Source organism: Chanodichthys erythropterus, chromosome 22 (assembly GCF_024489055.1).
Source record: "Chanodichthys erythropterus isolate Z2021 chromosome 22, ASM2448905v1, whole genome shotgun sequence".
In the NCBI taxonomy this organism is placed as follows: domain Eukaryota; kingdom Metazoa; phylum Chordata; class Actinopteri; order Cypriniformes; family Xenocyprididae; genus Chanodichthys; species Chanodichthys erythropterus.
The window spans coordinates 6,764,993-7,028,727 of record NC_090242.1 but is presented as its reverse complement, the minus strand read 5'-3'; the positions used below and the strand labels follow the sequence as shown (position 1 = coordinate 7,028,727).

Here is a 263,735-nt window from a genome sequence, read left to right as displayed (position 1 = left end):
TTACTTACCCTCATGACGTTTCACACCCTTAAGACCTTTGTTAATCTTCAGACAACAAATTAAGATATTTTTGTTGAAATCTGATAGCTCCTTGAGGCCTTCATAGCCAGCAATGACATTTCCTCTCTCAAGATCCATAAAGGTACTAAAAACATATTTAAATCAGTTCATGTGAGTACAGTGATACAATATTAATATTATAAAGCGACGAGAATATTTTTGGTGCGCCAAAAAACCCCAAAATTTCGACTTATTTAGTGATGGCCGATTTCAAAACATTGCTTCAGGAAGCTTCAGAGCGTTATGAATCAGTGTGTATCGAATCAGCGGTTCGGAGCGCCAAAGTCATGTGATTTCAGCTGTTTGGCAGTTTGACACGCGATCCGAATCATGAATCGATACACTGATTCATTTATGCTCCGATGCGCACCAAAAATATTCTCGCCGATTTATAATATTAATATTGAATCACTGTACTTACGTGAACTGATTTAAATATGTTTTTAGTACCTTTATGGATCTTGAGAGAGAAAATGTCATTGCTCGCTATGAAGGCCTCACGGAGCCATCGGATTTCAACTAAAATATCTTAATTTGTGTTCTGAAGATGAACTAAGGTCTTACAGGTGTGGAACAGCATGAGGGTGAGTAATAAATGACAGAATTTTCATTTTTGGGTGAACTAACCCTTTAATGAACCATTATGTTTTTAGTACAACCCAAATAGAGTACCTCAGGGATGACGTGTTTTTGTAGGCAAAACCCGGAAGCGAGTTAGCATTTTAGGACTTCCGGTTCCATCGCCCTAAAGTCTATGGGTTTTTTGAATGGATTTTTGCTAAATCGCCTGAAATGAGGTCTGTGGTTAACAAAGCCTCTAAATATTTTCACGTTTTGATCTATGACATAAAACACACCAGTTATAACCCGCTTGTGATTTTTCAAACCTTTATTGTGTTTTAAAAATGGCGGTTGCTAACAAATTGCTAAAAGGGACTGCTTCCTTTGGCGGGGACTTTAGACATCATCATGACAAACAGGACATTTGGACAGCATTTCTCATGAAAAACTGGATAAGTATTAGATTTAAAAACATGCTCGCAGATCATAATCAGCGAGCATGTTTTTAAATAAAGTTGTTTTCTAAATAAAGTTTGAGGAAGTTTGCTGGTGGTGACGTTGATCCGCGACCATGGTGTGCTGTAGTCCGTTTATAGCCTACTGTTAGTCTTTTATATCTGACCACTTTATTTAGGCTTCAAAATCTATAAATGTTGTGTTAGCTTGTAAAGATTATCTTGAGAGACAAAACGTGTAAGTGTCATAACCCTTTGTTAAACACAGAGCTTGTTTTTTGCAATTTTCCAAAAGTCTATGGGAAAAATGAATAGGCTTTCAATCGAGGAAACCCGTGCGCTTCTAACTTCTGGGTTGGCCTACAAAAACACATCATCCCTGAGGTACTCTATTCCGGAAATTTTTGGACTTTTTTTTTTTTTTTTAAATTTGAATGAAATTAAAACTAAAAGACTTTCAAATCACATGAGCCAATATTTTATTCACATTAGAACATAGATAACATTACAAATGTTTAAAAGGAGAAATTTTACACTTTTACCCACTAAATGAGCTCATTGTAAATTTGATGCCTGCTAAAGGTTTTTAAAAAGTTGGCACAGGGGCAACAAATGGCTGAAAAAGCAAGACATGTTAAAAAGATTCAGCTGGGAGAACATCTAGCAACTAATTAAGTTAATTGATATCAGGTCTGTAACATGATTAGCTATAAAAGGGATGTCTTAGAGTGGCAGAGTCTCTCAGAAAGATGGGCAGAGCTGTGAAAGAGTGTGTAAAAATATTGTGGAATGCTTTTTTTGCAAATTGCAAAGGCTTTGCAAATCTCATCATCTACAGTGCATAACATCATCAAAAGATTCAGAGTAACTTGAGAAATCTCTGTGCGTAAGGGACAAGGCCAAAGACCTTTATTGGATGCCCTGGTCTTCGGGCCCTCAGACGACACTGCATCACTCATCAGCATGATTGTGTCAATGACATTACTAAATTGGCCAAGAAATACTTCCAGAAACCTCTGTCAGTAAACACAATCCGACTTGCCATCTGCAGATGCCAACTAAATCGCTATCATGTAAAAAGGAAGCCATATGTGAACATGGTCCAGAAGCGAGATGCTACATCATGGTAAACATGCCCCCGTCCCAACTATTTTGAGACCTGTAGCAGCCATCAAATTTGAATTTGATTTCATTTTGTGCATAAAATTGTATACATTTCTCAGTTTAAACATTTGTTATGTTATCTATGTTCTATTGTGAATAAAATATTGGCTCATGTGATTTGAAAGTCTTTTAATTTTCATTTTATTCAAATAATAAAAAAAAAAAATGTCCTAAAATTCCAGAATTTGGGTTGTACTGTAGAATGAGCCATTTCTATCTCATACACCATTCCATATCAAGTCTCCATTATGCGCCGGCATGTTTCTACAGCAGCCCTAAATGGACAAACCCTCTGAAGTGTGCATTTCATCACTATGTTGTTCTTCTAAATTTTTTTTAGAGGAAGCTTGCATTGTCACTACGTTGAATACACATGAAGTAGTAGTAGTCATCTGGTTTATTAGAAGCAGAGACCGTTCTTTGTGAGAAGAAACCTCATTGCTTCACACAACCTATTCTCTGCTCTCTCAAGCGACGACATGTTGGCCAGACGGCCACCGTAGCTTCTCCCAAAGGGAGGGATGTGCGCCGTTAGTTGCATTTCGCAACCTTACCGCTAGATGCCGCTAAAATGTACACATTGCACCTTTAATGGGACGTCCTTACGATGTAATTTGATTAATGTTCTCATAATTATTTTTATTTGATGAAGATTATTAACATTGAGTGAAAACATTCTTAGAACAACATTCTCGGAATGTCTTTATGACGTTATTAATATTTGCTGAATGTTTTTGGAATGTTTGCATAAAACTTTGTGAGAACAATTTTAATGATATGTCCTTAGAGTGTTATTTGTCAAAGTCTAAGTCAATTTTTTGTATAGTGCTTTTCACATTGTTTCAAAGCAGCTTTACATAATGTTTATAATATCTTAAAGGATTAGTTCACTTTAAAATCAAAATTACCTCATGATTTGGGGTAATTTGGCGATTTGGGAAATGCAATGGGTTTGTGTAAGAAAAATATCCATATTTAACACATTATAAAGTAAAATAACTAGCTTCATCCGCTCAAACAACTTAAAAAAAACACCTAATTCAATTCTTTTTTCTTTTTTTTGCTAACTTTGAAAAGATTCACTTCACGTTTGGATGGAATCCCAGCTAATAAATTAATGGTAATGTTAGCAAACCATTAAGAACATATTTTTGTTAGCTAGGTTGTAGGCTACATCATCAAATAAGCATATACATTATACAACTTTGTTTTGTTTGTCTGTTATTTTTGTCTCTTTTTTTTAGAGAGAGATAGAGAGAGATTTAAAACCCAACAAAACAGCTCAGTTCCTTTTAAACTATAGAAGAAAAACACAATAAACTATGGGGCACTTTTTCCATTGTGGCATCAAATACACTTTGACTTGCTCCGTCTTGCTCAAAAACTTAAGGAAACTGTTCACTGTACTCAAGACAATACTTGTGTATCAGACAATTGAAAATGCCAGCAGTATTCATATGAATGAATCACGGCATATTGAACCAACATGACCAACTTAAGAAAAAAAAGAAAGTGTTATTGGGCACAGTACAATAAAGCAACCAGTCCCTACATGAGTAATCCTCCTCTTCATTTGATGGTTTGAACATTTCAAACATCAATAAAAGTATAAAGTTAAATTCACTACTGTTTGTTTCTCAGTAATCAATTTTCCTTGACATCTGTTCTTCAGAACATTATTTTTCCAAACAACTGTCCAAAAATTCAAAGTTAATAATTTGCTTTACATTATGAGAATCGGTGGAATGGTAATGTAGATTCCCTAACCAATTCCTGAAGTCAGTGAACATATTGGAGAAAGTTAGACTGTTTAATGCATGCTGTTAGCATAACGCTATAAGGTATATTAGTAGCAGATGTATTTGCAGGTGACGCAATGTCCAACCACGTCCAACTTCAGAGTACAGTATATGTGCTAGGGAGAGCTGTATGGAATAAGAAAACATCAAATGTGGGCTATTCAAAGGCTTTTCATACTAAAATAATAGAATATTCTTTTGTTGAAATGAAAGATTTTCAATTCCCATGATGAATAACATAAACTTGTGTTTGACAGATGGTCCTGTTTAATACTTAATAGTCTTGTGTGTCAAAAAAAGGAGTTGATGTTAGTCACATATGCAGAGCAAGTGAATAATACTCTGACAAACAGCCTTGGGCATTTTATTGGTTGATTCTATGGTTCCTACGTCATTTTCACCTCATATTTACTGCATTTTAAATTTCCCATGACTTCAGCGGACTGAATCCTGGCTCTGTTTTGACAGGCCACTTTACTATCATCCAGTATTCAATTTATACTAGCCTACGGCATGAAAGACAGTAGATACAAATGCCTTCTGTCATGGCAAAAATGTGAAAAAGAAGTACACTCAACTGCATGTAAGTTACAATTAAATATAAATGTATTATAGTTTAAATTGATATTAAATGTAATTAGTTTAACCACTTAAAGGACTTAAGTACATCATTATGGGGTTAGAATTGTTCTGTTATTCCAAATAAATAGATTATGATAGATAGAACAGAATGAGATCCATAAATATATGTTAGGAGATTCACAAAAATGAATTATATTTGCAAATAAATAAAATAATACTCTGCCTGGCATTCATTTATGAATTGCTTCCTGTGCATTTGCGGATTTTGAAACATTTCTAGCATCAACACATGCACACAAATCCACAAATAGTTGGACTTCTCCAACTGTCTGCTCAAGCCAATCAGATAACGGCCACATTGCGCTGACCAATCATACACTGTAAAATTTTTTTTTATGTAAAATCAACAGTAACTTATTGGCAACAAATAGCAAGCAGGCTTCTTTACAGTAGTTTTAAGCACACTGTAAGATAAAGTGCATCATTATTATACTGTTATTTTTATTTATTTATTTTATTTTATTGTTACTCTATATATTCAATAACACAAATTTTTGCTTTACATCACCAGCTTTATTCAGGTTTCATCTTTTACATTTCATAGGTGAACTTCAATAAAATAGAATTAGCAGCATATTAATCATATTTCATCAATGAACAAAATACAATTATAGCCATACCAGTAAAATCACAGTAACACATTGTGCCAGTGGAAAATAAATGTTGGAAATATAAAAATAAAAGTTTGAAGAGTTACTTCAAACTTCAAAGACTACTTAAATGTGCTGTAGAACGTCTTTTCAAAAGATGTAATATAAGTCTAAGGTGTCCCCTGAATGTGTCTGTGAAGTTTCAGCTCAAAATACCCCATAGTTTTTTTTTTTTTATTAGTTTTTTTAACTGCCTATTTTGGGGCATCATTAACTATGCGCCGATTCAGGCTGCGCGGCCCCTTTAAATCTCTTGCTCCATGCCCTCCCGAGCTCTCGACTATAAGTGCAGTTATACAGTGCATAAACAAAGTTCACACAACCCTCAAATGGATCTTTACAAGATGTTCATCATGCATACTGCATGCATGGATCGGATCATGTGAGTATAGTATTTATTTGGATGTTTACATTTGATTCTGAATGAGTTTGATATTGCTCCATGGTTAACAGGCTAATGCTACACTGTTGGAGAGATTTATAAAGAATGAATTTGTGTTTATGAATTATACAGACTGCAAGTGTTTAAAAATGAAAATAGTGACTGCTCTTGTCTCCGTGAATACAGTAATAAACGATGGTAACTTTAACCACATTTAACAGTACATTAGCAACATGCTAACGAAACATTTATAAAGACAATTTACAAATATCACTAAAAATATCATGATATCTTGGATCACGTCAGTGATTATTGCTCTATTTGCTATTTTTTGCTGTTGTTCTTGCTTGTTTACCTGCATAAAGTATGATGATTCGGCTGTGCAGCTCCAGACGTTAATTCTGCCTTGTGTAATGCCTTGAACATGGGCTGGCATATGCAAATATTGGGGGCGTACATATTAATGATCCCGACAGTCATTAATCGTTATGTGTTATGTCGGTGTTATGTTGAGATTCGCCTGTTCTTCGGAGGTCTTTTAAACAAATGAGATTTATATAAGAAGGAGGAAACAATGGACTTTGAAACTCAATGTATGTCTTTTCCATGTACTGAACTCTTGTTATTCAACTATGCTGAGGTAAATTCAATTTTTGATTCTAGGGCACCTTTAATTAGTAACAGTGTACACCACCGAATACACAATAAAAAATAATTAATAATTGTGACTTTTTTCTCTCAATTCTGACTTTTATTCGCAATTCCAAGTTTCTGTCATGCAATTGCGAGAAATAAAGACAGAATTGCGTGATAAAAAAGTCAGAATTTTGAGAAATAAAGACATAATTGCGAGAAATAAAGACAGAATTGCGTGATATAGAGTCAGAATTGCAAGAAATAAAGACAGAATTGCGTGATAAAAAAGTCAGAATTTCGAGAAATAAAGACATAATTGCGAGAAATAAAGACAGAATTGCGTGATATAGAGTCAGAATTGCAAGAAATAAAGACAGAATTGCAAGAAATAAAGACAGAATTGTGTGATATAAAGTCAGAATTGTGTGATATAAAGTCAGAATTGTGTGATATAAAGTCAGAATTGCGAGTTATAAAGTCAGAATTGCACAAACTTTTGAAAACAGGTTTCAAAGCGCAAATTTTTGAAAATGATACAATTATCATCTTAATACTTAAGTACATCATTGTTGTGTAAACATACCCTCTGTACAAAGCATAACAACATGAAAGGCTTACATGTGTTTTAAAATTGACCTACCAATTGAAAATATTCGTAGGCTGCCAGCACCGCTCCAGAAGGTAAATATTAATTATCACAGCTTTACTTGGAATTTGAGCAAATAACATTAGAATAATAATAAATGTGTATACATGTGTTTTAATGTATACCTACCAATTTAACTTATACTCCTCCTAGGACTTTCTTCTTCACGACGAGCCTCCCCGCCAGTCTGCCAGCAACACTGTGGGAGGAAAAGGCCAGTTAGTACAGCATATTGGTACAGCTCAGAAACTTGCAAATACCATCAGAGTAAAATGTATAAAGTGATTAAAAAGTTAACTTACCATATGTGGGCTTTCATTGACAATCAGTCTCTCACAGAGGCGTTGTGTGATGAGGTGTGTGGTTGTTGTTCACGGTCATTTAGTACTGTATTTAGATTTACAGTATATTTTCACAGAATGCATTGAAAATCTACAGTAACACACAGGAAACTGTTGAGAGTACAGTAATAATAATGTGAAAACAAAATCTACAGTAACATACTGTATGCAGATTCTACAGTAGGGAATAGTTAGAGAATACAGTAATATTATTGTGAAAACAGCAAAAAACACTTATAGTGTAGCATGTTCTCGCTACACCCAATCAAATTTTGGTCTCTCCATAAAATATCTTTGCTCATTCATCTGCATTGGCTCAAATAGAAAGTCTAAGGTCCATTAAAAATTGGTACAGTAAAAGATGCTTAAAATTTGAATTTCGTTAGACCATTAGACTGTGTATCAAGCCAAGCCACAGTATTATATTTTATGAGCCTTTGAAAATGCCAAAGAAACAGCACTTTACATCTCTGTTTTGGGAACAAAGCTATACTGGATACAGACACATTATGGAAGCGTCACATTATTCAAGATAGAACAGAAAAGCATCAATAAGTAGCTGACTAATGAATAACTGGATTCAACAAGTGAGTTTGTGTAATAGGTGGAATTACTGTCAGACAACAGCCTTTCCCAGTTCTTCAGTCAAGCAGTTTTAATGATAATTATGAGCATTTCAGTGGATCTAACGGTGTATAAGTAATATTTTATACATTAAACGAATGTATCACAAAATGAATCTTTTGAAAAATCTTTTGAACCATAGACAAATGCATACAAACATATGGAAAAGAGAAGAATCTGGCATGGGAAAAGAGGGTATTGGATCAAAGGTTTAAGATTAACCAGAACAATCGCAAATGCTTACCAAGCATGACTCTTTTGTCAGGTCACCTGACAGAACGAGGTCTCTGTTTTATTACCGCAGAATCTGCTCAGAACACTTCAGAAGGTTTTGCAGAATTCCTGACTGATTTTGTTTTCAGCCACCAATATGAGCACAGAACGCTCGCCTTTGAGATTCTCTGGTGTCCATTTATGACAGCAATTTAAAAGATCATAAATACAGAGAAATTTTGTAGCTTCTTACATTGCTGAAATTAAAGGCTTGAGAAACTCTATGAGTCATTACTACAAAAATGCTCATTATTATTCCACTCCCAAACCTGGACATTTAAATGGTTGTCACTTTACACAGGCATTCAGCCATTAAGGGCTTACAACTGTTCTAGGTGAGGGCAAAGTCGAGTCAACACAAGGCCAAGCTTGTTAATACTTAGTGAATTTCTAACATCAACCTCTTTTTCATCTAGTGTGGAGATCTGCAAAAAAATTAACACAAAATACAGTTTTAGGGGACGTTCACACAGAATGCATTTTTCTATTCCAATGCGCTACTTTTCCATTGTTTTTCTACGTAAATGCGCTAGATGGACATGTATGACCGTTGCACTCGCATCTTGCGTCTTTTGCAGCATCTTGTGCATGACATGGTGTTCTAAAAATGCAGCGCTCAAGTTAAAATCAGTTCAACTTTTAAAAACTGCATCTTGAGACTTTTTTTCCCCATTCCACTGCCTGCAGTTTCGCATTTTTCAAAGCGAGCCCTTAGGGGCTGTTCACACAGAATGTGATATTCCCTTGCAATGTGCTACTTTTCCATTGTTTTTCTATGTAAACATGTGCTATACAGATGTGTATATGACCGTTGCACTCATGTCTTGTATGTTTTGCATGACGTCTTTTGTGAACGAACCCTTGTATTGCCTTTTTTACACACACCACCAAATAAATAAATAGAAGAGGAAGAGTTTTTTTAGTAGAGTGTTGTTATCATGCCGTTATTTTACGCCGGACTGCTTCACAAACGAGGGTCAATTCAATCCTGGATTGGCACAAAAAATTAACATGACGGCACATGCTAGACGATGAGTTGAAACAACTCCACAGCAACTACATAAATTTATCCACTAACCATTCAGAAACGTCTAAAAGTTGTAACTTCTTCCTGAGTCTCTCCATCAGTGTCGACTCCGGTTTGAACAATGTAAGGATGAACACCGTTACTGACAATCCTCATTTTGGCTGCGTGAGATTCTCCAGCTTTGTTGTTGTTGAGCTGTTAAAGCTCCGCCCTCTTCTGGAAAGGGGGCGGGGAGCAGCAGCTCATTTGCATTTAAAGGGACACACACAAAAATGGCGTGTTTTTGCTCACACCCAAATAGGGGCAAATTTGACAAGCTATAATAAATGATCTGTGGGGAATTTTGAGCTGAAACGTCACAGACACATTCTGGGGACACCAGAGACTTATATTACATCTTGTGAAATGGGCATTATAGGTCCCCTTTAACTGAATCAACAAAGTAAAAGCTGGAATGGATGCCAGCTTCGTTATGCTGCCAAATTGAACAGAAGTAATAAAGTTTGAATGTTCTCTCATGTCACGGCTTTCTGGAATATTTAATTGTGGTGGATCAATCATGGCACTGTATCAGTCATGATCATGATGGCTAATCTGTACAATTGATACTGCATATAATTTCTGACATAGCTGTGCTCATGTCTCTCGCATCACACTAATGAAAAAATGTAAACTCAAAGGAATATTTCATGTCTGTTTCACGTTGACTTACTTGCTAACTGTGTAATAAGCAGGATATCTAAACTCCACCCTGATCACCCTCTTGAGAATTGTTTTGTGCTGCTATTGCATCATTGTGTCAACAGATAAAGGTCATAAAACATACAAGAAAAGAATCCTAAGATGTGCATACTGTTGTACGCAGACAATAAAGTAATCCATCTTCCCCACTAAGGCCATTGTGTGGCCCATGTCAAGCGTTTTGTTTGTTTTCTATGTTGTATTCATTGGCCTGTTCTTTAGTTTGTTTGGCTAGGATTAGCTTGAGGCATCTTGTTAGAGCAATCCCCTATGCTACCTTAAGAGTTAAGGGAAACAAAAACACCACATCTCATTATTTAGTTAAGTTTTAACTAACATAGTTTGTTCTCTGACCATTCAATGCATATTGCACAGGGAAATGACAAGCACAATCACCCTAAACCAACTCTTAAATTGCATAAAACAAACTGTGATTGTTTTTCATATGGTCTGAGAGATGTTGCCTCTTTAAGTGGGTGTTTTTTGGCAAGGATAAGCCGCAAACCGGACCCAACTTAATGCAGATAAGCCTGGCAATGTGAAACTAATCCTAACATTCAAGACCAGTATGGGCCATATAGTCAAAATTGAAAATGTTTATTTGTGTGGTTTGCTACTTTAAACACTGGCCTTCTTTTGAAAATCCCCAGGGTATAAGGGGGCTGCTGTAGCAGTAACTGATTGCCATAGTATTTTCCCTTTATAATGACTTCCAGGCCATATGCTGTACCTCTAGTCGCTTCTAAAGCTCACATGTCCTGAGTTCAACTTTTACGTCAATTCAGACAACCATTATGCCATCCATCATTGATTTGTGCTTATTACATTGGAGAATATTGAACTTTTACACCTTCAAAATGGATTTTTCATGCATAATCTATTAGTCACCAAAAAAGAGATAAATGTTTGTGCTGTGCCACGCAAAGAGGATTAGATGTTCTGCTCTACTTATCTGTTTGAAACAGTTCCAAGTCAGACAGAAAAACAAATTTTCTTGTTTATAGCATGCTAAGACTGCATAGATCTGTTATCCATGCCAAGATGTACACAGAGCATGGAAATTGGGCTTAAATTATTACATTTAAATGCATAGAGAATTAGGGGTCTGCATTTTACTCTAGCTGCCCTTTAAAGAATTTCCCTGTCTGCACACTCACTGACTGCTGATGACTTGAACACATGCAGGAAGTCTTTTTTCATAACGTGCATGGCATGAGTTATGAGTCAGATTTCCCTCTGAACCTAGATACCATTCTTTTCATATTCTAGCAGCACAAAAAGGGGGGCAAAAACATAGAGATGAACAACAACATTAAAAAAAACAGATGTAAATAGATGTAAAAGGCTGTGAGGTGTCTTGAATCTGTGAATTAAAGGTGCCCTAGAATTAAAAATTGAATTTATAATTGCATAGTTAATAACAAGAGTTCAGTACATGGAAGTGTGTCTTAAACTCCATTGTTTCCTCCTTCTTATATAAATCTCATTTGTTTAAATCTCATTTTGTTGCATAACAGTCGGCATGTACGCCCCCAATATTTGCATATGCCAGCTCATTTTAAAAGCATTAGACAAGGGCAGGACGTCTGGATCTGTGCACAGCTGAATCATCAGACTAGGTAAGCAAGCAAGAACAATAGCAAAAAATGGCAGATGGAGCAATAATAACTGACATGATCCATGATTACATGATATTTTTAGTGATATTTGTAAATTGCCTTTCTAAATGTTTCGTTAGCATGTTGCTAATGTACTGTTAAATGTGGTTAAAGTTACCATCGTTTCTTACTGTATTCACAGAGTCTTGCAGTCTGTATAATTCATAAACACAACTTCATTCTTTATAAATCTCTCCAACAGTGTGTAATGTTAGCTTTAGCCACGGAGCACTATCAAACTCATTCAGAATCAAATGTAAACATTCAAATAAATACAATACTCACATAATCCGACACATGCATGCAGTACGCATGACGAACACTTTGTAAAGATCCATTTGAAGGTTATATTAGCTGTGTAAACTTTGTTTATGCACTGTTTTAGGCAAGCGCGAGCTCGGGGAGCAGGAGTGTGAGCATTTAAAGGGGCCGCAGTGTAAATCAGTGCATAGTTAATGATGCCCCAAAATAGGCAGTTAAAAAAATTATTTAAAAAAAATCTATGGGGTATTTAGAGTTGAAACTTCACAGACACATTCAGGGGACACGATGGCACCTTTAATTTCTTGTTAAACACAAGGAGAGCATGTTTGATTATTATTATTGTTAAAATATGATTTAATTGTGTGTATTTAGGATGCATCCAATCTAACTGTGAGATTACCCTTAGTATGACAAAGGAGTCTGGCATTTCTTCCACACAAACAAAATTCATTACTTGAGATGTTGGAAATTATGTTTGTAGGTCTGAAAAGAATGGCAGAATGTGATGCATGTTAGTAGACAAATTACATTAAGAAACATTAAGAGATGTAGTTATATCTTTACTTTAATTAATAATGTAGCAACTCATAATGTAATAACAAAGCATAATGTAATAAGTATTGAGCCCAAAGTATACTTCACTTTTTACGCGTACATGAGGGTCAGTAGTGTGCATGACGCGAATTTCATCATCAGAAGAGTACGTGCAGGTTGCACACGTGCATTTAATTGTTTTATTTTTTTTGTTGCAGTAATTAGTTTATCCACACAGTCCTTTAGTGATCCCATCGGTTACCACACAATACAAATATTAAAGCCAAAAATATGTATCAATGCAACCTTCATGAAGTAAACTTTTACTAAAAGCCTTCCTTCCGCCAGAAAAAAATAATCCCTGACTGTGAACCGCAACAGAAGTTACATTATTACGCCATTAGATGGCGGCAAAGACTGTCTTTATGAGTGTGTCAGTCAGTAGCGAAGACTTTTACATTGAAAAGACTGAAATGTTGTGAACACAGAACAAGACGCAACTGACAAATGCTTTGACTAGCGCTGTCAGTCACGGGAAAACCCCTTAACTGTTAAAAGGACAAGATAATACACCAGACATTTAAACAGATTTTTTATTATGAACATAGGACTGACCTGAAGAGAAATGCTAAATCTGAATGCAGGTAATAAACTCGCTCACTCAATCTTTTTCTCTCAATACTCTTCTACATAATACAGTGAGCTTCAATGAATATCAATTGAGAACACAGTTTACGTTGCTAAGAGTGGTTGCTAAGGGTGTTGTGTAGTGATACACAGAATTGTGAATAAAACACAGCTATTGACCAATCAGATTCAAGGACAGGAACTAACCATTTTATAATGACTATTAATGTTCATACAGTTCATACACTAATATATAACTGAAGCTATAGGTTGTGAAATCAATTCCTCGATTCCTCATGACACCGGAACACATGCAGGCCTCTATCGGCAACAGATTGTGTGAAGAGGTTAGAAAGTTAGAAGTTCCCTGTAATAATAATAATAAGTGCATGAATATTTAAATCTGGTGCATTTCGTAGGTAGTTTAAGACTGTATTTAGTTTTTTTAAAAAGCACTGTAATTAAAACCAGCGCTTTTATATTTAATAAAATAATACCGTAAAGCAATACTAATGTTTTTATGTTTAAAAAAGCTATTACAATTATGATAATTATGACAGTGTTTTTGATGAGTTTTAAAGTAATACATTTCTTATAATGTAAGATTTTAATTGCATTTTGAGAAAATGATTACATTATGAACATTTTGTTACATTATGTGCAGTTATGACCTGATGAGATGCTACATGGCCTGCAGTACACTATGAGATCTCTATGTTCAGACTGAAGGAGACAAAGAAACGGAGCTCTGAGTTCTTTATCAGTCATGATGTCTGTTCAACAGTCCGTGACCTTACGACCCCTTGCTTGTGCACGACTAACAAGCCGTAAACCCTAGAGTATCACATTCGTCTGGAAGCATTTGTACATCTGGAAAAACTTTACTCCAGACAAATGAACGCATAGACAAGATGGTGATTGTCCAGCAATTCACCGCAGATTGTGGCTCTCACAGAAACAATACTACTGTTGCGTATTGTGATAACCCAATCCTAACATTTTGATAAGCATTTTAAAACTACACATACATTATATTTTGCAGAAGTGTGTAATCATTTAATGTTCTGCTATCCCAGCTTTATAAATCAACTGTATTATGTGAAAAGCACTCCACACATTTGAATTATTAATTATAATCACTTTTTGTTGTTCAGCAACTGTGTCATTTTAGTTCACCTATAAAATGAATATTAGTATTGGATTCTGAAAAGTCAAACATGAACATTGATGTTTTTTCAATGTGTCTATTTTGCCCTCTTGATTTTTTAGGGTGTCACTTCTTCATTGCTGTGCACTTTTTCCCTGCATCGTGGCTGATTTGTAGATTGTACACACAAAAAATGGTGATCATTTTTGACTGCAAATAACATTTTTTTTTTAAACAACCATTTCATTTTTTCGAATCAAGTCCACTTTTTTTTTCCTTTTCTTTTTTTGTGTTCACATAGCGACTGCCGCAAAAGTTGAGTTTCGTACCATTCTGATGAAGTAGCCATTTTTAAAATTTCAAAAAAAAAAATTCGGTTAACATCAGAGGGTTAATAAATACCATTTGCTATTAGATTTCTTTGTCTACCATATCTTCTCTTCCATCAATATAACAATAAAACTAAATCAGAAGGTGAGCCACCAAGGTCAGCAGAAAATAAATTAATAAAAGTGCTGCGGTACACTGGGGACGAGACAATTAAAGGGGAAGCTCACCCAAAAATGAAAATTCTGCTATCATTCACTATGTTTCTTTCTTCTGTTGAACACAAAAGAAGATATTTTGAAGAATGTTGGTAACCAGACAGTTGATGGCACCTATTGACTTCCATAGTATTTTTTTTTTTCTACTATGAAAGTCAATGGCTACCGTCAACTGTGTGATTACCAACACTCTTTAAAACATATTCTTTTTTTTGTCTTCAACAGAAGAACTCATACAGTTCTGGAACAACATGAGGGTGAGTGAATGAAGACAGAATTTTCATTTTTGGGTGAACTATCCCTTTAAGTAGCTGTTTCTTTAATGGATGTCAATGGAAGAGAGGTTAATAAACTGGCTTTGTGAGCTTATCACTTAATAAAATCAACCCATCAGCCAATCTTCAGCCTGTTTACCATAGACCTTAGTCAGATTAGACACCATATTGAATTTATCTCGGAACAAGGCTCTGAGGGATATGAGATCACATAAATATGTAGTTTTTGTCTACTAAAATTTTTTTTCAGAAAGATGTTTTGTCAGCTCAACAATGTATGTTGTTTAACAACCGTACAATCCATTGAGCCTACTTCTATCCCTCACAGACTCATCTTCATTCCTGTCAAAAATTAAATGCACTACCATAATTAAGGTCAATTAAACTTTAGTTTTGGATTGATCTATGTTTAAAGTTCACACCAAAGAAAATGCTGTTTGGCACTTCTTATTAATTTCTAATAATATCAGCAAACCAAAACTGACAATCACACAACTCTCACAGCAATTTAGTGACGTCAAGGCTATAATGTGATTGGTTATCAAGGCACACATGATCCCATTTAACTGTTATGCATTCTCCAATAGTGTAGAGCCATGGAGGCTGGAAAATGTGAAGGCTTGATGAAGTGGGCTGAAAGGAAATTACTATTAAGTTAGTTATCTTTTTTTTTTTTTTGAGTTGCATAAAAAGTTACATTGGTTAAGTTTGACAAGGAAAATTAAGACTGATTATGTTTATGCAACAGAATGTATAAGTATAAAGGGTCCATTTTGATTTCATGCTAACCTTCATGCTTGAACATAGTGTTGTCTGAATGCAGTATGACATCTAGTGGTCATGTGCAGTAATGTTATGAGCACTAACCAAATGCCAAAAAGAATTTCTTAGGCAAGTCCGTCTTCAGTAACATGTGAGTGCCCTGTTTACTAGGGTGACAAGACAGTCCCAGTTTTTGGTGTCCTGTGCCCGTTTTACAGCACGTTCAAAACACTGCAAAAAAAGGGGTTTTATTTTCACCAGTAGAGGGGGCTGCAACCTGCAAGCTACATTGATTATTTGCTCGCACATTGCGATTTTAGCCATGAAGAACTTCATCTGAAGGAAAGCAGAGACCTGTCTGTTATCCCCAATGATCAAAAGAGACACTGTTATTGGTTTCAAGGTAGTCTCATACTAACTATTCATAAAGTAAAACTGTTTGTGTGTACTATGACAGGGCCAGAACATGGTGCGGGATTGTTTTGAACACAGTTTTAAAATTTCCAAAAGCTCCACTGTTAAAATGCAGTCAATCCCAAACGTATCTTAGAGGATTAGTTCACTTCAGAATTCAAATTTACTCACCCCCATGTCATTCAAGATGTTTGTCGAAAAGAAATGAAGGTTTTTGAGGAAAACATTCCAGGATTTTTCTCCATATAGTGGACTTTACTGGGGTTCAACAGGTTGAAGGTCCAAATGTCAGTTTCAGTGCAGCTTCAAAGAGCTCTACATGATCCCAGACGAGGAATAAGGGTCTTATCTAGAGAAACCATTGCTCATTTTCTAAAAAAAAAATAAATATATATATACTTTTTAACCACAAATGCTCATCTTGCACTGCTCTGGCGGAAGTACCGCAGTAGAGTGAAAAACTCCATCTCATTTTGTCCATTTGGCAAACAGTTTACTGAATAAAACATAAAGAGTACTAAAGGAACATCCTAGCTCCACCCCTTTTTCAAGGTGATATAATCAAGATATATTAATTTACAATGAATTAACGAATTTGCAATTAATTTACTGTATGGAATGTATTTATTATTTATGAATATAAATTATAAGGACTCAAAGTAAATATATTATTAATAAAAATCATATTAATTTCATTTTCAGGGATGCCTGAGACTTTTCTTGCAAAAATGCCATGATACAATGGGCTTAACAGTTTTAAGCTGGTTATTTGTTGTATATAGTTTGCATGTTGATACAAGTCAGGATGGATCTTTCATTCTATTTTTTAAAGTTATAAATATGGAGTTTTTTCTTACAAAAATGCATCGCTTCACTTCAGAAGGCCTTTATTAACCCCCTGGAGCCGTGTGGATTAATTTTATGATGGATGGATGTGCTTTTTGGGCTTGAAAATCTCGAACCCCATTCACTAAAGATTGGAAGAGCCAGGATATTTTTCAATATAACTCTAAATTGTGTTCGTCTAAGAGAAGATAGTCATATACACCTAGGATGGCTTGAGGCTGAGTAATTTATGGGGTAATTTTCATTCTTGGGTGAATTTTCCCTTTAAAAGCAAGCAGTTTTTACAGAATTAAACATGAAAAATGGTGTCAGTGTCTCATTTCATCAAAGCACAACTTCACTATAAAGTGACTCTCCAATGTGTTCGTGTTTTCACCTGCAGACACCTGACCTCGACGGACTCAACAGAAGAAATGAACCAGAGAAGAGTTCCACGTGAAAGAAGGCGGAGCCTCCATGCACACCTACCTATTACATAATCATCATAGACCAATGGGAGTTTGAAGGTTTTTACCAATTGGCAAAACTCCTGAAATTAACACAAAATTAACTTTATTTTGGCCTGATTTTGTTCAAAATGACATCAGTTCGTTCTTTGGGCCTTTAGCATCTTGGTGCACGAGGAAAGCACCTGTGCTATGTATTTATATGTAGCCGGAAGTGTGGTATCAAAGATATCAGAAGACTGTGCTGTTTTATGCTCTCATCTGGCCTGGAGGAGGTAGAGATGCTTCACCTCTTCCTGTTTGCGAAATACTCAGTAATGGACATGGTATTCTATCTCTTCCACTTTGGCTGATGCAGTTTCAGCTGAAACTGCCAAGGTACACCACCCTCAAAATACAGGAAGTGGAAACTAACGACAGCCAGGCCTTGGTGCAGGAAGGAGTTCCTGCCTTCAACAAAGAAAGTAGATTTGTTCTGGAAAAAGAACTATGCTGTATGTGAGAGATAGGGTTGCCAACTTTCTGAAATGGAAATAAGGAACAGTGAGCGGGGGGGGGGGGGGGGGGGTGATATAATATATTTCATACATTATAGAATATTATAATACAACTTATTAGGCCTATATATATATATATATATATATATATATATATATATATATATATATATATATATATATATAGAATAGAAAAGCAGGCCTAATCAATATACAAGACTGAACCACATAGATGTGAATTATAAAGGCTATCATGATCATTTTTCCAACAATCAACCATGGATTTGTTAAGTTTATAATACGTTTTATTTTTAACTTAAACAAATAGAACATATAACATTCAAAACTCAACGGCTTAGACTGCATTTGAAGAAAAATAAACACAACAGTTTTCTGTAGCCTTGTGCAAACTTATTCAATAGAATTAGACTTCTAGAATCTTCTTTCCAGTGCAAAAAGTAATATTTTTAATTTAATTATACAACATTTTAAGGAAGTGTAGTGCAAATATCTTTATATAATTATACTTCCATTATAGTTAACTTTCTTTCCAGTGCAAAACAATAATACATAAAAAAACAGCTAATAAAGAAAATATAAAATATTGCACTCAAATACTGCATTCAAGCAATACTACGCCTGTATGTATGCACATGGAAAATCTCACAGAAACATATAAACCTCCAGAATAAGTACATTGTGCAGCTATTTTTTCCATGTGTACTTTTTTTGATTTCTTGCAGCAGCGAGTAGTTGTTTGTCCTGTAGAGCTGCACTGTAGAACTCTGTACAAGACATCTCATAATTCAGAGTGATGATCAGCTCACTTTTTATTAGTCCAACTGAACGTTTGTTTCGTACATCTGACCATTTATTTTTCATTGCCGAGAACACCCTCTCCACATACCCAGTGGAAGATGGGATGCTGAGGACAAAGGACACCACAGCAAGGATGTTTGGGAGATCAGCTGCCTGTAGAACTGCCATCCACTTCTCTGCTGTTCCCTTGGACACCCAGTCATCATGCTCTGTGAGATGCTTTAGAATGTTGTTGGCAGTAACACACTCATCATAAAGCATATCCATGGAGATGTTTTGCGTGCTAACCAGGTGAAGCTGCTCAATGATCTTCTCCATGCCATCATAAGAGATCCTCCCAGATGTCAGAGAGAGGGGCTGTAGATGGAAAAGCCAGTTGTCTTCTGAAAAATTGAACCATTTTTGTATGTACGTAATGGCAGTGTTTAAGAAGGCTGTAAACTCCTGTCTGGCAACATCAGCATCAGATGGAGAAAGACGCTGAAGCTTTTGTTTAGTTAGGTAGCCATAAAACCCATCATCTCTTCTCTGAGATAGTTTTGTCAGAAAAGAGTGCATGATGGCATAGAGGTCAGCTGATGTGGTGTCATTCCTCTCCAGCTTTTTGACCACTTCTTCAAAGAGGGTCAGGATGTTGTTACAAAAGAGGAGATACACCTCCACAAGATCAGGCTCGTCGTCCTCAACGCCAGCAGCATTGCTTGTTAATTTCAGCAATGTTTGCAGGTGCCTTGGACAGTCAACACCCATGCTAATGAAACAGGACTTGAGAGCAGTCCAGTTCTGGAGCAGGCGACTGATTGCAGGGTTGAGTGACAGCCATCTGGTCACCACATGGCGCATGACTTCATGGAACTCGACATCACAAAAGGCACAAAACTCCTTCAGAGACTCTCTCCTTTTTGCAGAGATGGAAAAGAAACTGTAGACCTTCAGAACTACATTTTCTATGTCGACTGAGAGCTGATCCAGGGCATACTTTATGGTGTTATGGACAATATGCGCATGGCAGTTGCCTCTGAGGAGATCACTGTTTGAACTTTTTAATTTTGAGAATACTGAATTGTGGATTCCATAATTGACATTTGAATTGTCTGCACTGAATGCAGACACATGATCCAAAGTCAGGCCCAGGTTTCCAAGAGAGCTCCGAATTGTAGTGACTATTCCCTCAGCAGATTCATCTGGATTTTCAACAAAATCTATCAACTTGTTCATGACCCCGCTCTCTGCAGTGAAAAACTGTACAGCCAAGGGAAACATCTTGCGATTGCCCTTGTTAGATGCATCAGTTTGAATAGAGAATGGACGTGGATTCTCAGCACTTTTTAATTTGTTGATCACCTCCTGTACTGCCTTTGGGGCAAGGACTTCTGTGACTAGTGCCTCTGCTTTTGTTCTCCCACAGGACATCTTCTTGACAATATTAGAATCGCTCAGTGTTCGGTGACAGAGCTTAAGCCCACAGTCAGAACTGTTGTAGCTCAAATTGTGGTTCACTGTATGATATACATGTGCTAGCTCAGCAGCAGTGACCTAAAGAAAGAGATATACAATTTCACTATTTGTAAGCCTATGCTTTGAGTAGGCTTAGTTATATAAACTATTTGGTGGTTGGACTGTTGGACTGAATGTCTGTAAAAGTCTGTCTCTCTGTGTGTGTGTGTGTGTGTGTGTTTGTGTGTGTGGTTTATACATAGGCCTATTTTAGGTTAGGCCTACCTAAGTATTAGCCTAAGCCACACTGTAAAAAAAATCCCGTTGTTTCTACGGAAAAATACCGGCAGCTGTGGTTACCAGAACAATACTGTAAAAATGACATCAAACCGTAAACATACTTACGGAGTTACATGTGAATTTTACATTTTAAATCTGTTAAATTTACGGTTAAATAACGTATTTCATTAACTGATATAATGTTAATTTACTAACCTAATGAAGTACTAATATCTGTTTTGTACCTTTATAATACACTGACAGTCACCAAACACAGTGGTGATGAGAGTCACATGATGAATCAAAGTTCATCACAAGCAGCTTTTCCACAAGCTGAGAAGCACAATACTAATATATAGAAGGAGCACACAGTGTCATTCACACACACACTAAACACCATCATGGTAACATGCATGAAATTTTAAAAATGCAATAAACATTAATTTAACAACATTAGATGTAACATAAAACCCTAATGTACATAACTGATTAGAAAAAAATGAGAAAAACTAAGAAGAAACAGAGTTATTTCAACGAAAATATATCAAATGTGAAGTGTCACGCAGGGAATTGTGGGAATGTCAATATACGGTTTTTCACTGTAAATTTTACAATGAATTGTTATTTTTCACTTCCAAAAACTGTGAATTTAACGGTATTTTACCGTAAAATTACATTAAATGTACCGTTAGATCTATTACAGTTATTCACCGTATATAGTACGGAAACTTTCTGTAAACCAATCAACAGTTTTTCACCGCAGCATTTTTACAGTCTTTTACTGTTAAAATCACGGTCATTTTTTACAGTGCATATAGAAAAAAAATAGATAGCCTATATTGAAATATAGCATTTTAAAGTGTCAAAAACAAATTTCAAGTGTCATTTGAATAAACTTTGCTAATCTTTGAACCCCCTTCAAAGACCCCACCCTTTTTTAAACCTTGAGCTATCTAAATCCATAATTATTTCCCTCCTCCAGATACCTTATTAAGAAACCCATCAGAAATGATTGACATATTATGAGGGAGTGGGAGACAGGAACACAACAAGGGGGAACACAGGGGAGATGTATATGGAATGTTAGGCTAAACCTATACTATCTCTTTTAATATAATCACTTTCTTATCAACTATATTTGAGTTTTAAAAATCCACATGATTACATAGCCTACCATATCAGCCTCTGGAGTCGTCTGACGGACAAGGAACCTTGACATCGCTCCCTCCTGTACCCGCAGCCTCTCGCTCCTCTTGTGATTATCGCTTGATGCGTGCTGCTTAATATCACACACTCCGCCGTGACAAACAGAAAAAACGCGACGGCATATGGTACAATTGGCCTTGTATTCATTGTCCCTCAGGCATTCCAGCCACGGGTAGTCATTTTCCCATTCAGTTCTATATTTTTGTGCTCTTTTCTTTTTCGCCGGCGGCTCGGAGGTAGTCATTTTTACATTTCCCGCTGTTGTCACTTGTCGTCATCGTTGCTACGATACGTGACTCACAATGACTGAAACGACCAATTAAAAGGGCATTCTCTGATGATGTTCCAAGATGGTAAAAGCGCTACGCTGATCATAGACAAACAGGGGAGAAATTAGTAGGCCTATCTGCCGCACACTGCAAAAAATGACTGTGATTTTAACAGTAAAAAACTGTGAAAATGTCTGTCATGGATTTGCACTGAATTGATTCTCAAAAATACGGAACAAAGTGCGTTCCGTATCAGTTCAATACGGAACAAGACTTTTATGTGTCAAATACGGGACGATTCCGTATTATACGGAACGGTTGGCAACCCTAGTGAGAGACATGAGCAGAAATGAAGACAAATACTGCTTTACATCTATGCTCTGCACATGTTATTATCAAGGATTTCAGTATCAGAAAGAAAGGGTTATGACAACTTTGCAGATTGCTGAACACAGTAAATAGATGCTGCAATTTTGAAAAGTTTTCAGGCACTTTGTGCTGTTTTGCTTGCTAAGCAGAATTTAAAAACAGCCTTTATGTTCTTGAAACCTTTATCATTAAGGATAGAACAAATGGAGACCACTGTGATGGATGAAAAATGGAGGAGGTCTGCAAATTGTGGGCAGATCTCCATATGCAAATCTTAGAAGAGGTAAAAGTGAGAGTTGAAACAAAGAATGATGAAGATCAGATAAGTATGTACAACTCTCTGGAAGTCAAGAATTTGAGAAAGTGTACAATGGACAAAGATGATCTGGTAAAACATCCAATCTTCACAAATGAGAGAATTTGTACAGACTTATTAATTTGTTAATTTACTTGTACAGTGTTTTGCTCCAAATATAGAAAGACATTGCACTCATATTATTATGAATGGGAGAAAGTACAACATGCAATATGGTGGAATAAGTCCCGCCTTCTAATTAAGAGCCAATCGCAGGAAGCCCTGGTTCCTATACACAAATCCGCCGCGAACTCTACGGGCGCCGCCATCTTGCCTGCCGCCATTACTGCGTGCCTGCGAAGTGTCATGGTGTGACACTTGCCGGTGCCCTTTAATGACATTTCAATGAAATGCGCATCCTGCTCATTAAAGAAAAGGTCTGGTGAAAGGGAACATGGGTAGATGTCAGGCAGTGGCCAAAACTTACCGATAAAGGTAATTTATTGACAACATAATGTAATAATATAAAAATGTAATGTAATTAAGAAGTGTATTAATTGATGACAACAATAAAACTGAATGCTGTAACTACTAGCTGTGTTGCTAATATGTTCAAAAGCTTCAGAGGTTTCAAATAATTATTAGGCCATCCTTAAAAATATTCTTGTTTGCCATAACCCGACCGACCCTGTCAATTTAGGACCGACCCAATTAATTATTCCCCCCCCCCTTTTAGTCCGACTGACTTGCCGACTGTAATTGCGTTAAGACCCACGGATATTTTTTTTTTACTCTTCAAACAGCTAATACAAATGCAATAAAATGTGAGACACACGCAATTGACGCTTTTCACACGCTCTCACGCCACATATCCATTTTCTCACGCACAAAAAATCGCGAAGAAGACAGAGAGACCGACAGACTAGACAGAGCAGGTTACTTATGATAGAAAAAAATCTCAGCTCTCAGATTCTGTCAATTTTATTACGAAATTCAAACAATAAATACCGTTTTGGTGCTTGTAAATGTGACATGCTAGAAATACAGATTAAAAAATATTACAACATCGGACAACGTATAATGTTATGTTCTTGTAAACATGTTTTTCAAAATGGATTTATGTATTCACACTTACCTTCGTCTGAGGTAAATCTCTCAGAAATGACCGAACGCTGTCAGCTAGCAGCCCCTCACACAGAACCTGTTTTGGCTGATATGTGTACTGTATTACATCTTTATTATATTTTTACTTATATCATTAAATAAAGTTGTTATTATAATATAATAAAAAATGCATTATATTTAAATTGTTATTTTTAAATATTACTGCAAGCTGATAGGGCTCTCTGTATGTTTACAGCATTAAGTTAGGTGTGTTGTTTTTTTCTTGAGAAAAATGAATGCCTACCTTGTGTAGCCTACCTAATATTTATCCAAATGAGTCAATATTAAATCAAATCACAATAATAATCAAATAATAATTGAATAAAAATAATAAAAAAGTGTAGCTTACCAGAAATTGTAGCCTACCATGTACACATTGTAACATGTCACTAAACATAATAAAATTCAGCTTAGTTACTAAAATGTTTTGACAATCACAATACACTTATTTTGATGCAATAATAAAAATATTTACAATTTTTACGACCTACCGACCATTTTTTTGGCTGTAACGGCAAACCAAAATATTTTTAAGGATGGCCTTAGCCACGACCAGTTGTAGCAATAATATACATGTTCTTACAGGTATTCAAGATTATTTTATTAATCATCTGGCATGCTATGAGCATCTCGGTTATGTGTTTCATCCACTTTTGACGCACAACTTGGTCCTCCACTCGACCAGGAACTCGATCCGTATGGCCATAAACATGGGCAGTCAATGTGCAACAAAGGTTCGTGGATTACACAAACGGTTTTATTCCAGGCCTGTAGTTTTGTGCTGTTGTTAAAACAACCAACCACACAACACGCTCTTCCCGGCATCACTGGACAGCATACATACTAAAAAAACTATATAGCTAATGGTGCGTTCAAGTCTTCCTGGGAAGTTCGTATTTACGAGGTGGGAAATCGTGTGTACGACGGTAGGTGTGTTCAAGTCACTTTCGTCGGAGTATGATGGCGGTGTGCCTTCTCTAAATTAATTACACAAAATAACAACACTTCTGCTTCTAGAAAATGTAGAGCAAATAATGTACATTAGTTGTATGTTGCTTTTTTATGTTTTTCAATTAATTTATGAAGCTGTTGTAAACTTTATTGTTGCATATTACATTTTTATACTGTGATGCTATTGTATTTTTTGCTGGGAATCAGCTTACTTTGTTGTAAATAGAAAAGCCTGACAATTCACTGCTAAATACCTGTAATATTGTGGTATTTCGCCATGTTTCTGACTGACACGCCCCCAACTCGTACAGATCGGAGCTTAAAGAAAATTACGAGCTTCCCACTGGTATTTACGACATTGTGGTGGCATTCATGTCAGTTCTGCTCGTAAATACGATCTTTCCGACATGACTTGAACGCACCATAACATCTACTACAGCCTACGGGACCAACACGCTACTTCTGCAACAAGGCACGCAGTAATGGCGGTGCTGCTTTACTTCCGTGTTTCGCCGGATTTGTCTATAGAGATGCGTGCTTGATCCAGCCTGAAAAATGTTTTTTTTTTTGTCATGATTTGAGCGTTGAGAGACAACATTTATGAGAAAGCTGTTGTCAGATTTTATTGGTGATTTCAAATATGAAATTTAATCGAAAGCTTTGTGAATAGCATTGGAGAATTTGATGTTTCCCCATTCAAAGAGAAAGGAGCTGCACTTGGATGCCCGAGAGATGATTCAAAGATGGCCGCCGAGTGAAATGACTGAAACGGGAACCGCTTGTATTAAGACTTGTATGGCTTAATATAACTTAAATGATGTCTCCTACTGAAATATGTAGTAGAAAACCCATCAAAGATTTACGTTATTTTAAAAGTCCACATCGTTTTACACATATTTGGACAATGGGCGGCGTCATTTTATTTAGGCGCACAGTGCGTTCTATGTCGTTGATGTACTCTACACCGATTACTCTATGGCTATTTTTTACCGCAACACAACTTGGAATATAATATACAATGCCACATTGTGCAGCTTTTGGTTGTAATTTTCTGTCGATGAGCCACAAGAGAAGTGATGTAAGGACAGTGGTGTAATGTAACGAAGTAATAATTTTGTTACAGTAATTAAGTATTTTTTGGGAGAATCTGTACTTTACTTGAGTTTTTATATTTCTGTCAACTTTTACTTTTACTCCACTACATTTCCTAAATAAATTATATACTTTTACTCCGATACATTTTCCCAAAGCATTTTCGTTACTTACTACAAAATAAAGTCGGAAGAACACAGACTGCAAGCAAGCATGTGCAAACAAGTGCTCGCACAACCGCGGTTGATTTAATTTTCCGGGTTGAGTCCATTGCTGGAGCGGCTGAGAAGAGTGCGCTGTCATTACGAGACATTACGAGAGCGACCTCTAGAGGCGAAATAAAAACTATCACTGATGCCTCGTATGGTTTCTTTTGACACGTGATGTGAGGCTGCGCGCTGCACAGAGCGGGTCACTTCAAAACGATTTAAAACGGACAACAAAACGGTATGTTATACAATGTACACTACAGTACATGTTTTCATATCACTATAAAGTAATTAGTTTGTTGACTAGATGCTGCATTAGTGGAGAACAGTATGTTTGTCGTCGAGGCTGAGACATTAGTAGTAACCTCAAGCGGTTAAAACAATGTGACAAAAAAAAACACCAACTGTTTAATGTCAAGATTGTTACCATTCATTTGCATTAGTTTATAACTATTTGTTCGCTGTTATGCATTCATTATCCGGCGAAGTTGCATATTTAAACTGTTCTCATACAGCGACAGAAGCTTAACAAATCAGAAATGTAGCCTATTCAATTTCAGTTTTTATCGGGACTGTAACACATATTTTGATTAGATAATCATCAATTTTTCTAAAATAGAGCCAAATAATGTGTGAAAGTACACATATAATAGACCCATGCTATGCCTTTGTGTGTAAAGATGGTAATTTTTAAGAATGACTGTTTGGATTTATATGAAATAGTAACATTTTACAATAAGAGTACATTTGTAACATTAAATAAGGTTAATAAAAGTATTGTTAATTTTTGATTTCATCATTTACATTTTAACATTTTAAAGTTGTCTCTTGCATTAGTTATAATGCACTATAAATTAACATGAACAAATCATCAATGTATAATTAATATATTGGTATTTTTTATGTAAAAAAATTACAATAAAACTTTAGCCAATTTAAAGAAACAAAATGTAAGAGAGTTAAAACTGAACACAATCTTGCTGCTCAAACTGTGTATAGAACAATTTTTAATATTTTTTTTTTTGCTCCTTTTGTATTTTACATTTACTTGTACTTTTACTTTCAATACTTAAGTACATTTAATATCAAAAAAATACTTTTCATACTTAAGTACAAAAAATATCACATACTTTAAAACTTTTACTCAAGTAACATTCTAAACAGCAACTTTAACTTCTACCAAAGTCATTTTCTGGCAAGATATCTATACTTTTACTCAAGTATGGTTTTCAAGTACTTTACACACCACTGTGTAAGGAGGAGAAAAGAAAGGGAAGTTGTGAAGAATGTGGATGAATAAAACTTCCTAAAGAACCACGTCTTTGTTCTCTTCACTTTGATGCTTTTAGTAGACCACAGCTGAAAGAGCTTCTAGTTAGCGATGGATATAAGTGTAGGCTTTAACCAAATGCTGTGCCTGTCGTGTCTCGATTGAGACAGACTGCCTCAAAGCTTGTGTGTGCCGTGATGCACAAGATATCTGTGATCGCATAAAACAGTAGCATCTTCTCAGCATGTTTAACTGTGTGTATTGCATTCAGGTGATCAGACGATTTTAACACGTCAATCACACAACAGTACTTTTAATAGCCACAGAGACATTGCACAGCTTCGATGTTTCAAATTGAAAAGGCTGATCGTGTTTTAAAAGGAACCCCGCGGATATTAAGACCTGTATGTGTTACTAGATTACTGTCATCAGGCTTAAATTGGAGAGAACAAAGATGCAGTTCTTTAGGAAGTTTTATTCGTCCATCCTTCACAACCTCCCTTTCTTTTCTCCTCTTATTTCTAGTAAAGAAGTGAAGACTTACATCGCTTCTCTTGTGGCTCATCGACTGAAAATTACAACCAAAAGCTGCACAATGTGACAACATATATTATATATCGAGTTGTGTTGCGGTAAAAATAGCAATAGGGCAGTGTCAGTAGCTCACTGAAACCATTTGACGTCACTGACATAGAACGCACTGTGCGCTTAAACAAAATAGTGCCCCATATTGTCCAAAATATGTCATGAATTTTTTTAAATAAAGTAAAAATTTAATGGGTTTTCTACTACATATTTCAGTAAGACACATAATTTACGTTATATTAAGCCATACAAGTCTTAACACCAGGGGTTCCCTTTAAGGGACTTTGATTGCTCCCAAAAAGACAAAGATATAGGGGACACAATCTCTCAGAATCTTTTCACAATCTATCAGAAAATCTCTTTCTGAAGTTAGTGAGGCCAATGAGACCAACAAAGAATGTAAGAAACAAACATATGTGCACTCGTGCAGTGTATTTGGCATAGAAATACTCCCATTATACGTGCATGTTTTGAAACTTTGGCCATGTTTAGCAAGAGAATCCAACTCTTTAACATTGTAAATAAGTCAGAATGCATGAAATAGAATTTCATAAACACAATCTCGTAACTACACACCAACTTACAAACATCAAACTTTCATGTAAAAATCAAATATTTAGTTAAAAACTTATCTTCTGTCAAAATCAAACTTTGGGCTCAGATAACACACAAAACATGCAAATACACACTACTTTTCTGCCCAGTGAACACAAGTGAGATCAATTCATCACACTGTGACAAAAATACCTCTTATTGGTATTATAATTTGGCAGCTCAGTGTCTATTACAGTATACAACATAAATGAAAGAGCACAGATAGAGTAAAATACAACAATGAGCTTTAGGAAAAATGATTTTCATTTCACTACTGTAAAGTGATCTTAGAGGAGATGAAAGTAGATGAAGTAGTTGATCTTACAAGAAGAAGAGAAGATCAAAAACCAAAGAATTAAATATGAACTGTGTATGCAACACAGTAGACTGTCAATTACAGTAATACATAAACAAAAGAAATAAATTCGCCATCCTCTGCACATTTAGCCAAACTTTTTCTACCTTTCTTAGGCAGTCGTCTCTCAGTTCGGCAAAAATACAGCACATGAAAAAAATAAATAAATCAACAATGGGCGATTTTAAGACATTGCTTTGCGAATTTTTTCTTTCGAATCAGTGGTTCGGAGCGCCAAAGTCACGTGATTTCAGTCATTCTGAGCAAACATGCTCATGAATTTATGATGCTCAGGAGACTAACAGCAAATACTAAACTATCAGCCATTTTGACCGAAAGATGAAGGCTTTGATATTAATGTTAAGACATGATAAGGAATATTTTAAGTCTATTTTTTTATCCTTTGAACATAAATAAATGCATTGATCAGTGCACAAGTACAGATCATGTGTAAAACTGTGGTGTACTGATAGTTTTATATAATTATTATACAAAGAAATCTGTGAAATGCTTTAACTTTTTTAGACCTCAGTAAAACACATTTTTCAAGTTGCATCACGATTAAATGTAATGCTGTCCATTTAAAATAAAGAACAATTTTATGTCTTTTATATAAGAACATTTCTATAAAGACATTTATTGTTGTGTTATGAATAGTTAAACAAACACTTCTATGTTAACCTGCAAGCATAAAGTTAGGAAGCCACACATAAATAGATAAGAAATGATAAAAACTATAGCCCCAAACTGATATCTGCTTGATTAATAATACACACAACACAGGACAGTTTTCACAAATGTTTACGCATTTATCATAATTGCATTATGTAATAGAGAAAGTATGAAAGGGAAAGTATAAATAGAGCAAGAAAGGAATAAGAATATGCAAGAGAAGGGGAAATTAAAGATGTGTAAGCATAAAGGAGGTAGGAAGGGTGTGAAGAAAAGGAAAGGAAGTGTGGAACATATAGAAAGAGATCACAAAGAGAGGAGGAAGTAAAAAAAGAAGTATAGGAGAAGAGCTGAGTGTAGTGGAGAGAGCAAGGTATACGGGGGACTTTGGATTTAACAAAATACCTTTTTTGAAGCTTTATTTGCTCAAAGACCCATAAAACAAAACCTGTTGGAAAAACATTAAAATAAACCTGTATTTTCATTACTGTATTTATATAATAAATGCATTACTAGAAATAAATGCAGTGCTTTATTTTGCAGTAAAGTTAAACTGTTTGGCTAAGGTGTTCAGATCACTGTGTTAACTGTTTTGAGAACTGTATGAGTTTGGCGAAATGTGTCAAATCGATTGAAAAAAACTAAATTAATTACAAATTATATGTTACACTAATTCATATAGCCTAACTCTGTTAATCCTGCAATAAAATATACTATTTTGTAGGGATTTAAAGGTACATCTATTTGTCTCCAACAGTACGGTACGGACGTCACGGTTCGGTTCGTGTCGGTCACAGGCGATTCACACTCCAATCCAGAAGGGGGCGTGCGGTAATACAATGTAGCCTAACCACTTTTAACCAGCATTAACCGCCAATAATCACTATACGCTCTGTGTTTTGTTACTTTCAATAAGAAACAAAGAGTGTCATCTTTCATATTCTGTCAATTTTATCATGAAATTCAAACAACAAATGCCATTTTGACGCTTTTTGATGTAGCATGAGACGCTGTGAAGGCTAAAAATGTCTCTTCCTCTTCGCTACTAGTTACAGAATAAACATGAATGAACATCTGAAGGTATGTTGGAAGATACAGTACAGCTTACTGAAATGTATCATTCAGTGTTTCAACCGCAGAAAGATGTCAATAAAACAGCTTTTAATCAATGTCATGTAGTATTGCATTTACCTCAGAAAAGCTATTCAGTGTCCACAGCTTGTTAGTACACTAGAAATGAACTGTTTTGCTATATATGCACTGTATTAGCCTTTATATTAATTATATTTTACTTAACCTGTTAGTGATGTCTTAATTATTTAATATATGTTTAAATAATCCATCATGAAAACAAGTTATGGCAGCCACTGTATAAATGATTATAGTTCAACAACGAATTGGAGAAACATAATTTTATAATTAGATATAGAAGTTAATGCAAAAACTGCATTATGTGCTGTGTAGGCTACATGCTTACATGCAATGTTTTTAATATTATTATTTGAGTGTTGATGATTATATCTAAAAATAAATAGCAACTGGATTTAATAGTTTGGGCTCTGTTGTTAAAGGGTTAGTTCACCCAAAAATGAAAATTCTGTCATTTATTACTTTATTATGCGATACTATTAATATTGAATAATTAATATTATATTAATATTTTAATATTCAATATTAATATTAAGCGACAAGAATATTTTTGGTGCGCCAAATAAAAAAAAAAACGACTTATATAGTGATGACCGATTTCAAAAGACTGCTTCTTGAAGTGACAGAGCACAAATGAATCAGTGTATCGAATCAGCGGTTCGGAGCGGCAAAGTCACGTGATTTCAGCAGTTTGCCAGTTTGACACACAATCCGAATCATGATTCGATACGCTGATTCATAACGCTCCGAATCTTCATGAAACAGTGTTTTGAAATCGGCCATCACTATATAAGTTGTTATTTTGTTTTTTTGGCGCACCAAAAATATTCTCGTTGCTTTATAATATTAATATTGAACCACTGTACTCACATGAACTGATTTAAATATGTTTTTAGTACCTTAATGGATCTTGAGAGAGGAAATGTCATTGCTCCCTATGGAGGCCTCACTGCGCCATCGGATTTCATCAAAAATATCTTAATTTGTGTTCTGAAGATTAACGAAGGTCTTACGGGTGTGGAACAACATGAGGGTGAGTAATAAATGACAGAATTTTCATTTTTGTGTGAACTAACCCTTTAATTGTAACCTTTAATATTATAGTAATGTATAAGTAAGGGCTCCCTATATAGTTTACAGCATTAGCCGAGATAGATTTTTAATTATAAATGAATGAATTTAAAGACAAAGGCACAGTTTGTTCAGTAAATTGCTGTTTAATAAATTTTTTTTTTTTTTTTTAAGTTTAGTTTTCTCACCCTGCTGTACCGAACTGTGACTTCAAAACCGGGGTACATACTGATCCGTCATATTTGTGTTTCATTACACCCCTACTACTTTGCACTGGCCTGACTGGGAAGCCAAGGTAGCTGTCACATTCTGCCATACCCAACTAACGCTTTTCCTGGACCTGTTTGCAACAGCATTTAGGAAGGTGGCACATGTTAAATTTACATCCACATGAATGGCCGGACCCAGGGTTTCCCAGCAGAGCATTGGACCTGGTGACCATCTTCCACTGCTCCAAGGTCCAGTTCCGACACTATCGCTGGTTTGTGGTTCGTCCCTCCTCAGACCACCGATGGTAAATTCTCACCACTGCTGACTGAGAGCGACACTCAAACCTAGCCGTTTCAGAAATAATCTGACCCAGTCGCCTTTCCACAACAAAATCACTTTATTCCTGCAATGATATTTGCTTCACTTGTGACTGGTCATAATGTTTCTGCTCATCAGTGTATTAATGACCTTCATTTTTGCTACACAAGTTGTTAATTGATTTATAGTAGCTTAACCTATAGCTGATTCTTATTTCTTCTGCCATGCAGTCCTCTTAATGACATATTATTTGGATATATTTATTTAATGACGTAATACTAAACACTTTTAAAATGTCAGTACTAATTGAAACAAATGCAAATAATGCTTGATTGAAATCTGATGCACAGAAAAATGCACAGAAAAAAAAAAAAGGCTAAGTTGCTTTTTCAGTGGGCTCAAAGTTCATAAGTCTGGAGAGGAAGTTAATGCACGAGGTTTTAGTAAATTGTGTCATCACACCTAAGCCAGTTTTCCTGTAGTGTTTCAGACAAGCAAACCACAGTTTGTACCAACCCAAACGTGACAAAGATGAACCGGAGGATGCTCTGTATCACCCTCTTCGTTGCTGTACTGCCTTGTATGGCTAAAGGTGAGTCAATTCTTTTCTCTATAGATGTGTAAAATTAGATCTCCTCTTCTGCAAGAAATCAAATCTTACACAAAGCATCACCCTGATATTATGCTTAGGAAGGCTTCATTTGCAAAAGGCATTAGCCTGCAGGGAATGGATTGTTAATGTCCAGTTGTGAAAGGCAAAAAGAAATAAAGATGAAATTTTAAGATGTACTTTAATGTACTATTTATTTAGGACTAATTCTAATTCTGTATGCTGTTAAATGATTCGTCCAATAATTCCAAACATCCTGTGTTCATTTTCTTCACATATATATATATATGGCAAAATGAGTCAGAATGTGCACAGGCTAACTTCGAGTTACAGGCAAAACAAGTGAAAAAATGTCAGTTTGAGTTTTTCACAAAAATGAGTTCGTTAAGCCCTCGTCTAGTGATCCAAATAGCAATTAAACATCTAAAAGTATGTTTATTTGTATGTTTTCTGAGAGGAGCACCTTTCCTTTGACCATGAACAATGCCGTTTTTCTCTGCTCGCTTCTGGACCACTTTTCAACATTTCATATTTCAACTTTGGGTAACACTTTATAATAACTGCACGCTATGAATCATTAGTTAAGCAATAGTTAATTCATCACTTATAAAGCATGAATAGACATTAGTAAGCATTTATAAATACAACTATAATTGCTTTGTTCTTGATTTATAAGCATAATGTGTTTAATAATTGTATTTTTTATACTTAATTTAGAAATGATAAATTGATTATTAATAAAGTATTACATTATTCACAAACCAGTTATTTAGGAGTTGTCAGTGGTTCATAAGATCATTTAGGAAGTGTAAGTAAATGATTAATAAACTATTTAAACATTCATTTATACATCTTATTATTTAGACATATAGTAATAGTTACTCAGTGAGTTAATAAATGCTTTATTAACACATATTCCTACTGCAGTTCATGATTAATTCAGGTATTTTAGAAGTGTTTAGTTAACTATTTTTGTGAGCTCATCTAAAGTATTTATGCTTTGTAAAGCTTTTATAAATGAGATTTAAAGGTTCACTGATCTTCTGCACTGCTGTTCTCTAATGTTTTAAAGTGAGTACTGAGGTAGTTTTGACACTAGAAATATGTGTTAATAAAGCATTTATTAAGTAACTATTACTATATGTCTAAATAATAAGATGCATAAATGTACATTTAAATATTTTATTAATCATTTACTTACACTTCCTAAATGATCTTATGAACCACTGACAACTCCTAAATAACTGGTTTGTGAATAATGTAATTCTTAATTTAGAAATGATAATTTGATCATTAATAAAGTATGAAAGTACAATTATTAAACACATTATAGATATGCTTATAAATCAAGAACAAACATTTATAGCTGTATTTATAAATGCTTACTAATGTCTATTAATGCTTTATAAATGATGAATTGACTATTTACTAATGCTTAACTAATGCTTCATAGCGTGAGTTGTTATAAAGTGGTGTATATATTTATAGCAAATTCTCGAGTCTGAGCCAATGAAATGTGTTTGTCAAAGTAATGCTGATGTAAACAAAACGATCCTGACTGACAGATCCGAAGCATGCGCAGAAAGACGCCTCAGACAGCCTGATATAGTCTACGCATGTATATATATATATCTAGGCGTGTATTCACACAAACATTATCTGTTCATCTAAGTGAACGTTTGGTTGACAGTTGGGGGAAAATCTGATGTGTAGCATAGCCTACGTGTGGCCAAATGTGGTGGTATTACCAGGGCTTTAAGGTGATTTTATTTTGGAGCCTTCAGAAAACTTTAACTCGATTTCTCTCAAAACTGTCTTTGCTCAATCGACTTCAAACAGGTGTAGCTGTCGGATTCCAACAAATCATACATCATTTTTTAAACAGAGAATGTGAAAATAACAATAACTCATTTTTGAAAATGTGCTCATTGCGACTCATTTTGCCTCCTTTTGAAAGCAATTTAAGAGATATTTTGTATGCTGTCTGTTACACAGTGTCCAAAATTCTTAAAATTCTTAAAATATGCCTTCAGTAACAATAATGTGCATCATGTGTTTGAATACTGTGCTTGAATTGTGTACATGGGAAATAAAATGTTTTTAAGACAGGTGTGTTATGTTTGTGGCTTTGATGGCCAACTTTGTAACAGTCCTGTCTAGCTTTGGTGTGTCCTGTCCGACACAAAGCAGAAGTGAAAGTGGGAATGGGAAACAGACCCCTGGGATGTGGCTGTGCAATGGGCCACCGGTGCAATGTGTTTCCTGAGGGACCCAATCAAAGGGGCTGCTTCTAGAATGTTTCAGACATTTCCCCCCTTCATATACAGCCATCTCATGGCTTTCTCTCGTTTCCCCTTTCTAAAGTTAAAAATAATGTTCGGGCCCCTTCTTCAAAATTGTGTCAAGACCCTGTGTTGTTGCAAAAACAGTGATCCAAAGTCGAGTCTTGCAATTTCCGCTACTTCACACTGGAACTAACCATTTTGCACGAACCACATTGAGATGTCCACCTCAGTTCAACACCACTAGTCAATGTGATTGAAGCATAATGTCCATCAAGACTTTATGTGTATGCATGTGTAAAGAAACACTTAGTCCCTGTACATTTTCTGAACGAGATATAATCAGGATGTTCTTCTTTTTGTGGAGCAGAAACTATGAACTATAAACATCTTGTTTTCCAGTAAAAAATATCTCACCATCCTTAAAACGAGATAAATATTCTTGAGAAGCAAAACTGTGAAATATAACAAGACTTGTATGTTAAATAAAAGTCGGCATGAAAGGGAAGTTGCGATAGTCTTTTCTTCCCTATTATTGTGACATAGAGTATATCTGAGTGAAACAGCTTTGGGAACAAGAACAAATGTAGGGCAGGACTTGATTTTGTCCGTTGGGAATTGATTGGATGGTTGTGGTTTGCCATTGTTGCAAGCTGTGTTTCCATTCAAAGCTGCAAATTTAACTCTTGCACACAATTGGAATATCGCATAAAACATTTGCAAATAAAGCAGCGTTTCTACCCCATGTGTTCAAGAGAACGAAATTGTCACTTCCTGGGAAATTGATGCAAAATATCTGCAATCGGGAAAGCCATTGTGGCTGTTTTTCCTTCATCGTAAATGAGCTGCGCCTCAGAGCGTGCCGACTAAACAATACACAATTATGTTAGACTTTTCTGGGAAAGAATTCAGTCAAATTATTCTCATGACAGACTTTGGCTCAGGCATTTCAGAACCACCAAACCACCAACATTTGAGATGCTGGGTTGTGATTGGTTAGTCCAATGATCCAATCACATCCTCTGTTGAGTTTTATGTTGCACATCAAGAGAAGATAAATGTCTTCATCATAGTTTATGCACGTCTTATCGGATGAAAAATGTATCCACCTCAATTGAGCGCATACATTTTTTAATGCAACTTTTTAGAATTTATGCACATATTTCTGTTTCCAGCGATATTCCAAAATGTTCATAAAAATAGTTGAATGGAAACATAGCAAGTGACGGGTTGTAAATACACCATCGAAGAAGAGAAGTGATGTCATTTCAAAAGGGAGGAGAAGTTCTTTTGATTAAAGGTTAAGAACTTTAAGTTGATTTTTCTCACCCCGTTGCCATTTTTTTGTTGTTGTTGTTGTTGTTGATAAAACTGGTTTATGGTCAAAACTACGGAAGAGGATTAGGCCCAAGCAATAATAAAAAAATAAAACCATCTCGAGATTAAAGTTGTTAAATTTTGAGAAAAATTTTAAAATTTTGAGAAAAAAGTCATGATAAAATGTTGAGAATAAACTCATTAAATTACGAGAAAAAAGTTGTTAAATTACAAGAACAAATTCATTAAATTATGAGAAAAATGTCATTAAATTTCGAGAAAAAATTCGAGATAAAATGTTGAGAATAAAGTCATTAAATTAACAAATTTATTCTCGTAATTTAACGAATTTGTTCTTGTAATTTAACTACTTTTTTTCCCGTAATTTAATTACTTTATTATTAACATTTTATCTCGATTTTTTTCACAAAATATAACGAATTTGTTCTTGTAATTTAACAACTTTTTTCTCATAATTTAATGACTTTATTCTCAACATTTTTTAACAAGTTTTTTCTCGTAATTTAACGAGTTTATTCTCAACATTTTATTTAGACTTTTTTCTTGAAATTTACAGAGTTTTTTCTCTAAATTTAACAACTTTAATCTCAAGATGGTTTTATTTTTTTATTATTGCTTGGCCCTAATCCTCTTCCGTACAAAACTATATTAATGCTCAAGAAATAAAAAAATAACATTTACATGTTTTTTTGTTTTTTTGTCTTGTTTTGAGAATAAAACCAGTTTATGCTGAAATATATTAATGCTCAAGAAAAAAAACCAAAAAAACATTTACAATAAAAAAATGCATTTTTAAGGAGGTTTATATATTTTACTATAAAAAAAATTTACTGGATATTTTCATATTTTACTGGGAAATAATTATGAACTTTAAATATTAAGAACCTTTGCCATTTTTTGTCTTATTTTGAGAATAAAACTGATTTATTCTCAAAACTATATTAATGCTCAAGAAAGAAAAAAATAACATTTACAATTTAAAAAATGTGTTTTTAAGGAGGTTTACATATTTTTTTCTGGAAAATATTTTGCATTTTTAACCATCTTTTTGCCTTCACTGGATTATTTAAAAGCTCCTGCAGTGTAAAATTTTAAATGCTTTCCATATAGTCTCACAGTTAATACGAGGTCACAAAACTGCACGCAAAATGCTTTGTAGAATAGTTTCAGAAGGAGTGTACCATATCAAAACATGTCAACTTCCCAAAAGTATTTAATGTCAACTCCCATATCATTTCATAAACTTAATTTATATACTGCAGGGTTCCTCAAATCCGGCCCTGGAGAGTTTAGCTCAAACACTGATCAAACTCACTACTGTACCTGTCATTTAAATTCAATAATTCTAATAACTCATGCTTAACTATTGCACAGATAATCATGCGTTGATGTATGACTCATGAGGAACTAAACCATTAATTAATGATTACTGCATCAGCAACTAATAAAGAGTCTGTACGATTAATAGAATAAGTAATATATGAATTGCTTCTAATGAAATGTGTCATGATGTATTAATTCCTTAATAACATATTTTATTAACTAATAGTCTAAGTTAATAATGTGTTAATTACCACAGTGGTTTAGAGTCTATATGATTCTATTAATCATACAGACTCTTTATTAGCTGCTGCTGCAGTAATCATTAATTAATGGTTTAGTTCTTCATGAGTCATCCATTAAAACATGATTATCTGCGCATTATAGTTAAGCATGAATTAATGCATATTAGTGCACCATTATTGTAAAGTGTTACCAATAACTCTGTAGTCCTTGATTATCTTGCTTAGGTGTGTTTGTTTAGGGTTGGAGCTAAACTCTGCAAGGCCGTGAGGCTTTGAGGAAACCTGACATACAGTAATACAACTTGTTTGTGGGGAAATTTTGAAGCTTTCTATATGTGTGCTCCCTTTAGCAAATGAAGAACTAATCAGCCCATATGATATGACAATGAGTCATTTGGATAAGAACTCAGCCCCTGACACCATCCAGGGTCCAGCCCAGGTGTCACCAACTTCAGCATGCTGCGGCCTGGAGGAGCTAAAGCAGTCACTCGCCCAACTCGTTCAGAAAGAGCAGGAGAGCAGGGGCTGGTTCGGTGATATGGTGAAGAACCTAAATCAGCTGGTGCAAGAAAACAAGGAGGTGGCCAGCATTCAGGCTGAAGTCCTGAAGGTCCTGCGGGCTGTGGGCGACCAGGGCGAGCAGCAACTGAACCACCTCCAGAGCATGGCTCGCCTTCAGAGCCTCCTCGTAGAGAACCACCAGGCGCTGCTGGTGCAAGTGTCTCGCATTGCTGCCACGCTGCAGGATGCAGTGAAGAGACAGAGCCAATAAAAACGGCCTGCGTTTAAAGCATTTTGATGACATATTATACTCGGACTAACAAAACGGCATGCAAAAAAAGAATCACAAAATTTCCTAAACGTGAAATCCTAATCAAAAAATATATATCATAGCTATAAGTCAGTGTTTGAATGATTTTTTATACTGTTGTGTGTTATGGTTGATCTAACTTTACCTGTAACCTATTGCATGTGCTACAGACTTACAATAAACAAGCTTTTGATGATACCTTTGCTTGGCATCAAGAATCATTGAATTCATCTCATTGTTTATGCACTGCATTTAACATATTTCTATACGTAGTTGTTGTTTTTTCACTTTTCTTGAGTTTCTCTGCTCTTCTGTGTGTCTGAGCAGAGTTTTCCGCACCAGTGATGAAGCTGAACTTCTCTCCACTGAACCAGTCCGAGATGGTCTGGTCGGCTAACAAACGCTTCAGTCTGAGCTGCGACGGACAGGCGGATATCATATGGAAGACGAGGCGCCGCAGCCACCAGAAAACCGTCAGTCGAAATGTCCTCACTGTCCTAAACCCCACTGCAGATCACACAGGAACATACAGCTGCAGTTACAAGAATCAAAAAGACTTGTACTCAGAGATCCACATATATGTTAAAGGTATGTGCACTATAAAAATTTAGAGTGATTGTCTAAAAGTTATACACTTTATAACTTTTAGACAGTTATATAGTCAAGTTTACACTGACTATATACTTATTGTCCAGTGACTAAACAAACTATTTTTTTTTAAATGACTTAAAGGGATAATTTACCCAAAAATGAAAATTCTGTCAATAATTACTCTCCCACATGCAAGCGAGAACCCCTTACTGAAGCTTAAACTTGTGCGTAACACATGAGAATGAACCTCATTGGTTTTTACGGAAGCTCAAACATGATGCGTAACACGAGAATGAACCTTATTGGTCTCTTCAGAAAATTTGGACAAAACCACCCAGTGGTTTGAGATCTTAATTTGTGTTCCGAAGATGAACAAAGGTCTTTCAGATGTGGAAAGACATGAGGGTGAGTAATTAATGACAGAATTTTCGGTGAACTAACCCTTTAACAGAATGTACACACTAAGCACTAGGAATTGTGACTTTAAGAACCTAACTGACTTTAACAGTGCCGTAGAATGCTTTTTCACAAGATGTAATTTAAGTCTAAGGTGTCCCCTGAATGTGTCTGTGAAGTTTCAGTTCAAAATACCCCATCGATTTTTTTAATTCATTTTTTTAACCCCCTATTTAGAGGCATCATTAAATATACGCAGATTCAGCGTGCTTCCCCTTTAAATCCTCGTGCTCCCCGCCCCCAAGCTTGCGACTGCCTTAAACATTGCATAAACAAAGTTCACACAGCTAATATAACCCTCAAAATGGATCTTTACAAAGTGTTCGTCATGCAGCATGTCTAATCACGTTAGTACAGTGTTTATTTTGATGTTTACATTGATTCTGATTGAGTTTGATAGTGCTCAGTGGCTAACGGCTAATGCTACACTGTTGGAGAGATTTATAAAGAATGAAGTTATGTTTATGAATTACACAGATTGCAAGTGTTTAAAAATGAAAATAACGACAGTCTTGTCTCTGTGAATACAGTAATAAACGATGGTAACTTTAACCACATTTAACAGTACATTAGCAACATGCTAACGAAACATTTAGAAAGACAATTTACAAATATCACTAAAAATATCATGATATCATGGATCATGTCAGTTATTATCGCTCCATCTGCCATTTTTCGCTATTGTTCTTGCTTGCTTACCTAGTCTGATGATTCAGCTGTGCACAGATCCAGACGTTAATACTGGCTGCCCTTGTCTAATGCCTTGAACATGGGCTGGCATATGCAAATATTGGGGGTGTACATATTAATGATCCCGACTGTTACGTAACAGTCGGTGTTATGTTGAGATCCACCTGTTCTTCAGAGGTCTTTTAAACAAATGAGATTTACATAAGAAGGAGGAAACAATGGAGTTTGAGACTCACTGTATGTCATTTCCATGTACTGAACTCTTGTTATTCAACTATGCCGAGGTAAATTCAATTTTCAATTCTATGGCACCTTTAATCAGAAATTACTATTTTAACTTGTTTGGCATTTAATGAATCAAAACCGTGCTTTACAGCATCTGCATTTAATAAATTCACAAAATTGTTGGGATGTACAAAAATAATAATCAGTTATTGGTTTTGGCTGAAATGTCTGTACTTTTTTTTCTGCAATAGATTCTTTCAAAGCTTTTACTACCCCTACAAAAACACACATAATTGAAAAAGAAGGCTTAAACTACTTGCTGGACTGCTTGGTGACAAACCCAGAAAGTACAGACTTCTCACTCAAGATGGAAAACGGATCAGCTGTCCCATCCGAGATGAATTATACTGCAGATCCCAAACGTGGCATACTGATACAAAATCTTCATCCTAGATACAACGGAGGTTATGTTTGCACTGTGAAAATTAATGGAGTCCAAAAGATGTCTGATGTCTTCCAAATCACTGTCAGGAAAAGTGAGTCTTAAAAGAAAAATTATTGATAAAAAATAAAAATCTTATCTCATTGTACCAATTCTGCACTACCCATCTATTTTCAGCAGCACAACACCCACCATTGCTGTCACTTCCAGCTGATCAGTATGTGCGACTTGTTGGTGAAACGCTGCAAATCCCTTGTCACCTGATAACCCAAGATCATTCATATAACATCACCTGGAGTTCATCAGAAAAGGTGATGTGTTCCAAGAATTCAATCTAATTACAAACATAAAATAAAGTATGAGATTATTGGTAAGGAACTGAATCAATCAGGCATTCATGATCTTGTATTTTTGGTCTTGAAACCACTTGACAACATGGCCTTGGTCTGGATTTCATTACACAGTGTCTTGGTCTAGATTTGACTCTGAAAACAGACTGCCGTCTGTTTTGAAATTCTAGTAGAAAGTAAGGGGTCTAGCTTTCTCTCTGCCATAAGTTGCAAATAAAATGGTAAATTAAGTTTTTTGCACAAATAAAGCACTCATGACGCTTCATAAAATTGAGGTTAAACCACTGGAGTCACATGAACGATGTCTTTACTACCTTTCTGGGGCTTGAAAATGGTAGTTGCGTAGGCTGTCAATGGAGAGAAAGCTCTTGGATTTCATTTAAAATATCTTAATTTGTGTTCTGAAGATGAACGAAGGTCTTACGGATGTGAAACGACATGAGGGTGAGTAATTAATGACAGAATTTTCATTTTTGGGTGAACTAACCCTTTAAAGTTTTTATGTTTAATGCATTATAAAGTGTATGCTACAATGCATTATATCTGTTCATAAATAATTATAACCAAAGTAATATTTCATTATAATATTTGCAGAGTCATTGTTACATCTGAAATTGGTTGTTTGTCATGACTTTTAATGCATTATACATTCTAAAGGTGTAACAATAAGTAAAAAACTATTTTAATGTAATATAACTCTGGTTACAATTATTCATGAGATCATATATTGCATTATAAGGTGCATTACAAGGCATAATTAATGCATTAAAACACTTTAAAATTGCATTAAAAATTTTTATTATTCCTTAAAATCTAAAGTTTTAAAAAATAATAATTATTATTAGTAATAATATTAGTGGTAATTCTACTGTACAATAGTAATATATATATTACTGTCACAATTTCTTTAAGTTAAACCAAACTTTTATTTTGATGGGTTACCGTGAAGTGTGAAGACCGAGTTTCTGTGTGTTTATGAAATAACAATAGTTTTTCTCAAATGAAACGGTAAAATGCTTATGAAGTACGCTGAACATGCAGCATTCATATTTAAATAGTCTTTTTGCAGTTTAATATTCACGATTTGATTTATGTGTACTGTCCTACTTTTTACATATTCATCAAAAATTTGACAAATTCCACATTCCGTTTTTATGACTGGATTCTGTGATTCCATCCACGTTTTCTGCATTGCAGAAATCATAGGGACCTAAATATGTCAGGATCTTGACTGTGCTAGGGACTCCTAATCTGTAGTTTGAGTTTACATCATCTATTCTGCTGCCAGGGACCAAATCTTGCTCCTCTTTTATGATGCAAATCACACCCAGACTAAAAAAACGAATTAAGTGATCTATAATTTACACTATTATGACTTCTACAAATCTGTTAAATGTAATGTTTGCCTAACAGTTGGACTCTTTAAGACCCCTCGAGGCCCAGATCTAGACCAAGACATAGCCCCAAGATCCAGAAGGATTTACAAAATATACCAAAAGATTTCTATGCTTTATATTTTTACCACACATCACTGAAATGAATGATTGATGCAGTGTACAGCACTAACAGTGACGAGCAGCAGTATAGTTGTGCATGTTTTCAGTCACAATTTATATTTAACTACTATGTACTTATAATCAAAAGAAAAAATGGTAACACTTTATTTTACAGTGTCGTTGTTACATATGTGACATGTAGTTACTATAGTAATAACTATAAATTATGCATAATTACGTGCAACTAAACCAAACAAAACCCTAATCCTAACCCAACAGTAAGTACATGTAGTCACTTAATAATATGCAGTACTTAAATGTATAATTACAGTGTAACAAAGACACCTTAAAATAAAGTGTAACCGAAAAAATAGTAATTGTTAGGTACAATGTATTTACTGTTTTCATTGTTTTGACAGTTTCTGTATTGTATTGAGGTTTGAGGGTGGGGTAAGGGAAAAGGGAAGGTCAGCAGTGTAATTATAGATGTAATTACAGAAATGAATACAGCTCTAGCTACATGCAGCTATTGATTACATTTAAGTACTATGTAAAAACATGTATGTACACAATAAGTGCATTTTATCTAATGATTAATTTAAATGTTTTTACATGCATAGTAAAGACACTTAAAGGATTAGTTCACTTCAGAATTAACATTTCCTAATAATTTACTTTCTTCAGTCGAAAAGAAATTAAGGTTTTTGAGGAAAACATTCCAGGATTTTTCTCCATATAGTGGACTTCACTGGAGTTTTTTTCACTGTCAGTTTCAGTGCAGCTTTGATCCCAGACGAGGAATAAGAGTCTTATCTAGAGAAACCATCGGTCATTTTCTAAAAAAAAAAAGTCAATTATATACTTTTTAACAACAAATGCTCATCTTGCACTGCTCTGTGATGCGCGACACTTTACGTTATTACGTTGGAAAGGTCACGCGTGACATAGGCAGAAGTACCGCAGTAGGTTGAAAAACCAGGCTGTCCTCCAAAAAAAAAAAGACCATATAGATCATTTTTCAAACACCCTATTACTATTTATGTTTTAAAGTCATGCGCCCTCTAGCTGGTGTAAAAATAATGACAGTGTCGTGTTATGTCTGTCGTCATGAAATGACGCATGACTGTCGTTACCAATCAAAATGAGTGTTCATTTAAATGTAATGTGTGGACTTTTTACACCATTTGTCCTATTTCCATTTAGCAAAACTCTTTTTTTTTTTATTTTAACAACTACACCCACCCCAACCCTAAACCTACCCTTAGTGATTTATAGTGCATACACTTTCTGAGCACATGCGTTCCCTGGGATCGAACCCACGATCGTATGATCACATGATTGCATATTGTTATATATTGCAATGCTCTACCAATTGAGCTACGCAGAACCCGAAATATGATGCAGATAAAAGGGAACAATGCATTAAAATGAAAGCGTCCTGTTGTCGATAGGGGCGCAACTTTAGTAAACGCTCCTATGAGTCGTATTTCAGGGAAGTGACAAACGACATATAGGCGTATTGGTTGGAGGACATGTTACGAAAAACTCCATCTCATTTTCTCCTCCAACTTTAAAATCGTCTGGCATTGTTGTTTTACTTTTTTTGGTAAAGGCTGTTTGACTTAGTCTTTGCACATTCACTTTGTAGACACTGGATCAGTACTTCTGCCTACGTTGCGCATGACCTTTCCAACGTGATTACGTAATGCATGCCGTATCGCAGAGCAGTGCTTTTTAGAAAATGACCGATGGTTTCTCTAGATAAGACTCTTATTCCTCGTCTAGGATCATGTAGAGCTCTTTGAAGCTGCACTGAAACTGACATTTGGAACTTCAACCCGTTGAACCCCAGTGAATCCACTATATGGAGAAAAATCCTGGAATGTTTTCCTCAAAAACCTTCATTTCTTTTCAACTGAAGAAAGAAAGACATAAACATATTGGGCGATATAGGAAATTTTAATTCTGAAGTGAACTAATCCTTTAAATATAAAGTGGGACCTGTTTTCAATTCAAAGCCAGGCTGTTCAGTTCCTCTAAATCCATTTCAGTTCCTTATTGTCAGCAAATTTGATGCCAGATTGTTTTGAATGCTTACTGCACTATGTTTGGTTAAAAAATTTATCATGATTTGTCCTACTTAGGTATTGAATCATAAAAAGTCACGCAATAAGTGTGATGGAGTGGCGCAGTGTATCGATGCCCTTTTGACTATTCATCAAGTCAACATGTCTGAAACAGGGAATTTAACCTGCACCAGTCACAATGAAGCTGGAAAAAGCAGTGTCACAGCAGTTCTTACAGTTGTTGGTAGGTTTCTTTATACCAGAGAGTGACACTCAAATGATTTTATTAAAGATTTGTCTGTGAAATTGTGTTTAAGTCATGGTCTTGGTGTTTTCTTTCAGATAAGCCTTACATTAAACTTACTTCCATCCTGTCCTCTGAACACAAGGTGAATATAACGGATGTTGAGGTGATGCAAGGGGATACTGTTAAACTTGGTGTGGAAATTGATGCATATCCTGAAGTTGAATGGACATTTTGGAAAACTCCCAAATCGAATCATACCCACGAGGAAACCTTTCACCAAATAAATAAAAGGTTAAACAGACTTTTAGTTCATTTGTTTTTGTGCTTGGAATTATAAAGTTATCTGAGCATCAATCAGTTCTAGATAATGGGCCTCTTAAAATGCCTCTATTATGTTATTTAAAGGTGTCTAATTTCATTTAGGGGGTCTCCTACAATAGGTTTACATACATCTGTAGCCCCTCAAGTTCGAACCGCCTGCTCTAAGCGAGACTCAAACCCGGGCACAGCTCTTACCGGCCTTCATTCCTTAGACTTACCCCATTAAACCTCAAACCTATCCAGGTCACGGCACCAATGTAGTCCCTTCAGTTCGAACCGCCCGCTCTAAGGGCCCTATTTTAACGATCTAAACGCAAAGTGTGAAGCGTACGGCGCAGGTGCACTCAGGGCGTGTCCAAATCCACTTTTGCTATTTTAACGACGGAAAAATGGTCCGTGAACCCATTTTTGAAATGGGTTGTCCCTATTCTCTTAATGAGTAATGGGTGTAACGTTCAATAAACCAATCAGAGTGTCATCTCCCCTTCCCTTTAAGAGCGAGATGCGCTCGCGCCATGGCGGATTGCTATTTACATGCCGGAATTTGTTGGCGGAAAAGCTGAACGCTTTTCAAGCGAAGAAACTGATCTGCTCGTGCGCGAAGTTAAAGCACGCGAGCAGATCATCTACGGGACAAGCAGGATATAACATTATATATATTATATAATTATATATTATATAACATATAACATTATAAAATACACTGACTTATTAAACACACCGATTCAACTGAGGAGTTCAACGAGTGATGTTTTGCTGAAATTACCTGTTAAGTGGCCAGTCAATCTTTCAGTCGTCTGCGTTGGATGCAGGCTTTCAAGCTCCGCGCGATCAGTCAGTTAATATGTGTGTGTATTGGCAAGATTGTTCAATTAATTAGCCAGTTTCGTTCATCATTATAAGTAGTAATAGGCTGAATTGAAAATAGGTATCCTAATTCTAATACACACAATGACTATTCATCATTACATTTTTATATTTATGTAGCCTACACAATAATATTCTTTTACACTGTAATCCTTTTGTTTTTAATATTAGGCATGTTTGTGTAATGCGCATCCCTGTGTGTAATAAGCAAAGTCAATGCGCACTGTGGACGCGCCCAGAGGCGCAGTTTCTACCAACGCACTCTAACAAAAAAATATTGCGCCACTGACTTTAGACTTTAGACCAGGTTTGAGTTGGTCTATGGCGCAGTCTATTTTCAGCTCCTTAAAATAGCAATGCGCCTGAACACACCTCTTTTTTAGACCAGCACGCCCATGGGCGCACTAACTGGCGCAAATGCATTTACTAATTTAAGGACGTGGCGCTGAACGGGAAAACGCGAACGGCGCCGGACGCAAACTAGCAAACACACTTGCGCTGCGCCTTGCGTCGCATTGCGTCGGGTGTATTATAGGGCCCTAAGTGAAACTCAAACCCGGGCACAGCTCTTACCGGCCTACATCCCTTAGACTCACCCCATTAAACCTCAAACCTATCCGGGTCACGGCACCAATGTAGTCCCTTCAGTTCGAACCGCCCGCTCTAAGAGAGACTCGAACCCGGGCACAGCTCTTACCGGCCTACATCCCTTAGACTCACCCCATTAAACCTCAAACCTATCCGGGTCACGGCACCAATGTAGTCCCTTCAGTTCGAACCGCCCGCTCTAAGGGCCCTATTTTAACGATCTAAACGCAAAGTGTGAAGCGTACGGCGCAGGTGCACTCAGGGCGTGTCCAAATCCACTTTTGCTATTTTAACGACGGAAAAATGGTCCGTGAACCCATTTTTGAAATGGGTTGTCCCTATTCTCTTAATGAGTAATGGGTGTAACGTTCAATAAACCAATCAGAGTGTCACCCCATTAAACCTCAAACCTATCCGGGTCACGGCACCAATGTAGTCCCTTCAGTTTGAACCGCCCGCTCTAAGAGAAACTCGAACCCGGGCACAGCTCTTACCAGCCTACGTCCGTTACACTCACCCCATTAAACCTCAAACCTATCCAGGTCACGGCACCAATGTAGTCCCTTCAGTTCGAACCGCCCGCTCTAAGTGAGACTCGAACCCAGGCACAGCTCTTACCGGCCTACATCCCTTAGACTTACCCCATTAAACCTCAAACCTATCCGGGTCACGGCACCAATGTAGTCCCTTCAGTTCGAACTGCCCGCTCTAAGAGAGACTCGAACCCGGGCACAGCTCTTACCGGCCTACATCCCTTAGACTCACCCCATTAAACCTCAAACCTATCCGGGTCACGGCACCAATGTAGTCCCTTCAGTTCGAACCGCCCGCTCTAAGAGAAACTCGAACCCGGGCACAGCTCTTACCAGCCTACGTCCGTTACACTCACCCCATTAAACCTCAAACCTATCCAGGTCACGGCACCAATGTAGTCCCTTCAGTTCGAACTGCCCGCTCTAAGTGAGACTCGAACCCAGGCATAGCTCTTACCGGCCTACATCCCTTAGACTTACCCCATTAAACCTCAAACCTATCCGGGTCACGGCACCAATGTAGTCCCTTCAGTTCGAACCGCCCGCTCTAAGAGAGACTCGAACCCGGGCACAGCTCTTACCGGCCTACATCCCTTAGACTCACCCCATTAAACCTCAAACCTATCCGGGTCACGGCACCAATGTAGTCCCTTCAGTTCGAACCGCCCGCTCTAAGAGAGACTCGAACCCGGGCACAGCTCTTACCGGCCTACATCCCTTAGACTCACCCCATTAAACCTCAAACCTATCCGGGTCACGGCACCAATGTAGTCCCTTCAGTTTGAACCGCCCGCTCTAAGAGAAACTCGAACCCGGGCACAGCTCTTACCAGCCTACGTCCGTTACACTCACCCCATTAAACCTCAAACCTATCCAGGTCACGGCACCAATGTAGTCCCTTCAGTTCGAACCGCCCGCTCTAAGTGAGACTCGAACCCAGGCACAGCTCTTACCGGCCTACATCCCTTAGACTTACCCCATTAAACCTCAAACCTATCCGGGTCACGGCACCAATGTAGTCCCTTCAGTTCGAACCGCCCGCTCTAAGAGAGACTCGAACCCGGGCACAGCTCTTACCAGCCTGCGTCCATTACACTCACCCCATTAAACCTCAAACCTATCCAGGTCACGGCACCAATGTAGTCCCTTCAGTTCGAACCGCCCGCTCTAAGAGAGACTCGAACCCGGGCACAGCTCTTACCGGCCTACATCCCTTAGACTCACCCCATTAAACCTCAAACCTATCCGGGTCACGGCACAAATGTAGTCCCTTCAGTTTGAACCGCCCGCTCTAAGAGAGACTCGAACCCAGGCACAGCTCTTACCAACCTACGTCCGTTACACTCACCCCATTAAACCTCAAACCTATCCGGGTCACGGCACCAATGTAGTCCCTTCAGTTCGAACCACCCGCTCTAAGAGAGACTCAAACCCGGGCACAGCTCTTACCAGCCTACGTCAATTACACTCACCCCATTAAACCTCAAACCTATCCAGGTTGCGGCACCAATGTAGCCCCTTCAGTTTGAACCACCCGCTCTAAGAGAGACTCAAACCCGGGCACAGCTCTCACCAGCCTACATCCCTTAGACTCACCCCATTAAACCTCAAACCTATCCGGGTCACGGCACCAATGTAGTCCCTTCAGTTTGAACTGCCCGCTCTAAGAGAAACTCGAACCCGGGCACAGCTCTTACCAGCCTACGTCCGTTACACTCACCCCATTAAACCTCAAACCAACCGGGTCACGGCACCAATGTAGTCCCTTCAGTTCGAACCGACCGCTCTAAGAGAGACTCGAACCCGTGCCTGTCTGCATGGAGGCTAAAGACCGCAGTCTCTACAGCACGTCAGGGGAGTGAGGTTTACACGCACAACTCTTACCGGCCTACGTCCATTACACTCATCCCCCTAAACCTCACTTCCTTCCAGGTCACTGCACCAATGTAGCCCTTCCAGTTTGAACCTCCTACATTAAGCGGGTCTCGAATCCAGGCCCATCCGCGTGGGTGCTCTAATGGGGCGTTCACACCAGACCTTCGTGTAGTTGGATGCTTGAACGTCTTGAGTTTACTCGCTTCATTCGTGCGTGAAATTTACTTCACAACAGACGCAAATTTGCGTCATGTCAGGACTTCTGCCATTCTCAAATTGAGTAAAGAGCATTTTTTACAACTTACCAGAATGTCCGACCTCCTCACTCACTTTCTTTCATGCAAGATCCTTTTTATTCCTGTTTCTATAAAAGTACGAAGATGTATTGTACAGCTCCAGGTATCCACATACAACGACGATGATTTTGTCCTTCATTGCTGTTTCGGATTTCTGCTTCCGCTCGCTATGTCTTAATCACGTCACTACTAGAGCAAGCTCCTGATTGGTTAATTCGGTGCGAATATTGGCCAAAGTTCAGATTTTTCAACTCACCCGAAACGCTCAATTCTTGCTGCGTCATTAGCACCGCAGGATGTCTATCATGTCTTTGCATTGACTTAGCATATAAATCACTCACGCTTTACGCTTCATTCGCGTCTGCTGTGAACGCACCATAAAAATGAGGCTAAAGACCACAGTCTCTAGTGTCAGTCTCTAGAGCGCCTCTTGAGGTTTACACAGCTCTTACCGGCCTACGTCAATTACACTCACCCCCTAAACTTAAAATCTATCTGGGTCACGGCACCAATTTAGCCCCTCCAGTTCAAACCACCCGCTCTAAGCGGGACTTGAACCCGTGCCTGTCCACATGGGAATCGGGCGCTTTAACAAGGAGGCTAAAGACCGCAGTCTCTAGCATCAGTTGCTAGAGCACATCTTGAGATCAAGGGAGTGAGGTTTACATGCACAGCTCTTTCCGTCTGTTACACTAATCCTTCTAATCCTCACTCCCATCTGGGTCACGGCACCAATATAGCCCCTCCAATTCGAACCACCCTCTCTAAGCGGGACGTAAACCCATGCCTGTCCACTTGGGAGTCAGGTGCTCTAACAAGGAGACTAAAGACCACAGTCTCTAGTGGCAGTCACTAGAGCACATCTAGAGATCAGGGGAGTGAGGTTTGCATGCACAACTCTTACTGACCTACATCAATTACACATCAAAAAACACTTTAATTTTTTTTCATAATATGCAATTAATATCACCTAATTTCTCAACAATTTTCAAATGATTCGTTCGAAGCAGTTCGAAGATTTAGTCTCTCTAAACCACTCCTTTCCGTTAGCTGACTGTGCCCTGATTGGTCAGATGGCCTGGTCTGTTGTGATTGGTCTACCGCGTACAGGGCGTGTTGAAAACAAAAGGCTCATTACCATAACTGAATCTCAGTTACGGAGACCTGTCAATCAACAGAGATTGTGCACACTGTAAGAAAAAATGGGATCAATTTTATCTCATCAATTCAAGAACAAGTCTGATGATGAAACGTTTGAAGACATAGTCGATCAACCAGAAACTCCATTGCAAGCATGACTTTAGCAGGACGTTTCTCAGTGCTTAGTGTCAACTTAGTTTGTGGTACATTATAAGATGTGATAGCAGTGTTATTGTATTTATAATTCATTGAGGTGAACTGTATCAGAATGCCATCTGAAGCTGAAAACCTCTGCTACGACAGGTAGTATATAGTGACTGCATTAGTTGGGCTTTTGATGGCTATTTTATACAGGATTAAGTGGAATGTTATGCAATGTTAGCAGAGACCTAACATTATATGTAATTTTGTATAGAACAATATCTTTCATGGACAACCCTTACGATAATTAACCATGGTTTTACTAAAGTAAAACCATGTTTTTTATTACCATTTGTATAACCACACAAATACCATAGTTAAACCAATTTGTGGTTACCATGGAATAACTACAATAACCATGGTTTTATTCATAGTAAAACCATGGTTAATTTTTGCGAATCCTGCATTGAACTCACAGAGATTTACGAAACAGTCATCAATAAAATTGACAGGAAGACAACAAAAGGTTGGGATTGTACTGCTGTGGTATAGTTGTAAAAATAAATTCTAACCACTGATTTTTCACATCCTCAATCTTTGGAAGTGAAAATAACACAAATTTGCGTCTTCTCGGCATGATGTAAACCACACGAACCAGCTACAGTGTTTGAGGGTCAAAGTAGGCGCTGTTCGTGGACAGCCAACAAAGACCATAGGCGGGCATTATGCAAATGTGTTAAGCATGCAGGTCATGGAAGTAAGATGGGAATTCATGACTTGTTTAGGCAGCTCAGAGTCGATTCTTTCTTTTAGGAGACAATAACTTTGTTTATAGTGGACTTTCAAATTTACAATTTTTTTGAAAAAGCATAATGGGGCACTTTAAGGTTCACTCAGCAAAAAAATATCCATATTTAAAACTTTATAAACTATAATAACTGGCTCCCTGCAGATGGCCGTACACTATAAAAAATGCTTGGTTAAAAACAACCCAAGTTGGGTTGAAAATGGACAAACCCAGTGATTGGGTTGTTTTAACTCAACGGTTGAGTTAATTGTTTGCCAGACCTGCTGGGCAGTTTGATTTAACTCAACTATTGTTTAAAAATGACTGCATGGATGGCTTAAAATGAACCCAAAATATTTTGGAAATTAACATAAATGTTCATCTTTTGATTATTACTGTTGCCTCTAGTAATAATGTGTCTGATTTTTAATTTCCAACCATATTTTTGGCTTCATTTTAAGCCAGACATATAGTAATTTTTAAACAATAGTTGAGTTAAATAAAATTACCCAGCATGTTGGGCAAACAATTAACCCAACCGCAGGGTTAAAACAACCCAATTACTGGGTTTGTCCGTTTTCAACCCAACTTGGGTTGTTTTTGACCAAGCATTTTTTAGAGTGTACGCAAGTCTAGTTCCGGCAGAAGAGTGGCCTGTGACCCAATGTATGACGCAGGATGTAGGACTATCATAAGCTTAGACTTCTCCCACAGTTAAAAACAAATAGGGCTGGGCAAGAAACTCAAGCTCCTCTTGTATTTTTATTTAAAAATTCTCATTTCAGACTTCTAATTCATGACCTGTGTTTTGTTTTGCTCTATCCTCTATGCTTCTGCGTTCATCATTACATCATGCGTCCGCTGGAACTCAATGCATAAGGCCATCTGCCATCTGAAACTAGTTATTATAGTTTATAAAGTTGTAAATATGGATGTTTTTCTTACAAAAATCCATCACTTTGCTTCAGAAGGCCTTTATTAACCCCCTGGAGTCGTATGGATTATTTTTATGATGGATGGATGCACTTTTTTGGGGCTTCGAAATCTCGCCCCCATTCACTCCCATTATAAAGCTAGGAAGAGCGAGAATATTATTTAATATAACTCCAGTTGTGTTCATCTGAAAGAAGATAATCATATACATCTTGGATGGCTTGAGGGTGAGTAAATGATGGGATAATTTTCATTTTTGGGTGAACTATCCCTTTAAGTTAAAATGGCTTTGGGATGATTCTGATATTTCCTAAGAAGAATCAGGCTTTAATGCTTTCAGGAAACGAGACCCAGAAACCTCAAGCTGTTAAACAAGAACAAGCTCTGTTTTGTTAGGTGACACTGATCAGGTGTGTTTATATTTGACAGTAACAGCTATATGTCAACAATCCTGCTGAGAAAAGTTAGAGTACAAGAAAATAGTCACTACATCTTCACAGCCAGAAGTGCCAGTGTCAATGCCTCGATCGTTTTTGCCATTCATGTCTACCGTAAGTCCATTTGCTTAATAGAGAACCAAAGATCTCATAAATTAATGAAACCAAAGTTTGATCATGCTTTCTTTCCAAACATACAGAGAAGCCTAATACTGAAATTAAGTGGGAAAATGGAATTGCCACTTGTGTGGCGATTGGTTTTCCTGTACCCAGGATCCAGTGGGTCCAGTGTGAAGGAGATACCAAAACTATGTATGTCCAATTTTTTTTATATAAGGTAATATGTTTTCAAGAAATATGTGAGGATGCTCTAATTTACTGAATTTAATATGATTGGGTGACAGGTGTAGATACATCAATACATCAGCTGTGGAATTAAAAGCCAACCAGTCCACTTTGGGCGACGGCAGAGAGTATGAACCAGAGCAGGTGAAGAGTGTGTTACCAGTGACTAACGCAAAAACTAATTCAACTTTTCTGTGTGTGGCTACAAACATTGCTGGAGAAGATTGTGATACCTTCACCTATACAATTTCATGTAAGAAAAATGTCAATATCCCTGCAATTAAGCACCATTTTGTGCATTTGAAATAGAGTTGTAATCTGTCATCATCTTTAATGCAGATGTTCCTGGAAATACATTAGGGTGGTCAACTTCAGTGTTGATCACTGTTGTTCTCTCTGGAGCCTTTGCTGTGGTGATCTTATGGATGTTGATCCTCTTCCTCAAGCACAGAGAGGTATCCTTTTCACTTCCGTTGTACTCACAAATGACGCAGAAGATCGTTTTTTTTACACCACCTTTTTGTTAAGGCACAGAAATATGAAATCCAATGGAAAATCATTGAGGTGAATGATGGGAACAATTACACATTCATTGACCCCACCCAACTTCCATACAACAAAAAACTGGAGTTTCCCCGAAATAAGCTGAAGCTTGGTACTGTAACCTTGCGCTCACTGTTTTACATGATCATAGTTTTGTTGTTGTTAATCATAAGAAATAATAACCGCAATAAGGTAACCATTGCTTTTACTTCAGGTCAAGTTCTAGGAGCAGGAGCTTTTGGGAAGGTGGTGCAAGCAACCGCTTATGGACTTGTCAAGGACGAAACTGTTACACGAGTGGCAGTGAAAATGCTCAAGCGTAAGTTCAATATGACAAATTTGAGTAGATGTTTGCATCTAGATATCAGATATAGGATCTGTTCACTTAGGTAGTGGAAGTTGGGTCATGGATTAGGATTTAATATATCAACACGGTAAAAAAACACTGCAGGGTCTTCAGCGAACTTCTGCGAGTAGCTTGACTTTGTGTTGTATTCTCAAATTCTGAAGGTAAAGAGAAGCAGAGAAAGAAGTCTGGAGTCTCACAAAATCGATGACTGAGAAGTGGATGTGATTGAAATTCCCATGTTTTGAAGATATTCAGATAGTCAATATCAAGATTGTTTAAATACAAGAACTTGTCTAAGAAAAAACACGCAACACGTCTTCCTTATCTATGGAAGAGGATTAGGGCCAAGCAATAATAAAAAAATAAAACCATATCGAGATTAAAGTTGTTAAATTTCGAGAAAAAACTTGTTAAATTTCAAGAAAAAAGTCAAGATGTTGAGAATAAACTCATTAAATTATGAGAAAAAACTCATTAAATTTCGAGAAAAAAGTCGAGATAAAATGTTGAGAATAAACTCGTTAAATTACGAGAAAAAATAGTTAAATTTTGAGAAAAAAGTTGAGATAAAATGTTGAGAATAAACTCGTTAAATTACGAGGAAAAAACGTTAAATTTTCAAGAAAAAAGTTGAGATAAAATGTTTATAATAAACTCGTTAAATTACGAGGAAAAAAATCTTTAAATTTCGAGCAAAAAGTCGAGATAAAATGTTGAGAATAAACTCGTTAAATTACGAGAAAAAAATAGTTAAATTTTGAGAAAAAAGTCGAGATAAAATGTTGAGAGTAATCTCGTTAAATTACGAGAAAAAACATATTAAATTACGAGAACAAATTCGTTAAATTATGAGAAAAATGCCGTTAAATTATGAGAACAAATTTGTTAAATTACGAATTTGTTCTCATAATTTAATGACTTTTTTCTCGTAATTTAATGACTTTATTCTCATAATTTAATGAGTTTATTCTCAACATTTTATCTTGACTTTTTTCCCGAAATTTAATTTTTTTTTCATAATTTAACGAATTTGTTCTCGTAATTTAATTACTTTTTTCTCGTAATTTAATTACTTTATTCTCAACATTTTATCTCGACTTTTTTCTCGAAATTTAACGAGTTTTTTCTCATAATTTAATGAGTTTATTCTCAACATTTTATCTTGACTTTTTTCTCGAAATTTAACGAGTTTTTTCTTGTAATTTAACGAGTTTATTCTCAACATTTTATCTCGACTTTTTTCTTGAAATTTAACTATTTTTTTCCTCGTAATTTAACGAGTTTATTCTCAACATTTTATCTCGACTTTTTTCTCGAAATTTAAAGATTTTTTTCCTCGTAATTTAACAAGTTTATTCTCAACATTTTATCTCGATTTTTTTCTCGAAATTTAACAACTTTAATCTCGAGATTGTTTCATTTTTTTATTATTGCTTGGCCCTAATCCTCTTCCGTAATCATCACAGAATCTGACCAATGAGAATAAAGTGTGTTGTCATCAAGGCTTTTGAGCAAGTGCATTGCCTGACCTAGGCGGCTGGTCTTGTTTTGCTCTCGCAGTACTTTGGCACATGTGATTGTAAGGCGGCTGCAGCACTGATCATAGACAATTTTTCTAACCAGAATGCATTGCTTTTGTCAGGCAGCAGCCGAACTTTGTGGTGCCACATAAAGTCAAACAAGCCTATAGTCTTCTGGTGCTAATTAAGTCTTAAAGGATTAGTTCACTTTCAAATAAAATTTTTCTGATAATTTACTCACTCTATGTCATCCAAGATGTTCATGTCTTTCTTTCTTTGGTCGAAAAGAAATTAAGGTTTTTGATGAAAGGAATAAGGGTGTATTCCGGAATACGGAATATATATGGAAAGAACGCAGCGTCAATTCCATTTTTTCCATAAGTAGAATAGGGATGGTGTAGGACATACAGCATAAGCTTATTGAAGAAAACGAAAGTGCAGTTTTGCCGGAAGCACTTGGAAGGCGATCATTTGTTTATATAAAGCATATACAATTGTATTTTTTTTTTTAAATGACCAATCGTTTTGCTAGATAAGACTCTTATTCCTCGTCTGGGATCATTTAAAGCTCTTTGAAGCTGCACTGAAACTGTAATTTTAACCTTCAACCATTTGGAGGCCATTGAAGTCCACTATAAAGAGTAAAATCCTGGAATGTTTTCATCAAAAACCTTCATTTCTTTTCAACTGAAGAAAGAAAGACATGAACATCTTGGATGACATGCGGGTGAGTCAAATTTTATTTGAAAGTGAACTAATCCTTTAATGCCCATGCAGAGGGTCTGTTTAGCATAAGCTCACTGCAGTGCTCGCATACACTCATTGGGCCTCCTGCATGAAACACGAGCAGAATGTAAAGCCGTTCTGATGTAGATTTTTGTATTCATGAAATGTTAGTTGGTGCAGAAGAAATTTACACCTGTAACACATTTGTAAATGGTGCTTAAAACATTAGAACGTTCTGTGTTCTTTCAGGCAAACTGATGACACTGCATTTTGATGCACTCTGTACCATAATAATATTTCATGAGTTTGTTTGCCCTGTTTTTTTTTAAAGTTCAACTTGGGTAAAACGCAGCACTCATCACTGACACTTTTTACCCAGTCATTCAATCACAGTGGAGGAGAAGCGGGACAAATACTACACCAACCAACCATCCTAATTTTTACAACAACTAAACAACAATGGAGAACTTATAAGTTAACTAACCTATAAGTTAATATTCTTCAAAATGAGCTCTAAAGCGCCACCAGCTGGCTAAAAACGCTCTGGTGTTAACTGAATATTTATTGTTAGGCATATAGCCTAGTCTCTTTTGCATTTATGCAATACTGGAGCCAAACCTGAGAATGGAGTCTGGAAGTTTCCACAGCGTTCCTGGACATGTAATTTACCTAGTTGTAATTCAATAATTTGTGAACAGGGTATTATGCTAATGGACGAGCACATGCGCCCTGTTCACAAATTATTGGAATTCACTAACATAATTTTAACTATCAGATCTCATGTTTAAGAAGAATTTGCAAATGAGTTTTCAGAAAGGTTTTACATGCAAATTACTCCAAATTTACTTATATATTTATGAAAGTTTCAATAAATGAGGCCCATTGGACGGAAGAGAGGCTTTCGGGAACGTGTAAATGTTAAATCCTTTTGATTTTCCAGCAAAAATTAGTCCCTCACATAAAAGTCAGTCTACAGGCTTTCATAGACAACCTAGGAAATGGGGGAAGGTCTCATTTTTTAAGTTTTGTTACAAGCTGTTCACACATTGGCAATAAAAAGTGGTTAATACATGAAAATCCTTACATAAAGCCCCTTTTAAAATAAGCCTTTGGAAGTGTAACTAAAAATCAGCCCTGGATATATATTTTGAACAGAGAGTGAGGGTTAATCCAATAACCCAATACCTCAATCACTCAAGACCAGAGGTTTTTGTTTTTGTTAACAGCTAGTGCCCGCTTTGAAGAAAAAGAAGCACTCATGTCTGAGCTGAAGATCTTAAATTACATCGGGCCACATGAAAACATAGTCAATCTGCTGGGGGCATGTACTCAGGAAGGTAAGTCAAAGACATATTCTCACATTCAAAAGCAGTGAAATTATCAATATAACAAAGAAAGTACTTCCTTTCATATTAAAGATACTATGTGTACATTTTAGAAGAATCTATTGACAGAAATGCAATATAATACACATAACTATGTTTTCAGTGGTGTATGGACCTTACATAATGAACCATTATGTTTTTATTACCTTAGAATGATCCATTTCTATCTCATACATCGCGGGTCCACTTACATGTTTAGTTGTCATTTTACGGCGTATTGTTTCTACAGCAACCCTAAATGGACAAACTGCTATACAGAGCATGTTTGCTTGACTGTCTACTACTCTCTGCTGTCTATGTAACTTTGCCACCATAGCTTCTCTGTATTGCAATACACAACCTTACCACTAGATGCCGCTAAAATTTACACACTGCACCTTAAAAACATGAATTCATCAGTTAGCAGACACTTAAAGGGAAACATGTGCTCCCTTTAGATCTTTGATCCAATTGTATTTTGCAACTTCCAATATTATTATTAATAATATTATTGTATAATATTAGTTGTAAAAAAAATCAGTGTTAGTTGATCTCTGAATTTGACTTTGATATAGGACCGATGCTGATGATCACAGAGTACTGCTGCCATGGTGACCTCCTCAACTTCTTGCGTCAACGAGCAGAAACATTTGCAAATACTTTTCTTGGTCTTCAGAGTTTCCCAGAGGATTCAAACCTTTACAAGAATGTGACAGTTCAAAAGAGCCATTCTGCAAGGTGTGTTCATTTCAGTGTCATATAATAAAGGAAGGCTTGTACCGCCATTTAAAAAAAGAAAAGAAAAGAAAAAAAAAGCAGGTCCCAGCAGTATTAAAGCATTCTTCTTCCTACCCTGCTGGAAAAACATAAAAGCAGATGAAGGTGGTCAGACACCTTTTGTTGCCGTTTACCAGGTCAAAACTTCAGCTTGTAAGGACTAACTGAACCAGCTGCCACCAGAAGCTGGTTTTAGACTGAGGAAATTATACCTACTTAAAACTTGAAGATATTGCTGTGACTAAATGTGCTTTGGTTGTAGTGTCTCTTCTATTGCCAATCATGTACACCTTTTTCTTTTAGGATCACTTGTTATGGCCCAGAGAGCTACAATGACGCACAATCAACACAGATGTCAAAAGACCTTTGTCAGGGTAAAGTAATAAGCAGACCAAATTTCCTGTAATAGAAAAAAATTAGGCATCCTTACCATTTTTGGACTTTTCCAACAGAATCTTGCCATGAAGGAGGGAAGGACACATGGTCATTGGATAATACTGATTTGCTGAAGTTCTCCTATCAAGTGGCACAGGGAATGGAATTCCTATCCTCCAAAAATGTAATATTTCTTGGTTATATGTTATACATGTGTGTCCTTTAAATGCAAATGAGCTGCTGCTCCCGGCCCCCTTTCCAGAAGAGGGCGGAGCTTCAAGAACTCATGTTCTAGCATACCGGCAACAACTAAACAGGACAATCTCATGCACCAAAAATGTCAGAAAGGGCGTTAATGTGCAATTTTTAACTAGGTAACTTGTTTTCAATACTTCTGATAGCATGTGAGGAGACTGTCCTCCAAAAAAATGACACTAGGTCATTTTTCAAGCACCTTATTATGACCTAAATTTACGTTTTAAAGTCATGCGCCCTCTAGCTGGTGTAAAAATAATGACAGTGTTGTGTTATGACTGTCGTTACCAATCAAAATGCGTGTTTGTTTAAATGCAATGTGTGCACTTTTTACACCATTTGTCCTATTTCCATTTAGCAAAACTCATTTTTTATTAACGACCACACCCACCCCACCCCTAAACCTACCCTTAATAGTGCATACACTTTATGAGCACATGCGTTCCCTGGGATCGAACCCACGATCGCATGATCACATGATTGCATATTGTTATATGCAATGCTCTGCCAATTGAGCTACGCGGAACCCAAAATATGATGCAGATAAAAGGACAATCAACAATACATTAAAATGAAAGTGTCCTGGTGTCGATAGGGGTACAACTTTATGAAATGCTTCTATGGGTCGTGTTTCAGGGAAGTGACAAACGACCTATATAGGCCTATTGGTTGGAGAACATGTTGCACGTGAGGGCAGCATTAGTTCTGGATATGAATTTTGAACAAAAAGCGTTAGTACACACCTTGTTTTAAATGATTGGCACAAACGTACACCTACTTTCTTTGGGAAATTTCTTTCAAAAATTAAATTGAACCTCAATGTCCTCAGTGACTCAGATGGCGGGAGTATGGAGACTCTTTATGCTCATTGGTACATCTCAAAACAACACTTGTGATGCCTCTTTTGTGATGCTGCCACAGCGAGGATTGAAATGGCAGACTCTGTACTTCTCATATGTCTATTATAAAAGAGAGGATTGTCACTGGTTACGGGCGGGGCTTCTCCCTATGATGGCATCATCGTAGTGGAGAATCTGAATCAGCTCGTTTGAAGAGACTGCTTCTGATTTATGGGAATTATAAAAAAAAAGTAGTGTATTTTTTACCATTATAGGCTGGTTGTTTACACACACTGTGGACACACATTGGTGATTAAACACCTTATAAAGGTCAATTTTTCATAATAAAGTTTTTTTGTCATTTTGAAAATTTGACAGCCACAGTCAAATTTCACTTTTGTTATATAGAAAAGAGTTGCTATGGTATTGTTAGAAAAAAAAGTGATTCATGGAACTAAGTAATACAATACAGAATTTTAATTTTGGGGTAAAATATGTCTTTTTGCACAGTAAGACTAATTATGTGTGAGATTATGTGAAGTTTTTTGGTACTCCGTCAGTTTATTATGCTGTTTATGATCAGTGTATTCACAGAGATTTGGCTGCACGGAACGTTCTTGTGGCTGACGGCTACATTGTAAAGATCTGTGATTTTGGCCTTGCGCGAGACATCATGAATGACTTGAATTATGTGGTGAAGGGGAATGTAAGTTATTATTTTTATTTTTTTGAACATTTAAAATGTTATTGTTCATGCTGCTGTCTTTCGAATTACTGAATACACCACTGAATCTCTGCTGCACTAAAGGAAGCACTATGCAAAGTATTATAAGAGAAATCACAAATCTCAAAATCACAAAATGGCAGATGACCAGGGTGCATTATCCTGCCGAAAGAGGACACCATTGCTATGTACATGTTCTGCAACAATCTTTATGTCAAAGTAACATTCATATGAATGCCAGGATCTAAGGTTTCCCAGCAGAACATTGTCCAGAGCACCACACTGTCTCCACTGGCCTGCCTTCTTCCCATAGTGCATCCTGGTGCCATCTCTTCCCCATGTAAATGACACACACCCTACCATCCACCTGATCTAAAAGAAAATGTGATTCCTCAGACCAAGCAACCTTCTTCTGATGTTTCATGGTCCAATTCTGACCGTCACATACCCATTGTAGGTGCTTTCGGTGGTGGATAGGGGCCATCATGGACACACTGACCGAATAATAATATATGCATTTTATTGGAAGGGAATAAATATATAAGTAAAATGAATAGAAATTCATAAATCATTGAATAATTCATCATTGATTGTGTGCGTTTTATCATTGCATTAGCAGTTGGTAAACATCTTTTCCCTTGTACCTGTCTCCGGTACTTTTAATAAAAATAAAAAAAAAGATATCCTTTTTTTACATTCTGTTTTATTGGTTATTCAGGCACGGCTGCCAGTGAAATGGATGTCGCCTGAAAGCATTTTTGAATGTCTTTACACAGTACAGAGTGATGTCTGGTCATACGGCGTCCTTTTGTGGGAGATCTTTTCCTTGGGTAAGTGAATTTACTTCTTCAAACCTATTAAAGGTGCCCTAGAACCAGTTTTTACAAGATGTAATATAAGTCTAAGGTGTCCCCTGAATGTGTCTGTGAAGTTTCAGCTCAAAATATCCCATAGATTTTTTTTTAATTAATTTTTTTTTAACTGCCTATTTTGGTGCATCATTAACTATGCACCGATTCAGGCTGCTGCCCCTTTAAATCGCGCTGCAAGATGTTCGTCATGCATACTGCATGCATGCGTCGGATTATGTGAGTATAGTATATATTTGGATGTTTACATTTGATTCTGAATGAGTTTGATAGTGCTCCGTGGCTAAAGCTAACATTACACACTGTTGGAGAGATTTATAAAGAATGAAGTTGTGTTTATGAATTATACAGACGGCAAGTGTTTAATAATGAAAATAACGACAGTTCTTGTCTCCGTGAATACAGTAAGAAACGATGGTAACTTTAACCACATTTAACAGTACATTTAACATGCTAATGAAACATTTAGAAAGACAATTTACAAATATCACTAAAAATATCATGATATCATGGATCAAGTCAGTTATTATTGCTCCATCTCCATTTTTCACTGTTGTTCTTGCTTGCTTACCTAGTCTGATGATTCAGCTGTGCACAGATCCAGACGTTAATACTGGCTGCCCTTGTGTAATGCCTTGAACATGAGCTGGCATATGCAAATATTGGGGGCGTACATATTAATGATCCTGACTGTTACGTAACAGTCGGTGTTATGTTGAGATTCGCCTGTTCTTCTGAGGTCTTTTAAACAAATGAGATTTACAAAAGAAGGAGGAAACAATGGAGTTTGAGACTCACTGTATGTCATTTCCATGGAAATTAAATTTTTGATTCTAGGGCACCTTTAAAATATTCATTTCATGAAGGCATTTTGTGGGTATTATGATGCTTTTTCCTGTTTTTAGGTATGAGTCCTTACCCTAATGTTGTGATTGATGCACAGTTCTATAAGATGATTAAAGATGGTTATCACATGCCACAGCCAGATTTTGCCCCTCATGAAATGTGAGTTTACAAGCATTTGAAAAGTTTTAAATAAAGAAACAATAAATAATAAGCAAATCTTTATAAGTGATTTGACCTTCTGTAGGTACACAATGATGAAAAAGTGCTGGAGCCTGGAACCAACTGAGCGCCCGACCTTTGCCGACATCAGAGAATTTATTGGAAACTTGCTGCCAAAGCAATCCAGCCAGGTGAGGTGTCGAAGCATGTTGTTAGAGCAACAAAACCCCACCTATCGTGCGGGCATGAATTCGCTGAAGGCAATCAATTTCGCGTTCAGTGCAAAAACATCATTTGATGGTGATTTGCTTCACTTAGTGTTACAAAGGCTGGAATCCTTGTACAACTAGGGATGTCAAAACTAAATATTAGCACACACGTTAACACATTTATTCAATTTGACATTATAATTTATTTACTCTGTTTAGGGTGATGCATTATACATACATTTTTAGTAAAGACTACTTTATTAAAGGGGACCTATAATGCCCCTTTTACAAGATGTTATATAAGTCTCTGGTGTCCCCAGAATGTGTCTGTGAAGTTTCAGCTCAAAATACCCCATAGGTCATTTATTATAAAATTGCCACTATTTGGGTGTGAGCAAAAAAACATGCAGTTTTTGTGTGTGTCCCTTTAAATGCAAATGAGCTGCTGCTCCTGCCCCCTTTCCAGAAGAGGGCGGAGCTTTAACAGCTCAACAACAACAAAGCTGGAGAATCTCACGCAGCCAAAATGAGGATTGTCAGTAACGGAGTTCAGCCTAAACCGGAGTCGACACTGATGAACCAGTTTTTACAACTTTTAGAATGAAACTTAACGTTTCTGAATGGTTAGTGGATAAATGTATGTAGTTTCTGTGGAGTTGATTCAACTCATCCACTAGCATGTGCCGTCATGTTCATCTTTTGTCCAAATCCAGCATCCTCGTTTGTGAAGCAGTCCGGCGTAAAATGACGACATGGTATCAACACTCTACTACAACAACTCTTCCTCTTCTCTAAAGCAGCCCAACATGGCCTCACCCTCTTTGTTGTGTGTTCTTGGGGGCGGAGTTTATGTAAATTTGGGGGTTTGTGATGTCATAGTCCGGGAAGAAGCTCATTGTAGTCCCTACCAGCCATTTGTTGTAGTCCTTAAAAAATGATTTCTAAAAAAGAAAATATCTCCCTTTGCATTGAACTTTGAGCGTCGTCACTTTGCAGATGTTGTTTTTGCTCAAACAGCAACATTACACACTAACTAAAGTTAAAAAATTTAAATCATAATCAACCACCCCTTGAAACTGGTTGCATTTCATGTCCAACTGAGTCTCTAAGGTTTGTGGCTGCAGCCATACAACAATAGCAATACTTTATAAATACATATTTAGCAACAACACATAATTCAAATGTAATATTTATGTAGTAAAAGCTTCTTTTCTCCAGCAGAACTATGAACCCATGTATCCAGAGTTTCAGAGGCACCTGATGGCAAAAGCCCCAGTCAGCAGAGAGGAGACCCAGCCTTTAATGAGGAACAGTTTGACCTAATAAAACATGTTTCAGTTTTTCATGTCTGTATATAGAACTAGAGCTAACAAGACAAGTTCAATTTCCATATGTGTTTTATTTTTACAGTGATAACATTGTAATCTCATGCTATATGATCTTCTGATTCTCTTATAGCATATATATATATATTTTTTTTTTTACATTTTAAAACCATGGTAGCTAACACTTTATCAAGTATCTTTCCCACTTCTGTTTGCAAATATGTTTATTCTTTCTTTGTGGCATTTATTTATTTATTTTATTTTTGTTTTTTGGATGCTTTTGCTTTTTGTCACTGATTGTAATTGATATCTGTAAACTAGTAAAAAATAACTAAACTACAGCAGCATTTCATTTGTCTTTCAAACTGCAAACACATGCTGTATCATATGCTTTTAAGCATTTCAAAACAAATTCAAAGAAAAAAAACATGCTTATACCTTCACCTTGTAACGGATGTATGTTTTTGTTCTTTTATACTATGCCTTTATTCTTGTTTTGAGTTGAGTGTGTCTGTGTTGTTTTTTCGCCTGTCTTCATTGGAATGGATGCACTGAATATTATAGTATCACATTTCTTTGATGTTTAAGTTATTTTGTCTTTTTCATATTGACTATTTTTGTTTGTTATTTTGGGCCGTGGGACACCCTGAAGTTTATTCACTCACTGGTCTTTCTTTTGTTACTCCGAAGCTCTCAACTTTACATATTTTTTCCAACATTAAAATGTTTATCAGAACTATTCTTTGTTTGTGAGGTTATTTGGACTGGGGTGAACAGGCAAGGTAAAACACGATGGCAAACATTAGATGACACAGGAACTTTATCTTTTGAAAAAACACAAAACAGCGACAAAATGTAAAGAAACTAAGTTGCTTGTCAGATTTTCCTAACAAGCAACTATATTTTTTACAATAATAATAATAAATAAAATCCCAAAAATGTGACTCCTTATTTATTAACACGACTTACCCCACAAAAAAAAGAAGCCCAAATAAGCAACTTGTACTCTATAGACTCAACTCTGACCAGTAACCACTGCTTTACTGAGAAAAGAACTACAATCCCATGAAGCATTGCGAACAGCAAATATTCATTTACAAATATTTGTGTGTATATATACACATACACCTTAATAGCTTCAACAATTGATTGACAATTAAGTTTAGAATACAATGAACCAATTAGAACCCAGTTTAGGTCAGATATGGTGGATAATTTGATGAATCGAAAATTAAAAATTTTCTATGTATAAACTGTTTATGTAATAAAATGTGTTTTCGTAGTTTGTGTTGTCCCTTATCAGTGCAAAATTATCACAAATTAAAAAGGATTCATGCCAATATTGTCCAAAACCCCACTTTTCTAGGGCGTTTCCAAACTTTTGGAGGGCAGTGTGTGTGTGTGTATATATATATATATATATATATATATATATATATATATATATATATATATATATATATATATATATATATATATATATATATATAGTGAAAAACTACATTACCCATGATGCTGTACAAAAAATTACACCAATCAGAGTCGAAAAAAGCAACTCACGCTCCAAAATAGCTCTTTAACTCCGCCCATATATATATTTTTGGAGCGTGAGTTGCTTTTTCCGACTCTGATTGGTGTAAATTTTTTGCACAGCATCATGGGTAATGTAGTTTTTCACCAGGAATTCCTCTGTTAAACACGATTATTTTAAAAGTAAGTTGGCTCAAGGCTTCAGTAGGTCTGTCTTTAAAGGTTTATAAGTTATCGTTCAAAATCAGTTTCATTATGGAGAAACTGAATGGAGTTTAAGACTGTCTATGGGCGGAGCTGAACTGATCGAGCTCTACGTAATGACGTCAGAGTTATTTGAAAGTGGCGGGCAGGTCTTTCTTCAGAGAAGCTAACGCTGTTCTCATGTTTTAATGGCAGAAACTGTGAAGGACGTTTGTCTTTACAAAAGATAACGTTCCTGTGTCCTGTCAGGACGATTAAGTTCACGAATTTTCTCGTCTCGTTTGAAACGGTTGTCAAGTTTGTGTAAACCGTTACTAAGCTTCAGTCTTCGAGCCGATAACAACAGACTGCAGGGTGGAAGGTAATGACATGCGTTTTAAACATAATGTTTTGTTGTATCATCTCTTTATTTAGTTTGTGTTGTTTAGTGCAAATGCATATTTATATGTAGAAAGTGTATATAAAGATGCATGATAATGACTTTAAGTGTAGTTCAGGACTTGGGCCTGTTGGATAAACCATAATCGTACAATTTAATTTAGTCATTAATGTTTTGTTTTTTTTTCTTTAAGACTGATCTTGAGTTTTAGCAGGAATTCTGCTTATCTTTAAAGGTCTTAATTCATCTGTCCTCAAAATAAGGTATTAAATCAGAGCAGAAAGTCTTACTTTTGTAAAGTGATGGCATTAAATGTTAAATGCACTGCAAAAATGAACTTCTCATTCAGTGTTTTTGTATTGTTTCCTGTACAAGTTCATGTTTAAGTCAAGATGTATACGATGCAAAAGATGCAAAATGAAGTTTTCTGAGTTTACACTGAAAACCAAAACTAATATCTATCAATTGGGCATGGCAACTGGTTTTCCCCTTTTAAACTGATATTTTTCCTAGCCCGTTTGCAGATATTTGTTCTTGTTTTAATCATAAACTTGCTTCATTTTGATCAATTTCACAGAAAACAAGACTATAATTTTGTTTCTCTTTGTATTTAGATTTAAGAATCTTTAGACATTTGTGCTGGAAAACAACATAAAAATTCTGAACATCAAGAACAATTTTTCTTGTAGTGTGATCAGAAGGTTCAGTAGAAGTTATATCCATATTCTAGTAGTTGGGAGCAAAGGTATTCAAGCCTTAAAGGATTAGTTCACTTTCAAATAAAATAAAAATTCCTGATAATTTACTCGCTCCCATGTCATCCAAGATGTTCATGTCTTTCTTTCGTCAGTCGAAGAGAAATTTAAGTTTTTGATGGTAAAGACTATAGAAATATTAAATAAAGCAAGATATATTCTGGATAATAAATCATTGTATATTCTGTATAATACACTCATAGTGCCATACTTAAGTTATCGTGTGGAAATCTGGGGGAATACCTACAAAACCAACCTACAGTCTTTATGCACATTACAAAAGAGAGCAATCAGAATCATCAATAGGGTTGCAAAGGGATGGTAAATTTCTGGAAACTTTCCATGGAAACTTAACCTGGGGAATTTTGGAAAATTCCAATTTGGAAACTTAACAGGAATTTATGGAAATTAATTAGAAATTTTGGGAAATTTATATGACTGTATAATATTTTATATAAAATGTATCATATACAAACATAAATATAAGCATTTTGTTTGGTCATAACATGAAATTACTTTTGCACATTCAATTCTAATTGAGTAAATATTTCAGTGTCACGTGATACTTAAGAAATTATTCTAATATGCTGATTTGATACTCCGTTATTATCAGTGTTGGAAACAGTTGTGCTGCTTAATATTTTTTTGGAACCTGTGATACTTTTTTCAGGATTCATTGATGAATAAAAAGTTAAAAAGAATGGCATTTATTAAAAATAGAAATCTTTTCTAACATTATCACTTTAATATCACTTTTTATCAATTTCACACATCCTTGCTGAATAAAAGTATTAAATTCTTTAAAAAAAAAAAAAAAAGAAAAGAGGAAATTACTGACCCCAGAATTTTGACTGGTAATGTATATTGTTACAAAATATTTCTATTTTAAATAAATGCTCTTCTTTACATTTTTATTCATCAAACAATTCTAAAAAAGATTAGTTTATAAAAAAATATTAAGCAGCACAACTGTTTCCATCATTGATAACGGAGTATCAAATCAGCATATTAGAATAACTTCTGAAGGATCATGTGACACTGAAGACTGGAGTAATGATGCTGAAAATTCAGCTTTGATCACAGAAATTATATTTTTATGTATATTAAAATAGGAAGCCATTATTTTAAATTGCAGTTGTATTTCACAATATTACCGTTTTTTTTGTTTTTGTTTTTTTTTCTGTATTTTTTATCAAATGTGCATGTTATGGACTGGGGGAAATGCACAGTGCATGCAGGGGGTGTGGCCTCAATAGCCCTGCAAGTCGTGTGCCAAAATTATACTGCAAGATGTTTTTTTTTTCCCCCTACATTTAAGTACCCTGTTATAGGCTAACCTGCAATTTTGCAAATTTCCTGTTTATTCCAATTAATTCCCATGGAAAGTTTCCAGCTTTGAAAATTCCTGGAATTTTGGAACCCTAATCATAAATAATGTAGGATCTGAAACATACAAATTCACTATTCTTGAAATCAGATACACTAAAGTTTATTGATCTGGTTACATTTAAGACGGCACAAGTTATGTTTAAAGCAAGAAATAATTTACTTCTGGAAACTTTACAAAAAATGAGGCAGGGTGGGTATAATTTGAGAGATGAATTAAACTTTAAAGGTGCCCTAGAATTAAAAAATTAAATTTTTCTTTGCATAGTTGAATAACTTCAATAAGTTGAATTCATTCAGAATCCAATGTAAACATCCAATTAAATACAATACTCACATAATCCGACGCATGCATGCAGCATGCATGACGAACACTTTGTAAAGATCCATTTGAGGGTTATATTAGCTGTGTAAACTTTTTAATTTCTTTTCGACTGAAGAAAGAAAGACATGAACAACTATCAGATATTTAAAAATAATAATGATGGAGATGGGTAGGAGGTTGTATTTTGAAATTTTGAAGTGTTGCTATTGACAAGCTCCAGCTAGTTTGTCTATAGTTGTTCAGTGTTCAAATTTTTCACATAATATGCATTGTGAATTTGACAGATTTGAGCTTGGTGTTTTTGGTTGATCAGACTAATTATTCTAATATAATGGCAGTTCCTAACCAGTCTGGACTTGTCTTGCTCTGTTCACACTGGCTTTACGCATGATCATTATGCGAGTTGGGTTGTGATTTGTGATTCAGCCTCATTTGCTCTTCCAGCATGACTAAGGAGGATGAGAAGGCCATTCCTGTGAGGGTTGCACTAAGATGTCGGCCTCTGGTTCCCAAAGAGATCAATGAAGGGTGCCAGTGCTGTCTTAATTTTGTACCAGGTGAACCTCAGGTGTGTATCATGAGATCTTTTCCATTTTATTTACTTTTTTGCATCAAAAAGTCATGTCAGAACTTAAAGACTCGTGCAATCTTTTTTTCTTCCCATTTCAGGTCATTGTTGGCAATGACAAGGCGTTCACATACGATTACGTGTTTGACCCCACAACAGAGCAGGAAGAAGTTTTTAACACCGCTGTCTCCCCTTTGTTGTCCGGGCTTTTTAAAGGTTTGTAAAGCAGGTCTCTGATTTTTTTGACACCATGCTGGTGCGACTAAATACAGTGGTGACTCCAGCACAAAAATAATTATATCTTTATAATTATAATCTCCTTTTTTCCACAATACAGTCCAAACAGTGTATATTCAGTGATGTTGATTATATGCTGTACATTTAATTTTCATGTTTTTTACGGTTTAAGTTATATCATTATCTATAGAGAGTAGGCAGGTGAGTTAAATTCTGCATGAAAGTTGACCTCATGGAGTCATGGAGATGATGAAAATATCTGAAGACTGTTAGGAAAATGAATGTTAAAAATAAAAATGACATGAAAACCTGTCTATGAAAACATGTACATGTGATTAGAACATTGTTAGATTGATTATGATGCAGCAATGGTATTAATAAGGAAGAATCTAAAAGGAATAGCCGCCTGAGGTGAAGAGTGACTTCATGCCAGTAAACTGAAGCCCGTTCTATGACACATCCTATGATATTAATCATAACATAGATGCTAGATAGACGTAACATTACAACTTGTATCAGCACAAAAGGATGCAAACACAGATGCGAGAGTGAGAGAGCTTACGCCATGATGCTCATGACAGCGCGCTGAAACACGGTTAAGGACAGGATTTACTGTAGATTTCTATAAAGTTCTCATTATTGCCATGTTTATGGCAGATCTGTGCTTTATTTTAATCACATTAAGTGATTTCATAAATCGCCTGCGCGTTTTCCAAGCCATGCAAATTATGCCATTAAACAAATGACAAAAAAAGCACTGCTGCATTATAACATCAGTATTTTTATTTTTTTAAAACGAACATCTAAAAGCAATATGACCATCTCAAATATCAGGCATTGCATTTGAGCATGAAACTAAACACTGATATGCAGCGCATTCAGCATCTTAATAAATGTTGATATCCCAATGCATCCTATATTAGATTAATCAGATGAAGCTATTACAACTTTCATCTGCAAAAGGTTTGCGAATGCAAACATGAGCTGGACCAAAAGTGTAGCTCCAATTGTGCTTTAAAAAGTGCAACTAATATTTCAGCAATATTTTGGATTCAATTTGCACTTTCTGATCAATCAAAATGTTATTTTACAGTATGAAAATCACTTATTTCTAAATGAATTATGAATAGAATTTAAAGGATATTTTCAGCACAAGATAAAATCTTGGTGCTGCACAGCTTGCATTGAACTGTTTTTTTATCTATCATGTCGAAGTGAAACTAGAGGCCATTCTCTCTCTTCTCGCGTCTTTTGACGCATGCTGTGGAAAACTAAACAATCTGAGCTCAGGCCGCTGCCCAAAGTGCTGCTATAACCAATCAGGAGAAAAAAACATTTCAATCATTGTTTACTTGATCGATCGTCGCTGTCACGGTCAAGTACTCGGTCGCTGTTGCACATCCCTAGTCAGCATTCTGACGTACAACCTGGAAGCACTGAACGTAAGTGGAGAATGAGACATAAGATATTGTTGTATAAAGTCGTTGTTTTTTTTTTTTGTTTTGTTTTTTCCAGGTTACAATTTTTTTTCTTCTCATTACACTGTCAGTGAATGCATTGTAAGGTCCAAGCTAATGCCATCTGAGGCTAAGAACCAAGACATGGTTCACACTGAGGAAGTGTAAATGAATGTTCATTGTTTGCAATCACAGGTTATCATGCAACCGTTCTGGCCTATGGACAGACAGGGTCGGGGAAGACGTTCTCTATGGGTGGCACGTACACATCAGAACAAGAAAACGAGCCTACGGTTGGAGTCATCCCGCGAGTGATACAACGGATATATCAGGAAAAGTCTAAATGTGCAGACTGTGAATTCCTGCTCGCTGTATCTTACCTTGAGGTATAGCTTGCATACCATGTTGTCCTCATTTATGGATTTAAACTTGAACTCATTTTGTGTAATTCAAGGGTATTTTTTATTTATTTACTTATTTATTTCTTAGATTTACAATGAAGAGATATTGGACCTGCTCTGCACATCAAAGGACAAACCCGTCATCAGCATCAGAGAAGATCCTAAAGACGGCATCAAAGTGAGTTTTACAACCTATTATCATGCAGAACCACAAAGTATTTTTGTAGTATGAGCATGAATACACAATTGACCCCATTTATTTGCTCACCCAAATGTTGTTTAAAACCTTTGATTCTGTTTCCAGCTGGTATTAGTGATGACTCTCAGCTGACCACCTGAAAATATCTGTTTCCCTGTGGTGTTAATGTGTGTCTCAAATACACTTCCTGTGACTGCTTTCATTGAGACATACAGTTGTGGCCAGAATTATTAGACCCCTTCATAAATATGATCAAAGATGACTCTAAAAATAAATCTGCATTGTTTATCCTTTTGATCTTTAATTCATAAAATTAGCAAAAATCTAACCTTTCATTGAAGGAAAAGAATTGAAAGTGGGGGGGGAATAACATTATGAAATAAATGTTTTTCTCCAAAACACATTGCCCACAGTTAACACCCCTAGAATTTTTCTTGAATAAAATATCTCTGAAGTATATTCCCATTCATATTTAAATTTTTTTAGCTCACCGGGGTGATCATGAACATGAAATTGGCCAGCCATGACTTCCTGTTCCACAGGAGTATAAACGTGAGGAAACACAAAGGCCAAATTCCCTTAATCATTCATCACAATGAGAAAAAACAAAGAATATAGTTCTGATGTGTAGCAAATGATTGTCGAGCTTCACAAAATAAGTAATAATAATAAAGTAAGAAAATAGCTGAAGCATTGAAAATCCCCATTTCCACTATCAGGGCAATAATTAAGAAGTTCTAATCAACTAAAGATGTTACAAATCTGACTGGAAGAGGACGAGTGTCTAAATCGTCCTAATGTGTGGTGAGGAGGAAAGTTTGAGTGGCCAAAGACTCAAGGATCACAGCTGGAGAATTGCAGAGATTAGTTGAGTCTTGAATCTCAGAAAGCCTAAAAAAAATTATCAAAAATCCTCTGCTCTCATCCAGAAACAATCTCCAGCATATTCAGTTGCAGGCAAGACTGGATCTTCAAACGGGACAAGCTTCTATGGTCAGATGAAACTAAAACAAGAGCTTTTTGGCAGCAAACCCACCAGATGGGTTTGGTGCACACATGGATAAAAAGTGCCCCATGCCCACGGTTAAATATACTGCTGGATCTTTAATGTTGTGGGCCTATTTTTGTGCTGGAGGTCGTGGAGAGATTCTGTATGAAGGAATTGTCTCTGATCTCTCCTCAGGTGTTCTCCAAACTCATCAGGCATTATAGAAGAAGACTCAGAGCTGTTATCTTGGCAAAAGGAGGTTGCAGAAAGAATTGAATAAAAGGGTGCTAATAATTGTGGGCAACGTGTTTTGGAGAAAAACATTTATTTCATAATGTTATTTCCCCCCCACTTTCAATTCTTTTCCTTCAATGAAAGGTTAGATTTTTGCTAATTTTATAAATTAAAGATCAAAAGGATAAACAATGCAGATTTATTTTTAGAGTCATCTTTGATCATATTTATGAAGGGGTCTAATAATTCTGGCCACAACTGTATATTGAGGTGAAATATGGGTCGACCACTAATCATAACCCAAATTGGCAAGTGTGTTGACATGCTTTACCACCCATCCACAGTGGATTTTCACCCGCATTTGGCAAGTTAGTGGGTGTTAATTTCAAACCCTGATTGTGGGAGAGTGAGAAGTGGACCACAAATCCAGGCTTAACGTCCAGGCGCGACTGCACTGTGCACTGGAGCGCTGCCCACAAGGCAGTCTTATTTCTCATGTGCCCTGTATGACAGTTGGTGTCTGTTTTTATTTTCTTCCTTCATGCTGTAGATCGTAGGACTGACAGAAAAGGATGTGTTCACCGCTGAAGAGATGGTGAGCTGTCTTGAGTTGGGTAACTCGGCAAGAACAGTAGGCTCAACAGCCATGAATGCAGCCTCATCTCGCTCGCATGCCATCTTTACCATATCACTGGAGCAGCGACGCAAAGGAGACAAGTATGTAAACTTGGGATATGTGGTTAAACTAAACAACTTGTAGTAGTTTTTTGGAGGCTGTCATATTTGATAGTTGGCTGTATAATGTGTTTAAGGTTTTATAGAATTGGGGCTAAGTTGTGCCTAATTTGTCACAAGATTATATATTTAGAATGGACACACATATAGCCTGTGTTTGAAAGATGTGCATGAGAAAAGTAATAAACTTTATTTTTTATTTTTTATGCAATAACCTGCTAATAGGTAAAAGGTAAAACAAATTTTCAAAGAAAATGTATCCAGGTCTAAAAATATATTATGGTAAACTGCTAAAGTATAAAGCTGTAAAATGTTTGGCTCTAATTGTTTAAAAAAAACAACAACTTTAATTTAAAGTGAGAAATTTGTTTGTAAAGGAATGATGTCATGGTCTCTAAACTGCACTTGGTGGATCTTGCTGGATCTGAAAGGCAAAAAAAAACTAAAGCAGAGGGAGATCGGCTCAAAGAGGGTGAGTGCAATCAAATCCATTTTTATTTATATTCGTGCACAACAGCTAGGGGTGGGCAATATCCCGGTAGAAATGTTTGGCTATCGTCTATATTATTGTAATTTGTTTTTCTCCAAATTAATGTAGAAACAAGTTGAAGATGGTATATTTTAAATATTTGCTTAATGGCATCTTTTAACGAATGAAGTCCAATATCACTGGACTTAAAAAAAAAAAAATCAATTTCATAGAGACATCAGTAGCATTCTACTGAAGTCTCTATGAAATTGATTTTTTTTATATATATATATATATATATATATATATATATATATATATAAATATAAATATAAATATAAATATAAATATAAATATAAATATAAATATAAATATATAAATATTAACATTTAACATTGCAGTAAGAAGCTATCAATTTCAACATTCATTAGGCTTAAACTTAATTTAAGTGAACTTAAAAGAATCTTCACATAAACCCATTATAATAAATGTCATATTTACTTGTCCTGTCTAACAAGTAGGAAATCTACAAAAATTGAATAGTTATCAAACACTTTACAGTCTTCACTGCCTAAATTATAAGTGAAATATAAACTAATCCTTATTAAAGCTACAATTTTCTCTGTTAACTTTGTTCTTTGATTAACATTAATGAGAGTCATCACAGCAACTGGTTTATTAGTCTGCTGTCACTTTAAGAGCTGCCGCTGCCGAACATGACGCAATCTGACCGGCATCTTTTTCACAACTCTTTAAGTTCATGTAAGACGTTATTTAACTCATTTAAAACTGCTCTTATGAGGATACTTGACAAATTGTTTGTTCAGGCGTGAAAGAACTCGATACTGGTGCATCTCTTTCTGTGCACACGAGTCACATATTGTTGATGTAAACGATATAATTTGCTAGCCTGGGTGCCAGCCCGAACCCCGCCCACTACATTTTTTGGACGGGAAGTTCGTTCTGGACTCGATCCATTGTGGAGTAATTATACTCGGCTCCCAGAAGGCCGAGCCAATCAAACTGCCAAATTGCCATCGATGATGGACAGGCTATCTGCAGTTACGTAAAGAGTGCTTGGGTTTTCACCAACGATTACTGCAGCTGGAGAAGTAAGATGTTTAGATTCCGCTATCACATCTGTAATAAAAGAAATCGACAGCGCATTAATTTTAAAAGACGAACAAAGAACCGCAATCAAGGCATTTGCCGATGGGAAAGATGTGTTTGCCGTCCTTCCAACGGGATTCGGCAAAAGTTTAAGTACAAGTTCAACATACGTCACTTTCTGCGTTGCTCTGATTGATTGTAGGTCTATCCAATTGAGTGCAGAGTTTTTTTTTTGTTTGTTTGTTTGTTTGTTTTTTTTTACTGGTTCGGTTAAGACACGCCCCATAATTCAAGTGCAATGGAGCAGTATCAGACTCACATTCTGCCTAGAATATGAGCATGACGAAGTCAGGCTAATAATTTGCTATATAGTTAGCTTATCAAAGGCTCAACTTAATGTATTTATAAGGTATAATTTACCCAAAAAATGTCATTTCAAACCTATAAGATTTTCGTTCAACTTCTAAACGCATTACCACTTCAGGTGTGCATTATTTTTCAATAATACAACATCCTGTCGTCAATTATTCCTTAGTTATCTGCTGAAGCATATAGCAGACCTTACCTTAGCTTTAGGATTAGCTGTTTCTACATCTGTCTCTCCATCTCCACTAACATAAAATAAGTATGTTGCCACTCATACTTATAACCACAGGGCACATTGGACTTAATGGTAATGAGAGAGCGGACACTGCTTCCAGGGCTTGACCTGGAAATATCTGACTGACCACCTTCTGATTTTAAACCAGTAATTAATTTTTATATGGCTAACAAGTGGCAGAAAGAATGGGATGAAAATAAAAATAAGTAAACTTGATAAACAAACAAACTTATAACCACAGGGACTACTGGTGCTTGGAAGATATGAGCGCTTGAGTTGAAGCCACTTTCTCGATTCTCCTTCACTGGACAGCAAGCCAAATAAGTTCAACCAAATGAACTCATCAAATGTTATAAAAATGCAGTGGTGTCACTAGGGCTGCCTTCAACTAAAGATTTTTCTAGTCGACCAGTGGTCGTTCATTTAAGCCATTAGTCGACTAATCGCGCATTTATATTAATAAGCCATAAATCATAATAATGAGCCTTTAATCTTATGTAAACATAGCCTAATCAGTGCTCAAACACATACATAAAGCTTGCCACAGTGCACCGGCAAACGTAACGATTATGAATGTGTTGTGAAAAAACAGCAAGGAGACTGTCTAAACATTTTAATAATTTGTTAATAATGTTTTGTGTTTTCGGCTGCAGCGATTAAGTCAACAATGCTGACTCATCTCTCATCTCCGCAGTATTGGACGCGCCTATAAGCAAGTTTCATATGGATTACATAATCTGAGAATATTTATTTTCCATTTGAATTGGCTCGTTTAAAAGTAGACATTCCAAGCTGTAGATATATTTCTTGTGTCTGTGAGGAAAGCAGCCTATACGATGAGTTTCGGTTTATGCTTGTTACGAGCTCAAGTTCACAGAGACCGAGATCAGAAAACGCATCCTGATTGCTTTCATTGTTTTACAAAAGCACAATGTTTTGCTGTTATTGTGAGTTTTGACAGAAATAAAAGTAGACCCTTTACATTTTGCATTACTCTTATCTATGACCAAAAATGACGGAGTATTTTAAGTTAAGTGCAGTGATCACACCGGCGCCTCCATGTCATGCAGTAAACACGCTCTCCACACAAACACTTGGATATGCGCCAAATAATAGCGCACATTTATCTATAGGTAAACATTAAAGAGAATGGATTAAAGTTGCGACTTACATGTTTCAAGTGATGAGCCACATTTGAGGTCGGTAAATGATAGGTGAATGTTTGGATTTCCTGCAGTTAATGATCTGTGCCTCTAGGACTGCGTGACCTCGCCACTTCCTGTGGAGATTTTTTTTTTCTGCGACTAACCAATTAATAAAATCCTGGTCGACCAAGCCTCTTCAAGTTGACTAACGGTTAGTCAACTATTAGGGGGCAGCCCTAGGTGTCACAATCTAACTACGTCCTTGCATGCATTATTAGTGTTATTTTTAATTTTATTTTTTAAGCTTGTTTGCTCATTCATTTTCATGATGTGTAAAAGTGTGGCCAGGATATTCTCAAATTTCTACTTTTGTGTTCCATGAAAGAAAGTCATGTGTTTACAATTACATGACGATGAGTAAATGACAGAGTTTTATCTTTCGGGGGAACTATTTCTTAAACACTTTCTGGATTTTGTCTCGCAGGAATCAGCATTAACCGTGGACTGCTGTCGCTGGGGAATGTGATCAGCGCACTTGGTGATGAAAGCAAGAAGGGGACCTTTGTGCCATACAGGGACTCCAAACTGACACGCCTCTTACAGGGTACGATTCATGTAGTCCATAAAGTCAGTTGTTCATCAAATCCTTTTTTACTACACCACATTACAGTGAGTGAGTGAACTTTAAGGAATTTAAGACTTACTGATCCAGTACTTTAACTTCTCATTCTTAGAGTAAAATTCTGACTAACTCCTAGAGCTTTCTAGCTACAGCCTACTGGCCTGCATACATGCTAAAGCTTTGCTTGTATGATTACCATGTTAGAATGTTAATATGCTAAAACATGTTAACAATGCCTAACATAAGACAAAGTTTGTCTTTAAACCTTTTCAATCAAGTTACAGCATTTATTTTTTAATCTATGTACAGTGTGAAAAGCATGATAGATAAAGTGCTAAAGTGATGAAATGAAGGGTGAAATGGGAATGTTATTTGTTTTTAGTTTAGCAGTCATTTTTGAAATTACTTGACTTTCTTTTTCTATTGTTTTTTTTTTTTTTGACTAGTTGGTCATGAAATGCTTCTCAAACCTTTTCCCCAGACTCTCTCGGCGGTAACAGCCACACCTTGATGATTGCGTGTGTCAGTCCAGCAGACTCCAACATTGAGGAGACCATCAACACGTTGCGTTATGCTGACCGTGCCCGTAAAATCAAGAACAAGCCTGTTCTCAATGTTGACCCACGCGCACTAGAAATGAAGCGACTCAAACAGCAGGTATTTTGTCTAGTATGTTTTCAAAGGACAGCTGTTACATGACAAGTTACTTAATTTTAAGTTGAATGATGATTTTATTTATTTATTTTTAATACACAGGTGCAGGATCTTCAGGTGATGCTCCTACATGCCCGTGGTGGTGTTGCTTCTGTGCTGACTGGGTATGGCATATCATTTCTTGGGTAACACTTCACAGTAAGGTTCCTCTGATTGGCCATTGTTCATGTGCAAAACAGATATGTCTGTGATTAGCAAAAAACATGTTATAAATTTAAATCTTTCTCGCTCTTCACAGAGCGCTTACACAGATACACACAGGAGCATTTGAAAGCAGGCATCTATCAGCGGATACTTTAGTCTGTTTTTGAAGTGTTGATCATTGTAGCCAATCACAGACATGTCTGAACACAATGGCCAATCAGAGGTGTTTAAGAATCCACTCAACAGCACTCAAAATGCTAGAGGGAAATGCTGGTATAGTCACATTTTTACAGTTTCAGTACCGACTTGATACCAAAGTCAGTACTTTTGACAACCCTAATTAACACCCGTCAAATGCGGGTAAAAAAATCAACTGTGGCGGGTGTGAAGTAGCTGCCAGGCCCAGCTAACAACTCGTCTGGGAATGTGCCTATACATAGGTGAAACACCGCCTCTGCAGAAGGCCCCACCCACTGGTGTGTGAGATGATAATAGGCTTGTTTGAGATGCACCTAGCCTCGCCTGAAGTTCAGCCGAGAGTAGGCGGCTGCAGTGAGGGGAGGAGTGAAAAAAAGTGCAGGCAAGACGGACAATTCTCCGTTCTCGTAGTGCATCAGACACCTGCGAGATCAAAGGCGGATATCGCGGGATTCACACTTGTGCACTGTGTTGCTGATAAACTGGATGTAATTTACGTTCTGTTGCTTTTAAATGAAAATAAACATAATGAACAATACACCCAAAGTACTTGTTATTTTATCCATTCGAAGGATGTGTGTATCAATCATTTTTATTTTAATTACAGATAAGTTTTTATGTATTTTTATAAATATGATAACAATCACATAACCCATAGAGAGATCGCACTGTCAGAGACTTTTGGAATATTCACACATAATTTATATGCGTAAAATCATGGTGTTAGTGTTTTAAAATCAAACATTTTAAAAGAGATCAATACATCACGGTTGTTTAAACCAATAAGCTTTAAGCTGTGTCGTCATCAAGTCGTTTCCCATCATGCTTTTGGTCAGCGCAGTCGGTGGAGAGGAACTGCGCTCGACTGCAGAATCCGATGAGGCCGTCAACATGACATCAGAGCAAGGCGGACCACCCTCGGACACATTTCTAACCGGCATGCATCTCGCGGTGATCGGTTCTGCGCAGAATTTGCTCATCTCAAACAAACCTATTCACAGCAGTGGGTGTTTATACTGAAGTCTCACAGCAGACACGCCCCTTAAAACAAAGCGTTCAAATAAGAGGGCTAAAATCAGGGTAGGAAAAATGCCTTTTATTTCTAAATTATGACCCTTTTTTTATGTAAAAAGCATATTAACATTATAAGTGCACCCCAGGAAACATTATAAATCTATAAAACAACGCAGTTCATGACCCCTTTAAATATAAAAACTGCCTTGTGTGCTCTGTTCTTGAGTGTTGATTATTATATCTACATCTAAAGATGTTTGATTTGCAGGTCTGAGCCAGCAGAGAATGTGTCAAAGATCCTGGAGCAGAATCGCTGTCTGCAAGATGAGAACAGCAAACTGAGTCGAGAGCTGAGTGAGGCCGTGGGACAGACTGCTCTCATGTTTGAAAGGATCATCATGGTGAAACTTGTTTTTTAGTCTATAGCTGTCTAGTTCAGAGAATGAACACTTCAAATTTTGTGCATTGATTTAATTGTTTTTTTCTTTTAGACAGAGCAGACAAATGAGAAACTGCAAAGTAAGCTAGAGGAGTTGAGGCAGCACTCAGCGTAAGCATCAATGTCTTGCCAATCTGTGAACCAATGAGGTTCAGGAATTTCAGTAATTTGAATAAAATCTCAATTAAAAGATTTGTCTCTAATTCCAGGTGTAAGCTGGATCTAAAGAAAGTGGTTGAGACTCTGGAAGACCAGGAACTGAAGGAGAATATGGAGGTGATCCAGAACCTTCAACAGCTCATCCTAGACCTGCAGGTAAAGACCTGAGATTGACCATTGTGGTGGAAACTTTTAGTGGAGAATGTATTGTTTTCTTTAAAAGTGGAAATGGGGTTTTCAGTTGAAATAAGCTCCCCAGAACTGCCTGACCTTGCAATGCGTTGACGAAAAAGACTTTTAAAGGGGATAGTTCACTTAAAAATGAAAATTATCCCATTTACTCCTCCTCAAACCATGGTGTTTGTCTCTCTTCTTTCAGACGAACACAGACTTATTTAAAAATATCCAGGCCTCTACCAAGTTTTATAATGTTGTGAATGGGGGCCCAAAAAATAATGCATCCATCCATCAGGAGGTTAATAAAGGCCTTTTGAAGTGAAGCCATAGATTTTTGTGAGAAAAATATCAATATTTAAAACTTTAAGTATAATAAAAAGCTTCCACCAGACAGCCGTACGCATCGATTTTTGGCGGAGGAGTAACCCCTGACCCGACGCATGACAGACGCGGAAGCACAGAGGATACAGCAAAACAAAACGCCGGTCACGAATTAGAAGTCTAAAACGAGAAATTTTAAAGAGAAATGTCAAGTCACCTTTATTTATATAGCGCTTTTTATAATGCAGATTGTGTCAAAGCATATTTACATTGATAACTGGTATATAATTTTGGCTGCACATCAGCTCTAGAAGAAAATGATGTCATTGTCCATCTCAAGTAAATTCAGTATTGATTCATTCCTTTGTAAAAATCAATTAATTTAGTTAATTCATCCATACATCAGCTCTGGAGAAAACAGTGATGTCCTGAAAAATCTTTGTTGGGAGCGCTATCCGGCCCTTGCAACCAAAAGAGAATCGAGAAAGGAAATGGTAGGGGTAAGGGGTAAAAAATGGGATTGGGCCTTAGTCTGCATTGTCACACGGGTGCTAACTTAATGTTTAAATACTATTTTAAACATTAAGACGCCATAAACAGACTCCAAAGATTTTACCTGTCGAACAATGAATGTTATGATTGTTGGAAGGATGTTTTCATTATCATTAGTTTACAGTGATTTGAAATTGTGCAATGACCTGGTCCAACAGAGCGAAAGTGTGGGGATTGCTGCCACCATTGATGCCATGACTTCAGGCAGTGCTTCACCTCTGGAGGCACACACTCCTGGAGGATCTGATACCGGCCCACCAGTGGTATGTATTTTTATGTCAGTGGTTCTCAACTGTAGGGACCCACCACTCTTGGCTATGTTCAGACTGCAGGACTTGCTGTCCAAATAAGCACCTTTGAGTTGCAGTGCAGAACTCCTCCGTCACACAGGAAAATGCCAAGATCTTTGGACATACCGCTTGAAAACCGTATGAATGCTTCCAACATTTCCATCACCAGTTTTGAGTTTTTCGCATTAAGCGTTTAAAATCCGATTTGAGTTGCCTCTCAGTCTGGACACTCTGGTATTCTGTAAAAATCTGATCTGGAATCGCAATTTAAACCACCTCCAAATGTGGTTTGAATCACATTTGAAAAACACAGATTTCATGTGTTTTTTTTTGCTGTCCAGACTATAAAAAACAAAACAAAAAAAACAACAACATCTGGACAAAATCTGGATATGCAAAAAATTGTTTTGTGCTGGCAGTCTGAACATGGCCTTTGTATGTCTTCCTTATTTGACATGACTGATTCAGATAATCAGCTTGTTAGGAGAGAGCTCCATGAGCTGAACTAGTGCTGTGTCTGAAACCACTCTCTATCCACTATATAGTGCACTATATTGGGTGTTGGCCATTTTGTAGTGGTGTCTGAATTCTGAGTGAACAACTTAATTCCCTACATTCGTTAACTGGTTTATACCCACAGTACACTCTCACTTGCTTCATTTTGTTAATTTTGTACACTCCTTAATATAGTTAATATAGTGAGTGCACCCAAGTGCCATACACTATATAATAGGGGTGGGACGAGACGCGTATCTCACGAGACGAGACTCGAGATTGAGTTCACGAGAATAGACATGATTTTTACACACTATTTTTAAGAAATCCTCAATGGCGAAATACATGACTAAAAAAATATTCTGCAGGTGTATTTGAAATGTTTTAACTAATCATCTTGTAATGAATGTCATTTCAGTTCTACTTTCTTAGTATGAATTATCATATGCAGTAAAAGACAACAATACTCAAGTACTGTAAAAGGTTTTGCCACTAACTCAACTGACTGACTTCTCTTCTGTATGATTTCAGTCTCTTCAGACCTTACTGTACATGATTTATGAGCTTCCACAACTTTTGACCTCCTAACTGAACTCCTTTACACAAACTGATCATAGAAATAAAAACAGTATAAATAAAAATGGTAACACTTTACAATAAGGTCTCATTTATTAACATTAATTAACTAACATCAACTAACAATGAGCAATATATTTGCTACAGTATTTTTTAATCTTTATGTTAGTTAATAAAATAGTCATTCATTGTTAGTTTATGATAGTTCACAGTGCATTAACTAATGTTAACAAATGAAACCTTAGTTTTCTCTTAATCTTATTAAGCACAAACAATGTTATTCATTTTTATGGTAACACTTTACAATAAGTGCAACCATAATCGCACTCAATATTCAAAGTGCAAATAAGACCAGAGCTATTTTTCTTTGATACAGAGCTGAGAGATGGTTACAACTACACTGCCCAGCCTAAAATAGCTTTCATATTGAGAGATATTTGCATTCATCATGGAGCCGCTTTAAAAAAGCGGGGTATTGAAATCGCGCTTGAATGCGCGCTCACGTTTACTTTCACTTTCGCGATTGCGCGTACTTTGTAAATATGGAGCGGCGGCGACCGTTATCCAACTGAATTAAATGTTCTTTTATTTAAATACAAAGCAAAACGACAGTAGAGGCGTAATGTAAATGTAGCAGTGGCATGTTCTTTCCTAATCATCCTAACCACTCTGTCATGGCAATATCACGAGACTACTTTTCACCTCGACAAGAAATCTCGTCACATTTTAGTCTTGCGAGATTTCGTGACACGAGATCTCGTCACACCCCTACTATATAGGTATTAGTGAATGAGTGAACGAGAGCGTCATGTTCTCTGAGATCCACTGTGCGTCCACTTTCATTGTTTGGCAATGCACAGTGTTAAACGTCCAGCTAAATAAACTGATTAGTATTTCATGAACAAACGGAAGTTGTGGCCATTTTGGTATAGTTTATCATATGCTGCAACCTTTCTTATATGCCCAACTGATATATAGTCAGGGCATTTTTTTTAATTTTTTTTTTAACTCGTTTGTTTTTTGCTCAAATGTTCTAATTTAGGATGTCAGTGCTGATCCCCAAGCCAAAAACTCTCCTGAAGCCTACACAGCCCAGCATGCACTGCGGCAGGCTCAGATGTCAAAAGAGCTGATTGAGCTTAATAAAGTTTTGGCACTGAAAGAGGCTTTTGTCAAGAAGATGTGTCAGAATGACAGTCATTTGGAGCCCATGCAAACAGAATATCAGGTAAGCCTAGAAACCAAATCCTAAAGATGAGATGGATGAACAGCATGAAAGTCATGTTAATGTTTGTTTCACCTCTCCAGGAGAATGTTCAAAGCCTGCAGACTGCAGTTGGCTCTCTGCAGAAAGAGAAGGAAGAGCTCATCCATGCTCTACAGTCTGCGAAGAAGGACACCAATCAGGCCAAGTAACTCAATAACTGTGCCAGCGTCTCTCCAAACTTAAACTGCCTGTTCTAATGCTGCAACACGATGACTCTTTGATAGTTTATTATTTTCATGTCTTGTTTCACTCTAGACTGAGTGAGCAACGCAGAAAAAGACTGCAGGAGCTGGAAGGACAAATCGCAGAGTTAAAAAAGAAACTGCAAGATCAGTCTAAGCTGCTTAAACTCAAAGAGTCAAGTGTGCGCAATGTGACAAAACTCAACCAGGAGATTCAGGTTTGTGTTTACAAAAAGGTTTCATTTGCTGAAGGTCATTATGCCCTACGATTGTAAAGACTGAGTTGTGTGCTGGTTGATCTGTGCAGGCTATGAAGTCCCAGCGGGTGCAGTTAATGAGACAAATGAAGGAAGACTCTGAGAAATTTCGGCAGTGGAAACAAAAGAAAGATAAAGAAGTACTGCAGCTAAAGGAGAAAGTGAGTGTCAATCTTTCGTTTTTACATTCACAGATGAATGTTATGGTGTTTGACCATTCCAATTTTTCAAAATGTTATATTAATAAGGTTTTGTAGGAAATTAGATGTTTATTGTACACATTTCAGGATCGTAAACGGCAATATGAAATGCTAAAGCTGGAGAGAGACTTCCAGAAACAGGCCAGTGTTCTCCGTCGCAAGACCGAGGAGGTGGGCTGTTTCTCCAAAAATTTTCACTTGCTGTTTTGTTGATGTCTAACATCTAACATCTCCCTGCTCAGATGATAGGACAGTGTTTCCCTATGCAGTGGGTGATTATTTATTCAAATGTTTTTTAAATGTTTATCCTTAGGCTGCTGCTGCTAACAAACGTCTAAAAGATGCACTTCAGAAGAGAAGTGAAGTTGCAGAGAAGCGCAAAGACGTTCAGAACCGCGGAGCAGATGGTGTCGCCAACAGAGTCAAGGTACTTTTAAAAAGACAAAAACAAAACAGGGTTTGGTTTGACATCCAGCTTATTTATCATTTATTTTTGGATCTTGGCTAATTGATTCAAATAGTTTTATTTTTAAATGGTCTACCTGCTAAGGATGCGTGATGTATAGAGGGTATGCACGTGACGTCACCGTCGACCGTTAAGACTGCGGTCACGCCCGCTAAGTGGCAAAAGACTGAGCGGCAGCATCGGTTTTTAGCATGAATGCTGCAAAAAACACATCCAAAATGGAAATGAGCTTTGTGATTGACTGTACAAATAGCTTTGACACAAAATCTGAGGTATATATTTAAAGAAAGCAACAGATAAAAAAAAAAGCAAATGGATCACTGCAATTCACAGAAACAGCTGGACTCCAGGCAGAGAAACATGTTTTACAGTTATCATTTTGTCAAATTGTTGGATTTTAAGGTAAAATCATACCGTATATATTGTATTGTTATATATTATGTTGACAGCTTATCAATTAAATATTTTCCATCTTATATTCTGCATAATTGGGTGTTTTTAAATAAAAAAAAACTGACAAAAACTATACTATAAAACCATATATGTTTTAGGGCTGAACAATATGACGATATAACATTGATATAAGTGATTACGTGGATTTAAACCTATCGATATTGTAGTTATATAAAATATTTACAGGCAGATTTGCTCTATGTATTTCCCCGGCGTCAAATCAGGCACATATAAATGTCAGGAAACACGATTCCTGGCTGCATGTCAATATCCACGGATTAGGTTTATTTGATAAGTTGTAAGGAACACTTTCGCGTAACCTTTAGGGTAATTTGCTTGTTTTACTCGCGTTTTCACAGTTTCCACTATTAAATCCAGTCACGCAGCAGCTTCTTTTGCCACTCAGTCCAGCTGAGGGAGCGCGTTTTCGGCGGGAAAGTGACGCCGATGCATACCCTCTATTAATGCCATACAGGTTATTGGTTGATATTACAGAATATTTTTTTAAATGTTTATTTTTTTTATTAACACTTACTAGGGATACTCTGATCAGGATTTTTGCAACTGATATAACTACCGATTTCTTGTCATCATGATCGGCCAATACCTATCCTGATCATTCACAGCTGATACTTATTGCATTTAAAGAGGAATGTCCGAAGAATAAATAATGTTGAAACTAGAAATGTATTTCCTTTCCCTCTATCAAAAGAACTGCATAAATCATAACTCTCAAACAATAATACTAACCGTTGGGAATTTTTATAGTGGTTTATCATCAAACCAAATTTGCATCTTAGAGGGACTGATTGTTGTAATTGTTGTCATTTTGCTTGGTTAAGAACTGGTTGCTGAACGAGGTAGAAGTGCTTGTGAGCACAGAGGAGGCCCGCCGGCATCTACAGGACCTGCTGGAGGACAGGAAGATGCTGGCAGAGGAGATTGCTCAGCTTCGCCAGCAGATGGAGGCAGGAGAGAGACCTGTAGCCAAAGTCAGGGTGAGATTGGCGCACACCACGTTCAGCATGGAATACTAACATATATATACTACATTTGTGTCAGGGCTTTGTAACAATGCAAAGGCAGACCCATAAAACAAAACCCATAAGACTTGTTCATCTTCGGAATAAAAATGAAGTTATTGGTCATGAATTAAGTGGCTTGATCCAAGTCTTCTGAAAAGAAAATGCTTTATGATGAACCTCAGTGGCAGTTTGATGCATTTGAATTGTAATTTCTCCCCCACAGCGTCGTACACTGACCATTTCAGAGTTGGAAGGCCAAGGTGAGCTGGAAGCCTCCATCAGCAAGCAAGTGGAGAGTCTGGAGACAGAGATGGGGCTCAGGTCAGACATACAAAAATTGAACCGTTGTGAATGAATCACACTAGTTTTGAACTTTATCTACATGGACTGATGACAATGAATGCAAATGGGGTTATCGAGCCTTGAAAAGAACAAACAAAAAGTACCCTAAAAGTGGTCCATACTTCAAGTTTTAGTCTGTTCCTCTCTTAAGCTAGTGCAGGGTTTTAACTCAAGCCCTCCAGATCCACTCCAGAAGGCTCATTCGAGAGGTCAGTTCTCCTCTGACCAAATGAACAAACATGCTGTGATTATGATTCCAGAATGAAAGAACAACTCAGATTATGGATTGATGATATTCAGAATATTTCATCTAGCTTCCTGCAAGGAATCCGTTGTAGGAATAACAGTGATTTATTGAATATTAAGGGCACACAAATCAGGAACACAATGAGGAATGGTGAGGCCACAGTCAGAAGGGGGATTGCAGGAGTACTACGTCAGTCCAACAGGATACGTCACAGGAACCAAATCCGGAGTGAACGGCAGAGCAGATCCAAACCGCAACGGAGGGAGAAATGAGTACAGTCTAAGGACAACGATTTAGGCAAGCTCATAGATGAACACCTAGGGACAATGGCAGGGGAGGGAGAGAGTGAACCTGGAGAGTAGCGGTTGGGGGCCTGATGGTGGAAGCTGGAATGCTTTGGGGCTGGTGGGCAGGGATGATCCAAAAAAGAGCAGGAAGGGAGCAACAGGAAGAACGGGATCTGGCAGCCAAAGCAGACTAGGGAGCAAAAAGAAAAGGGGAAGGGGAAAAACTAAACTAACCTGACGGGAGCTCAAAAACAAGGCTAGAAAAACAGGAAAAATTAAAATAAAGAAATAACTAAATCTCAAACTTCACATAAATGGCAGGAAAACAAGACAAGGCTAAAACTACAGCAAGAACAAGATCATGGTTTAAGGGTTAGTTCACCCAAAAATGAAAATTCTGTCATCATTTACTCACCAAACCTGTATAAATGTCTTTGTTCTGCTGAACACAACGGAAGATGAATGTTTGTAACCGAGCTGATCTCGCCCACCATTGACTACCATAGTAGGAAAAAAGTACTTTGGTGGTCAATGGGGGGCGAGATCTGCAGTTTGGAACAACTTTAGGGGGGGTAAATGATGATAGTTTTAATTTTTGGATGAACTATCCCTTTAAGGGTTAGTTCACCCAAAAATGAAAATTCTGTCATTTATTACTCGCCCTCATGTCGTCCCAAACCCGTAAGACTTTCGTTCATCTTCCGAACACAAATTAATATATTTATGATGAAATCCTGACTGTTTCTGAACTGCACATTGGCAGCAACCTCAGTGCACCTTTTGAGGTCCAGAAAGGTATTAAAGACATTGTTAAAATAGTCGACGTGACTGCAGTAGGGCTGGGCGATATGGCAAAAAAAAACAAAATCTCGATTTTTCAGAACGATTGACCGATTCACGATTTCGAATTTTTTTTTTTTTTTTTTCCTCTCAGATTAACTAGTCACCTTAACTTAACTACAATATGATTTAAGTAACATTCTCTTTATTAACAATCTGGTTAAAACAAGTTCAGTTTCAAGTGCACCACACCTGAAGTGATCAAAATGGTGTAAATGTAAAACTATTTGTTAAATATCTGAAATATGAAGACAAATGTTATACAAACTTATCTTAAACACTTCCTACTCAGAAATAATATAAGAAAATGCTAAATATTTATTAGCCAAAAATATCAATAAATAACACCAGTAATGGGTTGAAAGCTGCCGTTTTGTTTTTACAAAGAATTTGCTGTTAATAATAGCCTGTTACCATCATGCAAACACGAAATGTCAAACAGGTTTACAGGTTTTTATTTACAGGTTTCATTTCATTGCACTATTTGTCCTATTGTTTTTATGTTTGGCGGACATGTTTAGGTGTTGCACTTGTCTCGTGTCTTTGTCTCGATTCCAAAAATAATAAAATCGAGGCAAAACAAAAATTCAAATTAATCTGAAAAAAAAGGGAAAAAACGCCCAGCTCTAGACTGCAGTGGTTCAACCTTAATGCCACAAGAGATCTTTTTTTGCGCAAAAACAAAAATGCTCCATTTAACAATCTGAACTGTTGTCACACAGTTGAGTGTACGCACTGCAGGTTTCTGTTTGCGTCCGAACGCTGGCTCAGTATTGGTCAAAGCTGTACACGACGCGTGCATGTGATGCTGATGCAGGAGCTGGCCGATAATGAGTCTACGTTCGGACGTAGAACCTGGAAGCTCTGCAACATAAATGGCATATGAGAATGACGGGAGAGCAGACTTTGTTGAATAAAGTCTGTTTTTTTTGTTTGTTTTTTTGTGCACAAAAACTATTTTCGTTGCTCGTCTGCGGCATAATAAAAGCTCCGCAGCTCTCGAGCCATGTGTCGCGCTCGTCTCTCTCCAGCAGCCTCGGTCAGCTCCAGCGCTTTCAGCCACACCCTGCTTCATACTACAGTAATGTTACTAAATCTTTAATACATTAGCTCATCCATTAATAGGATTTCTGAGTCCCATCGGATTCTTTTCCACTGGCTGTTGACGTGAAGACAACACCCCTCATGATTCCGCAAAATCAAGGCGTCATCAAGCTATGCCTTTGTTTTGAATAAATGACCTCTAGAGGTGAAAATTACATATTGTGCCTTTTAAATGTTTCGATTTGTTTGTTACATGAATTTTGATGGTTTTAATAAATTAAAAGTGGAAAAAGCTCTGACATGATTTTACTTGATGATTTCTTTTATTTTACATCTCAAAAAGCTGCAGTTTTAACAGGCATGTGTTGACTTTTTATATCCACAGTGTATATATGTACATCTCTCTGAACTCTTTCAGGAGTGCTCAGATAGCTGACCTGCAGCAGAAGGTTCTGGATGCGGATAATGAGGGGCGAATGAAACAGCGCTGGGATTCCATCACAACCATCGTAGAGGCCAAAAGCGCACTGAAGGTCCTCATGGCTGAGGTGAAGGCAAAAACATTATCAGATTTGAGCGTTTTATTGTGGTCCAAGCACCAATGCTTCTGGAACCCTGATTGTTTTGTACTAGGGCTGTGAGTCTTTGGGGTCACAGTTTTGATTCACAATTCATAGGATTTTTATTTGATTCAAGAATGATTTTTGCAAATTTAGAATGATTTGATTTGAGACACACAATGCGATTCGATTCTGCATTTTTAAGTGCATTCATAAGATTAGTTTGAGCCTGGCTTAAGACACATAAGGGGAATCCTTTAAATACATGAGTCTTAGGCTGATCAGAAAACATTGGTCTGTTAGGATGTTCGGCCCAGATTATCTGGTAATGTGAGGCATCTTCAGATCAAATTTTAAATCAAACTGTTATATTGCAGTGTTTCCCACAGGATTTTGTGAAACTATGGGGGGTGGTTTTTAGGCCCTCTAGAGGGGTCTGGGGGCATTCTCCCTCTTTAGAAAATTATGTATATTTTATGTATCAAATATGATACAACAGGCTTTTGAGGAACATTTTATTTTTTTATCTTTCACATTTATTGAAATCAACTGAATCAATAGGCAGCGCAAGACCAATAAGTTAATAGCCTATTATAAACAAATTTTCTCAAATAAAAGTTAGTCAACACAAGTCCACGCGTTAAGGTATTAATGATCGTTACCATGGCAACCACTTGTGGGTCCGGGTTTGAACGCGCTTCTAGTATATGAAAAGTATCTGTACATTAAATACAATGAATACAAAAGTATCTGTATTCATTATTTAAAGGGATAGTTCACCCAAAAATGAAAATGATCCCATAATTTACTCACCCTCAAGCCATCCTAAGTGTATATGACTATCTTCTTTCAGTCAAACACAATCGGAGCTATTAAAATATATCCTGACTCTTTACAGCTTTATGATGGGAGTGAATAGTTACTGAGATTTTGAAGCCCAAAAAGCACATCCATCATAAAAGTAATCCATACGACTCCAGGGGGTTAATAAAGACATTCTGAATGGAACTATTAGATAATTACAGAATCAAGATAATTACTTGGAAACACATTTGTGTATGACACAAAAATGTCAATTGTTTAAAAAGTTTAATTTAAAGGTGCCCTAGAATCAAAAATGTAATTTATCTCGGCATAGTTAAATAACAAGAGTTCAGTACATGGAAATGACATACATTGAGTTTCAAACCCCATTGCTTCCTCCTTATGTAAATCTCATTTGTTTAAAAGACCTCCGGAAAACACGCTGATCTCAACATAACATTGACGGTTACGCAACAGTCGGGATCATTAATATGTATGAACCCAATATTTGCATATATGCCAGCCCATGTTCAAGGCATTAGACAAGGAAAGGCAGTATTAACGTCTGGATCTGTGCAAAGACAATGTAAGCAAGCAAGAACAACAGCGAAAAATGGCAGATGGAGCAATAATAACTGACATGATCCATGATAACATGATATTTTTAGTCATATTTGTAAATTGTCTTTTTAAATGTTTCGTTAGCATGTTGCTAATGTATTGTTAAATGTGGTTAAAGTTACCATCGTTTCTTACTGTATTCAGAGACAAGAGCCGTCGCTATTTTCAGTTTTAAACATGTGCAGTCTGTATAATTCATAAACACAACTTCTATCAGAATCAAATGTAAACATCAAAATAAATACTTTACTCACATAATTCAAAGCATGCATACAGCATGCATGACGAACATCTTGTAAAGATCCATTTGAGGGTTATATTAGCTGTGTGAACTTTGTAAATGCACTATATTATAGTCGAGAGCTCGTGTGGCAGGGAGCAGGCGAATTAAAGGGGCGGCGCGCTGCCAAATTCAGCGTATAGTTAATGATGCCCCAAAATAGGCAGTTAAAAAAAATTAATTAAAAGAAATCTATGGGGTATTTTGAGCTGAAACTTCAGACACATTCAGGATACACCTTAGACTTATATTACATCTTGTGAAAAAGCATTCTTGGGCACCTTTAACTAAAAATGGAAATTCACATGTTGTGAAAATAATCAATTATTAAATCAAATGAATAATTGTTATAAAACTAGGTTTAGAAGTCAGTATATTGTTGTTTTGTTTTTCTTTTTTGTTCAGTTCATAATCAATAGTTTGGCTCATTTCCATGCACCTGTTTCAGGTTGTAGTCTCCAAGACCACCAATGCGAAGCTAGAGAGCGAGTTGAAGCAGGAAAGAGCCAACCTGCTGGACATGCAGAAGATCTTGTGTGATGAACGCAAACTCATGTCTGCCATGGACATGGAGCACCAGAGTCACCTGGTGGAAATGGAGCAGAGACACCAGGAGAAGGTCTGCTTTCATAGAAGCTCCTCAGATGTTTAGCTGTGCTTTTGTCAATATTGCACACCCCTAATGTATAGTATTAATTTTTATTTCTTCAGGTTTTAAAAAGGTCTTAAAAAGCCTTAAATTTGTGCAGCAACCCTGCCTTAATTCATATACAATGTTGCTGATATATTTGCCTTTCACTCATTCCTTGTGTCTGGTGTGTTGCCCAGGTGCTGTATCTCCTCGGTCAGCTCCAGAGTAAGCCTGTGGCACAGGCGAAGCAGGAGGAGGAGGTGTCCAAACGGGAGCAGGAACTGATGCAGCGTCTTCAATTTCAGGTGTGATGCGCTTTGCATACCTTTGCGAGATGCATTTGATCACTATTGCCTTGGCAAGGCCCTTTTGTAACATAATATTCTTCTAGTTCAGATTTCTCAAGAGTCTGGTTCTCTTTCACTCTGCACCAAAAATGATTACATGTCTGAATTTTAGAAGTTTCATTGTGGAATATATAAAAGACAATGAGGAGGTGTGCAATCATTGAAACCAAATGTGTGCAATAAGACCTAATTACTTATTAAACATGATATCCATTCGGCAAATAAAATGGTGAACATTTAAAAATATGAATGTATGGGATGCTTTCTGTCACAGGAAGAGGAAATTGAAAAACTTCGAGAACTCAGTGATCAGAACCAAAAACTCAAAGATGAAAATGAACAATACAAGCAGGTATGAGCCTTTTCACTCACAAATGTCCTCATACTAATAATTTAGCAAAGTGGGAACTGAATTTCACAATTGCGTTTTCCATATAAGTTGTGCTTGCAAATTTCTGAACGCTGAAAACTTTTGTTTTGGGGGAGGATCTCCGCAGAAATTACATCTGGCCCAGCTGACCAGTGCAAAGAAAGTCCTGTCATCTGTGAATGAATCACCTGATACATCTTTTGAATATGTTCCACCTAAGGTAAACCTGATTGCTTTAGGGTTTGTTGACTGCATTTTGCATTTTGGAGAGGGGAAAAAAGGATTTGTATTCTGACCAATGTCTTTTTCCCCCTACAACATCAAGCCTAAAGCCAGAAGCTACTCCACTGCTCGGGCACGTCTGCAGGAGCCCATAGATCTTGATGAACTCATCTCTCCATCAGAGTCTGAGAAAGAAGAGGACGAGTGGCGTCCAGAGAAAAACGACAGAACACGACGAGGCTCCAAAAAGTCGAAAATGAATGGGGTGAGTTTGTGATGGGATACATATGTAGTAAATCATGAGAGATAGTGTATAAATATACTCACTGGGATATGCCTTGGAGGTTGATGCCGGTTTCAAAACTGTATAGTATCTGCAAACATTATTTTTTTATATATAATTATTTATTTATTTTTAACTATAGCATGTGGGTTAGATGATTAAATAAATCCACACACACTATCAGATCAAAAATTGAAAACTCTGAGTGATTCAGAGCTCTATCTTATTATTACATGTAGTGCAGACATAAACTTTTGAAGGCATTTGCAAGCAGTGCTGGGTAGATTACTTACAAATTGTTATCGGTTACTGATTCCAAATTGCATAAAAATTATAGTTGGTAACAGAGAAAGAAAATAGATTCCATTCTTTATCAACAACATGAAGTGCATTTAATATTACATTATGTCAGGGTTTCCCACACTGGGGTTTGTTAGTTTTAATGTAATGCTATTAAATCATGAAAATGTAAAATTAAAATAAATCATTTAAAAATAAGAGATCAAGATAAAGCACATACCAAAAAGATGTTAAATATTTTACCAGCAAGTCCTGTGACAATTAACCGACATAAGAGAACCATGAACTTAATTTTATTAAGTTCTATTTACTATTTATATATATATAATATATATATAAATAGACCTAACTTATTAAAGGTGCTAAAGAGGATCTTTTCGTCGACTGAGAAGCCAAAGACTGTTAGTGAGTTTTTGAAATGAGCGCATGGGTAAGAACAACCCCCCTCCTGCACAGCTCATTTCGAGGAAACGCCTCCCAAAACTCGTGCAGGAGTATTGGAACACGAGTGTTAACCACCGGCATTTGCAGTGTCGTGTTAGTGGATTCATTATGTCAGACTCACCGCAGGTCACTCATAATCTGCAGTTGTTACTCCTGTCTCCTGACAAAAACATCGCATGCGGCGCCTGTGGAGTGTGGAAAGTTACTGGAGCGCGCAGCCGCGCTCGTCTCTCACAAGAAACATCATGGCAGTGATTGACAAGCCAGAGGGCCAATCGTTTACACGATGATCGCGTTAACGATTGGCTGTTTTTAAGGCCCTACCTCGTGCACAGATGATGTATATTGATATTATTACTTTCAGTGCACCTAATAAATAGTCTTTTATCAGTTAGTAAAGACAGTTTCAAGTAATATTGCAAAAATGTATAAAACAAAACGTCCTCTTTAGCACCTTTTAACTTAAAATCTCAAGGGTTTTTTTAAATAAATATATTTGATCTAAGAGGTTTAGCTGTTAAATATTGGGGAATCCTTGCATTGCAATGGGGGATGAACCGAAATTGGTTTTGGAGGGCCAAAATCAGTGACTAAAACAGACTAGCACATCTCTGATGGCACATTTTGAGTTTGTTCAATGTCTATTTTGTGCACGCAATGTGGATAAGCTACAACAGACACAAGCTCTGGATTTACTATTAATTTCTCAATTATAACACTCTATGGGACTAATTGTGAAATCATTGCTAGAAAAAATAGACTATATTTTACATATTTTTAAGATTAAAATTAGTATTCTACACCTCACCTTTACCTATTAGGATAAATTATTTTTGTCTGAAACTTCACACACATTCAAATGCATTTACACTATCTCAAAAGTAGTGAAACGGTCTTAGTATTTCAAAAAAAAACATTAAAAAGCTTTATTATTATATTCCATTTTTTCTTTTGCTTCTATATTTCATTTGGAACTCTGAAAACTTGACACTAATTCAGAAGCAACTTCACTGCCTGGAAAGTACTGAAACATGTCTTAATGTTTCAAAAACATTTAAAAATCTTTAACATTGTGCTGGTATCATCACATTTTTAAAATCTCAGTATCGACTTGTTACTGAAGTCGGTACTTTTGACAACTCTAGTTCCAAAGCTGTATGCATTTCTTTCTTCTGCTGAACACAAAAGATTATTTTGAGGAAAATGGGTAATCAAACAGTTGATGGGCCCCATTGACTTCCATAGTATTTTATTTTTCCGTCAAAGGAAATTTATTAGTAAAAATGTGTATGAATCCTGTAATTAAACATCTATTCTGTGGCCTTGCTTTAACGAGCCATTTGTGTGTATAATTCTGTCTCCTCTAGTGTGCATGTCGGGGCCGCTGTGTTAACAAGCTTTGTCGCTGCCGCAAGGGAAAGATGACCTGTGGAGAGAACTGCCTCTGTGACCATGAGAAATGTCGCAATATGGAGAACCGCAGCAGTGTGGTTAGTAGAATATGTTCTGTTAAAAAGCCGGGGGTGTCTGTTTACTCTGTGAATGGCCATTTCCTGATCTTATTTCTTCTGATATTGTCCTCAGGATCTCACCGAAATAAGTGACGTGTCTAAAGAGTCTACTGCAATTCCTGAGGACCCCACAGCGGTCAGCCCTCGAGATGCTACGTTTTTCAGACCTCCTAGTGTGCCACCTACTAAAAAGGTTTTTTTTTTTTTTGTCTTTGACCATTTCTCTTTGTAAAGGAATAGTTCATACCATAAGGAAATAGAGAAAAGAAGTAAATTAGTATGCATACATACAAGGATTTTAATACACATGATCTTCTTTTGTGAACATGTTTCTAATTTCTGAATTAAATGTCACTGGTTCAACTGTCAAAAAATATAAGTTCTTAATAAAAACCTTTTATATAGTTTGGCATTTACATTTCTTAGGAAAAGTAGTTTTGTTAAAATATACATATTTGGGGGTAAAAAAGTCATGTGATGCTACAAATGTGCAGAAACCAAAATAACAAAAAAAAAACGGAGATATCATAGGATCATACAGACCTTTTTGATTGTCATGATCAGTAGGTCTAAAATATCAGATATACCATAACTAAATATTTCAAAATCGATGGCTGAATAGATAGACAGATATGTGAGAATAAATCAGGTAAATATGCTGGTTTTAAGTAAGAATAAGGTACTCGAGGCTGTGCGGTATCGTGAATAAGTCCCGGCTGAAGGGTGTTGTTAGGCAGCCGTGACTTATTCACAATACTGCACTAGCCTCGAGTACCTTATTGCTTTTATACAACGGTTACCACACAATACAAATATTAAAGCCAGAAATATGCATCAATGCAACCTTCATGAAGTAAACTTTCACTAAAAGCCTTCCTTCCGCCAGAAAAAATAGTCCCTGACTGTGAACAGCAACAGAAGTTACATTATTACGCCATTAGATGGCGGCAAAGACTGTCTTTATGAGTGTGTCAGTCAGTAGCGAAGACTTTTACATTGAAAAGACTGAAATGTTGTGAACACAGAACAAGAAGCAACTGACAAATGCTTTGACTAGCGCTGTCAGTCACGGGAAAACCCATTAACTGTTAAAAGGACAAGATAATACATCAGACATTTAAACAGATTTTTTATTATGAACATAGGACTGACTCGGCCGTGTTTTATCGTGAATAAAATATGATAAGAATTACCTAATATGACACACAATTATTTGATTTGATTTTTTTTAGTTTGGCTTGCGTCGCATTTGATTAGATGGAGAGGGCTGGTTTATACCTATACCTATACTGCAGCCAGCCACCACGAGGCGATCAAAATGATTTGGCTTCACTTTTCAGGACTTGTGCAGCATACTTGGCTACACCACACAACACTAATTAAATTTAAAGTTTTGTTTAAATAGTTTTTTTCCTCTTTATCTTGGCCATTCTTGTCATTGACCCTAAAAATAACGGTACACTGGTTTAGGAACGTCATGAAGATAATTAGGAGTAAACGATGACTGCATTTTAATTTCTGTGTCAGCTATTCCTTTAAAGTCACTCTTGCTTAAACACTTGTTTAACAGGAAATTGGAGATATGGGCCGCCTGCCTGCAGATCTGAAACTTGAAAAAAAGCCAGTCCTCGCTGAGAACGAGAGCGATAGCGACGACTCTGAAGCGATGAACAGCACTTCCAGCTTCCTCCGGAGGAACAAGAGAGGCCTAAATAACTTCAAAAACAGCTTCTTCTCTGGCTGCACACCCATCCGTGAAGAACATTAGTACTACAACTGTACAATGTAATCGTTACGTCTGCTAAATATCTTGTCTTTTTGTCTGTCTTTTTCATGTGATTTAAATGTATACATTTGTTTAAATTGGTAGTTTATCATTAATGGTAATTCATTTGCACTAACAATATGAACTACACACGTCATGGGTAATTTTATAGACTTTTAAGCAGTTTGTATGACATTTTAAAAGTCATGGTTGTAGATTTTTTTTTATTTCTATTAAATCTAGTGACTTCAACAATAAATAATTCATTTTTAAGTTTTGTTGTTTATTTAACATATTGCTATGTTAAAATGTCTAAATACACAATTCCTTTTTAAATTCTGCCTGGAAAAAGGCTGTTTTAGAATACTGTAGTGCAAAATTCAAGGTTCCCCAGTGGTGTGCAAATGGCATTTACTACAGTGGAAATTCAAAAATGAAAATAAATAAACTGTTTAAATAAAATGCAAACAAACTTGGTTATGTCAATAAATCGACCTAAAATACAGCAATTTCACTCCAGAACTATACTCCAACTCACTCTACAAGTTCCCAAACAGGTCTGAGAAGCAGGGTTGCCAGGTTTTCACAACAAACATGCCCAATTGCTACTCAAAAGTAGCGCAAAACCAGCTCAATCGCGTTCCGGGGGGTAAAATGTGCTTTTTGGTGGGGTTCGCCTGCTAAAATTCACATTCCAGGGGCTAAATATCATGTAATTTGGGTTGCTTCAACCCACGGACATGGAAAACAACCTGTGGCAACACTGTTACATTAGCCCAATTCCACGGGAAAACCACGTACAAGCCCCTTCTACTTGGGCTAAACCATTTAGAATAAATAAAGAAATCTAAGAAAGTCAAATGTTATTTAACTAGGAGGCAAATGTTTAATAATACAAAAATACCTAAACATTTGAAAATAACCCACTCATGGTTAACAGTGTTCAACCAAGAATTAAACGGAACACTGATCTCCCACACATACATGAGAACAATGGACTGTGCCTTCTGTTGGTGGGAATGAGATCTTTAAAATGGTGGCATTTACTGTGACCGGGTTCTAACCGTTTGGGAAGATGTTTCAGTATGCAAGTATGAACCTTTTATAATATGAAGTTTATATATCCATATAGACAAACATTTAACATGACTACTGGTCTTGTTTCATTTCTTAATGCAACCCCTAAGGAAATGCATGCATCAACAATATGTATAAGCCATTGAACAGATGAATAAATGACGTGATGTGGTCAGGGACAACATTAAACCATACACACAATGAGTGACAGTGTTTATAGGCCGTAGAAGTCTGATAACGTGACCTCTCTGAAACGGTGCAGTAAAATAGTTTGTGCATATAGTATGGGACATCCCCTATAAGAACTGGACATTACTTTTTTCCCTACCTAAAAATGAGGTCTTTATAGGTGTATAACTTGAAATAATGTCATGTATCTCCAAAATGCTGCAGTGAAATGGTTTCATACGAGGTATGCATATGGTATGGGACATCCCCTATAAGAACTGGCTGTTATTTTTGTCTACTTTTTTTTTAGAAATATTTTTTTTATAGGCCTTTGAAATCAAGTAATGTGACACATCTCCAAAACGCTGCAGTGAAATGGTTTTGTATGCAGTCAGCATATAGTATGGGATGTCCCCTATAAGAACTGGCCATTGTTTTTTTTTCTACTTATCGGAAATGAGGTTTTTACAGGTCTTTGAAGTGGAATAATGTAATATATCTCCAAAATGCTGCAGTGAAATGATTTTATAACAAGTATGCATATAGTAAGAGACGACCCTACAATAACTAGCTGTTATTTTTGAATACTAATTAGAAATGAGGACTTTATAGGCCTCTGAAGTATAATGTGACGTATCTCAAAAATGCTGAAGAAAATGGTTTCATATGTAGCAAAGTAGCCCAAAAGGGAAATATAAATAATTAACTACAACTCATTATAATTAATTCAGTAATTTCAGTAAAAGTGCATGTAAACTAAAACAACAATGTTTTGCCTGATAAGGACGAATAGATATGGTTGATCATAAAACATTCACCAGAGAATTCTAAATACGTAGATGCTGTTTTTGTGTCAACAACAACAATAAAATAATGACTAAAGCTGCAAGATATATATATATATATATATATATATATATATATATATATATATATATATTACCTATATGGAGCCAATTAATCATGTTTTTTTCTTCTGTTTTTGTCGTAACAGTGCTCTCGTTGTGGCATTGCGACATCATGTGGTCATTATTGCGCCTGCTGCACTCATGGTACTGCAGCAAAGTTCCTTGATTATTACGCCGGAATGAGAGTATGGTTCCTAGCCATATCGGCCTCGAAAATCACAACTTTTCATTTTCCGTTGGTATTAGTTCTGAATTAGTGTACTGAATTATGTTAAAATAGTACTTAATTATTCTGAATTAGTACACAATGTAACTACAGAAGAGTCAAGTTTTGAATAGGAAAAATATCAAAACTCTTTGGTCATTTTTGAGTGAGATGCTAACGGTCTAATCAGATTCAATGAACTATGCTAAGCTATGCTAAAAGTGGTACCGCCAGACCCGGAGATCGGCTGAATGGTTTCGAAAACGGTAAAACTCAACTTTTTAACTCTAGAGGAGTTGGAAAATGAGCCTATTTTCAAAAAAAGTGGAGTGTTCCTTTAATAAATCTATACATTAGCTCATCCATGAATATGCCCGAGTCTCATCGGATTCTTTTCCACCGGCTGTAGATGTGAAGACAACCCCTCCCATGATTCCACAGAATCATTTACACCTTTATGTGCATCCCAATTCCAGCACTGATGCACTATTCTATGACATTTTTAAGTATAAATAGTGCAGTGCGTTCACACTGAAAATTCCAAAAAGAAAAAGTGCACTTTAAATACCCAGATGATGCACTAAATTAGTGGAAAAAATGAAGTGTGGAATGTTGGACACTTCACGCACTCAACTGTCGCAGCTTTGACAAAATAACTTTATACAATTCACCCAATGTGGCGTGTTTAGGTTATTGGGGGCCTGTGATCATGTTCCCGGGGGTTTATCAGCTGGCAATTTTCAATGCACATTGAAGAGTGCAGGTTGCCACTATTATTAACAATAATGGAAAGATGAGGATTATCAGTATGTCACAATATCACCCTTTTTGGACTTTGTTTTCTATTTTGCTTAATTTCCTGTCAGTCTGTCATCATAGTTATGCATTTTGATTCACAAGCTTGCAATTCAATTCAGTGTCAGTTATTTTGGATATACTGTAAATATAAAAAAAAAATATCTCTCAACTAATGCTGTAAAACATGGGAATCAGTTGGTACCACATTAATATTGAAGGTTAAAATGAACTGATTTGTAAACAAACTTTAATTACACTTAAGGAAATTTTTATAATAATAAAGTTGGCAGGCTTACTAACTTAAAACTATTTCTACTCCAATTTGTTTTTTGAAATATAAACATTTAAATGGTGGCTGTCAACTTGATGGATTTATTCAAACATGCATTATATAATAAAGAACATTAAAAAATATAATTAATATGTAATATGGTACATATATTAAGCTAAATGCTCCTCTCTACTTTTCATTTTTCTAGCTGACTAACGAGTTTATGGTCATGATGAATATGTTTGTTCTGAGGTAAATGTGATGTTATGTTTGTTTGTTGGCATTTTTATTAACGTCTTTCCGCGTATGAAACAATGATTGAGCACAATTACACGAGACATGATACGGATTTTGATACGTTGAACTGTATCTTTTAACACACCTGTAGCTGTTAATTCATGTTTATTTCGCGCTGTAACTGGTATTAAAGCATTCACGTGCGCGTCACGCTGCCGCTTCTCTAGAACTGAGGCATTACGATCTGTCACGGCACATTATAGAGCGCCAAATCTGTATCCTCACGCTTTTTAAAGCAGGTATATGCAAATCCTTGACCTTTCCTAGTGGGTATACAGCATATACCTGCATATCACATAGACAACACCACCATAGGGTGGCCCCCAAGCCCGCGGGGCCCCATACAATTGCGTGGTGGGTAAACACGCTACTGGATGAGTACATAGTGTATAGTGCGTCATTTGGGATGCAACTTTTGTTTTGACTAAGTGACCTCTAGTGGTGAAAAACTACACATTGTGCCTTTAATGCCATTTTGTTAGGCGGACCTCATGCCCTAATACTCCATACAAACTGGATCGTAGTCCTTCACTAACCTAATCGCAGATTTGAGGTAACGTTGATTGAACATAATCTACTAGAGTCGATCATTTCAGAGTATAGGTCAGAATAAAATCAAATGTAATAATTTATTATTAGTCAGGTGAACATGTATCATGGCAATTAACAACAAATGCTCAGAAATAAGAGTAAAAGATGCATAGGGGGAGAGTGGGGTAAGATGAGCCAGTGGGTAAACTGACCCACCCCCTGTATTTACTGTCATGTGACCATATATTTTTTAACCACCCATCATTTCTGCCAGACTGTGAAAAGGAGAAGCACATGGGAGGAGTGGAAATCACTTATTTACTCTAAAAACTGTTTTTGGCTTGTCAAAATAAGATTTTAACATAACAGATGTAATGGCTGTTTTATCAAAGCAAATTTGTCCAGGTCTAAATCTATTTATGATGCATATTAGTGATTTAACAACGTATAAAACCATGCAAGTCATTTAGCTAAATATTATTCTGAATTGGTAAGCTAGCTAGCTTTTCCTAAAATGGCAGCTATGGGGCAAATGCTGTGGGGTAAATTGAGCCAGCGTTTTAACTGACCCCACGATAAGGCAATGAATTTAAGTTAAATCTGAAGTAAAAACTGGTGTCATTTCAATGTAATATTACGCAACTGGTTTAGTTTATCTTTATTTTTGAGTTCATTTAATAGGAACAGTGTACAAATACACCAAATCCTTCTCTGATACGAACCAGATGATGTTTAATCATATATATCTTTCCGCCTGTAGTCCCTAATGGCCTAACATGGTCGACATTGCAGAAAAACTACCATGTCGAGAACCTTTTGACTAAAATGCCATTTATTCATTCTTATATAGTTTAATTTTCCTCAACAAACTCTCCGTTTAGTCTGTTTATGGGAAGGTTACAACTTTGATGTTTAACATATTGTTTCAGAAATGCAATTAAACATACTGAAATTTCAACTTCATTTGGTTGGTTTTATGTTGTTAAATTTAGCTTTAAAAAATAAATATTTGTAAAATATTTTTACAAAGAATATGTAAAAGGAAATTTGATTATTAAATTAGTTTTTAAAATAGGTACATTACCTTTAAAATTTCACATAGGTTTGATTCAGATTCAGTTTACACCCACCTACTGACTCGGCTCAACTTACCCCTAACCTGGGGTAAATTGAGGCAGAGGGACACTTTTTTTTTTTTTTTTAAAGAAGTCATATTTTTAGAACCCTTTGTCATAGAAACATTATGATCATATAAAATGATAGGAAACAACCTGAAATGACTTTAATTGAACTTCTGCCTCATTTTCCCTTATCTTGAGGACCATGCAAGGAAAAAGTGGCTCATCTTACCCCTCTCTCCCCTACATGAAATCAGAATGATAATGCTGGGAGTCTTCCTGGGGCTTCTGCAACATTTCTTTACTCAGAATCTCAGACCATGACAAAACATCCTCCAAATGGAGGCATGGACTACAACTGGAATTTGCATCAATCCAAGATCCCAGATCTGGAGAGTTTACACCTCATTAGGGACAGAAGCCTGAGAGTACCTCAGCAAAATATCTCTAAACTGATTTTCTTCTTCATAGTCAATGCACAGACACTAAAACTAAATGTTCTGGCAATACAAGCACTATAAAAATCTTTTTTTTTTTTTTTTTCCATGCATGGAAAAGCATCTCTTTCCTTTTGCCAGGATATAAACGTTTAGATAGGGGTGGTGTTTTCCGTTTGTTTGTTGAGTTTGACTCTCTCGACATCACTTTGGCTCGGTTCAGTGACTAGAACATACGCTGTTCAGTCAGTCAGTCAGGCTGGATGCTGGGTCACGATGCTCTCTATTCTTTCTCCATCAGGCTGAAGACTCAAGCTAACCATGACGAGACAGAAGGATGAATAAACGGATTTATGCGTTTCAGCGCATATCAAATGCGGGATGCCCGTCTCCCTCGGTAAAGGAACGGCGCCGTGATCACGTACAAGTTCGTGAATACGAAGAACGCGTATTATACGCAGGAATCTGTCGTAAAATACGTCCTGGGCTCTGTACTCCGGCGTGAAAGTAGAGAATACGAGTCTGAGTGCTTCAGATGATCGCATAGGATATTTTCTCAACGCGCAACCGAGCTTATGTTAGCAGCCGCGCGCGTTACACTCGGAGAGTCCGGGGGAATCCGGCGGATTTCTGACGGAGGCCATATTATTATGCCGCTCGAAAATGTACCCGAATAATCGGATGACAGCACTCCGATCCATCGAAGGGAAACTTTCGAGCTCAGTTTACACGGTGGGCTTGCAATAAAAGGCTGCTGGTGGTGTGGCTAGCATGCAGCCGAAGCACATCGACTGAACGTTGCGTCGCTCGCTTCTCGGGTCGGCTAATGTTCATGAGGCGTGTGTGGGTCCTGCGATCTCAAGAGCCCCACTCCCTTATAGGGAGACCTGAATCCGAGCTTCTCTACGGGCCATAGATTTGCCTAGCCTGACTGTCATTTCATGTATGGATGGACGAGTGCATGCTTTGACAGAATCCTGCGTGCATCGTTGCAGCTGGCACAGGAGGGGCAGATATACATCGGATCCGTTTAATTTGTCTCCCTAAGAACACTACGTAAGGCTGCAGCGTACGCTAGGAATAATATCGGGTGACATTGCAGTCTCGCTCTCTCTCTCTCGGAGAGATATAACGTAAGCTCTTCTCGCTTATTACGTCTGTCAAAGGAAGGGAAGGTGGAGCATTGTCCGTCGTACGTGCTGACGCAGTGGGATTTCTACGTGTGGTCTGCGTTTCGACCCGCCCTTCCCGCGGTGACGGTGATGGGTCGGAAGCGGTGTGTCGGTGCAGATTGTTCGAAGATGGCGGCCGGGTGCTGCGGGGTGAAGAAGCAGAAGTTGTCGGGATCCCCCGGGGCGGGGGGTCCCGGCGGGGCGGGGGGTCCCGGCGGGGCGGGGGGTCCCGGCGGGGCGGGGGGTCCCGGCGGGGCGGGGAGCGGGGTAGCCGGGACAGGACATTGTGGATCGGAATTGGGGATCGGGTCGTCGTCGACTGTCGTGGCCGGGAACGTGAATCGGGTGAACGGCCTGGGGGGTCCTGGGGGTAGTAGTAGCAGCAGCAGCAGCAGCGGCAGCAGCAACACCAATGCTCTGTCCCCAACTCCTGGAGGCTACAACTCGACTGGCCTCTCCCCGACTCTCAGTCCGGGACCTGGCTCGGGAGGCAGGAAAATGGTCGTTTCGGCGGAGATGTGTTGCTTTTGCTTCGACGTGCTTTATTGCCATCTATACGGATACCAGCCTCCTCGAACACCCAGGTTTACAAACGACCCCTAGTAAGTAGCAAGATGGCTATTTTGACCTGGTTTGCCTCAACAACAGATGGTGTGTTTTTCTTTCGAAGTTTTGAGTTGGCAAAGTTTTGATCTTGGTCTAATGTCTTTTTTTGTTATGTTAATTACTTTGTTTGATGTCCATACTAACTTAATAGTTTAATCGCTAACCTAGCTTATCCCTAGGTTTAAAAAAAACAACAGGGAAAAAAAGCTGTTGTCATGTTTCCAAACTCTTTCTGAGGTGTTTTATATATTTTTTAAAAATATAAACACGCGTTTAGTCGTATAGATTATGGTTAAATTAGATAGAATATATATAATTAAAGGTAAATATTGAGTTTAAAAAATTTAAGATGTATGATTTAACGTTAGAAGATCGGAAACGGTTTGGATAATTAGGAATAGCTGGTGTATTTCTTCCCTCTGGAAGAGATTAAATGGGTGTTAGCCTGCTCTTCTTTATTCAAGACTCTCTGCAAGCTAACATGCTAAGCTATGTTAGCCAGCTCGCTCGATTCACATTTCGCCGAATATTTGCCTTTCCCCCCTGTTTGCTTACTCTCAGCTCCCTTTCTTTTCTTAACTCGTTAGATTTTTCAAGAAAACACTGAGTAATATTTTGTTTTGATTCCGAGCTGTCGGCGGTTAGCTGAAGTAAGCTAGTAAGCTAACAAAACCAAAGAGTTGTTTACGTTTTCCTCAGGGAATTTGAAAGCTCTTAACAGTATTTTTCATTCAAGTTAGCGATAAAGTGATATCAGGACACAAAATAGCATTTCAAAGTTCAAAATTGTTTTTTTTTTTCTTGTCACTTGCCAAACACTTAATTTTTATTATTTAAGACCCTTTCAGGTAAGTTTTTTTCGATGACAATTGGTATGTTGAATGTCAATATATATGTGTGTGGTAATACAAAGATTTTTACTCGAGCTACTGTTTTCTTTAAGCGCGTTAAATGAATGTTTATCTTATCCGGTTAGTCAGGGTTCGTCGAACTAGGTAATGAATGAATATCTTCACTGCAGTTCCTCCCTCTGCTGTTGATGATAGCAACACTCACTGACCCGATTTTGACTGTGCACACACATATGCATGTATTTAGGCAATAAGTACAACTTCATTATGTTGCTGCATTGAAAAAAATATGAAACAGTTGTCTTGATCAATGGTTATTTGGTCATAGACAATTATTTGCAGACACCTTTTAAAAAAATGTCTGACGATTACATTTGATTCTGGAGTATTTTGTTTGATATATTAATATTCTGATATTATGTGCCCATTTTACAAAAGAAATTACATTTTATTAACTTACAAATGTAACCAAAAAACTAAACACTCTCTAAAACAAATTCATGCTTCTGTGATAAATGTTCAAAATCTGTTTTGCAAATCCTCATTAAGAAACAAAAACAATGACATACTCCACATCATATTTTGAATATGGCTTAAAGGGTTAGTTCACCCTAAAATGAAAATTCTGTCATTAATTACTCACCCTTATGTCGTTCCATCCTTTTTCATCTTCAGAACACAAATTAAGATATTTTTGATGAAATCCGATGGCTCAGTGAGGCCTGCATTTAACTTTAATGTTTTGAAGTGACGAGAATACTTTTTGTGCGCCAAAAAAAACAAAACAAAAAATGCTTCATAAAGCTTTACGAATCTTATGTTTCGAATCAGTGGTTCGGAGCATGTATCAAACTGCCAAAGTAACGTGAACTATTGAAATTTCGAAAAACTGCCTCGTAACGAAGCCTTGTTTACTGAAATGACGTGACTTTGGCACTCCTAACCACTGATTCAATACAAAAGATTTGTAAAGCTTCACGAAGCAGTGTTTTAAAATCGCCCATCACTAGATATTATTGAAAAGTCGTTATTTTGATTTTTTTTTTTTTTTTTTTTTTTTTTTTTTTTTTTGGCGCAAAAAAGTATTCTCGTCACTTTATAATATTAAGGTTGAACCACTGTAGTCACATGAACTAATTTAAATATGTCTTTAGTAGCTTTCTGGGCATCTGAAAGTGTAAATTATCTTGCTGTCAAAGGAGGCCTCACTGAACCATCGGATTTCATCAAAAATATCTTAATTTTTGTTCTGAAGATGAACAAAGGTCTTACGGGTGTGGAACGACATGAGGGTGAGTAATGAATGACAGAATTTTCATTTTTGAGTGAACTAACCCTTTACATCTGAATATAGACCTTGAATTGAATTTGATGTGCAATGAAAAAATAGTCATTGAATTTTATGAAGATTAACGAAGATTTGCTTACTGTCAGGATGAACCTTTATGCAAAACCGGAAATACTTTTACAAATAAGGGTACAGCCATAAGATGTAAGTAATTGCTCTGATAATCAAGATCGTTTTGCTCAAATTATAATCACGATTATTAATCATGATTATTCTCATTTGAAATGTGTGTGTGTATTAGGGCTGCTCCCGACTAAAGATTTTTCTAGTAGACTAGTAGTCATTCATTTAAGCCATTAGTTGACCAATCACATGTTTATAATTTGGTCTAATTTTAGTTTAGTTGACTATAAGGGGGCAGCCTAGTGTGCATGTATATATGTATATGTATAAAATTATCAAAAGGAATAATGTAATAAAGGCCATTTCACATACCGTGTCTTCTTTAACAGCCTGCACTTCACCTAATAGGCCTGTAGGATTTCATTTAACCAACTATGATAGCCTCATCACATGGTAAATCAATACAAAAAATTGAATAGATTACAATTGTATTGATAAGAGTAAATTGAACACTACTTACAATTAATACGATTTCTCGACATTCATGGCTTCGGTGAGTGATAAGCAGCATGTTTATTACGCTGCCGTCACTTTAAGAACTAATGCACAGATCCAATATACTGATGCACATCAGATTTTCTCCCATCTGTTTATGTTCACTTAAAGGCAGGGGTAAGCAATGTTTTTCACAAACACTTTTTGTTTTACCTGTTGAAACTCTCTTCACATCCTGATAGCAATCAATAATGGCAGTGTTCTAAATATTAAAGCTGACACTGACTCAGAAAACACTAAATAATTAATGTCTCCTTGATATATTCTTTCCAACACATTCATGGTCATTACTTTTGCCGGTGTGCTGCGGCAAGCTTTATGCAGTAATCCCACCCTGCCAAAACTCATTTTCTGGAAGATGACACCCCTCATCCCCCCATAATATAAACAAAATAATATTATACTATTATTTGTATTTGCGTAAGCTGCCTAACACGGGTTCTTTCGTTCAGTAGTATTTGTGCTCCGAAAGTGATGTAGTTGAGTCTGACGAAAAAAGAGGTGAGGGTCTCCACAAAATCCTAATGCAAGTAGTCAAAGAAGACCACATTCTCAGTATTCTTGGCGCTTCATAACATAAAGGTTGAACCACAGTAGTCACGTGGACTGATTTAAAGATGTCTTTACCAACTTTCTGGGCTCTGAAAGTGGTAATAACATTGCAGGGGGGTCAGAAAGCTCTCGAATTTCATCAAAAATATCTTAATTTGTGTTCCAAAGATGAACGAAGGTCTTACGGGTGAACACCGATGACACAGACAGCAGCGGGAATATTAGGCTGCTGTCACTTTAAGTCCGAATGCGTGGATCCAATATACTGTTACACATGCAACTTATTTCCCAACTGTTTGTTCACAACCGACATTGTAACATTTCTAGTACCAGTAAATCGTGCAAAACTTGGTAGACTATTAGAGGGCAGTCCAAGAAATTCCTAATATTAATTCCAATAATTTCATATTGTTAAAATTTTACTTTGTATTGTAGCACAGAGGTTGCATAAGTGCATTTATTCAACAAGCATAATCACAAACAATAAGATCGAGATTCATGTTTGGATTTATTATAGTTTGTCACTGAAAATATTTGCTCAGATTTAGATTTAGCAAGTGGCCTCATGAAGGAACACTGCATGACACAAGTGTCTTAGTTAACAATTATTTTTTTAAAATTAAAAGGCAGGAAATGTAATCTGTTATTAATAAAATGGTTCAATATAAAATATTTAGATATTATAAATTGAAGTGAAACAAAAACATGAGATTAAAAAATATTTCAACAACTTTAAAGTTTAAGTAGACCCATGTGTTGTATTTAATATCAATCAATTAGGGGCACACATTTGTACTCTTATCTTTCAGCATACCTTCTGATGTTCATTCATTATTGAATGAAAGGTGCTCTACAAACATGCACCAACTGAAAACAGCAGACTAAAAGATCGATGTTGGGATTTAAGAAATCTCCTTTCTTATTAGTGATGTTTGCAGGGGCAACACAAGTTCATACACAGTTTAAAAGGTTTACAAGGCCAGAAATAAATATAGAATAAATAAATGATAAAAATAAGAGCCTTAAAGCACTAAACGTTTTGAGCTGAAAATGAGCTGAATCTTCTCATTTGAAATTGTCTGATGACATCCTATGACCTGCTCTTCATTTAAATTGAAGTGTTTAATGTTTTTCTCTTCTTAACCGTAAGAGTGAGAGAGAGTCATTTGCCCCTTTTGACTCCTGTGTGTTGATGTAACTTGCTTCATCAAAGCCCAACTGTCAGTGAAGATTCAAGATGGATTGGAAAAACACATCAAAGATAGATTTCAATTGGTTCACTAATCATCCACATGGGCCATTTCTGCCACTTGCAGCTATATTTGCTGCTTATTTTATTATAAATATTTTTACATCTGAAAAAAAAACTTACATTTTAACAGGGTTGTTTAGACTTTTAATAGCCATTCTATGCATGTATATATGTTATTACACTTGCAAAAAAAAAACAACAACAAAAAAGCAAACGAACAACAAAAAATATTAGTTTTTTGATGTAGTTTAATAGAGCTGCTGACTACCATAATCCATCTCTTTATATTTTTTCCCCTCTTTTGGAAAATGCAAGCAAATAGTACAAGCACAAAAGAAACGCATTACAAGCAAAGAATTAAAGACATCATAGTCAGCAGGAGATCTAATAGAAATCTAAGGTAAAGCTTTGGTTAGCCAGTAATTTTTTTTTCCAAGATCAAGGTCTTTGGATCTTCAGACAATTCAGAGGTCATTAACATTGACTTCAGAAATCTGTCAGTTTTAATTGCCAACGAGTATGAAATGTTGGTGTCCTCTATAGTCGGCTAATATTAGATAAACACATTTCCTCCATTGTTGCCTTTAGCTTCTTTCAGCTGCACTTGCTATCAAAAATAAAACACTTTTTGCCCAAGAAAACTCTTGAGATGGCTATTCATGCATTCATAACCTCTTGTCTGGATTATTGCAATTCGTTGTATTGCAATATATATTTAAGTCCCAGGTGGCTCGTCTTAAATTGGTCCAAAGGGCTGCTGCCAGATTTCTCAAGAAAGGTTGCAAGAATAACCATGCCACTCCCATTCTGATCTGATTCTCCTATTCGTGTATAAATCCTTACATAATTTAGCTCCTCCCTATCTCTCTGAACTACTGTGTCCCTACAGCCCTTCCAGAAGTTAAAGATCTGGTGACCAAAGCTTACTTGTAGTCCATTGCTCGAGGCTGAAACGCAGAGAGAATAGAGCTTTTTCAGTGATTGTGGCGTAGATTGTGGAATAGCTTGCCTGTACAGAATAGAGTAGCACCTTCTTTGAGTATTTATGTCTTTTTTGAAAACTCATCTGTTCTCCTTAGCATTTAACATATTAATGTTGGGAGAAACCAGGCAACACCAAGGAGGCAGTTCTCCTCTGGCTATACAGTCCAAATAGAATGTCAATAATTAAGTAGATATGTTACTACATTGATTGAACTGTTAGATTAAGTTGTGTAGGAGTCTTTGAGGTCCATCCAGGATTGAACATTAGTGTGGATGAGTATCCTGAGGGTAGGAAAGAATGCAAAAAAGACTAATATTAGTGTAGATGCTATTCAATTGTTTTAAAGTAGGTGTGTGAAATGAGGTGTTTACGGTTTCAGCAGATCTGAATAACACCATATAATCATGAGCTGTAAGGTATGAATGAATTGGGTGTATGCATGACAGGAAAAAAAAAAGACCCTAAAAGACTTAAACTGAGTTTTTCTGCATTCCAAACAGTAATAGGAAGCCTGTTTCATAGTTTTGGAGCCAAGTAGAGGATCTGCATTCCATATGTACTGTGAAGCCTTTGATTTTTTTCTTTGTAATTCACTTCAACCTTTTCAAACTTTATGGGAGCTTAGAAACTTTTTTGGTATGTAAATAATGCCATAAATGCCATTGCGATGTGCTGCTGCGGTCAGAATTCTTTTGAAATTTTGAAGAATGTTGATGCATCAGAGATGATTTTTTCCCCCCATTCCTAAAGTTTACACTACATTAGTTTACATATGAACAGTATTTGCATATAATTTACTACTTATTATTCATTGAACATTAAGATTTAAATCACTGCACTTTCTACCTGGAAGCCTGGCTTATTTCTGTGATTCTTGGTTGAGCTTTTAATTAGGCAGGATTTTGCAATGAGCAGCTAATGATTTTTTATGGTTGAACTTTATTTTACAATACATTCCCTTTCAATGTACTTACAGTGTACGAAGAAAGTACTAAATAAAATAAGGTAACTACATGGGTTAAGATTAGGTTTAGGGGTAGGTTCAGGACTAGTAACTAGTTATTAACCAGTTAGTGTAATTACTACAATAAGTATAAATTATGTAGATGCAAAGCAACCCCGTTTTAAGGACTTCTTGCCCTCTAACGTCTTTCCAGCTCTGGACAGCTTTTACAATTTGATAGTCCCATGCCTACTCGGCTATCTCTCTTTCTACAGTCTTTCTACAAATGTCCTGCTTGCTCACTCTCTTCCTCTTCCATTTTGAGCATACACGGATGCATACATTATGACCACCTATCTAATAACATGTAGGACCTCTTTTAGCCCGCAAAATAGCGGCCACACGGCGAGGCATTGATTCGATGTGGTGGCGATAAGTCTTCTGGCGTATCTGGTACCATAATGTCAACAGCAGGTCTTCCAGTTTCCGTGTATTGTGGGGTGGTGGTGATTTAGCGTGAATTCACTTTTCCAAGTTGATTGGGTTAATGACAGGCCAAGACATTAGCAGAAATTCACCAACATGTTCCTCAAACCACTCCTTGACTATTCCGAAAGTGTGGCATGGCGCATTATCCTGTTGTTATGGCCATTACTGGCAGGGAACACAGTTGCCATGAACGGGTGCTTTTTAATTGGGCCTGAAGTATCCCAAGAAAAGGTGAACGGCACATAAACAACCTACAATGCGCGTCGTTTCTGAGATTGAAGTTCCAAGGTGCCGTGCCGTCACAATTTGTTCTTTATCAAACTCCGATAACTCGGCAGCTTTTCCCATTCTGACACCGAACGCTATACTTACTGAAAGCTGGTCCTCGGGTGGTATACTGCTCTGTGAACTGCACCTGCCGCACTGTTCAGTTGCCAGGCACACTCATTGGTCTAGGCTGGGGGTGGTCATAATGTAATGCTCATCGGTGTATATGCCCCCCCCCATTGCTGATTTCCTACTGCCTTAATTTGTATCAGTCTCTCTTCTCTTCCCTTCTCTGCAAATGTCTCCACTGCTAAAACAACATACTACCACGAAAAATAAACAACTCTTCTGACTTGTGCATGCTTTTTAAAACCTTTTCTTCTCTTTGTCACCCCTCCATTCATCAACTCGAACAGCTGACACCTTTGCCACATTCTTCATAAATAAAACAACAACCGTCAGAGGCCAAAACTCCACACCACAAACTGACGAACACGTCTCAACAGCAAACACACACACTCTCCACTCCTACTCTCCACTCCTTCTCTCCATTCTCGGAAGCAGAAGTTTTATACTTTCCGATCACCCTACTACCTGTCCGCTTAATCCTACTCAACTCATCTCCTTCAAGCCATTTCTTCTTCAGTTGTATCTGCACTCACTCACATTATCAAAACCTCTCTTCACACTGGTACCTTTCCCACAGCATTTAAGCAGGCTTGGATAACCCCACTGCTTAAGAAACCCACTCTAAATCCAGCACTTTTAGAAAACTACAGACCGGTATCCCTTCTTCCATTCATTGCAAAGACACTTGAGCGAGTTGTGTTCAACCAACTCTCTACCTTTCTTACAAAGAACAACCTCCTAGACAACAACCAGTCTGGCTTCAAAAGCGGCCACTCAACCTGAGCCTGCACTGCACTTAGTTATTGAAGCTCTGAGACTGGCAAGAGCAGCTTTCAAATCATCAGTATTCATCTTGCTGGATCTGTCTGCTGCTTTTGACAGTTAACCACAAGATCCTCCTGTCGACCCTCACGACAAAGGGCATCCCAGGAACTGCACTCCAGTGGTTCATGTCTTACCTCTCAGGTAGATCCTTCAAGAGTGTCTTGGAGGGGTGAGGTGTCTAATTCGCAACATCTTGCTACTGGGGTACCTCAGGGCTCAGTGGTTGGACCGCTTCTCTTCTCCATCTACGTGTCCCATTCCTGCATATTTGCCTTATAAAACATTAGGAAGATCAGCCTCTTACTAACGGAGCATGCTACACAACTCCAAATGTTTGCTCTATCCAGGCTGGACTATTGTAATTGTAAAGAGAGCGGCATTATCTGGTGGTAATTTTTTTAATTTGCCTCTCCTCTGTTACCGCTATGGTCCGGGTGCACACGAGACCAGTAGCACTTGTTCATTCACTCATTGTCCCGCTACAATAAATTAATATCGCATAGACACGTATACCTTCAAATATTAGGCATAAATGGTCTTTTAGATTTTGCATTGGAAATTGGATTTATTCACAAATGCAACAAATAATTTATTCACAAATGCAACAAATAATTTATTATTATTTGTTGCATTTGTGCCTAAAATTGTCATATGGTGTGACATAAGTTATTCTATTTCAAATGAAAATGAGATATACTCTCCCTAACTAACTAACTTAACCATAAATCTTTATTACTTCTATCTTAAGATTTAACTTTTTTGGTGCAGATCCATTAGATTTTGTATTATTTTTCTAAATCATCATGCAAAGTAAGACATCTCTCTTCAGCCTTTCCAGATATTTTAGATTAATTCTGACAAACCCTGTTATAAATCTAACAAAATGCTTGTTATTCTTGCTAATACTATCTCTTTTGCACAATTGACTTAATGATTTTAACTAACGTCTTTTTATTGTCAGAATTCTGAGTGTCAAACCAAATGATAGTCACACTATATGACGAACTGCATCACACCACAATCTGTCAATGCAAAAAGTGTATTTTATATGCATTCAACATTCAATGAATTCAATTAACATTAATAGGACTGAAAATCATCAAACATACTAACATCATTTTAAAACTTAAAAAAAAAAAAAAATGTATATATGAAACTCATATATATGACTGAATCAAACACCATCTCATGTCAAGAAACTTCAACATGAACATTTAAAAATTAGAGGACAGTGTGTTGTAACAACAATTATAATTGTTAAACAATAAAAAATATTATCAATTTACAATTAATCGAATGTTTTAGATTGAAAATTCATAGACATTTATAGTATTAGTAATAACGGATAATAACGGATTCACATCGGATCTTTAAACATGGAAGCTGAAAGACGAAAACATTTCAGACCATATTAAACTTGAGCCAGTCAATCTGAGATGCTTCAAGAGATGGAGGGGTCAAGTTCATAATTGCATTCACTTTTTTTTTTTCTTCTGTATTTCTTTCGTGCATCTCTCTACATCTCTCATGTCTTGGAGCAAGGGAGTGCACACTGAATGCTCTGAGTTTTCCTCTTTGTTTCTTCTGTTTATACCTGTTAATGAAAAATATAACGATTAAGATTTTTTTTAACCGTTTATTTCAGCTTCACCATCCTAATAATAGTATCCTGTGTTGAAATTACACTAGTATGCATGTTGTGGCCTAGACTTTCATCTTTCCCTATAGTAGGTGTCTGTTCTGTGTGAACTGGCATGATCTCTTTACTTTTCCTCCTTTCTCTCAGAACCCCCCCTCTCCTTGCATGGTCAGCATTGAGTCTTTCCCTGTATTTTTGTGTCATCACTTTACTTGACATTTCTGCCTGACACAGACAAAAAAAATTGCATCTTTTAATATGCAAAGTATGGCAGACATGGTGAAACAATGTTAAATTAAGTTTAAAATTGAAAAGCAATACATTAAAGGGTTAGTTCACCGAAAAAAAAAAAAAAAAAAAAATTCTGTCATTAATTACTCCCCCTCATGTCGTTCTACACCCGTAAGACCTTCATTCATCTTCGGAACACGAATTAAGATATTTTTGAAAAAATACAATGGCTCAGTGAGGCCTCTATTGACAGCAATGTCACTGTCGCCTCTCAAGATCCAGAAAGGTACTAAAAATATATATAAATCAAAACACTGCTTCATGAAGCTTCTGAGCTTTACGAATCATTTGTTTTGAATCAGTGGTTTGGATCACGTATCAAACTGCTAAACTGCTGAAATCACATGGCTTTGGTGCTCTGAACCACTCATTTGATTAAGCTCCAAAGCAGTGTTTTGAAAGTGGCCATCACTAGATATTGTTGAAAAGTCATTATTTAGTTTTTTTGGCACACAAAAAGTATTCTTGTCACTTTATAATATTAAGGTTGAACCACTGTTTTGATTTATTTATTTATAATTTAAAAAATTAAAGGTGTATGTAATATTGTGTGACAAATGTATTATATGTTGCGAATTGGATATGATACACCATACACACCATATGATACACTGTATCATATGATACACCATATGATACAGTGTCACACCATATGATGTTTTTTTCAGTTAAGCTAATCTCTTGGTTAACTAAAAACAGCTAGTTTATACTTAGCATGTAAATTGTCACATGGCAGCAATGATTTTTTTAGAATCAACAAGTAAAATTTGTAAAGTGTTTCAATTTTATGTAAATGTCACACCATAAGACACAAAACATTGACTACTAATGAGCAAATTGGATAGAGCTTTTTAATTAAAAATCAGAAAGTCAGAACTCACCTCATGACCTTCCAAACCACTCCAGAGATGACACTGCAACTTCCTGGTTGAGTTTGGACCTCTTCATCATAATGATGTCCAAATTATCGCCTGTTCAAATATAGATTGTAATGTCATCCCAAATGATGCCCATTTTATGGACAAAATGTATTTGGCCAGAACTTGCTTAAAAATCATGCCAATAATATCTTGTCAGAGGAACAACATAAGGATATATATTTTTAACAAATACCCATTTTCATTAGTATATGACATTATGGACAGGTGGAATTGTATGTCATGTCATCCACCCACATATACTTTCAAGTGTAATTACCAGTTGGTTGACATGTTGTGTGATGTAATAAAACACCATCTTTTGCACCATATTGCATTTGTTGGTGCACATGAGTTGGTCCATTTTCATTTTTCCATCTTGGACCATAACACATCCAGGGAGTGGGCTGCCAAAACTCATTGGCCTACACTAATGCTTTCTTGGTAGGCCTTCCAGCATGTACTCTCAAGCCTCTGCAACTGATTCAGAATTTTATGGCATTTGTTTTTTTCCATCCAACACTTGATCCATTAATACAAATGTTGTCACAATACCAAAATGATGACTTTGATATGATACCTGAAAAAATGCCTCAATACCCATACTGAATTGATACCACTGCAAAAAACAAACAACAAAATCTAAAACTAAAACAGTGAAAGTAATTAAACAACATGACAGAACTTAAAGGTTTAGTTCACCCAAAAATGAAATTTATATCATTAATTACCCTCATGTCATTCCAAACCCGTAAGACCTTCTTTCATCTTCGGAACATAAAAAAAGATATTTTTGATGAAATCCAAGAGGTTTCATTTAGCATTTGTATTGTAAATGATTGACTACAAGAGTGTTTTGGTGCGCTGTGGATTGGTCCAATCCACTTTGTATTTTCTCCTATTCACATAACCAGGACTATGTACAAACACAATATTTTTTCAGCACATACACAGAGCAGACATCTAGCAAATATTTACAAAGTTATTTGTTTGAGTGACATCTGTTGAGCGCGTCAACACAATGGCCAATCAGAGGTGTTTAAGAATCCACTCAACAGTGCTCAAAATGCAAGGGGGAAATGCTGATATATTCACATTTTTAAATTTCAGTACTGATTTGTACCAGATTTGGTGCATCCCTCACTTTGGGTGCAAAGCCCTTTTTGTATGTGATTTTAGTGGAAGCTGAAAATAGTTTTAAATGATTAATTGGTTTTTACTTTCTTCTGTGATTCTAAAATTAGATTTAGTCTTGTAGTTATACGTTAAATTTGCAGAATGTTCACACTTAAAGGGATAGTTCACCCAAAAAATTGTCATTTGCTCAACCTCAAGTTGTTCCAAACCTGTATGAGTTTCTTTCTTCTGTTGAACACAAAAGATTGTTTTAAAGAGTGTTGGTAACCACAGTTGATGGCACCCATTGACTTTCATAGTGGGAAAAAATACTATGGAAGTCAGTGGGTACAGTCAAAAATATCTTCTGTGTTCAACAAAAGAAGGAAAACTCATACAGGTTTGGAACAACTTGAGGGTGAGTAAATGATAGCAGAATTTTAATTTTTGGGTGAACTGTCCCTTTATGTCCTGCTTTATGGTCACTTTAAGTCCTGATTTTACAGATGCTAATAGGTGTTCTTTTCTTTTCCTACAGCCCACTGTTTGTCACTTGGAAAATCGGCCGGGACAAGCGGTTAAGGGGTTGTATAGGTACATTTTCTGCCATGAACCTGCACTCAGGACTCAGGGAGTACACCCTTACTAGGTATGCCACATCTTTGAAATTCTGCCTTTCTCTCTCTAATGTGTCTCCATTCATATCATGAAATGACTTATTCAAGCTTTCTTATTTATTTTCGGGGGATTTTGATTTGGGCTTCAAATTAGATTTATTACCAAAATATGAGGATTTCCTGTTTTAACACACATATGACTGCATCTTGATTTAATTTCTCTGAAAAACTTCTTTAAAGGTCCTGTCCTTATAAAAACTGGTGTTTTACTGCAGCACTAGCCCAGCTCCCTTTCTATATTTGGTTAACATTGTCCCACCCCAAACTATTGGTTGTCCCAGCATTTTTAAGTTTAGAAATCTAATGTTTTGAAAGCGCCACAGTGTTTACACGTGTGTTTAAGACTGCGTTTGCAGGCATAAGTGGCCCAATCAAATTTTTGTGACTCAGATCTCCACATTAATTGCGCTCCGTCTCTACTGATGATAATAATAATAACGAGGGGTCCATCTGGTTATAGAGCCCCCTCTACACACCCATGTATGAACCATTGCCCAGCCCTAACGGCAGACAAGTCTGACGTGAGTGGAAAAAGATCATGAACATTCAAATATGCCAAGTACCTCCAAAAAGACATGATTATATATAAAGGATGAAAAGAACGTTTGTGTATTCAAGACATGAAAAATGACTTAATTTTAAATCTGTACCTTAGTGACATAATTGTATAAAGATTTGAAGCAATTCAGACAATAGGGATATATTTTAAAGTTTGTTAAAAATGACAGTAGGTGGTGCTACAATTGTGACCCACTATATCAATGTGATCAGCCCCCAAAGACAAACGTGTGTTTAGTTTGATGTAAATCACATGATGCACTAATATGATATAGGACACTTCCTGTTTCCTTTTTGTTTTGGTGTTTATTGCATCGATACGGCAACACCGTTCGAGATACCAAAAATTCAGGGTTCCTTTTAAAGTCTTAAAAGTTTGAAATTAGAATCTAATGATTTTAAGGCAATTAAAATTTTTTTTTTTTTTTGCTAGGCATTACATTTTAAGGCGAGGTCTTAAATTTTTTCCAAAAATGTTTTTAGGCTGTGTACCACCGAGTCTTAGGTAGTAACCTACCCAGTTCGCAACTTGACTTTGTTAAATACGTCTCGACAAAAACGATCAATCGGTCAACCATAAGTTGAGTACCGTTTACATGTTACATATATATATATATATATAGTACCATTACAATGTACAATGTTTTGAGAATGAGTATGTTTGTTCTTCATTTTTGTACAGTATTAATTTTAATTTCTTCAGGTCTTAAAATGTCTTGGTCTTAAATATTTTTTTTAAAAAAGCGTGCAGCAACATAAATACTGTAGGAGTGTTTCAATTTCTACAGCATTCCATTTTCAAACATTCCAAAATGTCTGACTTCCGGTTGGGCGGAGCTAATAAAGGCCAACGGGAAATATGTTTGTCATGTTGAGGACAATGTCCCAACCCAAACTGTGAATATTAGATAAAATCTGTGACAAAAACAGCGATAAACAAATGTGGAAAATATTGGGCGCTATGGAGTCAACTGGTCGCACCTATGACAAATGAATTGTATGGGATGGTGTTCCAGTTCAAACGGGTTTACTTTTATACACTCAATAGCCTATGAAAGTGCAGGGTCACCGTGGGTCTTTAGAAAGTCTTAAATCTTAAATTCAGCCCCCTAAAAGCATTTTTTTCCTTTATAAATACCTTTTTATAAAATAAATAATGCTTTAAATAAACAAATGCTCAAAAGAGAAATATGCAGTGATGTTAAAAACTAATTGATACTTTTAAATATTAAATTCTAACCACCAGTATGTGTTGGTAAGTCAGTCTTTATAAGTGAGTCATCGAGTCATTCATTCATTCATTCATTCAGTAACAAAGCAAGTGGCTGCATTTATGAATGGATCATTGAATCATTGACTCACTCTTTGTTCAAAGCCGCAGATTTGTTCACGAAACAATTCTGCTGTGTCTTTCGTTGGAGCTATTATTTCATTACAAAATAAAGCAAAAATACTGACAATACTGTTTAAAATGTACATCACTTAATATTACCCTTTTGCATGTTGAACTGTTGTATAAAATCAATGTCATATTTGAAATCGTGTGGATATTCGGGAAACATTGCATTCTTCCTCGTTTAATATATGATCAACATTAAAAACAAGAATTCACACAAGGTATGTTTTTGTATCGAAGAAAGTTTTAATCTTAAATCTCTATGGACAGTCTGTCTAAATTTGTTCTTAATGGCATCTTTGTTTGTAGGCGGAACATTAAAGAACACGACACACACACATCTTCCGGATATCCTATAGAGGGCAATTCCACGCAAAGGTCATCTTTACTATGAAAAAAAAAAGTTTTAACCAAAAGAACAAAACCCTTTTTAAATTGTCCATTTAGGTCTGTAATATACTGTATTAATGTGCTCTAACAGAAATTTTAAGAAAATTGCCTTGTTTATCCACAATATATGTGGTAAGTAACAATGCTTAAATTAAATTTTCAACCAACCATATTTCATGCTTTCAAAAAAGGGATCAAAGACCCCATTTTTTAAACTTTAATTTTAGCAGTAAGCATTGTGTAGAAAGATGGATACATGCCTGAGAAATAAATACACTCATTTAGTCATAACAGCACTGCCTGATGAATTTATAAGGGCTAGAATAAAGAGGTCAGGACGCTTCAGTGCTCTGTCACGTCCGTAACGTTTTAATGATTAAGTTTATGTCATATAACAATTATAAATGCAAATAACTTGAAACTTTATATGCAAAGCTAAATTATGTTTATGCTTATTAGGATCAACAATTCATTTCACTACGTTGCTGTGAACAACCATAATAAGCGTTACGGACGTGACCGTTACGGACGCTTCATATTAAATCCTATGAGTTTGCTTCTTTATATTGCTATCATCTGTTTCAGGCTTACCATATCAGAACATACCCAATAATCGCAATACTCTTTGTGCTTTGTTAGTTTTAATATGAAAAAGGTTTAACTTTCAAATTCAGTCGATTTTATTATTTTTTTTTTCAAAAATTAAACAATAGATGTCGCTCTTTAATAGCCTACGGCGTGTGACAGATTAGCTTCTGCAGCGCCTGTAAGCGGCGGATCAGGCGCACATGAATCGATCTTCTCTTCCTCTTGCCAGAGAACGAAATATGAACATCAAAAGGTAGGCCTATATGATACAGTACAACTTATAGAAGAGCATTGTGTCTCATAGGACACTTCCCTCGGGAATTGGGATGTCGCGTTACCTGTTGGTTAAAAATGAATAGCCTAGCCTATAATGATCACAATCCGCGCGATCAAACAAAATGAAAATAATACGATTGCAATAATTTTGACTTGAAATAAAGTTTGATCATTTTGACTCAAGACTCCGCTTTAAACTCTGAAAACTAGACGAAAAAAACCGTGTGGTCATTCATACACAAAACATAAAACTGACATGATTGCGATTGGCAATAGTGTCAATCGGTTCACCTGACTGTGGGGAAAACATGCGATTTTAAACTGCTTTATGATAAACATTAATATTTGTCAATGTATTTTAGCATGCAGTTCTGTAAGAAGGAAAATCATGGTCTCTAAATTGATTCTTGAACAACGCACATGCTTGTCAACATGAGAAATAGGTCTAATCTATAACCTTTTGCACTACAGAGTATAACGTTACATTTGTATAAAGTTTAGTAAAAAGTTGATCAATTGTGGAGTCTTACCATACTGGTATCCCAGATTTCAATATTTGGTGGTGTACATGCTTGCTTGAGGTCTCTGTGAAAGTTTTAAAGCAGTTTTAAACCAGTCTTCTGTGCCGCTTTCAGACCGGTCACATCCGTAACGGAAAACTGTCACATCCGTAACGTTGTTTTTTCCTCATTAATGCGAACACGAAAAATGAAATAAAATTATTATTTTATGCTCTGTGGAGAGCCAACCCTTCTTTATTCGGTGGGCAGTATTACTTTTGGTTTGCGCAATGTAATTCACAGAATTCTTAAAAAATATGTTGTCACCCAAAACTTAGTGACTTTTTTTGTCACGTCCGTAACGCTGTATATTTCCCTCATCTAAAAAATAAAACAGTTGAGTAGACTGACATTTTTCTAATGTCTGGACTCCTTTAGTAAGGGATTATGAATATATAAATAGACGGTTCAATATGTTGCTATTAAATGCATTCTTTGAGCATTTATATTTCAAGTTTTGACTCCAAATGTCACGTCCATAACGCTGGAATTGCCCTAGAATTCAACCAATCTTGAAGTGTTTCCAGTTAAGTGTGCCATATGCATCAGACGTTCAACCAGTGGTCCGTGGGCATGATGTCTGAGGCTGAGACGATTTGGCCCCTAATATTAATAAAACCAACCGAATGCACTACTCAAAGATCTTAGGTTTCACAATGTCATGCTGACTTAAGTCAAGGGCACAATGGCAAAAAATGGCCAAAAAAATAAACAGTTTCTAAATGTTATGACATTTGGTCCTAAAAGTCTCTAAACCTTCCTATAAATGTTAAGGTATCATTGTAAGAAATGGCCAGATATATAACATTTTTAAAGTAACTTTTGAAGTTGTGAAATGTTCTATGGCATGAGTTTTCAAACTGTGGGTTGCAAAGTCACTTGGCTGCAGCCAAATTTACATTTCAGTGAATGACACAAAAACGGTTTAGTCTAGGGATGCACGACATAAGAACATTAAATAGAAATTATGATATTGCTTGGATTGATTTTTGAATGGCAAAGGCTGCAATTTAATTTTATAAATACACACGCTGCATGTTTCGTAGTGAAGCGCACGTGTGTGACTTGTAAAAAATGTGTTTTTGCAGCATCTCGGTTCATTATTAAGCTGCACGGTGCGCATTATTAATGAGAAGAAACTCGTTCACTCCAGTCACTGCGCTGTATTCTGCTTGAGATCGCATTACACCAGATAATTCAAATGTCATGAAAGGCTGTTTCTGGTCTGTTCATCCATCTCTGTCGTCTGTTCAGCTCAACGCTGTTGTCTTTCAGAGACATGTTTGTAAGAGTGCGTTGTTTGCATTCCCTTGCGTGCATTTAGCTACCTACCAACACAAGTAAAAAAGTATTTCACATGTAAAGGGCGTGAGAGTGTTTTCTGTTCTGAACACTGCGATGAGTTTAACAACAGCCGGACAGGAATCGTGGGCCTTTAAAAGTTTTTTTATAGGCATATTTCATCTACTCTAGTGCTCCAAACGTGAACCAGCGCCGTGTATGCACAGACATTCAATCACGTCTTCTTAAAGTGAAATATAGGTTATGTGTATTATACAGCGATATGTCTGATCATGAATGTGATAACTCAATGGATTACTTGGGTAAACGCAACATGGGTCCCCCCTTCCCCACCCAACAATTTTTTTTTCACCCACTTACATTTTAATATTCATTACTCTTTATACTGACTGTGTTGTAGCACTTGTAGGTCTGTGTTTTATTGGATGTTCTTCCCCCTCTTCTCCCCCTCTGCACTAAAGCCTCGTTTCCACCGAAATTACCCGGAACAATTTGTCCCAGGAACCAGCACCCAAGTCCCACCCCTGAAAGTTTCTGAACTTTGGAAACGCACTACCTCGCGAGCAGGGATGTTTTGAAGGGAGAATTTTTTACCTAGAACATAATTTAGACCCCATTTATTCCTGCAGTCGAGAAACACAGAGTACCACCCCAAAGTCCCTAATTCCTGGGTAAAGTTCCTGCGGTGGAAACCGGGCTTAACACACCCCTTTCTTGAGTCTTTTGAGGTGTGAAAGACCAGTGCTGAAACAGTCTATGGCTGAAACGGGGGTTTTCATGACACTTTAAGGGCACCCTGCAGTTTCCCACCAAAATGAAAGCTCAATGGTTTAATGTGTGTAAATGAAGAAATGAAAATGTAAATATTAGTATTGAAATTTTACAGTTGTACTAAAAAATAAAAGTATTTTTATTTAATACTCTATTTCTGTCAAATCATCTTCTGACTAAGATAATGTACAATAAGTACTCTGACATTTGATATATCATCAGAATCAGCATAAACCAAGGAAGGTTACGGCACTGAGAAAATTAATTTGACAACGTTTTCAAAAGTGTTTCTGTTAAAAGCCTCATATCTTTTGAACGCTTGGTGGCATTGTCATCAAACTTCTCAGGTACCTTCTGGACATTCTGTCAATGATCCCTACCAAATTTTGTGCCAAAATTTCAAAGCGTTTAAATAAAAGTGATCACAATTTAAATGATTTTCTGACAAAAAATTCAAAAGTAATGAACAAAAATAGTCATTTTCAGATCTCATGGTGCCGTTACCAATTTTCTCATGTGCCCTCAGATTACGGTGCTAAAGTAGTACACATGAACAGGAGTATTTTCAAAACTGCAGCTTTTTCTATGCGGTTTGGCCGTCCGTCCACATGCAAACGCAGTATCGGGTCACTGAAATCAAACTTTTTTGAAAATTCCTGCCTGGGTGAAGATTTTTCGAAACTCCAGTTGCAGTGTTATCGTGTAGCTGGTGAAACCGGAGATTTTGGCTTGTGACGTCGGAACCACAACCAGTAATAACGTTTTTTTACAGGCTTCTGATTGGCCAACAAGGCTTTATGGTTAGGGTTACATCGCCACCTGTTGGTTTGGCATGCTCTTGACCACACTTCGTAGCGTGATTTTGTGTTTTCATGTGGACACGATAAACTCGGTTTATAAAAATACCTGTGTATGTGAGGATTAGGCCTAATTTTTGCTCTCAAAGAGCACCAGACTGATTGCATTTAACTTCAACTTTAAAATAAACAACATTCTCTTCCTGGAGCTAATATCGTTGGCTCCCCATAGAGAGACCAAGTCCACCTCTCATAGTCTCACAAAGTCTTGAGGCAAGGCTGATGCGGTTAGCTTGGCAACGTTCTGATGGTGAACGTTCATTAAAAACAATTACGAGTCTCACATTCAGAGTGCCATTTGGTTGTTTTTTGCCCTCCCCCCCTCCTGCAAATTATCTAGCAGGCTAAACTGGACTTCTCCACAGGCTGTCTTAGACATGCCTGGTTTACACTGTTCAGAAGGAAATGAACCTTCAGTTGGTTTACCTAAAATTGCCTGTGCATATAACTTACACTTGTACATGCCTTGCCTATAAAGAACATCTTAGACATCTCTATCTCTAGCAGTCGCTTGACCTTGCTTCCATGTCATCCATCTGTAGATCTACAGCCACATTCTTCCCGCAGCAGGGACGGAGACACCAGAGCAGATGCTTGTGCCTTGGCTCAGTTCAACCCAGTATTCGCTGCCAAATTCCCACTTCTCCATCCTCTCATTAACTTTGAAGCAGCTTATATAACCAATAACAATGTCTGTTTTCTTTCTTTTTAAGTAATGAGTATAGTAACGTGTGGATAGAATTTAGCGTCACAGGTGCTGCTGCCATAAACATTTTTTTTAAACTAATTACAATCGTTGCATGTCTTTCTAACACTGCATATCGTTTGCTGTAAAGTTATAGTTCACCCAAAAATTACATTTTTTATCATCACCTGTATGCATTTATTTCCTGTATGCAAATGTCTCTTTTTTTTTTTTTTTCCATACAATAAAACGTTAATGGGGTCCAGTGTTGTTTTGGAAAATGTAATATAGACAAGAAAAAAAAAGAAAGAAAAAAAAGTGTTTCTTAGTGTATTTAGATAAATTAAAGAAGTAATTAAGTGCTTTTTTTATTTGTTTCTTGAGGTGCATTTATGTTAGTAGGATTTTTACATCAAAAATATAATTCAGAAATAAAAAGCCCTTTGATTTGAACACTTAGTTAAAGGGGTCATGAACTGCATTTTTATACAATATTCTTTGAGATCCACTTATGTTAGCAAGATTTGTACATCAAAAAACATCTAATTTAGAAGTAATAGATTATTTTTATCCTGTTTTTGACCCTCTCTTTGAAACACTCCGTTTTGATAGGCGTGCCGCATTCAAGACTTGGAAGTAAACACCCACTGCTATAATTGGGTAACAGTATTGCATATTAAAATAATTTTCAACGTCCCCACTACACGTGTGGAATTGTTTTGAAAACTTCCGATGTTCGCCATACATGTCGGAGCCAGAGTCTAAACCCGAATCAGAAGACGAACCTACACCTCAAATACCAAGGACACTCCAGTCTGCGACAGCTTGGTAATCATCTTTATTTATATTTATTCATTATGTATTTGTGAGGTAGTATTGTATTTTTTTACATTATATTAGTGTTGAAACGAAGACGCTACAGAAAAATGTTTATCTTGTTGCGTAGTTTGCCAACTGTGAACTATTTATGCATATTATATATGCTTATTACATTATTACATATGATTGTGACAAATAAAGTTTAAGTACTTGGAGTTACCACTGTTATAGTTGACAGGATAACTTGCGGTGTTTTGTGTAAACGAACTATGAAAGAATGTGCCATCATTGTCGCACTGTCATTCTTATATTCATCATTCATCATTTATAGTAAAGTGGGTACATATCAAACAATCTGTAACAGACAAAACAATAGTGACACATCGTAAAAACATTGCTACTCGCATTACTGTCGGATCCAATATAGTCGGCCCTGCATCATCTTTTAGTCTCTAAAAAGCCTGTGTCGAACTGTGCCTCGTTTAAAATCCAATCCGCATTAAAATTAAGAGAACAAACTAACTGTGTTTTTACTGACGCAATCTGGAACTTTATTTTTAACAAAGTTCATCCACAAGGAAGGCAATGTAAAGACTGTTTTTCCACAACTTGGCACTCCAAAAGGTCTTGTAATCCTCAGAGGCATCTCTATCATTTTTGTTGTTTGAGTAATCCTGCGTTTACATCGCTCTCGTATTTACTACTACATGACATTCGTGAATTGGGCGGGGCTAAAGAGGCAATGATGTAGAAGTAGGCGCTGATGATCTTCTGCATGATCGTCTTTCGTCACACTATTACATCATACTCTGACAAAATCTGTGAAACGGGTCTTTTTGGAATCTTGGTTTCAATAAAAGCTGTTTTTGGACTAATGAGAAAGTTTTTAGTTCTGAAACTTGCACGACATTTTTAATAGTACGAAGACCTGTTATGTCAAAAGATCAAGGAAAATTAGATTTCTCAATTCATGACCCCTTTAAATGAGCAGTCTGTTGTAGTAGTAGTTCTTTTGGCTGTTCATATAATGTGCAACTGGGCTGGGCTAAAGATGCAGTGATTAAGGCCCGGATATACTCATGGCAAAGTTACTTTTCATTCTTCACTTAGGGGTGGGGGTGTAATGATACCCTCACGTCTTGAATTGATACATTTCATAATATTGAACACACAATGCAATATTATTGTGATACTCCCAACCTTTTGTAAAAGGTTAACAAAAAGTATACTTTTGATTAAAATGCTAAATTTGGTATTACAATGGGAGTGGAAATGAATAGGCTTGGACTTGGTGCTGGTAACCCAAGGCACAGGAAAATGGTGACACCAGAATAAAAATATAAAAATAACTAGATATGCACTGCTCAAAAAAAAATTAAGGAACACTTTTAATCAGAATAGCATCAAGTCAGTTAAACTCATGATATATTGTTCTGGTCAGTTAAGTAGCAGAGGGGCTTGTTAATCAGTTTCAGCTGCTTTGGTGTTAATGAAATTAACAACAGGTGCACTAGATGGGCAACAGTGAGATGACCCCCAAAACAGGAATGGTTTTACAGGTGGAGGTCACTGACATTTTTTTCCCTACTCATCTTTTCTGACTGTTTTCATTAGTTTTGCATTTGGCTAGGATCAGTGTCACTACTGGAAGCATGAGGCGATACCTGGACCCTACAGAGGTTACACAGGCAGTCCAACTCCTCCAGGATGGCACATTAATACGTGCCATTGCCAGAAGGTTTGCTGTGTCTCCCAGCACAGTCTCAGGAGCATGGAGGAGATTCCAGGAATCAGGCAGTTACTCTAGAGAGCTTGTCAGGGCTGTAGAAGATCCTTAACCCATCAGCAGGACCGGTAACTGCTCCTTTGTGCAAGGAGGAACAGGATGATCACTACCAAAATTACCTCCAGGAGGCCAATGGTGTGAATGTCTCTGACCAAATAATCAGAAACCGACTTCATGAGGGTGGCTTGAGGGCCCGACGTCCACTAGTGGGCCCTGTGCTCACTGCCCGGCACCATGGAGCTCGATTGGCATTTGCCATTTTGACCACCAGAATTGGCAGGTCCGCCACTGGCGCCCTGTGCTTTTCACAGATGAGAGCAGGTTCACCCTGAGCATGTGACAGACGTGAAAGGGTCTGGAGAAGCCGTGGAGAACATTAAGAGGCCTATAACATCTTTCAGCATGACTGGTTTGATGGTGGGTCAGTGATGGTCTGGGGAGGCATATACATGGAGGGACGCACAGACCTCTACAGGCTAGACAATGGCACCCTGACTGCCATTAGGAATTGGAATGAAATCCTTGGACACATTGTCAGACCCTACGCTGGTGCAGTGGGTCCTGGCTTCCTCCTGGTGCACGACAATGCCCGGCCTCATGTGGCGAGAGTATGCAGGCAGTTCCTGGAGGATGAAGGAATTGATACAATTGAATGGCCCCCATGCTGGCCTGACCTAAATCCAATAGAACACCTCTGGGACATTGTTTCGCTGCAAGGTTGCACCTCAGACTGTCCAGGAGCTCAGTAATGCCCTGGTCCAGATCTGGGAGGAAACACCCCTGGACACCATCCGTCGTCTCATTAGGAGCATGCCCTGATGTTGTCAGGCATGCATACAAGCATGTGGGGGCCATACAAACTACTGAGTACCATTTTTAGTTGCTGCAAGGAAACTTCAGCAAAATGGAGTAGCCTGCTGCATCATTTTTTCACTTTGATTTTTGCGGTGTTTTTGAATTCAGTCCTCTGTAGGTTGATCATTTTCATTTCCATCAAATGATGTGGCATCCTTGCGTTCCTAACACATTACCCAGTCCATATCAGTATAGATATCCAGCATGATATTTTCCCCCATTGAGATCTGATGTTTTCAGAGTGTTCCTTTAATTTTTCTGAGCAGTGTATTTAATATAATGTAGGCCACTTTTTACTGGACCTTAACAAGACCTTGGCATTATCATGACCTACAAATATTCCCCTATTGCATCATTATACATTATATTCAACATTATATATAGTAGTTTAATGTAGTACTGACACTAAAACTCTGTAAACTCAGTCATTTTCATTTTGGGTGAACTATACACAATACAGATTGTCACGGTCCATAATAAATATTGTTGCATTTTTGTATTGCAATTATATTGTGACACAATATATTGTTACGCCCCTACTTGGGCATAAAAAGAAGTTAAAAATATGTGGCTGAGATTTCTTTTCTTTTTCTTTGCTTTTCTTTTTCTTTTCTTTTCTTTTCTTCACCTTTTCCACTTAACTGCATTTTTTTTTTATGCGTTCATGTACACGACAACACCGTTTTGGGGGCCTGGAAATGCAAACTTGTAAAAATGGGGTTCAAAGTGCAAGTTTTTGAAACCGATACCATTATCATCTCTATGTAAACTACATAAAACCTGAGTTTGTGTAAACTGTGATGTCATGCGCATGCGTATTACGTGTTCAGTCTCTATAGGTGCGTAGTGTTTCCTTACAAAGTAACATCGCCAACTACAGTCCTGGCACAAATAATACAGCCTTTTTTAGTCGTTTTCGTGGATCCGTGTGAACAGGTATCATTTTGACAATGTTGTCGCCTGTATATGAAAAATGCAAAGAAATAACTTTCATTGTCGTGTAAACATATACCCTAAATTGATCCAATCACAAAAAAAAAAAAAAAAAAAAAAAATGCATGGTACATTCTACATGCCAACTTCTAAATGTCTAAATTTGCCAGACACAGTCCAAGAAAAAAACTTCGTACATTGATTCTTATAGTTCAAAATTATTTTCTTTTTTTTTTGTGTTTGTGTACAGTCTGTTCATTTCTTTAAGCACGTCCTTTTGGAAATTTTCGTAGTCATGAATTTGACTGCATTACCCTGTTTTTGGTGAAGGAGAGGGTGGGCAATTGTTTAATATATGATGCTGCCGTTCAAACTGTGCCTTATGCTCGTTTGCATCACAGTTTTTTGCGTAGCTTTGTTCCTTATCAGGACACTTGACCTTAAAATAAAGTAAAATGCCAATGCTTCAAATCTTTTAGCGTTTTATTGGCCTGCCGTACTGTCTCATGCACACACTGATGGAGGAACAGTCAAACTTTAATTGGCTGTTCAGTTAAACATGTGAAAAAGAAAATAGTTGTTAAAAACACAAGCAACAGTGCACTGATGGGGAATGTTCACATGGATGTGTTTTGCATTAGAACAGATAGCAGAGCAATTTATTTGAAAGTAGGTTTGTTGTGGCTACTCACTGTGTATTTGAGAAATTTCTTCTTGAAATCCCTGAGTAACCCCCTAAGGCCCTTTCACACTGAACGCGAAAATTTGGCGCGAATGTAGTCTCTACAGTGCCTAACACATTATTTTGTGGTTGTGTATTTTATTAATTTATAATTGTTGCAATCTAGTGCCCAATTATTTTGTATCTTTAGCTTCCGATTTTACTTTTAGGCTTATGATGTGCAACCGGATGATTACAAATAAAATATTCTAAAGAACTTTGGCTTTCAGCTCCTAGGTTCTATTCATCATACGTTTGATATAGTAACTATTAAGTAATTTTGTTCATTAAAGGATTAGTTCACTTTCAAATAAAAATTACCTCAAGCTTTACTCACCCTCAAGCCATCCTAGCTGTATATGACTTTCTTCTTTCTGATGAACACAGTCGGAGATATTTTAATAATGCCAACAATTATGAGCTGAAGAAAGTGCTTCCATCCATCATAAACGCACTCCACACGGCTCTGGGGGGTTAATAAAGGCCTTCTGAAGCGAAACGATGTGTAAAATATCTAGCGTCTGCCAGACTGCCTTCTGTATTCAACTTACGAAGAAAGTGTAAAACTCTCGCAGTTCAAAAAGTTTACGTTACATCCTACGCCTTTCCTATTCTACTTACGGAAAAAACCTAAACTGACGCAAAGCCAGTTTAAACTTTCTTCGTAACTTGAATACGGAAGGTGTTAAATATATATTTTTTTATTTATTTTTTTTTTTTTTTCACAAACGCAACGCTTCGCTTCAGAAGGCCTTTATTAACCCCCGGAGCCGCGTGGAGTACGTTTATGATGGATGGAAGCACTTTCTTCAGCTCATACTCGTGACCATTTTCACTGCTGCTGTCTTTCCTGTAATAACATTATTGATTCTAAACTCCAGATGCGATGTGGTGATCAAAGCCATTTCTTTGACACAGTATATCGCTGTTTGAGAAAGTACTCTCTTAGAGAAAGATTTCAAATTATTGACTTGATCTGCGTGTTTTAATTTGCTTATTAAAGGGTTAATTCACCCAAAAATGAAAATTGTCATTAATTACTCACCCTCATGTCGTTCCACACCCGTAAGACCTTCATTCATCTTCAGAACACACATTAAGATATTTTAGTTGAAATCCGATGGCTCAGTGAGGCCTTCATAGTGAGCAATGACATTTCCTCTCTCAAGATCCATTAATGTACTAAAAATTAGTGATGGCCGATTTCAAAACACTGCTTCATGAAGATTCGGAGCACAAATGAATCAGTGTATCAAATCATGATTCGGATTGCGTGTCAAACTGCCAACGGCTGAAATCACGTGACAGCTGATTCGATACACTGATTAATTTGTGCTCTGAATCCTCCTGTTTTGAAATCGGCCATCACTAAATAAGTCATTTAGTTTTTTTGGTGCTCCAAAAATATTCTCGTCGCTTTATAATATTAATATTGAACCACTGTACTCACATGAACTGATTTAAATAAGTTTTTAGTACCTTTATGGATCTTGAGAGAGGAAGTGTCATTGCTCCCTATGCAGGCCATCATCGGATTTCATCACAAATATCTTAATTTGTGTTCTGATGATGAACGAAGGTCTTACGGGTGTGGAACGACATGAGGGGGAGTAATAATTGACAGAATTTTCATTTTTGGGTGAACTAACCCTTTAATCCCATATAGATAAAGCAAATGAATGTTTGTGGGAATTTCCAAATTATAAGTGTGGAGCTTGCGGTAAAATTATGCCCAATACCTGAATTCCTGTGATGAAGTACAAGCTCTGGTATCCTCATGTGAGCATTGAATGTACCCTCAGTAATACTAGAGAAAATCTTCAAAACAATAGAGTAAAATCTAAATATTTAGAAAAAAAAACCACCATTTACTGTTTTGCCCCATTCAACACTTAATGACTTCAAGGTAACGTTGGCTCATTTGTGTTTGTGTTATCCTATCTGTCACTATTTGCCGCTTTTGTGATTTTGACTGTTTAACTTAGACATAAGATAAAACTTTCAGTGATAGTCTTTATACACACACACACACACACACACACAAAATGAAATGCAGGCTGAAGCTAACGTTGTATTTTGTGTGTTTGAACGAGAAGTGCCACGTCGTGCCATGTTTAAAATTTGAACACAATAATTTCTGAGTGCGAACACTGGTGGCGCCACTTGGCATCAGTCCACGTAAAAATTGTAAAATGTACAGTGACTAAGCTTAGCAATGATTGTATGAAATAGTACATTATAATCATAGCATAACATCCAGTACATGCATTCTTAATTTCATGATTTCCATAAAACATAACTATATCGTTGACCGCAAACTGACAAAAGAATGTGTCCATCCAATGTGGGATACCTCTGAGTTTTCTAGACATGACGCGGCTCTGCGCTTCTCATCTGTTGTGTCGACCACCTTTAAATGCTTACATGGCATACAATATGGTGCCCAATCCTGTTCCTTGAGATCTAACTTCCAAAGTTCAGCTCAAACCCTGATCAAACACAATTGAAACTGAAACACAACTGTTGGATCTGAAGTCTGCAGGTTGGTAGATCTCCAGGAACAGGATTGGGCACTCCTGGCATAAAACAACCAAATAAATAAAAATGAAATATAAAATGCTACCTTAATGTTAATTATACCATTGGGGTTGTCATACTGTACACATGACGTGATTTGTCTTAAATGTCATCTTCATGTCCCCTTCACAGTGCCCTTAAAGACAGTCGCTTTCCCCCCATGACGAGGGACGAGCTGCCGCGCCTCTTCTGCTCAGTGTCTCTGCTCACCAACTTTGAGGATGTTGGTGATTACTTAGACTGGGAGGTAAGAGCGCAGAACCAATTGTTATCAATTATTAATACTTGTGCTCTGTATATTATCATTTATTCACAAAATTAACTAAACAAGCAAAAACTCCATGTACACTTAAGAATTTTTGCTGCACACAATTTAGTTATAAATGTCACTACTGAAATGGTATTTCAGGCCTAACACCAGAAACTGATAATTCACAGCTAGTTATGGCTAATACCAATAACTGACTATTTTACTTTGACACTTAACCCTTTAAAATGGAGGTACTATTTAATAATGCAAAAACTTCTCAGTTGAGCAAGAGTGACTGTATTACAAGTGTTTAAATAAATATAAATAAGTAATAAATAATTAATATTAAAGTAAAGTAATTTATTTATATTTTCAATTTATGAGTAAAAAAAAGCCTTTGATAAACATAACTTGACAATGCTTTGACGTTCTACGATGTAAACTGCACACACTCGCACCCCAAACTGTCATATAGTTACATTTTATAAACATACATTTTCAAAAATAAATATAACTGCCTCAGAATTCTTTTTTTGGGGATGATTTTTATGGGTGTGTGCAGTTTGTTGTAGAACAAAATGTCAAAATATTGTTTACCACTGGGCTTTTTTTTACTCATAAATTGGGGGGAAAAAACATTATAAAACCCCATAGGAAAACCACAGGCAAATTAGTCTTCTGGGTTCTGACGTCATACTTGCACCACTCTATTGTATCGTGTCCTTTTATTTGAGTATTTACTTTAATTATTCAACCCACTGCGGACAACTGAAGCTCGAGTGGCCATTGGCTAGTACATTTTTGTTTTACTCACCAGACTTTTTACATGGAATATCTCTCAAATTCAAATTTATATATATATATATATATATATAATGAGAGAGAGTGTTTTTTTCCATTTGCATTGTTCTTGTGTGTGTGTGTGTGTGTATGGATTGCATGGAGTGTTTGTTCACTTAAAGGGTTAGTTCACCCAAAAATGAAAATTGTCGTCATTTACTCACCCTCATGTCGTTCCCAACTCATAAGACTTTTGTTCATCTTCGGAACACAAATGAAGATATATTTGATGAAATCTGAGATATTTCTGTCCCTACATTGACAGCTGTGCAACTGAAACTTTGATGCTTCAAAAGGTTCATAAAGAGATCGTAAAACTGATCCATATGAATTGAGCGGTTTAGTCCAAATTTTCTGAAGAATATGATAGACTGAATTCAGGCTTTTATTCACATTTAAACATTGATCAGCAAACCTAAGTAAAAGCTCAAACATACTTGCTTAACACATGAGAATGAACCTCATTGGTTCTTGCACGTCAGGCAATCATGCTTGAGTTTCCGTTTACCATAACTGATGTTTGAGTTTATGAATGTTTATATGTGAAGAAAAGCCTAAATTAAACCTTTTCATCATATAATGCAATCGAGTCTCTTCAGAAAATTTGGACTAAACTGCTCAATTCATATTGGATTGGTTTTATGATCTCTCTATGAACCTTTTGAAGCGTCAATGTGGTTGTTGTGTAGTCTGTCTATGGAGGCACAGAGATCTCTCAAATTTCATTGAAAATCTCTTCATTTGTGTTCTGAAGATGAAAAGTCTTTTGGTTTTGGAACAGCATGAGGGTGAGTAAATGATGACAGTATTTTCCTTTTTGGCTGAATTAACCCTTTAAGACATAACCAACTATTTTTACTAGGATTTAATAGGAGTGAAATCATATAATTCACTAGCCTTTGGCTGATTAAAGACATTTTTTAGTTGCCTAGCATGAAATTTGGTTGCATATGCAAGTGATTTACACTCATTGTAGAAGCTTCTCTCCCCTATTCTTAAATCATACTCTGGCACATCATGTAAGCTACTAGGTAACTCTACAGTGTGTGCATTCACTGCCACACACACACACACACACACACACACACACACACACACACACACACACACACACACACACACACACACACACACACACACACACACACACACACACACACACACACACACACACACTCTCTAGTTGTTTTTCTTGAATGGAATGCTGTTCTCTGCTGTTCACCAAATCATTTACAATTCATCGCTACATTCCAAAGCATAATGTCATACTTTTCACTCCATTACATTTCATAAAAACATGTCATTCCTCATTCACAAATCAAACACATTTCTGATTATTTTCAATTAACCTGTTAAATCGGTTCACAAATTGCACTGAACGATTAATTTGTGAATTGGACTTGATTTGATTGCATCTGTTCTTGAATCAACAACTCTCTGATTCAGATGAATCGGTCAGGGGTGCGTTTCCCAAAGCGAACTATGGTCGCAAGTTCCGTCGTTACCAATAGAGTTCAATGGGACTTACGACCATGGTTCACCAACGATGCTTTCGGGAAACGCCCCCTGAGCGAGTCTCAAGTTAACAATTCACTAGTCTGACTAAAAATGAGACAGGAACGGGAGATCCTTGGAGCTTGAGTGCATGCATGACTAATGCTGCGAAAAGTGTTAATAATGCTGAATTTTAGGATTTATTATTGTAAATTAAAATCAAATTTAAGTCATGACTGTCAGTGACAGTGTAAATTAACCCCACTATATGAAATGCTTGGTAAATTTAAACAAAACGCTAAAATAACATAAAATATTCCAGCACATCTTTCCCGCTGCCGTACCACTTTCAAATGATATAAAACTAGTATGTTTGCCTAGCGTTCTTCTTAAAGGTGCTCTAGAATCAAAAATTGAATTTACCTTAGTTGAATAAGAGTTCAGTACATGGAAAAGACATACATTGAGTTTCAAACTCCATTGCTTCCTCCTCCTTATATAAATCTCATTTGTTTAAAAGACCTCTGAAAAACAGGCTGAAAAACACTGTTACGTAACAGTCGGGATCATTAATATGTACGCCCCCAATATTTGCATATGCCAGCCCATGTTCAAGGCATTAGACAAGGGCAGCCAGTATTAATGTCTGGATGTGCACAGCTGAATCATCAGACTAGGTAAGCAAGCAAGAACAATAGCGAAAAATGGCAGATGGAGCGATAATAACTGACATGATCCATGATTACATGATATTTTTAGTGATATTTTTCTTTCTAAATGTTTCATTAGCATGTTAAATGTACTGTTAAATGTGGTTAAAGTTACCATCGTTTATTACTGTATTCACGGTGACGAGAGCCGTCGTTATTTTCATTATTAAACACTTGCAGTCTGTATAATTCATAAACACAACTTCATTCTTTATAAATCTCTCCAACAGTGTGTAATGTTAGCTTTAGCCACGGAGCACTATCAAACTCATTCAGAATCAAATGTAAACATCAAAATAAATACTTTACTCACATGATCCAAAGCATGCATGCAGCATGCATGACGAACATCTTGTAAAGATCCATTTGAGGGTTATATTAGCTGTGTGAACTTTGTAAATGCACTGTTTTATAGTCGAGAGCTCAGGGGGCAGGGAGCGCGAGATTTAAAGGGGCCACAGCCTGAATCGGTGCATAGTTAATGATGCCCCAAAATAGGCAGTTAAAAAAATGAATTAAAAAAAATCTATGGGGTATTTTGAGCTGAAACTTCAGACACATTCAAGGGACACCTTAGACTTATATTACATCAAACGCTCTAGGGCACCTTTAAAATGTGAACACATTTGCCCTGTTTTTCATTTGTCTGTTTTTATACTGAATGTTTATGTTTGTCAACACATATTTACACACATTTTGGTTTTCCTTAATGCATATTAGGTGTCTGAAAAATTTTCTAACTGACAAGTTCCATCAATTTATCCCAAGCATCTTTCACACTGGCCTGCTTCTGTACTTTTGTTTAGGTAAAATTGAAAAGGAGTACTTAACCTAATAAAATAATACTCCAATAAAAGTATTATCTGTACTTTTACTGAAGATCTTGATATGAGTCCACCACTGCTAAACAGCAGGGAAATAAAGACACCGAGTGCGGCAGAACTAAGAGAAGGCGGGCAGCAAATAGGAAGGCAAATACGCTTCAGCAGTTCAACACAGTTCTTTACGTGGGAGTCTGCCCTCCATGATAATGAGCCAAAGATGCCTTTCCATTGCAGTCATACCTGCCATAGGATGACTGATTGTGCGAGCTTTATGCTTCATCGCTCTAAGTGACAGATCATTTGCTTATCTAAGCTCCCTGAATGCCCCAGGAGTCAAGCAATTTCTTTAGTCCAAGTCCTTATGGACGTCAGCCTGGATTCAATAACTCATTATGAAAGAAATGTTTTCTCTAATACACGTTGGCCACAATTAATGTCACCCTTTTATTCAATACTTTTTTGTAACCGCCTTTTGCAAAGATAAAAGTCTTCACATATAATTCCTGATGAGTTTGGAGGCAAGAGATCAGAAACCATTCCTTCATACAGAAGTTGATATACTCTCTCTTTAGTTTTCTATAGGGTTCAGGACTGGGATGGTCATGGCAGAAGCTTCATTTTGTGCTCAGTGACACATTTTTGTGTTGCTTTTGATGTTTGTTTTGGATCATTGTCCTGATGGAAGATCCAGCCACGGCCCATTATAAGATTTCTAACAGAAGTGGTCTTTTTTTTTTTTTTTTTTTTTTTAATCTGTTGGTATTTGATTAAATCCATGATGAACATTAAAGATAAAGCAGTATGTTTAATCGTACACATGGGGCACTCAAACTCTCCTCCTCACCATACATTAGGACAATATATATAGACACATGTCCTCTTCCAAGCAGATTTGTAACATCTTTAGCTGATTAGAACTTCTTAATTATTGCTCTGATGGTGGAAATGGGGATTTTCATTGCTTTAGCTATTTTCTTACAGCCACTTTCTATTTTGTGAAGCTCAATCTTTTGCTGCACATCAGAACTATATTCTGTGGTTTTACTCATTGTGATGAATGATTAAGGGAATTTGGCCTTTGTGTTTCCTCATATTTATATATATACTACTGTGAAACTGGAAGCCATGGCTTGACAAATGATCCTTGTCACCCTGGTGTACTAAAAATAGTAAACATAAAGTGGAATATACTTCAGATATATTTTACTTGTAGTAATTTCTAGGGGTACCAATGATTGTGGCCAATGTGTATTTGAGAAAAACATTTTACAATAATTTTTTTTAATAATAATTCTTTCATATGTTTTACTTGTTGAAAGGATTTATTTTTTTTTTTTATTTTTTTTTATATATAATATATATATATATAAATATAAATATATATATATATATATATATATATATATATATATATATATATATATATATATATATATATATATATATATATATATATATATATATATATATATATATATATATATATATATATATATATATATATATATATATATATATATATATATATATATATATTATATATATATATATATATATATATTATATATATATATATATATATATATTATATATATATATATAATTACAATTTTACAATACAGGTTTATTTTAATAGCCTTCCTTGATCATATTTACCAAGGCTGCCAAAGATTCTGACCACTTCTGAATGTATGGCAGAAGGCCATGTGACTGATAAAAGATGATTTGGTTCAGGGTTTTCATCTTGAAGTTTGGACCATTTTTATATTTTAGCTTAAAATAATTTTTTTTTTTTTTTTTTTTTTTTTTTTACTAAAACAATGCTAACATTGAGCAGAAAATAAAGTTAGCTTGCAATTTCAAAGTTTTAATAGTATTTCCTTGTCATCTACAAATGAACTTATAAGTTTATTATGAAATGCTCTTAACATGGTGATTAATAGGCCTTAATGTTAAATGTAGATAAAAAAACAAAACAGTTGTCACATACCTGGTTTGAAGGGTCTGAGTCATATGCTGTATATATGACTGATAAAAATCTTTTATTAATCATGGAATCCAGAAATCTTATATCAGTCTATTATGATACAATTTTATCTTTAAATTTATGCAGTTTTTTTTTTTTTTTTTTTTAATTTTTACTTTTTTAATTGAACAAGCATTTATAAGTCCAATTCTAGTCAAAACATCAATAATAAAACATGCATTTAGTCATTCAGTGTCTCTGCTGACCTCTTGTGGAAAACAATGACATTAAAATGCATTGTATGATTATTGCCACCAGAGGGGCCTATATTTTCTCTATAGAGTTTCTATATAGAGAAAAGAAACTGGAATATGGGAACAAAACTCCAATTTGAAACTTGAATGTGCTTTTTATGAATTCAAATGTACACATTTATATATATATATATATATATATATATATATATATATATATATATATATATATATATATATATATATAGATACAGATATAGATATAAAAAATTATTAATGTATTTCTGAGAGTGGTGTATGTGTGTAGATTATGCCAGAATTTTTTTTTTTTTTTTTTTACAAATAAAAAATTAAAAAAAAATCCCCTTCAGATCAAAAAAGACCCAAGGAGAGGAGCATTAAAGGCTGACTTTTGCCTCCAACAATGTAACAGTAGTCAACCATCTACAGAAATATATAAATATTAACAAATTTCATCATGCTGCCATGTTTAGCCTTCCAGTCTTCAAGTTCATGCATGGGAATGTCTAAATAGTGACTTGTCTTGTTTGGTACTATTCATTCTGTACTGTATTAATAAAATAAGTATTACTTTTACTGGACTGGTATAAAGTCCACCTTTGGTTAGTCTTTTCAAGCTAGTATTCCCCTCAGAGTGCACTGCAGCTCAGTGCGAAACTCACAACACCTTCAGAAATCTGCAAGATCTGCTTACATGCGCACAAAAAGCGCTCGGCACTCAGCCTTCAGTTTTGACAAATGGTCTGGCCACTGCAGCTCAGTGGCATGCACCCCACCCCACACTGTCAGTTTTATGGAAAAAACTGTTGCTTTTGCAGTGTTTTTCATCACTGAGACTCCTCTAAACTTGGCCTGCAGGCATTTAACAGCTGCATCCAGACAACAGACAATCCCACCTCAGTGATAAATACTGAGATCCAAAATCCTATTCCAAATCAGTACATGAAAAATGTTTATAATTGTCATTCAGATTTTTAGAACACTAATCTTGTCCGAATAGTAACAACTCCGAACCTGTATGAAAAATATTCAAGTAAAATAAACCTATAATATTAATAATAATAATGTATTTTTGTTTCCCTGCTCACACTGCCTCCACCTAACAACTAAAATAGCATGACAGTTTGCTAGAATGTCACTAATCCTCTTGCCACATCGTTTACTCATTCTTTTTTTTCAATCAGTTCACAAAAACATCTTGTGTTCAGATTGTGCAAATTAGAACCAAAGTCTTTATGTAGGCTAGTTCTGCTGCCATTCCATGTGCATTTGTACCTTTTGTCAAGGGTGAGCCAGTTCAGAGCTGGACTGTTTACACATCAAACCCAGAGGCTAAGTAGTCCACTAGAAATAAATTATAGCAGCTACTTGATGAATCTCTCATTAGTGGTGTTTGGTAATGCAAACATCACTTTTGCTCATGAGGTTAGGAATTTGAGCAGACCCTTAAGCTGTGCTATTTTTTTCTAAGTGATGAAACAGACAAAACTGGCTGAAAAGCACTGGCCTGCATTTACATGCACAATAATATCCTGTACTTATTCTAAAATGTTCATATTGCGATTATGTAAGTGCCACACACAAGCATTAACCTGATTGGCATAACCAGTTTAGTATAGTTTCTATATATCTATATATGCCTAATTTGGTATATCCACCATTACTGAACATTCATTTGACAGCTTTAAAGTCCAGCCACATTTTTGAAGTAAGGAAGCGTTTGCCTCATGACCTTCAGTGTGCTGTTCATCATGCTCCTGTGTTTTTGTAAAGGACATGAATGACAATTGTTGATCACTCTCCAAAATGAATAAAATGTGTACTAAATGCTTAATAAATGTGTATTAAATGCCAATAAATGTCAAGATTAAGAATCTTCAGTATATCTTGTAAAAATGGCATTAAAAAAAGTGCAAGTCTTAGTTTCTTCAGATCTAAAGGCGTAAGCAGATTTTGGGCATTGACCAAACCAGAACTGTATATGTAAATAAGAGATGCAAAAGCATACGCTTTGTGAAGTAGTAGAATTAACTTTCACACATTTAGAATTGGTATATTACTGTAAAATTGCCGGATTGTGGCAGTATCTGCTTTTAACCCAAGTAACAGCTTTCCGTCTATTGACTTTAAAGATGCTGTTCACACTCAAAAAAAGACCGCCAGCGCTCCTGTGTTCTTTGTCTGAGCGGATGAGTAGAAAAGCTAAAATCCAACTTGACCACATTTTTTTGATGAGAGAGAGGCTTAAGAGGCGTTCACACAGAAATGTAAGATTGTGCAGTTGCACTTTATTTTACAGTATTTGCACTTATGTGTACTTACAGTGTACTTACCTATGAAAGTACTGGGTAATATAAGGTAACTACATGGATTAAGATTACGTTCAGGGTTAGTACCTAGTTATTACCCAGTTATTGTAATTACTACAAGTACATAGTATGTTCATGGGGAACAGGACTGTAAAATAAAGTGCTACCAATGGTGCACAGTAGTTTCAAAATGCAGAGCTGCATCACTAATGAAAAATAAAGAAGGCATGGTCTCGAAATGCGCTTTTAGAAATGCAGCCTGAAACAGGCCCTTACTGTAAACGGCATCAAATGAATGAATATATATATATATTAGTGCTGGGCAACGGTTAAATATTTTAATCGCATGATTTTTCTGATTAATCGCAGCATGCACAAAATTCGATAATGAAATCAATAGTAGTGTATTGCGTAATTTTATTCTTTCAAAGTACTGCTGTATGAACAAAAGTGCAATAGAGAATACGAACCGACGTCACACCTCGTTGCATGCCGGGGCGGCGCCACCATTTTGACAGGATCGCCCTCTATTACTCGTACTGAAATTAATACGGATTCTTGCTTACCTTTTGTTTTGTTTCTGCCATTATTTGAACGTTAACATTTTTAATGGTATCGTTTGCAGGGAATAGAAGCTATTTTATCGCATCGCATGATCATTTTATTTATTTATTTTTTTTCACTGGAGTTTTGTAGAATTTCGTTTACAGTGTTGATCTGTTTACCGTGTCGCACGCTGGACGCTCACAGCTGCTTCAGTCATCGTATGAATATAATCGTATGAATATCCAAATAAATCACTGAGAAAAGTCGATTCATTTATTTGTTGGAAACGTTTAAATGATGCTTAAACGAGCATATTGAGTAGGCCTACTTGTCATTGTAATTCCCCTTTTCCATGATCACAGATGAGGAGAATCAGAGATTATGGGTCATATTCAGCGGACAGACGGACACGATCACACTGTATTTTTATATTTATTTTAACAAATGACAACCACACTAAGCAATTTCCTACCTTTATAAAACCGTTATGAAGAAAATTTATATTAAAGTTTATATTTTGGTGTCATCCGTTTTTCTGCATGTGCTTTATTTGTAAATAGAATTTGGTATCTTTAATATCAGTCTAAGTGCATTAAGCGTTTTCTTGAGAAGACATGAGAGGAAACCGTTTAAGATATAAATGTGTTGCATTCATATTTTGGGCTCATTTGCGTATCTCCACACAGTATGCTTTAATAAACATGTACAGAATTGTTGGTCACATGAAGCGTTTAAGCATTTGAATGTCCCCGTCAAGTTCTGCTAATTCACGAGCGCAGTGAGAGTCAGACTCGCAAAGGTAATGTTAATTATTAAACCAAACGAAATCAAAACGTTCAAAAACACTTAGCAATGTGATTCTTTTATTGAGTGATAAGCAGTGGGTACCTTTTTCCATTTTTCTGTCCGCACCAGATATTTTCTTTTTCGCGCTGTAGCTCTCTTAGGCACACAACAAATGCTTTCATTGGTTGAGACGCGTGATGACGCTCATCCCAAGCAGCCAGTAGCCTACTGATAAACATCCCGCACGATAAACTAATTGTCGGCGTTAATTAATGCGTTAACGCGATAAAAACGCGTTAACTTGCCCAGCCCTAATAAATATATATATATATATATATATATAGCTGAAAATAAGGTTGCTATGATATCAAAATACCAACGAAATTTCACAATTCTCAATCAATTTCGATACCACATACTAGGCTAACTAATTTAAGCAAAGTCCTTAGTCAGTAATGCTATAATACTTAAATCTAATTACAAAAATAGGACAAATACAATAGAAAAAAGTGTTTGAGATTTTCGTTCGTCTATCTAACAGAAAAGTATTTGGCTAATAGTCTACTACAGAAATCAAATAATCAAATGTAGAATAAAACACAGCATAGTATTCAAAGTATGAATTACACTTGTTTTGATTTTTATTAAAGCTTCAAAAGTTATTCAGTTAGTCATTTTCTTTTATTGTTAGATTAACATGAATGGGTCATGAAACACTAAACCACATTTTCTGAGATTTTAAGAGTCATGTGTGTTGCACATCATGGAAGACAATGTTAACAGAAAATGTTATCTAGAAACTAGTTCATTTTAATATTTTTTTGCGCTGTTTACATCTTCTGGGGCCAGTTGTTCCAAAGTAATCTGATCGGTTTTCAGCTATTGGATTGGATCAAATCTTGAAAACTGGATATTCAAAAGGAAAAAAGGATTCTGAATTCAGATTAGATCACAAAATCCAATCTTGGTTTTGATCTGGATAAAATTACCAGTTTGTTCAACACTTTTTAGTAAGATTGAGATTCCTTTGATCAGAAAAAAAAAAATCTGGATTAAACTGATCACATCAGAAAGGTGGATTTCAGAAACAAAAATGTAACAATTTTAAAACTGGTAAATTTTTTTAATTTTTTTATTTTATTTTGCTCTTGATTAGTTTAACTGTTAAAGTAATAAATTAGAAGTAGACATTAGGCTACATATTTAGCTTTTCGGTAGCCTACTATAAAGTAAAAAAGAGATTTTGGTGCTCTTTGGTTGCTTTGAAAAACCAGCACAAAGGTAAGATGGATTATCTGATCCTGGATAGCAAAAGATGGGATTTCCAAATCCAGATAATTCTGATCCAGATGAAACTTTCTGAACAACTGGCCCCTGGGTTTAAAATGGTCTTTGTGTCAACGTTTTCTTACACCATTGATGACTCATCGTTGTCTTGTGACTCATGAAACTGCGTATCCCTATAGATTAAATTTTTCCCCTCTCAACAAACTATCTTTCCATTTTTATGTCATTGTCAGAGCCAAAGTAACAGTATTTATCAGTTACATGGAGATCAAACCGAAAAGAAAGATTTTTTTTCAAAATGTCTTTATTTCTCAGGTGGGTGTTCACGGCATTAGGATAGAATTTTTTAATGAAAAAGGATCAAAGCGCACCGCCACCTACCTGCCAGAGGTTGCGAAGGAGCAAGGTGAGAAAAAAAGTACACTTGCCTGAGTTTTATCTGTCTTTAGTTATAATATAACAGCAGAAACAAGATGAAGAATAGGCCACAAGGTAACACTCAATCAGTATGAAAAAACGGGATTGAATTTGTTCTCTCTCCATAGGATGGGACCACATTCAGACCATAGATTCCTTACTTCGAAAGGGAGGTTACAAAGCTCCCATCACAAATGACTTCAGGAAGACTATTAAATTGACCAGGTGAGAGAATTACCTTTTCTAAGCAATTTTTGATCACTATATATAAATGAATCTTTTAGTACTTGTATCCAACGGTACAAGTCTCCCTTTACACAGGATGTCAGACTTAGAAGGTTTTTATTTTTCATTTGTTTTTTCTTGTTTAGTAATTCTGAACGGATCTGTATGGTAGTTATCTGTATATATAGTATATATGGCCTTGGAGGTCCACTTTGAGTTTTGCTCCAACATTGATCCAACATTGATCAAACTTTCCAGTAACCCTGAAGATCTTGATTTGTTCAGGTGTGTTTGATTAGGGTCGGAGCTAAACTCTGCAGGGAAGTGGATCTCGAGGGCCAGAGTTGAGAACCCTTACTTTGAACCATCTTTTTGCATCTCCATGTGGTCTGCAATTCTCTGCAATCTTTTCCATGTGCTCTTTGGTGTGCACAAGAGTTTTGAATTAAATGGACTATCAGGTGTCCTTTTGGAAAAACACCTAAATTTTACCCTGAAAAAAGCTTTCAGAAAATAGTTTTGTCAGAATCGCCCTCAAACTTGGTGAAACATTTATCTTTATTTCAAACCTCTCAAATCTTTTCTTCTGTTTAGTATATTATACAAAAAATTTTTACTCACTTTTCATTCAATTTGAGCTGCTCTTAAACTGTTCCTGTACTACTAGGAGTCTGACTCTTTGACAAGAAATTGTCAAGCTTTTATGCCTTGTAGACTAAAGGGTTCATGAACTGCAGCCATTTCATTTTGGGTATGTAATTTTCAGCTTGAAAGAAGTGTGTTAAGAAGTGTGTCACCTTGAAGACTTCAATGTAAATGCCCACTGCTACAATTGGGCTATGATAATAACATCTTTGCTTATAAATATTACACTTTTGAAAGCTTTTATTATGGTTTTACTATTACAGCTGCCAAGATCAGCTATTTGTGACAAATGTTGGTTATAGGCGTATATTTAGATCTATTCCCATTGCATAAAATGCTGAGCATTTTATCCAAATCGACTTCTGCACTCTCACAAATACTTTCATAATAACTAACACCGTGCAAACACTATTTAAATAAGAGATTCATTGTGCAGTTGGGACAGTGTTGATTATAACAGGAGTTTTGGTGATGGTGCGGAATCATTCAATAATAAACTTGTGCTGATTTGACCGCTCCAGCAAATACAAAGGGAGCTTTCTTTGCTTGCTTTCTGGGTAAAATGTAATCACAATTTAAACAACATATTCGTGCTACTGTGAGGAACAATGTAAAGTTGACAGTTCAACTTGATTTGCCAGCATAAGAGCAATTCCAGTAGATGGTGCTATTACTGTTATGAAGGTGAAAAATGCTATATTTCTATGGTAAATTCCCTGAATTGCCATTATAACCACTAGAAAGTGGAAGAACCACTCAATGTCTCATTCTACTCACTAATAGCTTTTGTTTTTTGATTTATATGTAGACATTATAAAATCATTATTATATTACAAATCACATTTTGTCCACTACATTTGTACTGTGGGATTTCTGCAATTATGCCACATTATGATTCCAATGTGTTACATCCTATGGGAATCTGGGGGTTGTTTTACTAGAGCGTAACCAAATTTAGTGTTTGAAGAGCATTTGTCTGGGCCCTGCCACAGCACCAAAACAACAAGATTTCTTTTAAAAGCTTTATTAGAGGCTAGCAAAGCATAGGTTTCTTTGGAACAAAACAAAAAGTACAACTTAAGAGGGAAACAAAGGCTTCAGAAGGGGGCAATGCCAAAATAAACAAAAGTTTAGTCTACCTTAGAAATTAAATTCTTACTAAATATCTCAAAAAGAAAATCAACAACAGAATTTGTTGTTGAAACCAGGAGAAAACAGAGGATTACAAAATAAAAATGGCACCCACCTCCCTACAGTTCCCAAATAATTATGAAACAAAACAGACAATCAGATTAATAACAGCTCAAGAAGGTAAAACAAAGAAATAAGGTACAAAACAAAACAAAACAACATAACTCTTAGCTTAGGAGTTTAACAGGACTAAAGCGTTCAGTAGAAGGCAAGCAGCTAAAGCAACAGCATTTTAGACCAAAGGGGAAAATGAAAACAATCATACAGTTCCAGAAAGGATGCACCACCACTTCAACAACAGGAATGGGCAGGACACATATCATGCTCTGGAGTAGGATTCTCATTGGATTAGAGTTGTGCTCAGCTTTTATGCTGCTCTCCTCCTAGTTGTTAAGCAGGTACAGCTAGGGACGCAATCAGGCTTCCTGCCAGATTGGAGAGTGGGAGTAGCCAGAGGAGAAGAGAGCAGGAGGCACAAACAACAACAGAAGAAAATGCATCACAGTAGCATGAAGTCATCATGAAAATATACATCTTTGGACGTAACACAATGTAACATGAAATCGGTGTTAAGTGGAGACCTGGAGTGAGCTTTTTATTACCTATCATTTATTTCAAATATTTATATTTACAGCAAAATTTGTGTGAAACCTGAAAATGGTGTTACAAACAGGAGACTTGGAGTAAGCATTTTGTTAATTATTTCATATATCTATATCTACCACAAAAAAATGTGTGCAAAAGCATGCTTAATGGAGTTAATGTGGAAAATGTGCCTTTAGTGGATTTTTCTGGAGGAAAACAAACACTTTGGAAATGAAAGTGACCATTAAAACCCATAGATGGCAGCAGAGGATCACTCATTGGCTTAATCCACTCATTTACGTCTTTTTTTTTTTTACAGGTTTTGCTTTTAGAATTATATTTAGACATTTTAAAATCACTGTTACAACTTTTTAAATCACATTTAGTCAGTTTACCACTTCATTTATACTGATTTTTCCTGAAACCTGAAAATGGTGTTATAAAGATGTTGCCTATCATTTATTTCAATTATGTAAATCTACAAAAAGTGTGTAAGCCTCAGTGTGCATTAAGTTATTCTAGTTTAACCCCTTAATTTCGGTTACAATTCAGTTAAAATTCATAATGTAATCATATTCAACTTATGTACTTGATGATTATAACAAATGCAAGAGGGCGTCAACAACCTGGTTGTTGTTACACTTTACAGCATGATCAAATCATTGTTTAATATTGGCCAAACAACATTTAATTCAAATGTCACTTATATTTTTTTATGATCCAGATGCTACACCCACTGTAATTTCTTGAACAAGAACATGTGGACAAAAAAACAGACAAACTTAGAGCAAGGGTTTAAAAATGTATTTTGAAATTGCAATGAACAGTTCACATATTTAGAAACATATCGATGTATGTCCTGTGTTGGCGTAGGTTTATTGACAAAAGTTGAGACTTATTCTCAATTCATATCACAAAGTAACCTGCTCCTGTCTGTCGCTTATTTTCTGATTTGGACCTCGCCATTCTTAGCACTAAAGCTAAACATTTTTGGACAAAGAAGTTACACTGGAGGAAATCAATGAAGTAATATCAAAGTTACCTAATAACAAATCTGTGAATCCTGATGACTTTAGTGCCAAATTCTATTAAAAAAAAACAAAAACAGGAATAATCTTGTACTAATTATTCAGTGTTTGATTAAAAGTGCAACAGCACATAGTACGTTTCCACCAGTGTACTGAGTAGAATTAATTCCAAAACCTGGACTGGATAAGCTGCAAATGTCTTCCTATCGTCTGATTTCTCTTATTTCAATTGAATCTAAGATTATGTCAAATTCTTGCAAAAATACTGAAAAAATACTTTTGTTCAGTTATTCATCAGGACCAGACTGTTTTTATGCTCAATAGGCATTTATATTTTAATCTGAGATGACTGTTTAACAATTTATAACAAGAAAAACTTATAGGCATGTTTAATTTCACTAGATGCTCAACGAGCCTTTGACCAATTAGAATGGAAATATATGATTAATGTTCCTATGAAATTTGAATTTGGTTGAGAATTGATTGAATGGATTGAAATAATTTCTGCACATCCAGTAGCCTCTGTTATTACTAATCAAGACATTTCAAATCCATTTCAACAATCTTGTGGCATGCGACAGGGATGCCCACTATCTCCTTTCTAGCAATATCGATGGAACCACTGGCAGTCAGTATAGACGGCAGATCCCAATATTCTGTCTATTCTACCATTACTTGATGATCTTGAAAAAATTGTTAGTTTTTCTGGATTTACGATCATTTGGAGGATTAATGGCAGTCTCTGATCTAGATCAAGAATTTTTAGACGGCTACAAATTTAAAAATTGCAAAACATTTAGGTGTAGTTACCTGAAACTTGATATACATATTGTCAACAGGGCATTCTGAGTAGAGTTTTATGAATTTATGATGCTTGGGGAAAGACACTTTTCTTGTGCCTGGCTGTTCGGGTGCTGAGTACAGTTCTTGGAGAGTGGGAAGGGGAGTACCGATAATTCTCTTAGCAGTCTGAACTGTTCGTTGTAGTCTTCTGAGGTCTGATTTGGTAGCTGAACCAAACCAGACCTTTATTGAAGTGCACAACTGCCGAGTAGAACTGTGGCAGGTTGAACTTCCTCAGTTGGTGAAGGAAGCACAACCTCTGCTGGGCCTTTTTTACAATGAAGTCTATGTGAGTGTCCCACTTAAAGTCCTGGAACTTGAATGACTCTCTGGCAGCCATAGTACTAGTAAGAGTAGAATGGTAGGGCATAGAATGGTAAGGGCAATTTCCAGGATGGCTGGAGTGTTCCTCCTGAAGTCCAACACCAGTCTCTCTCATGACTTCATGACCACAGATGTTAAAGCAACAGATCTGTAGTCATTCAGTCCTGTGACCTTGGGTTTCTTTGGGAAAAAGAGACATGGCCATTGTATAACTGCATCATTGACACAAGCCGTTTGCGCTTGGGTCATGACAATCACCACTTGTGGCTATATTTAATATGGGTTTGTAAATAAGTTCATTTAAACGGTGTCATCCAAGATGTTCATGTCTTTCTTTCTTCAATCAAAAAGAAATGAAGGTTTTTGAGGAAAACATTCCAGGATTTTTCTCCATATAGTGGACTTTACTGGGGTTCAACAGGTTGAAGGTCCAAATGTCAGTTTCAGCGCAGCTTCAAAGAGCTCTACATGATCCCAGACGAGGAATAAGGGTCTTATCTAGAGAAACCAACGGTCATTTTCTAAAAAAAAATTACAAATTTATATACTTTTTAACCACAAATGCTCGTCTTGCACTGCTCTGTGATGCACCACGCATTACATAATCACATTGGAAAGGTCACGTGTGATGTAGGCACATACGTAGCAAGTACCGACCCAGTGTCTACAAAGCAAAAGTGAAAAGACTAAAGGCCCTTTCACACAGGACGCGACAACGGCACCACTGAGCTATGAAACCCATTGATTTCAAGAGCGCGCGCTGCGTGAGGACAGTTTGTTGGTGCGTCGACCAAAGCGCAAGGGCAGCAGAGCGCACCATTGGCGAGCTCGTGTGCTCGCACGCTGTGGTCAAAGTTCAAGATAGTTCGCCACAGAACGCAGAGGCGAAAGTTGATTACCTGCACGGCCAATAGAAACGGGGTGTCAATCATGATAAGACTCTTATTCCTCGTCTGGGATCTCTTTGAAGCTGCACTGAAACTGACATTTGAACCTTCAACCCGTTGAACCCCAGTGAAGTCCACTATATGGAGAAAAATCCTGGAATGTTTTCCTCAAAAACCTTCATTTCTTTTCAACTGAAGAAAGAAAGACTTGAACATATTGGATGACACGGGGATGATCTCATGAATTATCATGAAATTTTAAATCTGAAGTGAACTAATCCTTTGTTAAAAGTAAATTTTACTGTTCTGTAATTATTAATAAATGATCAATTAAAAATAAGAAATATTCTCATATTTTGCAGTTTAGGACTGGCTTTCAATTATACTGTAATGTTGAATGGCTATAATTACACCCACAAATTGAAAAAAAAAATCCATTTAATAGATGCATGAGTGATTGGTATCTGTGATGATGGCATTCATAGTACGTAGTAAAAAGATGCCACTAAAGAAAACTTTTAAAATATGAAAAATTCCGTTCCCACTTTAATTTGGCGATGTAATGTGTTTACATACTGTAATGTTTGGTGTGATTAATCATGATTAATTGCTGAAATCTCTGAAATGAATTGTTTTTTAATAATGTCATAAATGTTTTTTTCTTAATAAGAAAAGTCTTTTTTTTGGTGCCTTTGTTGTTTTGGTGCTTGACAGACCAGATGTTCTCATTTAGTTTTATTGCATGGAAAAGAGCACCTTGGAGAAAAATGTTAAATTTCTCCTTTTGTGTTCCACAGAGGAAAGTTAATGTTTGAAACATGAAGGTGATTGATTATGTCATTTCCAAGATTTTTACAGTCATCACAGGCCTGTGTTGTGAACAGTATTTTGACACTGTTCTGACGCTTCCCTTCTTTCTTCACCATTGTTTTAGGTACCGTAGTGAAAAGATGACAATGAGCTACGCAGAATACATCGCCCACCGCCAGCATCATCACTACCAGAATGGCATCGGGCACCCTCTCCCTCCATACAACCATTATTCCTGACAGCGAGCCGCATGACCAGTCACTGGACCTCTCTGCGGACATCTTCCCAGGAGAGCCCGCCTCCTCGTGGTCTAGCTATCTGTACTACTGTACCATTTTATGATGATAGTTTCCGTTGCCATGTCGACAGTCAGATGGAGGCATGGCAGCGGGTGCAAATAAGCATTAGGTGATTATAAAGCGAAAAAATTCATTTTGTCATTTTTATTATTTGTATTAATTTAGTTTTTGCAGCATATATATAAATATATATATATATATCGACCCCTTCCTTTTTTTTAAGCAAATAAACAAGTACTACGTTTTTTTGTTGTTTCAACAAATTTCCTAATCAGGTTTCTAAGTCTGTGGATGGAAATAAGTCATATTAAATGATGGGCTAGTTTTGAAGATAGTAAACTTTTATCTATGCTTTTGTGACTTGCGCAATTTTTTTCCCCCCTTTTATTGTTTCTTATTAGTTTGACTTTTTATCATGTAGGCAACCACAGGGTTTAAGGGATGTTCTTTCCTCTCTGTGTAATTCCTCTGATTATTTTCCTTTTATGAGGGGTGATTTTCTGTTTTCCTTTCTCTTTTTTTTTTTTGTAAATGTTGTGGGTTGTAGGGTGAGGCCGAGTAAGGCAATGAAGAACTAGTTAAGTCTTGTTTGTTTTTTCCTGTTGACTCAAACTCGTCAGATAATTGAAACCACTATAATAAATTTGCTGTTGGGGATACCAGAATATTTGCCATAATGCAAAGGCCTGTTGCTCTTAGCATTATTGGTGTTGATTTGAATTGAATTTACTTAAACAGTCAGTGAACCCTTTTTTGTGTAGATTTGCTACACTTTGTGTTTAAAAAAAAATATTAATCTGCTAGTAATTAATCTCTTATTTGATTTCTCATGTTGACGTGTTGTATTAGTGTTTGTTAGTGTTGTTCGTGAGATCGCAAGTATAAGTCTGTGTTCAGAATAAGGGAGTAAACAAAGAGTTTTATAGTCGGAGATTAAAGTTAGTTAAAGGGACAGTGTCATCATTTATTCACCCTCAAGTTGTTCCAAACCTGTATGGATTTCTTTAAGAAGATATTTTTAGGAATATGGGTAACCAAACAGGCTTAGGGCCCCACTGACTTCTATAATATGGGGAAAAAATAAAAAATACTATGGAAGTAAATGGAGCGCATCAACTGTTTGGTGTCCGACATCATCTTTTGTGTTCAGCAGAAAAAAAAACTCATACAGGTTTGGAACAACAAATGATGACAGAATGTTCATTTTGGGGTGAACTGTCCCTTTAAGGTCATTTTGGTTCATAACTGACCTCATGGCCAGAAAGCTGTCTGAATTTGTCTGTTTTGTTTTGCTCCTATTTTGTCACACAGAGAGGAAAACCTTTTGATAGACCAAGGTCAAATGACAGGGACAAGATAAAAAAAAGCCATACTTTTTTCTTTTTTTTTTGGGCTGTTTAAGGCTGTGGCAGGGTGGTTGCTCTAAATGGCTATTTTTTAAATTCATTTTTCTCCTGGCACGGCTATTTTTTTAAAATGATCTGGTCTTGTGTATAAATGTTAATTTCTGTCTGGCATGGCAGCAATGTTTACATCTCCGTACAAATGCCACTATATTTCCAGTTGCTGTATTTGAGAAGATCATTGACAGACGCTAGTGTGGCTTTTTAACCCCCTCGACATCATGCGGTGAAGTTTGTTTGAATAGTGTTGTCAGGAAGTTGATTTTAAAAACAATGATTATATCCGTCTCCATTTTCTCTGACAATTTGTACTATGTCAGGTCCATTCTGAAAAGACCACATCTCGATGTCTCTTTTTTTTTTTTTTTTTTAACCGCGTGTCTGTAGATGCAGTGAATTAGCTTTTGAGTTTCAGTTTTTTGACTGACTCTGAAAGGAAAAATGGGAAAGGTTCTTTTGAAAACCAGAAAACTATTTCCTGTCATTTGTTTTCATATGCAAAATGTTAAGGGCTTTTGGGGTTCCATCCACAGTCATTATCAAGTCCACTAGAACCTAAAAAAACAAACAAAAAAACAACCTGATTTCAGTTGTGTTGCCTTAAAAATGGTTATAACATGGACCAGCAAATGTTGCCCAGAGTGCTCAACTAACAGCATCACAACGTGACGGTTTTGACCAGCAACTTCAGACATTGTGCGTGAAGTTTTTGAGCAAAGATGTCTGTTTTCCAAACGTCCAGCGTTAATCATGTTGTTTTTTTAATATTGAGGCCCTCCACTGCCCAGTTGTGACCCTTTTTGTTTTTTAAATAATAATTTGCTTCGCTAAATCCAACCAATAGTGACACGTTTGTGGTGTCGCAGTCTTTTAATAACCCTTTAAATATCTCCACTTTACTGCCTCAGTTTTGAACCCGGTTATTGTTTCATAGTTGGACAATCAGGGCCTCATTTTTGGTCCATTAAAACAGCACAAACTGAACCTTTTTTCATTAATGTATTTTTTTTTTTTTTTTGCTGCAAAACCAAGTCTTTGCATTTAAGAAAATTTGATGTATACAAATTTGCAATACATTCGTTGCATGAATAGGAGGCCTCCTGTTAAACATGGCATGCTTGTTTCACTGCTATATAGATATGAGAAAACAGACTATATAAAATGGTGCTATTGGACCTCATGTTGGGGGTGGTCGCAGTAAATGTGACTGGTCATGCGGACTCATTGATCATATCAGACTTTTTATTATCCTCAATATATGCAGATCTGTTTTACAGGTGTTTTTTTTCCTACCAGTGTAACAAAATCTCCTGCAGGTTTGAAAGGACAAGTAGTGACGAGTCTAACCCCATCTTTCCCTCATGGCCTGGGGGACACGGGCATATGCTTATATCATCTGTTATAGATGTGCACATTTACGCAATACACATTTACCCTGGAGTCTCACTCTTTGTATCCGTTGTTGAATGCTGTCTGTCCGCATTCATTTACATTGCCATTTTGAACTGCGGCTGGCTTAACCAGCCGAACGCTGTTGCCGAAATATGGCCAAAGCGATAATGATGTTCGATGTGCTGAGTTTACTTTACTTTAACAATGTTTGTTCAAATATCCTTGGTTCATTTTTTTTTGCAATTGATGCTGTGATGAAAGACATTTGTTGGTTTCTTTCATAGTGCTACATGTATGTGTCTATACATTAAGTTGCAAGGTTTTGAAAAATTAGCTTTTGTGATTCCTAGTGTAGTTTGAACATGCACTTTGGGGACATTAACTTCAGCAATCCCTGACACATTTGAACACTGTAGAAACTCTCAGCACCTGTCCTACAGTTACATTGCTCAAAGATGAGGCCCTTTTTTTATTTTCTCATTACACTGTCCTTCATTTTCTGTAATTTTTAACACAACTGGGACTAGTGCTTGGTAAGTATAGCTAATGCTCATTTTAGGCATAAATGTTGGGTTGTCACACCTACATACGAGCTTCACATTTACTGTTAAAACCATAGTCATTTGGAAGTTAGGCTCATGTTACCTTTGTGTGTTCAACCGAACCAAAGATGCCTCCAGCCATGTCCAAATGCTGCTCTACAGACCTGCCTTCCTGTCCTTCCAAAAACCTTCCCTGCAAGAGAAATGTCTTTTTGTTTTTGTGTATTTACTTTTTTTTTTTCTTTTGTACAATTTCTAATATTGTTTTAGGTTTTTAGCTACCTAAGTTCAATGAATTTTCATTGTAGCTGTTTCTGAAACCTTGCACGGTGTCTATGACCGTAATACTAGGTTGCACTTTTTTTTTTATTTTGTTTTCATCATTGTTATTATTATCTATTTTTGTAAAGAAAGAAAACCCCATAGCGTGCCTCTTAGATTTATGGGTTTCTTAATGTGTTTTTTTTTTTCTTTTTTTTTTTTTTTCCTAAGACCAGCAGTTATACTTTATACAAAAGATGAGCTAATCCTTATTTTTAAATGCCATTTAAGGAGAAAAAAAAAAAAAAGCCTTTTTTCCTTTACTCTGGACCCAGTAGCTGCACTGGCATACAATCGCACTGATAGATATAGGGGGGAAAAAAACTATAAATAATAATAATAATAATGATGATGATGATAAAAAATAAATGTAAGAACTATAATAAACTTGTTTAAAAACTTTTTTGTAAAAAAAAGTTAAAAAAGTAAACATAATGACTGTTTTTGTACATCAAGTTAATTCTTTTCAAAAAAAAAAAAATATTTTGGACCTAGTTTCTAATTATTATTTTAGTGGTTTTCTATGTTCTGGAACTTTGAGAAGATGAGTTTTGAATGTGCCCTTCGATGATTGACATCTTGCAGTGTTGTCATTGCGGGCACTGGGGTTGCCTGGTGTAGCCCCCTATGCCCACCACTTTGTTTTATTTCTGTTTTGAGTTTGGATTCTCTCTTGCTTTAGGAACTTAAAATTACTGAAGTAACGACTTGGTGAAAAAAAAAAAGAAAAAAAAAGAAAAAAAAAAAAAGAAACAAAGAAAAACAATTCCCCTGTAGAACTAGATCCTTTACCCCATTGAATTGCTGTTAGAGTGATGAGACTTGAAATGGGCATTTATTATGAATATGATAGTATGGCTCCAAAAAAAAAAGACAAAAATTACAAAATCTACAAAAAAAACAAAACAAAACGTGTTGGGTTGGGGGGTGGCAAATAGATGGGTTAGATGTGGGTATGTGAGCTATGGCTGTGGCAATGATAATGTAGTTTTAAAACATTATTGTTATTACCTTTTAAATCATTTATCCAATAAAAAATCTGAAAGAACAAGCATTACGTGTCTTTATTCCATTTTTTGCTAAAGTTCTGGAGTGTGTTGTGGGTACTCAGTTAAATAATCACCTAGCATAGTACTGAGACAGCTTTAGTAAGGGTTGTAAACTCTATAAACTAAATCTTATTGTGGCTGATTCTGGTGCATGCGGTATCTAAAGCCGGGTGCACACTGTGCGATTTATAATAGTCCTTTACGATTGTTGCTTGTCAGACTGTACGAACATGATCCTCATGTCACACTGTGGAATCTCAGATGTCATTTATGTCAGACTGTACGACAGTCAAGACGCTATAAAAATGGATACGCACTTGTAAACTTGTCCGGAGTTTTACATCATAAACCGAGACACATTCGATGACAGTGAGCTGCATGACACACGGCACTGAAATGGTGGCTAACAAAAACATCTCTATCATTAATTTTGATCACGACTTGTCTTGAAAAACGAAGACAATTTGACGTTCGTCGTTGGAGAAATCACACTGCAGGACTGTGCGCCAAATCTTCTGACACTGCCAGAAGTTCGTCTGAGGTAAAATTTGATGGCAACGGTCATTAACCGGCTGTCGATGAAAATGTCAAATAGACTACAGATTTTTTCCTAGGATTATAGGAATCTTTTAGGATTCTCAAAATTTGTCTCAGATGACCAAATTGTGGCCAGAATCGCACAGTGTGCACCCACCTTCAGTCTTGGTTAGACCTTAGTGCTGCTTTTGACACCGTTTTCTATTCTGTTCTGCTGAACAGGCTGCATAGTTGGCTGAGTCTTTCTGAAACCGTATTTAGTTGGTTTCAGTCTTTAACCAATCATTCCCAGTTTGTTAGCTTGGGCAATCACAAATCTGATACTGTGCCTGTTCAACAGGGAGTTCCTCAGGGTTCGGTGTTGGGCCCAAATTTATTTAACATGTACATCAATCAGGCATAACATCATGAGCACTGACAGGTGAAGTGAATAACACTGATCATCTCTTCATCACGGCACCTGTTAGTGGGTGTGATATATTAGGCAGCTAGTGAACATTTTGTCCTCAAAGTTGATGTTGATGTTAGAAGCAGGAAAAATGGGCAAGTGAAGCCGAAAGAGCCAAAAGTGGACACATGAGCATCAGAACTGGACCACGAAGCAATGGAAGAAGGTGGCCTGATCTGATGAATCATGTTTTCTTGGACGCGTGTGTGTTGCTTACCTGGGGAACACATGGCACCAGGATACACTATGGGAAGATGGGAAGCCGGCGGAGGCAGTGTGATGCTCTGATCAATGTTCTGCTGGGAAACCTTGGGTCCTGCCATCCATGTGGATGTTACTTTGACACATACCACCTACCTAAGCATTGTTGCAGACCATGTACACCCTTTCATGGAAACAGTATTCCCTAGTGGCTGTGGCCTCTTTCAGCAGGATAATGCTCCTGACACAAAGCAAAAATGGTTCAGGAATGGTTTGAGGAGCACAACGAGTTTGAGGTGTTGACTTGGCCTCCAAATTCCCCAGATCTCAATCCAATCGAGCATCTCTGGGATGTGCTGAACAAACAAGTCCGATCCATGGAAGCTCCACCTTGCAACTTACAGGACTTAAAGGATCTGCTGCTAACATCTTGGTCCAGATACCACAGCACACCTTCAGGGGTCTAGAGGAGTCCATGCCTCGACGGGTCAGGGCTGTTTTGGCATCAAAAGGGGGACCAACACATTATTATAGGAAGGTGGTCATAATGTTATGCCTGATCTGTGTACATTTTTCCACTTGGGCAGTGTATCGGGAAATATGGTCTTGGAAATCAGTTATGCAGATGATACTCAGATTTACATCAAAACTAGCCCTTTGCTCATAAATAACTTTAGAAGAGAAAATTATTTGGATGCAAAAAAAACGTCCTGAAACTGAACGGCTGAAACTGAACTGATGCAGATTGGTACAGTGGCGGCTACTCGTAAGGCCTAGCAGATCAGTTTGGTTTTTGATTCCAGCATGGTAATTCCCACTTCACAGGTGCAGAATCTTTTTTTGATCCACAGTTAACATTTGAGGCACACATAAAACACATCTCTAAAACTGTTTTTCAGTGCTCGACTCAGGACTTTCTCATTTTTGCTGACACAGAAAGGCTTATACATTACACAGTGCTTTTACAGTTGCACTGGCTTCCCATTAATGCTAGAATTGGCTTTAAAATTGTAATTTTAACATATGAGGCGCTACATGGAACTGCACCAGCATATCTTTGTGATCTTGTTACTAACTCTTACTTCATCAGGCTTCAGGTAATCTCAAGACCATGTGGGAAAGAAACTATGGAATGTGCTTCCTCTTACCATCAGAAACACACCAACGTTGGGGCACTTTAAAAAGTTGATCAAGATGCATTTATTTAAGGCTGTTTTAATTAGTTGTTGTATTGTCTTTGTTTTTTACTGTAGCGCTTTGGGTTTAAGAAAAGCACATAACAAATAAAATGCATTATTATTTATGCTCCACAGAAGAACTGTTGATGTACAGATAAGAAACCAAGACAATCCTCATGGATGCTACACATTGGAGAAGACCTTTAATATAGACCATATTTCATAAAAACATATGTACAAAATTGAGATCAGAACTAAGGTTTCCCTTTCAGTCAAATTACATACATTGAAATGAGAGTGATCCCATAAATCATTAGACTGCAACCAGTATTCCTTACATTATCTCAACAACCACAAACTGCTTCCAAAACTTAGATTTTATGCTTGGATCTTTGATGTGGAAATGATGGAATATGCTTCAAGTGCTGAGCAGTTTTTTTGGGACCAACAGAACCTCCTAATGCTCATCTTCAATTTCATTTGGCTACATATTGGGCTTGTTTCAAAACCGTTTTTTTGTACATTGTTTTCATGGATAAGGTAAACGCAGTCATTCATGTACAGAATAAGGTAAACACTTTAATGCAAGTCTGAAACAGCAATGCCCAAGTTTAATCAATTTAGTTGTTTGTAAAATTTCCACTGAACTGAAATTTTTTATAAATCTGTTTAGCTAAACAAAAAAAAGTTTAATCTTTTAAACTGGCCCAGTGAGAAACATCTAAAGAACTATCAGTTAAAATGGTCATTCGGTCTATCTACAAACAACAGTCAATTCGCTATGATACAATGCTGTCATTTCCCTTGAATAACATCACCAGTGGAGTGGCTAATGGAATCAAATGGACACCTTCAGTTAATGGCTTCAGCTTAGAATGTAGAGTTCTGACTATTTACATAACGGTATCAAAGAAAGATACTGCCAGGGGATTGGAAATGCCCTGGAAAATCTCCTAAACATACAGTACCACCACATTTATGCTTTCTGTAACAGGTCAACAACAACAAAATGTAATTTTGAGACAATCTTTTAAAACTGCATTGCCGGGACACAAGGAACTGCAGTGTTTATAACCGCACAATAGCTATTCAGCAGAGTAAAAGGAACTGGGTTGGCCCCATTTCACTGTTCGATGAGCGTAACTAAAGAAGGCAACACGAGAAGAAAGGTTACGTCTGTTGAGAGTTCACTGAATCTTCATTTTGCTAAACGTTTGAACTAAAAAGAAAAAGGCAAGGTTAATGTTGCTTGAGTCCTGCAAAAACAGGAACGGTGTAAAAACAATCTTTCAATCCAGCTTTGAGAAACCAGGTTTGGACCAAACAACAACAAATAGGAAAATAAAAGTATGTACTAAAAGTTAGGCTTTTATCTAGGATGCTGGACAAGTTTCAGTTCAAGGAGCATGAGGTTTTGTCCATGTACGACTGCTGATAAAAACACTAGTCCACCTTCTTGTTGCGTAGACGTGCTATATCCAGTAAATAGCGGCATGTGGGAGCAGTGTGCTGCGAGAGGATGGTCAGAGCCTTGCCGTGGAGTAAAGTCAAGGCGGTCTGGTGGCCCGTTGCCCATACTCGGTACCATGGTCCATAAAAGGGGTCAGAGACAGCGGGACACAGCATGTTGTTCAAATTCACTTCTGTCAACTGGTGGGAGGCAAAATGCAAGATTGAGTTAGTACAGAGCCACGATAACTGAAGCCACATTTCCACCGCAGGAACTTTCCCCAAGAACTAGGGACTTTGGGGTGTGTTTCGACCACAGGAACCAGGGTCTAAATGAAGTTCCGGGTAAAAATTTCCCCCTCAGAAAGTACCTACTCGCGGGGTAGTACTTTTTCAAAGTTCAGGAACTTTTGGGGGTGGGACTTTACTATTCGAATCAACAATCGAGATGGACCAACGATGAAGTTCAGGCTTTATTAAGCGTATATTCAGAGGACAAAATTAAATTGGGAAAAAAGTTCCTGGGACAAATTGTTCCGGGTAATTTCAGTGGAAAAGCGGCTTAAGGCACAAAACATACATATACAAAACATATGGAAGTACATGAATGCAGATTATTCTAGCAGAATTTGCTCAATTTCATGCTTTATTTTACAAAATGTACCAGGATGCAATTCATAATGCAGTGCAAACATTAACTGTATTTTCAACACTGCCTCAATGGGTGCTATAGGCCTTTATCACACTCCCATGTTTGAGCAGAAAGCAGAAGCTTGGGTAACACTTCATTTTAAGGTGTTTAAACTAGTTGCTTATTAGAATGCATATTACTAGAATACTGGCTGTTTATTAGTACTTATAAAGCACATGTAAATGCCTTATTCTGCATGACCTTATTCTACATTCCTAATCCTACCCAATACCTAAACTGAACTACCTTACTATTAATAAGCAGTAAATTAGGAGTTTATTGAGGGAAAAGTCATAGTTAATAGTTTGTGTTCCCTATACTAAAGTGTTACCTAAGCTTCAAATACTAGCATAAAATATCATCTTACGATCTAGCCTCTATCAGGGTATCAAATATTGTAAAATATTGACATAGTTTTGCCACAAAGGAAGGACATATCTTTACAGAAGATGGAACAAAATGGAGATCCTTTCCATTTCCACTAACAGAACCAATGAGTGCTGTTTGTGACATAACGAGGTATGCAAACATACCTATTAATGTATACATGAATGCACATGTGAAAGTTCAATATTACACAATCCTGTGGTGTTCAGTACAATGCCTAGGTTGATCTGGAATTGGTTTGTAATGTGAATTATGCATACATTTCTCTGTTGAACTCTAAACTATTAAACTTTAAACTACAGTGGTTCAACCTTAATGTTATGAAGCGACAAGAATACCTTTTATGTGCAAAAACAAAAAAATAATGACTTTATTTAACAATTTCTTCTCTTCCCTGTCAGTCTCCTACACCGTTTACGTTCTCGTTGCTTCATAACATGACTAGTGGTTCAACCTTAATGTGTTGTGGACTACTTTAACTAAGTCTTTACTACCTTTCTGGGCCTTGAAATTTGTTATGACATTGCTGTTATATTTAAGGACATTTTCAGCTTATATACTGGAAGTCATTTCTTGACAAGAGCTTCCTAGCTGTGCTGTGCATGATACTTCAGTAGTGAAGGCTATATTCAGACCTATCCTATACTAACATACTGTACTAGTTACTATTGTTGTCACATATACAGTATGTATATTATGCGCAGTAGGCAAACTGTCATACATAAAATACCAAGATGATCCACTACAGTTATTAAAATGAACAGTATACAACAGAGCATACTGCACTGAATATTGTATCCCCTAATGCAATGCATCTGACTTGATATTGCACTTGAAGTGTGATGAATTGATATGTATTTCTTGACTTATTTGATTAGACTGCCAGAAGTTGACACAATATTGGATTAAAAATGCAAAATAACCACTTACTGAATTAAACACATAATGTGATGAGGTCATGTGACAATGTTGTGGATTAATGTCAGCTGTTTCACTTAAGAACAGTGGGAAGCATGCAGTGCATCTATGGTGTATTCAGTAAGTAGTTAAGCTAGTATTCCATATTTAACAGTCATAAGCTACTATACAACATTTATAGCGTTTTATTGTCATACCATGCCGAGGCCCTGGAGGAATAAAAAGTGGTAGAGGAAGAGGATTCCCGTGGACAGCAGCGCCCACCACATGTCACCAAGCGGCTCTGGCTTATACACACCTGGCAAACAAGATACATGACACAGTGGTTAAAGATGCATGTAAAGTCCAGATCTCTCCAAGTCAGAGTAGTATGTTTATTTGGATGCTGGATCATTTGTTTTCATGACCTGAAGGAATATTCTGGGTTCAGTACAAGTTAAGCTGTGCGGACAACATCTGTTACCACACAGAATTTCAACTTGTCCTTCAAAAAAAAAAAGGATTACAGGGTAAGATATAAATATATAAGAATAAATACTCATTTATTTTGAAGTGAGTTAAAGTGAGGTTCAAGGGATAGTTCACCCAAAAATCTAAATAATCCCTTGATTTACTCACTCTCAAGATATCAAAGGTGTTCTAAGATATCCCATTGATTTTGTAAGATATTGTTCTTACAAAATCCGAACGCTTCGCTTCAGAAGGCCTTTATTAACCCACTGGAGCTGTATGGATTATTTTTATGATGGATGGATGCACTTTTTTGGACTTCAAAATCTCACCCTCCATTCACTACCATTATAAAGCTTGGAAAGTCCAGGATATATTTTAATGTAACTCCGATTGTGTTTGTCTAAAAGAAGATAGTCATATACACCTAGAATGGCTTGAGGGTGAGTAAATCATGGGGTAATTTTCATTTCTGGGTGAACTATCCCTTTAATTCCCCAACAGAATTGGGCCAGAGGGTCCCAAGTGCAAGTTATCATCATTTAATTGATTATTTATTAAAATTCAGGGAATTATTACATATCATTTCCATAAATTACAAGTGCATCTCAAACATATATATTATACATCATAACCTACAGGCCAATATAGGAGAATCACTGAATCAGAATAGTCTACTACTATTACTATTATGACATCCTATCAACTAACATAGGCCTGTATATAATTCAGATTCATTATTCAACTAAACATTTAGGCCCAGTTTCACAGACAGGGCTTTGACTAAACCAGGATTAGGCATTAGTTCAATTAAGGTATTTAAGTAGCTTCTATAAACATACCCTAGATAAAAACATTACTGGTGTGCATCTTGACACAAAACAATGACAATAAACAACAATAAACAAATTTTAAAACATCTCAGTGCAAGTTGCTTTCAGTTAAAACAGCTCAAACATGCATTTTAGTCTAGGACCAGCTTAAGTCATGTCTGTGAAACCGGGAGATAATTTAATACTTTTTTAATCATTGATACCTTTTTTTTTTTTTTTTTTTTTTTTTTTGGAAAAATCACTAAAAATATTTAACAAAAATCAAATGACAGTTTACACTTTTTCATGGTTTTCATGAAAAAAAAAAAAAAATGCTATAACTTAATTAGCAAATGTCTCCATTTACTTCCCTTGATAATATATTAAATGATGAATCATCCTAAACTCATTTCTAAATATGTTACAAATAAGCAGTAAATGCAAACATTATTTTTGCTTTGTTCAGTTGGTCACAGAAAGATCTCGGAGCTCTTAAATATAGCTTTTCTTTGCACTTTGTTCAAACGCACATTTTGTTGCAGTGGTTATATCCTCATAATTACCCAACCAGAAATAAATAACTAAAATCTAGACCCGCTGATCTTTGTTGTTGTTCTTATTCTGTTCTTTTAGGCCGGAGCTGTAGTTGTGCTCTCTGAACATTAGGTGACACTATAGGTTTACTTATTTCTCTCTGAGCGTCATTGCTTCACTCCTGTATCCTTTACTCTGGGCACACGAAGTGCCATTCTGATGTCAACATAAGTGTCCTTTCAAAATTGTCATATCAGTTACACTTACATTCATTTACCAGATGCTTTTATCCAAAGCAATTGATCTTAAAGAGGCAATAAAACATGAGAAATGCTAGTAATACAGTTTCAGCCATCGTTCAGGATAGTACAAGCTAGTATAAGGGAGGGACTAAGAAATAGTGAGAGCATGAAAGGAATATTGAAAGAGATAGAAATAGAATAGTTTTTTTGATGTGTGTGCTCACGAAAGAGATTCAGCTGTTTCTTGAGAACTGAGATCTGCAGTTGGTAGAGCTCTATAAATAACATGCTACTGATTTCAATAATATATTTACATAACTCGTTTTTTCAACTGAAACGTACCAACAGGGAAGATAAAATGACACTGTGGTGAACAGGTGGACAACGGAATATATAATCATGTGCGGTAAAAGCCCCAGAACTACTGTTTGCCCAAACTTCAGAAACTCACCTCCTTTTCTGAAGAGGTAGAATGGCACGAGATACAGCATGGAGTGTTGAATATAATAGATCTCCTTTTCAAATGGAAGCTATGAAGGGGGAAAAAAAGTATGATTAGACAACAAAACATACAGAGAGCCTTGCATTCTAGTCTTAATTGGTGTCAGCATGTTTCGCTGTTACTACTGTATTATGCAATAAGCATCTGAACAAACAGCTAAACCATTAAAAATTTAGTATGGATGCAAGCAGTGATGACAGGATCAAGCACTTTTGTGCCATCGCCACCTGGCGGCTCTAGAACAACAATAACAGTCACACTTCCTGCTACCATTTGGTGACCTTAGCCCACAATAGCTCTAAACATGTGATCAGCCCCCATTGCCAAACATACAGCACCGATTTAACCTACAGTAGGTAGTCAACCAAAATACCTATCACCGCCAACACAAGGCAGTAAATACACAAGATTCCATCTCTGACTGGTGTGAAATATTACAGTGATGGAAGTGTGCTTACTTATTACTGAACAGTGCCCAAATCCTCTGAAGAGCTTCATGTTAGTATGTAACTATGAATAAAGTCTGGATAGTGTTGGTAATTTGGGCTAATTTGTGTATTCATTGATCCGCGTATTAAATGAGGCAAGGGTGTAGAGTTACATTCAAGCCATTTTAAGGCATGAAGAAATTTTTCACAGGAAAAACATTTAAATATGTCATTTTGGTGATCAAATATGAGTTCAACAGAACAAAGACATTTATAGAGGTGTGGAACAACTTGAGGGTAAGTCATGGCAAAATATCCCTGTAAAACTATCCCTGTAAGAATGCAGGTGGAAGATCACAAATTTGGAGACATTCAAGGGGCATGTTTCCAGCTACAGAAATGCCCTGAAAACTGAGAGCTGCATATTTCAGCAAGCTCATAGAAAATAACAAAAACCATCTCAGTATTTTTTACAGTGTCCAGATTGACAAGAAACAACACATAAAGAGAACAAGACACTTCCTCACAGCACAGAGTAATACCTTAATGGATTTCTTCAACAATAAAATTGAGAATTACAAAGAATCTTAGCATCTCATCTTAACAGATTTTGTCTCACCTCCAGGGAACAAACAAATTCAGTGATTTAATGCCATAGGACAGGAAAAGCGAACAAAACTTATTGCATGTATGCTGGATCCTAAATCCACTAAACAAAGCTACTGAAAGAAGTTTTACCTGTAATCTCAGAACTGCTTCTGAACATTATTAACTCTTCACTTTCTCTAGAGCATGTCCCAAAAACTTTCAAGCTGGCAATAATCAAACCCTTATCAAGTTTGACCCAGGAGAACAGATTCATTACAGACCAATCTCAAATCTCCTGCTTATGTCTAAAATGTTAGAAAAAGTAGTGTCCTCCCAACGCCCAAAACATTTATTTACTGCTCTTCAGGATGGATCCCCCCTCCATCATTAAAAACGTTATAATCCTGAAAAGAATACTAGCCACAAAACAAATGTGATATGGGATATAAATAACTGAGAAAAAAATGCAGAATTTCATGTAGAATATAAACAAATCAATGACTGTCTCTGTAGCAACTGTGTCCATCCTTGTTATCGAACATGACAACATTAAGCATGCCTACAGTAGGTAAACAAAATAAACTTGATTAAAACTAAATGCCAAAAAGCAAAAGCCAATATGGCACATTACATTTTAAAGACACATGCGTTATGTCACTAAACAATGTCATCACGCTACGGTCTACAGTGAGGAAAACTTGACAATAAAAATGCAGTATTTTGAAACCACTACTATAGTGTAGTTTAAGTTACTTGGTAACTTTAAGTACTTTACTTGGTTTGCATTATTATCATGAATATACTCACCAGTCTAGTGTTGACTACTGGGAAGAGAAGAGCTAGAAGGGCTCCATTCAACATGTGGACCTGAAGTCTTCAAAACAGAAAAGATTGTTTAAAAATCACAGTAGAAAGCTCACAGCTACACTATATCTAAAACAACTACATAAAATGAATTGTCTTTCAAGCTTCCTTTCACTTAAACTGACAAATTAACACAAATTTATCTCACAATGCCCACCACTGGTGAGTATCCCACTAAACAGTCATTTACAGCTTAAGTAAACATTAACAGTAGAGAAAGACAACACATGTGTATCATTATATTGGATCCGTGCAGCTCTTAAAGTGACAGCAGCCTAATATTCCTGCAGCTGTCTGTGTTTTTAATGCTAATCAAACTACAAAAGAAATCACTCACTGCTCTTCACTAAATAACTTTGTTACTTTATTAAGGATTAACCTTTATTTAATATGTATAGTATAGATTATATGCTGTGTTATTTTACATTTAATTACTTTATTTAATTTCTGTAGCTTAAATACTACTGTTGGACCTACATGAAAAACCTTAAAAGTACTGATTATTTCATTGGTATCTTTGTTCTGTTGTATTTATTTATTTGTCATTGCTCGTATATATTTTTTTTTTTATTAATGACCGTTTACTTGTCTTTAATAATCTTTGAAAATTATATTAGTTAGAAAGTAGTATTAGCCTTGATATTGAAATTTGAATTGATATTGTATAAATTATTATAATTTCTGTGGTGGGGCCAGTGAAAATTGAATAGTTGTATTCACCGAATCGAAAATCGAGAAACAAGAATTGAATCGAGAATCAAAACAAACCGAGATCTTGTTAATTGGAATCGAATTGATAGACAGATCCTCTGCTTTGCCAGGGAAGGTTGAATACGTTATGGCAAGAGGGAGAGGTTTAGTGATCTTTGCAGACTACGGCTGAGCAATTATATTATCGCATATTGACGATATCAGATCCTTTAACAAACTCTGTGACACAGAATAAGTTATATGTGCCTGCCTATAACTATTTAAAGTTACATGAAGTAAGATGGGGCTGTACAAAAAAAAGGACTTAAATTTGCATTGTGTAATGAGTAATTACAACTATCAAAAGGTGGACTGTGGGAATACAAATGCTGTGGTTAAGTGGTCACTTCTGAGGGTCTATATAAGAGCAACACTTTTAAAGACCTCCAACTGAATACCTATAAAATACAATATATGCTTCCCTTAGTTAGACTTGATGACTGCAAGTGAAACCTCACAATAAAGAATCAATAAAGAATCCTGCTGAAACAACACCCAAATCTCCTAGTCTTTGCTTTTGAGTTTGCTATAAAAGTCACCTCTTATTTACACTGCACATGTCTGTGGCGCAATACGGCTGCGACGCGGCTACCAGAGTTGATCCGCGGCCACTCTACACAATGCTTGTGTTTATACCAGCCACGCCACGGCACGTTTCAGAAGAGTTTCAGAAGCGTCCCAGAAGCGGCTCGCCGCGCCGCTTTGCTAAAGATAGGCGCCAAGCCTATTTTTGACGAACGCCGCATCCAAGCCGCACAGCTCAAATACAAAACAAAGTCAAAATAATAACCCTGTGAAGACTCCAGCTCATATTTCACTTCACTAGGAGGCCAGAAATTGATGACAAGAGATTCAAAGTTGAAAAAATGTGTATATTGTTTGTCCTTGTCGTCCATAACTGGACTTTTAAGTATATTAACTTCATCTGTAGGCTACAGCAAAATAAAGTACGGCATAGCAATAAACACAATTAAACTGGACAAAATATAACAATTTAGCCATTAAAAACACGAAAAATCAACGAAAACAACGTCGGACAGGCAAATCTAGTGGTCTCATGATGATGGTATGAGTTGACACCGTGTAGAGGACAGAACAAAACAGAACGAAAGTGGCGCGCCAAGCAGCTCCCGCCGCCAGCCACGACAACAAAAACGGAGAAATAAAACAAAATAAAACGCTACATTGAGGGCCAGTTCTTCTGGGATGGAGAGGACATTCTAAGCTTCCTGCAGTCGCAGTCAATCGCCTTTCCTGTGTTTGCCAATGTGTCAAAAATGATTCTCTGTATCCCGGCCACAAGCGCATCAAGCGAGCTCGGGTGGAGTCTAGGCGAAATAGATTAAACCCCGTTAAGTGGATGCCATTCTCTTTTTTTGCACAGTGAACATAAAAACGGTAAATGAACATTTCCGTGTGTTAAAGGTCCCGTTTTTCAGTGTTTTTTGAAGCTTTGATTGTGTTTGTAGTGTGCAATATAACGCGTGTTCATGTTTCGCGTGTGTTGACTTTATGTAAACACAGTATTTTTCACATAATTTACTTATCTGTATACCGCTGTTTCCACTGTCATAAAAACGGGCTGATGACTTCCTTGTTCTATGAAGTCCCTCCTTCAGAAATACGTAACGAGTTCTGATTGTGCCAGCGGTTCCTGTGTTGTGATTCGTCCCGGAAAAGTCACGCCTCTTACCATAACGTGGAGATGCACGCGCTCAGTGTTACTGTAAACATGTCTTTAATTTTACCCTATCAATTTGAGCCGGAATCAGACCCGGTGATTGGACTGCGGGATGAAAATAACAGCGTTTCGACAACATGGCGACAAACACACTCTACAAAAACAACTCTTGTGTATTCCTGTGGGCGGAGGTTAGTCAAAAAACTGTTTTAGTGACGTCATTAAAGAAGGAAGTAGAGGGATGTAGTCCAAACTGGCCGTTCGATGTAGGCGACTTCTGTTAAATAAAATATCTCGCTTGGCATTGAACTTTGAGCTTTAAAATTTTACAGATTTTATTTATACTCTAACAACAACATTACACACTAACTAAAGTTTGAAACATGGGATCACGAAGAACGGGACCTTTAAATAAAACAAAAGTTCAGTGGTTATGTAGCATAGGCTGTAAACGGTTGTCCTATACAAATCTGAAAGGGATATATAAAACGCTTAATGTGAAAGAGCTTAACATGGCTTAATTTACTAAGGCAGTGTTACTAACAAACCAAACTTAGTAAATACCATACAAATAAATAGAATAATTGTTTTGTGCAAAATTTGATCTTTGATCTCTGACTTAGGCTACATTAAATGACGTTAAGCTTTTTCTTTATGTCGGTATAATATAGGAGGAAAACACAACGTGAAATTGAACGAAATTTTGAAATTGAACGCTTTTCTTTAGTATACTTTATTAGTATGATGTTTAGTAGTATGAAGTTTGGTCTGCTTATATCAGTTGGCACGTTAAGCCACGTTAAGCATTTTAGAATGTCCCATCCGACATACAAAATTTGTTTAGCTTATTAGATGAATACAAACGCTGCTTTTTAAATGTTGAAAATGTTTATCATTATCTTGTTATTACTGATTTGTGGTTCATATTCATAATCGTATGTTGTTGCCAGTTTACAGGGCGATGTTTCCAAGCACTTCAAGGCTGAAATAAAGGCTGTTTTAATTTATATTACAATGCCTAGTATGTCTATTAAATGTTCACGGGTGCGGGGCGGGGCGGGTTGTAAAAATAGATACAGTGGTGCGGGCCAAATTATTTCATAAAAGCGGGACCCGTGGGTTGGAAAAAAAGCCGACCCGCGCATCACTACCGCAGATGCATGCAGTGTAAACAAGGCTTCAGTATGTAGGACCCCATTTGCTTTAAATGTGTATAGACAAATGAAATTCAGCAGAGATGCACTGATTGACTGGACATTGAAACTTTACTTAAGACATTCTGTTCCTATCAGAGATACATTACAGAAACATAAGGCCAGTTAGGCCTGTAATAGAGCTAATAAATATATTTGCTTAAAAAGCAATTGCCCCATTTCCTTGTAAAAAATGGCAATTGGAATCGGCCATGTGAAAAAAAGAAAAAAAAAAAATCATGATCATAGTATCCCACGATTCTTTACATTTTCAACTGGATTTTGGTTCAAACTCTTTCTTGAAACCACATTAGGTACATGAACAACATCTCTGGTGTTGAGTTCAAGTCAGTTCCATATGCTGGTCCAAAACAAGTCATGCTATTACAAAAGGATCCCGAAGCAACAACGGCATTACTGTGCTCAAAGCCTCCTCATTAGCACTCATTGGAAATTCAAGCTAACAGGCATGTGATGTCAGGACCACTCGTTTACATGCAAATACACACAATAATCTGTGACCTAGTCGAGTTTTTTGATGATTGTTTCGGTGAATTAATGCTGAATTGCATTAACACTCACCCAAGAGTTGAGGGTCACAATCGATTTTGAAATGTTTAGCCACAGCAGTCACTAAAGAAGCAAATGTCTCCAATAGCTGTTGGTTTCCAAATTAAAATGCAGAAAGGCAGAGAGAACGGAGGCTCGATTGAAGCTTGTGTGATCTATTTAGAAAGAAATCAATTTATAATGTGACTAATCCAAAATTCAGGTCATCTCTGAGCTTATTTATTATTTATTGCCATCTGCTGACATTACCAGTACGGCATGTCTCACATTCAGGAAATTAGAAGCTCCTGTGAGGAATTTGGCACCAATGTTTGAGTTATAATGAAAAGTCAAAATAGGAACATTAACACCGCTCTGTTAACAAAGGTTTTACAATTGCTTACGTTTATGATGTGACATATACAAGCAATTACTCACTATTTGAGTTGACTCAGTAAACATGAGGTGAAATTAAAGGAATCATGTCAAGTCATTTATATATCACTTTATACAACATTATATTACATTGTGTCATATCCAAACACCATGTGATACGATTCCAGCAACAAGCATTTTGTCTGTCCACATCAGACGTGACATGGCTGACAAATGGCCACAAAATTAACAGCCAGTCATCTGCTGTCTCACACTCACAAAAAAAATCGATAAAGTAGAGTAAATAATCAAATTAATAAACAGTGCTCAAAATAAATACTCTAGACTAATAATGCATTCATGAAATACACTTGTTTGCTTGCATAGAGTTCACAGTTTGAACGTTGTTTCTTTTGTTTCCTTTAATTTACTTGATTTTTAAGATCGGTCACTTTCATTATGGCTAATGAAGTCATGCACAATGATATACTAATTTAATAACTCACAAACAAAATCAGTACCTGAGCTTTCAGCCACAATGTTGCAGAAATAGAAATCATTTCAAAAATAGAATTTCTCTATCGCTCGTCGCAAATCACTGTCGCAGCTAGTTAGGACAAAAACTCCAAGCTTGTTTCATTGAGTGTTGTCATGTTTTCTTTAAAGTTTGATTCATTGAACCGCTTCCTTTTTAATACAAGTTTACACTACAGGACTTTAAACGTAGTCAGATCGCTGTGCTGTTCAGACTACATGACTTGAAGTCGTTGTGGCGTTCACACTACGTGACACTACATAAATGATCTGCAACAGGAGTTTACACATTACACAAACTGACGACAGCTGTCACCCAACGACTATTTGAAAATGGAAGTTGGGAGGAAATTACATTAAATTTTGAATTAAATTTAATTCAAATTAAACCCTTTCACACATACATTTAAATAATTCTGGCTGACATCCCAGAGTTAAGACGACTGTTATTTTAGAACGTTTCCCTTAATTGTTTCCAAGACGATGCATCATGTTTGTGACATGACACACCGCGGCCAGCCGGCCACATGTGCAGGTGAGTGTTTTGTCATTTAAAAACCTATATAATGACCTTGATCTTAATATATAACGTGAATTCATTCATTTGTCCTCAAATACATGTGGCCAGTGTACTGGGAGAACAGTAGAGTGAGTGAGCTTTATAGTTACTTACACATGTGTATCAGATATGAATAAACATCGGCAAATTATATTTGAATGGATTGTTATTCCATAGACATCATGTCGCGACATGTGACACCACAGGATGTTGAGTCGGCCGACTGTTCCAGATATTTAGCAGGCTAGATATTTCAGCAAGCCTCTTTGATGCGTCGTTGAGTAGTTCACACATAAAGATTGGTGATCACCAATCACCCGCTGATTTTCCCCCAATCACAGCCCGACCTGTCGGCGAGCTCGTTAACTTGCAAATCAGGCTTAAATCAGACTTAAAATCCTGTAGTGTAAACTTGGCATTAGGAAACTACCTCTCCATAAGTGGTGTTGCACATCTGTTGGTGATTATCAGAGTGAACACAGCTGTGTGAGATTGTTACTCTGTTTGTTATCTGATTGTTATCTGAAATTGTTGGCTGAAATGTCATGTTTTTTTTAAGTAATAAAGTTTGAGATCTTAAGAGTGAGTGTTTGTTCAGCTCAAGACAAAAACTCTAACATGGAAAAGAAACCTTTTATCATGTGTTTTGGCATCACGTCTCGTCTGGTTAGGATACAGTGATACAAAAAATAATCAATCCTTTTGACTCATCCATCTTAAAAAAAAAAAAAAAAAAAACTGTAAATATATTGTATTGTACTCCGGGTGCAACACAGTTAAGCTCAATGGACAGCTCTTGTGCCATAATATTGTAAGAAACATCACACATGGCCTTTCCAACGCCATTACGTAATGCGTGGCGCATTGCAGAGCAGTGCAAGATGAATATTTGTGGTTATTTGTTTTTTTTTTTTTAAATGAGCGATGGTTTCTCTAGATAAGACTCTTATTCCTCGTCTGGGATCATGTAGAGCTCTTTGAAGCTGCACTGAAACTGACATTTGAACCTTCAACCAGTTGAACCCCAGTGAAGTCCACTATATGGAGAAAAATCCTGGAATGTTTTCCTCAAAAACCTTCATTTCTTTTCGACTGAAGAAAGAAAGACATGACCATCTTGGATGACAAGGGGGTGAGTAAATTGTCAGGAAATTTTAATTCTGAAGCAAACTAATCCTTTAATGAACATTTTTGATTAAAGTCATCATGAAACGGAAGTTGCAATTGTCTTTTCTTTACTACTGTGACATCTATCCAAGTGAAATGGCATCTGAAATGAGAGGGCAGGACTTGATTTTGTCCTTCGGGAATTGATTGGATCACTGGAAGGTGGGCGTTGCTAAAAAATAAATAAAAATGGAGGCAGTTCTGAATGCTCATTTGCAGTCAGTTGGGGGATTTCTCTCCAGACTCACTGCTAGCACCCTCACATTACTGTAAGAACTTTATTTATTGAGGATCATCTTCAATAAATAAAGTGGGACACAAGGCGAGGACGGTCAACGGCACTAAACAGTGAGAGAGAGTGTGTCCTCCATCAGGTTCAGTCATTCATGAAAAAAATTAGTTTGCCATGAGTAAACGTAATGTTTATGTAATATCTTTTCAATGTTTAGTACTATACACCTCAATGACTGGCATCAGCTGCGGTTAATGCATTGATCTCTATAAAGTGAAGCATCAGCTTCGGCATTTCCCCCTTATGTCACTGGATCTGCTGGCAGTTCCAGATAGCTCCGCCCTCGAGTCATAGCATGTGACAGGAAGAGATGATGAGTCGTTTTGAGGGGGAGGGGAGATTAATGTTTTTGATTAAAGATTACGAGGGCACATGAATTAAAAAAAAATAAAAAAATTGCATGGATCATTTATTTATAATAAATACTACAATATTTAAGGCATTGTGCTACATAACACAGACATATATTATTATTATCACTACAGTGATATTTTAATAATATTGCTGTTTCAGTAATTTGTTAATGCTTTTACACTTTTAAATGTCTTTTTAATGTTTGATGGTTCAAGGGTGAGTTGAATAATTTCATCACATTGTACCCAGTTTGAATGAAACTTTCGCTGATTCAACTCCCATAATACGCACAAAGCATCATGGGGCGCAGGAAAACGTTGGATAGGTGTGTACGGTTTCCTTACAAAGTGACATCACCAGCTACTGGCCTGGCACACATAATACAGCGTTTTTAGTCGTTTTTGCGGATCCGTGTGAACGGGGATCATTTTGACAACATTGTTGTCTGTATGTGAAAAATGCTGATGTGTAAACGTACCTTAAAAATGTAGACTGTCGCCACCACAGTTATCAATACATATGAGAATTGGTTTCATTCTGACATCGATAACTAATGAGTATCATAAGCATTCCCAGAAAAAGGTGTTGAAAGTTTCAAAGGCTATTTTAAGAACAGCACAGGTTTGAATTACTCATAAGCTGGAGAGGCGAAACACTACAGAAGTTACTAGACTCAAATTGCACAAGACCAAGAGTGAATGTGACAAAGAAAGCTCCCAGCTCTCTGCAGTGCAGCCTCTTTCCGAGTACTTACCTAAAGATAACCATGGCAGTTTTACAGGGGGGACATGCAAGCAGGAAGATCTGCAAGAGAGGAAGTGATAAAGCTCAATAACTGACTTTCACACAAAGCAAATATAGATAAATAGATAAATGCAATCTTTGAACCATGGGCCAAGTTGTGCTTATCTTATCAGAACAAGCTCTTATCGGCACATTTTGTCAATCAGAGAGACATTTTGCTACTAAAAAATGGATGCCTGAAGATAACACCATTTTGAACCAGTTCAGTGTTGAATTCAGAACTACTGGATTATGTGGCACTTTGATTATGGCAGAAATGTACATATATATATCTTTATTTTACTTATTCTCTATGTAGCAATGCAAACACACCAGTTGAACTACACCATCAGCATAAACTGTTAAAATGACAGATCTAAAAATAAAATTAGCATTTGTAACTGAGCCGATTAAACAATCTTTTTAAGAATTATTTCAGATGTTTTATTTATACATTTCAGATAAATATTAAAATAAATGTCAATGTTTAAAACTATAGAGACATTTATTTGCTTTCGTATGATAAAATGGTTTTGTTGGTTATGAACAATGTGGTCCATGCAGTCTTTTCTTTCAGGCGACTAAGGATGGCCGTGAGATCACAGATTGACATTGTTCAGTATGTTGGGAGGGTAGCCAGCATTTCCCTCTTTGGATATGAAGAACAGTCTGGGAGGATGACATAGGAAGGAAGGAAGCTGAAGCCTGTCAGCAGATGTCATCATCCCAGGTGAGTCAAACTCGAGCACAATCTGACGTCATGCAACAGGATGATGCTGCTTTGAGTTTCTTGTGTAATGTGCTCAGCCTGAGTTGGAGCATTGGATAACAATGTGTTTAAGGATTAAGATGATCATATAACAATGCTTTTTCCACTTCCTTTGAATTGTTTGAAGTGATTATTTAAAGGGATAGATCCAAGATGTAGAGGACTTTTTTTCTTCAGTCGAACGCAAATTATGATTTTTAACTGCAACCGCTGCCGTCTGTCAGTCAAATAATAGCAGTGATTGGGAACTTGAACAATAAGAGTCGAAAAAACTTCCATAGACGAATCCAAATTAAACCATGCGGCTCGTGACGGCACATTGATGTCCTAAGACACGAAACGAACGGTTTGTGAGAGAAACCAAACAGTATTTATATCATTTTTTACCTCTAATACACCACTATGTCCAACTTCGTTCAACTTCCGGTTAGTGAGGTCTGATCGCGCTCTGACAACGGAAGTGATGTCTCGCTCTCATTGAAGTATATGGGCGAGACATCACTTCCATCAGCAGAGCGGGTTTTTTGACCTCACTAACAGGAAGCTGAACGAAGTTGGACATAGTGGTGTATTAGAGGTAAAAATTATATAAATAATGTTCGGTTTCTCGCACAAACCGATCGTTTCGTGTCTTAGGACATTAATGTGTCGTCACGAGCCGCAGGGTTTCATTTTGATTTGTCTAAGCAAGTTTTATTTACTGTTATAGTTGAAGTTCCCATCTACTGCTATTATTTGACTGACAGACGGCAGCGGTTGCAGTTAAAAATCATAATTTGCGCTCGACTGAAGAAAAAAAGTCACCTACATCTTGGATGCACTGGGGGTAAGCAGATAAACATCAAATTTTCATTTTTGGGTGAACTATCCCTTTAATGCAATGATTGTCTAAACTCGATTTGGACATTTTCTGAAGAATATATGTATGGTGTTTTGCCCACTTAAAACTGACACAATACAAGGGTGTTTTGGAGTGGTTTCTCTGTATGCCTCAGTTTCTTGAATGTCTTAAATCCCCAGTGAACAGCATTAAAAGGAAAACAGGCCTTTATAATTAATTTGAACGTATCCTGATTATGTGTAAATAAAAATTGTTCACTACATCTCACCATGTACCAGTAGTAAGGTTTCCATTACAGATTTGCACAAATCTTTTGCAATATTTTCTAAATTTTGATAAAAACTATTGTTAAATGATGAACAGTTTCCATTAACTGATGTTATGCGACTAAAACTTTTTTTTCCCTCTTGAAAAAACATATTTGAATCAGTTCATTTGAGTACAGTGGTTCCATCTTAATATTATAAAGCCACGAGAATACTATTTGTGTGCCAAAAAATACAAAATAATGACTTTTCAACAATATCTATATGGGCCGATTTCAAAACACTGCTTCATGAAGCTTCTGAGCTTTATGAATCTTTTGTTTTGAATCAGTGATTCGGATCTCCTATCAAACGGCTAAACTGCTGAAATCACTGATTTGATCACTTCGCTCCGATTCACTGATTCGATTCGTAAAGCTCTGAAGCAGTGTTTTGAAATCGGCCCATATAGATATTGTTGAAAAGTCATTATTTTGTTATTTTGACGCACAAAAAGTATTCTTGTCGCTTTATAATATTAAGACGGAACCGCTGAACTCACATGAACTGTTTTAAATATGTTTTTAGTACCTTTATGGACCTTGAGAGCGTGAATGGCTTTGCTCTCAATAGAGTCCTCACTGAGCCATCAGATTTCATCAACAATATCTTAATTTGTGTTCTGAAGATGACCAAAGGTATTACGGGTGTAGAACGACATGAGGGTGAGTAATAAATGACATTATTTTCATTTTTTGGGTGAAAAAAACTAACCCTTTAAGTAGCCTATATCACAGCCACTGCACTAGCCATTATTTTTAATCGAAGGATATGTAGGCATGTTATCCAAGCATTAATGGCAAGAAAAGCTTCTTGTATTTGAGAGCGGTATGAGGCGTTTCTCCCTTCTATCTGCTTCGAGGTCTTGATAAATTGTGGCATTTCTTTGCTGTTTGGAATCCAGTATTCCCTTAATTCTTTTGCCTTTTATGAGTTTAATAAAGAACTGTCTCGTCTCCTGTCCAAACATACTGCACCATCTTTAAAGAATCATCAACTTTTACATATGCCAGGTTAACTGTGAATGTGAAAAAAAAAAAAAATGTTTTCATTGCAGTTTTGCAAAATATTGCTTTTTCGTATTGCCTGAAAAACCACTTTTTTGCAATATATGGGAGTTCTTTTAACCACTAATGCAACATAACATAACTCCGAAGACATCTGTTAGTTATGAATTTAAAAAATGAAGTATTATGTTATTCCTCTGGACATAAAAAGTAAAAGTGTAGAACCACTAAAAAAAGATCTGTACAAACAATCCTACATAAGGCATCAACAAACCTCATTCATCAGAAACATCATGATTTTCTCACCCTAGTGACATTTCAAACCATGTTTTGTTGTTGTTTACCTTTTCTTCCCCAGAACACACACACAAAATGAATTTAGCAGAATGTGCATACAGTGAAAGTGAATGTAAACACCAGGGCTATTGACAACATTCTTGTCACTATTCACTTCTAATCTTCTCCTTCATCCAAGCTCTGAAACATCAATGTTGTTTGCACATATTCAAATCATCTCATATCTTGAAACTGATCATGACACTGACATTCAAATCACACAAATTTCAGGATATCTGGTCAACAAACCAGTTTTATAATCTTTTTAGTTTGTTTTGGGGTTTTTTACTGAATAGATGGACAAACTCTGTAGGCTGGCTAACACTGTACACCATACTGATCTCATTCCCGCAACAATAAATAAATAAATAAATAAATAAAAACAGAAAGCAATTATCTATAGTCCTTGTAGGCATCTACTGTACATCTGTGTCTTCTTAATGTTACTCCTGCTCCATTTTTTTTATTTTTTATTTTTGGCATTTATTGAGGCTAACATAATTCTGCTGTACATCTGGTGCAATTACACGGTCAAAAAAAAAAAAAAAAATTAGATTGCTTTTTCACAAAACATCATGACAATAAGGTTTGCAGGGAAAAAAAAAAAAGTTTGCTATTGCTACAGTCTATAATGTTTGAGTTATATTCAGCATGCACAGAATGATTTATAAAGCATTTTATAAAAAAAATCTATAAATTTATTTTACTTTCCACATAACTCCTTGTATCGTATAAGGGTCATTGACGAAGAATGTTTTTAAAAGTGTAAAAAAAACATAATGGAGATATAATAAAATATGTTTTATTAAGTATTAAAAGTGAGATTATGTGGTTTTTATAATCAATTAACACTGCTTTTGTCATTTTTTACAAGATGGACAAAATGTTTCACCAAAAAAGTCATTCGGTTTAACCAAAATTCGGTTTTACCGAATGACACTTTAGGTTATACCGAATGACGATATTTTCAAACAATGCTAACAGGCTGATATCTAGCTAGCTAGCAAAAGGACTATCAAACATTTTATATTTAGTACAAGTTTTTAAAATATTACAACATTTTTTTTTTATGTTTTATAGCGGTTGTACCGAATGACCTGATGTTTCGGGACATGCGTATGAGCAAGTGAAAACATGAATTAGTTACTTTGCTTCATGACCATGTGGTCCTTTGCAGGTGTCTGAATGATGTCACATCCTGTCACATGATATTGACCGCATGACTTGATCTAAAATGGTCCCTTTATATCGGTTACTCTGAATGACATCAATGTAACTCATTTTTCCAGACAATGTTTCTCATAACAAAGCAACGACTTCTACACATAATTTTGATGCCATTTTGCACCATGTTGATATGTGATGATATAAAATCATGCCAGAATAAAAAACAAAAAAAAATACATTTATTACATTTTAAGATATTTTAATCACAAATTAAATGCTTGTATTGGCCTTTGGATGGTTAAACCAAATGACCTTTTGACACTTCAAAATCTTTAAAATACCTTTATATGTAGCAAAATATAATTAAACCTTTTGGATTCAATAAAAGAGATCTAGTTGTACTACCTTACATACTTTGGATGTCATCTTTGTTTTTTATTATTACTAAAGCCTTTTGAAAAAACAAAAAAGACCCGTCATGTCATTAACCCATATATTATTGGTTCTGCACTCAAATAATTTGTGTGTGTTTACCACTGAGTCTGTTTACAATTCTCCACTTCATTATTTATCAGATGATAAGACTGTGACCTTGATCAAATACTGTTAGACTTGTACAAATAAGTTTATTGACATAAGTGGAACCATGGAGTTACTATGAAATGCTGTGTTTGAGAACATGTGCCGTGTTTAAATACTGGAGGCCTGGTAGAGTGGCATCATAGCCTGCAGTGAGAGGGCAACTGCGGCCGGGCTGCGCAAATGCAACAAGGATTTCTTGATCTAGTTTCTCAATATATAAGAAAGCCTCACCTAGAAGACAGGTGCATTCTCATAAACCAGTCATTGACAATAAAAACTGCTTATGTCTAAGTAGGACTGGGTAATTGATCAAATATTTACACCTGATATAGCTAATGATTTAAAATGAAGAAACACTTAAAATTTAATGGTGCTTCTTATTAGTCCATTAAATTTCCCAGAAAAAGTGTGTCATTAGACTAGCTTTGTGATCTGTGCGATTTGCTTCTGTTGCAAAAAGTATGAGAACATCAAGACAGAAAGATGTTCCAAAAGATTGCTTGTGGCATTTTTCATATATTAAAATGCTTTATTTTAGCATAACTATTTGTTTGCATCATCACTGAAAACTGTTTGCACATTTTTCCATGTGGCATGCATTAAAAGGTTTAGGTATACACAATAACCGATTTTGGCCGATAACCGATAATTCTTTATATTCAAAAGCTGATAACCGATATATTGGCCGATAAATCTAAATCCAAATCCAAATTTTTATATATTTTTTTTAAAAGCCTGATTACAAAAAAAGTCTCACTATTAAAAGCCATGTTCCAAGCACACAATTATAATGTTCTCATAGTAGCGTGTATGACAGATATGCTGCACATGTTGTACTGTATTTTTCGTTTTGAAGGGATTCAAATCATATTTCAAGCAATTCAAAACCATCGTGATGAACAGAACACATCTGAATTGTCTCAGTTGAAGGAAATAATCCATAATTTGCCTTTAATATATCGGTGAAATTTTCTTATCTGGCCGATAATGATAACATTAAAAATGAACATATCGGCCGATACCGATATGGTGGCCGATATATATCGTGTATCCCTGAAAAACGTTTTAGTAACTATTTAAGTATAGAAAAGATTTCAGTAACAATTTGTTTGCATAACTACAGAATTGTTCATCCCATATAAAAATATATGTAGGTAACTATTATTGTTTATAACCAATTTATTAATAGCATTACTGTATTTAGTTAACTTCATCTGAATGAGATGACTTTGTTTTTTGGTGGACACTTGCCATCTCTACACAAGAAATAAAAAAAATAAAAAATAAAAAACAACCTAACACCATTGGTGCATCTCAATCAGCTCCCTAGCTCATAAAGACAAGAAGAGTAGAACTGATGTTTTTCTGATAATTTGATCAATTTTGCTGTAAAATGAAATAAAACCTTGTTATTTAAAGTACATTATGATAAATACTTTGTTATACCTGCAACATTTCAGCCATAAATTAATTATAAAAGCAAGGAAGATTATGTTCAAAACTTGTCTAGTGATGTATGTTTATGCTTAAAAATAATTAAATTATATTTGTTTACATAACTTTTAAAACATCTGTCCTTCATGTGCGTTGGCTCACATGATTTATGTTTCGTGCCTCTGTTAGCGGAACATAGTGAGCGTTGATACTCCCCTTTTTTTTAGGACACAACGTTTCAGTGCACTGGAAGCGTTTTGCGATTGAGACCGCCCATAAAATGGCCGACACCCTCATCAGTGCCCTGACTGCTGAACTATAGGGAGCTGATTGAGACACACTTAATATTCAACAAGATTACTGATCTTTCTGCATTGACACCATTGTATGAGAACTGAGCTGGACGATGATATCACTATATATATATAATATAGATAAATGAACTAAATTAAAAGCAAACGATTTTTACAATTGAATAAATCAGTACTGAGTTCACTTAAAAGCTGGACAATGACACTATTGTCTTCTAGAGCTGCAGTACAGCCAAAACAAACTTTGTTGCATAATTGTCCTGTTATCACTGTAAAGCTGCTTTGAAACAATCTGTATTGTAAACAGCACTATATAAATAAAGGTGACTTGACTTGTCAAACCTGAACATGGGGTGTGTGTCTGTAATATTGTGAAATAATTCCAAAAAATGATACTACAGTACAAAAAATGCTCAACTTTGACAAAAAGCTATTGTCATAATAATGATTTTATAATGTCTAAACAAATCTAAATGAAAAATTTGGGAACGGTATATGAGCCAGTGAGTAATCTAGTCATTTTTTCTAGTAATCTAATCACTGAGTCAGTGTAGCTGCACTTGAAATTTCATGTTATTTTTAATTTAAAAGTGTTATTTTTTCAGTAGATGGCAGTAGGGCTGGGCGATATATCGAATGCTTTTGTCACGCGCATTTCTTCAGTAAAGCCGGTTCCCTGATTGCCGCTAAATCGCCATCACCTGCTTTCAAATGAAGCGGCATTTAATAGACAGAGCCGTAGTTCACTGATAAGACACGCAATATCGCGTTCAATATCGATATGTATCGCCGTCGATATTGAACGCGATATTGCGTGTCTTATCAGTGAACTACGGCTCTGTCTATTAAATGCCGCTTCATTTGAAAGTTCTTTAAAGTGAATTTTACATGAAATGTTGCTATTTTACATAAATGTACATATTTATTTTAAATAATTACAAATTGAGGCTATATATATTTTATATAAAAACCACTGAAAACTGCTAAAAAAAAAAATGGCAAAACTTGTTTAAAAAAAGAATTAAAAAAAAAAAAAATGGCATTTTGTTGTTACAAAGACCTCAAACATCCTGAGCATAAACCCTAAACAAATAGCACAAGGTTTAAACTTTGCACATGAGGTCATCTGCAGCCCAAAGATGTTAAATATTTACTTAAAGTATGGCGATTTTAAGTTAATATTTCAATAAATTTAACAACACATTCACATGTTCACCATTCTCTAATGTTGGTTAATGATCACATAACATGCAAACAAATATTACCATTTCAGTTTTAGTTCAATTTATGTTCCATTTGTTTATTTTAATATTATATTTAAGTTATTATTAGCATTATTATTAGGTAAACATACATTGTGTAAAATTAATTGTGCAACTTCATAGAATATCTGTTCTTTTTAAATTGCATTAGTCACACCACAAGATCATTTAAATCGGGTTGACCAATCTTCAGTTCCAACACTTCAACACACCTGTCTGTAATAATCAACTGTTTACGGAAATCTTAACTAGCCCATTCAGGTTTGTTTTATTAGTGTTGAAGCTGAACTTTGTATACGTGGGTGTGTAACTACAGGGTATTCTGCCACACAATTTCTATTTCAAGTATTGTTTTCTATTTTAAGTATTTCTATTTCAAGGACTGTTGTAAAGCTCAGCTCAAAAAGTGCTACAGTCTGAATGTTGTGTGCTGGGAGCCTATAAATGTAGGCCTGTAGATTACATCACATTGGATCGTAAATCTCTGAGGCGAGGCTGATATATATGTCCACCTCCACACATCTGTGCCATCACTGCTGAGATCTATCAATATATAGGCAAAAATCAATCACAAATAACACCAAAAAAAATTAAAGTGTCAGTTAAAGGCACTATGTAAGATTTTTGGATTAAAATATCCAAAAACCACTAGAACAGTGTTATATATTTTACATCAATATACATTATCCCAAATGTTTCCAAGAATGTTTAAATCCAGAGATATAAACAATTTCAACCAGGACACGGACTGTGTCCATGCTTCACCTACCAATGAAATCATACCTGCAATTTCCCTCTATTTTATTTTGTAGAAACCATGGAAACACTACTATTTAATATGCAATGAATAATTGACGACGGGCCACTGAATTATTCGAAAATAATGCACACCCGAGGTGGTAATGTGGCCACAAAGTGCCGTCACACTGTGCATTATCTTCTAATAAGTCAATTATTCCACTTATACTACGGTTACCACACCTCAAGACACCATTCAGATGTTGTATTTCAAGACATTTGTCAGGTTTTTGTCCCTAAAACACTCGTGTGTGGGACTAATTTCTAATGCATCTCATCCTAAGCTTCCATTGCGAATTCTAAAACATAATTTCACACTCTAAAAAATGCTGGGTTAAAAAAACCCAAGCTGGGTAAAATATGCACAAACCCAGCAGGTTGGGTTAAAAGGCACGCATTATGCCCTCTTTCATATTATGTAATATAAGTCTCTGGTCTGGTCAAGTTTCAGCTTAAAATACCCCACAAATTTGCCCCTATTTGGGGTTGAGCAAAAACATGCCTTTTACTATATTACTATATTGTTGGCTAAAAAAATAAATCCAAAATTGGTTGAAAAAAAAATGGCTGGGTGAAAACAACCCAATCCCTGGTTTTATCCATATTTAACCCAGCAGTTTTTAGAGTGGAGAACTAGTAACGGAGGCTTGAGCCTTGATAGCAGAAAAATACAGTTGATAGTTATTAACGCAGTTGAGAGAGAGAATAAGCAGATGTGAATTAGCCTACTTGAGTCTGCGTCTCTCACAGCAGCAGTGTCTCTACTAATAGTGAAACTATAAGTTTATCTACCTCAAGAACCGCAGTTATTACCTCGCCGGTGAGAAATTTCAAGTAGCATTTAAGTTGCTAAACTATTTTACTGAGAAATTCATCAGAGCAGCGCTGACAAAACTTTTCTGTGCGAGTGTGTGTTCGTACTATACAGTATATGTGTGCGTTTGAAAAAGAGAGAGAGCGCGAGAGAGTATGCGCTTTCAGGACACAATAAAACTTATTTTGTCTATCCAAAAATTATTCAGACATATTTGATTTTTTTTTTATATTTTTCCTAGTGGGTAGAGGACACTATAGTTCATTTATGTAAGTGAGAATAGCATAATAAAGTAACTGTGACATATTATACCCACAAATTCTTCACACAGTGGACAACCAGTAAAACTGATAAAATTATTCAGACACTTTGACCTGACCATGTTTTGCTTAAGTGTTATCTGACATAAGATTATTTTTTTCTGATACAGTTTAACTCTGAGATCTTGTCATATTTTATTACCATTTTTTTAAACTATAGTGAATATACTGTATTAATGAATGAAATGTTCAAGGTGTCTGAATAAATTTTGGTTTGACTGATATATATACACAATATAATTCTTATTCTCAGTGAATAAAGATTACTTATTAAATGAAAAGATTGAAAAAATTATGGCACAACCACCAAATAGGTGGCGATGTGCACTAAGTAGGTTATGTAAATCGCCATTAAACAAGTATAGTTAATAAACGTAGTATAATAATAGCCTATTATGTTTTATTAGACAAGGGAAAAACTGTTTGGATACATTTATAAACAGAAAACTAATCATTGTTATATAGCTCAACACGTTTAGTCTTATTGTACATACATCACTAGAATCTTGTTTTCTTAATTATATTAATATGATTTTCTAATATCGATCTAGCCGACTGCAGTGTGCAACAAGTGTCTGACACTTGTTGAGTAACGTTATAACATCTTTTTCAACACACTCAAATGTATCTAATATGATAAACAGCGCTGTGTTACCTCATACTCATGACTGGAAGAAGCGGAAGGGGCGACTGAGGCATAATAAAAGTTCTGCTGCTCTCAAGGCGTGTGTCGCACTCGTCTCTCATTAGCAATCGCTCCAGCGGCCTCGATCCGCTCCAACATCACTCATTCCTGCTCTGCTTCATACTACAGTAACATTAATAATCTAATCAATGATTTCTGACCAACTCTTTTCCACTGGCTGTGCGGTGAAGACGACATCTCCCATGGTTCCGCGCTAAATTTCGGCATCATCAAACTATGCCTTTGTTTTGAATAGGTGACCTCTAGTGGTGAAAAATTACATATTGTGCCTTTAAAGAGTATTATTGTAACAATAAGAATTGAGAGGAAGTGAACGTAGTCAAAGTTAAAGGCTCTGGTTAAGAACAATGTGAAGCCGAGTGAATATTATTCACTAATATAGTTAGGTCTTGAGTGCCTTATTGCTTTTGGACAGTTATTGCATAGTAAAATATTTAAGGCAATTATTCATTAAAATGTTCTTTTAAGCAGATACATTAGGTTTCATGCCTTTTAATATAAAAGCAAAAAGCAAGACAAACAAAAATAAAATGCAAAACAGATTCCTCTTCATTCAGCTAGTAAATATAAAGTGAAAAATTTCTGATGAGACCAGTTTGAACAGCTCACTGATTCTTAAGGGACAAAACATGTCATAAAAATAAATTAATGAAAATAAAAATGCTTACATCTAAAAGGAAATCTGGATACTCAGGATATTCATTGCTTTTATTTTTAAATTTTGTTAGTATTATTTTAAATACATGCTCTATACTTGGAAACACGTGTAATTTAGACTGTCCTCAGCATGAGGTCACAATGTAAAATTGACAAACAAAGTGTTTAAAAATGCAACAAATTCAAAAATATACATTTAAATTGAAAGGCAAGGATCTGTAATAAATCAAAGAATACAAAAGTATTTTCCATAAAAAATGCCTATCAAAGTTGTCCCTCACTTTGCGTCAACTCCATCAGGATTTTTTAAATTCTGAATAAATTAGGCAATATCATGGTCATCTTTAACTCTGAGGAGCACTTACTATTTCCTGCTCATTGATGATTTTACAGTAGGACACATAATCCTGGAAATTTTATATTGTTTTATATTTTAAACAGTCTCTGCGTTCACAGCTTTAAAGGGTTGGTTCACCCCAAAATGAAAATTCTGTCATTAATTACTCTCCCTTGTGCCGTTCCACACCGTAAAACCTTCGTTAATCTTCAGAACACAAATTAAGATATTTTAGTTGAAATCCGATGGCTCAGTGAGGCCCTCATAGCCAGCAATGACATTTCCTCTCTCAAGATCCATAAAAGGTACTAAAAACATATTTAAATCAGTTCATGTGAGTACAGTGGTTCAATATTAATATTATAAAGCCACGAGAATATTTTTTGAGCGCCAAAAAACAAAATAGCGACTTATTTAGTGATGGCCAATTTCAAAACACTGCTTCAGGAAGATTCGGAGCGTTATGAATCAGCATATCGAATCAGCTGTTCGGAGCGTCAAAGTCACACGATTTCAGCTGTTTGACGCGATCTGAATCATGATTCGATACACTGATTCATTTGTGCTCCGAAGCTTCCTGAAGCAGTGTTTTGAAATCAGCCATCACTAAATAAGTCGTTATTTTGGTTTTTTTTTTGCCGCACCAAAAATATTCTCGTCGCTTTATATTATTAATATTGAGCCACTGTACTCACATGAACTGATTTAAATATGTTTTTAGTACATTAATGGATCTTGAGAGAGGAAATGTCATTGCTCCCTATGAAGGCCTCACTGAGCCATCGGATTCAACTAAAATATCTTAATTTGTGTTCCAAAGATTATCAAAGGTCTTACGGGTGTGGAACGGCATGGGGGCGAGTAATAAAGGACAGAATTTTCATTTTTGGGTGAACTAACCCTTTAACATGTCAACTCCGTCATCCCATGTAATGGTTTCTGTAAAATAGTTGTGGGATAAATCTTTGCATTTTTTATATGTTTATTAAGGCAGGTACAACTGAGAGAGAAAACAAAATTGCTCTAATGTACAACACGTGGTTAAAGTGGAAAAATATTAAATTTTGTCACCTCTGTCAGGTTTTATGTCTAATGATTGACAAGTGCTCTCAAAAAGTCTATATAATGTTAATGTTTTTTTTTTTTTTGCATAAATGTTGTTTCATGATTCTATTTACATATACTGTATATTTGGCCCCAGCTGGACCTTTGTCAACCCTGTCAGTACCCATCAACTCCGTCTGTACCCGCCAACTCCGTCTGTACCCGTCAACCCCGTCTGTACCCGTCAACTCCGTCTGTACCCGTCAACTCCGTCAGTACCCGTCAACTCCGTCAGTACCCGTCAACTCCGTCTGTACCCGTCAACCCCGTCTGTACCCGTCAACTCCGTCTGTACCCGTCAACTCCGTCTGTACCCGTCAACTCCGTCTGTACCCGCCAACCCCGTCTGTACCCGTCAACTCCGTCTGTACCCGTCAACTCCGTCTGTACCCGTCAACTCCGTCTGTACCCGTCAACACCCGTCAACCCCGTCTGTACCCGTCAACCCCGTCTGTACCCGTCAACCCCGTCTGTACCCGTCAACTCCGTCTGTACCCGTCAACCCCGTCTGTACCCGTCAACTCCGTCTGTACCCGTCAACTCCGTCTGTACCCGTCAACACCCGTCAACCCCGTCTGTACCCGTCAACTCCGTCAGTACCCGTCAACTCCGTCTGTACCCGTCAACTCCGTCTGTACCCGTCAACTCCGTCTGTACCCGTCAACTCCGTCTGTACCCGTCAACACCCGTCAACCCCGTCTGTACCCGTCAACTCCGTCAGTACCCGTCAACTCCGTCTGTACCCGTCAACACCCGTCAACCCCGTCTGTACCCGTCAACTCCGTCAGTACCCGTCAACTCCGTCTGTACCCGTCAACTCCGTCTGTACCCGTCAACACCCGTCAACCCCGTCTGTACCCGTCAACTCCGTCAGTACCCGTCAACTCCGTCTGTACCCGTCAACTCCGTCTGTACCCGTCAACTCCGTCTGTACCCGTCAACACCCGTCAACCCCGTCTGTACCCGTCAACTCCGTCTGTACCCGTCAACTCCGTCAGTACCCGTCAACTCCGTCTGTACCCGTCAACTCCGTCTGTACCCGTCAACTCCGTCTGTACCCGTCAACTCCGTCTGTACCCGTCAACTCCGTCTGTACCCGTCAACCCCGTCTGTACCCGTCAACTCCGTCTGTACCCGTCAACTCCGTCTGTACTTGTCAACTCCGTATGTACTTGTCAACTCCGTCAGGTGAAGATTTTTGTTAGTTTTGAAAGAAATGTATTATTCTTTTTTCAATTTATTGTGTTAAAACATAATGTGTTAAAACGATATCATGTCTGATTTACCCAAGAACATTAGTTATATATGTTTAATATTAAAAAGGAATTTAGGAACTGGATAGTTCATATTAACCCAAGAAAAAAAAAAACTTTTTTTTTCTCTTAGCTCCTTTACTGAACACTATTATAATAATAATTGATGACTTTAGACTGTTGTTAGATGGATCAAATTAAAACAGCATGCTTTTTAATGAGTCTGACGGAGTTGACACAAATTCAGTTCCGAAGTAAATAAATGTACATTTTCAGAAAAACCTGTTCTTTTACATGGTTCATTGGTTGTCTACAAATATCAGTTTAAAAATAAAGTATTATTAAAAGCTAACTTCTAAAACATGTTTTGTCCTTTATTTCAAGAATCAGCGAGCTGCAAATAAGCAGTGCAAAAAGTAACATTATACTTCCTCCTTTTTACAACTTATCTCACTTTTAAAAATTTCACAACTCATTTCCTTCGTCTTTTTGGAGAGCCAGGAAGAGGCACTGCAAAGGTTATAACAAGTTCACATATGCTCCAAGCTATGTGGTATGCAATAAAAAACATTTTTCTTAAATTAGAAGTGCATGCAATGACATTCAAAGCTTGGAAACCAAAGGAAATATATTGCTACTACTACTACTACAAATCAGTTACTAGTTTACCCAAAGCATCTTATGGCACACTAAAAATGTCTTCAGATCATTCAATTAACCTGAAGTTGAGTGTTTTGTTCAAGGTCACAGTGCGGATGGATGAACCAACAATCTTTCAGTGACCAGCCCAAATCATCTGCAATAAAAGCAGAAGCACATCTCCACAATAACTGATTATGATTTGATCATAAATATACTTACTTGCACCATTGTGACCACATGACATGGATTGAGGAGGTAGATTACAGTCTTGGTGGCAAATTTAAACCCAACCTCAACACCAAAAGTCATGCACAGAGCCACAAGCAACAGGTTCTTGCCCCAGCTGTCTTCCTTACTCCTCCTGCCATCCTTCCCAACATCCCTGACCTCTTTAGGGACATGAAGCTTCTTGATGGCCACCACCACTTCCAGAATAGAAAACACCACAATGATCAGAGTCTCAAATACTCTCTGCCGTGGAGAGAGGAAGGCTGCGCACTCAGGCCCTCCGTTGCCCTCAAACATGGGGTCCACCCCTCCATAGATCCAGTCCAGCAGACTGTAGATGTTATACCGAGACATGTTCCTCTGCTCGTATTGGAAAAGGTACGAACAAGACGGTATAAAGGACAGGACACCAACCTCCTGACGAAACATTAACTTCAAATCTGTCTTCGGTGTAAGAATAATGAAATGCTCAAGGAGGAGGGCAGCCTCAGCTCTTTCAACAGATTGGCATCCTTTATGTACAAGACACCTGTGTGAGAGACGCGGTGTGTTATTCACAGATGATCCTCAGGGCTGGGCTTTAGCTGCTTGCATGCATTTCCAAACGTGTCGTCTTGACTGGAAAACGTTTTCTTCGATAAAACGAGTCCAGAATATTCCTGGCCAGAGCGGACCATTACATAAAAGCTTCAAAGAGGCTCTTGTTCAGCGGCGAGAGGCCTTAAATATATCAACAAAACTCGACCTCGACCGATTCGGAGTACGTTAGCTCGCTGCTGCAACGTATCATCCGATCAAATACGTCAAAACCAGAAGCAGAAGATGCGATGTGCCCATATCCATGTGGCGTATTAAAGAGAAACCATAGAAACGCCGCCCTGTTCACGCGGGCCCCCAAATCCACCCACACCGCAACACGCCTGCGCGCTCAGCTTCCCCCGAAAACCATTAGCATATTGATGAAGCCGCACGTTTCCTGGAAAGGGACTGGGCGAGCGCGGTGGCCCCGCCTTCTTTTCGCAAGTATGTACTTGTTAACTCTCTCACTGCCAGCTGTACATATTTTCTAATACAGTATCGGCGTAAATCAAATATGTGGAGGGCAAACTACCTAACAAGAGAGTAATAAAAAGAAAGAAAATATTTAGTACAGAAAACAGCCCATTGCACAGTCCAGAGAAGAGATTTGGGAGAATAAAACCTTACTTCCTGATAAATTATAACAAAATATTTTATTAATTAATTAATTTATTTATTTATTTGGAACCCCATTAGATTCCACGAGTGGTCGCTAATCTTCCTGGGGTCCATTTTACAAAATCAAAACATATTATATACAATCACATCACACTTTTTACAATATGTTAGCAAAAGAATAAATACAATTCAATTTGAACCATTACACTTAATTTTCATTACAGATCATACATTTTTTCACCATCTATTTAAAATAATATCTGTGGCTTATTTGTCTTATACACATTGACAGTTGATTCCAAGCTACCGAGGATCTAAATAGTACAGTTCTCCTCATACAATTTGACTGTGCAAAAGGAACAACTAAATCACCAGAGCTGACCTGCCGAGTAATATGTTGGTGGCAATACCCACTGTACACCAATTTATCCACAAAAAATCTGGGATTGTTTTTATAGATGGCATTATGCATGTAGCACAGAAGACTTATCTTTAATTTATCCTGTACCTTCAGCCATACTAATATAGTGTGCATCTCATTCACACTGGTCCTGTACGAACAGCCAAGAGCTACCCTGGCAGCTCTATTCTGTGCAAGCTGAAGTATTAACAAATGCATGAGACACTTTGTTATTTTTTTTAACCCCTTAAATGGTAGTTCACCTAAAAATGTTAAAGGATTAGTTCACTTTCAAATGAAAATTTCCTGATAATTTCCTCACCCCCATGTCATCCAAGATGTTCATGTCTTTCTCTCTTCAGTCGAAAAGAAATGAAGGTTTTTGATGAAAACATTCCAGGATTTTTCTCCTTATAGTGGACTTCAATGGCCTCCAAATGGTTGAAGGTCCAAATGTCAGTTTCAGTGCAGCTTCAAAACGTTCTACATGATCCCAGACAAGGAATAAGGGTCTTATCTAGAGAAACCATCACTCATTTTCTTTCTAAAAAAAAAAAAAATTATATAAGTTTTAGCAATAAATGCTCATAAGTTTTGACAATAAATGCTTATCTTGAACTAGCTCTCTTCTTCTCTATTAGAATTCCAGCAGTGTAGACACTGCTAAGTGTATTACTGCCCTCCGCAGGTCAAAGTTTGAACTAAATTGTCATATACAATATGCTAGTGCAAGTATATAACAATTAGTTCAAACTTTGACCTGTGGAGGGCAGTAATACACTTAGCAGTGTCTCGGCTGGAATTCAAATAGAGAAGAAGAAGAAGAGAGCTAGTTCAAGATGAGCATTTATGGTTAAAACGTATATAATTTTATTTATTTATTTTTTTTTAGAAAATGAGCGATGGTTTCTCATGATAAGAACCGTATTCCTCATCTGGGATTGTGTAGAACGTTTTGAAGCTGCACTGAAACTGACATTTGTACCTTCAACCAGCTGGTAACTGTTGAAGTCCACTATATGGAGAAAAATCCTGGAATGTTTTCATCAAAAACCTTCATTTCTTTTCGACTGAAGAAAGAAAGACATGGATGACATGGGGGTGAGTAAATTATCAGGAAATTTTCATTTGAAAGTGAACTAATCTTTTAAGTTGGGTTGCCTTTTTCTTAAATTAGAAAGTGTTTCAAAATGTTTCGATACTGAGATTAAAGGGTTAGTTCACCCCAAAAATGAAAATTCTGTCATTAATTACTCCCCCTCATGTCGTTCCACACCCATAAGACCTTCTTTCATCTTCGGAACACAAATTAAGATATTTTTGTTGAAATCTGATGGCTCAGTGAGGCCTGCATAGCCAGCAATGACATTTCCTCTCTCAAGATCCATTAATGTACTAAAAACATATTTAAATCAGTTCATGTGAGCACAGTGGTTCAATATTAATATTATAAAGAGACGAGAATATTTTTGGAGCGCCCAAAAAAAAAAAAAAGACTTATTTAGTGATGGCCGATTTCAAAACACTGCTTCAGGAAGCTTTGGAGTGTTATGAATCAGCGTATCGAATCATGATTCGGATTGTGTGTCAAATCGCCAAACTGCTGAAATCACGTGACTTTGGTGATCCGAACCGCTGATTCGACACACTGATTCATAACACTCCGAATCTTCCTGAAGCAGGAATGCATCGGATGCCGTTCGCGCGCTCAAGGCAGTTGGACATAGTGGTGTTTTAGAGGTAAAAAAATTATATAAATACTGTTTGGTTTCTCGCACAAACCGATCATTTCGTGTCTTAGGACATCAATGTGTCGTCACGTGCCACAGGGTTTCATTTGTCGTGTTTTTTTGACTTTTATTGATCTTGTTCCCATTGACACGCATTATACGACTGACAGATGGCAACGGTTGGAGTTAAATCATCATTTGTGTTCTACTGAAGAAACAAAGTCACCTACATCTTGGATGCCCTGGGGGTAAGCAGACTCTAATCTGCACATTGTCTCAGTATTATTTCGTCACATTATAAGAGTAACATTTAATTTAAAATAATTACCAGCACTGTATAAAACAAGTAAAATGTATTTAAAAGAGCAAATGGTTTTACAGTTACTTAATTATATTAATTACATCAGATTTTTAAGTAAAAATTACTCAGGTCAGGTTATATTCACTTGTTCACTTTGTTAATTTTACTTAGCTTAGTTAAGTAGATTTACTTAATTTCCATGTGTGTGAAATTTACTTAAAAAATATTTGTGCAAAAACTTGCAAAATAAAAATTGAGTAAATTCTACTTATTGGTTTTCTCAGTGTGTGTGTGTGTGTCTAATAACAGACATCGCATTTCTTATTCAAACATTTCCATTAGCTTTATCTTTATTGCAATCAATAAAACAAATTAGGCAAGTGTGATAACTGCATTTAAATATAAATACAACATTAAAAAGTCAACCATTGATGATTTTGTGTCGATGTACAGCAAGTAACAGTTCACCAGAAATGCCCAAGCTGGCTTAACGAAAACCAGGAGGTAACCGTGCATATGGTCAATTAAAGGTGCAGTATGTAAGATTGTTGCAGTAAAATATCCAAAAACCACTAGGCCAGTGTTATATATTTTGTTCACTTGAGTGCTGACAATATCCCAAATGTTTCCAACTATTTGTAAATCGTGAGAAAATTTTAACCAATGCTGCGGGACGTGTGAGGAGTCGCCTGTCAATCGCGTCATACCTGCGTTACCCTCGGTTTCCGGTTTTATTTTGTGGAAACTATGGAAACACCAAAGATGCTTTAATATTTACATGTTTTAATAGACAAGGGAAAAACTGTTTTGATACATTTATAGACAGAAAACGAATTATTGTTATATAGCTCAACACGTTTAGTCTTATTGTTTAAATCTAATTTTCTAGATTTTTTGCGAGTACCATGCCTCAGAGAAAAACACTATTTTGTCAAGTAGCTAACATAGCATAATCAGATGCAGCTTTATTTTTAGTAACAATAATACAAAATTTTCTCCATCATACAATGTTTTAAAATTAATTGCATGCCATTTATCAACACAATCATCCAGTATTTAATATGATATTCTAAAATCAATAGTGTGTCTCAAACAAGTGTCTCACAGCAGCCACCAAGAACGCTATAACATAACGTTAAACATAAAGTACGCTATAACATAAAGTAACGTTATAACATAATTTTCAACACTCTCAAATGTATCTAATATGATAAAGAGAGCTGTGTTACCTCATACTCATGACCGGAAAAGCGGAAGCGTCGGCGACTGTGGTATAATAAAAGTCCTGCTGCTAGTGAGGCGTGTGTTGATCAATCGCTCCAGCTCCTCGTTCAGCTCCACAACACTCGCTCCTGCTCTGCTTCATACTACAGTAACGCTAATAATCACATCCATGAACATGATTTCTTCCTGAGTCCTACCCCTATTATTTTGCACCGACTGTGATATGAAGACCACATGTCCCAAGATTCTGCGCTCAAACATGCCGTCATCAAGCTACACCTTTGTTTTAAATAGGCCTCTAGCGACCTCTAACAGACAGAAATCTTACATATGGCACAATTAAATATCACCAAAAAGCATTCCTGGCATGTGGGAGAAAAGAAACTCCTCTAATCATGGTCAGACGTAATTAAAGATTTGGCAATGGCTGTTCCCTTTCATATTTTTACTCAACGCTGCGTCAGTAGCTGACGCTATATGGGAACACCCCTGGGTGGTGCACTGTCCGAAGCCTGCATAGAATCACGCCAATTTATTGGCTGATGGCGCCACTCCTTTAAGATGTCTTGCGACACTTACGCCACACACAGCATGCACGTAATTAGCTCCTCTGATCCTTCTTTTACCTGAGAAATGATTTATCTTGTCTGTGCTAGTGTTGTGTTTTCTGTCAGTGTTTATTAGCATTTTTCAGCGACTGCACTGACTCCACACAAAGAGGTTTTAAGGATGTGTTATTTACTGCTGCATCGGACTCTGGAGAATGTGAATACTGACTGGCCAGAGGAAGCACAGGATGTTCAGTCTTCTAAGCTGAATGAGCTGACTCATGCCCAAGTGCGTAGGAAGGAAGGTGCCATTCTTCAACGATGTTCACACTGAGGTGTCATGATCGTAGAAGCTGCCATTCTCGGCACATCTGACAAATGCATCGGCCATGTCTGCCCTGGGGCTCGTACTTCGTACGTTGCTAATCTGGTTAGTTGGATTTAAATGATGCCGATTTGGCATGATCTTGGATTGTCCGGTTCTTCAACGCTCATCCTGCACTTGTTGCCATAGCAACAGGTACGTAAGCTTAAACCTGCTCGTGAGCAGGCTTATTTCATGTAAACAGGATTAGATTGCATCTTTTTAAGTGGAATTGATACTTAAAATCTGCCCCAGCCACTGCTAATTTATTTCAAGAGTACTTTACTTATCCAGGGACAATAATTTAAAATGATAATAATTTACTAATTAATTTGAAAATAATGTTATAAATGTTGTGTAGTCTATAATACTATAGGCACAGCCAGTTTTACTCATAGAAAGATTTATTTGTGATGGAATAATTACTTTACAATTGTATTGGAGTCTTACACACATGCTTGTACAGTTATTCGGAGCCGTGCTTTAATTTGAACGGTGACGCTATTATGGGACTGGCTTGATGCAGCGCCGGAGATGCAGATAACTTGATCTTGACATTAATTAACTTTTAATTAAAACTTTAATTAATGCTGTTACATAGCAAATCTGCTTCAAAGATAAAATTAAATGAATTGTGAATTACAACACTGAAATAAAAATCTACAACTGTACAAATGCTTGTGAATCTAAAAAATAAAACAGTGCACATTTCATGTATCTATTATAACATTTATGATGTAATGTCATTTTATTTGCTTGGCTTAATCATTATAAAGGTCCAGAAATTTGTCAAGTTTTTCATCAGGTGTCTTTTCTAATTCTATGATGTCATTGCGTTGCTGTCTTGCTGCCAGCCAATCGCTGCATTGCTGATTGTGGGTTTGAGTATCGATATAGCTGCTTTTTTCAAGGAACACAAGAACGTGCAGTAATCTCAAGACAACTTAATCCTGATATTTTAATCCATTCCACAAATTCGTTTGAACAACCAAATTAGCCAGAGATCAATTATCACGATTAGAAGATCTATATCTGTCAAATCATCTCAGATGTATTTAGCAAGGTACGAAGAATGGACCCCTGATCAGCAAATCCTGTGTTGTTGCTGGTCAGGCCGGTATGGCCTTGCACACATAAGCCTACCAAGCAGACATGATGAAAGAGATGGATGAAGCTTGAATTGTTTTATCAACTCTCTGTCATCATATAAATTCAATACATGTATTCTTCTCAAACAGAAGGCTGCATACTAGTGAGGCTGTGTCCTTCGGAAGCTTGTAGGCTAGAGTCCTTCTCAGCATTAAAGGGGGCGTATTATGCCCCTTTTTACAAGATGTCATATAAGTCTCAGATGTCCCCAGAATGTGTCTGTGAAGTTTCAGCTCGAAAAATCCAACACTTCATTTATTATACTATTTTGTAAATGCCCATTTTTTGAGTGGAAGGAAAAACGTGCCGTTTTCGTGCATGTGTCTTTAAATGCAAATGAGCTGCTGCTCCCTTCCAGAAGAGGGCGGAGCCTGTACAGCTCATGGCTTGGATACGCTGCCAAAAACTTACAAAACATCTGTTTGGTTTTGATCATCATTTGTATCGCTGTCACGTTCACGTGACATTGCAGTTCTTCATCTTCATGAAAGTTTTTTATTTTAATGCATTTTAAAGTCATATAATTTAAACTACTGATATATGGTAAAGAAACTGCAAGCAGCTTATTCTGAGACACTGCTTATGATTTATGTGGATTAGAAAAGGAGTGCGTGGATTTTTATCATCATAGGGTGATTGTGTACACACACTGCCAACACACATTTATGTTCAAACACCATGTAAAAGTGAATTTTGCATAACAGGTCTCCTTTAAACACTAGAATGAAATGGTGAGCTGAATGAGGGATGCTAAACGAAGGCTGCCTTCCAAGGATCTTTCGTGGCTCTTGATGACGCGGCAGCCAAGAAATGCAGCCTTACTAGGATGCAGCCTTCCGTTTGAGAAGCACCCTACATCTTTATTGGAGTGTGTGGTCTCCTCTTCTTCGCTGCCATCTTGTTACTCCTAACTAGATTAGGATACCTCTCCAGCACTCTTAGAAAATGTTGGAGCTGAGACCTAGCCTTAAAACATAGGAACCTTTATGAATCACACTTATTCTTAAGTCTTGTAAAAAGACTAATATTATGTCATTCTTAGAATTTTGACACATTTAAGACTAAAATTTTACTCTTGTTGTCTCGTTGTGTGAGCGTGCAGGTTCGTGTTTCCCTTGGGCTGTACACTTTTCTGTCCGTGTGTGTTGTTGTGTTGTGTGTAGAACACGGTTCGTGTTTATCATCGCCTGCATGCTTTTGTGTTGTCTCGTTCGTGTGTGACTACTTGCATAACTACTTACACATTTTACTTGTTACTACTCAGGCATTTCCGATAACAGCATTCAGTGCAAATTCATACAGACAGTTGTTCATGAGAAAGCAGATTATGACTAATTTTTAGAGCTATGCATGCTTTGTCATTTGTAAGCTTTGGCCTATGTGTTTGTCCTATGTGTTAAGGTTAGGTCTCAGCTCCTACATTTTCTAAGAGTGCTGGAGAAGTATCCTAATCTAGTTAGGAGTAACAAGATGGCTGCAAGATGCTGGTCTTCTGCTCTATCTGCTCTGCTGTATCAATATACAGGGAATACATAGGCTAATGATGAACAGGTGTAGATGATGGAAACTAATGAGGGTAACTATGGAAACAAACAAGGCAACAGTGGCAAATAGAGGCTGCGTCCGAAAACTGGAAAATGCTGGCTTCTGAGGACACATTTCAAGGTAGGAAGGCATCAAGGCACGTCCGAATCCAATGTTAGCTTCACTTCCTGTTTCATGAGATCCCTTCATCTGATCGATTTTTCAAGGAAGCATAGATGTATCCTTCGCTGCCTTTGATATCCCACAATCCTGTGCTTTCCATTCTGTGACAGTTGAGCTAGAAAAATAAAGATGGCATCTGAAATTTGCGTTTGCTGCTTAGTTTGTGTATAATTGTACGATTTTGACCAACATTTCAATTTTGATATAATTTCTATCGAGAAATTACTACTGTAGTGATTAAATATTTGTTTAGTCCTCACCAAAGCTCGCGCTATATTGCTGTAGATCATTAAACTTTTACGCTGCCTCAGAAGTCTATCCGAAATCAGTTTCGTGAGGTACCTTCATGCACAAACGCTGTCGTACAAGTCATTCTCGTATAAGACAGCGAGGCAGCAAGACAGCTACTTAGGTTTTCGGACGCAGCCAGGAATTAAACACAGGTAGAGAATACAAGGACAAAGGGAAAAGAAAATAATTTCAAAATAAGAGTCTATATGTCAAAAACATGAAACCATGAAACATTTAACAGATGGTGGAGCCAGCAGAGTAGTTGGCCAGGGCGGAGCAGATGAAACAGAAGACCACCACGGCAGAGCATGCGGAGCAGAAGACCACCAAGGTATTGCAGAGAAAAATCACCAGGGCATAGCAGAGGTCCACCACAGAAGAGCAGATAGAGCAGAAGACCACCACGGTGGATTAGATGGAGCAGAAGACCACCAAGGCAGAGCAGAAGACCACCATGGTATATCAGAGGGCCACCACAGCAGTGCAGGTGGAGCAGAAGACCAACAAGGTATAGCTGAGCACCACTATGGCAGAGCAGCTGGAGCAGAAAACCACCAAGGCATAGCAGGACCAGCATGGTGGAGCAGGCGAAGCTAGAGACCACCATGGCAGAGCAGGAGCCCAACACAGTGGAGCAGAGGGAACTGGAAGAGAAAGCACAGAGAGGTTAGCAATGACCCTTACTGGACAGGCAGGGAGTTCATAGACTGCTTCAATGACCATGTTAGGGCAGACTGCAAGTTCAAAGGCAGCCTCCTAGGTTATAACCGGGCAGACAGAGGGTTCAAGGGCGACCTCTGTGGTCATATCAGGATAAACAGAGAGTTCAGGGGCAACCTCCGGGGTCATGTCAGGACAGACAGGGAGTTCAAGGAAGACCTCTGAAGTTGTGTCTGGGCAAACAAAGGGTTCAGGGACAACCTCCCTGGTCATGTCAGGACAGACAGAGAGTTCCAAAATGACTTCCTTGACTAATACCGGACAGGCAGAAAGTTCATGGATGGATTCTGTGGCTGTGTCAGAGTAGACAGGGAGTCCAGGGACGACCTCCGTGGTCATAACTGGGCAAGCTGATGATTCATGATGACCTCTGTGGATGTGACGGGCATACAGAATGTTCATGGTTAGATGCAGCCACCTCGGGGCGATCTGTAGCCACCACCTTGGGAGGAGCTGTAATGGTCGCCGCCACCTCGGGAGGGGCAGGGGAATTGTGCAGCCCAAACAAACAAGATAGTGGAAGCCATCACAGGAAGAGCAGCAGATGTTGGAAGGAACTCTGAGACTTCCCTGAGATTTTATGATGTATTGCCTGTTTTGAGACCGAACTTACCGAACATCCAAAACAATGCTGTGTGCTGAGATAAATGCACTCGTTGTTTGTGCATAACAGGCATGTGATGGTATTTTGGCCAGCTGAGAACTCATGAAGAACTTGTGTAAGAAAATGTGTAAAGGAGTCAAAACAGTGGCGGAAATCCATCCGTCACACACAAACGATCTGCTGCGTGGAGACCATCAGACTTTGATGCTCTGAGACCACCAGACTCAGGACCACTAGACTCAGATGCACTGAGACCACCAGACTTGGAAGCGCTGGGACCACCGGACTTGATCTAAGCCACACTTAGATCCAGCAAAAGTGGAACTTTTTTTAGGTTATGGGATAATAAGTGTTTTTTTAAAAGTGTATTTTAAAATTCATTTAAATAATTCTGAGTATCTCTTAATCCTTTTACTCAATCTGAATTTTTTTTTATTATTTATTTATTTACTTATTTACAGACACTGTTCAGGGTCAGTTTGCAGCCATGCATGAAATTTTCTAAGGGCTTCATTCTGGGAAAAATTGAATGGCAAACACATTCTTCTCACATTTTGTTGATTCACATTTGCAACGTGTTGTATAATATCAGATATTTCAGTACTGAGTAAGTTTTAATTTGATTTCATGTACGATTTACACCAAGTAGCCTATGATAAATATTGCTTTTTTTGGAACAGAAGAGTAGTATACACTACACTACAGAAGGTGCAAACACTGAAACATGTGAACAAGTGAGGACAGACAAATTCAACATAAAACTAAAACTGTGGTTCTTAACTCATGTCCTGTCCACTGCTCTGCACATCTTGAATGTCTTTATTTAACAAACCTGATTAAGATCATCAGCTCGTTAGGAAAGATCCATGTGTCACACCCTTACTCAGTGTGGACTTTGTTTCAGTTTGCACATTTTCCCCAATGAGTTGGTTGTCATGGTTATTGATTTAATTTCATCATTTAGTTTAGGTTAGGGTTAGGGTTGCCTAGGTCTTCAGTCTCTCTCCACTTCATTGGCTCTCCGGCTACACGGTGGGCTACATCTCCAGTGTCACCATCGCCTCTGGTCGTCTCCATGGTGTCATCTGGGCTTCCTCCATGGCTCCTCCTTCCAGCACTACCGCCGTGGAGCACAGTCCTGGCTGTGCACTGGAGTACCATCTGACCTTCCTTGCTCAAGGTTACCCGTTAGATCACTCAACCTTCTACACCACCCTGGACTTTCTTCTTTGGCCCTCTCCCAGTTCTTCATCCTCCTCCATCCATCTGCTGGCGTGAGGTCACACCTTCTGGGAAGGGGCGTACTGTCACACCCTCACTCAGTGTGGACTTTAGGTGCATTCACGCGGCCTCGTAATTCATGTAGTTACGGGATTCTAGCTTGTAAAAAGCGTTCATGTCCTTGTAGAGCTCGTAATTACAGCTTGTAAGCTGGGAGTTTTCTGAAAGCTCCCACATGTACCACCTGACCTCTGTAGATTCATTTAGGCGTTGATAGTGGTGCCATGGAAACGCATAATTCCCAGTCCAAAGAACCAAAAGGACGTGAACAGCTCCGAATATAACGTCACGTGTTGTCATTTCAAGATTCCGGTAAATACGAGGTGGCGTGAACGCAGCATTAGTTTCAGTTTGCACATTTTCCCTGTTGAGTTGGTTGTCATGGTTATTGATTTGATTAAGTATCGTTAAGTATCCTCGTTTGCATGTATACTTAAGTTCCTCTGTTTCTGTTCAGTGTTGTCGGATCTTGTTCATGTGTAGATGTGTTATAGCTGCTCCCTCTGTTTGGTTACTTGCCTGTGGATTTATTAAAGACTAAAGATGTTTGTGTGTGTGCTGCAACACAGCGTTGTGACACCATGAACTGAACTGAGGGTACGTTTACACGACAACAATATACTAAAAACAGAAAAGTTTTTCCTTCGTGTTTTTCGTGTAGAGACAACAATGATGTCAAAACAATCCCCGTTCACAGGGATCCACAAAAACAATGAAAAAAATGCTATATTATTCATCTCAGGCCAGTAATTGGTGATGTCATAGACTAAATGTAGAGTTGAGTGTCATCAGCACTCAACTGAGGGGGAGCATGTAAAGGATGAACAGGGTGGGGCCGAGCACTGAACCTTGAGGGACACCACAGGTGACAGTAGCTGCATTTCCGCTGTCGGGCCAAAAGCGAGCGTGCTAGGTAAAGTCGTGTTTCCACTGTCACTTCCAGGGCTTGATCGGGCCTCGTCTGGGCTTCCTCTGGGCCAATGGCCAAGGTTTTTTTGACCCGCTGAATACCTTGGTCCAAAGCGGGCCAACTGGGGCTTGAGGAGTGGCTATGAACACAGGTGGAGTCAGGAGATGGTCAACACTGCTGCTCATTTTCCATGTTATTATATCAGGCTAGCAGCTAACTTCAACATTTAAGACATTCACCTCAACTTTCACCTCAACATAACAACTTTCACCTCAAAACTCACCTTCAGACACCAGCAAGTGTTTGAAAAAACTTCTGATGGGGAAACTTGCAATCCGATGGGGATTCTGATCACTGTATGAGGCAGAAATATACTTATATGCAATGCTGAAGGCTAATTAGATAATAGATACACACGTTAATGGAAATTACCAGAAACTGCTTGAGGAAAGTAGACAACTCGTATATTATTATAATCGCGCATTTATTTGGTTTAATGTTTTATCGGTCTCTTCTCTGTGCCTTTGTTGATACCGGACTAATGCATCCGCATATCTGTCACACACTCCAGTTAACTTGTATAACTCATAACTCCTGTTTTCTTCTCGTGAGCTCCCTCTGTTGTGCTGGCTGAAAGGATAACAGTATAGAGAGACGGAGAGATCGCTCAAACGTCCTTGGATTGCAATCATTGCATAATTTTGAGTAAAATTAATAGAAATGCTCAGAAATGTGATGTAAACGAGATATTTTATCAATTTTTCTAATTGTGAAACTGAATAGTTATGTGTTTTCTTTTTATGTGAAATAGTAAATACTAGTTTGATTCAGCATGATTTTTTTTTTGTAAAACATTGGTCAAATATCAACGCTGGAATCTTAAGTCTTAAGTAAAGACCATGCGTTCGCTTCTGTCATGTTCATTTTGCGATCTAGCTAGATTTCAGTCAAAATAAAATGGAATGGTGAGGTCATGTGACATTGTTCTGTGGAGGCGTGTTAAGGGCAGGTTTTAGGGAAGTGCTGCAGGGCTATTTACCTGAAAGTGGAAATGCAACTTGATTTTGGCCTTGTTGTTTGAGGTCCGAGGCTATTGGCCCAGCACATTGTTATCCCTGACTCGCACTAGCCCGACAGTGGAAAAGTAGCTATTGTGTGTCAAGGATTTCACAGTTCTCCCAGTGAGGTAGGATGAAAACCAGTTCTAGACAGAACCATAAAGATGATGGAGTGTAGACTGGTTAAGTTAAAGGGTTAGTTCATCCAAAAATGTAATTCCAAAGACTTTTTTTCATCTTTGGAACACAAATGAAGATCTTTTTAATGAAATCTGAGAGCTTTCTGTCTCTCCATTGGCAGTCTATGCAACTACTGTACCACTTTTAAACCCCAGAAAGGCAGTAAAGTATGCATTGGAGATTAATATTTGGTAAGTAAAGTAGTAAATTATGTTTTGTTTTGTTTTTTGTGCAAACAAAACCCTCGCATCACTTCATAAAATTGAGGTTAATCCACTGGAGTAACATGGATTACTTTAATGATGTCTTTACTACCTTTCTGGGGCTTTTTGAAATGAGGTTTTGGGTGAGTAATTAATGACAGATCTTTCATTTTTGGTTGAACTAACCCTTTATCAGGGACTGTTTTTATTGAAGATTATTTGCTTTATTTTTTTTTGATAGCATCATTCCTTTTACATTAGACATGTTTGAGTGTTATACTTTGAAGTTCAACACTAACTATTGATTCAAAACAGTCGTGGTTTGCACGTGTGCTGAATTTTCAACAAGTTACATCACTATCGGGCTCTTCGTACTGGCTCTATTACATGTGGCCACATATAATATTCGAGGGTGGTGCTTTACAACAGGTTCCTTTACACAGGAAAAATCTTTCTAATAAGGCTTTGCGAGAGCTATTGCTTGCTCCATCATTATGAGCATTTTCTGTTTGTGTTTTACCATTCTGATAGTTATTATTTATGGGTCATTTACATTAATAAAACAATAAAAATTATGTGTAGTCCATCCAGATGCTATTGTATGTTATTCATAATAATAATGATCATCAACAACAAAAGGACTTGGTGCTGATGGAAAGCTGGTTGAATCGGTGACAGTTACACACTGCTGTTTTATTTATATTGTTTATGATGCTATTCCTTATTTGTGCAAATGCAGATCTTTCAAATAAAATATTATTTCTAGAATGTAGCCAATACAAGTCAAGTTGTGTGTATAGTATATTTTGGATAGAGTGAGAGTGTCAGTTTATTGAAGAAATTTACTAGTGAATTAGATTGCCCTTTTGCAAAGACAAGCAAACTGTGGGAGGTCAGTTATTTCAACAGTAAAGATGAACTGCATTGTGTTTACTGGCACTGCCTCCTCTAGGGTGGGGAGAATACTGTTTTTTCTACTTTGCCCATCAATGTAGATTAATTGAAACCACAATTCTGCCCCTATTTTTGAGCTGGGAAAGTTTAGGGCTAGATAGTTGCTTCCTGATTTTGTTAGTTTTAGCCGGTCATGGTTACCACTGATGCATACAGTCAATTCAACACAGCTAAAGAAAAGACAATCTAAAAAGTTTGTCTAGAGGGATTTCTATTCAGTTTTTCCCCAGATGTTTCTCTGATGTTGTTTGGCAATTACTTTAAAATATTAACATGCCTTCAAATAGAATTATTGGCAACTGTGTGTGTCACGGGGTTGTGTAGTGCGATACAAATGTGTGATGCAGAATTGAAAGAAATGAGGAGACTTGAAGCACCCTTCAAGATACTGTAACGACTACCATTAACAACACACAACAACCATTGTGTGTATATATATATATAATGTGTGTATATGTGACCCTGGACAGGTATATTTGTAGAAATAGCCAATAATACATTGTATGGGTCAAAATATACCAAAAATCATTAGGATATTAAGTAAAGATCATGTTTCATGAAGATATTTAGTAAATTTCCTACCGTAAATATATCAAAAATTTATTTTTGTGAGTGGATTTGCATTGACTTGACTTGATTTGGACAATTTTCTCAATTTTTTTTTTTTTTTGCACTCTCAGATTCCAGATTTTCACGTTGCAAATAGTTGTATCTCAAACAAATATTGTCGTATCCTAACAAACCGTACATCGATGGGAAGCTTATTGAATCAACTTTCAGATGATGTATAAATTAAAAAAATTAACCTTATGACTGTTTTTGTGGTCCAGGTTCACACACACACACACACATACATACATATATATATATATATATATAATATGTGTGTGTGTGTGTGTGTGTGTGTGTGTGTGTATATAATTTCATTAAAAGTACGAATGGCATAATGTTAGTCCTTTTGTCTCACTTCTCACACTTGGATTTCTTATCCCCCAAGACTTCTAGGTCCAGCCAGATGTTCCACTCCATTCTATTAAATGTCGCTGTCCCATGACTACAATTGCAACTTGACTGACTGTCAAAGATTAATTTTCTGCATGCCCCTTCAGTCTTTCACATGTAACCTCACAAAACTCAGACACTTCATTCTCATGGTCCAGTAACATACTGTAGCTAACTTATTTTGACATTATGTATAGCCAGAGTAGAACTGGCCCCTTCAGTGTAGTTTTTTTTTTCTTTTTTTCCCCCTGTATCTTTCTTCACAATTTTTTTTCTTTCTTTTTTTGTTCCTTGCCACAGTCGCCTCTGGCTTGCTTCCCAGGGGACTGAACTAAAGAATTATGGAATAACTTTACAGCAGAAAGTTGGGTGATATTATCAAAATCTTGTACGACAAGATCACGGTAATGATTTAAATCTACGTGTATTCTGAAAAACGTTTTCCAAATACTCCCGACTTGACTTGAGACCTGACCAGGCAACATCAAAGAAAAAAAAAAGCCCCGTCTACCAGTTAGGATGATGGGTGGTGATGAACACAGCGCTGACTTCCTGTACGCAACACTCGCAAACTATGCTTTGACTTCCTGCCACACTCCCTCTTTTAGATGGCAAGGACTTTATGATTCACCAAAATGTTTATGCAAATATAAGCCTTCTAAGGGACAGCAAAATGATGACATCAGTGCGGAACCCACAGAAGGTCAAATAAGTACATGAACAGAATGAGATACAGAATGATGTAATGGTCTCTCACAAGGCATATAAATTCACTACATATAACTGTTTCACATGCTTTCGATTCCCTTCAGTATGAGACGGCATTGAAACTGCTTTTCGTCGTCATTTTATTCCATCACACACAATACTACAATAACAAAACTTTTTTTTTTTTTTTTTTTAATTGCTCTTAAAGGGATAGTTCACACAACAATAAAAATGATCCCATAATTTACTCACCCTCAAGCCATCCTAGGTGTATATGACTATCTTCTTTCAGACAAACACAATCGGAGTTATATTTAAAAATATCCTGGCTCTTCCAAGCTTTATAATGGGAGTGAATGGGGCTTGAGATTTTGAAGCCCAAAAAAGTGCATCCATCCATCGTAAAAGCAGGGGAGCGCGGGGCACAAACTAACGCAGGGTTAGTTGTAACACAAATGGTTTAAATACTTCCACACATGCTAGCATTAAGAAACTTAGCATATTTACTAGTTGCCATATCGACAATATATAGAGAAATAAATGCGCCAAAATTCAGAAATATTAGGAAGATATCACTGAACATTTATTTAACAATAGCAAAAGTAAATGTCTTACTTGAGCTAATTTTTCATCCATATTCTTTGCGTTTATTTGAAATGAGACAAATTTGATATTATTTTAAACTCCAATCTGTTGTTTAGCAGTTTGGGTAGTTCTTAAATGCTTCACTAACTATCAGAAGACACTTACCAGGTTTAAATTCCAGTTGCACAGATCAGGTTCGTTGTAACACTGCGTTACAATGTGCCCCGCTATTAGAAATATGCTATTCTTTACAGTTACGATACAACTGGCATAATCAACTTTTATGAATTTCTGTTGAGAAAACATGGGAAAAGGTGATTAAAGACTGAGAGGAAGAACCTGAACATTCAGAAAAGATTATTTCAAGAAATGTTCAGCATTTGTACGGGCTCGTCTATTCATCTCGTGTTCTGTGAGAGTGCTCATTGTCAAACTACAAAATTATTTAAATTTGAATTTCTAAAAAATGCTACTGGCATTTTTTTTTTGGCAAAATATTTTAGTTTGTAATGTATATTTTTTTAATTAAATCAGATAACATTTTTAGCTGTCATATGGTCATGTTACAATGTGGGGCACATTGTAACATGACCATATGACAGCTAAAAATGTTATCTGATTTAATGAGGCATGTTGTGAAATTTAACTTCCCTTCTTTCAGGGTAAATAAAGAAGAAAGTATACACTCTATTAATGAAACAAAGCCACATATTTGTACCAGACGTGTGAAATTAATGTGGGACAAAAGACATTCTCTGAACTTTAAGTACATTTACACAAACTGAGAAAGTCAAAAAGCGTTAGGTTGTGCCCCGCTCTCCCCTAATCCATACAGCTCCAGGGGGTTAATAAAGGCATTCTGAAGCGAAGTTGAAGGCGTTTTTGTAAGAAAAATATCCATAATTATAACTTTATAAACTGTAATTATTAGCTTCCAGTAACGTCTAAGTCGAGTTCCGGCGTATGACGTAGGATGTTGGAGTAGCGTAAGCTTAGATGCCTCTCACTGTTCAAACACATAGGGCTGGGCAACAAACTCAAGCTTTTCTCTTTAAAAATTCTTGTTTTAGACTTAATTCGTGACCGGTGTTTTGTTTTGCTCTATCCTCTGCGCTTCCACGTTTGTCAATACGTCTTACATCCGGAACTAGGCTCGTGTTTGATGGTTATAAAGTTATAAAGTTGTAATTCTGTATATGTTTCTTACAAAAGCCCATCATTTCGCTTCAGAAGGCCTTTATTAACCCCCTGGAGCTGTATGGATTACTTTTACGATGGATGGATGTGCTTTTTTGGACTTCAAAATCTGGCCCCCCCAATCACTCCCATTATAAAGCTTGGAAGAGCCAGGATATTTTTTAATATAACTCAGATTGAGGGTGAGTAAATAATATGATAATTTTCATTTTTGGGTGAACTGTCCCTTTAACTTAAGTATTCAGTTACAAGAAAATAAAAAGACATTGACAATAAAATATTGATTTCATGACAAATGAGAATGAAAAAAAAAATACAGTAATTTGTTTTATAATACTTTTTCAATCAAATTTGATCATATATGAAAATAGTTCATTGTATTTAAAAAGAGAATATCTTTCATTTTAATTTTTTTATTCATCAAAAATAAAAGAAATAAACGCATCAAACTCCAAATGTAATAAATTACAACAAAATGAGATGGAATTATTGTTTTTTTAATAGCAGCGTTTTGCAAATAGCTACAAACCAAAGTCTTGTGAAAAAGACACCTCAGCTAAATTCAACTTCAGAATTGTGCAAGAGTCCCTGTCCAAGGTATTGCCTGTCAACTAAGATGCTTAGTGAAATTCTTGAGATCTAAAGGGACTGTCCCTTTTTAAGGTGACTAACACACAATTCCCAGCCAGGTGAAAGGGAGAGACCCAGGGGAAATTTATAGAGAGCTGATAAACTCTGGCCACCCGCACACCCGACACACTCTCAAAAAGACGTACAGACGAGCACAAAGGTCTGCCATGTGCAGACACAACACGCTGCGAAGCGCTTCTGCAACCAAGGAAGTCACTTTTTCCGTATTCTTAGAATTCGGAGTAGACTACAGCAGGAGGAAGGATGTGGAGCAATAGACAGTTTGCGTGAGACGTCAAGTGTGGAGTTCAGTGGAAATTGGTATGGTTGTAGGTTTCAGGTAGGTTTCTGAGCCATGAAATGTCTTTGTTAGAGTTTGAACGTGTCTGTTGAAGAGCTCAGAGATGTGCAGCGCTGCAGGAACAACAATGAATGGCTCACTGAGATGAGGTAAGTCGATTCTAGATGGACTGGGGCTAGTAGTCATCAAATTGCTGTTTTTCTATTGTGCATTTTGCAGCTACAACTACCTGTATATCTTTGGTAACTTCATACGCAACCGTATCTAAAAAGAGAAATTGTTTGTTTATAAACAAAGAAAAGAGTTTTCCATTAAAGCAACATACTAAGCAATGTTTCCTCAGTCACAAATATTGTGACAGACCCATTAAAAAGAGTACATTTTCTGTTCAGTTTGTATCCAGTAAGCGTGGATGCGTGGAAATAACCTAATATGCATGCATAATAAGGACATGGTATTCCCCCTAACAGACACCATCAGTTTCACTTTTTCTGAACAGCTCTTTCAAAGAGAAAGCAAAGAACAGCCGCAGAAGAATAATGTGATGGCTGTCAAGGTGGATTATTATGAGTGGACCTGCAAAGAACATTCTCAACATGATGTTTTGTGGACGTAGAAGATGAGTCATTTTATTTGATTTTGTTCTCTACTGTTCTGAATGTAATTTAATGGGAAAACGAGTATGTAATGCGTAAAATCGGGGATTGTTCTGATGTCATTTGCTTACTCAGTACTCAGTGTAGAGTCTGTTGATATCAAAATGCAGCTACATCTGATTACTGGGTCAGTAAAGATTTCACATGCTTCAATCAGAGGTTCTTCAAGACAAAACTAGAACTTATATTTTGTACCTATATGATTCTTTCTTTCTTTACTGACATGAATGAGGTGACCAGGACTGCTTCTGTAATATTACGCTTTATAATCATTGATGTAGTACCCAGTTCATGTAACAAAATAAACATTTTGTCAAAAATGAGTCTTACATAGTCATTCTGTTAACATTCACAATGACAGACAAACGTTCAAGGAACCCTTTTTATGGTTTAGTCAAGTTTACTACAATTTTTTTATTCGTTTTGGTACTATAAGATGTCAAAACTCAAAATCACACTTTTAACACAGCTAGTTATTCTTTCAAAACCTGATCTTATGCTTTTATTGCAGATATTCACATTTTCAGTCCACATAATCTCCAAAACACAAGAATATGTAATGAGAGCATTTGGTTTAATCACAGAAACTCAACAGTATGATCTTTCAATTTAGTACTTTTAACAATCCGTTCAATTTAATTGCAAACTGCAAGATACATGTTTCAAATCTTGTTGCTGAAATAATTACAGTAACTCAGGCTACAGATGCCACATTACAAACTCACTTAGGCAACATAAAATCCATAATGTTTGTAGTAGAAGCTCTTTTATCTTTTTTAATTGCTTTGGCACAATTTTCACAAGCAAGTGTTACATTTATAAAACTCTTAGTACTAATATCACAACAGATCATCAAAAGTGCACTTTTTTCCAAACATTTCAGCATGTTTTCAATTGTGTTAGTATAATGCACAAAATCACAAAGTATCCTTTTCACTTCACAAAATAAGTGTTTATAAAATAAATGTTTCATTCATAGTAACTGCCTTTCATAATGCTATTACTATCTTTTCATTTGCATCTCTTTAGTTCAATTCGATACATTTGTTTAACATTTATTCCTATGGTTTCACTGTATTTTGATTCTGTAGACAATAAGTAACGTTGCACCTGCATGTCTACTAACTCTCATTAGAGTATTAGTGGGGTTAGGGTTAGAATAAGATAACATGTAGTTGCAAAGTTAGTAATATATTCAAAGAGGACCATCAAAATAAATTGTTACCAAGCCAACTGATCCTTATGGTTAATCAATGAATCATTTAGTACATCTACAGATTTCTAAAGATACAGAATCTATAGATATAGTTTCTACTTTGTTAGCAATTTCCACTACTGATAACCAAATGTAATTAATTCTTTTTACATTATAAGTGATTTATGTATATGATAACCACTAAATTCAAAGTGTGTGTGTGTGACAGAGAGAATTGAAATTTGTGAACGCGGAGCAGGATAGAGTACAATGGAGAGGAAACAGTCGATGACTGTATAATGCATTGATCAGAGATGCGTCAGAAGAAGGGAGACAGATGGCATCAAATACAGCAGTTTACATTACAGTATGCCATGTGATACTGCATACAGAGGTATTACCATGGTAGAGATTGCCACATTGCTGTACACCCTTATAAAGATCAACTACAGTATAGATTCAGTCATATGACACAGTGAGAACATTTACTGTATTGACAGCAAACTCTGTTCAAGTACAAAACCTCATGGTTAACCATTATTAAGCATTAAGATCAGTTGGAATAAATAATCAAACAAAGCAAATGTATCAAACTGAACTAAAAAGATGCAAATAAAAAGTCTGATAGTAAGAGTTCAATGAAAGGCAGTATAAATGAAACATTTATATAGATGAAACACTTATTTTGTTAAGTGAAAAGAATACTTTATGATTTTGTGTATTGTACTAACACAATTGAAACCATGCTGAAATGTTTGCACTTTTGATGATGTTGTAAGATTAGTACTAAGAGTTTTGAAAATGCAGCACTTGCTTTTGAAAACTGCGCCAAAGCAAATAAAAAACCCTGTAATTTCTCTTTTGAAAGCTGCATTTAAAGGATTCACTTTCAAATGAAAATGACCCCAAGCTTTACTCACACTCAAGCCATCCTAGGTGTATATGACTGTCTTATTTCTGATGAACACAAACGGAGATATATAGCTGAAGAAAGTGCCTCCATCAATTATTAATGTACTTCACACGACTCAGGGGAGTTAATAAAAGCCTTCTGAAGCAAAGCAATGCATTTTTGTAAAAAAAAAAAAAAAAAAAAACATATTTAACAAGTTATGAAGTAAAATATAGCTTCCACCAGACCGCCTTCCGTATTCAACTTACGAAGAAAGTGTAAAACTCTTGCAGTTCAAATCACTTACGCTACATCCTACACCTTCCCTATTCAACTTACAAAAAAAGTATAAGTGATGTGGCATTGCCATTTAAATGCCACACTCATTTACTGACTCTTATACATAAATTGATCGCTTGGTAATCAAAACTCAGTGTTTTGAGAAAGAAAGAAATTAGTTTTACCCACTTGCATTATTGTTTATAGTGTAAATATACAATAAGGTGCATTAGTTTACTTTCTTAGTTGCACGTTTGGTCTTTTCAGCCTGGCAAAGTAGTTTAATTCCAGTTAAACTATTATCTGATTTTATTATGACCTCAAATTTAGGGTAGAGTTCCAATTTATTATATTACATTGTAAAACATTTTCAGGTGGTTAAACTTAGAAATGTAAGTTCACCTGCTTTTTAAGGCAGCAGGTGAACTTACATTTCTAAGTTTAACCAGCTGAAATGTTTTACAGTTTGTCATGTATAATACACCAACCAATGGTGATCTGGCACAACAAGCTCAAATTTCATTGGACAATGTCAAGTGGAGCGGTAATTTTCCTTCCAATTCATACATCGGCTGAAAGGAAAATTACATGGACAGACAAGTGATTTCTGCAGTTTGTCTCATTTTATAAATCAAATTGCATCATTGACAAAATGGATGTGAACTGTGAATTATTCAATTTAGCTCTTTACTCTTATTGTACCCCTTCATTCGGATTCCTAAAACGCTTCGAGTCTCGCACAAGTGGCAACCTCCCCAGTTTCTCTTGAGGCCAATACGGAAGTGACTTAAACTGCAATTCATGGACAGGCTCCAAAAGAGAGCAGAATCTCAGTGAGTCCCATGTTAAAATGGCCAAATTTACAGCAGAAAAAAAACAAACAAAAAAACATGTTTGTTGTTACAAATTGTGGTTTTGGTCTATATTGCTAATGTTGCCCTTCATTGGCAACTCTGAGGGGGGTGAATTTTTTTATAGCTTATCCGTTTAAATTATATTAAGCCTTAAAGTTCTGCATAATTAAGGGCGTGGTCACTTGAGTGACAGGTGGATCGCGCTGTCATGTTGCCTCAGCTAATTCCAGCCGCTGAATTTGGCATCTCTGCCGTGTTTGTGCTTTTTTCGGGATTATTTTATACAATTATAAAATAATATGGTTTGCTGCGTTAATGGTCGATACAGATGTGCGTCTGTGTAGATGTGCATGACACCACAAACTCCGACAGCACTGCTTGGATATTATAACTAAAACTGCTGAATTTTGGACACGGGCTCATTTTTTGGTGAGATATATGATCAGATACAGTTTTACAACATAAACGCTGTTGCATACAAAAGAAATGTGATGCAAACAATAGATAATATATTTATATTTCATGGATTTAACGCTTTTGTGGACAAAAAGTACTGTTTTTTTTTTTGTTTTGTTTTTCAATGGACACTCATGGACATTTTACCCAAGTGCAACGGATTGGATTTATTTCGCGATCACTATTTCATTATGAAGGTATGAAGTCCCGTTTGATTTTTCGTGTTGTCATGTGCAAACCTGACACAAATTTCAATTAAGTTACTGCTGCTGGAGCATATCGTAAAAAGACGCCGTAGATTGACAGTAAACCTTTAGAACTTTCTAATGATATAACTTATCTTTATTAACTAATTAATATTTTAGATAGTATCTCCTTTGCCTGCTAACATGGTCCCGCCTTTTTGCTCATTTTCAGTTATCTGGAGTGACGTGCGGTGACGCGCAGCTAAGATGGCAGCGGCCTCATTTTTGCCTCAAAAATGCTCTTCAGAAATCTACGGGTGACGTCACGGACACTACGTCCATTTTTTTTTACAGTCTATGGTCTCGCACCGGCCATACTCACAAACTCGTCAGTCTTGGTCATTAGACAGAGGCGATGACTAATTTTCTAGAGGCCGTACCCACTTTGATCATTGTAGAATACGCTGCTAAGTCCTCATAGATCTGAACACACCAAATTAAGGTAAGACTGTTTTTAACCAGAGGTCATGACCATTTCCATAGATCCAAGCCGACCAATTTAGCTTCCTCTAATGGTAACTTTATATAATCATGCAGTGGTTTTCCCACAGACACTCGTGCCTTGAGCTTTCTATAACATCTCTTTAAATACTCAGACCAAGACAGAAACTTCTTTCAAATGGAAACATGAGTTCACAATGGGAATTTGCATTAATCAGGGTCCCAGACTGAGTAATTCACACCTTTTGGGGGACAGAAAGGCAATTTGCATAAAAGGGGACACATTCACTTTACAGAGAGCAAAATATCTCTAAACTTTTAAAACATTTAATACCTTCTGGTTTACTTTTGTGGGAATGAGACCTTTGTACCAGTCGCACTGAGATATTTCAAATGATAACAAACATGTACAGCATTGTGTGACAATTGTTCACTTTAAACCATATACATTTTGGGTGAATTTCAGGCCATCTCTGCATTTAGAGAGAAGAGATGGGGAAGAGGGGGTGACGTAAAGTAAATGTAGATTAAGGCAATACTGAGGTGTGATCGACTCAGTGTGATTGTATCTTGGATGGGGATGCTAATTTTGCAAGAGAGAGTTCAAATGTTAATTTCCTTTGTTTGCTCAAAGAATAACCCTCTCTTGGTTCAGACAGTCTGGCATCAGTCAGTTAACATGAACTAATAATGAACTGCATTTCTGCAGCATTTATTAATCTGCTTTGTTAATGTTAATTTCAACATTTGCCAATGCATTAAAATCAAGAGTTGTGTTTGTTAATGCACTGTGAAGTAACACGAACAAGCTATGAACAGCTGGATTTTCATTACAGTTTTTCTCAAATGTTTGTAGAAGCAGTCTGCATGCCTAGGTGCTTGATTTATACACCTGTGGCCATGGAAGTGATTGGAACACCTGAATTCAATGATTTGGAGGGGTGTCCCAATAGAGGGTAACGTCACCGTCGGCCGTTAGGACTGCCGTCACACACGCTGAGTGGCAAAAGACTGAGCAGCAGCATTAGTGATGGGAAGTTCGGATCATTTTACTGACTCAGACTTTTGAGTCTCGTTCAACAAAATGAACGAATCTTTTTCGAGTCATTTCGTTCATTTGTGTCATTATGTGTTACTTCCCCAACACATCTACTACTTATGCAAACGTTGATCACACTACAAACAATACAAAACTACAATGCTATAAGATTCAGAAATGATTAATTCATTACCTGGGTCTTCAGTTTATGACAAGCTGATTAAGCTCACCTCACCTCTTGTCTGACAAGTCTTCGGGTTTAAGTCATTCCTTAATGACATGATAGGCAGTCCCATGCTAAACCAATGCATTCTGAGCCGGTAAGAGAACTGATTAGTTCATCTCATGAGTCTTTCGGGTTTTTGAGTCGTTCCTTAAACACTTGACAGACCCATACACTAAGCCAATGCATTCTGAGCCGGAAAGAGAATTGATTAGTTCATCTCATGAGTCTTTCGGGTTTTTGAGTCGTTCCTTAAACACTTGACAGACCCATACACTAAGCCAATGCATTCTGAGCCGGAAAGAGAATTGATTAGTTATTTTTATGAGTATTTCGGTTTTTGAGTCGTTCCTTAATCACGTGACAGACCCATACGCTATTTCTGACATTTCTGTCACTGTTTTTGTTACTGTTTCTTGAGGATCTGTGGTGTGTTATTATAAATAAATAAAGCCCTGTTTTAAGTAAAGTATTGACTAATTTATCTTTTTGACTGTCTATCTGTAAATAAACACTAGGCTATATAATAATATAATAATCCAAGCCTACAATACATAGTATTTATAGCCTAGTTTGTTCATTTTTACTCCAATTTTGATTTTGCTGTTATAATAATTGCTTTTCCTAGTCAGACTTGACATATTAGTCTAATATATGTATAAGAAGATTGCTCAAAAAGGACATAATGACATAAATTAAAAGCAAATAACATTTTGAATTTGAATTATTAATGTTAGTTTAAGACATCAAGGTTATGATAACTTCAGCTTTAACAGTTGTAACACAAACTCAAACAAAACTGGAGAGTTAACGTTATTTACTAATAAATATAATGTTCTTGGGTCACACAGCATAGCGTATGGGTCTGTCACGTGATTAAGGAACGACTCAAAAACCCGAAAGACTCATGACATGAACTAATCAATTGAATCATCAGGTGAACTACTACTAGCAGTATAGAACCTGCAGAATATTGCACATGCGCGACTGAACGAATCACCCCCCGAGACGACTCATTCTTCCCGAGTCACATTAAAGATTCGTTCAAAATGAACGAATCGTTCAAGAACGACACATCACTAAGCATAGGGATGTCCCGATCACATTTTTTTTGCCCTCGAGTCCGAGTCATTTAATTTTGAGTATCTGCCGATACCGAGTCCCGATCCGATACTTCTATAATAGCCTACATAAAAAAGAATAAAGAAGAGCGAAAAAACAGATCCAGGAACAGTGCTTTTCAGGTTTTTCAGGTATCTAACAGTAATCAAATATTAATCAAATATAAAATATCACTGCATATTATCTTTACTGTATAAAATAAATAAAGATTAATCATTATTGAAGTTACAAAAACTATTCAGTCAAGAGCAGTGAGTGATTTCTTTGTTATTTGTTGTTTGATTTAACATTAAATACAGGCAGCAGGAATAGTTTTTTCCCCCTTTAAGACATGCACGATCCAGTTCATATACTGTTCCACATGGGCTGTCTTTCTCGACTAATATACGTTCACTTAAGACATAACCGACTATGTTTGCTAGGATACTCGCTAGGACGGGCATGTTGACAATTTTTGAATGAATTTGGCCGCCAAAGCGCAAGGGGCGGCGCCAGCCGATTTTGCCGGGTCTTCAGCCCCGAATGTTTTGAGTCAAGCCACGAATGTAATGACTGTCACTGAGAAAATATGAAACTGGACAATGTAAACCCCCGAAATCATAAGTTGCTTTATTTCATTGCGCTTCTGCATACAGCCTGTAAAAATAGACCTTAAAAATAATCTAGCCTATAGAATACATTTCTTTGCTGTCGGTAGCCTATGGGCTACTCCGTTTCTCCGTAATTTTCTCCGGGGGAAGCACCCCCTAGAGCTGGTACGTACAATAAACTTTTACATATTACAGTGTCAAATAATGTACATTTTCTGAACAAGAATACGACAACAAAAGTTCATATCAGTAAAGCTGTTACTTGTAATTAAAATGTCTTTGGACAAACATAGATTTGGGCTAAGCCCCGAATGTTTACAATGTCTGGCTCCGCCCCTGCTTGAAAGAGAACTATTTGCGCGCTGACTGGAATAAGCGTGCGCGCTTCGGATGAGCGCACACAAATCTTCTCACAGCGCGTGTGAGTTCTCTTTCGCGTCTTGTTCTTGAAGGTTTAAATCAGCAAGGCTAAAATGAGTTAGTTTAAACACAGATAGCAACGTGTGCTGTTCAGGTCTCACCTGTATCAACACCCGGGTGATGACGGCGTAAATGACTGGACATTACAGCAGACGGCACTCGCAGTTAACAGTTTACAAAGAGTGACTGTTTTGTCCACGCTTTCTGATTATCGTTGTTGTAACGTTTTGTGCATCCATCGACTGAAACATACATTATCTGAACTCTGTCTGTTTTCCACGTTGCTATTTTAAACAAACCAAATTAACCAATAGATGCGTCGTCATTCGAGATGGACCGCAGTGCAAGTGCGTACCGTAAGTGGAGAACTGTATGGTTCGATTTTTTTACCGAGAACCGTTGCACCCCTAATACATATCCGAGTCCTGATCGGGAGGTAACGTCCGATTCCGATCGAGTCTGAAACCACGTGATCGGGCCCGATTTCCGATCACGTGATCGGATCTGGACATCCCTAAGCAGCATTGGTTTTCAGCGTGAATGTCGCGAAAAACACACAAAACACATTCAAAACGGGAAAGAGCTTTGCGGCTGACTGTACAAATAGATTTGACACAAACCCTGAGGTATATATTTAAAAACTAGAGAAAGCAACAGAAAAAGAAGCAAATGGATCACTGCAATTCACAGAAACAGCTGGACTCCAGGCAGAGAAACATGGATTTGCAGTTATCATTTTGTGTCGAATTGTTGGATTTTGAGGTAATACCTTATATATGTATTGTTATATATTATGTTGACAACTTATCGATTAAATATTTTCCATCTTATATTATGCATAATTGGGTGTTTTTAAATAAACAACACTGTCAAAAACTAAGTTTTAGGGCTGGACAATATGACGATATAACATTGATATAAGTGATTACGCGGATTTAAACCTACCGATTTTGTAGTTATATAAAATATTAACAGGCAGATTTGCTTATGTATTTCCCCGGCGTCAAATCAGGCACATATAAATGTCAGGAAACACGATCCTGGCTGCATGTCAATATCCACGGATTAGGTTTATTTGACAAGTTGTAAGAAACACTTTCGAGTAACCTTTAGGGTAATTCGTTAGTTTTACTCGCGTTTTCGCCGTTTCTCCTATTAATCCAGTTACGCAGCTGGTTCTTTTGCCACTCAGTCTAGCTGAGGGAGCGCGTTTTCGGCGGGAAAGTGACGTTGATGCATAGGCCTACCCTCTATACTTTTGGCAATATAGTGTATATCATCAAGCCTGCATTTATTTGATCAAAAATATAGAAAATTATTAAATTAATATTAATGATCAAAAATGGTAATATAATAAAGTACTCTCACGTCACCATTTCGCCAGCCTACACTTCACACAATAGGCCTGTAGGTGGCACTTGTGCTTCATAAACTATGACAGTTTCATCAAATAGTAAACGTGTATAAATATACATATACACTAAAATGAATTGAACCATTAATGTGACTTTTGGTGCTGCATGGTTTTGTGCATTGTAGTCAGTTCACATCCATTTTGTCAATGATGCAATTTGATTTAGAAAATGATATAAACCGCAGAAATCGCTCGTCTGTCCATGTAATTTTCTTTTCAGCCGATGTATGAATTGGAAGGAAAATTACCGCTCCACTTGACATTGTCCAATGAAATTTGAACTTCTTGTGCCAGATCACCATTGGTTGGTGTATTATACATGACAAACGGCATTGATAAATGTAATATTTTAAAATATATAATAAATAGATTTTTAATTACATCGGGACACTAGCTTTGATTATTGATGAAAAAAATCCGTAGAGCCATATGAACTCAGTGAAAGGACCATATATGGCTCGAAACGCACGCAACCCATAGCAACGTAAGTGTTATCGCAACGCCTCAGACTGACGGATTTGTAAAAATAACAGGAATTTTCCGACTTTTGAGCGATTCCTTACTATTGTACACATTGTCATGTTAATTATAATTCAAATGTATTTTTATTGACCATCATATTATCATTAGGCTACTTGTCTGAGATGCACTTTTTTAGTAATTTCGAAAAAGGGCAAGGGCTCGAGCTCCCATAAAGATAAAATACTTTGGCATAATGTTATGTTTGAATATACATATAAACCATTTTTTTAAATAAATATCTGTAGTTTTAAAGCTGTTGAGATAATTGAAAAACTTTTGCCCGGCAATTTGTATATTCTCAAATGTCAGGGTGTACAACTGCAAATATTTTATTATCAATACTGTAATGCAACATCCAGAGGACCCAATAGATCATTGTGAAAAGAGTTGTAGATATCTCTGAATTACTGATAAAAAAAACTGCTTATTTCAAGTATAGGTAGATATATATTTACAAATGTTTACCTGACAAAAAAGTTAAAAAGAAAATGAATTCAAACACCTTGTTCATGATTCAAAAATATGCATTGCATCAGTTTTGAAAAGATAAAAAAAAAAAAAAACCTGTTGGAAAAACATCACAATAAACGTCTATTTTCGTTAGTGTATTTGTACATCTACAGCTGAAAGATTTCTAAAATCATTAGAGAATACATTTGTAGTTTTGATGTTAGTATTTACTTTTCAAGAAAGAAATGCAGTGCTTTATTTTGCAGTAAAGTTGAACTGTTTGGCTAAGGTAAGAGTGAGTTTAGATCAACAGTGTTAACTGTTTTGAGAGCAGGTACATTACTTTGTAGAAATGTGTCAAATCGATTGAGAAAAACTGGTAACAAAGATTAACAAATACAATAACAAATGTATTGCTCATCATGTTAGTTAAAGTTTTTTTCAATTGCTAACGTACATTTGTCCAATCTGTAGTTACATTTTCAAAACTCAAAACACATTGAGCAGAACATCCGTTTGTTGTGGCCATACCATTAACACAATTTATGGTGTTTTCACAGAAAATGCAGTCAACATGTTTCTAAAATGCTTACATTTTCTTTTCATAAAAGCTTACCCCATACCAAAATCATGGATCTTTTCTCATCTTATTTGCAAATGCTTAAACACAGCATGTCAGAAATGAAGACTCAATGTTGCAATCATTAAAAATAGTATAAAACCTGTACTTCTTCAACAACAGCAGCAGCAGCTCAAAAGTATTGAAATAACAATTGATAAGCATTTTTAATTAGCAGATCACTGAAACGTTGAGAAATAGCAGATTCAGTCACAGTTCAGGCACAGTCAGGTGTTGAAGTTCTTTTCATTACATGGACATACAGTAAAATAGGACGTTTTGAATCGGATTTGTTCAGTGTGGATGAAGAACAACACAGAGGAGCAGAGAGAAAAAATGTGAGGGAGAGGAACAGATAAAGGAGCAGAGGAGAAGTTGGATCAGTACAAGGGAGAAGAAGAGGTATGGGAGAGGAGGAAGAATTTGTGCTGGATTGTGCATCTCAATTGTTTCCCCCTTACACATGATGAACCTATGAAAGCTTATTTCTGCCATGAATAGAAAATAAAAAAGTTCACTGTGTCTTTTTACCTCAAAATTCTGACTTTTTTTTCTCTCAATTCCTAGTTTATATCTCACAATTCTGAGAAAGCAAAGTCAAAAAATTGCAAAATATGTAATTATGAGGTAAAAAGTCATATGCTTTTTATTTTGTGGCAAAAAAGAAAAGGAAAAAAAAGCTTCCATAATAAGCAAAGGACATGTATGTTGGATTTGTTGTCGCGATTTCATGTTTTCATTTCAGTAAAAGCTTCATACTACACTGATTTTACTACATCGATTCCACTACCACTGTTCCATATATGCAGAATATGTGGTCTGCTTAGGGCACTAGCTACCAAAGGGACACTATCCCACCCTCTATGAGGGCACCATCAACACCACACACCCACCCCCGGGCCCAGAACGAGATTTCAACCAACTGAAGTTCAGCATAGAGGACCCATCTGACCAGTGTCTGCCCTGAGCAATTCTCTTACTTTCTTCTTCTCTTTTTCTGCTGTACATTCTATGAAGTAATGACTCATTCACTTTTATATAGTTGCTATGTTAACAAGAATGCACACATTCAACACTCAACCAAAAATGTATTACATGTAAGCATTCTGCTTTTACTGCAGTAAAAGGAAACTGTATTATAAAAACAATGAATTTCATAAAACCAGTGCTATGTTTTGACAGAATGAGTCGATTTTGAATCAGGTTTGCTGTGTTATGATAGAGTTAGTACTTTAAGTATTGGTAAACGCTTGTTAGCAATTGAAAAAAAACTAATACATTAACTAATGTTAACAAATGAACCTTACTGTAAAGTGTTACCATAAATACACGTGTACAGTTTTTCTGAATTGCTAAAACACTAAATCCCATTCTCTGAAATTCCCAGATAAATCTTTCTGCAAAACTTTAACCAAGTTCAGGCAGTTTGACACTTTGCAAATATCATGCAAAACTCTAAACACGTTCTCACTCACTACAACACATTTCGCGCTGTGATGCACTTGTGTTGCAAAACGCTAAACACAAGCAACAAAGTTAAACACAACTACAACACAGTTGTCATCGTTTACGCCCAACCACACAGAATTGTTCACATTAGTTTCCAATGATGCGATTAAACCAACTGTATGAAATATAGGCCAGATCAGAGTGCAAAGGTGACACAGGTGCTGAACGATGATACCAACAATAGGAAAAGTAGAGGAGGAAGAGTATGAGGAGAGGTGGTGAGGCCTGCACTGCCAGCAAGAACACTCCCTTTTTCAATGCCCAGACAGCTACTAAAGACATATTTAAAACAGTTCATGTGACTACAGTGGTTCAACCTTAATAATATAAATCGTCGAGAATATTTTGTGTGCACCAAACAAAAAAACAAAATAACGACTTTATATCTAGTGATGGCCGATTTCAAATCACTGCTTCATGAAGCTTTACGAATCTTTTGTTTCGAATCAGTGGTTCGGAGTGTGAGTCAAACTGCCAAAGTCACGTCAAGTTTCAAAACATTTATGACACAACAAAGTCATGAAATCACATGACTTTAATGCTCCGAACCACTGATTCGAAACAAAAGATTTATAAAGCTTCAAAGCTTAATGAAGCAGTGTTTTGAAATCGCCCATCACAAGATATTGTTGAATAAAGTCGTTATTTTGTTATTTTTGGTGCACTAAAAGTAGAATTTGTGTTTTGAAGATGAACGAAGGTCTTACGGGTGTGGATCGTCATGAGGGTGAGTAATTAATGATTTTTGGCTTTACTAACCCTTTAAATTCACAGGAGCTGAACCATTAGCCTGGCCTTATAATTGATTGTTACGTCCAAGGACGTATGTTTTTGTTTTGTTTGTTTTTCTTCCTGTTCTCTCTCTTTCTCTCGCTCTCCCTTCATCAGCAGGAAGTAATGGTTGTCACCTGGCTCCAATGATCAATAATTGGTTATCCGATGTGATTGGAGGAGGAGAGGGAGCTGTGGGGGATTTAAGCAGTACCAGTGCACAGAGCTGGGTGTGTGTGTGTGGAGGCTGCATCGTGAGGCTTCTTTTTCCAACCCAGAAAGCCTTGTTAGTTGTTTTTTTTTATTTATATCTCGTTGATGGAATTGTTTTTCTTTCCCTTTAGTGTCATTGTGTTGACACTTTTTGTTGTACTTTGGTGCTACTAGAAAACCCTTATGTTTTGTAAGTTCTTTTCTTTTGTATATACTTTTGTTATTGTTTTCCTTTTACCTAAGTTTATCTTGTCAATAATTTGGGGAAGGGTTAGTAGAGAGGTGGGTGCCATTTTCTTTATATCTTGTTTTCTCTTGTTTAAGCTAGTTAGGGAGTTAGCGTATTATTGTATTTTGGTTTCTTTTCTTTTGTAGATTAGTTAGTTTCTTCCTAAATAGTTAGAGGGCTTATGTTTGTTATTTTGGCCTTGTCCCCTCTTGAAGCTTTAATCCTCCCACACTTGTATAATAAATGAACTTGTTTTTGATATTGAGTTGCCTTTGGTCTTTGTTAAAGCCCTTGGGTTGGGAATTGCACCTTGCTGCCTCCACACATCACACCATATTTATTCTGTTACTTGTCCCCTAAACCCTAGACTAGCTGGGGACGTAACAGAATTTGGGGGCTCGTCTAACAGGTGGTAACAGATTGTTATCCTGTTTGCAACAGCGTTGAACTACTCCATTGGTGGGTGATCGGATCTTTAATTGGTAAGTGTCCTTTTTCTCTTTGTTTTGCCTGGCTGTTTTTGCTCTTTGTCGTGGGAGGAAAAGTTAATGCTTGGGTTATGGAGTTTGATTTAATTTCGTTTACTTTAGTTCCCACTGTAGAAGTGTATAACCGTTGTCGTAAAAAGGATTTAATCTCCATAGCAGACTTCTTTAACATTAGCATACCTAAAGAGGCGAGTAAACAGGTTATCAAAGAGGAATTATTTGGGGAGCTGGTAGAAGCTGGCATTTTGGCCGCATCAGATGGGGCTTTTGGGAAAGAATCTGAGACTGCAGAGATTGCTGGCTTTGATTCTGTTCTCAACATAGACTCAAAAGATTCTGGTTCTGATGCTATATTGGCAATTAAGCTGAAAGAATTAGATCTTGAGTTAAAACGTCAGGAATGTGAGTCTCAACGCATCAGGCTTCGTGTGATAGAAGCTGAGCGAGCGCGGGATAGTGAGCGGCATGGGAATGAGATGGAGGCTCTTAAATTACGTAGTAGGCCTATTCCATCACCTCGTGCTAGACCTTCAGTTTCTTCACCGGTAATGCCGATAGCAGATTCTGCTCAGACCCTTAATCAAAGTTCCTCTGATTCATCTTCTGAGTCACAATCTGATTTTGACGTTAGTAAATATATTAGACTGGTTCCGCCATTTAGAGAGACTGAAGTGGACTCCTATTTCATAGCGTTTGAACGTGTTGCTGCTAAACTGCGGTGGCCTAGGGATATGTGGGCTTTACTACTTCAATGCAATCTGTCAGGTAAGGCACAGGAGGTTACGGCTGCATTACCTATTGAACAATCTTTAGATTATGATGCTATAAAAATGTCTGTGTTACGGGCATATGAACTGGTGCCAGAAGCTTATCGGCAAAAGTTTAGAGCACACGCAAAAACAGCCAGACAAACTTATGTTGAATTTGCACGAGAGAAAAAGGCACTTTTTGAAAAGTGGTGCCTTTCTAGCAAGATTACTACTTTTGAGCAGCTCCAGGAGTTGATCTTGTTAGAAGATTTTAAATCTTGTGTCCCAGAAAATGTTGTTGTTCACTTGAATGAACAGAAGGTGCAAGTCTTATCTGATGCTGCTGTTGTAGCGGATGAGTTTGTATTGACCCATCGTAATGTGTTTTCTTCTGTACGTCAGGCTAAAGGTCAATCTTCAGTTATGGAGGGCTTAGAACCTTTTCAGGCTTCTGTTCGTTCTGCTAGATCAGAGATGTCTGCTGGAGGTAGACGTAAATCTAGTCCTAAGCGTGCAGGGGACAAGCGGGTCTGTTTTTATTGTCTCGATCCAAGTCACTTAATCTCGGAGTGTAAGGCTTGGAAACAGAAAAGTGTTGTTAAGCCTAAAAATGTAGCACTAGTACAATCTGTACCAGAGTTAAATGATGATGCTATTGTTTACCAGCCTTTTCTTTCCTTTGGCTCAGTTTCTCTTTCACCTGATTCTGAGACACAGCAAGTCAGAATTTTACGGGACACAGGAGCTATGCAGTCACTAATTCTGGAGGGAACGTTACCTTTTTCACCAGAGTCCTATACAGGTAGTGATGTATTAATCCGTGGATGTGAAATGGGATGTGTTAATGTTCCTCTCCATAGGGTGTATTTGGAGTCTGACCTAGTCACAGGACCAGTTGTTCTGGGAGTGTGTTCACAGTTACCTGTAGATGGTGTCAGTCTTATTCTGGGAAACGAGCTGGCTGGTGGTAAGGTTTTTCCTAGACCCATTGTAGTACACCAACCTAGTGTTAAGTTGCCTGATCTCTCTACTCAATTCTCTGCTGTATTTCCTGCCTGTGTTGTGACCCGTGCACAGTCAAAGAAATTTGAAAATACTGTTGACTTATCTGACACTGTTTTCTTCTCTCAGCCTGACTGTGAAAAGTGTGAGCTGAGAGTTGTACCTGAGATTATTCCAGAACCTACTGAATCAAGTGCATCACCAGACCTTTCTTTAAAGGTTTGTAAGGAGGATTTGATTGCAGCTCAGACTTCTGACCCATCCTTAGTCTCATGTAGGGATTCTGTAGTGGACCTTATGCAAGTGCCTGAAGCTGGTGTAGCTTACTTTTTGGAGGATGGTGTACTGAAGCGTAGGTGGAAGCCTCAGTGTTCTGATTTGAATTGGCAAGAGGTTCACCAAATTGTTCTACCCTCTGGGTATCGTTCACAAGTGTTGCAATTAGCTCATGAAAATGCTTTATCGGGCCATTTAGGCGTGACTAAAACTTTTCATCGAATTTCCAAGCATTTCTTTTGGCCGGGTCTGAAGTCATCTGTGTCCAAATTTGTGCGTTCCTGTCCAACTTGTCAATTGGCAGGGAATCCAAACCAAATCGTTCAGCCTGCTCCACTTAATCCGATTCCAGTTCTTGGTGAGCCTTTTGAGCGATTAATCATTGACTGCGTAGGGCCCTTGCCTAGGTCAAAGTCAGGTTATCAGTATGTCCTGACCATTATGTGTGCGGCGACGCGTTACCCAGAAGCGGTTCCTCTTCGCACTCTTAAAGCAAGGACCGTAGTTCAAGAGCTCATTAAGTTTTGCTCTATATTTGGCTTACCAAAGGTGATTCAATCAGATCAAGGCACCAATTTCACATCTAAAGTATTTTCACAGTTGTTAAATGAGTTGGGTATTAAGCATCAATTGGCCAGTGCCTACCACCCGGAATCCCAAGGTGCACTGGAACGATTCCATCAGACTCTTAAGTCGATGCTCCGAAAATTTTGTATTGAGACTGGTAGGGAATGGGTTGAGGGTCTACCGTTGATTATGTTTGCTGCAAGAGAGAGTGTCCAGGAGTCGCTGGGTTTCAGTCCAGCAGAGCTGGTGTTTGGACACACTGTAAGAGGTCCTCTCAGGTTGATCAGTGAGCAGTTGCTTTCACAGAGTTCTTCACCCATGTCTATTCTAGACTACGTCAGTTCTTTCCGTGAACGACTTCATAAAGCCTGTGAGATTGCTAAAGCTCATCTTTCCAACTCCCAGACTAGGATGAAGGTGCAGTATGATCGTAAGAGTGTGACGCGTACTTTCCAGCCTGGCGAGTCTGTGCTCATCCTGCTTCCTGTCCCTGGTTCAGCATTGCAGGCTAGGTTCTCTGGACCTTATACGGTAGAGAGGAAGATAAGTAATACCAACTACGTCATCTCTACTCCTGACCGGAAGCGTAAAAGCAGGGTATGTCATGTGAACATGTTGAAGGCTTATGTTGCACGGGATGTGAGTGAAGTGAGTTTTCCTAAGCCAGTGCCGGTGTCTACTGTTGTTTTGCCCTCAGCATATTGCCCCGAGGAAGATGGATTGCTGGCAAAAGATGCTCAAACTTCGTGTGCCCGTTTACAGAATTCTGCTGTGTTGGCTAACTTGAATGCATGCCTTTCCCATTTGTCTGCAAGTGAGTTTGAAGCCATCAGCCACTTGATTGGTAAATATCCCAGCCTTTATGCTGATGTGCCTTCTCAAACTACTGTACTATGCCATGACATTGACGTCGGTAACAGTCAACCAATTAAGCAACATCCTTACCGAGTGAACCCAAAAAAACGTGACCTTATGAAATCTGAGGTTCAATATCTACTTGATCATGACCTGGCTGTGCCTAGTCAAAGTCCATGGAGTTCTCCATGTATATTGGTACCTAAATCTGATTCCACCTTTAGGTTTTGTACAGATTATCGTAAACTTAATGCTGTGACCAAGCCAGATTCCTTCCCTCTTCCAAGGATGGAAGATTGTGTAGACCGAGTTGGTAGTGCCCGTTACGTCACAAAATTAGACTTGCTAAAAGGGTACTGGCAAGTTCCCTTAACACCTCGTGCTTCAGAGATATCAGCTTTTGTCACCCCTGATAACTTCCTGCAATACTCTGTCATGGCTTTTGGCATGCGAAATGCACCTTCCACCTTTCAAAGACTCATGAACAGAGTATTGTCAGGACTGCAGAATACTGAAGTCTATTTGGATGATGTTGTGGTGTACTCCAACTCATGGGAAGATCACTTGATCAAGTTGGACAAAGTGTTTGGACGGTTAGCTGATGCTTCACTAACCTTAAATTTAGCAAAATGTGAATTTGCCAAAGCTGTAGTTGTATACCTTGGAAAGTGTGTGGGACAGGGTCAAGTGCGACCAGTAGAAGCTAAAGTCTCTGCAATTGTTGAGTTCCCTACACCGACTAACAAGCGTGAGTTGAGGCGTTTCTTGGGGATGGCCGGATACTATCGTGGCTTCTGCAGAAACTTTGCTGCCATTGTTTCACCACTTACTGACCTCTTAAGTACATCTAAGAAATTTGTGTGGACATCAGAGTGTATAAGTGCTTTTAATGCTGCTAAAGACCTCCTTTGTACCGCTCCTGTTCTCTCTGCTCCCAACTTCTCATCACCTTTCAAGTTACAGGTGGATGCCAGCGCTACCGGAGCTGGTGCAGTTCTCCTCCAGGAAGATCAAGCGGGCATTGAACATCCTGTATCTTTTTTCTCTAAGAAGTTTTCTAAGAGTCAACAGAACTACAGTACAATCGAGAAGGAGGCATTGGCTTTATTGTTAGCACTCCAACATTTTGAGGTGTATTTGGGTGGAAGTAATGACCCCATTACAGTTTACACTGATCATAACCCCCTGGTGTTTCTTTTGAGAATGTCCAATTCCAACCAACGTCTTATGCGCTGGTCTCTTATTATGCAAGAATACAACATTGATATCCGTCATAAAAAGGGAGTTGATAATGTTGTTGCAGACGCTTTGTCTAGAACTTATGTTCTGGGAAATTAAGACTTGTCCGTAAACTCAATTACAACCTGTTGGCTGTAATCTTTTGTGGTGAGGGTGTTACGTCCAAGGACGTATGTTTTTGTTTTGTTTGTTTTTCTTCCTGTTCTCTCTCTTTCTCTCGCTCCCCCTTCATCAGCAGGAAGTAATGGCTGTCACCTGGCTCCAATGATCAATAATTGGTTATCCGATGTGATTGGAGGAGGAGAGGGAGCTGTGGGGGATTTAAGCAGTACCAGTGCACAGAGCTGGGTGTGTGTGTGTGGAGGCTGCATCGTGAGGCTTCTTTTTCCAACCCAGAAAGCCTTGTTAGTTGTTTTTTTTTATTTATATCTCGTTGATGGAATTGTTTTTCTTTCCCTTTAGTGTCATTGTGTTGACACTTTTTGTTGTACTTTGGTGCTACTAGAAAACCCTTATGTTTTGTAAGTTCTTTTCTTTTGTATATACTTTTGTTATTGTTTTCCTTTTACCTAAGTTTATCTTGTCAATAATTTGGGGAAGGGTTAGTAGAGAGGTGGGTGCCATTTTCTTTATATCTTGTTTTCTCTTGTTTAAGCTAGTTAGGGAGTTAGCGTATTATTGTATTTTGGTTTCTTTTCTTTTGTAGATTAGTTAGTTTCTTCCTAAATAGTTAGAGGGCTTATGTTTGTTATTTTGGCCTTGTCCCCTCTTGAAGCTTTAATCCTCCCACACTTGTATAATAAATGAACTTGTTTTTGATATTGAGTTGCCTTTGGTCTTTGTTAAAGCCCTTGGGTTGGGAATTGCACCTTGCTGCCTCCACACATCACACCATATTTATTCTGTTACTTGTCCCCTAAACCCTAGACTAGCTGGGGACGTAACATTGATGAATGATATGGAACGTAATAGGTAACCGGTGTAGAGATGATAAAACTGGTGTTATATGATCATATTTTCTTGACCTGGTAAGAACTCCAGCAGCTGCATTATGAACTAACTGTATCTAGTTTATTGAGGATGCAGGACAACAAACCTTGTAATGCATTACAGTAAATCAGTCTAGAGGTCATGAACGCATGAACTAGCTTTTCTGCATCAGAAACAGATAACATGTTCTGTAGCTTAGCTATGTTTCTGAGGTGGAAGAAGACTGTTATTGTAACATATGGAATATGATTTTCAAAAGACCAGTTTCTGTCTAATACAGTTTATTTTTTTTATTATTATTTTTTTTTTTACAATTGCTAAGCATTTACCAATACTTAAAGTACTTTTTCTAAACTCTTAACACAGAAACACACATACATCACACAGTTAGCCAAAAGTTCATTTTCTGCCCAAAACCACATTTTGTTACAGTTTTTCTTGATTGCTTAAACACATTTATTGAAACTATGCTTCATATTCTCAAAACAGTAAATACAAATCCATAACATCTCATCCAATTCCCCAAACATCCTATTTTCAGGTCAGAATGAAGTCTGGATCATTGAGGTGGGCAAGGTGGTAGGGTGAATGGGGGTGCGTGTCCCAAGTCGGCTCGGTTCCCGGACTTTGAGGTGGTCTATCTCTGGAAGGAAGCCGAGTTGGGACTCCATAAGCCTGGTTTTAGTGTTTAAGCAATTGAGAAAAACTATTATCAAGCAGATATCAGTTTGGGGCTAATTGACAACATACCAAGTGCATTTGATAATATGACAAATTCCAGAGTTTTGTTTGTGGTGTTTGGACAAATGCAATAAACATTGCTGTGATTGTTTTTTTCCTGATATATTAAAGTTTTGGTTGGATTTATGAACTATTATGAAAACATCTGAAAATTCTGTGCGTACTGTTTGAGAAAATGGTTCGCATGATTTGCAATTTGTGTGAAATACAGTGTTTTGAATGTTAGACTATGTTGTAGTGTGTGTTTTTTTTGAGGGCTTGTGTGTGTTGTCTGAGGGCAAAGTTTGGTTTTTCAGCAAGATTGAATGGGTTTGAGTGTAGAGCTTCATTTTGACCAGAAAATAAGAAGTATGGGGAATTGAGAAGTGATGGATTTATGTTTAGAGTTTCGAGAAATGGAGGCACAATTTCAAGAAATGTGTTTAAGCAATGGAGAAAAAAAAGTTCTCTGAATGAATATTAATCAATAGTGAGGTTTGTTGTCATAATTTATGGACTAAGTGTAGTCCAAAAACCCAGAAGAGAACTGACATTTTTGAGCCACCAGTTCCCTTGAGATGTTTCTACATGTTGTCTGAAAGCTGATATCAGGACAACTTCCACAAGGATGTGAGTATAGGACAACTGCGCTAGTCCTTATTGTTTGCAACATATGAGATATATGTTGAAATTTAATAATAAGCTTCAAAATTCACATTTGAGGTATGAGTGATGGTATGTATTTTGTAGGACAAAATGTCCATGTATCACTGATAAATGCTTAATACTAACACTTACTGTTGTATTCTGTATTTCTACTTTATTTATATAAAAAAAAACCTTGCTACATGTGCTGTGATAGACTATGTTGCTCTATTGTTGGTTTGATTGCTTCTATTGTTCTCCTGTTTGGATAAAAGTGTCTGTTAGATGATTAAACGGAAAAGGGGAAAAAAAACAAAACATTATAAAACACATAGGAAATGGTGAATTAGGCTTCCAGGTTCGCCTACAAACTGACACCATGACTGAACAGCTCTATAAAATAGCCTAATATTAAACTAATAGTTCTGATTAGTAATGATCAACAGACACAAAACACCTGTTCACCATATTACTGTGAAGTACTCATTTAACTGAACTATGTAAATGGTATGACCTGTTTCAGGGGTGGCCAAATTTATCATTAAAAGTCATTTAGAGCTATAGAAATGTACCCATATACAGTGCTCAGCGTAAATGAGTACACCACCTTTGAAAAGTAACATTTTAAACAATATCTCAATGAACACAAAAACAATTTCCAAAATGTTGACAAGACTAAGTTTAATATAACATCTGTTTAACTTATAACATGAAAGTAAGGTTAATAATATAACTTAGATTACACATTTTTCAGTTTTACTCAAATTAGAGTGGTGCAAAAATGAGTACACGCTACAACAAAAACTACTACATCTAGGCAAGGCAAGGCAATTTTATTTGTATATCACATTTCATACACAATGGTAATTCAAATCTAGTACTTTGTATGGCCTCCATGATTTCTAATGACAGCACCAAGGCATGGATTGAACAAGTTGCAATATTTTGCAACATCTATCTTTTTTCATTCTTCAAGAATGACCTCTTTTAGAGACTGGATGCTGGATGGAGAGTGATGCTCAACTCGTCTCTTCAGAATTCCTCATAGGTGTTCGATGGGGTTCAGATCAGGAGCCACTGAATCACTTTCACCCTCAGAAATCCAACACTGGCCTTAGATGTGTGTTTAGGATCATTGTCATGTTGGAAAAGTGCACGAGGACCAAGGGCACGGAGTGATGGTAGCATCTTCTCTTTCAGTATAGAGCAGTACATCTGTGAATTCATGATGCCATCAATGAAATGCAGCTCCCGACAGCAGCAGCACTCCTGCAGCCCCACATAAGGACACTGACACCACCATGTTTCACTGTAGGCACCATGCTTTTTTCTTTGTATTCCTCACCTTTGCGATGCCATACAGTTTTGAAGCCATCAGTTCCGAAAACATTTATCTTGGTCTCATCACTCCAGATTATAGAGTCCCAGTAGTCTTCATCTTTGTCAGCATGGGTCCTGGCAAACTCTAGGCAGGCTTTTTTGTGCCTGGGCTTTAGGAGAGGCTTCTTTCGTGGACAGCACCTGTGCATGCCATTCCTCTGCAGTGTACGCCGTATTGTGTCACAGGAAATAGTCACCCCAGTTTGGCTTTCTACTTCTTTAGATAACTACAGTGATTTTCTTCAACTCTTCTCATCAGAAGATGCTACTGTCGAGGTGTTAACTTCAGTGGACGACCTGGACGTCTCTGTGAGATGGTTGCAGTTCCATCTTTTTAAAATGTTTGTACCACTTTTGCTACAGTATTCTGACTGATAAGTAAAGCTTTGCTGATCTTCACCTTTCTGGTGTAAAGAAATGATTTTCTTTCTCAGGTCTTGTGACATTTCTCTTCCATGTAGAGCCATTGCTGACAGCATGAAATGGGAAGATGTTTTAACACCCTTTTATTGTCAACTGTCTGCTGGACACCTGTGTAATGAATAATTAGACCCACCCGTGGTTGAATTCTTGTTAAATTAGACATGTGTAGTCTAAAATTTAGCTTTGCTCCAGAGACTTTCAGTGGGGTGTACTCATTTTTGCATCACCCTAATTGTTCTCTAAGTTATATTATTAATCTTACTTTCATGTTATAAGTTAAACAGATGTTACATAAAACTTAGTTTTGTCAACATTTTGGAAATTGTTTTTGTGTTCATTGAGATATTGTTTAAAATGTTACTTTTCAAAGGGGGTGTACTCATTTATGCTGAGCACTGTATACTTTTATGTATGCCACACACACAACTTGTTTTGAGGGGGGTCAAGACTCTTTTTGGGGTTTCCGCTGATACATGTTTTTTTCTTAATCTTGGAGAATAGAAAGGAAACAAAAGGTCACGTGGCTTACAGGATGCACAGTAAATTATTGTCCGGATAGAAAACATAGGAAAGTGATGTTAGAGGAGCTGAACATGCAGTGAAAGCTGAAACGTTGGGATGAACCTGTACAAGGACTGGTCGAGTTTATCATGTCTCTTTACGACCTAACTCAGATACATCACCCAAGCAAGAAGCAGTTTCAGTTTCAGGTGCTTTGTTGACGTGACACATATTTGTACATTCATATTGCCAAAGCATTTGCTGCATTGATCAATGACATGACATGCATATTTTTGTGTCCAAGCGCATTATTTCCTTTTAAAATAATTTGATAAATTGATGACATATATCACTTTATTTGATGAAACCTATTTAGTTTGAATTCATTTTTAGTACATTTAAATAATACATATTTTATGTTGTTATCTCAAACCTCCAAAAATGTCAGGCGGTGCAACTGTCTGAACAAATGAATGGATGAGAAAACTATTTAAAATGGTGTCTTAATAAAAATAGTAATAATAAAAATGTAAAAACTAATGACTACGGCATCATTTTAGATTTGAAACCTTTTACATAAACTAATTTTATAGATACCAGTAGTTTTAAATCTGATCATTGAAAAACTTTTGTTTTATTCTCAGTATTTGCATATTCTCAAATGTCAGGGTGGCACAACTGCAGACATGGCTCTCATATTATGAATTGACAAGGTAATAACAGTAAACATGATAATGCATCATCCAGACGACCCCAACTGATCCTTGAGGCACAGTGAGAAGGATTGTATCCCTCAAATACTGGTTAAAATGGCTCATTATGGGTACACTTTCCATGTCAGGTGGTACAACTACAGTATATTTACATACAACTATATGGTTGTACCACCTGACATAAAAACAGCCAAAAAATGAATTTAAACACTTTGAAATGTTATTTAACAACTAAAACTTAAACACATTGTTCATGACTCAAAAATATGCATTATATCCGGTTTGAAAAGATTTTATAAAAACACCTTTTTTGAAGCTTTGTCAATGAATCGCATACAATTAAAAATGAGAATAGTGCAAAACAACATAAAGAAAGAGAAAAAAAGAACAGTTAATTGACAAATAAATATAAAACAGATTGCATTAAAATATAATTAATTTACAAGTAAGAGTAAATAGACAGATGGACAGAAATTTTAAAGTGAGTAGACCTCGGTGAAATAGGGTAGATAAATGCCTAAATTACATTTTACAATACATGGGATAAAAATAATTTGACAATTTAAGATTATAATAATTAAATAATTTAAGATTAGATGAATGTCATTTATTTTCAACAGTTTCATGAAAACAACAAAATCCATTCATAAATAAAATAACCAATGAACAGAATAACAACAATAAACGAATATAAATAGGCTGAGCGTGTGTATAAGGCCCTGTCTCCCTTTCTTCAAACCTCAGTGATGGGAGAAACGAGGCTTTTCAAAGCTTCGAATCAATTGAACCAATTTCTTTGCAAAATGATTCACTGTTTCGAAGCGTTCGAACACCACACGCTGGTGACCCCTGCTGGTCAGAACAGTGTAAATGCAACATGCATAAAAACAGCTTTTACTGAAAGTAGGCTATAATCTATCAAATACAATTAACTAATCATCTAATACCTGTGTCTGTATAATATGCGTTCTTTTATCAATTTTCAGGACTTGTTTTGTTTGTTCTATATGGCTCAGATAAACATGACAATAAGACACTATTAACTATTATTATTCCTTTTAATTATAAATGTTTAATTACCAAAGTGCAGCTAAAAATAACTGGAAGCGAATGACCCCGGAAGCAAGACACATTAAAATTAGAAATGGCCACTCTACTGAAAAATAAGGTGGATAAAACTGATCAGAGATCAGGTAAAACCTATAGACTATAGAAGCTTGTTCAATGGTTCGCCACTGGGGGGCGATCTCAGTGAATCTGCATGATTCGTGGGCGAACCACTGAAATTTCGAAACATTAATGACATAGCAAAGCCTCATTTACTGAAATGTCTTTGGCAGTTTGATATGCGCTCTGAACCACTGATTCCAAACAAAAGCTTCGTAAAGCTTCGTTAAGTGTGTTTGCGCTATGGAGAGTGCCAAAGGTTTCTTTTTACAATGTGTTTTGCAGCGTTGAACAATACAGCCAATCACAGACATATCTGTTGATTTCTGGAATGCAGTGGCCAATCAGAGTTGTTTACTTTACAATCCACTCAGGCTCAAAACACCAGAGTTTTTGTTTTTGTTCAGTGCTGAGTTCTACATGCTTGCAAATCCTCTCATTATAACAAAGTCTAGACATTATGTAAATGAAATTCACTGGCTTTCCAAACTCTTTTTAGGGACAGATATCATCCCATTTTACTTTGTATTTTCTAATGAGCAGGTGCAGTACTAGTATTTCATCTTTAGGGAGGCTTAGCCCTCAGTGAGAATCTGCAGCAAAAGACCATGATTGCCTAAATGATGCGTCTTTACTCTGGCACCACTATATTACTATATAGTAAGTCAAAAGTGCAATATATGGCATTATATGAGTATCACACACAGTTTCTGCCAATCTCATGTTAATCTAAAATGAGTACATCTAGAGTAACAATGCATCCTTCATATCTCTGAAAAGTCTTTAGTTTTGTCATATTTATAAAAGATAGATACGCTAAATCCAGTCTTTCCGGAAAAAGCCGAGCTCCTGGAGGCGTGTCTGTCGTCAGTGCCGTGGGCGGAGCTAAAGAGTCAGGAGTGCGTGCAGCTTCTGCGTTGAGATCGTCTGCTAGCTGAGACATCATTATAAACACAAAGGGAACAAAAACGTTTGTGTTGTTTACATTATATGCACTTGTGCGCCGACTGCCAACAAAACACGGACATCTGATGCAGCTTTACTCACCACCTGCGATCTGCAAATCCAGCAAACTGGGACAAAGAATTCATCACCGAAATCCTGGGAACAAACAAACAGACGTGCACAACTCTGTTGCTGCTCCGGAAAAACAAACTTCTTCCACTGTCTCTTAACGCTGGGTTCTTTGTGAAGCTGAAAAAGGTCATCTTTCCCTCACAACCAAAAACACACTCCTTTGTTTACAGGAGCTGCGTCTCATTTCGGAGGCTGCGTCCTTCGGAGGTCACATTTGAAGGTTGATACTTCATCAAGGATGTCATATTTTAAAAAAGTAACCGTAATAAAATTGACTGATATTCATTATGAGGTGTGAAATACTGAAATTTCTTTCTCATGTTGCAATTTAACAGTTATTTTTCTTAAATGAGACGCTGTCTTAGCTTAAATGATGATGTATGCAGCCTTTAAAGGGTGCAGCCCCTGAATTGGGAAACAGCCATTGTTGAAAAATCTCTTGGCTTCCGTATCCCGAACGAAACGCGTTGATGGGCGTGATCTTGCTCTTGGTGAAGTGTGTGAATGCTTATCAGGGAGAAGTGCCCATACAAGGAATTTCACTCTCTTGTGACGTCATACAGACCATACTTGAAAATAACTCTCCGAATCCTGTACCGAAACCGGAAGTAGTCATTATACGTCCAACTCGTGTTTTGAAACTTTGGCCATGTTTAGCATGAGAATGCAACTCTTCAGCAGTGTAAACAAGTCAGAATGCATGAAATAGCATTACACCCCCCTTTAAGCAACAGCCCTGCTTCACTCCACGCTTCTGGCAGTACTACTACAGTGCAGTAGGTGGCGGTAATGTTCCAAAAGAGCGATCCGCCAGTAAACTAGAAGAAGAAACGCAGGAAAATGTCTGAAAAGGGTAAGCAGCACTTTCTTTTTTTTCTCCTCTCACTATATACGTATTTAAGTAAGTCTGTACATTACTTATTTTTTCAGTCTGGAATTACAGTAAACCTACTCCTCACGAAACGACATTCAGAGCTGTTAAATTACGAGTACATGCGTAACTCATGTGAGCACGCCCTTCAATATATAGTACAACTTCTTGCATTAAAATCGCGTATAGAAACAGTTTAAACGATGAAGAGAATTATATCACGATTATATCATATTTAAAGCATAGTAAGACGCTCGTGAGCTTATTAACACTAGCCAAGCATTGAAGTCACATGCAAAACCAATTAATTTTTGTAGTATGAGTCATATTACCCACACACCCATCTAGATGTGTTACATAAGAGAAGCTCTGAATGTCTACAAAAACAGCAAAATATATACCTCTTATCAAAGAGTTTGAAATTGTCCAGTCAAGAACTAGAGAATATTTGCTTGACAGATTGAAAGTGTGAGTGTGCCAGATCACGACAAGTCGGAGTTTTTGGTTTTATAGTGCAGATTAGATTTAAACGTCTCTCTTTACTTCTAATCTGTCTGAAAGTGATACTGTGGTCTGTCTGTATTGGCTGCAGTAGTGTGCTATTTGTGTCTGGCTTATGTCTGAAGTCCAGCAAGGTCACTTCTTTGGCCAAGGCTACTGTCACGTAAAGACGCTGACTTCCCACAGTTCCCTCTGTATCTAAAATCCTGGATGGAGGAGAAAAGTAGTGCATTTAATATGGTTGAGTTTTTCGGGGTTTTCTGACCGCCTTTCTCCTTGACCTTGTTTTGAATCTGCAAGATCATTTTCATTTTCATTTTCTGCCCAGAACAGAAAATGAAAGTAGCCTTTGTTTACTTGAAAGTTGATTCTGTGGTTTCATTTCGCAAGATGTTACAGTTGGTCATAATGAAGAAAAAATAGCCTCATGCAAATAAATAACATTCTTGAAAAGAAAAACTTACTGAGTAGTTTTGGATGTTTTACTGTTATTTCTTAGAATTTTTTTTTTTTAACAAAAGTGAATTGTATCATGTCTTTAAAACATTTGAAAAATATCTTGAAGGGTTAGTTCACTCAAAAATGAATTACTCACCCTCATGTCGTTCCACACCCGTAAGACCTTCATTCATCTTCAGAACACAAATTAAGATATTTTTGATGAAATCTGAGAGGTATATGACCAACATTTTCAAGGTCCAGAAAGGTACTAAAGACATTGTTAAAACAGTCGATGTGACTACAGTGGTTCAACCTTAATGTTATGAAGCTCCTGCATCAGTATCTCACGCATGCATCGTGCTGATCACATGACCAGTTTTGGCCAATACTGAGCTGGCATTCGGACGTAAACACGGAAGCCTTCACTGTGTTACTGCGTCACCTGCATAAGGATAATGACAGGGAAAAGAAGAGGTTATTTAATAAAGTCATTTTTTTGTTTTGTTTTTGTGCACAAAAAGTATTTTCTTCGCTCCATAACATTAAGGTTGAACCACTGCAGTCACGTCAACTGTTTTAACAAAGTCTTTAGTACCTTTCTGGACCTTGAAAGTGGTTATTATATTTAGGGCTGCACGATTTATCATGATAAAATCGCACACGATATGGCAAAGCCTGCGATTATTTTATGTGCAGCTTGTCAGAGCTGTACAGTTCTGTGATCAATAGTAAATGCTTCTCCATCTGAAAGCCAGAGGGCGCTCTTGCACAGAAACTCAAAATATGCCCTGCAGCAGAAGAAGATAACACGCATCATATCGCTGTTGCTGAATAAACAGAAGATTGAAACTTCTCTCACGGAAGGACGCTCAACTGTTGTTATGAAGTGAGTTTGGAGTAAAAACATGTTATTAAATGTTGTGTTTGTTGGACAAGATGTTAATAAATGCTTCTTGTGTCTGAAAAGAAGTTTGACGCGTGTTGATTTTTCAAATGTACATTATAAGCGACTCAAAGTCGCAGTGCTTTCAGACGGATTACCATTTGGAGCCATACTTCATTGACAAGCCGCGCATAAAAAACAATCGCAGCCTTTGCGATTTCATAATCGCACTAAGAATCACATTTAAGCATTAATCGCATTCAAGTTAAATGTTGTTTTTCGTATCGTGCGATATATCGTGCAGCCCTAATTATATTGCTGTCTAAGGACGAAATGTACACCTCGGATTTCATCAAAAACATCTTAATTTGTCTTCTGAAGATGAATGAAGGTCTTGGAATGACATGAGGGTGAGTCATTAATCACAGCATTTTCAATTTTGGGTGAACTAACCCTTTAAAACATGGTTTGTAAGCAGATTTAAATATACTAAATACACATCACTGTCTTCTGACAGACACTGAAACCTTTGACGTCTTGGAACTGGCAGAGCATGTGAAGAAACAAGGGTGGTGGAACAAAATGTTTGGCAAAAATCAATCTGGACCAGCTGCTGAGAAGTACTCCGTTGCAACACAGCTGGCCATTGGAGGAGTGACTGGCTGGTAAGTCGTTATATGAGCAATGATGTGTATTAAGGCACTGAGTTTAGTATAAACAAACCATTGTGTTTGTTTCAGGTGTGCAGGGTACTTGTTTCAGAAAGTTGGGAAGCTTGCAGCTTCAGCTGTAGGTGGGGGCTTCTTTTTGCTCCAGGTAAATTGTAACAAAATGCTTATCATGTTTGTATATTATTTAGGACTGCTTAGGAACCGTATAACTGTATAAGCAATCTTCAAATGTGCTTTCAGATTGCTCATCACACAGGCTACATTAAAGTAGACTGGAAAAGAGTTGAGCAAGATGTGAATAAGGCCAAGAAGCAGCTGAAGCTGAATACAGACAAGCCCACTGCAGAAGTGAGAACGAAATTTAATGAGGTAAGAAAATACTTTAATACTTATTTGATATACATTTATGCCATGTGTGACCTGCGCGTGCAGTACACGTACTCTTCTGAGGATGAAATTCCTGCCACACGCACTGTACGCTGACCCTCGCGTATGCATAAAAAGTGAAGTATACTTTGGGATTAAAGGTGCAATATGGGAGATTTCTGTCCGCTAGAGGTCGCTAGAGGCCTATTCAAAACAAAGGAGTAGACTAAACATGTTGAGCTATACAACAATAATTCGTTTTATGTCTATAAATATATCAAAACAGTTGTTCCCTTGTCTATGAAAACATGTAAATATTAAATCGTCTTTGGTGTTTCCATGGTTTCTACAAAATAAAACCGGAAACCGAGGGTAAAGCGAGTATGATGCCATTGTCAGGCGACTCCTCACACGTCCCAAAACCTTGGTTAAAATCGCAATTTTCTCACGATTTAAAAATAGTTGGAAACATTTGGGATATTGTAAGTAATCAACTTAACAAAATATATAACACTGGCCTTGAGATTTTGGGATATTTTAATGCAAAATTCTTACATATTGTACCTTTAAGTGGAGAATTTTCACAGTCAGTTTTGCTAATTTTTTTTTTTTTTTACCAAGGGTACCAATATCACTGGTGCCCACTGTATTCCAATTTACTTCAAAACTACAAACCTGCAGCTTTAAAGTTTTTTTTTTTTTTTTTTTTTTTTTTTTAATTTAGCTGAGAAGTCAGGCCATGAAGTTTCGATCTCCTTTTAGTCACACGTCTTCATGTGATACAAATTCGCAGGTCAGAGTTCCCCAAATTTTGTTTTTCCTGTATCCCTACATAAAATTAATGGAAGTCAATGGAACAAAAAGTGTTATGTGACCGCCCCTTAAAAGGATAGTTCACCCAAAAATGAAAATTGTCCCATGATTTACTCACTCTCAACCCATCGTAGGTGTATATGACTATTTTCTTTCACACAAACACAGTTGGAGTTATATTAAAAAATATCCTGGCTCATCCAAGCTTTATAATGGGAGTGAATGGGGCTCGAGAAGTTCAAAAATGTGCATCCATCCATCATAAAAGTAATCCACACGGCTCCAGAGGGTTAATAAAGGGATTCTTAAATAAAGAGTCAGGATATATTTTAATATAACTCTGATTGTGTTTGGCTGAAAGAAGATAGTCATATACACCTAGGATGGCTTGAGAGTGAGTAAATTATAAGAACATTTTTATTTCTGGGTGAACTATCCCTTTGATACTTATTGTCACTGATTCCCAGCAGAAACAGTACCGTTGTGTTGAATTAAGTTAATTTTTCTCTTTCCACACAGGTGCAGGTGTTTGTCAAGAAAAACATTGTTCTCACAGGGGGCTTTGCTGGAGGATTTCTGCTCGGCCTGGCTTCATAGGAGCTCTCTCATTGTTGTCTTCTACTCTGAGGATGTCATCTTACTATATATACAGCAGATTGCAGCTTTTGTCTGATATTGCAGCTTGTATTTAACTCGGCAATCCTTTATTAGGTTTGACCTCTAATTAATAGGTTTAGGCATGTTATGATGTGTTCATAAGAAAATATCTAAACTTGCTAGAAGGTATCATGGCTCCAGTTTTTGGATGTGCAATGTTTTTTAGTTTGTATTTACCCCAGTTATATTTGTTTATTTCAACATTTTGCTCTATTATTTTGGTACAATCAATGTCTGACAAATAACTTAAGTTTATTTAAACATGTAAATAGTTGCAACGTTTGAAATCGCCCCTGTTAAAACACATATCTAAACTTGCAGAAATATGGTTACTAAGCTGCATTTAACTGTTCAACCTCAAGCTGTTTTTTTTTGTAATAAATCAGGACATTATTTAAAATTGAAGTTTTAACTGATAATGACAGAAATGTTAAAAGTAAATTGACAATCAGTGCTGGTTTGCCTTATTTGTCTGTTGTTTTGTTGCTGATATTTATGAAATACATCTCCTCTGTTTTGTTAAATTACAGAAAATGTTAGCACATCATGATGTCATATTCCAGTCTCTTTTTGATTTTGTGATTGAGTTTCATGTGACTAATTACAGAAATCCCTGCTTCAAACTTGAGGAAATTGGTCAAAATTGACCAAATGGTGTTCAATATCACTTAAATAAAATATGAAATGAACTATAAACATACAAAAAAAGAAGACTGATGGATGCTGATTTAATGATTGTAAGAGTATATTAGATGACTCCACACATTACATAGTCTTTCATAAATATGTATTTTATTTCACATGTCCTTGAAAGTGTCCTCTTGCAGCAAATACACACACGTACAGATGAATTCATGCCTTTGTGTCTTTGGATTCATGTTCCTTGGCAAATCCAGAGCAGCAGACGGAGTTTCCTCCTGTGTGGACTTCACAGCACTTCCTCATGGCTCGGATCACATCCTCACAACGACTTTCAATGTATTTGTTGGCTGTTAAAAATAAAAAAGTCACAAAAAAATGGTTAAACTGCTTCAAATCAACTGCCTGCGATATTAATGCATAGCAAGGTTAACTTCACATTGACTCCATAAAGCTACCTTGTAAACATTTCTGTATGGCACAAGCCTGTTTTTGACAAGGATCTTTCTGTGACATCTTGTTTTAGCATATGAACAACCAAAGCTACAGTTCAAACATGTGTTGTAAACACATAAACAATGACGTCACCGACGTGCTGCTCACTTTGCAACGGTAAATTTCTTCCGGGTGGAAAACAGGAGCCTATCAACCTTATTTTCTAACTAGCGTACAGTTTAATTAACATTTTTGATTAAAGCAACGTGTTACAGTGATATTTAGCACGTCCGTAATATTGCTGCGGAAACGATCGTGGGATCTCTGTGGACTGTAGTAATATGTTGATGCTTTTACACTTTTATAATGTTTGATGGTTGAAGGGCTGAAACTGGACCAATCAGCGATGAGCAAACTGACATCTCTGATGCACTAGTTTCTACTCCAAATTAAAGGTCACCACATAGTAAAATAATTTTAAAGACAAAATCATCGCAATGATTATTTATTGTGATTTATACATGATCCCTAAATCCATTACACATGAGCAATTTTAGATTAACAATTATTATTAAGCATTAAGTTTAAATTAATACACTACCGTTCAAAAGTTTGGGGTCAGTAAGATTTTTTAATGTTTTAAAAGAAGTATCTTCTGCTCACCAAGGCTGCATTTATTTGATTAAAAATACAAACAAAAACAGTAATATTGTGAAATATTATTCCAATTTAAAACAGCTGTTTTCTATGTGAATATACAGTAAAGTGTAATTTATTCCTGTGATCAAAGCTGAATTTTCAGCATCATTACTCCAGTCTTCAGTGTCACATGATCCTTCAGAAATCATTCTAATATGATGATTTGATGCTCAAGAAACATTCATTATTATTATCAATGTTGAAAACAGTTGTTTACAAATTTTTTTCAAAATTCTTTGATGAATAGAAAGTTCAAAAGAACAGCATTTATTTAAAATAGAATATTTTCTAACATTATAATTATCTTTACTGTAACTTTTGATCAGTTTAACTCATCCTTGATGAATAAAAGTATTGATTTATTTTATTTCTATCCCCCAAAAATAAAATTAAAATTCTTACTGACCCCAAACTTTTGAACGGTAGTGTTTAATGTTACAAAAGATTTAGATTTCAGACAAATGCTGTTCTTTTGAACTTTCTATTCATCATCATTCAAACAACTGTTTTCAACATTGATAATAATAATGAATGTTTCTTGAGCATCAAATCATCATATTAGAATGATTTCTGAAGGATCATGTGACACTGAAGACTGGAGTAATGATGCTGAAAATTCAGCTTTGATCACAGGAATAAATTACACTTTACTGTATATTGACAGAAAACAGCTGTTTTAAATTGGAAAAATATTTCACAATATTACTGTTTTTGTTTGTATTTTTAATCAAATAAATGCAGGCTTGGTGAGCAGAATATACTTCTTTTAAAACATTAAAAAATCTTACTGACCCCAAACTTTTGAATGGTAGTGTATACACTTAGAGATGATATATAATAATATACCCTTTAGTATCAATATGTAAAGCTTTAAAATTACTACATGCAAGCTTAAGTGAGTCTCTGTATACACTCTAAAAAATGCTGGGTTAAAAACAACCCAAGTTGGGCTACTTACCCAACCCAAGTCGCTTACTTACATTTTAATTATATAAATTATAATACATAAATAACATTACTTAAATCTATACAAACATCACATTATTATGAAAGCAATTATGTCCATTTGAAAAGAACTCACTTGATCTGGTTGGCATGAAATGGCATTTTATTTACAAAACAATTACAAAACTATATTACATTAAATAACAGCAGTTGTTATACAATTATTGTAAATAAAATAATATTTACCACATTTTGAAATTTATACACCGGTATTTACTTATACACAGACTGTAGAATTTAATAAGTATAGACAAACTTAAAAAACAATGTTTTAAACACATTGGTAAATGTAAAAAGTTTTGCTGTTAAACACATTTTGTACTTATAATAATGCAAAATAATGGCTAAAAAAAGGCAGGAAGATCTCCAGGAACAGGATCGGGCACCTCTGCAGTACTTCATTACATAAAAATACTAACACAAAAAACTAAAACAACCAACAACAAAACCTAAAAAATAAAATAAAAACCTTCAGCTTCAGAAGGACTTGTGGTTTCGTTGACCACGATGACAAAATCAGTGATGGCTCTGAAAATCCCAGCTGGGTAAAATTATAGAACATTACATTGACATTTGGGTTTTGTTTTTTTTTATTATTTCTTTTTGGTTATTGTTATTATTATGATTTATTGCTATTGTTTGTGACTTTGTGAATTGAATTATTTGATCATTTGGACAAATTTAAAGGTAAACACAGTTGCATTTTTTTAATTAATTTTTTTATTTCTAAACAGAAAACATAAATCTGACACTATCAATTGAATATATGAGATCTGGGTTTTGTGATTAACAGAAATGAAGGAACTTTAGAAATGTGCCTCTCACCAGGTCATTGTTAATTTAGAAGTTCCCCTAGATATAATTCTTACATTTGAGCCATATTTATTGGTGAGAGGGCTACACTCGCAAAAGCGCATTTGGAGCAGAGCGCTGATGGGAAATGTGCTCACACTCTGCATCCTCGAGGGCTGCTAAAGCGTGCTTTTCCCCTAGATATTCAATGCAAAAATCATGCGGATCTTCATATAGGGTGGTACGCATTTCTTAACACTTTCTCGACATGATTATAGAACTCTTGACTGGGACAACCTCAATAAATTTCGTCCCATGTCAAACTCCCCCTTTCTTGCTAAATTGCTTGAGCAAACTGTGGCTTCTCAATTATACACTTACCTCTCGTCAATAATCTTTTTGAAGCCCCTTCAATCTGGTTTCCGCAAACTACATAGCACTGAAACGGCATTAGTTAAGGTCACAAATCTGTCTTTCAATTTTGATTCTTCTCGATCTTAGCGCAGCTTTTGACACTGTCATGATCACCAGTTGGAGTGCCCTAGTTAGCCACTAGAGGGCACTCCAACACAGACTACTGTCTCACCTTTTGAACTTCATTTCCCATAACCCACTTCCCGGACTCATTATCACTTCATTGCACCCAGCTGTCTTGTATTATGTTATTAGTGTTCTGTCTATTTATACTGAGTTTGTTTCTGCTTTTGTTATGGAAGTTTCGTTTATTGTCACTGGAATCTCTGTTTGTTTTCTTGCCTGTATGGATTGCTTCTGTGGACTCTGACCCTCACCTGCCTGGAATATGTTTATGGATTTCCCAAATAAAGCTGCATATGGATCTTACTCTCTTGTCTCTGTGCAATCCGTGACAAAAACTTCCATCCACAAATAGATCCAGCAGCATGAGTTTCCAGACTCTTCCTCCAGCCACCATGAGCAAATGGCTCGACTTCGGGCATTGATGGCTCTACGACAAGGGGGATGGGAGGTAGGGTGCTTTGCCCAGACGTTCTGGACGATGGCGGTGGGGCTAAATAGCCGGTGAGTCCGCTCCAGCCGGTGGGTCCGCTCCAGCGCTCCACCCCAGAGGTCATTCTTGCGCTTCCCAAGCGCCTTGCCCAGCGACAAGACTGAGGTTATGCTCATCGGTTCACCCCAACAAATTTGCAAAGCTGATGCTGTAACCTTAAAGGGGTCATGAACTGCGTTGTTTTATTGTTTTATAATGTTTCCTGGGGTGCACTTATAATGTTAGTATGCTATTTACATCCAAAATTGTCATAATTTATGAATAAAAGGCATTTTTCCTACCCTGATTTTAGCCCTCTGGTTTGAACGCTCTGTTTTAAGGGGCGTGTCTGCTGTGAGACTTCAGTGGAAAAGCCCACTGCTGTGATTGGCTGACATCTTTCCATTTGAAATAGCCAAGTATTACTCTCTCTTTTAGTACGTTTTTATTATTACAGTTCTCAAGGTTAACTAATCGTAAAAAGTGATGCATTACATTTAGATCTATGGCATTATATTTAGATCGTGGCATGAAAGGTTGCAGTGATGAACACTGTAGAGCCAATCACAGACATGTTGAGTGCATGAAAGCAGCGATCTCGTCATTGCAACTCAATTTTTGTACACTAACAAATGCTTTCATCTTCACTATCAGTGCAAACGTGATTATAACTAAGAGATTCGTTGAATAAAACGGGAGTTTTGCGCGTCAGTCACTGATAAACTCGCGCTGTTTGATTGACAGCTTCAGTGCGCGCTGCTCCAACGATTGCAAAGAGAGCTTTCTTTGAGCTTTCTTTATATAATTTAATCACCGTTAAATAAGAGAAACATCGCAAGTTGACATTTAGTCACGGGTTTGATTACTGACACACAGGACAAAGAACATCTGACTGTACATGAATCATTACATATCAGATCAGGCATTAGAATTAACACAATTACTGACATGTTGTTGCATTACTGTCGAGTCCAGGCACTGCACAATATTTTGTAATCCTCAACGGCATGTTTATTGCTTGGTAGCTTGATCTGGTTTAGCACCACTTATGCCTATATTACTATTGCATGTCATGCACGAATCGGTGGGCGGGGCTAAACAGGCAGTGATGAAGTAGGCATTGATCTTCTTCTGCAGAGGCGGTGCTTGCTGCCCTTTGACGTCACAGATCCCCACTTTGTAAATCCTGTCGTTTTCTGGGTCTGGTGCCAATTAAAGCTTTTATTGGACTAACAAGGAAGTTTTCAGCTCTAAAACTTACAGGATATTCTTAAAGTATGATGACCTCTTATATGTCAAAAGCTCAAGGAAAATTTGATTTCTCAGTTCATGACCCCTTTAACGTCGTAGAGCTGCACAGCCAAATCATCGGAAGTTCTGCAGGTAGTACCGTATTGTTAAGCAAGCAAGTAATGACAATAGCGAAAATGGCAGATGGATTGATAACAACTGTTCATGATCCACGATATCATGATATATTTAGTGATATTTGTAAATTGTCTTTCTAAATGTTTCGTTAGCATGTTGCTAATGTACTGTTAAATGTGGTTAAAGTTACCATTGTTTCTTATTGTAGTCACAGAGACCAGAGCCATGTCATTATTTTCATTTTTTAACCCGAAAACGCTTGCAGTCTGTATAATTGATAAACGCATCTTCATTCTTATTGAGTCTCTCCAACAGTGTGTGGCTTTAGTCATGTTAGCCATGAAGCACACTATCAAACTCATTCAGAATCGAATTTTATGCCATACTTACTGATATGCAGCATCATGAACAGTTTGTAAAGATCCATTTTGAGAGTTATATTTGCTGTGTGAACTTAATGGAGTCGCGAGCTTGGGGCGGGGAGCACGAGCATTTAAAGGTGTACACACCACAAATCAGTGCATTTTCCTCCCACCCCAAAATAGGGAGTTAAAACACTGTATAATAAAAATGTATGGGGTATTTTGAGCTGAAACTAGACTTATATTACATTTTGTGAAATGGCAATTCTATGGCACCTTTAAAGACTTTGATAACCTTTAGATGTGTTATGATGACGTCATCAGAATGCACACGTCAGAGGCTATAAAGAGGCATGTGACAGGTGCGCCCATCAGGTTATTTTGTCTTCAGTGTACAGTACACAATGCGGGTCTGAAGACAAAAGAACCTGATGGGCGCACCTTTCACATGTCTCTTTATGTGTTCATGAGTGTGCATCTCTACCTCTTGCCTCTCTGAACTATTCCTTTGTTAGGAGTTAGTTTTTACAAGCAGGAATAAGACTTTTCTCACTATTCACTATTCTCTACAAATAGAAAAGAGTTCTAATAATAATAAACTTTCATTTTAATAATAATAAACCTTATTTTATATAGCGCCTTTAAAAGTTGCATCTCAAAGCGCTTCACAGAACCACAGATAAAATACAAAAAAACGAAAGTAAACATACATTAGAGCAAATTTAAGAGAGAAAGATGCATTAAAAAAATAATAATAATAATCACTTGTATGCTAGCATAAAAAAATAAGTTTTAAGTGAAGATTTAAAAACACTAAAAGTCAGCATGTCTGATCTCAGTGGGAAGAGCATTCCAGAGTTTGGGAAAGAACGAAGATTGCGTCTTGGGGTGTATGCAGTTAAAAGTTCAGACAGATATTGTGGCGCTAAACCATGCAAGGCCTTGTAGGTGAGCATGAGAATTTTAAAATCGATGCAAAACTTGACCAGGAGCCAGTGCAAGGACTCCAAGATGGGAGTGATGTGCTCACTTGTCCTGGACCTTGTCAGGATTCTGGCCGCAGAGTTTTGGACATATATGTACTGCAATTTGCTTAGGATTTAGAAACCCCAGCAAGCAGAGTGTTGATATAGTCGATGCGAGAAAAGACAAATTAATTAATCAGTTTTTCATCCACCGAGAAAGATAATATGGGGCGCAATCGTGCAATGTTTCTAAGATGAAAAAATGACATTTTGACCATATTCTGGACATGAGGATCAAATATTAAATTTGCTTCAAATATCACCTCCAAATTTTTTTTATTTAGTTTGAATCTCCAAAGCAGAGCCATCCACCATTAATACAAGCTTGCCTTGAACATTGGCTGGTATATGCAAATTTTGGGGGCATAAATAATAATGATCCTGACTGTTATGTAACAGTCGGTGTTATGTTGGGATTCGCCATTTTTTCTGTGGTGTTTTTCACACACAAGTTTTACATATGAAGGAGGAAACTGGTGTTTGAGGCTCACGGTATGGCATTTCCATGTACTGAACTCTTATTATTCAACTATGCCAAGGTAAATTCAATTTTCAATTCTATGGCACCTTTTACAAACAATGATGTCCCGGCCGCATTTACACTGCAAGTCTTAATGCACAGATCCGATCTTTTGACCATATCCGATTTGTTTGGACGACGTGCTTACATTTCTTTTAAAAGTGACCTGTATGTCTCCTTTTTACACTGCACTTGGCTAAACGTACCAAAAATAACATATATGACTTCACAAATCAATTTCAATGGTACATTGAGTTTAAGTCATTGACATAAATTCATATAGAAACCCTTTTAATGTGATACATCAAAATAATACAAATTCTTCACGACAGTATACGTACCAACGGGTCATCACCAATGCGTCATCGGTGATTGTGTATCAAGGGCAGGTACAACTAAGTTTGTGGTTTCAGTGGGATGAATAGGTAGAATCTCCACAACAGGACTGAAGCGCGCGTCTGTGCGCGATCCGATCTGTCCACTTACACCCCAGGCGCAAACGCACATATCCGATTCATATCCGATTTATAATTGCCATAAAACCCCATGAGCAAACATACTATAGGGATAACACAGCAACTGCCAGAGGAGTTTGAGACTTTTTTTCACAGTGAATAAGGTGAGTTTAACACTATTTACAGATAGTTTCACTATAGCAATCTAATAATAGACATTATTAAAACAAATTCCCTTGTTTCTTGAAATTATTTTAATGTATATATAATCATGATGAAAATAACATCAAGGTTTATCTGCATACATACACAACATAAATGTAGTTTAGTCTATAACTTATCTTCTAGAATGGCAGATTTGGCCAGCCATATTGAAAGAGAATAATTTAGATAATGAAATTAATCTCTTTAAAATGTGAATTGTTTAGATGCAGCTGAGATATTACTAATTTTTCGAAATGATGTCATTCAAATTTAATTAGCTGTATTTCACATCTAGCATTCTGGAATCTTAACTCAGATATCCCTGTTAAAAAAAACCTGCATATGCTGGTTAGGTATGTTTTGAAGCATGGCAGCTGGTTTGAGCTGGAATTTAGTTGGTCCTTAGCTGGTCATGAGCTGGTTTAAGCTGGTCCCAAACAACTAGCTCCAGCTCAGGACCAACTAAGGACCAGCATATACCAGCTCAAACCACCTGCCATGCTTCAAAACATACCTAACTGGCATGGCATATGCAGTTTTTTTTTAAAAGGGATATTTTTTGTGCAGAGGAACATTATGTAAGTGCATTGTAACTTTGTAATTTTGATTGTTGCTATAGATTCATGTTGTTCTAGCAAAAGCTTTTAGTTGACACTTATTTGTGTTTCTCCTACTGACATAATGTTCATTGCTATGTTTTATTGGGTTGTCTTTTAATTACCAAATTATCATAAAAAGCGGCTGCTGCCAATCTGGTATTAGGGTTAGGGTGAGGTTCTGTGTAATTGTTTTGTAGAATTTAAATAGCTCTGAATTTAAAAATAGCACTTTTAAAAAAGTTATAAAATAGAATTATTAAAATTATGGCGTTTTGATTTTGTTTTAATAGTTTTTTGTTCACTTGCTCCACACAGGAATGGAATCATCCACAGAACAAACACTTTGCTTGGTCACATGGAATATGTGTGGGAGAAAAAACATAAGGTCAAAGACTGATGAACTGTCAAAGAAGCTAGGGGCAGAAATAGTCTTTCTGCAAGAGACACATATTGGACCTAATGACAAAACATTAGAAAATCTTGACAGCTGGCAATCTTACTTCACAGTCTACGATTCCAGAAGCAAAGGAGTGGCAATCTTAATAAAAGATGGTGTATCATTTCAGTACATTTGTCATGATGAGGATTACACAGGAAGGTATCTCGTACTCTTCTGTCGTCTCTATGGTGAGCTGTTTACACTTGTTAATGTGTATCAACACAAAAATGACAAAGACATCCTGAACAATCTGAGAGATTACTTGAGGGAAACGGCTGAGGGGGTGCTCGTGGTTGGAGGGGATTTCAACACAGTTGTGGACCTTAGCTTTGATCGAAAATCCATAGCAAAAAAACTACATCATAGACCATCATGGAAAATGTTTAAACAATTCACAGACTCACGAAATCTTATCGATACTTGGGCATACTTTCATCCAACAGTCAAGAAATTCACCTATTCTCAGAATGAAAGTTCATCTAGATTAGACATGTTTCTTTTTTGTGAAGAGGATTTAGAACGAATAAACAAGTGCGATACCTATGAATTTGAAAGTAGTGTGGATACAAGTTCAACAAGTAAGAAAGCGATTCCTTCAGATCATTTACCATTTTGGATTCGACTCCAAATCAAAGAACAATCTAGTAATGAAGTGCCGAATGTGGCTTCATGGTTAGAGGACAGATTCAAGGAAGAACCAGACAGAAGAGAAGGAAAGATCAATGGGGCAGAAATACTCAGTGTGATCAAGTCTTTAACTGACTCTGGACATCAACGGCCTGATGGTATATATGTACAAACATACAAGAACTATAGTTGTAAATTAACAGAGATCTTAAAAGTATATTTTAATATTTGGACGAAATACCAACAGTTACCTGAAGATTTCAATTCATGTATCAGTGCATCAGATGGTAGGAAACATTTCAATGTGGATTATTTGATTTTCACTATGATTCTGGCCAAACGCCTCAATGTACTACTGAATACTTCCTCAGAAAAAAGCAGCCAAGTAAACAAAAGTGACTATTGCTTTGTGACCTTTGCAGTAAAACCATGTGAAATTAAATGGTCCTTCTTAGCACACAGCCTCTCATTCCTTTTAGAAGATTTCCTCAATCAGAAAAAAACACTTCTTTCAGAAATTGTCATCCCCCTGAAAGGTTTAGTTGATAGTGATGCTGAATCAACAAAGAAAAACAGTATTTTAAAGATTATTCTCCCTGAAGGCAGCCACCCTCCAGATGACTTCAGAGAGTTACAAGTTGGCTGCCCACTCACTAGATCCATCCTCAGCCTTGTCCTGAAATATCTGGAAATTCGTATAAGAAAGAAAAGCTACACAACTCATGTCTGCCACTCTAGACAAGCTGTAGTGATACATGAAGACTATGAAAAATCTCATGATGACTTGGATAGTCTATGTAAGAAGTTTAAGGAAGATTCTGGGATTGAACTGGAAATTGTTCAAATGAACATCTAACCAGTTTTGTTTGGCATGATGGCATGATGGGGAAACACACACACACACACACACACACACACACACACACACACACACACACACACACACACACACACACACACACACACACACACACACACACACACACACACACACACACACACACACACACACATATATATATATATATATATATATATATTATAAGTTAGTAAAGATGTTTTTCATAAAATTAAAAATATCAATAGAGACAGAAAGATTATCAAGAAATGACAAATCAAGTATAAGTGAATTCTAATGTATAGTTCTTAATACATTTTGAAAATATATGTACATGTATGTTTAAGAATGTGTCATTCTGATTGTTTGTCCACTCTGTAATTTGGCTCTGCTTCTGCTTTTTAATCAGTTTAATAATATGAAAGCATTTTTTTTTTTACAATGTTATATTTGACAATCTTTACAGTGTTCTCATTTGCTGTCCAGAAACCACAATACCTTTTTTTGTACATTACAGATTCTTGTACCCTAAATGTTTTATTTCTGTTTGTGATGAAAAACTTGTGTAGGCGTCTATTCTTCCTTTGCATCATTCAGTTTGTCATACAGTATGTTTCAGAATAAAGATTTTCTTATTGTAAATTCGAGAAATAGGAATATGTTGGTGTCTTCCATATTGTTATAAAAAAATATACCAATATACTTTTGTGGTGACTGTAAATGTTGTAATGCACGTGTAATGACTGTGTATGTAATGACTGCATTTATGCAAAATCTTTACCTAGCATACAATTATGGTGAATTAAGATAAACATATCTTAAGATTAACATATCTGTCAAGTAAAATGTGACAGACATGTTGGGGTGTCATTCTTCAGGGATAGATTGAAATTAACACAAAAAAAGAAGAAAAAAAGGGATAATTCATGAGGAGTTCTCTGTTTTCATTAAATATTTATATATTTATTAATACTAGCATTGGAAAAGATTGGATTCAATGGATTGGAAAAGGGCTGACCATATCAATTGATCCTTTCTTTCCATTACAAACAGGGAAGACTGAATTTGTTTAAAGTGAAGAATGAGGGATGATGCAAATTCATATACAAATACTGAACATGACATCTCTCTTTAACACACATACACACGCACGCACAGGGTTGGGCAAAAATACATCAAAATGTATTTTAAAATAAAATACCAAATACCTTAATTTTAAATGTATCAAAATAAACTACAAAATACAGCAGCCATGTATCAAAATAAACTACTGTATTTTTGTATTTTAAAAATACTAAAAAATACTTTTACAAGGGAGCATGAAATTTCTTCGCAAACCTTTTATCAGTTGGCTTATTTGATCGATCCCTTTACCATTACACTGACTCACTTAAGTAAACATTTGTTTGACAGATTTTCTCTGCCCGAGTCATGCAATAAATCAAACGTATGCAACCAGTTAAAGGCACAATATGTACAGTAGGATTTTTAGATTAAAATATCCAAAATCCACTAGAACAGTGTTATATATTTAGTTGACTTGCGTATTCACATTATCCCAAATGTTTCCAAGAATGTTAAAATCCAGAGATATAATCAGTTTTAACCAGGACACGGACTGTGTCCGTGCGTTGCCTATCAATGACATCATACCTGTGTTACCCTCAGTTTCCGGTTTTATTTTGTTGAAACCATGGAAACACCAAAGATGCTTTATATTCCTCATCTGTCTAATAAAACATATTATAATGTGTTATTAGACAGATGAGGAACTGTTTGGATTCATTCATCGACTGAAAACTAATCATGTTGTAGCTTCTTGTTTAAATCTCATTTTCTTGATTTACCGCAAGTACCATGTTTTACCATAACATTGATCTAGATTACTGCAGTTTGTCTCATTGCACAGAGTAACACTATAACAACTTTCAACACACAAATGTATCTAATATAATAAACAGTGCCGCATTACCCTACATACTGTACACTTGACTTAACAAAGCGGACGTGGCGACTGTAGCATAATAAATATTACGCTGCTCTCAAGACGCGTGTCACGTTCGTCTCCCAGCATTTGCTCTAGTTAATAATCTCATCCATGAACATGATTTCAGCACATTCTGAGCATTTTTTCTTTCCACTGGCTGTAGATGTGAAGACAACACATTGGTGTTTGGTAACGAAGGGCCTACTTTGCGTCAGCAACACTGACTCAATGACAAACAAGTCATTCATAAGAAGGCAACTGATGGCACCTGTATTCATTATAACTAATTAATCAATTGATTGTTAATCATAATTTTTAGGGGGCTGCTACTCGGTATAATAGTTTTCAAGAACATTATGTATAATTGCCTATTTAGCCTTAAAAGAAACACTAAAAATTAACATCTGTTCTGAACTCAACAAGTCTGTGCAAACTACTGATTCAGTATGAGTCTACTGAAGACTTCTTCATTCTTACAGAGTATTTACAGTATTTTAAAACTACAAAAATATAAAACACTAAAGTATTTTGATACAAAATACAAAGCCATTTTCATCAACCCTATCAAATACAAATTACAAAATACTATTTTGTATTTGAAATACGCACACACACACACACACACACACACACACACACACACACACATTCTTTTTTTAAATGAATAAAGGCAGTTTTTTCTGATCACTCTTTGCACCAGTCCAAATCAGTCTGCAAAACTATTTTTAAGTATTTTTATTTAAGATATTATAATATTTTTTCTTTTTACAAAAGTGCATTAGCTACTGATATGTCAAATAATTCCAGCTTAATAAATGTTATTGTATTTGAATGGTGTATTATTGTGATATTTAACTAGTGACAATTACAGATATTAAGAATTACCCCTTTATTTTGTCGAAATTCAGTTTTTGATAGCCTATCAAGAATTCTGCTATTATGTAAGCTATTTGTGTTTTTATAGTGAAAATTCCTGTTATCTAGAATTACCATTGTTATTAGTAGAAATTCCATAGTGATTTCAAGAACTTTCATTGTAACTAGTAAACTGAATTGCTGATGTGAAAAATTCAGCTTGCCATACACAACAAAAATAACAAGTGAATCTAATGTCCCTTCCCGGTTACCGTATGTAAACTGACGGCCATGTGATTTTCTACCCTGTTTCCTGTCGGAAGGAATTGAATGTAGCGCATGCGCGTCGGATGTGGAAGTGCTGGACAGTGATAAACAAGCAAATAAATAAGACCAAAATATTAACTATTATATTGTACTCCACATCATGGCAGTGAACGCGGTGCATTTAGAGTCAGACGCGTTTCTAGTGTGTATGAATCATGCTCTGAGCACGGAGAAGGAGGAAGTAATGGGGCTCTGCATTGGCGAGGTGTGAATATCCAGTGTTGTTATGATGTATAGATGTGTTTGAACTGCAACAGGTGTGTTTATGAAGCTCTGTAACTGTGACTTTCTCCATCAGGTGGACACAAACCGCATCGTACACATTCATTCTGTCATTATTCTGCGTCGATCAGACAAGAGGAAAGACAGAGTGGAGATTTCCCCAGAGCAGCTGTCAGCAGCGTCCACTGAAGCCGAGATATCCTTTCACATATTCTATATGCATTATATATATATTCATTATGTGTCTGTGTAAGGGGATTTTTTATAAGGGGAGTTATATATACGGCTATTTTTTTTTTTTTTGCTCCATTCTGCAATACATAATCATTGGACTAAAAACAACTACAAAAAAATCTACACTATATTTTTTAGGGACATGTGCAGTGGTTGATTTTGAAACAATTTAAAACAAAGAACCAATATGATGTAAAATGAATAAGACACATTCTGCGCTATTTCTTGGTCAACAGTCAAGCAAATTTGTGACATTTAATATCACAAGATATTTTTGGATCACTCTCAGATCATCCTGAATTACACAAATCATGAGGTTTTGTTTTGTCATTGATCTTCTGAAATTCATGTACACGTTTCAGTAAACTTTTCACTCAAATTGATGTGCTGGTAGTATATGACTATTATGATTTTCTTTCTTCTTCTGAACACAAAAGAAGATATTTTGAAGAATGTCAGACACCAAACAGTTGATGGACTTTTTTTTCCCACACTATGAAACTTAATGGGGTCAATCAACTGTTTAGTTAACCATAATCTTTAAAATATCTTCTTTAGTGTTTCAGCAGAAGAAAGAAACTCATACAGTTTTGCAACAACTTGAGGTTGAGTAAATGATGACACAATTTTCATTTTTGAGTAAACTATCCCTTTAAGCACTATATAACTTCCCAATGAAAAGTATTATAAAGTGCAATCCTGACCAGATCCCGTTTTAGCATATTTTCTTAATATGAGGCACAGATTAGCTGAGATGACCGGACGTCCCATGAGGGTTGTGGGCTGGTACCACTCTCATCCACACATCACTGTGTGGCCATCACATGTTGGTTAGTATCATCTTTTATATTTGATTTAATTATTGTTTGTTATGATGTTTTTTATTTTATTAATGCATGTAATTATGCATTATTATATTCCCTTTATGTATTTGATTTTTGCACTATACAGATGTTAGGACTCAAGCAATGTATCAGATGATGGATCAGGGTTTTGTTGGACTCATCTTCTCATGCTTTATAGAAGATAAAAACACAAAGGTATGTAAAGCACACCATCTCGACAGGAAACAAGACATTCTGAAAGATTTTTATTTCATTGCCATGACTGCTCTTTCTGTTTCTCCTGCAGACTGGCAGAGTTCTGTATACCTGTTTCCAGTCCGTACAGGCCCAGAAAGGCTCAGAGTAAATACACTGCTTTTTTTTTTTTATTATATTTTTCATTTTTATTTTTTATAAATGCATTAAAAAAGGAATAAATAAATAAATGTTTTACAGTTTTAGTTTTGCAACTCAAATCTATACATCATGAATAGCTATAATTTAAACGTTTAGTATATTTAGACTTGTAGTGCATGTTTTATTTATCTGAACTCTAAATATTTCATTAATTGTTAACTGTAATTAAAAAGGGTTAGTTCAGCCAAAAATGAAAATGATCCCATGATTTACCCTCTTATACACCTAGCCATCCTAGGTGTATACGACTATCTTCTTTCAGATGAACACAATCAGAGTTATCCTGGCTCTTCCAAGCTTTATAATGGGAGTGAATAGGGCTCCTGATTTTGAAGTTCAAAAAAGAGCATCCATCCATCATAAAAGTAATCCATACGACTCCAGGGGGATAAAAAAGGCCTTCTGAAGTGAAGTGAAGAGTTTTTGTAAGAAAAATATTCATAATTATAAAATTAGAAGTCTAAAACATGGATTTTTAAATGGAAATGTCTGAGGATTTCGATATAAGAGAAGAGGAGCATTGTCGTCTCTCTCGTGAATGCTCGGACAGACTAGTCTATAAAGTTATAATTATGGATATTTTTCTCACCAAAACCCATCACTTTGCTTCAGAAGGCCTTTATTAACCCCCTGGAGCTGTTGTATTGCTTTTATGATGGATGGATGCACTTTTTCTGGGCTTAAAAAAGTGGCACCACTCACTACCATTATAAAGCTTGGAAGAGCCAGCATATTTTTTAATATAACTCTGATTGTGTTCGTCTGAAAGAAGATAGTCATATATATCTAGGATGAATTGTGGGTGAGTAAATTATGGGATAATTTTCATTTTTGGTTGAACTGTCCCTTGAACAGTTTCACAATCTTGGTAAAGCCAAGTCAGAGCTAGTGTTTTTGCTCATACATCTAGAAATGACATTCCTCTCTTATGACAAGGTATGAGCGGATTGAGATCCCAATCCATGTAGTCCCACATGAAGCCATTGGAAAAGTATGTCTGGAGTCTGCCGTGGAACTGCCCAGAATCCTTTGTCAAGAAGAACAGGATACATACAGAAGGATTCACAGGTACAGGCCATTACCAGAGTTATCCATTTCCTTGTTTCATATTAATTTAATTTATTTATAGAAATTTTCATGGCTACATTTCCCTGCATGTATATTTTAGATTTTACATAGTAAATGGTTGCTTAGGACCTCATGCAATATATACTGTATATATTTAACCCAATTTCCTTTTTTTTTTCTCAGTTTAACTCATCTGGATCCAGTCACAAAGATACATAATGGATCAGGTAATTCAATTATAATATCTAGTTTGCATTTCATGAAGGAAAGAACAGTGCTTGCACATCTGCAATTTAATACTGTTAAAGCTTTAGGTGAGTTTAGGGTTTATAATTACATTTTGGGTAAATAAAATCAGAGCTGGTTTGTCATTTCCCATTTTTTGTCATCTTTGCACAAAAATTAATGACAATATGTTTTTAGTGTGAAGCAGCTGTAGATTGTTAAATATATAGCTATATGAAAGATCAAACACATTGCATATGCAAATTGCATAGATCAGTGGTTTCCAAACTGTACGTGAGGTGAAATGCAAAATGCTGAGTTTTGCTATTCATTAATTCTGCCCCACTTTAAAATAACATTAAAACCGAGCATGCATTTCTTACAGGCAAAATGCCACCTCTAATGCAAAAACAGGAATATGGAGGTGCCGTAAAAAGGTCAAAAACATGACATCCAATCAAATTACCTCATCTTTTGCGGTCAAAACTGACTGCATCCACACAAGCAGCAAGCATATATGATGCAGAGTATGCTGCCTTAGCAAATAGCACTACATTGTTTTAAGACTCAAACTCTTTTCCATACAAAAAACAAAAAACCTGTGAGTTCTTCCTGTTTCTAATGTTGATAATATATTCTATGAGCAAGAATGCAATTTTTCCTGAATATTCGTACGATTGCAAACGTGACATTATTTTAAACAACAGCTCAACAAACAAATGAGTATTATTAAGTGATGTACATTTTAAACAGTAGTGCCAGTGTTGTTTGCTCTATTTTGAAACAAAATAGTTCCAACAGAATCTGTGGTGCTTCTCCAACACACAGAGGTGTTTCATTACTGAACGAATCTGCAGCTCTGAACGAATCAGGAGAGTCAATGATTCAATGACCCATTCATAAATGCATCCACTTGCTTTGTTACTGAATGAATGAATTAACAAATGAATGACTTGATGACTCACTCATTAAAGATGCAATAGGACATTTTCGGAGAGCCTTGCAACAGCGAGCTAGCTTTCAAATCGTAACATCCCACCCTTCCTTCAGAGCATCTCCGAAGCCACGCCTCCTCCAAAACACATGAACGCACACAAACACACAGCTGCATTTGGCAAAGCATCACAAGAGACGGCCTTAAACTACCTCATGTCTCAAAACACATAACATATCAATTATAAAGAATGTAAACAACTTAGAGTGCTTGAACCTGACTGCTGCTTATTCATTTCGATAATTCGAGTCTGAGGACGTGAACAGCTCCGATTAGATCATCACGGATTGCCATCTCTTAATTTTGGTAATTTTGGCATAAATTCGTTGTTTTGATTTGGTAGGAACTGTAAAAGGCGGCTGCTGTTTGTTTGTGGTGCTCCGCGACTGACGTCTGTCTACATAAACTCTGCATAGCATGAAACGCGCTGATGACATATGATGTCTGCGCAAGCAGGGTGCATAAGGGTATGTAAAAACATATGTTGACAGGCAGGTAGGACGTCATATTATTTCATTTGGACCGAATATAATGATTAGATGAACATTTTATGGTCCTACGCCTTCAAATACATTTAGACTGTTTAATATAGTGCTATCAGGATATGAGGAGACTTTCAACCAGAATAACAAAAAATGTTTCTGAAGAGAATCACCTATTGCACCTATTGAATATTTTTTATTTAACACATTCTTAGAATATTAAATATGCCATAGTAACTGCATTCATGCCACCTCTGAGCAGCATTAAACAGTGTAAATATATCTAGATGCAGCTTGTGCATGAAGATGGCTTTTGTTGATACTGATTTCATTTGGTTGATTTAGTTTAATTTATTGCTTTATTTATTTTATTAATGGAATTTTAGAACAATTTGACATAAAACATGACATACATTTAATAGGTTTAGAAAATATTTGCCTTTATAAAGGTAAAAAATAAAACACAAAATACAGCTAAAATATCAATTTAAGAGGGAAATATTACCTATCAAAAGTTTGGGAACCACTGGCATAGATCATTACCACTGGCAGTTCATTTGAAATATTTTTTCAATAAAAGATATTTTGTCTATTTATTAATTGTAAAACCATTATTATAAAAGTATTTTTGGGTACTGTGTGGGACTAACCTTATTTATTTTCATAAATGTGAAGAGTTTAGTATCATTTTAACAGTTGTGCTTTTGTAATTTGTATGTATGTGTGCTTCTCAGTGTTCACTAAAAACCTGTGCAGTCAGATGTCGGCCATAAGCGGCCCGCTGCTGCAGTGGCTGGAAGATCGACTGGAACAGAATAAACAAAGCATCATCAAACTCCAGAAAGAGAAAGAGCAACTGACACAAGAACTGGCTTCATTATAAGGAGAATAATAGGAAGCAATGAGAGTTTTATCAAAATCCTTAAAAGCCTCATTCTTTTTTTCATTCCTTTTTGTTTTTCCACTGAAATCATTGGCTTTTCTGCCCCTTTTGGATTAGAAATCACTGGGAGAGTAAAGACAGGATGTCTGTAATTTCACATTTTGTGATCTCAGTGCGTATCTAGTACTGTGTCTTCCAGCTAAATATTTAAATTATGAACCCTCTTAGTACTGTGCACCATTACAGGAGTGTTTTACTCTTTTGTAACGTTTTAACTCATCCATCAGGTTCTGGTTTTTGTCATGCATACACACGCATGTTTTACAAGTTTGTTGACATTGTAGTATGTATACTCGCTGAAAACCATAAAATTACAAAATGCGGATGTTCTTAAAAAGGTTTTTTTTGTTTTGATTACCTATTTGATGGTCATCATAAGTGTTCTGTGACATTATTTACTGATGCTGTTTCTTAAATAAGCTGTAAATCTCTGAATGTATAAACATGCCAATTTAAAATGACAATGTAAATACCTGCATAGAATCTAGAGTGGCTTATCTGTTATATTAACTGAATGCTTCTATTCTCACTTTTGTGTTAACTAAATTCAGTTTGGAATATGTGTTTGGAAATCAAAACTATAACACCTTAAACTCTCTAATACTTCACACGGGTCACACTCGCAAACAGCTATATTCATTTTTTGTCATTTACATGCAGATTTTCAGTCTAGACTGAATGTTTCTGTGAATGTCAAGTAGCTCCCTGGTCGAACAGTCTGGCACTTAGACTATAAGTAGAAAAGGTGACAAAAAAAGCGCTTTTTTAGATGAAATGCTAAAATGAACATTTTAGCTGACAGTTTGGAAGACCAGAAACTGCTTGAGGATTGTTTTTTTTAACTGTACTGTCCTGCACTTTTTCTTTTTTTTTTTTTTTTTACATGATAAGCCACACTGGTGCTGACTAATCTTACCTAAAAGTGTTATTATAAAACAATTAGCGTAGTATAAAAAATACTTTGTGTGACAAAATATTAATCTAACTGAAAACCCAATGGATTCACATTTTATTTCTTGTCACTAGGTGGCACTTGTGTCCTTGTTGAACTGCAGACAGTTTTTATTGAACAAAGTCTTTAATCTCTTTAGATTGTGAAACTAGTCAAGCAGACAGACAGAATACTAGCAGTGTATAGTTTATTTGGCATGCCTGATTTTTTTTACAATATTTAGGTGTGCAGTTCTAATAAATAAATGACAATCAAATGTTCTTGCTATGAGGGAATCATAAAGTGTTATGGTCCATACCATATTACAAAGAGGATATTTATGGCCCTAGATGTTGACTGGTCAGTAAAATACACAATATATTTAGTTACTGTAAGGAAAACAACTCTGCGCAGCACCTATAGAGTGAACCGTAGTTTGGTTTACCCAGAAATTAAAATTCTCACCTTCACGTTGTTCTTCTGTTGAACACAAAAGAAGATATTTTAAAGAATGTTGGTAACCAGACAGTTGATGCCACCCATTGACTTCCATAGTATTTTTTATTTATTCTTTTGTGTTCAACAGAAGAAAGAAACTCATACAGATTTGGAACCACTTGAGGGTAAGTAAAGACAAATTTTTAATTCTTGGGTGAACTATCCCTTTAAATAGGTCAGGGACTATATCTTATAGCAGAATTATGCTAAAATTATATTGATATAATTTTGTATCTTAAATATTTATGTTGTATAAAGGCAGTAAGTCATGTCATTCAAGGCTGGAATATACGGTCATTTACCAAGCAGTCGTTAGTGCAGTTTCTTTATTCAAATGCACAAATTGAGAAAAAAAGGGGTTGAGAATAATGCATCTTCTATCTATAAGCCAAGGACTTTTTTATACTGTTTATTCTTTGATAGCGAGCTGTTTTGAAGCCACATTAAAGGTGGAGTAAGTAGTTTTTCAAAAACACTGTCATATGACGGTCGAGGAGATGGAACGAGCAAGAGGGAGATTTGAAAAAAGAAAAACAGAAAATGCAGAAAGATGATAAGACACAATACAAAAGAGCTCAAAAGAATATCACTGGAATGAAAGTTTATGACTGGGCATAAGCAGGAAGGCCTGAAAACAGACGCAGAGGCTGCTTTGATTCCGCTTCACATGTGAGTAAAACTGGCTTTGAGTGTGATTGATTGTCTGGAGCTGAGCAATGAAGAAAGGGCTGGGTTTGTTTGGGTTGATTTCAAATCTCAACAATGTCCAACAGCGTTTTTGAAAAATACACACTCCCACCTTTAATGCCAGTCTAAAGCAAGCTCACATTGCTCTTAGGCCGTGTGTCCACCAGAGCGTTTTTTCCAGCTGCTAGCGTATCTTTACAATTGTTTTCAATGGGAACGCCGCGTTTTTTAAACGGCAAGAGCGTAACTAGGCACTGAGCGTCTTTTTCACGCTCAAGCACTGAGAGCTGGGCATTTTTTACTGGTCGCCTCGAGTTGAAGTTACTCAACTTTGAGTAAAACGCTGCGCTCATCACTGTCACTTTTTAGCCAGCCATCCTATCAGAGTGAAGGAGGGGCGGGACAAATACAACACCGGCCAACTGATCATAGCAACAAAGCGTCTCAACGGAAAAAAACGCTGTGCTGCAGAAGCGCTCTCAAGTGCTCACAGATGGGCGTTTTAAGCAGAGCGCCTAGCGTTTTCAGCTGGCTAAAAACGCTCTGGTGGACACACAGCCTTACAGTGGTTTATAAAACAGTTAGTTCCTGTCCTTGATTCTGATTGGTCAATAGCTGTGTTTTATTCACAATAAAACACAGCTATGACTGCTTATCACTACAGCCAGGGCCGGCTCTAGCCCTT

General features: G+C 36.7%; 7 protein-coding genes across 13 annotated transcripts; 5 read left to right on the top strand and 2 right to left on the bottom strand.

The window, feature by feature from the left end:
• The first annotated feature begins 39,262 nt into the window (after positions 1-39,262).
• Positions 39,263-65,326, top strand: csf1rb (colony stimulating factor 1 receptor, b). Of its 4 annotated transcripts, none has more exons than XM_067376118.1 (20): positions 39,263-39,524; positions 41,150-41,434; positions 41,521-41,651; positions 45,331-45,496; positions 45,595-45,790; positions 53,410-53,531; positions 53,618-53,729; positions 53,822-54,015; positions 54,102-54,217; positions 54,291-54,417; positions 54,520-54,624; positions 58,127-58,237; positions 58,840-59,002; positions 59,345-59,415; positions 59,494-59,600; positions 61,094-61,216; positions 61,953-62,064; positions 63,009-63,108; positions 63,194-63,299; positions 64,536-65,326. In XM_067376118.1, exons 1-20 carry the CDS (start codon positions 39,281-39,283, stop codon positions 64,638-64,640), a joined length of 2,796 nt encoding a protein of 931 aa, XP_067232219.1. In that variant the 5' UTR covers positions 39,263-39,280; the 3' UTR covers positions 64,641-65,326. The 4 variants fall into 4 exon arrangements, with proteins under 4 accessions (XP_067232219.1, XP_067232220.1, XP_067232218.1 ...); XM_067376119.1 differs by having other exon boundaries at positions 41,518-41,651; positions 53,416-53,531; XM_067376117.1 differs by having other exon boundaries at positions 41,518-41,651; positions 64,539-65,326.
• A 1,189-nt stretch (positions 65,327-66,515) lies between these two features.
• On the top strand, positions 66,516-98,228 carry kif4 (kinesin family member 4). Of its 2 annotated transcripts, none has more exons than XM_067376021.1 (31): positions 66,516-66,737; positions 69,666-69,789; positions 69,891-70,005; positions 71,679-71,869; positions 71,973-72,062; positions 73,856-74,022; positions 74,418-74,512; positions 77,850-77,969; positions 78,469-78,644; positions 78,744-78,805; positions 80,326-80,458; positions 80,549-80,607; positions 80,706-80,811; positions 81,864-81,968; positions 84,109-84,294; positions 84,375-84,478; positions 84,589-84,733; positions 84,823-84,933; positions 85,060-85,143; positions 85,286-85,399; positions 86,734-86,889; positions 87,140-87,237; positions 90,095-90,224; positions 92,390-92,560; positions 92,770-92,877; positions 93,194-93,271; positions 93,417-93,509; positions 93,615-93,776; positions 95,906-96,028; positions 96,123-96,242; positions 97,620-98,228. In XM_067376021.1, the coding sequence occupies exons 2-31, from the start codon at positions 69,667-69,669 to the stop codon at positions 97,815-97,817; spliced, it is 3,723 nt and encodes a 1,240-aa protein (XP_067232122.1). In that variant the 5' UTR covers positions 66,516-66,737; position 69,666; the 3' UTR covers positions 97,818-98,228. The 2 variants fall into 2 exon arrangements, with proteins under 2 accessions (XP_067232122.1, XP_067232121.1); XM_067376020.1 differs by having other exon boundaries at positions 90,062-90,224.
• Positions 98,229-103,980: 5,752 nt separating this feature from the next.
• Positions 103,981-156,625, top strand: ammecr1 (AMMECR nuclear protein 1). The gene is made up of 6 exons (XM_067375075.1): positions 103,981-105,398; positions 118,163-118,273; positions 133,508-133,622; positions 144,978-145,068; positions 145,208-145,304; positions 151,742-156,625. The coding sequence occupies exons 1-6, from the start codon at positions 104,887-104,889 to the stop codon at positions 151,854-151,856; spliced, it is 1,041 nt and encodes a 346-aa protein (XP_067231176.1). The 5' UTR covers positions 103,981-104,886; the 3' UTR covers positions 151,857-156,625.
• A 2,515-nt stretch (positions 156,626-159,140) lies between these two features.
• Positions 159,141-190,886, bottom strand: LOC137013003 (transmembrane protein 164). Of its 2 annotated transcripts, XM_067376558.1 has the most exons (7): positions 189,954-190,886; positions 175,061-175,110; positions 166,796-166,862; positions 164,922-165,000; positions 162,840-162,916; positions 162,630-162,730; positions 160,498-160,637 (listed from the first exon to the last, which is right to left on the bottom strand). In XM_067376558.1, exons 1-7 carry the CDS (start codon positions 190,389-190,391, stop codon positions 160,634-160,636), a joined length of 816 nt encoding a protein of 271 aa, XP_067232659.1. In that variant the 5' UTR covers positions 190,392-190,886; the 3' UTR covers positions 160,498-160,633. The 2 variants fall into 2 exon arrangements, with proteins under 2 accessions (XP_067232658.1, XP_067232659.1); XM_067376557.1 differs by lacking the exon at positions 162,840-162,916 and having other exon boundaries at positions 159,141-160,637.
• Positions 190,887-236,893: 46,007 nt separating this feature from the next.
• fundc2 (fun14 domain containing 2) lies at positions 236,894-241,341 on the top strand. Of its 2 annotated transcripts, XM_067375961.1 has the most exons (6): positions 236,894-236,990; positions 239,351-239,498; positions 239,574-239,649; positions 239,745-239,873; positions 240,595-240,663; positions 241,203-241,341. In XM_067375961.1, the coding sequence occupies exons 1-6, from the start codon at positions 236,978-236,980 to the stop codon at positions 241,278-241,280; spliced, it is 513 nt and encodes a 170-aa protein (XP_067232062.1). In that variant the 5' UTR covers positions 236,894-236,977; the 3' UTR covers positions 241,281-241,341. The 2 variants fall into 2 exon arrangements, with proteins under 2 accessions (XP_067232062.1, XP_067232063.1); XM_067375962.1 differs by lacking the exon at positions 240,595-240,663 and having other exon boundaries at positions 241,203-241,339.
• Positions 241,342-242,189: 848 nt separating this feature from the next.
• cmc4 (C-x(9)-C motif containing 4 homolog (S. cerevisiae)) lies at positions 242,190-242,695 on the bottom strand. The gene is made up of 2 exons (XM_067375964.1): positions 242,438-242,695; positions 242,190-242,329 (listed from the first exon to the last, which is right to left on the bottom strand). The coding sequence occupies exons 1-2, from the start codon at positions 242,493-242,495 to the stop codon at positions 242,193-242,195; spliced, it is 195 nt and encodes a 64-aa protein (XP_067232065.1). The 5' UTR covers positions 242,496-242,695; the 3' UTR covers positions 242,190-242,192.
• A 12,853-nt stretch (positions 242,696-255,548) lies between these two features.
• Positions 255,549-262,168, top strand: brcc3 (BRCA1/BRCA2-containing complex, subunit 3). The gene is given in 9 exon segments (XM_067376097.1): positions 255,549-255,597; positions 255,600-255,730; positions 255,824-255,944; positions 256,725-256,811; positions 256,933-257,021; positions 257,113-257,168; positions 258,159-258,290; positions 258,474-258,517; positions 260,726-262,168. Coding segments are annotated over 9 exon segments (858 nt in total). The 3' UTR covers positions 260,875-262,168.
• The last annotated feature ends 1,567 nt before the right edge of the window (positions 262,169-263,735 follow it).

Coding starts and splice junctions, on each gene's coding strand:
- csf1rb (XM_067376116.1), top strand. CDS start 39,281: ATGAAGCTGAACTTCTCTCCACTGAACCAGTCCGAGATGGTCTGGTCG. Junction 41,435..41,517: donor CCAAATCACTGTCAGGAAAA/GTGAGTCTTAAA, acceptor ATCTATTTTCAG/CAGCACAACACCCACCATTG. Junction 63,300..64,535: donor TGCCAAAGCAATCCAGCCAG/GTGAGGTGTCGA, acceptor TCTTTTCTCCAG/CAGAACTATGAACCCATGTA.
- kif4 (XM_067376020.1), top strand. CDS start 69,667: ATGACTAAGGAGGATGAGAAGGCCATTCCTGTGAGGGTTGCACTAAGA. Junction 69,790..69,890: donor TTGTACCAGGTGAACCTCAG/GTGTGTATCATG, acceptor TTCCCATTTCAG/GTCATTGTTGGCAATGACAA. Junction 84,295..84,374: donor CCATGCAAACAGAATATCAG/GTAAGCCTAGAA, acceptor TCACCTCTCCAG/GAGAATGTTCAAAGCCTGCA.
- ammecr1 (XM_067375075.1), top strand. CDS start 104,887: ATGGGTCGGAAGCGGTGTGTCGGTGCAGATTGTTCGAAGATGGCGGCC. Junction 133,623..144,977: donor GTGATTACTTAGACTGGGAG/GTAAGAGCGCAG, acceptor TTTATTTCTCAG/GTGGGTGTTCACGGCATTAG. Junction 145,069..145,207: donor AGAGGTTGCGAAGGAGCAAG/GTGAGAAAAAAA, acceptor CTCTCTCCATAG/GATGGGACCACATTCAGACC.
- LOC137013003 (XM_067376557.1), bottom strand. CDS start 190,391: ATGTTTCGTCAGGAGGTTGGTGTCCTGTCCTTTATACCGTCTTGTTCG. Junction 166,863..175,060: donor ACTGCCATGGTTATCTTTAG/GTAAGTACTCGG, acceptor TCTGTTTTGAAG/ACTTCAGGTCCACATGTTGA. Junction 165,001..166,795: donor CAGTAGTCAACACTAGACTG/GTGAGTATATTC, acceptor CCCCCTTCATAG/CTTCCATTTGAAAAGGAGAT.
- fundc2 (XM_067375961.1), top strand. Junction 239,499..239,573: donor ATTGGAGGAGTGACTGGCTG/GTAAGTCGTTAT, acceptor TGTTTGTTTCAG/GTGTGCAGGGTACTTGTTTC. Junction 239,650..239,744: donor GGGGCTTCTTTTTGCTCCAG/GTAAATTGTAAC, acceptor ATGTGCTTTCAG/ATTGCTCATCACACAGGCTA.
- cmc4 (XM_067375964.1), bottom strand. CDS start 242,495: ATGTCACAGAAAGATCCTTGTCAAAAACAGGCTTGTGCCATACAGAAA. Junction 242,330..242,437: donor CATACAGAAATGTTTACAAG/GTAGCTTTATGG, acceptor TATTTTTAACAG/CCAACAAATACATTGAAAGT.